This window comes from Rhinolophus ferrumequinum, chromosome 3 (genome assembly GCF_004115265.2).
Source record: "Rhinolophus ferrumequinum isolate MPI-CBG mRhiFer1 chromosome 3, mRhiFer1_v1.p, whole genome shotgun sequence".
Lineage (NCBI taxonomy): Eukaryota > Metazoa > Chordata > Mammalia > Chiroptera > Rhinolophidae > Rhinolophus > Rhinolophus ferrumequinum.
The window spans coordinates 6,994,024-7,282,381 of record NC_046286.1 but is presented as its reverse complement, the minus strand read 5'-3'; the positions used below and the strand labels follow the sequence as shown (position 1 = coordinate 7,282,381).

The following is a 288,358-nucleotide window of genomic DNA, read 5'->3' as shown; positions in this document are numbered from 1 at the left end:
AGGAACCCACGCTGCACTGCACATGGTGTCCCTGGGCAGCAGGCGGGGCTGACAAACCCAGTGCCGAGATCAGAACGCAGTCAAGTCGGTCACAGAAAAAGGCGCAGCGCTGGTGGGGCCGACGGGGGTGAGGCAGTAACGGGATGGACACCTACAGAGAGTAAAGCCAATTTGGGTACAAAACACCAAGGGCAGCTAAAAGAGAATTAAATATCCCACCAGCACTGCAGCTGCTGAGGACTATTTCTAACTGGCACAATAGTGTCACCAAGATGTCACGCCAGCGTTTACACTTCAAATGTAGGTTAATGGACGGGTTAGCACCTTCCTAGGCTCATCCTTTAACTCTATTTTACAGAAGTGCTACTGCAAGAAGCTACCTAAAAACCCCAACAGATCGGCTGCTCTGTTCTTAATGAAATTAAACACACAGAATTAGTCTGCCTCCAAGAGCTGACATATTAACGTGAAGGGAAAATGAAAAGTCCTTTACAAAACCTTTATTTATATGCTTTCAGTAGCTAAATTTTCACTAGTCCTGCGTTTGCTGAGGATCCCCTGATAGAGTTGGCAGAGGGACCTCCCACCCTCACTCCCAGTGTGGCCCTGGTTGCTGCTAGTCAGGGGAACAAGGGGTAACGTCATTCGGTTGCCTTACTTTTTCAGACCTGCCTCACGAAAGACCAAACACCACCCCTTTGAGCCCCATCAGAGAACATGAATGAGATGAATCAAGTGAGACATCTTCTATGCCCTCCGCCTTCAAGGGTCTGTACTCTAGTCCACTTCTCAGTACCCCCAGCCCCCTGCAATGGCTTCCTGCACAAACCACAATAATCCACCACCCCAGAGTCCAAAGGAAAGGGTTCTAGTCCTCGCTCTGCCACTAATAAAAAGGCAGGGAATCTTATACCCACCTGAGAAATGAGGGGATTATAATGATGGGTGGTTTTCTAAGACCCTTTCAATGTTCTTACTCCCACATGAGCTTCTCTTTAACTAAGAGAACAAAGCCTCAGGCTATGACAGATGGGTTTGCCTGTGACTCTCTAAGCCAAGTGATTAAGGAAACCAAAAGCAGTGAAGATCCTCAAGTCCTTCTGAGACTGCCTAATTTAGGCATGGCCAGAGGAGGCGGCGGGGGCTGTCAGGAAACCTACCTGCCACCGTGACATCTAATCACTCCATCCAAAGTGACGAGAACCCGGTGGGGTAAGAGCCGAGGGAGGAGGGGAGAAATCAAGGTGCTGGAGCTCTCCTCAGTCCATTCCATCACCTGCAACATGAGCTGGATTCTGGGGCCACATCCTTTCCTCCTCTACAAGCCCACACCCCGCTCCTAAGAAACAGCATGTGAACTGAGTGGGAAGGTCTGATGTATTAGGTTGATGCAAAAGTAACTGGTTTAAAAGGTTAAAAATTGCAAAAACTGCAATTACATTTGCACCAACCTAATACAATCTAAAATTCCTGTCTTTCCGACAAGTTCAAAATAATCCTAAAATGACCTCAAATAAACCATCAAACCACCTGTTTATGGCAGAACATAATATATCAATGTGGTCATTCTTGTGACAAAGCAAGTCTTTTCAGGTGAGATCAGGGACCACCTCGAGAGGGAAATTCCAGGCTGTTACCGCTGTTAAAATAGGTTTAGCTGTGTACGCTTCAGCCACTGTCCTTTTTTAGCACGACAGGACTACTGGCTGCACTCTTGGGAAAAATAGACTGAAGATAACAGCGAGAGCTTGTTCAACTTGGTACTCATGCTTCTTACCCACATATTCTGAGAGGAAGACGACAAAGAACGGAGTGACCAGGTCATTAATGCCCTGGGCATACCCACTGGCAGGGTGTCGGATGGCCCAAATAAACAGAATTCTTTCGAAGATCTGGGAAAATGAGAAAGAAAAAAGACATGACTGTTAAACCTTGGGGATATGCTCCCTCTCTCCATTTACCTAGCTCACAATTTATCTCAGGGGGGCACCAGAATTTGGGGGGAAATTTTAAAATACTATGGAGAAAGGAAGTACATAAATATAGTTTCTAAGATGCTAATTGTTATTAAGCAGGAGTAGATATTTCTTGACCTTTGTTTATCTTTTCAGTATCTAGTAACTGTGATATAAAATTGGGAAAACAAAGGGATGGCAATACAAACGGCTTAGAAAAAGGTTTGCAATGGATGTCATTAATTCAGGATGTCATTTGTAGACACTGTTTCTCTATTTCCAGGAGGAAAATGTCAGAACATCTAAGTTCTGACACCTTTTCTAAATCTCCTTCTGTCATTACAGGATTTAGAGGAAATGCCTTCTCTACCATCCTCTCCTTTCTGCCTGCTGGGACAGAAGGAGATCTAGACCTAGATTTAGTTCTAACTCAGCTTGACTAGAAACTAGTGACAGACTATAAATGCAGGAAGTCACTTCACATATTGTCGGGATGGTTTTTTCCTGTGGGCCCCGCTCGGAGCTCCATCCCCCTCCTATCCGAGCTGTCTCCCGCCAGCACCATAGTTAGAGGCCTCCCAGTCAAAACAGTGTTGAACGATCACAGCTGCTAGGGGCGAACCTCCCGGCACCCCAGCCAGATTTAAGCAATCCCTAGCGTCGCAAGAGCAATAGCGTGAATCTCCCCAAACCCGGAGGCCTAACCCTATAAAACAAAGCGCCCGACCCCCGGTAAGTGCTCAATCTTGGAATAATTCCGTTGAGCCCGCTGGCGTAATAAAGCTGTGTTCTCCCTGATCTCTGCGAGCCGCTTGAGTCTCTCGGTCCTTGTCAGTTCTTCCACAACATTTGGTTCCCTGAGCGGGAAACCCAATCGCAATGGCCCCGTGCACCACCGGTGTGGGGTGACAGGCGGGCCACGGAGCAACGGGAGGCCCGAGAAGGGTGTAGGCTCGCCCCGCCGATTTTGGCGGACCCCGGACCGGGCTTCCCAGGGCAGCCGTGGCCTGCGCCTCCCCAGCTGGACCCGCTGAGAGGCACTGGGGACAACCAGTCGATCCACCCGTCGGACCAGGTAAGCCTCCAGGCCATTGTCCGGAGCCAGTCCTGTCCCATTGTGACAGAAGGGGAGCCTGATCACCTCCCAGTAGGTTCTTATAACCTACCCAGTCAGGGACACCCATGGTAGGGTGTCAACCCGGTGTGTGAGTGACTGATTGTGTGTCTGATTGTTTGATTCCATTGCTTTGGCTATGGAAGCCTGAATATGCTTCGCCCTGATTCTCGAAGAGCGTCATTTGGCATAACGGTGATTCACTCCACGGAGTGGCCTGGTCTGTGAAATTGTTCTGTGCACTGTAGCCAAAAACGCTCCTAAGTTCCCTCGAGGGACGCCAGCAGGGCAGCGCCTGAGTAAATGCCCCTCCCCACCGTCTGCGACATTGTACACTCTGGGAGGGAAGCAGAGTAAGCCTGCAGTCCTAGACTGCATGTTAAAGAATTTTAGAAAGGGTTTTGGTGGGGATTATAGGGTCCGCATGACCCCAGGAAAAATTAAGAACCCTCTGTGAATTAGAATAGCCCACTTTTAACATCGGCTGGCCATCAGAGGGAACCCTAGACCCGGTCGTCGTCCGACGGGTTTATATTGTAGTGACCGGCAATCCTGGTCACCCGGTCAGTTTCCATACATTAACTCCTGGTTGGAAATTGCCAGGATCCTTCCACTTTGGGGTACGGTTCTGCTCTAGTAAAAGGGACAGTGCAGGATTCTCGTAACCCAGGCTACGAAAGAAACTCCTAACGCCCCTCTGACAAAGCCCCTTCACCAAGAGGACACAAGAAAACTCTACTGAATGTTTGAGGACAGACGTCTGAGTGCCAGAAAAACATTTCGGGGAGCCGCGATCCACTGTGTTTGGGGACAGCGTGAGTCGCAGCGCGAGCGGGAGCGCCGAGAGGCGCCTCCAACATAGAGGAACAATCACAACCCCACATTCCCGGCGAGTGCGAGCGGGAGGGGGAGTGACCCGAGCCCAGGCGCCGCGGGAGCGCCCTGCAGCCAACACGAAAGCCGCCTCCAGCGGAACAGCGGACACAGCGGTGGAGAGAGGCTCCTCTCTCAGCTCCCCCTCCCTGCCCCAGCCCTGGGAAGCAGCGCTTTCAGCCAGATTAGACCCGGGCACCGGGTGGTGCTACGCCCTCTGGCCCTCGCCCCAGGGAGCCTGGCGGAGAGAGGACGCAGCTCGTACAGGGACCCCAGGGGAGAGGAAGAGACAGCCCCTTCCGAGCTTCCCCGCACCAGCCTCTCCGGGGAGGGGGCCAAGAGCCAACGGTGGTCAGCACCCGGCACCTCCGCCCCTTCCCTGGGTCCTGGAACTTCCAGCCTCGTCCACGGCACCAGGAAGAAGACACTTGAGCTCCCCTCCCCGAGATACAAGCGCGGGCTGCGCAAGCTGAGCGCACAGAGCTCCCAGGGCGAGCGCCCCAGGGCAATACTGTCCCTTTCTTTTGCCTTTTCAACACCAAGAACATTTCTACAGTAGAAGCTCAGCGGGCCTGGGGGTGGAAGGAGAAACCCAAAAGCCTTAAAGCAGCGCTCTGGGGTCCCTACTCCTAGCTCGGCGGCCTCTAAGGAAGCCCGGGGGCTCCCCCCTGCCACTGCGCCCCAAGGCACTCCCCAGCTGAGAACCTAAACAAAACCGGGGCTTGACTGCAGCCACTGGCAGGGCCGTCCCCAGCTCGGCTTGGGGACCCGGGAGCATCCCGGCGGCCGCCCCAGCTGCCCCCATGCTCCGCCAGCGCAGCCTGGGCCTTGCCCAGCCCCCAAACTACAGTGAAACCAATTTTACTTGGGTAATGCGAGAGAGAAAAGGAAATAAAAAGGACCATCAAAGGAAGGCTCCGCCCAGCTGGTACCTCTGGATTTCTTCCTCTTTGACTTTGCCACACGTGGTGCAGCGGTAGAATTCTCGCCTACCACCCAAGTGACCCAGGTTCAATTCCCAGTCAGGAAAACGGCCGCTTTTTCACTCCCCCTGAAGGGGAATCTTTGCATACAAATTAACTTTTAATTTTTGTATGAGGCGTTTTCTGCTTACAAAGTCCTCGATAGCTTTGGTGTTCCGGGTGGGGCATAATGGGCGATGTGTGGAATGTCTCCGGGTTCTTGAGATGGGGACTATTTAAAGGCCATAGTATATAATACCAAAGGAAAACTGCTGTCACAAAACTGAGAAACAAGCAAACGACGTACTTAGCGTCTCTGAATACACACCTGAGAAATTTACTGAGAGCTGCTTGGGAAAAGGCTGACTTTGTGAATCTCCTGTCTTTTAATGAGGTTTGGTGCCCCTGTGCTGATTGGCTTCTATCTGACAGTATTGGGACAGGCTTCTTTGTTACTTGTAGCTTCTTTGTTACTTGGTTTGTCTAAACAGCAGCTACAGATTTATTGCTTATTATTTCCTTCTCATTTCTTATAAAAGTGCGATGCACATATGACCTCTCCTCAAGCTCCCAAACAAAGATCGCGTTGACTCTAATGTTACCTTACTAACAGATGGAGAACCCATCTGTAAAAGGGAGTCTCACCTACTTCCATCAGCAGGAAGAAAAAGGAAAGTTGACCTGTAATTTTGCTGAGTTTGAGAAGGAAGAAGAGGAAGTCACTAGAAAAATCGAAGTGCCGATATCAATACTGGATGCCACTAGCCACAGTTCTGCTGTCTTATGAGACAATCCAGGGGTAATCTTGTTCCCCAGAGTCCCACACTGACTGCAGCTACACTGACAGCAATTTCCACCCAAACTCTTCCTAGCTACTTATACAACATATGGCCTTAGGCGAGAGCTACAATTTCAAGGACTCCAGCCATAATCATTTCATAACCCCTCACTGAGGGACAAAATACCTTCTTGTCTTAGTCTGTACCTTCTGCGACTGGGTAAAAGCCTTCCCCACTCAAACTGAAAGGCCAGAGAAGTCACTAAAGTGAAATCATCCCACTGTATGGGCTTCCCCTCACCATTCACAGGACGAGGGACCAGCCTTATCTCAGATGTACTACAGACTCTGGCCTGGGCCCTCAATGTCTCCCGGAAGCTTCACATGGCCTACCAGCCTCAGAGTTCAGGGAAAGTAGAGTGCATGAACCATACCCTCAAAGAAATATTGTCTAAGCTATGCCAAGAAACCTCCCTGGGATGCATGGATATATTCCCCTTAGCCGTCCTCCGCTCCCGGTGTACTCCTCTAAAGGATGTTTTTTCCTCCATTTAAAATTCTCTATGGCCGGCCTCCCTGTTGCTATCATCCAGCCCAGGCAGCCTCAGAATAGCAGGTGACTCCCAGGTCAGCTTATTGCCCTAGGAAAGATCCTTAGGAACCTGCACTCACATCTACTAGAAAGAACTCCTGACTCGTTAGGGACCCCGTCCATCCCCACCTTCCAGGTAACAGGGTCAGGGTCAAAGATTAGAGCCCTGAGCCCCTCTGTCCAATATAGACGGGCCCACACACGGTCATCCTTGTCACCCCCACTGCTCTTAAGGTCTCCGGAAACACACCGTGGATTCACCACTCCCGAGTGAAGCGAGCAGAGTCGGACCAGCCCGTCTGGACTTCTCATCCAGTGCCCGACGAGTCACTGAAGACCAAGCTCAAAAAGACCGCCTACATAACAGTTCCCCCGCCCTTAACCATTTTCACCCTCTGCCTGCTGACCCTTCTAGCCTCTCTTTTGCTCATCTCTGAGACTCCGCCTGATTGGACCCCCACCCAGCGGGGTCTCCTCCCATTCGGATTTCTGTTTTGGGTGTCTCCTCTACTCTACTAGCCTGCCTGTGGCCCTCTGGCTCTTAGGCCTCCTTTGCCTTTTCCCCCTTGGGTCTGTCCTCAAAGTGTCCCTGCTTCTGGGGGTCCGGAACAAGAGCCTCAGACCTCCCAGTTCCCCTGCAATCTCTTCCCCGAGGGTCTGTCTGCTGGACCTACTTAGCCCAAACCGGGTCCTCCGATAGCGGTGGAGTCCAGGACACTGCCCTCCGCGACATTGCGGCGGCCTGGATTGCTGCGATGCTCGGGCTGCACTGCCCCGGCCTCGCTGCCGTGGCCTGGGCCTGACTTCCCTCCACAGAGCCAAACTCCCGGAGGCCCAGCATCCTGCCCGGCGGCTCAGAGCCTCCATCGTCTCCGGCCCGGTCGGCGTCCCCTGGCTCCTGCCTGGAACTTAGCCTGTTACCTGCCCCCTGGCCTCGCCCAGGCTCCCAACACCCGCTGCCGGAGCTTTTCTGCACTTTTGCCCTTCTGCTCTTTCTTCTGTAATGGAAGCTACCCATACAGGTGTGGGAGCACACATCACGGTGGAGGTGGGTACGTCCTCATTTTCATTCTCCTTCTGCCGCCGTTTTTGCTGACGCTGGAGTCCAGTCGCGGGCCTTTCCTTCCCTTCGTACCCACCGGGCGGCTGTCATCCCTTTCCTCATAGGCACTGGCATCTTTACAGGGGTCGCCGCTGGTGCCTCCAGCCTTAGAACTTCCATCGACTTTTACTACAAACTTTCTCAAGAAATCAATGATGACATGGAGCGGGTCGCAGACTCACTCACGTCACTCCAGACCCAACTCTCCAGCCTGGCAGCAGTCGCCCTCATAAACCGGGGAGCCCTGGATCTGCTCACGGCCAAAAAGTGCGGGACCTGTCTCTTCCTCCAGAAAGAATGTTGCTGCTACATGGGCCAGTCTGGGATCCCCGCCACCAGGGTCCGTAAGCTCCAAGGATCGCATATAGAACTGCTGCGAGGAGCTCGCCTCATGGTGGTTTGGTTTTCAGTCCTGGACTTCCTGGCTCCTCCCTTGCTCTCCATTTCCCTCCTTACTGCCATCGGCCCATACATCCTTACTGCCCTTGTCCCCTTCATCGAAGATGCTGTCTCCCGTCTGACCACCGCCCACATCCTCACCCTGCGGGGCTGTTGCTCTCTGTTTAGATGATGGTCTTTCGGGTTCCCCTTCCGATCATCAACAGGGGGGAATATGTTGGGACGGTTTTTCCTGCAGGCAAACCCCCGCTAAGAGCTCCATCCCCTTATTGGAGCTATCTCGCCCCATCCCTTGTTGGAGCTGTCTCGCTCCTTCCCCTTATCGGAGCTGTCTCCTGCAGGCACTCAGGTTAGAGACCTCCGCATCAAAATGAATGTTGAAGAAATGCAGCTGCTAGTGACAGATCTCCCTGGTTCCCCGGCCAGATTTCCCCCCCAACCTGGAGGCCTAAACATATAAAAGTGCCTGACCCCAGTTAGTGCTCAGTTCTTTGGGAACAATCCCACTGAGCCCGCTGGTGTAATAAAGCTGTGTTCTCCCTGATCTCTGCGAGCCGCTTGAGTCTCTCGGTCCTCGTCAGTTCTTCCACAGCAAGACCAACCTTAAAGAAGGCTGATGAATTCTCTACAGGGATATATTAAGGAGACATCCCACTCCACTCATATATCAATACCTTGAATTCTTTTAATATATATTTTGTGTGTTTAAAATGATGTTTTCATCAATTATAATTTCAACAATAGGAAAATAATTACATTAAATCTAGTATATATATGTTTTAGAGAATACTGTACAGTTTTTTAAATTATGTATTGGAAAAAATATTAAAGGCACTGGAAAATATTTTTTATGAAAACCTTAAATTAAATAATGTTATATAAATGATTTTATTTATCAAAACCATAAGTAGCTGTATAACTGATATATATTTGTACATACTTACAGATATAACCAGAAACATATAGGAGATGTTTGACCTTGTTAATTTCTAGGCATTTTTTGTTCAGTCCCTTTTTTATGTTTTCTGAAGTCGATAATTAGCACATATTTTTTTCAATCACAAGAAAAATAATATTGAAAAAATATGTCCTCAGTTGTGTCACAGCAGGACTGGACTAATACCTTTACAGGGCTTTACATTTGAATAACTTTTTAGTTTGTAAACGTTTACATCTGTGTTTTATATTCTAGAATTCAAGAAAGATTAACCACTTTAAAAGTGACATTGTCATTGCTTTAAATAAAACAGCTAAGCCTTAGTCAATGAATTCAAAACAGTAAGAAAAATAAATTTAGTCTATATAGGAAAAACTAGATCTGCATTAAGAGTCACGATTTAAGAGTACACAGTTCAAACACTGGAAAAGTAAAATTCCTTTTCTCATTAAAAAATTTTTATAATTGTTTTATTTTTAACTGCCTGAAATGGTGGAAATCTGTTTTGTCTTGTCTTTATTTGTTTGCTTGTTTTTATATTTATGGAGGGCACAGTTCACAGTGGCCCAGGCAGGGATCGAACTAGCAACCTTGGTGTTATAAGCACCATGCTCTAACCAACTGAGCAACCCACCACACCCATTTTGTCTTTTTTAAAGTAGATTCGGAGAATGTGAAAGCTAGGTAACGCTTAATAATCAACATAGTTAGGAAACTAAAGCATTAATGAGTAAATAGAAAATAAATCAGAAAACCCAGTGCTCACACAAATTTCAGGGGAGTTGGACTTATATCAACATATATTAACTTAGTTCAGAAAGTAATTCTCCTAAGGAAAATAATTGCTTCCTTGTTGCGTCACTCTCGTGTGATTTGGGGTATAATTAGGTGAGGCCATGCATATAAATCGTTTATCCATAAGTACATATGGATATGAGCGCATAAGTTTTCAGTTCAGTATATTATCAGGTTTGGAGCCAGAAGTCTAGAGAATTTAAGCGACTTTCCCCAGGGTGAAATAGTATTTAAGTGCTCGAAAGGGAGTAGCAGCCAGTCCTTTAAATGCAGGTGCAATCCCAGGCGCTTTCTACTTGATCTTTTATATTACTTGTTTTTCCACTAGTTTTATTGCAGCCATACTGAGAACAAGCTTTTGTTGTTGTTGTTGCTTTTCTAACCAAGTTAACTCAGATATAGCTGGGCAAAGAGATTAGAATTATGTGTGATTGAAGGCCTTAGGTAATTTTTGCTCCTGTTTCTCTCTCCCACCCTGTCTCTCTCCCTCTGTGTCATTTCTGAATCACATTTTTTAAATAGGTGTTTTCCAGATTTTACTCTGGAAGCACATCTGTAACTGATCTTCTATTAGCTTTTCCTTTACTATTCTTTTAAATCTGTTTTTATTTACTGATATGTCTAATGTGACCACACTCAATGCGACCATATTTTTTTATACTCGCTGTGTCTATTATTTTATATTTAATATATATGGGGTGGGGGAGAGGGAAGGGAAGACTTTTTTTTCTCTAGGCAGTATATCGCTTTGCTATTTTTTTGGTATTTATTTTAGAACTAATGGAAAAGTTTTATAATTTTTGTAGCAGTTATTTTCCTTTTAATGTGTTTTATAATATCCTTATAATATTATAATACCCTTAATTTTATAATATCATTAATTCCTTTTTTCTGCCTTTAACTCTAATCTATGAACTCTCTTTTTGTTTTCCTTATCTAAGCTCTACTAGTTGATTTGACTATCACCTATTCAACAGTCAATAATTTTTTTCTACTTTCCTATTTTCTTCTATTCCAGCTTTTTGGCATAATATAAGACATTTAAATTTTGTCACAACCTTGTTTTTGTTTTAGATTATAGTTAAATATGTTTACTTCATACTATTATAGAATATGCTGCAAAGTTGATTGTTCTATGTCAATATCTCTGGGTATGCATTAAGTCTGTTCCATTAGCAGTTTCAGGACTTTTATTTTGAGAATTTTCTTGGATTGTAGTTTAAAATACTAGTTCTCTTTCATGTCCTTTTCTTTTTTTTGAGATTTCAAGTTATAAATGTGTATATATATATATATATATACACATACATATATATGTCAGAATTTGTCTTCTATATCTATATATTCTGATCTATATACTTCCTTTCTTATTTTATTTTATTTTCATTTCTTAATGTCTCTTACTATATATTCAGTAAATTTAATTCTCCTTTAGGCATCCTAATTTAATTACTTACTACTTACTACTTACCTAATTTACTACTTACTATAAGTTAATATCATCTTTTACTTCTCATTCTTTACTGAGTTTCTATTTCAAACTATTTTTCTGTCCATTGTTGTACTAATTTTTTGACTTAAGCAGTCCTTTCATTTCTACAAATGAAGTTTAATGTTATTTAATTCTATTGAGTACACTAAGTTACAGTTTTGGTCAACTTTATGCTTGATTTGTCATAAGCATTTTACTCAGAACGTTTTAATTCTGTCTGTGTTTTATTTTTATAGTAACTCTTTTTCAGGCTTTCATGATGTTTTTGTTCATTTTATGATGATTTGAACTTTTCGGAACTGACAATAACAGCTGTGTCTCCACTGGAGGAGGCTTCAGGAATCCAGCTGAGGCTTTCTAGGATTCTCCATTCAGATGGCCCTTTCTTGCTGGTATAGCGAAATGCGGGTGGTTTTGTTTGTTTGCTTTTGTTTGTTGGTTTTAAAGGGGGTGATGTCTGATTCTGTCGTTTTCTCTTGTCTCTGCACGGCCTCTCATGTTTCCCTGCTTGCTTTCTCCTAGTCTCAGTGCTTTCCGGTAGTGAGGCCTTTCTGAAACTCTTAGTGCCAGTCAAGGGCGGTTTCAAACCCGCTGCACTGTGGTACCCAGCAGCCAGGCTGCGCATCTGCCATCTCTCCTTTCTGTTTGGACTTTTCCAGTCACAGTAGAACCAGCTTCTTCAAAGGAATGAATTTTGCTCTTCCGCAGAGGTCCTTGATATACTTGGTTTTTTAACAGTCACTGCCTGACTCTGCACAGGAGTATGAAATCCAGATCGGTTCTGATTTGTTTTGGAGGTTTATCTACTTGCTTACATGTATGTTAACATTTGTATGATTCTTTATGTTCTGGTTCTCTTTCAGACCTGAGCTACTGTGGTTTGAATTCTCTCCACTTTTGTTTACCTATGATTTTGGAAAACGTGTAGACATATTTGGATTTTGTAGGCCTCACTTTTCTATTTTTTCTTGTATTTTCTAATTATTGTAATAGTCATTTATTTTACTTTCAGCCTTTTTATATTATAAGAACATTTGTATTTTTCATGAGCACATTTCCCCTAAACAATACAGGCTGGGACTTAATGTATTTTTCCCCTTATTTTCTAGATAACTATTAAATTTTATACCCTAAGGGGCAAATTTAAAAATATTTGACTAGCGTTTCTTTCTCCTTAGTTGAAGAATGTCTTAAGTTGTCTCGTTAATTAGCTACAAAAACAGAAATCCTAAGCTAAAAGTTTAATCAATGCTATAGTTTTGTAAAAGTTTTAATTACCACTGGAACAATATTATAATATCATTCTGGGTAGTTTGCCATTGTTCGTTAATTCTATTTATTTCAAAAGGCTCATATTTCAGTAAAACATTTTAATAAGAGAGTCCCTCAAATAAGTGGGCCACACCTAAATTTTTGTCTGACATCTTTAGCTTATAGTCACTGATTAATAAGCATAATGCATTAATGCTATATTTTGCAATATGAAATCTACATAGAAAAGACATCAAAATCAGAAGTGCTGAGCTACGCATTCATAGCCTCTACCTTATTCTTAATCAAAATCTGTGGGATGAGGTCTAGGATTTCTCATTACATTTAACATCTGAAGTGGAACTATTACATGTACTCACAGTTAAGGGTCATAATATAACAGTTCATAGGACAAAAATAAGATAAGAAAATAGTGTAAATGCAGTACACAAAGTGATATTCTTTTCTTAGATTCCTTCCCCCAGCAATATCTAATCTAACGTTTTTATCATTCTTATCCAGGACAATGATGTGACCCTGGAGTCCTAAAAACTCTCTCATGACCTTCTCTTCACCTGGGTACCAGGAAGCATAGGCACACCTGACATTCATCAGGTACCTATGTGGTCCTGCCAACATCAGGCACAGCTGTAGTGTTTCTGCTGCTCAGCACGCACACAGGTTACTGTCCTATGATCAGTTCTCTACCAGGAACCACAGCGGGAGACTTGTCATGAATGCCATCTTGGAAAGCAGGACGCCATTCTTAGTCACGATGGTAGCATTAGCAGCTTTGGGATCCACATCGTGATGATACAATAGGCTGTAAGGAAAGTACTAACCATAGCAAAGGGTAAATATCACCACCTAGTTTCCTGGCTCAAGCACATGCTTTCAGTTTCTGCTACAATCATCTGTGTATTGTAGGCTTCTTTAGCAGATAGAACTGGGACTTACATGGCAGGAGGGAAATAATATAGGAAGTATGCTCTAGATAGTTATGAAATTCTGTTAGATCAACAGTCAGGGTACCATCATATCTGAATGAAGCACATGCTGACTACTGAAGCAGTTACCATGATTGGATGTACTTTGTGTAAGCCTCGTGTAAAAGTCGGTTCTAAGATATTGGCAAGATGGCTACCCTTCCTGCCTTGAAAGAAAAAATCAAATTTCTCTAAAATAGTGTGGATGGCGAGGATTGGGTTTTAGGTTGGAAATGTGGAGAGCTGAGTGATAAAGAACTTCAGCTTGAGCTTCTTGTCACGTCAACACAGAAAAGTTTTAATCAGCAGCGAGGTAAATACAGAACCATTTCTTCCACTAAAATTATGTCTCACCAGACACCAAAAAAGCTAATGCCTTGATTTGGGACCTTGTAATCTCCAGAAACGTGAAAAATAAATGTTTGTTGTTTAAGCCACTCCAGTCTAAGATATTTTGTTATATTAGTCCGAACAGACTAAGCCAGTATAGCTGATACAGTGAGATTTTAAATAGTACAGTCCTATAGTTTGCTGAACTTAAAAACTCTGTCCCAAGAGTAATGGAGTAAATTTCCTAATTAGCAAATTAGGGAACAATGAATATTATATGCTCATATCAGCTTTTCTTAAGTTGTGGTTTTGGAGTGGTACTACTTTTACAAATAAGAGTTCAGTTGCTTCTCAAGGCAAGGCCCCTAAATGTGGGGAAACTGGTTGGATGTCTGACTAAAAATGGGAACCAACAGTTTCATACTATTTATTTGGCACCTCTCAAAATGCCCCAAACACCAAAAGAACTGCAAGTATATATGAAGAATACATTGGGGAACTATCTGAGTATATTAAACCAGGCCCTATTTGTGGATAAATTAGCCAATAAGAGAAATCTTGGATCTGTAAAAGGTCTGGGCCACTTGTTTGGGCGAGTTGTGCTTGAACTTCATGTTGATCTATGGAAAAACTGAATTTGGATGCTAAAACGTAATTTGATTATGTAATGGGAATAATCAAAAGAGCTAGAGACATTAGAGGAGACGCCTCATGTGAATCTTACTCAATCATAGCCTAGCAAGTCCCCTGAGCGTCTGCTTAGGATACCTTTTTGAAAATTGTATTGGTGAGGGAAGTAGCAAATATGAGAAAACACGCCTTTAGTACGTGTTATGTGTAGTCTTAGGATGTAGGTGGGAAATTATATCTCTGAACGGAGTTTCCTAATTTCACTGAAAAGAATAAACTTCTCAGATGGCTGAGGCAAGTATTTACCAGAGGCAATGAAGAACAGATAAATGCAATGAAAATAATCTATTCATAGGACGCAGAGGAGTTTTGATGTCCCCTCCCCCAACACAGTTCCTGCTAGATTTATAAAGCAAGAAAGGCCACTATGATAAATAGATAGATAGTCTTTTGTTCAAATGTGAACTAAAAACACTGCGTGGCCTTTGAGGGAAGTGGAGTCTGCATGCTCCCGAGGAAAAGCCCTGCTATCAAGCCTCATGGATACTCATGTTAATAAGTGGATTTGGGGCCTGAGTCTGCCTCCGGCTCCGGACAGCAGGACCCCAAATCCATAGAATGGTTAACCTTCAACTTCTGAGCATGTAGTTGGAATAGATATTTGGAACAAATGTAAAATCCATTCACTGTTTCCATGGCCCTGGGCATAAAATATTTTTTTTTATTTAAATGACCAAGAAGATGTGCTCAGAAATTATCTTCCATATCAAAAGAGTAAGCTAAAGCAGTTGCATATTCTGGGACAATCATGGTGTTAGAGCGACATCAAAGATTTGAAACTATGCCGATAATATCACCACTGAACCTATTATTTCAAAAAAATATGGATGGGTCTTAAAAGTAAAAGTGGATGATTATAAACTTAATAAGTGATTATAAACTTAATAAAGTGCAAGTTCTGTTAGATGGTCTTAGCACCTGGTATAAAGCTATCTATCAAAATCAATAAGCAGCAAACCAAAGAAACACCTTTCTTTCTCCTGGGAAGAACAGTGATGCACATTCCCTATCCTGCCCCGGGGACATATCGATTCTCTATACATGTACCATAATTCCGTCTAAATGGACACTTATGCCCATCTATCCACGAGACCTCACGGAGTTTCACCATGTAGAGAATGTAACACAGTGTAGCTGGGGATGCACAGTGATATATATACTTGATCATAAAATAGAAGTAGAGATAAGGGTATCTTCACACAGGTCCTAAAGAACCACAGCCCGGTGTGCCTCTTCCTACCTCACCACTGTCCTTCCGGCATTTCACTTGTAGGGTCTAATGAAGACCTGACTTATGAGTTGTTGACTGAGGGTGAATAAAAATGATGATACCTACCAGTGGCTCTGCAGAGTATGTTGGCAGCAGCCAGAAAGAACTGCTGGAGCATCTCAGCCCCAGTCAGTGTGGCTTAAAGGGAAGTGGAGAAGACAAACTATTGCAGGGAATTTAGATGCATTTCATGGTCTACTCTGATTGGAACGTCGAGCACATAAAGTATTTTATACACTAAGCTCCACTCCTGTTGGGGATTTTCCTAAATTTATTGATGTGGTCATCTCACCTGAAAAAGTATAGATGAACGCAATACTAAATATGTTTAATTTATATATTGAGTTGACACTATAATGTAGATTAGAGGCAATACTACATTGATAATGAGATTTGGCTTTACAGATTTTTTTATTATTTACAAATTTTTACTTTAATAGAAAAATTTACTTTTTTTCCTTAAAATTTATTGGGGTGACAATGGTCCACAAAACTACACAGGTTTCAAGTGTACAGTTCTATAATACATCGTCTATATATTGCATTATGTGTTCTTTACATACTTTTTATTATTCCAGCAACTATTTTAATCTTGTATTTACTGAAAGCATCAAATTATGTTTAATTTTAGCAATTTTATTTAGAGTATGTGTTAATAGAATACCATTTTAAAAAGTTGCCTTTACCTACATTATTAAAGGAACATAGAAAAATATTGTATATTATTTATATCTCAACTATTTTTTAATATTTGATGTTACTCACATTATAAAGTACAAGAAAAATAAAATTAGTAATGAGAGTTTATAAAGGCATAATTTTACCTGATTAAAATACTGTAGGTTTAAAAGATTAGCAGAGAACGATCATCTTTAAGAAGGTGCTCCAACATAGAAAAAGAATTGCATTATTTTATTATTCAGCTTTAATGTCATTCACTATTGTTCAATATTGGTACCCATGTTTTTTTAGAATTTTATACGCAAAAACATTCAATTCTCAATGTGAAAAAGAGATTTGTTCTTATTAAGCTTTGGTTGCTAAGACAGAATTATTTCTAGTGTATTATTATAAGGCAGCTCAGGGGCACCTGTGACATATAAGCGAGCAACCAGATATACTTATTTTGCTTGCTTCTGGCGTCTGTGTTGTGTTCCCATAGAAGAAAATAAACTGCCTTCAAATCACTTGTTTTTCAGAATTCCTTCAGCCTATTTTTATAAACCACCTGTAAGAGGCCAGATACTTTTAAACTCCTGAAGGAACATCCTTTCACAGGTTGACATAGGGCCCAGAAGGAAGGCAATCTGTTTGTGCCCTAAGTGGACAATTGTTTTATTCCTTTCATATAACTCTACTCTTACACTCATGATGTGCAGTACATTACAGAACTAAATACAAGTTTCAGTCACTGACCGGAATACCAATAGCCTCATATTCAAGTTCGACATTTGGCCAAGACATAACCGCAATTTAAACAAAACACAAAGGAAATCTCTGAGAGAAGGCAGTAGAGCATGGTTTTTAAGTAAGCAGGCATTGGAGATAGAATCCTGCTGCCCATCTGTCCCGACCCCAGCTAGCTTCTCGAGCTCAGACAAGTCCTTATCCTCTCAGCCTTCATCTCCTCTTCTGTAAAGTAGGAAAAATAATAGCCCCGACCTCCAAGGGTTGTTGTGGGGATTACATGAGATAATGTATATTAACAACTACAGCCAGAGGTCAGTAAGTATTAGAAATCTGTTTTTTCTTTTCTTTTTTGTAGAATTGGATACAATGAAAATCACGTTATCTTTTTTTTAATTAGTAAATATACCAGAATGTTACCTGAGGACCCTGATAGAGATGTAAGTAATGGGAGGGTGGGTTTAAGGAGTAAATGGATTCACTGTGAATTGTGATTAGGCTAGAATTCCATCTGTCTTCTATAAAGGGAGTTTGGAAACAACTCTCTTTCATTATGAGATTTGTTACAAAAGCTAACATTTAAAGTTTTTTTACTATTTATTATCATGCTTAGTTAAAATATGCCGAATTATTCATAATAGTTGAAATTGTCAATGCTTTGTTAAAATTTGAATACATAATATTTCTATAGTAATCAGTAGAGTTTTGTTATTTATTAGTCAAACACTGTGAATAACAAAGTTTTGGCTTACTTGGGCAAATGAATCAAACAAGGAAAATTAAATAAAAGACTTAGTACACATTTCATGATCCTTAAGATAGTGCTACAATTACCAAAATAATTTCACTATGTAGATGAGAATGATTTCACAAAGACATAGCTTCATCCTCTGAATAAACTTCTCACTGAGATCTTTATCTTTTTGTAGATCTATGATTATATTTGCATTACACACACACACACACACACACACACATACTCACAGAAAGCGATATTTGTCTTATAGATATCTCTTTGCCAAGGTTGTTAGTTTTTGTGGGTAGCGAGATGGCACCGTAGTTTCAGTAGCGGGGAAGTTGGGGGTAGATGGAGAATTCATGTTCACCACTAGCCATCAATAAACAATATCCTCAAGCAGAAAACCTCAAGGGTACTCTTATCTTCCCAACCACCATCTGTGTGATAGTCCAGCAGAGCACACAAAATCAACTCTTTGCAAGACTTGGAGGAAACTTCAGGCGTGCTGGTATTCTGTAATATCCAACTTTTAAGAAAAGGATCCAAGTAGGCTCTGTCTTGTAGGGATTATGTACAGAAAATGCTTGCAGGGAGGCAGAGCGTTCCTGAGACATAGACTGACTTATTTAGCAAGTGAGAGAATAATTGGAGGATGAGTTGGAGGACTAACTGAGCTTATTGTGAATTGTGATGAGAATAGAATTCCATCTGTCTTTCTCTAAGCTCCCACTGGGATTTGGGAGATTAGCTTTTATTAGTTCCTTGATATAAGAATTAGCTTGGAGTCATAATCTAATTACTTGCTATTTTCTACTTTGCCCATTTCATTGGCTAAGAGCAACATTTTGATATGAGAAATACACTGCATAGTACATTGTTATCTTGTTTTTGTCTGCAATGAGAAAAAATTCCAGTAAGTATAATGTTTCTGAAAGGTGTCATTTAGATATGGTTTGTCATGATGAGAATGTTTTTGTCTATACTGAAAGTGCTACACTACTAGGTAAATTACAAACATTATTTCACTTATCTATTGTAACAATTAGCATCATTATCACTAATTTCTAGATGAAAATAAGACTCAGAAAGATTTAATGAGCATCAAGTTTATGAAACTAGTGCAGCCAGAAATCAAACCAAGGGCAATGAATTCCATACATGTTTACTGTACAATAAAACACTTCCCTACGCCAGTTTCTGTTTCTAGTTTACCTCTTTTACAACATAGCCCACAACTCATAGTCATATAGACCTTTCAAAAATAGCACGTTCTTTATTTCATTACTTATTGTCAGGAATTGCCAGTGAATGTGGTTACCTTCTATACTGAAACATTGATCATTATGTCAGCAAATCCACCTGCTATTGCGTGCCTCGGGCACCCAGCTCTATTTCCTTTGGTTCCCTATTGGAAATGTGCAGCCCAATAGATCAATACAGCTCGCATACACAAGGTCCGTATTGGGCACACGTTTACAATGACACTTGTTCTACTTTTCCTCTACTCTACAAGGTCAAAAGTTTAAATGCTTGAGCTTTCCTAGTGCCCTGGCAGCTAGAGGTAGCCATGTGACATAATTTTGGCCAATAAGATGCAACCGAAAGTTTCTGAGTGAGACTTCTGGAAAGCAATATGAAAGAGACAGACCCAATCGGCATTCCTGTCTTGTGTTTGGCCTCCAAGTCTTACCCTTATTCTCAATCGGAATGCATGTACCAACCTGGATGTAAAACAGATATGTCACAACCGTGATGAACCCAGTTAGATGCTTCAGATACACAGAGTGTGAAAAAGTGATATTACATATGAGCTGCACTAACTTACCTCTCCTAATTCTGGAACACACTTTGCTTTAGACGGAAAAAAAAAGAAAGAAAGAAATATTTAAGAGTTTACACTACTATTACCAAATTTTCTGATATAAATATTTCTTGTCTTATTTTCCCCTTATTTCAAATCCATTTCTATCCCTCTCTTCTATAGTCATCAATCTAGCATGTCCAATATATGTTCTTAATATGCAAATGTTATTATTAAAATACATACTGTTACTTTTTGAATATGTTATTTTAATTTACACAAATGGTACTAAGCTTTAAGAGCTATCTACTATTTTTCTCAATCGTCTTCAGATTTTTGAGATCTGTCATGGTCCTGTGTGTATTTTAGTCCTTTTCCTCTTATTGCTAGCTTTCCTTAGCATTTCTCCACTCCATATCTATATACCCACCATGACAAAGTTGCCATACATACCGTGTTACATGTCTTCTCAGGTCCTTTGAGAATTTTTTCTCCCCTTTGGGAGCATATTACTGAGGAGTAGGATCACGGAATCTTGAAGTACTACATGCTTATTTCCCTAAGTATTGTCAAGGATTCCCAGCCTCGTCAGCAGCAGATTGTTCACATTTCTAAACTTTTTCATTCAGATGTTTTAATTTGCATTTTTTCTGACTACTTAAGAAGTTAGCACAGCCATTGGGCTACAACTTTTATAAACTTCCTGTTCAATTGTTTGTCAATTTTACCATTGAAAGAAATATTTATACATAAAAATATATATATTATGTATATATATTTTACTATCCTGTAATTAGAGCATTTTCTTATTTATACCTGTATTTAATTTTTTTTTTTTTACTTTTAGATCTTTAGAAGATATTTAGAAAAAGCTTTCACTATGGAGATTTTTAGTAAAGATAATTTTAAATAAATTTTTGTGTGTTGTCAAATCTGCCTTTTCATGATCTGATATGTGCTTTGTGCTGTTTAGATCTCATTTAGAAATGAAGCTTTTCCCACGCTTGGTAATAAATGAAAATTTCTTCCCAGTTGTCTTCTATTATCTTTATACTTTTTCTTTTCTTCTACCTTTTGAATATAAAAACATTTTGAGTGCAACACGATCTTGAATAAAGTACAGGTACAGCTATGCTCTTCTCGTAGAGTGGGTTGTTTTCTCAAAACTATCTACTAAAATGACCCATCCTTGCCCCATTTGTGATAAACTATTGTTCATTTTCATATACATATATGAAATACACAGAAAGAAATATATATACATACATATGTTTTTGTGACCTCTATTTTGTTCTTTTTGTGAAATTCCTTGTATTTGTAATAGTTTAGTACAATGGTTTCTTAGAACATATCAGTGTTTGTCAGTGAGAGTGCCTTCATCTTCTTTATTGAAGTTGACTTAGCCATCTCTGCAAGAGAATGCTTTCATATCTATTTTAGAATAAGATGGTCAAATGTTTTCAGAGTACACAGACGGAAATCTTACTTTGATTGCATGAATAATATGTCTTATTTTGGAGGAAACTGATGTTAAATGTATAAATGTAGCCATTCATCCCTGTGTACAATATGCTTTCCCATTTATTTAAATCTATTTTTATTACTTTATTTCAGCCATAATTTATATTATAAAATGTTAGCTCTTTATGTTGTTTCCTAGGTATTTTATATTTTGGTTGTCATTATGAGTAATATTTTTAAAATATAATGCACCTTAATTAATTGCTGCTGCTATAGAGAAGTGATATCAAAGTCAATTAGCTGATATTTTATCCAGCCACCTTAATAAATGTTTTCATCTTTTGATTCTCTTGAGTTCTCTGTTTAGATAATTATATGACATTTAAGAAAGATCTGCTCTTCCAATCCTCATGCTTCTTATTCATTTTCTCATAGCTTTACCTATACTTTCCAATAATGTTAAACATTAGAAGAGATAGTGTCATTGATATTATATTAAATGTATTAATAAAAATGTGTGCAAATCTCTAATTATAATATGTGCTGTTTCTCTCAGTGATATACCTTTCACAAAATGAGACAAGATACCACACCTTCTTAATATTCATAAATTAAATGGTCAATTTTTTCTTTTATCATACTTAACTAGTTAATAAAATTAGTGAACAGCTTTTTGTTTTCTTTAATTAAACTCCTCTTATAAAATAATCATTTTCTATTCATTATAAATTTGATAGATTTCACCTTTAATTCATGGATAATAAATAATATAGCCCCCAAATATTAAAGTAAGAATAAAATATTAAGTGGTACTTATTATTTTTCTTAGAAGTTGATATGTAAAAGAAGAAATAAACCCAAATACATAAAATTTTAATAATCCAAGTAGAAAACTGACCTGATAGCCACATAGGGAACTGTATACACTTAAACAAAAAAAGCATGTTTACACTAAGCACTAATGAAAAATGTTCAAGTGTTTACCATGAAATAACTTGAAAAAGAAGTTTTGTTTTTCCACAAAGAATCAAGAGCATACGGAATGTGCTCTTCACTAATAATGCAATAAAATAGAAATTAATATTTTCTTTTAAATATGGCAAAAAAATACCCAATGTTTGCATACAAAATAAAATACTTATTAATAAAATAACTTACTAATTCTTTGGGTGAAAGAGGAAATTCTAAAGGAAATTAAAAACACTTAGAACTAAATGTCAGTGAAAACAGTAGATGCCAAAATTTGCGGGGTACAGAAAAAAGTACACAGAATTTCATATTTAGACAGACTTATGAGAAAATAATTTAGTGAAATAATGCTAATAAGGTAGCAACTATTTCAAGAAGTTGGGAAAAAAACAACAATAAACAAAACTGAAAAAGACTAAGTCAATAAAAATAAGTAGTATAGAAAACAAAGAATATATAAAAAATTCCTACAGAACAAAAACTTGTAATTTTTTAGAAAAGATCAGTGAGAAGGGCAACTTCTAGTAATGGTGACTAAGAAGGAAGTCAGCAAAAATCTATGAGTGAAAGTGTTAAGTATATAACACAATAGAGGTTTAATATAATAATTTTATAGATTAGTATGCATGTCTACATGCTAGTTTTATGACGAACAAATGGAGAAATTTTTAGAAAAAAAATATGCTAGAGTTGGGAAAGAATTAGGAAACTTGAATAGACAGATGTATGCTAAAGGATCTGAAATGAAGTAAAAGACACCCCTGTTTATTTTCTTTAAACACATTTGCCACATGTGACACATCCATGGTAGGCAGAATAATAGACCTCCCCAAATATGCCCAAACCCTAATCCCTAAAGCCTGCGAATATGTTACATGTGAAACCAATGAAATCAAATGGACCTGTAAAAGGAGGCAGAAAACTCCATCAGAGACATGCAACAATGAAAGAAAAGGCAGAAGAGATACTGAGTCCGAGAAGGATTTGGCCCACCACTGCTGGCTTTGCGCTGGAGGAAGAAGGTCGGGAGCCAAGAAATGCGGGCAGCCACTCGATCTGGCAGCCACCTGGAAACAGGGACCCACAGCCCAAAACTGCAAGAAACTGATACCTGAGAACAATTCCAATGAGGAAGGGAATGGATTCATCCTTAGGGTCTCCACAGAAGAAAGCAGCTCTGCTGAAACCATGAAGTTAGCCTAAGTGTCAGATTTCTGAACTACAGAATTCTAGGATAATAAATCTGTGTTGTCTCATTAAGTTTGTGATAATATTTTACAGCAGCAATAACAAACTAATTCGTGATCTGAACTTATTTCAGCCTTTACTTCCTGCCTCTCCTCAAAAATCCTGTGCTCTAATGACATTAATTTATTTGCAGTTTTGCAGGTACCTCATAGATAATAAGTTTTGAGCATGAACACTTTTAAAAAATATTTTTCTTTATACTTCTTTCCCTAAGGAGACCTGCTTAATTATCAAACAAAACTAAAAGGACACTTCTCTATAAAGACTTCTCTGACTTCCTTCTCTTCAGTTTTATTGCCTCTTTTCTCAATTATTGGGTAAAAATAATAAAACTGAATTTGATAGAATGAAGACTGTATCTTAACTTTAAATTTCTGGCTCAGAATCTCAAAATAGGAAGAAGTAACAAATACTTGTTTTATAAATGAATAGCACATTGGCAAAAAGAATCCTGACTTCATACATCTAGAGGGTCCTTTGACATACAAAACAGAAAATACATTTCAGGGTTCGTAGAGACTAAGAGAAACATAGAAATCAGGCTTTGGAAACATGTCATAACTTTCCAACACTGAAAAAAAAAAAAAAAAAGGAAGAAAGGATAACGCTTGGATGAGCATTTCCCCACCTGGAAATTGTCTTTCTGTTGCTCCACGCTTCAGTCCACGCACTCTGACTAATAGCCTACTGCACCAATAGTGACAAATCCCTAAATTCTGGTGCACATTTTGGGCCAGAGGAAACATCTTTGGAAGTATTTCCAGGATTGCCTGACTGACTACATGTCCTCATCTTTTAAATGTTTTATTTTTGGTGTCTGCACAAATGCTATCTATATCTCTAAAGGAAAACTCTCAAGGGTAAAAACCAGGTCCATATTCAATTTACCTCTCAATACTTTTTATTTTTTTAATAATGTAGAGGAATATTCTGAACCTTGTATACACTCAAATGATCTATTTTTTTCTAATTTAGAAAATGAAATACACATGATTTCACTTCTCACTAGATTTTCCCTTACAACCCAGGTGCGTCAATAGGCCTCTGTGCTCTGCACCTGCGTAAAGGACCAACAGTCATTGTTCCTCCTCAGAGCTCTCCAGATGGCTTTTCAGTTATGAAACCTGCAACCAGAAGTCTGAGCCTAGCTCTTGATTACACTTGATTCTGGGCTGCTGAGATATTAAAATGACTGAGCATTGCACAAGTATACCTCAGTACATATCATGTACTCTATTTTTAACAATTCCATTTGTTGAAAATACTATCTTAGTTAAAATAGAAAAGAGTCACTACTAAGCTGAAAATTATCTTAATTTCTACCTCCGTTTTCCCTGACCATGCATAAAGATTTTTTTAATGGCTGTTTACACTAGTGTGATAAATTACTAAAGAATGAATTGACAAATAAAAAATCTATTTTTAATGCCAAATGTGCAAAAATGAATTGAAAACAAAGTACTATTGATTTCAAATAAAACTGCCCATTTTAAGCAATTTATTACATTAAAGAAGAAAAAAGAAAACATTATATTTTAGAACTTTCCAAAATAAGACTAGATACAAACTCAAAATTCAGTACAACATTGATCAATCGTTGACTTTCCCCAGTGTTTCAAAATCTAGAACCTGAAAAAAGACACTCATTTGCATGAAACACAAATATTGATTTTGAATCTTTACGACAATATTATGAAAAAACAATACTGTAAAAATCATGCAACATTAACTAGCTGCTGTTAATATTCATATTTTGGAAATGGGTAAAATGAGGCTTACAGAGGTTATTTTAAAATAACCTAGCTTATTTCAGAGTCAGAATCCAAATCCTACTAATTTACTACAAAGCCAAATAGGTATAGCTAAGATTCTATGCTCCTCTTTTCTCAAATTGATAAAAAATAAATAAATAAATGTGACTGTCTTTTATTTAGCACATAAAAGTATCAGAGTGTAGTAAATCATTTATATTTAAAATATCCTTCATTCTCACAGCAACTCTATTCATTATTTCCTACAGAAAGCACTGAATACAGTACCTGCTGTAATTAGCACTCACTATTCACTTCTCATACTATGAGTATTATTGTTATTCTTGTTACCACATCTGTTTTACAGATTTAAAAACATTGAACTCAAGAACTGAGTAATTTCTCCTCAAAGTTATATAGATAGTAAATGACTGAGTGAGAATTTGAAAGCAAATCCATCAATGTGATACATCACATAAACAAAATAAAAGACAAAAATCATATGATTATATCAATTGATGCAGAAGGAGCATCATGGACAAGATACAACATCCATTTATGATTAAAACACATAATAAAATAGACATATAAGGAAAATACCTTAACATAATAAAGGCCATATATGGCAAACCCTCAGCTAATCTCATAATTAACGGTGAAAAACTGAAGCCCTTTGCTCTACCTTCAGGAACACGACAGGGCTGTCCCCTATCACCTCTGCTTTTCAACATAGTGTTGGAAGTCCTCACCAGAGCAATCAGGCAAGAGAAAGAAATAAAAGGCATCCAAATTGGGAATGAAGAAGTTAAATTGTCACTCTTTGCAGATGACATGATGCTGTATATAGAAAACCCTAAAGACTGCACCAAAAAGCTATCAGAAACAATCAACGAATATGTTGAAAACTATAAGACATTTTTGAAAGAAATTGAAGAAGACACAAAGAAATGGAAAGACATTCCGTGCTCATAGATTGGAAGAATCAACATAGTTAAAATGGCCATATTACCCAAAACAATATACAGATTTAATGCAATCCCCATCAAAATCCCAATGGCATTTTTTAAAGAAATAGAAAAAAAAATCATCAGATTTGTTTGGAACCACAAAAGTCCATGAAAAGCCAAAGCAATCTTAAGAAAAAAGAACAATGCCGGAGGTATCACACTCCCTGACTTTAGCTTGTAGTACAGGGCTACAATAATCAAAAGAGCATGGTATTGGCAGAAAAACAGACACCTAGACCAATGGAATAGAATTGAGAACCCAGAAATAAAACCACATAAATATGGACAGATAATTTTGGACAAAGAAGCAAAAAAACATACAATGCAGTAAAAACAGCCTCTTCAATAAATGGTGCTGGCAGAATTGGAACGCCACATGCAAAACTGGACTGGTATCTGTCACACTGTACCAAAATTAATTCAAAATGGATCAAAGACTTAAGCATAAGACCTGAAACAATAAACTGCATAGAAGAAAACATAGGTATTAAACTTATGGACCTTGGATTCAAAGAGCATTTTGTGAATTTGACTCCAAAGGCAAGGGAAGTAAAAGCTAAAATAAATGAATGGGACTAAACCAAACTTAAAAGCTTGTGCACAGCAAAAGAAACCATTAACATAACAAAGAAGCAACCAACTGTATGGGAGATTTTTGCAAACAGGGCTAATATCCAAAATATACAAGGAACTCATACAACTCAACAACAAAAAAACAAACAACTCAATTGAAAAATGGGCAGAGGACCTGAAGAGACATTTCTCCAAAGAGAACAAACAAATGGCAAATAGACATAAGAAAAATGCTCAATATCACTAATCATCAGAGAAATGCAAATAAAAACCACAATGAGATATCACCTCACCCCAGTCAGAATGGCTATCATCAACAAGACAAATAGTAACAAGTGTTGGAGAGGCTGTGGAAAAATAGGAACCCTCATACACTGTTGGTGGGAATGCAGACTGGTGCAGCCGCTACGGAAGGCAGGGTGGAGATTCCTTAAAAAATTACGAATAGAATTACCATATGACCCAGCAATCCCTCTCCTGGGTATCTACCCAAAAAATCTGAAAACATTTATCCATAAAGACAAGTGTGCTCCAGTGTTCATTGAAGCTTTATTTACAGTGGCCAAGACATGGAAACAACCAAAGTGTCCTTCGATAGATGAATGGATAAAGACGTTGTGGTATGTATACACAATGGAATACTATTCTGCCATAAGAAAAGATGAAATAGGACAATTTGTGACAACATGGATGGATCTTGAGATTGTAATGCTAAGCTAAATAAGTAAGTCAGACAACCATATGATTTCACTGATATGTGGTATATAAACCAAAACAACAAAAGAACAAGACAAGAAAATGAGAAACAAAAACTCATAGACACAGACAATAGTTTAGTGGTTACCAGAGGGTAAGGGGGCAGGGGGGTGGGAGATGAGGGTAAATGGGATCAAATAAATGGTGATGGAAGGAGAACTGACTCTGGTTGGTGAACACACAATGTGATTTATAGAGGATGCAATACAGAATTGTACACCTGAAATCTATGTAACTTTACTAACAATTGTCACCCCAATAAACTTTAATTAAAAAAAAAAATTTGAAAGCAAATTTGTTTCTTGCTCTATTTAATGGAATCTACCAAACCAAATTTGCCAATTCTCAAGTGTCAAATTCAAAAGAATGGCATCCTAAACCATTCTTGTTTCTTAGATCTTCAATGTCCTGATAGACGTATGCTTATCACCTTAATGATGTGTTTGCCCCTTAATAAAATCTCCTGGACATGATTGAAGATAAACTGTTCCCTTATTTAATTAGGTTGTAAAATTATTAAGTCACTAATCCCAACAGCTCTTTTCCTGAGCATATAATTTACTTTTGAGAATTCATGTCACCAGAAATACAGAAGATTGAAATTATAATATTAATTTCTATTTGTGTGGCTTTTAAAATATGCTGACATTTTCATATACATTTTCAATGAACCCTAATAGCAATCATCTAGACAAACCTGTGAGAAAAGACAAAAACTATTTTACTGCATTTATTAAATAAAACAACTTTAGAGAAGATGAACAATATGCAAAATCACATAGCTAGGAAGTAGCCGGACAGCAACTAGGATCAGGTCTTCTCAGTGTGCTTTCTGTGTTTTGCTTTGTTTTTTTCATCTCACCACTCATCCCTGATAACACTAATCCCACTACACTTCTGTCTCTTAAATTGCAGGTTCCAGATTCCAAAAAATACAGTAAAATCGCTCATAAAGGGATGATGTAGCTCTAGCAGATTTTTAACACTGTCTTCTTCTTCAACTGTGGTCTTTTCATTTTTTTCTTTTAGTAAGGGAAACTTACTAAATATGAGACAAAGAATAAAAATCTTCAAATATCTCTTTGTTGTTAGTTATTTCATGCTCCTTACAAGATAAAAATGTCTTAAAACATTTTAATTTCCATGAGAAAAATGTCTTTAAGAAGTCATACCGGCAACTATGGACACTGCTGGTATAGTTTCCTATTAATGTATAAAATGTACACCTATAATATTAAACATGGAAACCCACTATTTTATTCATTTTGTAGTGGTACTAAAAGTGAAATTGCTAGGGAAAATGACTTCTAATTGTCATTTCTTACTTGTGGTCTGTTAGAGTTCTTGCCTCACCACCATTTAATCTATTAGTGTTACTTTCAGAATTATTGACATTTGTAGCCTTGTATTTAAATAATAGAGTGAAAGTCTTATTTTCAAATGAAGAGCATATGATTTAAACTTAGTGTAATACCATTTGATTTTTATTCGGAAACTAATATTAAACCACATTTATATGTAGTAGAAAAGAAATACTGTGTGAGTCAATTGGCTGTTTTATTAATTTCCATTTTTTTTAATGTCAAAAGTAAAGAAAGCAGTTAATCTAAACCACAAACTTAAGTTCAAGAACCTAATGAGGTATGATGTGATATTATTTAGAAAAAATTTTAGTATATGTATATACAGAGGGTGCCAAACAATATATACACATTTTAAGAAAGGAAAAGCTGTATTAAAGTTATAATACTCAATATATACCAATAACAAAACACGAATACAAGTCACGTTTGACGTCTGCAATTACAAAAGGTGCTCAAAGTGGTTACCATTAGTGTCCAGACACTTCTGATTACGGTGAATTACTGCTTCAGCAACAATGACCTAAGTGACCACTTGCACATAAATTTTTTGGCAGCCCCTGCACACCATATATATATATATATGGTTTTATACTATATATATATATATATATTATATATATAATATATATATATATATATATAATATATATATATTAGTTTCTGCCATAATTATGAAACCTTTATTGTGAAATTTATACTGACTTAATCTCCTTAATTTTGGATATTTATAGAACCAAAATCTTTATCTAACAATAAAAAAAGAGTTTTCTATTTTACTAAGTTTTCTTTTGCCCAGACTCTAAAATTAACTATCCAAGAAGGTATGTGAGCCCTGTAGAATGACTACATGTACTTTACCATTTACAATAATTGTTGCAACACTTGTTTTTCTATTCCATGTTATGGCCTCCCTGGTATGACCACAAAGTTTATTCCTGAATTTCTTACTATCTGTGATTTAAAGTTCAGAGTTCATACATCACTGGATGTTGACTGGGTTATACCATTTATTTTATTTTAATATATATATACATATATATGTGTATATATATATGTGTGTGTGTGTGTGTGTGTGTGTGTGTGTGTATGTGTGTGTGTATATATATATATATATATATATGAAATAGTTGATCCATATAAAAAAGATGCTAGTATAACAAAGCCCCATGTGCGCACATTCAGGTTTATTGAATGTTAACATTTGTTATGTTTGGTCAGAACTGTTTATTTGAGAACAAAAATAGAGACACAGTTAAGTCTGTATTGTGTAAAGCTCCACAATGCAGTTGTTCCCACCAATCTTCATTCCTAATAATTAAGTCTACCCAGAAGATGTTATGTTTTCTTCATATCCATGTATTTTAGAATTATGTTACATTTGCATGAGTTCACCAACAGAATATGACAATTGTTACGTGTTTTTAAAGTTTACATATATTGTATCTGTGATACTATGCTGTAATTTGCTCTTTTTTTAAAGCATTCTTTCAGATTTATCCATTTGGTGCATGTATGTAGCACAAGTTCATTCTTTGTCACTTTGTCTATATATTTAATCATGTAAATAAATATGCGCAGATATACTTATTCCCATATTGCAGTTGCTTCCAGTTTTCCTGGTTACAAACAATTCTGCAACAAACATCAGAATAATCTTCCACATAAATGTATACTTTTTGTGTAAGTGTAGTTGGACATATGTCTATTTTATTTACACTACATAGTTTTAAATGCTCTCAAAGGGAGTTGCACCAATTTTTACTGTTTCCAAGTGTGAATATTTCTTTAGTTACTTTTCACCAATACTTGATGTTGGCGTATATTACACATTCTCCAATCTGTTATATGTTAAATTATATCTTACTTCTGTTTGATGTTCACTTTAGTGATTATTCATGAATTAAACATCTTTTCTTATGTTATTTAGTCACTTTGTGAATTGATTACTAATAATTTTTATCCATTTTCTATTTAATTGTCCTTTCTTATTGATTTGTTGGGATTTTTAAAAACACATTCTGCATATTTATCCATCATTAGTTATGTATCCGGCAAGTATATTTCCAGAGTCCATGATTTTACTTTTTCTTTAACGATAGTGCATTACTTTAAACAGAAATTTTTATTTTTAATCTATTCAAATACATTAAGCTATTTCTTACTGGTTTATCCCCTTACCAGGCTATGTTAGAGATCAATTTCTTCCTTTTATTTTTAAGTGTAAAAGTTATGGTTTGCTTATGTTTTATATATAAATGTTACATACACTTGAAATGGACTTTATTTCATAAGTAAAAGAAAAGATCCAATTCTACATATTTTTTACATAAGAATAAGCAATTCCCCAAGCATTTTTCTTGTTTCTCTATATGGAGTAATTCCATTGATCTCACTCTGAACTACAGATTCATAAGTAGTTTGGGGGTGTCGCTTCCTAGTCAATAATCTCCTAACAAAATCAGTTCTTATTTCTATTGTTATATATGAGATTTGTACATTCTTGTATATAAAAGCAAATAGTATATATGTATATATAGATATATATCTATATATAGATATATATAATTTACTTCCAGAGTATTGCTATTGCTATTAGAGTCCAATATATGCATCAAGTATGGAGATACAGTCATGTAGTCAAGTGCATTAGTAGGCGTGGTAGGGGTGATTATCTGGGATACATCTCTCACCTGTTGAATTCTATTTATGTCAGTTATGCAACTTACTTGATTTTTCAGAGTATACTTGGTGCCATTCTCATCTACCCATCCCCATTTAAACTGGCCCTGATGACCTCTAGATGTCCTTTACGATAATTGTTTTCCCTCTTGCTGAAGAATAGCATATGTTCACAGTGGAATCTTTCTGTTATTGCATCCGGTCAAGTCCAAGAAGTCCAACAGCCTTCCTTCACTTTGTCCCATCTTTGGCCCCTTCGCTTCAAACTGGCAGAGTTTCTGCTTGTATAATCCCATAAACTCTTTATTGAGTGATAGTGCAGCCACATCCTTGGTGTTCTTTTCAGAATATATTTTCTCATTTTTTTTGCGTTATAAATAGACTGAAAACAATTTCCAATAGTTTAGTTCTGGGTCCTTTGAATTTAACAATGTATATTCTTTAATTCATCTCTGCCCTTTCACATTTCATTATAAACTGTCAGAAGGAACCAAGGCACTCTAACATCTTTTTTTTAGGAATCTCCTCAGTTAAATATACAACTTTATTACTTGCAAGTCCTACCTTCTACAAAACACTAGAGCACAGTTCAGGCAAGTTCTTTGCCACTTTATGCAAGTATCATCTTTCCTTCAGTTTCCAACATCATGTTCCTCATTTCTGTTTTACAGCTCACTAAAATTGCCCTTAACATCCATGTTGTCATGCAGCAGCCTAGTCGTCTGTCCCCTGGTGCCTATCCCTAAAGAAAGAAGAGTCTGTGAGACTGATCCTTTCAGGGATTTTGGTTCACCTTTGTGCTTACACCTTATGTCTCTCTGTTTGGCCCCCAAAAGATGGGTGGTCAGCCAATGACGGATAAGATTCCTCACGGAAGGAACAACCCAAGCCAGGTGCAGCTGCGTGGGGACCACCAGGAGAACTCACGGTGTCTATAAAGGTGGGCACAGCCCTCTACCTTCCCCCGGCTAAGGAGAGCCTCTGCCTATGTGGCTATATTCCTTCCCACAACCTGCTTGGGAAGTGAGTCAATGATGTGATAACATCAGTTCTCCTTCCATTCTTATCAATAAGTTTCAGCATAAAGGTTTTGTCCCTGGGGAGGTACAAACCACTATTATTAAGACATCTTGGGACTTTTGATTCCGGCTGTTTGCAGGCAAGGGTGATTGGCTTGAATCAGTTTTCTGACATGATGTATGAGACTCACAGACCATGGAGAAAACAATGCTACTTCCTTGTGTGAACATCAATAAAAGCCACAGGGTGGCCCGATTCGGGGCTCTCAGTCCTTTGAGGCTGGCAGACCCTTGGCCCCCTGTTTCAAAACTTTCTTGATTTCTGTTTCTTTCTTAACCCTTCGCTGCCGCTTCTCGTTCTCTCACTGCCTGTGTTGTGCTGGAAGCGACACATCCATATTTCTAGTATGCACCTTAAAATTTTCCCAGTTTGAAAGCTGCTTCCACTTTTTTATGTATTTATTACACCAGCAGCCTATTCTCAGTAGCAAAATCTGTCTTCGTTAGCTTGGGCTTCCAAAACAAATGCCACAGGCTGGGTGGTTAACAGCAGAAATTTATTTTCTCACAATTCTGGAGAGCGGAAGTTCAAGGTCAAGGTACCAACATGGTACATTTCAGGTGAGAGCTCCCTTCTTGGGTGATAGATGGCTACCTTCTAGGTGTATCCTCACATGGCAGAGACAATGAGCAAGTTCTCTGGTGTCTCCTCTTATAATGACATTAACTCCATCACGAGGCCCCACCCTTGTAATCGCATATAAATCTAGGTATCCTCTCCAGGTCCTGTCTCCAAATACCATCATGTTGGGGTTAGCGCTTCACCATATGAATTTTGGGGGTTCACAGTTCAGTCCATAGCACTGGTACTAGGTATATGGGAAATAATTAGACATTTTTGGGATTGTTATATCCTGTCTCTAACTTACACTGATTTTTGGACACCAAAACACCACTGTGGTCCACCAGTCAGAGATGGAGCAGATGGCAGTCAGGTGATCGATCTAAGTTTTGTCTAAGATTTCTCTTTCTGTGAGTTGAATGCATCTCTGATCCTATCCTGTGATTATCCTAGATCTGAAATGCTTAATAGAAATAGCTGTACACATCAACTGTCAAAATCTTTATGTAAGTTCCTTGATGCCTGTCAGGAGGCTAATCTTATAGTGAAAGCCCAACAGATGCCACAGGAACTTCTTCAATCGACCAAAATAGTAAGACAAAGCAGGCCTGCCTTCCTGAAAGAAAAAAATAGATACCAGTGCCACTACCAAAGACTTGAAAGACACAGGAGGTAATAATTCCTATTACCTTCACATTTAATGTGTCTATTTGAACTGTGCAGAGGAGAGATGTATTTTGGATAATAATAACAAATTATTATAAAGTTAAATAAGTAACGACTTCAATTGCAGTTGCTGACCCAGATATAGTTTCATTGCTTAAACAAATGAACACATCCTCTGGCACATGTAAGCAGCTACTGAACACAAAATCTTTTTTTTTCTTCCCTCTATACTCGTGAATAAGCATCATTAGAAACAATTTGCTTTCAGTTGGTAGGGCCAGCAGTAAACCTTCACTATTAAGCTTCAGGGATATATCAACAGATCAGGCCTATAGCATAATCTACTCACGAGAAATTATATGTCCGTTCCACAGGATGTCAAGTGGGCTTATGAAATTGATGGTATCGTGCTGATTGGACCCTGATAAGCAGGAAGTAGCAACTACAATAGACACATTGGTAAGACACGTGCCTGCCAGCATGTGGGGGGAAAATACAATGGCCTATCACACTCAGTAAAATTTCTAGGTGTTCAGATGTCTTGGGCAGGGTTTGGCAATGTATTTTTTAAATGGGCAAATGGTAAATATTTTAGGCTTTGCCATACAATTCTATCACAGCTACTCAATTCTCCCATGGTAACGTGAAACAGACATAGGAAATATGTAAAGAAAAACAAATGCGGCTGTTTTCCAATAAAACTTTCATTACGAAACAGGCAATGGACTAGGTTTGGCCCACAGGCTATAATTTACTGACAGTTTAGGGCATATGTAATAGCCCTTCCAAAAGAAAAGAACAGTTGCTAAATCTGGTCCTTTCTACAACTAATAATGCCTGTGGCCTCTTTGCATTTTTGAGGCAACATATAACTCATTTAGGCACACTCTCATAATCTATTTTTTGTGTAACCTGAGAAGCATCTAGTTTTGAGGGGACCCAAAACAAGAGAGTATCTGCTTCAATTCTGGACTGCCATGAAAGCTTCTTGGCCACTTGGGCCATCTGACTCAGATTCAGTACCTGGTTTATATGGCAGATACGAATGCCCTGGACCCCTTAGAAAGTGACACTGCAGAAAGCAAACCTTCCAGGCACAGCACAGCACAAATCTTCAAGGTTTGGAACAAAACAATTCCATCCACTGCAGTTAACTATTCTCCCTTGGAAAAGGCTTAATACTAGATCTTAGTCGAGGCTAAAAACTTGGGCAGGTGAAAATAAGTTACAATGCAACCAGAGCTGCCCATCAAAACATCTTACCCAATAAACCATACATTTGGGCACACACAGTAGCACACCCTTAGTAAATGAAGATGGATGATATGATAACGGTATCAAGAACGACCTGAAGAAACAAGTCGCATGACCAAGGGACAGAGATGTGATAAAAAACAGATTCCCGACAAAAATTCATGTATTTGATTCTGATATTGGTGGTAACCATTTTGGTAATTTGTTTTGGTAATTTACCACATTTAGAATTTAATGACCAAATTTGCATGACGTCTTACAACACAAATCTGGTAAGTAGTGGAGTTGGAATTTGAAACAGGTCTGTCTCACTCAGAAGCCTCTATTATTAACGATTGTATCCCAGCTAGCTCTGTGTTGATATCAGCTAAGGTTCAGAGCTGAGATTCTCATGACACTTCAAAATGCACGCTCTGGCTTTTTGCTTCAAATGTTATTTTAAAATTCATATTTAGTTGTAAAAACATATTGAGTATTAGCTGGACTATACTGCTTAATACCAATTATTCTTCGCAATGCCTGCCCCCTAATCCTAAAGTGTAAATTTTGATCCATCACTCAGCCAGCTCATATGTATATACCGTGTTTCCCCGAAAATCAGACCTAGCTGGACAATCAGCTCTAATGCATCTTTTGGAGCAAAAATTAATATAAGACCCTTATTTTAATGTAAGACCAGGTCTTTATAATAATGTAACATAATATAATAAAATAAATATAATATGAAATATAGTAAAACATAATAAAATAAAATAAAATATAATACGAGGGTCTTACATTAATTATTGCTCCAAAAGACGCATTAAAGCTAATTGTCCAGCTAGGTTTTATTTTCGGGGAAACACGGTGTGGTTGTGTGTGTGTCTCTGTGTGTATAAGCCTATATACAACTTGTTTGTTTGCTGGCTTTAAAAAATAATAAAGCATGTATGATAATTTTTCTGAGTCATTAAGTATCCGAGTACGTATTTAGATGTTTTAAAAACTATTTTTTTAATACAAAATTCTCGGGCTCAAATTTCTTTTCCTATCGGTTTATAATGATTCTTGATCACTTATAGGAAGACCTCTAATCTGGTTTTTCTGTTTGTTTAGTGTTTGTTCTTTTGAGAGCTCAGTGACTGTAGAATTTGATCATTATTATTATAATTTTAATTTTTTTATGTATAGGACAGTTCTTTGTATGTCTACATTTCTGTTTATTTTTGCAGTAATATAGTGGCACTCTTTTTATAGCATTTTTCAGTTTTTTTATAACACTGTCAGTATACATTTTCCATTTACAATTTTATTTTTCGTTCTATTGTAACCCTAGTATATTCTTACCTCAGCATATTATCTTGAGCTTTCATTTTTCTTATGACGATCTGCCATTTTTTAAACAAAAATCATTTATTTATTTTTTGGTTTCTATTGTAGATCACTTCCAGAGTTGTGTTTTTCAATTGATACATATCACTGTGTTTTCAGAATGAGATTCTGATCCTACTTCTGCAGCATTTCTTCCTCAAATCACATGCTTGGAAACAATCTACCCAGAATCAGTACTGCAACAGTGGGAAGGCAAATATCCTTGATGTCATTACCTATCTCCTTGCATGATGTTTTAATTCACTTCTTAGATCTACATTTTGATGTATACCATTCCCATTAACCAGTCATTATTTATAAAGTACTGCTTCATTTTACTGAGATGGAATCTTTGCATCTTCACAGTATCTGGATCTCTGTCAGGGACAAATGATAGATTGTGTGTGTGTGTGTGTGTGTGTGTGTGTGTGTGTGTGACAGAAAAAAACCCAGAATTTTATGGCTTCTGATGCATTTTCCGTTTATAGCTTGCTTATACCATTTTGTTTAGATGGAGGGAATGTGGAGACTCAAATGCAAAACAGTATACCTGTGGTAGTTTCCTTATTCCTGTCTTTGCATGATTGCTTTATAGAGTTTGATCTGTTTTATACTCTGGACTTTTGATGTACATGTGTATTTTAAAAAGTTCTATACACCTCTACATCTATTTGCCATCTAATAGTAATCAGTAAAACCTAAGTCTTGACTTTGTCACAAACATTCTATTGGAATAAATGGCAACTACACATTTTCACTCAGATTAAGAATCTTTGGTCATCCTTTACCCTTTTATAAGCTCACACCCCCATTCATTATACCACCAAATACCGATAGTTCCACCTTCAAGATATATCGGGAATCTACCATTTCTTGCCATCTTTAGCACTGCTATTCTGTGTCAAGCTGTCTTTCATATAAATTAATTTAACAACCTCCCAAGTAGTCTCTCTATTGCTGTGGAATTAATTCTCCACCCAGCAGCCTGAGTGTTTTGTTCTGTTTTAATGTAAGCCACTATACATTACTTCTCTGATAAAACTCACAAGTAATTTTGAGTCTCACTCAGTGTATTATAATACACACATCTGTCTGATAACAGTCTACTTGTACCAACATTTAACCCCTCTGAGAGAAGTATGGAAAAGTCACGTCTAGTTAGTTCCTCTTACTTTCCCCAAAGTTAAAGACTGTGCTGAGAAACACATGGTATCACAATTCTCATTTCAATCATAAAACATGACTTCTAAATCGCATATTTGCATATGCATAATAAACTTGTAAAGGGTATTTTATATAAATACTCATATATAACATAAGGAAAAGAATAGTCCAGTGTGTGTACCCATATTCTGCTCTTTCTACTATTCATGCTTCCTTCTTTTATCATTGCTTTTCTGTTTGAAGAGTTTCCTTTAGCCAGTTTTTCTAAGGGTAGTTCTGCTAGTCACCGATTCTGTCAACTTTCCTTTGTATGAGAATGTTTTTTATCTTTCTCTACTAAAAGATAATTGCACCAGATGTAGAATTCATGGTTGACAATTCTTTTATTTCAGCTCGTAAACAAATAATGCATCACTTCTTTGTGGCCTCCATGGTTTCAAATGAGAAACTGGATTTCATTTGAATTGTTTTTTCATGCATATAATGTATAATTTCTCCCCAACAGTTTTCAAGATTTTATGTTTGTCATTAGTTTTCAATAATTTAGTTAAGATGTGTCCTGGTGTAATTTTCTTTGGCTTTATCTTGTTTGTTGTATACATGATAAAGATGTTTTCTGCTAGGAAACTACCAATTTATAATATGGTAGTATTAAAATTGGTTTGATAGGAATAAGATAATAAAAATGGTAATGAAGAGATCAAAAAGGATGTCTGAGGTAGTTTATTATAAAAATTTAATAAATTCCACATGAATAAAGTAATGTACTATAAAGCAAGAGGTACTTGAAAATTGCTGACATAACAAAATTTGAAAAAGAAAGGCTAAAGAATAGAAATAGATGGCATGGGCAGATTGTCCATTGTGTACTAAAGAATTTGGCTGGCCTTTGTTTCCAGTTCCAGAGAGGGAGCCTCTAAATCTTTGTCATTTCCCAAATGTTAGAAGTGTTTGTTATTCATGGTGTTCTCTAATTGTTTCTGTTAATAAGGTGACTCAGGGTGGACCCCTGATGATTTATGTTAATGAGTTGACTCAAGGCAGGTTGGCCATGCCTGAGGGACCAACCTTGTGATCAGAAGGTTGGGATTTTGAGCATCTTGGTATCAGCCCCACTTAAGGGAGTGAAGGGGGATATAGATTGAGTTGATCACATGGCCCATGATTTAATCAGTCACGTCTACATAACAAAATCCCAGTAAAAATACCTAGATATCAAAGCTCAGATAACTTTACTAATGAACAAGATTCTAGGGCTATTGCTACATATTTAAATGAGAGGAGAGTGACAGGTTATTGAGAAGATGAAAGCTTCATGTTGGAACTTTGATTTTTGCATCTCTTCTTTCAGCTGGCTCTGATTCGTGTCATTTTTCTCTAATACACCTCTTTGTAAGTATAGTGCTCGCAGAGAATTCTGTCAGTCAGTCTAGCGAATTATTGAACATGAAGTTATAACAGGAACTTTCAAATGTGTAAGCAGCTGGTCAGAAGTGTGGGTCCTTGAGAATCCCCAAGATTTCATCTGCTGTCTGATGTGAGGAAAGTCTCGTGGAGGAATATGTTCTTAACTTGTAAAGTTTGACCTAACTCCAGGTAGTGACCTATGTCATGGAGTTTCTAAAATGCTTTGGTTGATGCTATTTTTAGTAACTGCTGTTGGGATAAATTCCTGAAGTTAGATTTTTTTTTCTTTTAATATTCTCATCTGCATGTCAAAAACATTTCCTAGTAATTAATATTTTGTGTTTATTTTGCATTACAGCATGGTACTTTGTACTTCTTTTTTTTTTTTTTTAAGACTTTTTATTGGGGAAGGGGAACAGGACTTTATTGGGGAACAGGGTGTACTTCCAGGACTTTTTTCCAAGTCAAGTTGTTGTCCTTTCAATCTTAGCTGTGGAGGGTGCTGTTCAGCTTCAAGTTGTCCTTTCAGTCTTAGTTGTGGAGGGCGCAGCTCAGCTCCAGGTCCAGTTGCCATTGCTAGTTGTAGGGGGCACAGCCCACCATCCCTTGCAGGAGTCGAACCGGCAACCTTATGGTTGAGAGGATGAGCTCCAACCAACTGAGCCATCCGGGAGGCAGCTCAGCTCAAGGTGCCATGTTCAATCTTAATTGCAGGGGGCGGAGCCCACCATCTCTTGTGGGACTTGAGGAACTGAACCAGCAACCTTGTGGTTGAGAGCCCACTGGCCCATGTGGGAATTGAACCGGCAGCTTTCGGAGTCAGGAGCATGGAGCTCTCACTGCCTGAGCCACCGGGCCGGCCCCTGTACTTCCTATTTTAAGGGAAATTATATGCTTTAAAAATGCTGATTGTGATTGCACAATCAATTAATAAATTGTTACAATCATTACAATATATTTTATATTTTATATAACTTATATTTATATATTTATGTACTTATATTTATATATAAAGTATATTTATATACTTTATATTCCTTTTTTCAATTAAGTTAAGGTTTTCAATGGTTTCAATGAACAATAGATAAAGCAGTCTTCATTTGATTTTCAAGATCTGTTTCTGTGAAATAAATTGCATTGTAAGATACACAAGCTTTTGATTTATTTTTATGTGGTATGTTCTGTATTGTATTGCCTTCTGCCTTTTTCTTTCTTAATCAATATTGTCTTTTTTGGAATAGGGCATTTCAATTCTACTGTTGTCACAAGACAACTACTGTTGTCGCAAGAACTTAGAAATAAGAGAACTTTCTAAAATGTCATCCTTTCTGCACATTGATTGCAATTGTGGGGGGGATTTTGAGCATGCACTGAATGATTCCAAGTAGAATTTGAAGATGTGTTATGATCTGCTTATACCAAAAGCCTTTTACGTTAAGAGAACGATCAGAGGAAGCCTCACTTGTCAGAGAAGCTAGCTGAGGTTTGTATTACAGCCTCATTCCTAACGGATTCCTGCTTGAGAAGTATAACAACTAGGTAGATGATCAAGTAAAACAAAAACAAAAGAAATACAGGAAAGACTGTCGGCCTAGAACTATCTAAGGCAAAGTATACTAAGCATTTCTTGTGAAAATCTCTAAGTCTAAGAGAACGTTTCACTCTCTTGCACTTGGCCAGTGGTGGAGGGAAGCAGCATTGGAACCACTCCCACTTTAACACATTTCTTGGGGTGTCTGGGGGACAACAGCCACCGCAGCAGCAGAGACACCAAGGTACTCAGAGCATCACCTTTCAAAGTAGGCACTTCCTACGCAGCATCAATAGTGTCTGAGTGGAGATGTGCACACAGACAAACATACTCCGGATGGCCCCACATCTGCCAGGGTGGACTGTGCCACGACTGCTGAAGAATGGTGACACCAGTAGGGAGCTAACAGAATAGCACCTCGCAGAAAATAATTGTACTTGTACAAGACAAATGGGACACCTCCTGGGGCCTCCAAAAAGTCCTTGAGCAAGAAGGATAAAGAAACATCTCAGGGGAAAGATAAAGGATACAAAGGACCTCCATGAAAAGGTGTGGGTAAATGCCCATGGGTTTCAGGTTAATTTTGCTAATGTAATCCACAGACTTGAGATCTTGGGAAATTCAGGTTATATGTAGGTAACATTTTTTTCAAGTATATTTTTGCTACAAGATAATAAACTTGTAACTGCAAAAGAATGGATGGTTTATTAAAATGATTTATTATATATAAGAAGTTCAATAATTTCCTGAGTTACTACAATTGCTGACTCCTAAAAGCTAAAATAAAATTTAAAAAGCATAACTTGAACTATTTTAAAAGTTATATTATGGAGATGAAACAAAATTTAGCCATTACTTTAAAATCTTAGTATTGCCCAAGAAAAAAAATTAATAATGTATCTGGAGTAAATTCAACAGATTTCTATAATGTACAAAAAGCACTATTTTATGAAAATATCTTTGCATTCAAAGAGAATATATTTTCTTTGCTTTTTCATGAATTACAGATGTTTTTGATATACAATACTGAAAAATATTGTAAAAGAACTTTCCTTTGATATATGCAGTCCTCAGGTTGTGAATGAGTTGTGTACCGAGAGTTCTTGTTTACTCATTTTGTTCAGTTTATCTGAGCACAGAAATGCATGCTCCCACAGAATTTATAATCACTATTATAAAAAGGACTTATGTTCTCAGTGCAAAACCACTTTTGCCTAATATTCACAATCTCTGAGAGAAGTCAATATCTAATTTGTGGTAATAGAACAGTGGCAAGATTAAGGGGAAGAAAATGGTAATAAAGACCACCATATTACTTTCCTTCACGAACTCCGTGGGTCACTATATTTATTACCCCTTACGCTCCATCATATTCCTTTATTCACTGGCTTTGACATTGTTATTCCAGCCTCACACACACCCCACCTCACCCCTCAAAACCAGGTCTACTTGAGCCCTGTTTCAGGTCCCAGAGAAAGGTACTATGGAAACCTACTTTCCTACTTCATTGTAAGAACATAAGAAAAGAACAAAAGAAATTCCTCAGATTTGCTTTCAGAGCTAGAATGAAGGGTAGAGGCTACAGTATGAATAGCTGCCATTCCAAGGTGAACCTTAGCAGGTGATTTATTTAGTCAATGATAGTGGAAAGAGATAGACACACATAATTATTTCCACCACTTGTACACGACATGTGGTTAGACTCCATTGCCAATGTCCCATTCCCATGATAAAACGGATTGGTACTTCAGTGCCCAAACTGAGAATCTGTCATGTCTGACACAGTGAGTTCACAAGGGTCAGCTTTGATCCCACAGTCATTCTCTGCCCTGTGGTCAGGTGCTCAAGCTCTCCTGGAACTTAGAAGCATGTCAAAAACTGCTGGTTTCTGCTACATAAATCACAAACTTTCTCCAGAATTGGAGGAGTCTTCACTGCTATACCTCTATTATTGTTTCTAGAAACTCCATACAACAAACATCCTGATTTACCTCTGGTACTTTTGGGTCTGTCACATAATGTAAGTGAGCTGAGAACTGCTTGTACCAGAGCCTGGACCTGCTGCAGAGCCCCGTCTTGCTCCGGGTCCACGGGAAATTGCCAGTCTTGAATTATCTAAAAAATAGGTTGAAGCTATATTCCAAAAAAAGCTATATTCTACTGCAAAGTCCAAAAAAGCCTACAGAATGCTGTTCCTTTTATTAGTCATAGGATAGGTAAAATGTAACAATTTGTCCTTCCAGTGAAGGAATGTCCTGGGGTCTCCAGATAATTGGAGCCCCTAAAGATTCAACAATGTGACAGGTCTGCGAACACAGCAAGATTTATTTTCTATTCTTCCTTGCACATGAATCTTACCAGGGAAGTGAAAGTACTTGCTAATCCCTACTTTTCAGGTCCCTTTGATGTGATTCATCAGTAGAGTTAATTAATCTGATCTAAGGAATATCAAGGTGATCAAATTTCCTTTAGATCTATTTTAAAAATTTAAAGTAAAGTTATTACAGCTCTGAGGCAAGACACTAAACGTGTGCTAGTGCAGATCTTCTTTCTTAATGGAGATTGAAAATAGCATGTTGTGAGATCATTAGCTATATACCCATTTCCAGAGCTGATTACATCTTTTCTAATAAAGATATCACACCCACCCCGGCAGCCAGCTTTGGAACTGCCACTTCCCTATGTTTAGGCAGTCCACTGTCTTCTGTCAATATCTAGTTGGGTTTTTGCAGTGGTTTTATTGGTGAATTAAATAAAATGTGGTGAGGACGAGTAACACTGCATCCTTTAAGAAATGCATCTCTGACATTCCACATGGGACATGACATTGATTCTGATTTACTATCTTCTCTCGGTAAAGGAGGGGATGTTTCAGAGACTTCCATCTGGCTTTTCTCACCATAATAAGTTTCACTTCCTGGACCAGAAAGCCATTGTGATAGTTCTGCCAGCTATGAATTATATTCATCTCAATTGTACACTTACAGACTAGAGAAATACCCAAAAGTTCGGTCTGCAGAATCGTAAGATACCCAGGAGATGGACTTGTAACAGCATGCCATTTACCTGGCCTTTTCACATCTCCCCACTAAGAGGAGAGCACCACGAGGGTGTTTTGTGTCAGCCGAACCCTGTAGTTTTCAAAAGAGCTTGGTTTCCTTTTTCCTCAAGTGTAGTAACTTTGAGAAAAATTTCAGGTCCCTATGGGGAAGACTTGGGCTGATATTTACTTGTGATGACACTGAAGGGCTCTTCCTCAAGTGAACTTTGCCTCCCTTTCAAGCAATGAGTTCCAGGATTAGGAACCAGTTAGATCTGGAAATTATCTGAGAGAGTATGAGTTTCCATTAGAGCAAACTGCCTCAGTATTTTGCAAACTGACTTTTGATATTTTTGTTTTATAAATTAACATTGCCACGGGATGCCAATTTACTATGTCCTAAGAACACCATGGATACACGCAAGTTAGTAAACCCATCTTGCTTGTATTTAGAGCCACCACTTACTCTCAGCTCTTCCAGAATAGTATCCTCCCACTGACACTATTGAGCCCAGTTCTAGGGCAGCAACTCTTATCGTCAGTTCTGATCTCAGAGGATTCTTGTATAAGTGGCCCACAGGTACCTTGAAAGTCATTAAACAAAATAGTTTTCAAAACAACAACTCCTTCCTCAACACACACAAACGTTTAGAAGAAAGTCTGGAGGAGGAGCAGAAAGAGCAGGACAAGAGTTAGGAAGGCAAAAGGGAGGTAGGGGAGAAAGAAAGAGGGAGAGCAAGAGAGACATCATTTAAATACCCACGTAAAAAGATCAAATATAAGCTACAGACAATTGGGAAAATAAATCGAGTAGAGCTCGGATCTCAGAGAAACAATATGACTAGGCAGACACTGACATAAAGACTCATTGTGAACAGTATGTAAAAATTTGCATTTAGCACAAAATTAAATGAGGATTTTAAAACTGAAAAACTATTATTTACAGTCTATATGTTCTTAAAATGTAGATATATGACTATTTAAAAATGGGATGAAATGACGAATGCATGTGCACTAATACATTCTTTTTTGAATTAATCATTGTAGTAGTATTGGTATAGTTAAACGAGAATAGTGAATAATTATGTGAAATTCTAATTCTGTAAACTTCTCTGTCCTTGCAAGCTAGAACCATCATGTAAATAAAGATATATATATGTATCTGGGGCAGAATACATAAGACAAATCTAGAACGTCTTGTCAGATCACATAACAAGGAAAACTATCAAAGACTGGTACTGTATCAAAAGGTATCTAAAGTCAATGTGGAGAAGCGATGCTGAAGGTTTAGGAACAAATAACATATATTAATATCTTTCTTGCACATATCTTTAGCTTGAGCTTAAGCAATCAAGTACAGTGAAAAAATAAGGTAGGATGGCCAACCTACAGTGCCTGTCACAGTTAGTCAGCAAAGATATAAAGCACAAACCTGAATGAAGAGGAACTATTTACAAAAGTATTTTTCTTACTTTATAATAGAATTTAAACAACTAGATTTCTAATAAATCTCCGTCTCTTCTTGTATGACCAAGAGTGATACAAATACATATGTGTGTGTGTGTATACATATATATGTATATATATACATACACAAATATATATATGTGTGTGTGTGTGTGTGTGTGTGTGTGTGTGTATATATATATATATATAAAATCATCATTATTGTAGAAACACCAAACCATCAGCAAGGACCCCAGCTGCAATTATTAAGAGGTATCACTTATGCTCAGAATACACCTCATATATTTAGGAACGACACCGAGCTAAAATCCAAATCAAAACAGAACAACCTGAGAAAATAACTCACTAATATCCAGTAACATGTCACAGACTATAATTTGGTCAATACCTGTCATACTCTAGACACTGTAATAAACATTTAAAATATATTACCTCTAATCCAGCAATCCTATAAATTGTATCTCTTTTATGTGGCGGGCCAGCCGCCACAAATCGAACAGTACCTGAATGGAGGAGTGGGAATGAAAAAAGACACTCACACATGTAATGATGATGCGGCCGGTCTTCAGTGATCCTGAAGCACAGAGTTTACTTTCCTTTACCAATTTATACCACCTGTGTACGTGCAGCTTAACAATCACGAGTGTGCATTACCTCATTGAGAGTAAAATTTTCAACTTTTACATATAAACTACAGACTCACTGAAACTTCCCCAAAGTCATTATCTCAATGACAAAGCCCACCAATTACCCTGATAATCATCAGTGATCTGTGTCCGGGAACTGACCTTTCCCACCTCATTCCTCAGCAGCTTGCAAGCACCCTCCAGTTGCAGGCAGAGACAATGCCTCAGGAACTAAAACTGAGCCAGTCTGCAAGGCTTCAGAATAACAAGAAATCATGGCTCCCCACATCTCCCCCTTTTTTATTTTATAGGAGCAAAACCCATCCGGCTAGGATGGCGAGGTGACAGCGCCTGACTTAGGTGTCTCGGGACGCCGACTTCAACTTGCCCGTCCTTGGAACTTATATTTTATAATACAAGCCCTGTCTTAGGTGTTGAAGCGGTGCCTAAGTACAACCCGTCTTTGACTATCTTGTCCCTCTGAATGCTCGGGGAGGAAGGCTCAGGGCTTTGTCTTAAGTTTAAGCTGATGGATGTCAGCTCGCAAGTCTAACATCCTGCTGATGAAACATTTGATGAGAATGGGGAGAAGGCACAGAACCAAACAGACACAGATGCCCAATGTAAGAAAAATCATAACAGAATGGGTAATATGAGACATAGATGGCATAGCATTCCTAAGAACATCAATAAACTCAGAAGCAGCCTGGGCTGCATCAAATTTCAAGGGTTCAGCTTCTCTCATATTTTGAATTTCATCATGAAGCCGAAACATATCTAAAGACACATTAGCATCATGCCAAATTCCTTGAAGATGTAAACGAACCCGATTCCAATCATATTGACTATTATTATACCTTTTAGAAGTAACACATATCCAATGATATTCTGAATGATATTCTAAATAAGATTTAACTTTTATACTCTGAATCACATCTCCCATATACTGAACCGTATCATAGAGGGCATTCACCTTTTGTTCTAATTTCTCATTAATAGCTTCTTGGGTCCCTAAAGCCAAAGTAACATTTTTTGAAAGAGTATTAACATATTGAGCATTTTGAATAGTCTGAGAAAGGGCCACAGCTGCTGTAGCAGCAGTTGCAATAATAGTAACCAAAGCCATAATTCCTGCAATTAGAAGTCCAATGAACCGTTTCTGTCTACTCAAAGCATACTTAATTTCTTTGAAAATCTGCAAACTTCTTTCAGCATACCAAGGTCCAGAGATATTAACAGGAAGCATAACAAAAGATGGCTGTTTAAGTATCATAACATTTGTTCCTAACGGTACCCAAGAAATACAATTTGCTAAAGAACAATTACTACAGGATACACTAAATTGATTTCCTACAAAATGTACAAAAATATTTCCAATCAAAAATGCATATGGGGAAGGAACACAAGCAGATACATTAACAGATTTAAAAGACCAGTCTCTAGTCCCATCTTGTAAATCAGTCACCTGACTGCAGAGAGTGCCTGATTTACAAAACTTTCCAAATGTTGTTTTATGTGTCCATCAGAAGGCAATCCTAGGGCGTGAGTATCATTGACATAGACTGGAATCTCAGGACCTTCCCATACAGCAGGGTGGAGGATTGGTGGATCAGGAACATAGGCCCAATACGTCTGGTCTTCTTCTGCATTGCTGAGGGTCATCAATGTCATGAGCAGGTAGAGGGTCCACATGTCGCACCAATCATTCTGGCAACCACCGAGGGCCTTCTGCATCCTGTGGAAAAACACAAACATGTCCTCAGCCCCATATGAGGACTGGATCTGGACCTTGCCAAGAGCCTGTAAGTGGGTCTTTCCATTTGACCAAAGCCTGAGGGGCAGCAGACGGATGCCAAAAGCGCTCCGCAGCACTTGGATTACCATGGGCATCCAAGGTCAAAAAATTTTGAATAAAGAGAGAATGAGACAGGTAATTATGGGGCGTCAGGGGGTATAACTCCCCCTTTTTTATTTTTTGCAAATTGACTTTTAATGTGCCATGAGTACGTTCAACAATCCCTTGTCCTTGGGGATTGTAAGGAATGCCAGTAACATGATTGATCGAGAACTGCTGGCAAAATAAAGAGAATTTTTTGCTGGTATAACCTGAGCCATTATCTGTTTTAAGTTTTTTAGGTGTTCCAATCATAGCAAAAGCAGCAAGACAATGTCTAATAACATGAGATGTGGCTTCTCTCGTCTACAACAGCTTTTGAAAATCATTAAGAGATTTAAGATGATCTTTTCTAAGCTCTATTTTTTGCGGAGTGAAATACTGAGCAAACAACTGAAATCCCAAGTAAGAATAAGACTCACTTCTCCGTACTTTTTCGGGTGTAATAATAAGACCCGAGGTTAGAAGATTCTTTTGCATATTTGCAAAGCAAGCTAACAATACTCCTTCTTTCTTACAAGCCAATAAAGTGTCATTCATATAATGAATGATGTAAACAGAAGGAAACTGTTTTCTGGTGTTACCAATTGTTTCACTAACAAACTTCTGACACAAGGTGGGGCTATTTGCCATGCCTTGGGGAAGGACTCGCCACTGATATCTTTTCATAGGCTCCTGGAAATTTGAACTAAGAACGCTAAAAGCAAATCTCTTACAATCTTGGGGATGGAGTAATATATTGTAAAAACAATCTTTCAGATCTAGCACTATTTTATAAGTATCCTTTGGAATAGCAAAAGGGTGAGGTAACCCTGGCTGGAGAGTACCCATAATTTCCATGGTCTCATTGACTTTTCTCAAATTTTGTAATAATCTCCATTTTCCAGATTTTTTCTTAATTACAAAAATGGGTGAATTCCAAGGTGAAGTAGATTCAACTATATGGCCTTTTTTAAGCTGCTCCTGTACTAGCGCTTGGGTGGCTAATATTTTTTCTTGAGTAAGGGGCCATTGATCTATCCACACAGGCGTATCAGATTTCCAAGTTATTGCCTCTGCAGTTTTTTGGTGGAGTACAGGTAAATCTATGACCCCTGAGGAAAATATCCCAGACCTGTTTTTTGTAAATTAGGATTAGGTGATATGGGCTCCCGACGTCCCTGGCCCTCACTGCCTAAGCCCTGTCCTGGGAGGAGCCCTTGATCAAACATTTGCTGAGTTACTTGAAGGCTTGGGCTAAAAAGATAAACTCCCATATTGCTCATAATATCCCGTCCCCAAAGATTAACGGGGAGGCCGGGAATAATATATGGCTGGAAAGTCCCCTGATGTCCTTCTTCATCTTGCCATGACAAAAGGTTACTGCTTTGTAGAGGGGAATGAGATTGGCCTATGCCCTGTAAATCCGTATTAGAAAAATGTGTCGGCCACCTGGAAGGCCAATGTTCAGCAGCTATACAAGATACATCAGCTCCTGTATCCAGAATCCCTTGAAAAATTTTCCCATTTATTTTAAGCTGTAAAACTGGCCTATCTCTTTTTATTTCCTGAACCCAATAAGCATCAGAAGAACCAAATCCTTGGTCTCCACGTTCCTGATTTTGTCTATTTTTTCCTATTTTTATACGAGGCAAAATGATTAGCTGAGCAATGCGAGTCCCAGCAGGTATGGCTGAAATGTTTAAAGGTGAATGGGTCATAATTTTAATTTCTCCAGTAAAGTCCTCATCAGTAACTCCCGGGGAAACATGAATCCCCTTCATAGTAGTGCTATTTCTTCCTAATAATAAACCTACAGTTTTTGGTGGTAATGGCCCAAAGATCCCTGTGGGCAACGCTTGCATTCCCATCTCGGGAGTTAATACGATGTCAGTGGTGGAACACAAGTCCAATCCTGCGCTGCCTGAGGTGGCCCTGAATAAATCTGTGATGTATTTCCTCTCAGAGACTCGTTCCCTTTTTGTCCCTGTACCTGCTCCGGAATTTGCAGTGCCCCACAACATTGTTGATTCGGGGCCTGGGGCTGGCCCCTCACCCAGTTTCCCTGGATGGGTTTTCCATCTTCATCTGTCTTAGACTTGCATTCATTAGCCCAATGCTTTCCTCTCCTACATTTAGGGCATATATCTGGAGGCTTTTTTGTGGGAGCTGCTGAATTCTCGGGCTCGGCTTTGCGAGGGCATTGAGCCGCTCGGTGTCCCAATTTTCCACAAGTAAAACAAGCCCCAGAACGACTCCCTGCATGGAGTGTTGTCTGTTGATACATTACTTCTTTTATAGATTTTCCTTGTAAAGCTGCAGCTAGGGCTATACCTTGAGAAAAAGACGGTCCCACATCTGAGCACAAACGGATAAAATCAGATAAAGTTCCTTTCTTTCTAAACGGTCTAATAACCGCTTGACAAGCAGAATTAGCATTTTCATAGGCAAGCTGCGTTATGAAAGATTGAGTAGCAACTGACGGTCCGAAAGTCCGCCCTGCAGCTGTGCTGAGGCGAGACACAAATTCCTGGAAAGGCTCATCTGCGCCTTGTCTTATTTGTGAAACATGTTCTTCCTTACGGGAAGTATCAGGCAGCATTCGCCAAGCATCTTTAGCTGCTGCGGCAGTTTGGCCATAAGCGCCTGGCGCAAATCCCATTTGATTTCTTAGGTCAGCATACATGCCTTCTCCTGCTAGCATATCAAAAGTAATAGGGATCTGTCTTAAGGCATTTTCATTGGCCTTCTTTTTGCAATTCTCATAAAATTCTGATTTCCATAAGAGATAATCGCCTCCGGAAAGGCAAGTATGAGCAATATGCTTCCAGTCCTCTGGAGGAGTAGCCTCACTGGATAAAGCATCTAAAATTGCCATGGTGAAAGGGGCAATAGGACCGTACTGTGCGCAAGCTTCTTTTAATTCATTTACTTGTTTCCACTGAAAAGGTCTCCATTCTCTAATCCTGTTTCCTACCTGATCAGTTCTTTCAATAAGAGGATATACTCCAAATTGTTCTGTAGACTCCCCCTGCTTATGAGCCTCCTCACAAGCCATTTGAAGAGGGGAGCGCACAACAGAGTCTGAACCTGGCTTAACATAACCTGGCGGAGGCTTAGTAAACATGTCCCAAATTGGTGGCTGCGGTGGTGGCAGCGGAGGGTCCCACATACGAGGTCCCTCTGGAGGTGGCACAGTGGGGTTAATTACAGGGGATTTTCCACCCCCTGGATTCCCTGGATCTCTATGAGGAATCTGGGGAGGCCTGGGACAATTCTCCCCTTCCCTAGTAGCCTTGAGTTCTACTAATTGTCCTTGAAGCATTTTTATTTGTTCCGCAAGCGTAAATATAGGATCTAAAAACCGTCTGCTTTCTTGAGCTGCTGCTATCATGGGAGAATATCTCTCCTTGTCATATTTAGCTGCAGCCTCTTCTAAATCTTTCTGATCTTGAGGGTCTAAATCTTTCCATTGATCATCTGGAGGTCCCTGGCTAACAGGTTCTTTATTATGCATAGGAGCTTCCTCAGCGTAATCAGCCCCCTCCCTTTTTCCCAGCTCTTTATTATGCTTAGCAAGTCCCTCTGCATATCTGACTCCCTCCCCCTCCTCTTTCTCCTCCGGAGAGGCGGCAGATGGAAGAATTTTCTCATTTCCAGCCTGTTTTACTTTCTCTAGCCCACAGCTCTCACGCTTAAGATTTAAGCAGTCTCTGATCAAAGTCCATAACCCGAATGTTTCTACACGGACCCGCTGAGGTCCTTGGACAGTATAATAGTCCTGTAATCGTTCTCCAACCTTTTTCCCAGTTTCCAAGCTGACGGTACCTTTATTTGGAAACCTCGGGCAAACTTCCTTTACAAATACTAAAAATTTACCTAATTGTTCTCTGCTCACCCTGCTGCCACGGGCGGCAAGTAGTTTCTTAAGTCCTCTAACATACAGGTCCTTGCTGCTAGTGTGACCCATTTCCCTTTTCCCTGACTCGGCCCTTCTTTCAAACAAAGAAAAGCAAGCAGATGCCCGTCTGGCCGTGCCCCTCGTGGGACCAAATCTGTCTTAACAAAGGCGTTTCGGTATAATTCCCTGAACTGGTGGACAGAAGTCCAATCGCCGTTATGCCGTATGACAGAACCGGAACCTCAGATCAGGACCCAAACAAGCTCCGTAACATGAAGTCGTGGAGCTACCATTCACTCACACATTCATTCGACCGAGGGGACAGTGCCTTACTCACCGCGCATCCATGAAATAAGCTCCTCAATATGAGCCGGGCCCTTACCACGTGGTGTTCCTCACTATTACCCCCCGAATTCAAGTCCTTGTTTGGGTGCCAAGTGTGGCGGGCCAGCCGCCACAAATCGAACAGTACCTGAATGGGGGAGTGGGAATGAAAAAAGACACTCACACATGTAATGATGATGCAGCCGGTCTTCAGTGATCCTGAAGCACAGAGTTTACTTTCCTTTACCAATTTATACCACCTGTGTACGTGCAGCTTAACAATCACGAGTGTGCATTACCTCATTGAGAGTAAAATTTTCAACTTTTACATATAAACTACAGACTCACTGAAACTTCCCCAAAGTCATTATCTCAATGACAAAGCCCACCAATTACCCTGATAATCATCAGTGATCTGTGTCCGGGAACTGGCCGTTCCCACCTCATTCCTCAGCAGCTTGCAAGCACCCTCCAGTTGCAGGCAGAGACAATGCCTCAGGAACTAAAACTGAGCCAGTCTGCAAGGCTTCAGAATAACAAGAAATCATGGCTCCCCACACTTTTACTCTCCATATGAGGGAGGAAATCAAGAGTCAAAGAGTTTAAATGACTTACCCAAAGCCACATTTTCAAGAGTAGAAAAGTCAGATTTCAATTCATTGGACAGGCTTTGGAGTTCATCTTTTTTTCTCACTATAAAATACAAAATATTTTCTGCTATAATATATGCCAAAATAGCTTTCATTTGAATAGAACCTTTTTACTAAGTACTAATTAAGATAATCCAACTTATTTCCTGTTATTTTACTAACGTAAATTGCTGACCTCTTCCTTCTATTAAAATAACAATATTTTGTCAATGTTTTGTAATAAATGGATTTTAGTATGCTTAATATTTCCGTACAGCTATTAATTCAATTTTGAACCAGTTACGAATCTAAATTACAAGCTACATAGAATCATATCTCTGATTTTAGAATAAATGCTTCTAAAAGTGGATTTGGTTAGTTCATGTAACGGCCAGGATAACTAGAAAATTATGTTTGAAGACTAACAGATGGGAAAAACACCAAATTTTCACTGTGATTACTCATCAGGACATAATTACCACAACTGATATGATGCTAAATACTGCAACTGGCTTGGCCAATTCTACATTTCTGGATACCAGTGCTGCCACTGATAACCTAGGAAACTACTTCCTGGAGAGAATCCCTAGGTCACACACACCTGCACACTAGATTCCCACTTTAATTCTGGGGTGAATGCATTTCGTTGGCACAGTTTGGGTGATGTGCTTGTTTCTGCTGCAAGGGATGGTAAGAAAGTGACTTTCTATCATTTTCAACTCTCTGCTGGCACACTGTGTTCTGGCACAACTCACACAGGGGAGAATGCCCAAAATGTCAGAGAAGGCTTATATGTTGTGCCACCAAAAGAATGACGAAGAACCACCACAGCCACGTTTCCTCCATTTTAAGTAATAATTGAACTTCCTAATATTTCTACAGTTTTTTCTTTAATCAGTTTATTTTATTCAACTATAACTAAATGGCTTTTAAATTTATTTGTTTGTTCCTTTCATGTCTTTGTAGGGGATATATTTTTAACTAGGTAAAGAAAATATACCTTCCTTTATTTTAATTAGTAAAATATTCTCTCCCCTTTCATTTGCTTTAATGCTGTAGGACCAGAGATTTGCTTAACTGCAAATCTCACAGACCCACTAGGGCTAAGAGAGAACAGTGCTGTTTCCCCTCAAAAATCTCACGAGCTTAATTCTGTGTGTGCTGAAGGGTAACCTTGTCTATTCATATCTCACAGAGCAATTTCAAGTAGAAGGAAGCATTGTGCTAATTAGATTTTTTTGTATTTACAAGGAATGGTAAGTGACGAGAGTAGTTGCTTTAGATATCTGCTCACTTACTCAACTTAATTAAAAAAATAAAACTACTTCATATCTATGAAGCACTTTTGATATAAAGAGATCAAACTGTTTTAAGGCTCTCATCTCATGAACTTATATAACACTCTTTAAATTAGGCAGGTAGTAATTATGACTTTATTAATTTTACTGTTGAAGACTATGAAATGTAGAATAGGTAAGTATAAAAGTGTGCCTTATCCCAATAAATATGACTTCAAGGGTAGGGGAAGAAAGAGGTAAGGTATCACTGGCACTAATTTTTGTCTAATCAAAATAATTTTGAAGAATGACGTTCCTCACATTAACTAATAATCAAATCTCCAAATATATATTGAACTCATACAAGCTAATTCTAATGGAGTAATGACAGTACATAGCTGATACACAACAATTCTTGGTTGGGTGTATAATTTAATAAACAGATAAATATTAAGGTGAAAACTATTTCCTAGCATTAATGAAGATTGAAATCATGAGAAATGTAATTGCTAAGATTTCAAATCACCTTCTTCTTCCCAAATATAACAGGAAAACTAGGTGTGTTTGCCCATTCTCTCTGACATTTCAACTTAACAACAATTGAAGCTGAAGTACCAAACTGAACTGCGTGAATCGAGTAGGAAGTTAATCAATGTTTGAAACACCAACAAACACAGCAGCAACAAACTTTAATATAAAAAAAAAAAAAGAAAGAAAATCACAGCGACCTAAGCTATTGTTTTTGTTGTTCTTGTTGTTAGGCAAATAAATGGAGAAATGACAACTTTTCATGGGTTTAAAGGATATGTTTTATCTCCAGGTTTCAATCTATTGCCATACAGACAGTGAGTTGCCACCAAATGATTTAGATAGTTCTTGGAGATGATCTGTGTTATTTCCTTCATCTATGTTACATAAAAAAGGGATCAAATATAGTGATGGAAAGAGAACTGACTCTGGGTGGTGAACACACAATGTGATATATGGGTGACGTGTTACAGAACTATATAGCTGAAACCTATGTAACTTTACTAATAATTTTCACCCCAATAAACTTTAATTACAAAAAATCATTTACTTTTTATTTCTCTGTACTACAGCAAGAATTTCTTCTTTTACATGGGCACTACATAAAAATAAAGGGATCAATCCGAGAAGAGGAGAAAACCCTAGTAAACATCTATGCACCCAACATAGAAGCACTAAATACATAAAACAGCTATTGACTGACTTAAAGACAGAGATAAACAGTAATATTATCATAGTAGGGAACTTCAACACACCTCTGACAACAAGGGACATGGCTTCCAGACAGAAAATCAATATGGAAATAGAGGTCTTAAATGATACGTTGGACCATTTGGATTTAATCAATATTTTCAGAGCATTTCACCCCAAAGCTGCAGAATACATATTCTTCTCAAGTGCACATGGAACATTTTCCGAGATAAACCACATGTTAGGCCACAAAACAAGTCTTGATAAATTTAAGAAAATTGAAATCATACTAATTGTCTTTTCTGACCACAGTGCTATGAAATTAGAAATCGACTACAGGAAGAAAAACTGGAAGATACACAAATACGTGGAGGCTGAATAACATGTTACTAAGTAATGACTGGGTCAACAATGAGATTGAGGAAGAAATCAAAAGATATCTCGAGACAAATGAAAACATGATGACCCAAAATCTATGTGATGCAGTAAAAGCAGTCCTAAGAGGGAAATTCATAGCAATGCAGGCCTACCTAAAGAAACAAGAAAAATCACAAATTAACAGTTTCTCCTTTCACTTAAGGGATCTGGAAAAATAACAGCAAAATAAGGCTAAAGGAAGTACAAAGAAGGAGATAATAAAGATCAGAGCAGAAATAAATGAAATAGAGACCAAAAAAACAATACAAAAGATCAATGAAACCAAGAGCTGGTTTTTAGAGAAGATAAACAAAATCTACAAAGCTTTAGCCAGACTCATCAGGAAAAAAAAAGAGAGACGACCCAAATTAATAAAATCAGAAATGAAAGAGGAGAAGTGACAACAGACACCGCAGAAATACAAAAAATTTTAAGAAATTACTATGAGCAACTATATGCCAACAAATTTGACAATCTGGAAGAAATGGACAATTTTCTAGAGGTGTACAACCTTCCAAGGCTAACTCAAGAGAAACAATAAACCTGAAGAGACTGATTACCACCAGGGAAATTGAATCAGTAATCAACAATCTCCCAACAAACAAAAGCCCTGGACCAGATGGCTTTACAGGTGAATTTTACAAAACGTTCAAAGAAGAATTATCACCTATTCTCCTCAAGTTCTTCCAAAAAATCCAGAAGGAGGGAAGACTCCCAAACACTTTTTACGAAGCCACTATCACCCTGATCCCCAAATCAGACAAAGACACCACAAAAAAAGAAAACTGCAGGCCGATATCTTTAATGAACATAGATGCAAAAGTTCTCAACAAAACATTAGCGAAAGAATTCAGCAATACATTAAAAAGATCATATACCATGATCAAGTGGGATTCATCCCTGGTATGCAAGGGTGGTTCAACATCCACAAATCAATTAATGTGCTACACCACATCAACAAAATGAAAAATAAAAATCACATGATCATATCAATGTTGCAGAAAAAGCATTTGATAAAATCCAGCAGCCATTTATAATAAAAATCCTTAAGAAAGAAGGAATAGAGGGATCATATCTCAACATATTAAAGGCCATATATGATAAACCCACAGCTAACATCATACTCAATGGGGAAAAGCTAAAACTATTCCCCTTAAGATCAGGAAGAAGGCAAGGTTGCCCACTTTCTCCTCTTCTAGTCAACATAGTGCTGGAAGTTCTAGCCACAGCAATCAGACAAGAAAAAGAAATAAAAGGCATCCAAATCAGTAAGGAGGAAGTAAAATTGCCATTATAAGCAGATGACATGATACTATATATAGAGAACCCTAAAGACTCCACCAAGAAAATATTAGAGCTGATAGATGAATTTAGTAAAGTAGCAGGATACAAAATTAATATTCAGAAATCAGTTGCATTTGTATATACCAATAATAAAACATCAGAAGGAGAAATTTAAAAAAACAATCCCATTTACAATTGCTTCAAAGACTATAAAATACCTGGGAATAAATTTAACCAAAGAAGTAAAAGATCTGTACTCAGAAAATTATAAGACACTGAAAAAAGAAATGAAAGAAGATACAAATAGATGGAACCACATACCATGCTCATGGATAGGAAGAATTAATATACTTAAAATGTCCATACTGCCTAAGGCAATATACGTATTCAATGCACTTCCTATCAAACTACCAATGACGCTTTTCACAGAAATAGAACACATAATCCTAAAATTTATATGGGACCATAAAAGACCCCGGATAGCCTCAGCAATCTTGAGAAATAAGAACAAAGTGGGAGGTATAACAATACCTGACATCAAATTATACTACAAGGATACAGTAATCAAAACAGAATGGTACTGGCATAAAAACAGACACATAGATCAATGGAAAAAAATAGAGAGTCTAGAAATAAATCCACACCTATATGGCCATTTAATCTACAACAATGGAAGCAACAATGTATGGTGGGGTAAAGACAGTCTATTCAATAAATGGTGCTGGGAAACCTGGACAGACACATGCAAAAAAATGAGGCTGGACCACCTCCTTACACCATATACAAAAATAAATTCAAAATGGCTTAAAGACTTAAATGTAAGATCTGAAACCATAAAAGTCCTAGAAGAAAATATAGGAAGAAACTTCACAGACATTACCCGGAGTAAGATTTTTACTGATATATCCCCTCGTGTGAGGGAAGTAAGAGAAAAAATAAACATGTGGGATTACATCAAACTAAAAAGTTTTTTCACATCAAAGGAAACCATCAATAAAACAAAAAGGGATCCGGCTGAATGGGAAACGATATTTGCCAATGATATATCTGATAAGGGGTTGATTTATAAAAAATTTTATGAAAAAAATTTATAAAAAAACTCACTCAACTTAACTCCAGAAAAACAAACAACCCAATTATAAAATGGGCAGAGGACCTGAAGAGACATTTTTCTAAAAACGACATACAGATGGCAAACAGACATTTGAAGAAATGCTCAACCTCACTAACCATCAGAGAAATGTAAATAAAAACCACAATGAGATACCCCCTCACCCCAGTTAAAATGGTTATCATCAATAAATCAACAAACAACAAGGGCTGGCGTGGGATGTGGAGAAAAGGGAACGCTTGTGCACTGTTGGTGGGATTGCAGATTGGTGCAGCCACTATGGAAAACAGTATGGAGGTATCTCAAAAATCTGAAAATGGAACTACCTTATGATCCAGCAATTTCACTCCTAGGTATCTATCCGGAGAAATCCAAAACTCTAATTAAAAAATCTTTATGCACTCCTATGTTTATTGCACCATTATACACAATAGCCAAGACATGCAAACAACATCTGCCCATCGGTAGATGACTGGATTAAGAAACTGGTACATTTATACAATGGAGTATTATGCAGCCAAAAAGAAGAAAGAAATCGTACCATTTGCAACAACATGGATGGACCTAGAGAACATTATGTTAAGTGAAATAAGTCAGACAGAGAAAGACAAATACCATATGATCTCACTTATATGTGGAATCTAAAGAAAAGAATAAGTGAATGAACTAATCAGAAACAGTTTTGGAGACATAGAGGAAAAACTGAGGGTTGCTAGATGGGCTGGGGGGTGGGGGTAAGGGAGAAGGTAAGGGGATTAGAAAACAGTCAGTAACCACAAGATGGCCACGGGGTTTTGAATATTAATTTGGGGAATGTAATCAATAATGTTATAAAGATTTTGTAGGGTATCCGATGGACACTTTTCCCATTTGGGAGAACACCTCAGGGATGATGTAGATGCCTGATCACTGCACTGTACACCTGAAGCTGAAGCTGAATAATATTGAATGCCAACTATAATTTTATATGTGTATATATATATATATATGCGTATATATATATGTATATATATACTTACAAGAAAAGGAGTACAGCATTAGGAATAGAGACAGTTGAAATGTAATGGCTCTGTGCGATGTCAGAGGGATAGTGGATGGGGGAGGGGAGTTCACACAGTCTGAGGGATATAAATGATAAACGTCTAAGTATTACTTTGTCTTGTGCACCTGAAACTAATAAATAAATAAATAAATTAATTAATTAAAAAACGGACAGAGTACAGAAGAGACATTTTTCTAAAGAGGACATAGAGATAGCAAACAGACATATGAAAAAATGCTGCAACCTCACTAATCATTAGAGAAATGCAAATAAAAACCACAATGAGATACCACCTCACCCCAGTCAAAATGGCTATCATCAATAAATCAACAAACAACAAGTGCTGGCGAGGATGTGGAGAAAAGGGAACCCTCGTGCACTATTGGTGGGATTGCAGATTGGTGCAGCCACTATGGAAGACAGTATGGAGGTATCTCAAAAAAACTGAAAACGGAACTACCTTGTGACTCAGCAATTCCATTCCTAGGTATCTATCTGGAGATATCCAGAACTCTAATTCGAAAAAATTTATGCAGCCCTGTGTTTATTGCAGCACTATACACAATAGCCAAGACATGGAAGCAACCGAAAAGCCCATCGGTAGACAACTTAATCCAGACAACTGGATTAAGAAACTGTGGTACATTTATACAATCGAGTATTACACAGCCATAAAGAAGAATGAAATCATACTATTTGCAACAATATGGATGGACCTAGAGAACATTATTCTAAGTGAAATAAGTCAGACAGAGAAAGACAAATACCATATGATCTCACGTATATGTGGAATCTAAAGAAAAGAATAAATGAACAAACTAATCAGAAACAGTCTCAGAGACATAAAGGAAAAACTAAGGGTTGCAAGATGCGGGGGCGTGGGATGAGGGAGAAGGTGAGGGGATTAGAAAGCAGAACCAGTAACCACAAGATTGCCACAGGGATTCAAAAGTCAGTTTGGGGAATATAATCAATAATGTTGTAAACATTGTATAGGGTATCCGATGGACATTTGTCTGATTAGGGGGACCACTTCAGGGATGGTGTAAATGCCTGACCACTGCACTGTACACCTGGAGCTGAAGCTGAACAATAATGAATGTGAGACACGTAGACCAATGGAATAGAATTGAGAACTCAGAAATAAAACCACATAAATATGGACACATAATTTTTGACAAGGAAGCAAAAAACATACAATGGAGAAAAGATTCAATAAATGGTGCTGGGAGAATTGGAAAGCCACATGCAAAAGAATGAAACTGGACTGCTATCTGTCACCATGTACCAAAATTCATTCAAAATGGATCAAAGACTTAAGCATAAGACCTGAAACAATAAACTGCATAGAAGAAAACATAGGTACTAAACTTATGGACCTTGAGTTCAAAGAGCGTTTAATGAATTTGACTCCAAAGGCAAAGGAAGTAAAAGCTAAAATAAATGAATGGGACTATTTCAAACTTAAAATAGTCTGCACAGCAAAAGAAACCATCGACAAAATAAAGAGGCAACCAACTGAATGGGAGAAGATTTTTGCAAACAGTGCCTCCGACAAGGGGCTAATATCCAAAATATACAAACAACTCATGCAACTCAACAACAAAAAAACAAACAACCCAATTGAAAAATGGGCAGAGGACCTGAAGAGACATTTCTCCAAAGAGGACATACAAATGGCAAATAGACATATGAAAAAATGCTCAACATCACTAATCATCAGAGAAATGCAAATAAAAACCACAATGAGATATCACCTCACCCCAGTCAGAATGGCTATCGTCAACAAGACAAATAGTTAACAAATGTTGGAGAGGCTGTGGAGAAAAAGGAACCCTCGTACACTGTTGGTGGGAATGCAGACTGGTGCAGCCACTATGGAAGGCAGTGTGGAGGTTCCTCAAAAAATTAAGAATAGAATTACCATATGACTCAGCAATCCCTCTCCTGGGTATCTACCAAAAAAATCTGAAAACATTTGTACATAAAGACACGTGTGCTCCAATGTTCATTGCAGCTTTATTTACGGTGGCCAAGACATGGAAATAACCAAAATGTCCTTCGATAGGTGAATGGATAAAGAAGTTGTGGTATATATACACAATGGAATACTATTTGGCGGTAAGAAAAGATGAAATAGGACCATTTGTGACAACATGGATGGATCTTGAGATTATAATGTTAAGCGAAATAAGTCAAACAGAAAAAGCAGAGAACCATATGATTTCACTGATATGTGGTATATAAACCAAAAGCAACAAAAGAACAAGACAAACAAATGAGAAAGAAAAACTCATAGACACAGACAATAGTTTAGTGGTTACCAGAGGGTAAGTGGAGAAGTGGGTGTTAGATGAGGGTAAAGGGAATCAAATATATGGTGATGGAAGGAGAACTGACTTTGGGTGGTGAACATAGAATGGGATTTATAGATGATGTAATACATAATTGTACACCTGAAATCTATGTAACTTTACTAACAATTGTCACCCCAATAAACTTTAATTTAAAAAAATAATGAATGTGAACTATAATTATATATATTATACATTAGCAGTATGGAATATATATATACATATATATATATGTATCTATATATAAATTTACAAGAAGTGGAGTACAGCATTAGGAATAGGGATAGTGGAAATGTAACAGCTGTATGCGATGTCGGAGGGGTACTAGAGTGGGGGAGGGGGTTATCACTTTCTGAGGAATATAAATGATAAATGTCTAACTATTACATTGTTTTGTACACCTGAAACTAATTAGAAAAAAAGAATTTCCCCTTATATTGCATTTTCCCTTATACATAAAACAATTTCCTAAATTTTATAAAAATTCCAACTCATAGGTAAAGGAATATGTGTACTGTAGCAACTTGTTTACATTTGAGTTGTGATGTGTAATTTTAAATGACTGAATAGCTTGTTTTACTCTTGTAGTGCTTTAATATAACGAGATGCATTTCTGTTCTTGAAAACAAATGCAATTTATTGATTGTCATTATTAGGATAAAAAACTCTTCTCATAGAGCATTTTTGACTGATATGTACATGGATATGACATAGAACAAATGATTACAGACTAATTCAGGTACAAACTAAAAGAAAAATAATTCTAGTACTATTCAACCTTTTCATAGAGGCATTTCATAGGGGCATGTTGCATTTCATCTAACACTAGTGCCTTTTCCATGCCATGGCTCAGATGCCATCAAACAGGAAGATAACCAACGGGAATCCAGAAAGAGGGGGAAGAAATGGAAGGGAAATCGTAAAATGGATAATTAACCCTTGAAATAATTCCAAATTGACAGCAGTGAATCAATGATAATAGCTTGCTATGGTCAAAATTCTAAAACACTTCACAAATGTAATAAATAATTTAGGTCCTTTTTGCATAATACTTCAGGAATAACTACTCAAGCACATGGCAGATGGTGTTTGATGTAAGTAAACTATTCATATCTATTCCACTGCGACTTAATAATTGCACACACATTAATAATGTAATTAGGAAAGAATCAATTCAACTTCTACACTTGAAAGACCAATTCTGCCACCAGACACAGCATGTATTTCTGATTTTCTTACTTTAAGGAAAGATTTTTTTTTTACTTATGTAAATTATAATATCGGTCTTCTGCCCACTAGAAAGTCAAGGGAAAATGTGGAAAGGAATTTAATTTACTTTGATCAAAATTGCACAGAGGTTGAAAATGAAAATGTGTCCTGGTGTTCATATGTTTTAAATACTAACAGTATAAAGTCATGCACTGTAACCATTGTATATTCTATTATATATTTTTGGATGCATAATGCAGTGGTTTATAAAGAATTTTCAAGTTGGGAAACTATTTTTATTTATTCCTTTACATCAACTAATTTGAGGAAGTTACGGTACAATAACTTCTGACCTCCTTATATTTATCTTACATGTGACTCAGCTATATGGAATACATTAGCAGTATGGAATAAAAGTGGGTTTAAAATTGAAAATAATGGAATGGAATTTAATGTAGTAACTCTACAGTATAGATTGTAGAAAATTTATAGACATGAGGTTGAGAAATGGTTTCAGAACACTGATAATTCTGCTCTTCTCCCTCAAGTCTCTCATTTGAGATTGTTAGAGATATATTCGACAGGGAGTTGTCAAAATTAATCATACAACTCAAATGCCAAATAATAAAAACAACATTTTATATATAATTAAAATGTAACTCAAATTGCAGAGTAATTTTTATCACTTCCTCCAGACCTCTAACCTCCTGCCCCACTCCATCTAAACAAAACAAAACAAAACAAAAATATTGGCAAATATTCATAAACTGTAAGACCTAAGGGAACACTCAAATGTGAAGGAAAATCCAGAAGCAAGCATCGAAGCGTTCTTGGGTTGTTAGAGGAGGTAATATATGCTCACAGATTGCCCTCTCAGGTGGGATTCACGAACATGCAAGAGAACATGTGACACCAGGATGAGAAGGGTATAATAACTTATTTTATGTTATTTTATATTATTTCATTGTATTTTTTCACATTACCTAGTTTCTCTTACTTGTACATATTCAATCTAGTCTTGGACAGCTCAGAACAAAGGGCACGATAGTCCGTCATAGATAAAATACCAGATATGAGCCTACTCGAAAAAAAAGAGAAAGAAAAGAAAGTAGAAGTAAATATTCTATTTTTCCTACTATTGATAAATAGATCAAAGAATAGTATTCTAAGGAGGCGAGATGCTAGGTTCATGATTCTATTGGGAGGTGCAAAACTCTAATAGGCATGGAGAAAACCTAAAAAAGGGAGACCTCTTCTAACTTCCTACTTGGGAATCTAGGTGGAAACTGCTGCCCAAGGTCCACACATCCCAACAAGGGGGTCAGCAGCCACCTAGAAAAGTGGTGCGGATTAGGTAAGGCCTTCATGGTTGCGGTGGTGTGGATGCACAAGGGCAACCGAGATTTCATGTGTTTTGACCTCAGCAGCATTTGGATCACAGTGGGAATAAGAGACAGCATCACACAGTTAACTAGGTGCAGAGAATACAGCACAACGGAATAGACACTAATCGCATAAGCCTTGTCCCCCAGCTGCCCTATGGAATAAGAATGAAAGGAGAAATTCTGTAAGACTGTGCATTTACGCTAAGAAGGTCTGAAGTGGAAAAGTGGAAGAGGAATTTGCTTGTTAAGCTTAACCTCTGTTCTATTCAGTCCTTATTCTTCTACCCTTCTCTCTGCTCCCCAGAATAAGTAACTCTGCTGTAAAGCAGTGTATCATAGTGAATAAATAGTGGCCTTGGGATTTCCAACTAAACATGGAAGATTGACCACCTGTATTACTTTTTTAACCACCCAAGACCTCCATAAAAATGACAACATAGAATTTAAAAGATATAAAACTACAAGTTTAAATAAAATGGGAAAGGTGACTTCAGTGGATAAGAGATGGTAAGTACATTTGTACAAGTTAGAAAGAGGGTGGTAAAAAGATAGGCAGAGCAGAAAATAGATCAACGATTGTTTTTAAGAAAATACTAAATAAGACTCATGAATTGCAAATACCAGGCATTGCAGGAGTTTGGACAGAAGTATCCACCCCTACACAAGAGACTAGTAGTTTATTTCTCTACAGAAATTCAGCAATGTATGTTTCTTTTCAGGTACATCAGACATAGCAAATGGAAGGAATGAGTTATGGAATTGAAAACAAGAGATTAATTAAGTTTTGCACACATAAAAATGGAACCCCAGGCAATTCACAGAATGTTTCTAGCCAGGTATTGGCATCCAGGGAAATGGGAAATTATTCTTCAGCAAAACCGAGAGGCTTCAAGCAGCTCTCTGAATATTGGCATTAAGGGGCTTTTGAAAAATAGCTCTATAACTAAGCAGCTTTTGTCAAAATGTATCCATTCACCAGCCCCAGCAATGCAGCTTCTACTGAGCTTTTTAACTCTTAAATGGATATGTAAGGATCACAAAACATTTGTGGAATGCCTGTCGTACTATAGACACTAATAATAATAATAATAATAATAATAATAATAATAATAATCTGTAAGGATGAATGGCAGACTGCAATGTACGAAGCAAAAGGTAAACAAAAAAAATTATAACAATTAAATTTTCTGGGAAATATTTGGCACTTATATAGGAATAGAAAGCTACGAAAGAGACCAATCTGAGATCAGGAAATAACTACTTGAAATGAAAAATATGAAAGCTTAAATAAAGCAGCACTAAAATGATGAGAATATACAATCACGAAATCTTCCTAAGTGTACAACCAAAAGATAAAAAAGGAAAAAATAACACAGAAAATAAAATAAAAACAGAGAGCATGAATATAAGAATTCCATTAATGGAATAGCAGAAGTTTTAGAAAGTGTAGGTAGATGGAATCAAAAGGAGGACACTATCAAGGAAGTAGCCAAGAAGGTACCTCCACTAAGTTTCCTCAAGAAAAGATACCACATAACCTCACTTACACATGGAATCCAAAGAACAAAATAAGTGAACAAACAAAACTGAAACATACTTATAGATGCAGAGAAAAAACTGATGGTTGCTAAAGGGGAGGGGGTTTGGGGAGCTGGGTCAAAAAGGAAAAGGAATTAAGAAGCTACAAATTGTAGCTACAAATTGGTAGCTACAAAACAGTTGTGGGATGTAAAGGAAAGCATACAGAATATAGTTAATAATGTTGCAACAACTATGTATATTTCCAGATGGGTACTAGTTGAATTGAGGCGATCACTACAAAAATCTTATAAATGTGTAACCACTATGCTATACACCTGAAACTAATATAAAATAATACTGAATGCCAACTCTAAGTACCTAAATAAATAAATGAAAGAGAAGCTGTTCCTGGTATTCCAAGTAGGGATACTTTCAATACAGAAAATTAGAGCTGGACACAATGCTTGACAGCACTTGAAGCACAAAGGTACAGGAAACTGGATAAAAGAAGATGAGAAAGCCAGGAGCTCTCTTAGCATCCACTATGAGTCTCAGAATTCTCATGGGCATCAATCACTTTTGTTATCCACTGTCTGAAGTAATGAGGCTGGAGATTTTCAGAAACTATCTGGCGTCTAAAAGCCTCTTTGATTCTGATTAATTAATTTCCTCTGGCCCAAAGCATTTAATACTTAATAGAGTCATTAAGAGTTTCAAGAATGAAAGAATTAGACTAGTTTTAGATTGTATCCTAAGAAACCATTTTATCAAAAAGAATGGTCCTCGCCTTATCTAATAAATATATATTTAGCTCTGGAAAAGCAATATTAATGTTGAACATCCTGGATGGTATTTTCACCCTATTTAAAACCTGGTTTTGGGATATATCAGCTATTTCAAAGAGACCAGAGATATTGCACTGATCAAGACATATATATATCTCGGCCGGCCTGGTGGCTCAGGTGGTTAGAGCTCCATGCTCCTGACTCCGAAGGCTGCCAGTTCAATTCCCACATGGGCCACTGGGCTCTCAACCACAAGGTTGCCAGTTCAATTCCTTGAGTCCCGCAAGGGATGGTGGGCTGCACCTCCTGCCACTAGCAACAGCAACTGGACCCGGAGCTGAGCTGCGCCCTCCTGAAGCTGAACGGCACCCTCCACAACTAAGACTGAAAGGACAACAACTTGACTTGGAAAAAAGTCCTGGAAGTACACACTGTTCCCCAATAAAGTCCTGTTCCCCTTCCCCAATAAAATCTTAAAAAAAAAAGACACATATATATAAATATCTATACTACTGTCATTTATTAATCTGCTTACAATTGAAATATACTAAATCTTTTGAGTTCAAGTATATCTGGTGTTCTGAAAAATGTCATGAGGTGTTTTCACACAACATGAGATTTACATGTTAGCTAAAATATTCATGTATACAGACATTTCTCTAGCATACAAGGTATCATATAATTCAAATAAATGGAAGCATTCTCAAATCCAACGCTTTGAAATGTGAACTCTAATACACTTGCTATTAGAGAGTTTCATAATATTGTTCTAATAACTCCCTGTCAACTATGCACGTTGAAAACAGTTCAGTGTAATGGAAATGTCTAAGTGTTGAAATGATTGCTTGCTTTAACAGCAGTTGGCGGTCTTTTTTGGGGTTAAAAGCCTGCCAACTTTAGTTTCTCTTAAAATAAATGTTTAAAGCAGGTCACAGATGTCTGATTTCCTGTTGATAAAATTATAATTTACACTGGAATATTGTTCATAGAAGCCACTTAAACTAATTTCTTGAATATAATAATCTTTATAAAACTCATGATTTAAAGCCACTGTTCATCGAAAGCCATGATGGTGATGTCATCTTTTTTGTGCAAGGGAAGAACTTTGCAAAGAGTTCAAGACTGTCCTCTCCTTGGAGGATGTCACAAGGACAACAATGTCTCTATGACTTCATGTACCTTTTGAAGTACATAAATATAAATATGTTTCCTGATCATAAAACAAATGAAAGCCTTATTTTGGTCTTTTATCAATAAAATAAATAAGATAATAAAATATAAAATAAAATTTAATATAGTTAATTGCTGCATGTATGCAGATTTCTTTAATTTTCTTGATTGTGAGAAAAATTTGGGGCACTTTTTAAAACTGCATCTTCCCAAAACCCTCCATCCTTTCGAGTCTGGGAAATGGTCTAGAAATTTGTATTTTCAATAAATTCCCTAGGTGCTCCTAATAGTCAAGTGTTTAGGAAGGAAATGCTTCACTAAGGGACAACTAAACTTCAACATCTTAGTTAAAATATGCCAAAAACTAAGCTGAAGCCCTGGTATATTGAGGTAAATTAAGTCATTATACATAAAATCCTTGGAGCATAGTATAAAGATGAGCATTACAAGTCATGGACCTTAGGCAGAAATCCTGGGATGAGGGAGAGGTACTTACATTGTTTACATTTCCACTCTCTTTTTTTTTTTCTGAAAGTAAAAAGTGATTTTTTTTTAAGTATAGTTGACATATGATATTATATCAGTTTCAGTTGTAGAACATAGTGATGCAACTTTACGATGCAATCACCATGGTAATTCTAGTAACAATATGTCACTGTACAAGGTTACTACAATATTATTGACTATGTTCCCTGTGCTGTACATTACATCCTCATGACTTATTTTATAACTGGAAGTTTGTACCAATTTCCACTCTGTTCTGAAAGTAGTTGTCAACTTAACTGCTTGATAGAATTAACTGAGAGCTTCTAATATCCTGACACCTAGCCCGTGATACAGACCAATGAAATCAGAAATTCTGGAGGTGGTACCCAGGCATCAGACATTTTGAAAGCCCCCCCACATGATTTTCATGTGTCGCCAATGTTGGTAACTCCTGTGTTAAAGACAGTTGGTTAGAGCTGCCTTTAGTGTAAATAAAGTTCAGCTTCAACACCTGATCATGCAGATCGAGGAAAGCTAGTCAACTTCATGTTCATTTCTGGATCAGGGCACAAACGTGTAAATGCTACAGTCAGAAGTAAATGAATTTCAGTAAACAAATTTCTCCCATATTGATCTTGTATCTAGGAATCTTTCTAAACTCTATTATTTATCCAATTTTTTTCTGTATATAATGTAGGGGGGTTTTGTACATACACATGTTATCTTTGAATAACGAGAGTAGCATTTCTTACTTTGAAATAATTATTGTTCTCATTTACTTATTTATCATTTATTTATTTGTCTATGATATGGGCATAGTCATGAACTTCCAGCTCAATATTGTCTGGATCAATTGATATAATCATATGATTTTTGCCCTTTGTTTATGTGGTGTATCACATTGATGGATTTGCGGATGTTGAACCATCCTTGTGCCCCTGGGGTAAACCCCATGTGGTCATGATGAATAATCTTTTTAATGTATTGCTCCATTTGATTTTCTAGAATTTTGTTTAGGATTTTTGCACCTGTATTCATCAGAGATATTGGTCTGTAGTTTTCTTTTTTTGTGTTTTCCTTACCAGGTTTTGGTATCAGGGTAATATTGGCCTCATAAAATGAGTTAGGGAATACTGTCTCTTCTTCAAGTTTTTGGAAGAGTTTGAGCAAGACGCTTTTAGATCCTCTTTGACGGTTTGGTAGAATTCACTAGTGAAGCCATCTGGTCCTGGACTTTTCTTTTGGGGAGGTTTTGGATGACTGATTCAATTTCGTTACTGGTGATCGATCTATTTAGATTTTCCAGTTCTTCATGGTTCAGCCTAGGAAGGCTATATGTTTCTAAGAACTTGTCCATTTCTTCTAGGTTATTGAATTTGGTGGCATATAGTCCTTCATAGAATACTTGGATGATCCTTTGTATTTCTGTGGAGTTTCCTCAAAAAATTACAAATAGAATTACCATATGACCCAGCAATCCCTCTCCTGGGTATCTACCCAAAAAAATCTGAAAACATTTATCCATAAAGACAAGTGTGCTCCAATGTTCATTGCCGCTTTATTTACGGTGGCCAAGAAATGGAAACAACCAAAATGTCCTGCGATAAATGAATGAATAAAGAAGTTGTGGTATATATACACAATGGAATACTATTCGGTGGTAAGAAAAGATGAAATAGGACCATTTGTGACAAGATGGATGGATCTTGAGACTATAATGCTAAGCGAAATAAGTCAGACTGAAAAAGCAGAGAACCATATGATTTCACTGATATGTGATATATAACCAAAAACAACAGAAGAATAAGACAAACAAATGAGAAATAAAACTCATAGACACAGACAATAGTTTAGTGGTTACCAGAGGGTAAGGGGGGTGGGGGTGGGAGATGAGGGTAAAGGGGATCAAATATATGGTGATGGAAGGAGAACTGACTCTGGGTGGTGAATACACAATGGGATTTATAGATGATGTAATACAGAATTGTATACCTGAAATCTATGTAACTTTCTAACAATTGTCACCCCAATAAACTTTAATTAAAAACAAAAACAAAACAAAAAACAAACAAACAAACAAAAATATTGTCTGGAAACAATGATTGAGTGTACCCACTTAGTTCCTGATTTTAAAGGGACCACTTGTGATGTTTCTTATTAACATTAGCGCTTGCTGCAGGATTTTGATAGATTCACTTTAATAAAGAAATATCCTTCTATTCCTAATTTGCCAGGAACTTGCAATAATCTACTGAGATGCCTATAGTCACATGCCATTGCTATCCACTGCATCGTTTGCCGTATCCTTAGTTCATGTTCTTGTATTTAGCTTCGTTATCTCCACATTGCTTGAATTTGTTCTTTTATTATTTTCCTAACTAATTCAGTTGGAATATTACTTCATTAAAATTTGGTTTTTCTATATGTTTATTATAAACTTATGGTTATTAAATTTCCTTAATATAGAAATAGCCCACATGTTTTATATTAATATTTTCCTTCTCATTTAGTTACAATTATTCAAACCATGAACTATTCAAAAATTGGCTTAGAAATTTAAAGACATGTAATCTTAGGTTTTCTTTCTTTTTTTAACTTTTAATTTTGATTAAGGAAAATTTCAGATATATAGTAAGAAGAAAAACAGTGAATCCCTATATACCTATTACTGAGTTTAAACTAACGATTTATGCCCAATAATATTTTATTCTTCATATGCCCAACTATTTCCTCCCCACAACCCATGGGTTATTTTAAAGCAAAAGCATGCATCCTATCTTCTAATATGTAAAAGCTTCAGCAAATATCTTTAAAAGATAAAGATATATTTCTTTAAACATAAAAATAATACATTATCACAACTAAAAAGTTAGCAATAATCACCAAACATTATTAAATATTCCATCACTATTCAAGTTTCCCTGATTTTATAATATTTTTACAGTTGATTTGTTCAATTCAGGATAAAAACAAAGTTCACCCTTTCTGTCACTGATACGTTCATTAGATGTATTTATTCTATAGGTCTACCTGTCTCTAAAGAAAAATAAAATACACTATTTGTTAAAGAAACTGGGTACTTTGTTTTGTATAATTTCCCATATTGTAGATTTTGCAAATTGCACTTCTGAGTTGCCTGTTTTCTATATTTTATATTTCCTGTACACTTTTAAATAGGTCAAATTCAGGTTCAATTAAAAAAAAGACTTCATATTTATAGTTGGTACCATATATACATCATAGAGTATCACATGAAATGTGATTCTTGCTAACTCTCACTCAGTAATGTTAGCATTAGTCAGTGATCTGGGTCTTGCCAGCCCTTTATTTTCAAAACAAAATTTCCAACAGTCTTTCACGTAAAGGTATTGGCAGCCATTAAAGATCATTGTCTCAATTTACTATTCCTTTAGGGGTTACAAACTGGTGATAATCTTAATTTGATTAGTCCTTCTGTATTTATTTTCTGAAATTCTTCTCTAGACAACAATATTTCTCGTCAACAATTAGGTTGTTATAATTTGTAGATCCAGTAAGAAAGCTGAATAAATGATTGATGCTTTCCCTTTGTTTAGCAGTTGTCAGAATATTCCATTGGTTTGCAAGCAAATCCAAATGTGTATAGAGTTTCACACAATTTTTTCATTTGTTATTTTCAAGAACACATACAATTTTAATATATTTTTTACCTTTCATTCTATAGTAGTTTATTCTTTTTGATGTTTAAATTAGCCCATATTTTGCTAGTGACAGCCCCTTCGCTACCGCTCATGTGTCCTTCTAATACAACCCCATAGTCTTTGCTTTTTGCCTTTATTCAACAAAATAGTCCAAGCTCATCTTGCATGTTTCCTATCCCAGATGTAAAATGATATCTTTCTGCTGTCAGCTTCCCTTTAGTGGAAAATGGCATTTACAGTATATAATCTGAGCACTGAGGGGTGCTCATTGTTATTGGATAGTTACTTTTTCTAGGCCTATTTAGAGAAAATACTTGTAAGCTTACAAGTATTAACAACTCAAATTTAAGATTACAGTGCTTTTACTAAGTTCTTTCATTATGTTTCTCTTACATCTACATTTGTGGGTCCCAATAACTTTAACAGAAATACTCTCTTATTTTACCCACATACAATTTATATTTATATTTCAAATACTTTGTATCATATTATTCTTAAAAACTACATTTTTATATATTTTGTATATAAATATTATACATAATGTGTAAAGTTTCAAAACAGTGATTCTAATATTGTTACTATTATTTAGAACAGCTTAATGTACATATGCATTTTTAACATTAAGATATATTCTACTGTGCATATTCAATATACTGCTGTATTTTAAATGCATTTGAAATAATTCACTTCTATAAAATTAAACCATAATACATAATTCCAACATTTGGGTCAATTCTGACTGGTTCTGTTGTTTTTTCTTTTGACAATGGGTAATTTTTTCATGTGTTTTGATGTATGTCATAATTTTTTCCTCTCCAAGCTGTATCAAATCTCTGTTTTATATCAGTGCAAACTTTTTTGGTAAAAGACGGCTTTCTGCCCTTCCCACACCTCCTGCTGGCCTTTTCCCCCCCGTAGCTTATGTTCTAAACATGTGGTCAGATGTTAGTCATAGGGCTACCTTCAGCTGCAATTGTCTGAGAAGTGTAGTGTTTATTCTAAACAGCTGAAAAATAGGATTTTATTATTAAGAAAGAAGGGGGAAATGAGTATTGCAGTGGTCTGGTACCTCTCCCTAAAAAAAAGAAAGAAAGAAAGAAAAAAACTTCGTTGGGCACCTATGAACATAATACAAAATAACTGTACTTCATTTTAATTTTTATAAAATCTTTCAAGTAGTTGTTACTTAATTATTCAACAACCCTGTGGAGCAAAAAGACAGTCCTCTACGGCCAGTTTTGTTTGGAACACACTTTACAAACCTCAGGCTGAAACATTCTATGAGCTGCCTAAGATAATACTATTTTTAAAGACAGAATAACATAATCTTTTGCTAGATACATGTAAGGAGATACATATAAGGAGAACTAAATTGGGTTTCATAAAAGCTGAGATTTTTCTGATTTTTCCTTGTAATAGTTCTATGACCTTATGCCTCCCCGAGCCTCAATACTTGCAGCTAGAAATAAGCATTATCGTTCTTGAAACTTTGAATTGCAAATAAGAAAACACAAGTGCTGTGACAAGTAGGGAATGGTGAAGAATAATATGCAATAAGATGGTAAGATACATCCGTCTGTGATAAGTTATTAAAATAAGTAATATATGCGAAATACTATACACCCATTGCCTAAAGTGTTGTTGATAATTGATAAATATTTGTTTAAAAAAATCAAAAGTGTGAATATTTGTAATAGGTATCGTATTTAGTTTTTATTGCACTTTCCTGTTTGCATTTTCATGTACATGAACGAGTTAGCCTCGGGTATCCACTTGCCCCAGGGTTTGGTTAGATACTATCAAATTTAACAGGAGGCCATTAGACTGAGGTGGCTCTAAAGCCTTGTTAATATAAATGGAAACCTCAGCTACAGTCAATTCCTATAAATGCCTCAAGATCTAGTAATGAAAACTTGAGACCAACCAATCACAAAGAGCCAACTAGGCTACCCAATAAGGCTTAAGCTTTTGCCAAATAATTTCCTTGCTTGGTTTCCATCTGCTTTACAAAAGCCTTTCCCTTATCTCCTGCTGCTAGAGGGCTCCTTTGGTTTTTGGTTTGATACTGCCCAATTGAAATCAGTGTTTGTCCAAATAACCCATTCAAAATTTCAATATACCTTAGTTTCTCTTTAACAGTGTGGAAATTTAGTTTGTTAAGATAAACTGGAAAGAAAATAAAATGAAACTTAAAGTTTAGCTTCTAAATTAAAAATAGTAAGTTGAAAAAAAAATGACAGGATTTCTCAGGAAGAATTCTGTAAATTTCTTTATTTCCCATTTTACATATTGATAGCGAGCCTAGCCCACTAATCCACAGAGTTTCTCCCATAGAATGGTTAAGATATTACTTCCTCTGAGGACTGTCAGCCAATGAAGCTTATTATGCTAAGACGGAACGGATCTTGTTTAAAGAACGTAAAAAACTTGAAATTGTCACCTTCCAGCTGAGAGAGTGTGTGGGAAATATGTCCAGATATATGTCCAGATCTTCTCAGAGCCAGTTCCCAAATGACAAACTATTCTAGTTAAATCTAGACTAGTGGTTCTCAAAGTGTGGCCGCTCTGCCAATATTTTATTATTCACAGCTTAGAAGAAAATAGGCAGAATAGTCTACGTTTCTAATGAAGTGGGACACAGATAACTGAAATCTCCTGGAGGAGTATGTCAAAGGTGGTTATTTCTATAGGGAAAAGTGGCCTATAGCTGAGGGCTACAAGATGGGACGTCTGTACCAGGACTGGGTACAATAATCAGGTGTTAGGGATTAAGCAAAGCAGGCAGAAATCACACGGGTCTTGTAATGCATTGAATAGCGTCCTCCAAAAATCCATGTCCATTCAGAACCTCAAAATGCGGCCTTATTTGGAAATCGGGTGTATGTAGATATAAGTAGTCAAGATTGAGTCACAGTGTTAGGATGGGCCCTAACTTCAATGGCCAGTATCTTTATAAGACAGCCAAGTGAAGAGACATTAAGAGAATTAGGTTATGTATAGGTAAAAAGTACTCTCAAAAGACTGACAGGCTTAGATTTTCAAGATAGAGAGGAATAACATCTCATCAGAAGCAGTCATGTTCTACTAAATTAAAAACAGAAACTAAATATCAAATATTACGTATAAACAGTGTTAACATATAAGAACACAGAATCATTGAATGATCAGTGAGAGTAACAGGAAAAACATCCTATGTTGTTTGGAGCTATTTTACCATTCCTATTACAAAATAATATCCAGTTATTTTTGAAGTATTATATAAAATATGGCTGAATAATTACTTGCATTGGCTTCCCTTTCTAAAAACCAGCACATTAAATTATGAAACCTGAAACATATGGACATGTACCATATGGACTTAATTTCTTTTCAAGTTTTACAGCCTTCTTCATACTTAAATGAGTATTTTTTCTGAAAAACATCTTATGGCTTTACTTAATAAAAAATCCTCATACTGTTTTCCCTTTCCTCATTCCACCCTCTGTTCCCAAGCAATAATTCTACAAGACCCAAATCAAATAAAACACTCTGTTATTCCTGACGACGTTCACTACCTGTGATTTCTTTCTTCTGAATTCTTGCATCTTTTGGTTATGTGTCTTTATCACCAGTATATAAAAGCTGATATAATAGTGACAGTTCTAATTATATATATATATATATTTTTTTTAAATATATATTTTAAAAATAAATATTTAAAAAATACACATATTTGTTTTTAAAAACAAACTGTCTAGGCAGGAACGTGGTTTATATGTCTTTGTTTCCCCTTCTCTTCACCTCATAATACCTAGAACAATGCATTTACTTGTGTGAATGAGCTCCTCCTGATTGTTTAAAATTGCCAGAACTTGCTCAGGGAGGTTTACTCAATTTCACATACCACAGCCGTTAAGAACCTGAATAGATAAACCTGTCAAACTAAAACTAAACATAAACACAAGTAGACATTGATTATTGAGGCTGACAGACAATAGGAAAGAGGAAACATGTTAGGGAAGTCCAAATATGTTGGAATTTTTTCTTTTAATTTTTACCTATTTCCAAACAGAATTATCCTCAGATTTGTAGCAAGAGTCAGTATAAGAATAACTAAAAATTAGTGTAACTAGATGCTGAAATTTAAGAAACTTTGCCAAAGATAATCATGTCTTATGTTTTTCTATCAAATTAAATGCTACCTGTACTTCTGGCCTTCGTTTCTGATTAAATACTGTAAGCTGTAGGTCTGCCGCGCCCTCCCTGAGTATACTAACTTTCAGCTGCTATTCTTAGATTTTCAGCTGATTAGTAACTGCCCTACAAAGACCCTTTACTAACCCTTCAGACATCTGTGAGAGAGGCCTCTGAATTTTCTTTATCATCCTTACTCCTGAGTAAGGCTATTTCAGTGTAGCCATTTGCAAATATAAGTAAGAATTTTTCATACTTTGAAAAACAATCACCAGCCAAGGAATGAATTATCTGTGATACCCCGCCCTTATAGAGCGTGTTTTCATGAGAGGGGGACATGATGCATATATATGTGGTCATGCAGGGTCTCTGCTCCCGCTCCCCGCACAAGAACGCAGGTGATGGCGAGGCCAGAAAGGAACCCCAACAGAGCCATGGATAGGGGAGTCATACCACTATAGTCTCGCTGGCGGCTGGGTTGGAGACACAGGAAGCAGGAGCCACATGATCCGCAACCCGCCATCAGTTTTTCTGCCAACCAATCTCGCCTGCTAACTGCAATTCACATCTGTCTGCAATCCATGCTTGCTAGTTTAGCCACGGAAGTTATATCAGTGGCTAATGGCTAACCGGTAACAGCTAATGGCCACCTAGGCATAGCTGATGGCCATGTAATAATCGAGCCAGCACCTTTCCACGTGAGGCCGAGAGCCTGGAAACTGCTCCCTGGGACTCTGTCCCCAGATTATGTTTATCATAAATAAAACATGATTCAGGATGTAGTGCAGGGGATCCCGCCGACTACGCCAAGTGTCGTGCGGGGCGGCCTGCGGGGTCTCTGCTCCCGCTCCCCACATAAGAACGCAGGACATGGTGAGGCCAAAAAGGAACACCCACGGAGCCATAGGTAGAGGAGTCACACCACTATACTCTCACTGGCGGCTGGGTTGGAGACACAGGAACCAGGAGCAGCACAATTCTCAACCCTCACTGCGCCGCTTGCAGACTCAGCCACCATCTTCTTGCTAGCTCCCCCTTTTTCTGCTAGCCTAGCCACGGCAGTTATATTCATGGCTAATGGCTCACTGGTTACAGCTGACGGCTGACTAGCCACAGCTGCTGGCCATTTGATCACAGTCGATGGCCATTTACTACCTGAGCCAGCACCTTTCTATGTGAGGCCGAGAGCCTGGAAACTGCTTTTGGGGGCTCTGTCCCCACACAGGACAAACTGTTTTAAAACTTGAACTGTGTTTTCCCAAGATGAATTAGACTTTGTGTACTTTATTATCTTTCTAGTTTTACGTCCCTTTCATGTGGCTGATATAGGCTACTGGTGGCTTCATTTCACAACCTCAATAAAAGATATTATAATGCCAAGAAAAATCAGTTTAAAAGACCACCTTATTTTTATCAAACAGTTTTTGAGCACATCTTGTAATATTTCATTCTACTGGCTCCAAAAACTGTGGAAGAAGCTTATTGTGTTTCTCAAGGAAAAAAAGAGAAAATCTATCTAAACAATACATTTTGTTTTTTTAACGAGAAAAGCCAGAAGGATGTATATCAAACCCAGAAGAAAAAAAATTTTTTTTTTTAACGGGCAATGTTAATCTGAAAAACTTTTTCCACGTTCTACAGCCCTTAATGAAGTAACCGACTAGGAATTCTCTGCATACATACAATCAAATAAACCTGTGGTCACAGGAGAATTCCCTGTGATAGAAATGGCTTTGGAAAAATTGCAAGGGCTGTCTATCTTTCCTCTTCCCCATTCTGTCCAAAACTCTATGGCATTACGCCATATCTGCATCAAAAGGTAAAAGGAAATACTGTTATATATAAACATTACATGTTTCTAAAGTACGCTCTGTGAGCTATTATGCAAGGTAATGATAAGGGATAGTATTAGCTAAATATCGTGTATAACTTAGAAGCCAAGACAGTGACCAGACAATACTTCATCTGTCTAACCAGGAGCCCAGAGCACATAAAAGATAAATGGGAATAACCCAAAAACACTGAGGAAAATGAGCCTCCTACATTGGGGGAGGACCCAACAGTTAGAATGAATAAACTAGGTAACTTTTTATCAAATCATATATCAGGTTTATTCCAATTTGAGAAAAATACCTTCAGCAAACAAAGAGAATACCAATTTCTACCTAAAATCCTGCAGGGGGAACCACTCTTTGACCAACAGCTCATGAAAGTTTTACTCTCAGACTTCCTCTATCAAGAGCAAAGAGCTCCTGTCCTCAGGGCCAAAAATGTGAATCAAGATAATATGTCCCTCTCTCCCCCCATATCCATTTTATTTTACATAGAGGTTATGTATGGTAGGGAGGAGTAGTTTAAACATTCCTTTAAGAACACTGCCTTCCTTTCCTCTTATTTTCTATACAGAGTAATCTTTGGGATAAAACCATTAGTCACACAGGAAATCAGAACTACACTAATTGAGGTTGTTGAAATGGAAGCCAAGCACGGAAATCATGAATAAAATGAAAACTATTCTGTTTTCACACTCAGGCTCACAGAGAATGTACGTTGCTTCACAGAGCATACTGACTCCATAATTTCCTTAAAGAGCGCTATCAAATCTTTGCATATTTAAAGTCCCATTTCCTGGCCTTTCACAGCACACCAAGTAACTGTTGAATTAATCACTACAGACTTTTTTGTTAAAGAAACATCACTGCAGCCAACAGCTAGCTTTTACAAAAGCCATATCCTCTATTTCAATTAAACATGAAACATTTAAACATGATACGTGGTCATAAAGCAAGTTTATCCCAGCCTACTGCAAAGGACAAACAATGTAAGAAAAAAAGAAAAGGAAACATTCCACTCACTTTCGCAGTAAATCTAGATGAAGGGACTCGAAACATCTTGGGACTTAATGATGACAATTGAGAAGACTCATCATCTCTAATATTCCTCTGGTTATCAAGTAAAACAACAAAGCCATAAATGGCCTGATATGGTAAGAATAAACTGTTTCTAGCTCCTCTGGTTTGCCGGCTGGTGTCTTTGATGGTAGAGAACCATCTCACTAGCATATGCTTTATTCAGTCTTATTTCTAAATAAAAGAACTTTAACACATTGAAAAGTGTTACATTGATTTATCAAGTGGCCCTTAGGAGGAGGAGGCTTGAATGCCTGGGCAGCTTATGGAAGCAACCAGAGCAACGCAAGCTTATATAAAATCGAAACCTAAGGACAACCAATCACAACAGGCAGCTAGGCTTTAAGGCTGTAGCCAATCAATAATTTCCTTGCTTTGCATCCACCTGTCTCCAGAAACGTCTCTCCCAGAGACCCTATTGGTGAAACATTCTTAGCCACTTCCCTGGTTGGCGTTGCCAAGTTGCAATTGAGTATTGAGTTTTGCTCAAATAAACTCTTAAAATTAATATGCCTCAATTTATCTTTTAACGAAAGTAAACAAGGGTTGTAAAGAAAAATATACTGATTTCTGGTTTTAGTCATGTGTGTGTGTTTTAAGAATTTTACCATGAACATCGATTACTGAATAATACTGGAGTACATCAGTGCTTCCATGGGACTGTGATATCCGCAAACCTTGCTTGCCTTGGCACTTTCCTAACTCATACAACTTACCCTAATGGTCCGCTGGGGTTTGGGCTGCTTCTCCTGTGTGCCTCTTGTGATGTGCAACTTGATGCTTCTGCTCTTTCTTTCTTTGTAGCTGGGTTCTTGAGAGCCAAATACCTTGTCGCTGGGTAGGTTTGTTTCTAGGTATTGCTTCTCAAAACTTCATTCTAATTTGTATCTTCAGTTTGTAAAACCGCTACCCAAATTTCTGATTATAGTCTAAGGAAGCAGGTAGAAACAAAGTAAACAGATGTTGCATAATTGTTAATTATACAAAATATATCCATCTGCCATCTATGTTTGTGGGGACAGAGTCCCAGAGAGCAGTTTCTAGGCTCTCGGCCTCACGTGGATGGGTCCTGGCTCGGGTAGTGAATGACCATCCACTGTGATTGGATGGCCATCAGCTGTGGTGGTTGGCCATTGGCTGTAGCTGGTTGGCCAATTGGCTGCTGATGTAACTGCTGTGACTGTGTTGGCAGGTTGGCTGGTTGGCAGGCAGAAAAGTGAATGGCTGACTGCGGATGGTGTGGATCCTGCTTCCTGTGTGTCCTGCGGCCACCAGCGATAATATAGTGGTCTGACTCCCCTATCTACGGCTCCGTGGGTGTTCCTTTTTGGCCTCACCATATCCTGCATTCTTGTGTGGGGAGTGGGACCAGAGACTCCGCATGACACCCCGCACGACAGCACCCCATTCGGGACCCCATCCTGCTCGGGAGCTCTGACCCTTTGCTTTTTAATAAACTATCCTCTTTTACAACTCCCTGCCTCTCGTTGGTCCATGCTTCCATTCTTCGGTTTCATGAGACACGATCCAGGCACTCACTCAAAAAATCTACTATATCACTGGTTTTTAATCTGTTTTCCAAGTACAAGAAAATTTTTTCTTAAGTTACCCTATGACCTACAGCAATTTGGTAAATTATACCTTTGTGAACAAAATTAAAGCATTGATCTTTTCCTTCCTACCTGATGCCTCCAGATTTCAGGTCCTCTTAACTAACCCACGTGTGACCCAATTTAAAGGCGTTGACTCTTGGACTCATGTTTTCTAATTTAAAGAAAGCTCTGGCACCAAACTGGACAGCTCAACCAACAGAACATTTGAAATTTAAAATGAGTGGGAAATGAAGCAGATCACACCTGTTGTGGAAGCTAACCCAAGATTGCGGGCCAAGCCTGTATAATTCCCCTACCTTTCTTCTCACTTTAATTCCTTCCTATCTCACAAAACTATGAGAGGTCAGCCACTCGCTGTAATAGTTGTTGTTTGCTTTTCCCCCTTAGTTTCTATCTGGGCAGATAACATTGGGCAGCATCTTTAAACCTACTTCACACGTCCAAATGCACCCTAATTATACACATAGACAAGGACGTCTCATGCCTGGCGTTGTCAGCCCCCATGAAGGCACCAGATTTGGAAGAATACTTTTTCCTTGGGCAGGTATTAAAATGGAAACATACATGATTATCAACATATCAAAAGCCTTGGAGGAAATCGCTGTATTTACCACTAAAACAAAGCCGACCAGGGAAAATCTTTAAATTCCCTTGTGTGAGTTATATTAGGCAGTAGAATTGCTCTTGATCAGCTCCTAGCTGAGCATGGGGGTTTTGCTCTGTTGTTAATTCCTCTTGTACTGGATAAAACACTTCAGGAAAATAGACAGAACTAAATAAAACCCAGGCACAAACCAAATGACTAAATACAGTGCCCACTGACACCTCAGGTTTTTTAATCTTCAACTAACTGCCCTCAGGCTTTGCCTCTTGGTTCAAATCTATTCTTCAAATGGAACTTAACATTTTATTTGCTATTATAAAATATTTGCTGTTCTAAAACCTTTTCACTTGTCTTGATGTTATAAGGACACCACTCTGATAACAGTTGCTCAACAATTTTGAAATGCTCACTAAGGCCTGTGAGACTTTATATAAACAACCTCAAGAAACTACAGACAATGTCTGCCCTTAAAGGAACATGACGGCAAACCCTTCCTCTGTGCTGATGCTCTTGTTGCTCCAATGTAGCTGAAGTTTCTAAGAACAAAGAAAATGACTTTCCCTCCATCGTGGGACATGACATACCAGGAATGACTTTTCCTGGCAATGAGACACCGACAGTGGCAGGACACCCCGATAATGAGCCGTCCTAACAATGGAGGGCCAAGGACACTTTACTGACCGATCAGTGCTGCTTTCCAGTGATTCATCAGCGATACTTTGAAGGAAAGATGTTGATCAAAATGAGGGAAATGTCAAAAAAATATTAAACAGAGCCACTTTAAACTGGAGTGGAGCTGCCATCCCAGAGGAACTGCTTTGAGACATTAAAACCGGGCAAATAACCTTTACACTGGGCCTAAAGCAACATTATGTCTCAAAGAACTGTTTGCAAAGGTAACAGGAAAGCAGTGATTCTGACTGCTGAACTGAAAAGTTTGATTACTTAGAATTAGCATCACTACGTTGTTATTTGCACCAATAGAAATGCCTTCCTTCTATTGATGGAATTGCTCCCCTTCCCTTTCTCATAAACACCCATCGCTTTTGCTTCCTAACTGGAATATTCTGTGTGTTTCTGTCTGAATCAATGCTTCCCAAATAGCTATTTTTAAAAAAAAAAAAACTCTCAAATGCTTGTTGCTTCTCACTTTGAAAGCCTTTTTATTTTTAGATTAACACGCCCATAGAAAGAGGTGGACGAATCATAAGTGTACAGTGGATTTTCCCAAAGTGAACTTTGGGATAAGCAACACCTACACCAAGGAACATTTCCAGGTCCCAGGAAACCCTCTTGAGACGTATTGAGTCATTAACCAACCTCTCCCCAAGTAGCTCTTAGCTTGATTTATAACAGCGGAGATGAGTTTGTCAGGTGTTGGTAGAATGGAATATTACAGGGGAAACCCCTCGGTATCTGCCTCTCACTCAACATTACGTCCCCGGGTCTCTCCCCTAAGGCCACGTGTGGTTGTAGATTCTTCATTCCCATGGCTACAGGGGTCCATTATATGAACAGGACCACACTTCTGTCCTCTGACATTCATGGACATTTGTGTTATGCCCAGATTTCACAAATCATGCTGCTATGAACGATTTTTTTTCATAAATTCTGGCATACACATGCAGCATGTCTATTAGGTATATAAGTGGGAATGGAAATGTTGGGTCATTGGGCGAGTGAATATTTGGCTTTAGAATGTATGGCCAAAGAAATTTTCAAAGTACTTGAATCAATTTACTCTCCCAAGGAATATATGAGATATAATTAAATTTTTGCCAACAATTGATATTGTCTGACTTTTTCATTTTAGCCATGCTGGGAGGTGTGCAATGATATTCTATTATAGCTAATTTGAATTTCCCCTCTGACTAAAACATTGATCAATCTTTGTAAATTTATTAGGCATGTAAATATCTTCAATAGGACACTGGACTGGACTAATTGTTAATAACTGAATGGACTCCTGTAATGTGCCAGCATCTTTTAACTGTTATGGTCCTTTTGTTAGAAATGGATCTGTGGTCAAAGACCTGTGATATAATAAAAAAAATTTGATCTCTGTCCCCAGTTCCTGATACAGAGCTCCTAAAACCTTTTAAACCTCCTGAGTGAGAAGAGTGACTTTGGGATGATATGACCTTTGGCTGAGGGGTCCTAGAGAGCTTCGGGATGGGGGATCATCACCAAAAAGACCAGCCATGATTAGAAGGTTGCAACTTTCAGCCTCACTCCCTGACCTCTGGGGAGAGGAGCTGGAGGTTGAGTTTAATCACCAATGGCCAGTAACTTAATCAATGATGCCTACGTCATGAGACTTACATTAAAAAATAACACCTAAATTGACAGAATTCAGAGAGCTGCCGAATTGCTCATCACATCCATATGCTGGGAGGGTGACGCACTCCAACTCAGTGACACAGTCTCCTGCGCTGGGGACCCTTCCAGACCTCGCCCTGCGGACCTCTTCATCTGGTGCTCACTTGTATCCTTTATAACCAACTGTAACAGTAAGCTTAGCATGTTCCTGAGTCCTATGAGTTGTTCTAGCAAATTATTGAACTTGAAATGGGGGACCCCAACTTAGTACCCACGTCAGACAGAAGTGCAGGCAACATGAGGGGGACCTGAAACTTGTGACTTGTGTCTGAAGTGAGGGCAGCCTGTGGGACGGAGCCCGTAACCCGTGGGGTCTGATGTAACTCCAGGTAGGTGGTGTCAGAGTTCAGTTGAAGTGAAGGACACACAGGTGGTGTCTGAGAATCAGAAAATTGGTTCAGTGGAGAAAAAAAATCCCTCACCATCCCACAAAGAAAGAGTAAGAGGGAGCAAGTCAACCTCCCCCTTGGATGTCAATTATTAGTCCCTGTTCTCCCAGCCAAACCTGAGTGCCTCCAAAGAACCAGAGAAAGTTCTACTCTCAGATCTTTGCTCCAAGAACTGAAATTAGTCATTCTTTTTACATCCCTCACCTTGAACACCTGAACTCTCTTCCTACATTAGGAAAATTCCACACGTAGAGTCTTGGTGGGAGGCAGAGGCCACTTCCCTCCATAAGAGGGAAACCCACTGTCCCCAACACTCTTGCAGCTGGACACGGCATGAGGTTCCACCATCAGGTGACCACATGCCAGACTCTGACTCAGGACGTGATGACACAGAGGCTGGAACCGAGCAGAATACATTTGGCAGTAACAACACAGCTGCCTGGAGCAGCAGTGACAACAGTCATGGCCACAGGGTCCGGTGTCCACATGGATGTCAGTGGTGTGAGCAGTGACACGTGTGCCAGCAGCAGGGGCAGTGGTTCCCACGTGGGACCCGACCTGGGGTGGCTGTGGGTCAGGTCCTGGTGCATGGGCTCAAGTGTGTTCTGTGGCCTCCCCAAAATAGTATTTTGCCAGAATGTTTTACACACACACACACACACACACACACACACACACACAGGCGCATGCGAATTCGCACAAACCTCTGCAACAAGTTCGTGAACTTGTTGCAACGATGTTGCTAAACTTTTTTGCTATCAGAGGGATTATTCGGTTATGATTTTGTACCAATTGGACAAAAAGGTAACCAAGTTTACTATTTGGAAGTGCTGAAAAGGCTGCATGAAAAAATTAGATGAAAACGACGTGAACTTTTCACCAACAATTCCTGGCTCTTGCATCACGACAATGCCCCAGCTCACAGGCACTGTCTGTGAGGGAGTTTTTAGCCAACAAACAAATAACTGTATGGAAACACCCTCCCTCCTCACCTGATCTGGCCCCCAATGACGTCTTTCTTTACCCGAAGATCAAGGAAAGATTGAAAGGAAGACATTTGATGACATTCAGAACATCAAGGGTAATACGATGACAGCTCTGATGGTCATTCCAGAAAAAGAGTTCTAAAATTACTTTGAAGGGTGGACTAGGTGCTGACATCGGTATATAGCTTCCGAAGGGGAGTACTTCGAAGGTGACCGTAGTGACATTCAGCAGTGAGTAGCACATTTTCTAGGATGAGTTCCCAAACTTAATTGTCTGACTTTGTGTGCGTGTGTGCGTGTGTGTATGTTTAAGTTAGAAAAAATTTGGATTCCATTGTTTGCTCCCAGAAATCAATCTGGGGAACAGTTTTAGGAGCGAGTGTTCAGAGATTTTATTACACTGACCTGTGACCCACTCCTAAATCTCCCACCTGACTCTACCCCGTGGTAGAGAGAACACGTAACTCCCAACATCACGTCTCATAATAGATGATATACGTCCTCCACTTTCTGAGGAAAAACACTTTAAAAGGTTATTTAAGACCATTCCCCACCCTGAGCCCCATCACTGACCTCAGAGGTTCCAAGGTGGCTGAGCCCCAGGATTACATGTGGGCTTGTTACAGACACTCAGGCCTCCCCCAGACCCACCGTCTCAGAGAACAGGACACAAGCCCAGGAGTCGCTTCTGTAACAAGCCCTGCAGGTGAGGCTGACGCACAGCCTGTGGGAATCCTGGTGACGGTCTTGCTACTAAAAGTGTGATCTGAAGGCCAGCAGGACCACCAACCTCCTTATAAATCCAGAGTCTCTGCTCTGCTCCAGACTTTGAGTCTTAACAAGATGTCCAGGGGATCCCTGTGCCCAGGGAAGTTTGGGACTCGCTGGTCTACGCGCCTCATCGACATGGGGCCAGAACTGTGCCGTCTGCAGGGTGTGTGGTCTGATCAGATCACAGCACTGGGGGGTCCAGGGTTCAGTCCTGTTGCCTTCTCTTCTATGGCCACCACTCCCTTGGTGACCTCATCTGTGCTTAAGGCTTCAAATATCATTTATATGTGTCACCTCCCAAGTCTATTTCTCCAGCCCCGACATTTCCCCTAATCTCTAGACTCATCTGGCCAACTGCCAGTCTGATGATCTCAGTTGTATTTCTAACAGACATCTCAGCTCCAGCATCTTTAAAATGAATGTCTGTGAGGCCCCCCGTCCCTCAGATGCTGCTTCCAGACTCTCCCCCATCTCTGCCAATGGCAAGTCCATCTTTCTACTGGTTTCCTCTGAGATTTTGGGGGTCCCTGAGTCTCACACCCCAGACTCACCCATTAGGAAATGCTGTAATGTCCACCTTCAGGACGTACCCAGAACCCCACTCCCACTATTCCCACCGCTCACCCCCAGTGGCAGCAGGTCCATCCCGGAACCCTGCAGATTCCTCCGGCTTCCCGACGGCCTCCCTCCCCCAAGTCTGTCCTCAGCACCGTAGCCCCAGCCGTCCTCTAAAAGGAGGTCACACCATGTCCCCTTCTGCTCCTGTCCTGTACCTCCCACCTCACTCCGAGCACAGCTCACTGCCCTTTACCATCCTCCCGGCCATGTGGTCTGGCCGCACCTGTCTCTTCTCCATCACTCTCTGCTGCAGCCACACCGGCCTCCCTGCTCTTCCCAGAAACCAGACACACTCCTGCCCCAGGGCACTCCCACTACAGGTTCCCTGCCTGGAAAGAACGTGCCCAGACGTCCTCGTGGGTAATTCCTCGTGTCCTTCACATCTTCCCTGAAGGTCAGCTTCCCAGTGAGGCCCCCTGAGCACCCCAATCAAGACAGCCGTCTTCCCTGGCCCCACACCCCACACCCTGGTTCCCTTCCCACTGCATTTTCCCGGAACACTTCTCTCCTTCTAACATACACACCCTCCTCATTTACTGTGCTTATAGGATATAGTCTGTCTCTTCCCACTGGAACAGACGCTCCCCAAGTTCAGCCATTTTACTGACTTTACTTCCGTGATGTTTCCCAGAGGCAGAAACTGTCACACATCTGGCACACGGCCCATGTCAGTGAGTGATCAGTCACAGCGCCTCCCTGTTCTAGAGACAGTGTCTTTATTAATGTAGCCTCGGGTCAAATGCTGTTTTGTGGCAGCTACAGCACCAAGTTCCCTCACACTGGCATCAGGGCCACCTCCACTTTCCTCACAGGTGCTGCTCTCCCCTCACCCCTTCTTTCTCCTACTCCTGCCCTCCTGCTTACCACAGCTCAGTTATATTTCCCTCTTCAGGAAACAGTGAGCCCCCACTTATGGGTCCTATTCTCCAACCAAATATACAGTGGACTCTGCTTCATCAACCCCTGAGTTTGAACTGGAGCCAGCACTAGAGCTTAGGGCAGGGAAAGTGGGCGGCGAGCAGATCAGAATTCCAGCAGGAACTTATCTAAGATGGGAATTCACGGGATCCCTCCTGTGCTCATTCCAGAATCTGGTTCCTCTGACACTTTGGGAAAAGATGGAAAGAACCATCAAGCCCTATAAAAAGGCAAGAGCTGGATGAGTCTGAAAATTCTTCTCAATCCAGACTCCTGTGTGCAGGGTCCCCCTGGCTTTGTGGGGACAATGACAGGCAAAACACCTCCTGCTACTAACAGACGGGACACCCAGAGAATGAGACCAGGACTTGTAACGAGAACAAACACAGTCATATTCCTCTGTACAAACAACAAATGAACACCCAGAAGATGGGGGCTGAGGGCTGGGCCAGGCCTGAGCCTTGGTGACCCGGCCACACGAAACCGTCACTGACAAGACCAGACCTGGGTGATGTTCGAGTCCCTGTGATCACAGGTGCTGCTGGGACAAGGTTCTACTGACAGGACAAGGACAAAGGAGCAGAGAGGTGACCCCGCCAAGGAGTGACCACATCAGAGCCCACGATGCACTGAGCCCCGACTGGGCTCAGGCCGCGTCCACGCTCGGTCCTCACAGCCTCTCCTGTCTCCACCTGCGACAGACTCAGCACAGCAAACACATGGATTCTGGAAGGTTCTCAGTGCTTCCATTTATTTCCCTTCAAACTTAGGATTTTGTCCTTTAATTAACCCATCAACCGTTCATAGCAAGATATGAGAAAACAAATTCATATCCAGATTCTTATTTCAATAGGAAGTAAGAAGTTGCTGCTCAGTGTAACATAATCAAAGGCGGGGATGGAAACAGCCTCTGCGGGAACAGGACAGTGGGTCAGGGAAGAGACTCGGTCAGTGTGGGGAGGGGGTGTGGAGGGCAGGGGGCGGGCAGTCTCCCAGCTCCTCACATGATGGGAGAGGAACGCAGACACACTCAGAGGCCCTTTGCAGAAGGAGAGCTCAGAGGCTCCTGTGTCACAAAGTGGGGGCAGGAACAAATCTCGCATGACTCAGTCCCCACAAGGCAGCTGTCTCACGCTGTAGAAGAAAATAATCATGAACAAATTCAGGTTAGTGGCTGTAAGTGGTGACATGCTCGACAGTCCACCGCTGCTCAAACTGTCCCTAAGAATCCCCAGTACCCAGTCCTGTCCCCTCTACCCACCCCCCCACACACTTTAGGCCATCCAGGTCTCACCTTTAGAAGCCATGAGAGACACATCAGAGCCCTGGGCACTGTCACCGCCTGGGGGAGAACAAAACAGGATGTGGTCAGAGCTCAGATCAGATGTGGCTAAAGGAGGAATTAGCGGGGTGGATGAGCTCCCCCAAGGGCTTCCATCTATTCCAAGCACCTCAGGGATCACTCCCCTTCCATACTTACCTGCAGCCTGAGCGTAGTTCCCTCCTTTTCCACCTGCAGGAAGAAAACATCAAGTGAGAAGCTAGGAAGGAGGCAGGGCCATGAGGTCCTAAAGGAACCCCTGGTCCTGGACCCCAGAGAAGTTTCCAGAACTGTGATTACAGACCCGCGGCAGGATCAGGAAACCTGAGGAAAGTACATGTGTGGGGACTGGACCAACCGCCCTCCTGGACGTCTGTCCTCAGCAGGGACCTTCCGCTCTGACCTGTGACTATGGAGAATCAGGTCCCCGTCACCAGAATCATCAAGGTGATAAATCTGTCCCTCACTTTCACACGTGCATTAGTAAAGTGTTAGCAACTAGGGCCCTAGACTGGGAAAGTACACGTGTGGATGGTCCTTCCCACTAACGAGGCAGGACACACGTCTACCTGGGGCTTGAAACCCTCCAGTGGGACAAGACAATTCAGTCCCCGTCCCGTTTCTACCTGAGCGCTACCTCCTCCTCCACAGCACAGCTCCAGTGACCGCAGCTCCAAGGAGGACCAGCCCAGCAATGATGCCCACCACCATGCCAGCGGGGATGGCGGCCTGAGGAGGCGGCTCTGGAAGGGAAGGGCAGGTGAGGGCCCCGACCCCCAGGCCTCAGCCCCGACCTGAAGTCCTCCAGACGCCCCTGCTTCCCCTGAGAAGAGGCTCTGTGCCCACGGCCCCCTCCGTACCCCATCTCAGGGTCAGGGGCTCGGGCAGCTCCTCGTGCTGCACATGGCACGTGTATCTCTGCTCCTCTCCAGAAGGCACCCCCACAGCTGCCCACTTCTGGAAGGTCCCGTCCCCTGCAGGCCTGGTCTCCACGAGCTCCGTGTCCTGGGTCAGGTCCTCCCCATCGCGCTGCCAGGTCAGGGTGATCTCCGCAGGGTAGAAGCCCAGGGCCCAGCACCTCAGGGTGACATCACGGTCAGAGGTGTGGTGGTGGGTCACGTTTGTCTTTGGGGGAGCTGAGGAGAAGGGTCAGAAAATTCAGGACCTTTGCATCTCTCAGGGGACCCTCCAGCAGTGGTCACGTGACCATTCTGAGAAAGGTCAGGACAACTGGGGTGGGGGAAGGGAGCACAAAACCAGACACCACACTGGACACAGGATCCGGGATAATCTCCAGTCTTTAGAAAGTTCTAGAGTCAGGGTGAGATGGCCCAGGGTCAGAGACAGGTCTCTGATGGAGAGAAAAGGGATACCTGGTCCTGAGCTGGGTGGAGGCCACGTGACTCAGAAAAGCTGGGGTCAGAGCTCAGTCACACTGTGTGCGGGGCAGCGAACAGGGCCTGAGAGAGAGAGTCCCCCGGTTCCCAGAGCAGCTGCCAGAGTCATAGGGAACCGCTGAGCAGTTATTTCTGAGATGGTCCCCCCTCCGTCCCCGGAGACACTGCACCCCTAACTGTCCCTGAGTGAAGGGGCCTCTGGGTCACTCCTGGTACCGGATCTGAAACCCCAGGCGGATCCACGTCCCGGGGTCGGGGAGGGGGGTCCGGGGGTTGATCCCATTCCCTCCTCTCCTCGTAGGAGCCCCGCGGCCCCTCTCACCTGCGCGCTGCAGCGTCTCCTTCCCCTTCTCCAGGTATTTGCCGAGCGACTCCACGCACAGGCCCTGAAAGTAGCCCCTCATCTGCTCCGCCACATCGGTCGCCTCCCACTTGCGCCGGGTGATCTGAGCCGCCGTGTCCGCCGCGGTCCAGGAGCGCAGGTCCTCGTTCAGGGCGATGTAGTCGGCGCCGTCGTAGGCGACCTGCTCGTACCCGCGGAGGAGGCGCCCGTCCGGCCCCACGTCGCAGCCGGACATCCACTGGATGGTGTGAGACCCTGACCCCGGCCCGCCGTCAGCTCCGACCCTTAACCCCCGCCCCCCCCCCCCCCCCCCCGGTCGCCCCTTGGTGAGGGCGCCTGAACTGAAAAGGAAACCGGGTCCAAGTCCCCGCGGGCTCTTCCCGGGTGGACGGGCCGGACGGGTCCCGCAGCCTCGGGGTGAAGCTCGGACCCGGAGACTCGGGGAGACCCCGGCCCGTCCGTGGGGTCGTGACCGGGACCCGGGCCGCGTCGCTCACCGGCCTCGCTCTGGTTGTAGTAGCCGCGCAGGGTGTTCAGGTTCACTCGGTCAGTCTGTGCGTTGTCCTTGCAGACCTGCGTGTTCCGGTCCCAGTACCCCGGCATCGCCTGCTCCACCCACGGCCCCTCCATCCACGTCGCCCGCGGCTCCATCCGCGGACTCGCCGCGTCGCTGTCGAACCGCACGAACTGCGTGCCGTCCACGTAGCCGACGGCGATGAACCGGGGCTCCCGGCGGCCGGGCCGGGACCAGGAGGTGTCGAAATACCTCAGGGAGTGGGAGCCTGGGGACGGGGAGGGGCTGAGGCCCAGGCGACCCTCCTCCCGGCGCGGGTCCCGGGTCCGAGGGCGATGGGCCGGGAGGGGCGGGGGGCCCGGGAGACGGAAACCGGGGGACGGAGAGAGGAGGGGGCCGGAGACCCGAGTGGGCGACCAGAGTGAGCGGGGTCAGGGCGGGGCCGGGGGTCTGGGGTCTGGGCGGTGGGGACACATCCTCCCCGGGTCCTGCGCCCCCACCGTGCGGTCCCCTCGCTTTCCTGCCGTGGATACCGTTGCCTCCCGACCCCGCACTCACCCGCCCGGGTCCCCGTCAGGCCCAGGGCCCCCGAGAGCAGCAGGAGGAGGGTCCCGGAGCCCATGACGGGCATCGTCGGGGACAATCTGCGTGCGGGCGGTCCGTGGATACTTTCTAACCAGAAAGGCGGTGACACTGACTGGCTTCTCTAGAAACCGGACACGCAGTGGGAGAGAGAACTGGGGCCGCGTCACGAGTTTCCAGACAGGAGGACCCGACACAGGTTGAGAGAAGGAGAAGTGAAACCGCGGGGAGGTGAGGACTCCCCAACACTGAGCTTCCCCACTCCAGAATCCACCCTCAGGGGACCTGGGACTGGGCCTTGTCTCCTCCTCCTGCTCTGAGCTCTGTGTCACACTGTCACCCTGAGTCCTGACCTGGGGGCTGTCTGAGGAACCAGGGCTCAGCCCCTTTTCCTCCTCTTCCCGGAATCCCTGTCCCTGAAATGGACGCCCTGCCTCCCACCCTTTACCTCTCCCCCAGGACTCTTCTGGAAGAAGACACCCCCAGGGAACTTGGTGCCACACAGTGAGCTCGCCCTGGGAATAGAGGAAGGACAGGGCTTTTCTCTTTAATCCCTGAGAAGTTGGGCCTGAAAACACCAGCTAGAGATTCTCATAGAGACCAGTCTCCTTGTTGTTTATTAACTACAGTGGGTGACAATCTTGGAAACCCCTAATCATCAGGAAGCTAATCTGTAAAATCGATTTGTACCCCTTGGTGCAGAAATGTGTGTAAACAGCACTGCAGCCAGACTCTCAAAGCTCCTAAGTCTTCCTTTCCCAGAAGTTACACCTGTGACTGGGGATGTTTCTAATGTAAAATGATCTTCCTTCCACAGCCCTGAGTTAGTATGTTGAGTCCCCACATCCTCAACACAAAGAAGCTCCTGGAAGCAGGTTGTTACTGTATATTTCAATGAGGAGCACGTACAACCTCAAAGCTGCAAGTATTCAAAGCGGTTAAAATGCCTTTCACCAGTTCTCCTGTGTTGCCTATTTTTATGAATAATTCACATCTCAGTTATTTTTAGCGGTATGCATATTTTATTGGGACACATTATTATTTTTAAACTGATTAGCATAAGGAGGTGATTAGTTTTTAGGCAGCTCCACAGAACATCCCTCTAGATCCTAGATAATTGACTAAAGATCTATAAAACAACTATTTCAACCCTAGAGTTCCACTGCTTTAGGATTCTTCACCTCTGCCTCTTTCCCTCCCCCTGCTTCTCCAGCCCTTCTCTGTCTCTCTCACCCCTCAGGCCCTCTTCCCCCCTTAGTCCCCACCACCCTCTCACTCCTGATTGTGGCACTAGTGCCACCCCCTCTCCTGCCAGCCAAGGACTAGTCTCCCTACAGGGACCAGAAATCCTACTAACGTCAGTGAGGCTGGGTCATTTCTTCACTAAAAATACTCCAATGGCTCCGAATCACTCTGGGAAGCTACTAGAATGTAAGGCACATGAGCACAGGGGCTTTGGGCTGTTTAGGTCAAGGTTGTATCCCAAGCATATGAAGCCATTCCTGATAGATAGTGGGCATTAAATTATTTGTTGAATGAATGAATGTATTAAAATTTATATCACGTAAAATCATAACTTGAAAAATACAAAAAAGGGAAATATTTTATTACAAAGTAGTGGGCATATCAGTTCATAAATTCATTCCAGTGGAAAAAATGCTGTGTGCTTATTTGTTGCACACTTGAGCCTGTGTATTAGTTTTCTATTGCTGCGTAACAAATTACCACAACTTAGTGGCTCAAAACAACACCCACTTATTTGCTCACAGTTCCTTAGAAATCCAGGCCCGGTGTGGATGGGATCTCTGCTCAGGATGTCACAAAGCTGTGAGCTCATCCTGAGCTCAGGATCTCCCTCCCAGCTTACAGAGAGCTGTTAGCAGAATTCAGTTTTTTCCAGTTGTAGGTCTAAGGTCCCTGTTTCCTTGACAGGTGTCAGCGAGGGGTGTGCCGCCCCAGCCCCTAGTGTCCACCAGCAGTCTTTGCCATGTGGCCCTCCATTTTCAAAGCTGCCAGTAGAGAAACTGCCTCACACTGAATCCCTCTCTCTTGGAATGTTTCCTCAGGAGAAACCCCAGTCAGTACTCACCTGATTAAGACATTCCCCTTGGATAATCCTAGTGTCTTAAGGTCAGCTGATTTGAGACCTTAGTGACATCTGTAGAATCCCTTCCCAGCAGCTATATTAATGTTTGATTGCATAACTGGGAGAAGGTGAAAACCAGGGTTATTAGGGATCATCACAGAATCAGCCTAGGATGGCTTACTCTTCCCTTTGTGTTTAATTTGGGTCACAGTTGGAAATGAAGTTCGAGTAAATAAATTGTTGTGAGTGGTAATAAAATGCAAACCAAATGACATGTCTAATATAATTAATTTACAGCAAATAAAGTGCAATAATTCATTCACTCTTTGGACACTATTATTAGTCATGTACGACAGTGTAACAAATTACCCAAAAGTGAGCCGCTCAAAACAACAATGTGTACTTTCTCCTAGTCCTTTCTCCAGGGTCAGGAATGCAGGAGAGGTTTCCCTGAGCGCTTCTGGCTCAGGGCCTCTCTCCACCTTACAGTCAAGTTGTCAGCCAGGGCTGCATCATCTGAAGGCTTGACTGGGGCTGGAGGACTCGCATGAAACACGGCTCACTTATGGGGCTGTTGGAAGGGGCCTCATTTCCTTCCTGGATGGTCCCAGGAGGCCTCAGTTCCTAGCCATGGGGACTTTTCCATGAGGTGGCTAATGACTAGGTAGCTGCTTCCCTAAGAGCAAGTGATAGGAGAGAGAGAGAGAGAGAGAGAGAGAGAGAGAGAGAGAGAGAGAGACCGACACTGAAGCTGCAGTTTTATGTCCTAGACTCAGAATCACACACCATTACATCAGCCTGTTGAGAAGTGAGTCATCATGTCCAGCCCACACTCGAGAGAAGGAAATACTCCACCTATGGAAGAGAGGAGTGTCAAAGAATTTACATACATATAAAATTTACAATTAAAATCCTGAATATTGTTTCAGGATTTTATAAAGCATAATCCTTCTTTTATCTGATCATTTTCTTTAATGCCTTAAATTTCACTCTTACAATGTAATGATTAAAAGTTTGAGACAGAGAAAGTAGATACAACAGTATTTGTACAGTTTTATTGCAGATGCCTTTAATAACAATGTTTCCTACAATAAGTTGCAACAAAGTTGAGAACATACAGTAGCTGATCACATAGTTCAAAGCCTGAGCACCATAACATTAATGCCTTTACAATAACTATCTTTGCTTTTTCGTAGAATTTTCAAATTTGTTTCATTAAGAATGTAAGAAATATTGGTTACAATACCAATTTTCTTACTGAACAATATCTTCAAAAATATTTGCCTAATGAAATTGCTTTTCAAAATGTTAGAAAAATGTGAATCTCATGCCTCAGTCTATACACCTTGGTGTCCTGACAACAGTTGTGTTGTGATACAGTGGGCAGCGATGGTTAACGCCAATCTAGGAACAAAGTGTTCCAAAACTGGCTGTCCGGTTGGCATCCTAGAATAAATGTCACATCTTTCACTGTGTTTTTGAATGAGATTTAATAGAAGAGATTTGGACACCAATGTGTTTCTAAAATGCACTGTTTATATGTCATGCTGGACGCTGAAGTTTTTTTGTTTTGTCTTTAATTTTTATGGGGGAATATTGGGGAACAGAGTGTTTCTCCAGGGCCCATCAGCTCCAAGTCGTTGTCCTTCAGTCTAGTTGTGGAGGACGCAGCTCAGCTCCAAGTCCAGTCACTGTTTTCTATCTTAGTTGCAGGGGGCGCAGCCCACCATCCCATGGTGGAGAGCTCGCGCTCTAACCAACTGAGCCATCCGGCCACCCCTGAAGTTTTCTCAAAGCAGCTCTGTTGTATCTTCCATTCACACTCTCTATTCTATCCATAGTTTCCCCTTTATAGCATTTTCCAGTTTAACTTACACTGATCAACATGAATTTCCATTCTGTAAAAGTAGTTAATTCAGTTGTATGTGAAGTTAAATATAACACACCAAATCCTTCGAGATAGAATCACCTTGCAGGTCACACTGGACATTGTGTCCCAGAAAATCTATAAAGATGCCAGTGATCACATGACCATTTCTAGCCAAAGCTGTTTCCTGTGACACCCCGGCCATCTCTCTGACGTGGCTCATAACAATTGGCTGTGGCTTTGGCCCAAGGTGGGTAGTTCTAAGGATCATTGCAATAAAGTTTGGCATTTCTTTTTCTATTTCCTTATTAAAAAAATTAACCAGGAATGGTTCACAAGTCAGTTTGAGAAATGTCAGTTTAGGAATTATGATGAAGTAATTATCTGGGCACACACCACTCATGTCAGAAATGGAACCTATGAAGAAGCCACTGTGGCCGCGTCCCCCATCCTGTCCTTCAGATGTAACCTCTATCTTGAGTCTTGTGTTTACTATTCCCTTGAGATTCTCTGATGGTTTTACCATAAGTGTATATATCCCCAAACCAAATATTATTTTCTTTGGCCCATTTTTGAACTTCTTGTCCAGTGATCTCGTACTGCATGGACTCTTCTGAGACTCAGCATTACGTAGGGGAGTTACCCCCATGTGTGAGGGTGTCCTTCATTTGTTTTTACTGCTGAAGTCTTACATTTCATGATGGCACCACACTTTCTCTGTTTTCCTGTTGATGCATAAGTGGTTGTCCCAGTTGCTGTAAACATGAGTGTGCTTGTCTCCTGGGCACAAAGCAAGGAATTCCCCGGAGAGGACGGTCAGGAGGGAAGGCTGGGCTACAGGGGTGTGAGCTTTAAGCACAGTAGGTAAGATGTCGTTCATTTGATTTCTGAAATGCTTCTGCCAATTTAAACTTTTACCAGGAGCATGGAAGGCTTCGTGTTGCTGATGTGTCTGTTCTGAAAATAAACCACATTCAGTTTAAGTAGAGGAATTAAGAGTTGGAAATCAGTTCCTTGGTTGCAGAATCACCCAGGCATTTTCTTTTCTGACTTACTAATTACTTCCTTTACTTTTATGCCACATATTTTTCATTATACTCACCAGAGACACAGTTCAAGACACTGGTTATAAGGATCTTCAGTGAACACAGTGAGAACTTGAACAAAGAGTTAGGAAGCGTTAAAAAAGTCATGGCGACCATGACAAAGAACCAGTCACAAATGGAGAATACAATAACTGAAATGAAGAATGTGCCCACAGACTAGATGAAACAGAGGATCCAATCAGTGATTTGGAAGAGAAGGTAGCTGAAAATGCCCATCGGAACAGCGAAAGGAACAAAGAATAAAAAACAATCAGGATAGTGTAAGAGACTGTGGGAAAACATCAAGCCCACCAACATTTTCATCAGAGGGGACGAGAAGGAGAAGAGAGGAAACAAGGGATTGAGAACCTATTTGAAGAAATAATGACCAAAAACTTTCCTAAGCTGGCAAAGGAAGTAGACATACAAGCCCAGGAAGTGCAGAGTCCAAACAAGATGAACCCAAACAGGCCCACACCAAACACATTATAATTAAAATGGCAAAGGTTAAAGACAGAGAGAATCTTAAAGCAGCAAGAGAAAGGCACCTACTGGTAGTAACTTATACAGGAGCTCCCATAACAGTTTCTGTTGATTTCTCAACAGAAACTTTGCAGGCCAAAAGGGATTGGCACGAAACATTCAAATTGGTGAAAGGCAAGGACCTACAACCAAGACCAGTCTACCCAGCAAAGCCATTATTTAAAATTGAAGGACAGATAAAAAGCTTCCCAGACAAGAGAAAGCTAAAAAAGTTCACCAACACCAAACCAGTATTACAAAGAATGTTAGAGGGACTTTTTTAACATGCACACGCACACAAATCACAAATATGAATAATTAAATGACAATAACTACATATCTATCAATAATTACTTACAACGGAAATGGATTAATGCTCCAATCAAAAACATACGGTGGCTGAATGGGTAAAAAAGCAAAATCCTTACATATGCTGCCTACAAGAGACTCAATTCAGACTGAAAGACACACAGAAACTGAAAGTAAAGGGATGGAAAAAGTTATTTCATGTAAGAAAAAATAAAAAAGCTGGGGTAGCAATAGTTATACCAGACAAAACAGACTTTAAAACGAGACAAAGAAGAACCCAGCAATGCCACTTGTGATCATTTATCTCAAGAAACTCAAAATGCTACTTCAAGGGGACGTGTGCATCTCTATGTTCCTTGAAGCGTGTTTACAATGGGCAGATGGGGAGGCAGCCTGGGTGTCCATCAATGGATGAGTGGATTGTGAGTAGGTCAGACATAAGTACAAAGGAATATGGCTTGGCCATGGATGGGAACTGGTTCTTGCCATCTTGGTGGCATGAATGGACCTGGAGAATGTTGTGCTGAGTGGAGTATGTCAGACAGAGAAAGACAGATGCAATGTGATTTCACTTATATGTGGAATCTAAAAAACAAACAAAACATAAACACATTCACAGATACAAAGAACATTTTGATGATTGCGAGAGGGGAGGGTTGGTGAGGGGGCAGGTGAAAAATGCAAAGGGCTGCTGGGAGCGGCTGACCGAAGACCGGGACCAGCTGCCTCGGCCGGAGGGAGCCTAAGGCTCGTAATACCAGCATGGGCTGGGGAGCTGTGTCCTACACAACTAGGCTGAGAAACAACGGCGTGAACTGGAGTGTGTGTGTGTGGGGAGTCGGAAGAAGGGGGGAGAAAAAGAAAAATGGAGAGGGATTAAGAAGTGCAAATTGGTTGTTACAAAGTAGTCATGGGGATACAAAGTATAGCATAAGGAATATAGTTAATGTAATAATTATGTGTGGTGTCAAATGGGTACTAGATTTATCGGGGTGGTAAATGGGAGGGGGATTGAGGAATAGGGTGAAATATGTGAAGGGATTAAGAAGCACAAATTGGTAGTTAAAAAATAATCATGGGGATGTAAAGCAAAACACAGGGAATATAGTCAATAATATGGTAGTAACTATGTATAGTGCCACGTGGGTACTAGACTCGTCAGGGGGATCACTTCTTAAATTATAAATGTCTAACCACCATGCGTAAAATGTAAAATAATTTCACCATGCATGAAATTAATATAAAATAATTTTGAATATTGTCATGCAGTGTGTCATGCGGGGTCTCTGGTCCCGCTCCCCACATAAGAATGCAGGATATGGTGAGGCCAAAAAGGAACACCCACGGAGCCACTGACAGGGAGTCATACCACTATAGTCTGGCTGGCGGCTGGGTTGGAGACACAGGAAGTAGGAGCCACAGTATCCGCAACCTGCTGTCCACTTCTCTCTGCCAACCAACCTCACTTACTAACTGCAATCCGCTCTTGCTAGCTCAGCCACCATCTTCTTGCTAGTCCCCATCTTCTAGCGTAGCCACGGCAGTTATGTTAGTGGCCAATGGCTCACTGGTTACAGCCGACGGCCAACTAGCCACAGCTGATGACCATCCAATCAGAGTTGATGGCCATTTACTACCCGAGCCAGCACCTTCCACATGAGGCCAAGAGCCTGGAAACTGCACTCCTGGCTCTGTCCCCACACTCCACCCCTACAGGGTCTCGTCTCACAATGTACGTGACAATCGTCTTCCACGAGGGGCCCTGTGTGAGGAGCCTGGAGGTGAATGCAATATCCTGGACAGAGCCAGCCTCTCTGGGCACAGCCAGGGTTTCTCAGGGTACTGCACTCTCTCTGAGCACAGCCCGACTTCCTGGACACAGCCAGGGCCTTTTAGGGCACTGCCACTCTCTCTGGGCACAGCCCGTCTTCCTGGGCACAGCCAGGGTTTCTCAGGGCACCACCAGCCTATCTCGGCATAGCCAGGGTTCTCACATATTCTTGACGGCGGCCGGTGGAGACACAAAAGCAAACATCTGCCAGTTCCACTACATGGTGGTATGTTCCCAAGCAAACAGTCAAGTGGTCCATCAAATCAGGCATGGAAGGCAATTCCCCAGTCCCCACAGTCATTCGCCAGGGCTGTGCGTTAGCCTCACAATGTGTGCCCTCTCCACAGGGCGAGGGCTCCAAGTCCTCCCCAACCTGGGGGGGGAAGGGCCTCAGCAAGCACTTCACAGCCCACAGGGCCACCACAACCTTTGCTTTCTCCGGCCTATGCTGGTTGGAGAACCGTCCACGTCTTCTCACCCCTCCACGGGGGTCCAGCTCTCCAGCAGCTGCTCCTCCTGGTCTTCCTGAGACTGAGTGTTGATACGCACAAACTGCTCGCTGTGCCATGTGTCATGCAGGGTGTCATGCAGTGTCTCAGCTCCAGCTCCCCACATAAGAATGCAGGACATGGTGAGGCCAAAAAGGAACACTCACGGAGCCATAGATAGGGGAGTCATACCACTATATTCTCGCTGGCGGCTGGGTTGGAGACACAGGAAGCAGGAGTCACAGTATCCGCAACCTGCCGTCCACTTCTCTCTGCCAACCAACCTCACTTGCTAGCTGCAATCCGCTCTCGCTAGCTCAGCCACCATCTTCCTGCTAGCCCCCATTTGCTGCTAGCGTAGCCACGGCAGTTATATTAGTGGCCAGGGGCTCACTGGTTACAGCTGACGGCCAACTCACCACAGCTGATGGCCATCCAATCACAGTTGATGGCCATTTACTACCCAAGCCAGCACCTTTCCACGTGAGGCCGAGAGCCTGGAAACTGCACTCCTGGCTCTGTCCCCACAAATATCAACTGTGATTGAAAATATTAAAAAGGGGGGAAGGTAAAGAAAAACAAGAGTTTCAAATTTCCAGGTATAGAACAAATAAGTCCTGGGGATGTAATGTACAGCATAGGGAATATAGGCAATAATACTGAGATAGCGTGGTACGGTGTCAGGTGTTTGCTGGACTTGTCATGTGGTCACTTCGTCAGGTATATAAATGCTGAACAACTATCGTGTGCACCTGAGACTGATATAATGTTGTATGTCAGCTATATTTTTCAATAAAAATCATAAAAGATAAGTAAATTAAAAAAAATAAACCCAAATGATTTCAGGTGTCAGCCACATGTACAGAAACCTTCACAGCAACACCTAGATCAGTGTTTGATCAAATAACTGGGTGCTGCAGCCCAGACAAGTTTGACACAAGACTAGTCAGCAAAGATAAGGTATGAAAATGAAGTCACTGTTCAGAGAGTAAGACATTCAAAAGGAGAAGACAATAAAAATTTTAATTACTCCATAAGCTCTAAGGGAACAGTTTCACTGCTCTGTGTTTGGCAACATGTGGGGGTAAAAGAAATAGAAAGCAAAGTTTATATCCTTAAAATTTTCATAAGGGACAATATCACTTCTTAGGTGGCCCTGTGTCCACCCCGTTATGTCCATCAGGAGGAGCATGAAGTCTGGTGGTTTCACATTAGAGATGTTAACATTGATTCGGGGGTTCAGGGGTGACCACCTACTGTCCAACCACTAGAAAGTCCCCCATCAATTTTTAATCTAATTGTCAGAGTATCCATTGATGGTCATTGCCTATAGTCATTATTTTATTAGGGCTACAAAGGACAATGTTTCTATCATTCCTTCTGAATTAATTAGTTTGAATTCTGTTAGCAAGAAAAGCGTTTTCCCATCAATAATTTGGATCCCTGAAATAAATTTCTGACAAAGAAACAGGATAATGATTTGAATTTATTTATTTATGAAAACAAGTTTGTGCCAAACATGTTCCAACATGTGCCAACATGATCCAAGATTTATTTTTCTAAATCAAGTATAAAACACACATATCATTAGTGCACATTTTAATGAATTCTCACAAAATTAAGATACCGCTGTTACAGCTACACAGGTGAAGAAATAGAACAGAAGACCAGACCCTCTCACACACCCACAGTCATTGACTCTGTGGACCTGAGAAATTAAACGGAAGTGTCAAGAATGCATCTAATTTCCTGTGTGTCATGATTTTTAAGTGGTTCGAGTACTATAAAAATGTCGTTGCTGGTGTGGGGACAGAGCCCCAAAAAGCAGTTTCCAGGCTCTCGGCCTCACATAGAAAGGTGCTGGCTCAGGTAGTAAATGGCCATCGACTGTGATCAAATGGCCATCAGCTGTGGCTAGTTGGCCGTCAGCTGTAACCAGTGAGCAATTGGCCACTAATATAACTGCTGTGGCTACGCTAGCAAAAAAAGGGGGAGCTAGCAAGAAGATAGTGGCTGAGTCTGCAAGCGGGACAGTAAGGGTTGAGAATTGTGTTGTTCCTGGTTCCTGTGTCTCCAACCCAGCCGCGAGTAAGAGTATAGTAGTATGACTCCCCTACCTATGGCTCCGTGGGTGTTCCTTTTGACCTCACCATGTCCTGCATTCTTATGTGGGGAGTGGGACCAGAGACCCCGCCTGACACCCCGCACGACACTTGGCGTAGTCCGCAGGATCCCCTGCACTACAGCTGGGTATTACTCATCTGGTATTTTCAGGCAAGTATTTGATGGCAGCAGCGGAGAGAAGGACCCCACTGCAAAACTTATGGGGGGAGGGGAGGGCCCTCGGCAACCCCAGGAAAGTCAAAGCCCTGACAGACAGAGAGTGAGCACAGCTGGTCTCCCCCAGGGCGGGGGTCAGAGGAAAGACCTCTTCTGAGGTTCCTACAGAGCAGAGACCAGTGGAGGCGGTTCTGTGTCATGAAGACCATGTTCCAGACTGTGTGAGAGGAGATGGGCTGTTTCACGGATGCAGAGAAACCGCTGACCACGGAGCCCTGCCTGACACTGCGCCTGCCAATCAGGGTCGTGACGCAAAGGTAAATATTAACTCAGAACGATACGTGAACTCTGGCTGTGCGCTCCTCAGTGTGGGGGAGCCTGGGTACACGTGTGTCATGATGCTCTAGGTCAAATTCATTGAAAAAACCAACATACCACCGAATTTTCTCCACTTTACACAGGTTCCGGTATTACTCTTACTGTTACTTAGCAAATGTTAGTGACCGCTGGTAAACTCAGCCTCTTGGCACTGGCCACAGGACCCCAGGTTCCATGAGCCCAAACTACATGAGTATCAGGTTCTGGGGCAAAGGAACGGCACACACTTAACCTTGTAGGACCCGCCCAAAGCCCATCCGCAGGGCCAGGCAGCCTGTCACCCAGATGTGTATGTGAACAGGCTCTCGGAGTCCAGGGGCCCCAATGCCAATGTCAGATGCCCGGAGGCTCCCCATCTAGGGTCAAACATCTTGAATGTGGTGGCTGCCTCAATTTCTCCTCTGTTAGAATTTCTCACATATTCTTGGGGTCAGATGAGAGTGAATGAATGAGCGAGTTAGCAAGCAGGGACATGCCACTCGTGCCAGGTGCCAGGGAGAGCAGGCCAGGTCTTACAGTCCCGGAGATGACAAGTCGCAACTTGACCTTGGAGAATTTACCTCGTACATGACAGGAAGTTCAGCACCGGACATCCCACCACATGCACACACCGCCCTCCAAAGTATCAGCTCAAAGGAGCTCAGCTCAGCTCTGACTGGGCCGCCTCCTGCTGGGAGGAGCCTGGAGTCTTCCTCAACTGCCTGTCAGGCAGGAGGCTGCTGCATCTGTGCAGCGGGGCCAGGAGGCATCTTGATGAAAGGGTTAGAGTCTCAGGTAGGGTGAGTGCTACAAAATTCAGCATCAGCTCCACTCCCCAATTCCCTCCACACCAAGAGCATTAAAATGGAAAATGGAGTGTCCTTACTACATGACTCAATTTCTATAAAGTGTAGAGATAGGGAAAACTAACTGAGATGTTACAAATCAATAGGTACCCCTGCTAGGGAAAGGGGGGGAGGGGACTAGACGGGAACACAGGGGGCTCTGCAGTGTTCCATGTCTTGATATGGGTGCTGGTTATTTAGGGGAAATTTACCAGCTAGCTGTGCACGTATATGTACTTTAAAAAATATACGAGGGGCAGCCGGATGGCTCGGTTGGTTAGAGCGTGAGCTCTCAACAACGAGGTTGCTGGTTCAATTCCCACATGGGATGGTGGGCTGCGCCCCCCGCAACTAAGATTGAAAATGGCAACTGGACTTGGAGCTGAGCTGAGCCCTCCACAATTAGAATTAAAGGACAACAACTTGGAGCTGATGGGCCCTGGAGAAACACACTGTTCCCCAATGTTCCCCAATTTAAAAAAACAAAAAATACAAATGCACGAGTAAGTTGTACTTCAATGTAAAGTTTACATTTCAAAAGCAATGTCCTTTTAAGACAACAATGAAAACCCACCATTACTACGGAAGTTTGGCCAGTTTCACCTTTGCCTTCCAACGTCTTTTTTCTGAAAATCGGAGTGTTAACTATCAAAAACTGAAAACTAACTGCATGGCTGGCCCGCCGCCTCCTTCAGGACGCTGCTCAAACTCCTCTCCTCAGCGTGACCCTGATTCACTGCCCCGTTTAAAACCTGCTCCTGTTCCCACTCTTGCCAACGGGGCACATCTCTGATCTTTCCTGCTTCACTTTTCTCCACAGCACTTATCACCCTCGTACAAATACCTGTTTTCTATCTATTATCTGTTTCTGCTCATCAGAATTTAACCTGTAGGAAAGGGATTTCTTCTTACACATAATTTACACACAGTGGACTACACGTAAAAGCCATCTGGCTTTGACACATGTGTATCTGTGTAAAAACACCCCAGTGGAGAAAGAGAACACTTCCGTCTCCCCAGAAAGCGTCCCCAGGCCTCTTCCCAGTCGTCTCCATCAGAGCCAATCACTGTTCTGACTTCTATTGACACAGATTATTTCTGAACTCAATTTAAATGGGATCACCCAACATAGACTTTTTGATATCTGGCTCCTTTTGTTCAACAGAACGGTTTTTAAAGTGGTTTCTCCCATGTTGTTGCCCAATCAGTACTTTGTCCTTTCTTATGGCTGATACTATTCCATTGTGTGAACATCCATTTTCCTGTTAACAGATATTTGGGTTGTTTACAATTGTTGTCTATAGGAATACAGTTGCTATGGAAATCCTGATACAGTCTTTGGAGGACTATTACCTTTCATTTTCCTTGAATAAGTAACTAGAAGGAAAAGGCAGAGATTTTTGTCACTTTGTTTATGGTGCCGCCCTCAGTGCCTAGAGCAGTGCCCAGCTCAGCGTCGGGCTCAGTAAATACTCGCTGATGAGCGGGTGGCACTCCATCTCCTTCCCTTCGGAGAGAGAACTTTGGCCAACTCAGCGCAGTGTCAGAACTCTGTACTTCACTGCCCTCCAGTGGCCAACCCCAGGAAAGCCGAATTCCTAGATATCTTGCCAAGTTATCATCTAAACGTGTGGAATGTGTATTTTGGACACCAAAAATGACGGCGCTGGGAATATAAAGATGTTTAAAATAGTCTCTGGCCTCAGAGAATCACACAGTCTGGTGGCAGAGGGCGGAAGGAAACACAAGGGCCACAGAAGAAATGCACAGGGTCATGGTAAGAGTACGACTGGGGTGGTGGGCAGGGAGGAAGCCCCGGCTTAGGGGAGCCTTAAAGGACACACAAGGATCAGCCTGGGGATAAAGAGATGGAGCAGACGAGGCTGTCGATGAAAAACGTCCATTCTGGGTCCCTGAGTGCAGGGGTGAGGCAGGGCGGAGATCACACAACAAGCCAGAGAACCTGGACATGTGAACCTGTAGGTGATGAGATGCTACTGACGGGTGTAAGCAGAGAAGCACGGGCAAGTCTGCGTTTAAACGGTGTGAAGACAGGTTAGAAGGGGACAGAACCAGAGATGGGAACACACACCTGCCATTTCAGAACCCAGGCCTGACCTAGGACAGTCGTAGGACGAATGCAGAGGGAAGCAAATTCGCGGAACGTTTAGGACATGAAATCATCAGAGCTTTGTACCTGATTGGTATGGAAGCGTGAGACAGAGGACTCATCAATAATTCTTGGCATTTCCGACTTACGTGGCAGGAAATGCTGCTGAGAGAAAAGGGTGGCTGTGCGTGGGGAGGAGTCAGTCAAACACGAGTCTCAGGAGCCTGAGGGTGGCAAGGATGCCAGCTGTCCACACATAACTGTGCCCCTTCGTCCCTGCTGGTAGGACCCTGAGGGACTGACCACTTAGGATACAGCCTATGTTTTCCGGCCTCACTTGCAGAGAGTTATGACTGTAAGACTGAGTTCAAACAGAGATTCAAACCCAAGCATCATGCACTTCAGAAGTGTCCTTAAATGGAAGGAGTGTGCCTTTCTCCCTTTCCTCCTTCATACTGGCTGGAATACAGACGTGATGGCAGAGCACACAGCTATTATGGACCATGAGAGGGAAACCACACACTGAGAATGGCCGAGGAACAGGAGGAAGGAGTCTGGGCCCTGATATACTGGAGCAGCACACAGCCCTGCACTCATTACCTCTGGACCTTTCATGTGAGAGAAATAAGCTTTTCTTCTTGCTTAAGATACTTAAGGTATTTGGGGTTCCCTGTCACATACAGCCAATCCTGACTGTCTATGAAAAGTGGAAATGTCACACAGGGAACTGGATACATGGGTCAGAGGATTGGGAAAGCCTTCCCTTACCTCTGAGTTCCAGCGCCAATGTGCTTCTAAATAGAAGCTGAAACGAAAACCCTACTGTACTGCTTCATGTAGACGAGAAGAGGGACAGTTGTTTGACACTGTTTCATCTGTACTGAAATCACCAGGCACCACTCTTCTTTTGAAATAGGACATGTCACGACCCTCACTCTTCTACATGATTTCGTCCCATGTGTCACGTAAATAGATCAATAGTATCGTCTAAGCCCAAAAGGTTTTGGAGATCAGAGACTAGAGGTATTCTGCAGTCCCAGGGATTGCAGCCCAGAGACTGTATCTCCCCAGGGGTGACCCTCTAGCGCTGTCACCCCTGGACCCAAACAGCTGGCTTACCCATAGCGGACCCACCTGTATGAGCAGCTGGCTGCAGCAGAGGCCGTGTGGGGGCTGGACTAGCCATAGAAACTTCTCTGCCAACTCAGAGGGCACTCACTGCATCTCCCTGTTTTCAACTATTTTACAAAAAACATAACACAAAGCATAAAGCAAGCTCAGGTAGGAATTTATACAAATGACAGGGAACAGAGGAACAAGGACGTGGGAGAGAGGCCAGTGGCCCAGTGACATGAGGATCCCACAGCTTTATGAGGGCAGGTCTTCCATGTTGTAGCTCAGTGAGATGGGGCGGAGGGGGAGTCTGCCTGCTGAGACTGCCCAGGATGCCGAGGGCAACGCCTGGCCTGTTCCATGGGCAAGGATACCTGGGGCCTCCTGTACGAGGGAGCATCCCATCAGAAAGTTCACAGCAAAACGCCTTTTCCAGCAGCTGCCCTATTAGGACGCGACGCCATGAGAGAAGCAGGAGAAAGAAGCGTTGTTACTCAGACAAGAGACTTATTCTTGAAACTCACACACAATGTTGCATCTATGTTCAAGAAAGGCCTTGGGGTTGGGGAGAAGTCTGTATGTCTTGTTTCTTTGAAACTTAATTTATGACCATCAATGGACGAGCAGATAAAGTGTAGTTTATCCATTCAGTGAAATATTTGAACTTAAAACGGAATGAAGTACTGACACTTGCTACAACGTGGATGAAACTTAAAAATATGCTAAGCGAATTGTATTTAAATAATGGCTCCCAAACTTTTTGGTCATCTGACTTCGGGTAAGTTATTTAACCTCTCGAATCCTCAGTTTGTTTATCTACAAAATGGGGATAATGATAGTACCTACTTCACAAGATTATTGTGAAGATTAAATAAAATAATGACTAAGAAGGCTTTCGCCCACACATGGTAAGCATTTTTTGTGAATAAATAAATGGTAGCTATTCTGTTGTTAACCCTCCATAAAGCCTGATAACCATCGCAGAGGCTGAGAGGTGTTCTCCATGTAATAACTGTACACGGACTTTCTGAGGTGAGACATCGGGAGGCGGGTAAACCAGCCGCACTGAGACTTGTAATTGTCCATTCCTGATGTTTCAGCCACACCCTGTGTGCTCTGGAAGACTCTGCATCTTTACAAGGTGGCCCGTTATTCATCAAACAGAGTATCCAACTCGGATGCAAAGAATCAGAGAGCTGAAGGGGTAAATTAACAGATAAATCATTAACACTGTTCTAAATGCCAAGGCCATTGGGATTTATCTGTCTTTACCTTAAAAAGTAGAGTAAAAACCATGTGCTCTGTGTGGAGGATGATACCAAACGCTGAACTTTATGTGCTAGAATACTAAATCTCAAACTTCTAAAGACTCAGTCAAGGCTTATCTTTAGATTCGCCTGTTGGAAGTGTTGCGTAATGATTATGTTTAGAAGAGATAGTCTGATAATAAAAGTGAGCTAAACATAAAAAGATTATGTTAAGTGGAAGTACCCAGACACAAAGACCATATATAATATGATTCCATTATTATGAAATATCCAGAAAAGGCAAATCCAAAGAGACATAAAGTAGATTAGCAATTGCCTAGGGGCAGAGGGGATGGGGGTCTTGGGACTGATGGCTAAAGGGTACAGGGGTTCTTTTGGGGTGATAAAAATATTCTGAAATTGTGGAGATGCTTACACAACTCTATATACTAAAACCTATTGAATCGTACATTTTATATGGATGAATTGTACAGTATATTAATTACATCTCAATAACGCTGCTATTAAAAAAAAACCCAAAAAACTTAATTTATAAATTTATTGCAACTCCAATAAAAATGCTAAAGGGTTCCCTACCTGTTGAATTTGGCAAGTTGACTCTAAGTCCATCTGGAAGAAGAGCCAAGACAAGTTTTTAGAAAGGGCGATGGAAGTGACTGGTCCAGGACTAATAATAAAACATACTATAAAGCTCAAAAATCCAAGCATGTGGTACTTGCATAGAAATGGAGATAAACAGAACAGAAATAACTAGAACCACAGAAGTAAAGGAATTTATATTATGAAGAGGGATGTTACATCAGTGAAGAAAGGATGTACTATTATTTGTAAATGGTGTTGAAAGAAAAACTATCCAGTTAGAACAGTAACTGTAAATCTCAACCCTTACCACACAGGAAAATAAACTACTAATGAAATTTAAAAAGTTAAATGTAAAACCAAACCCAGAAGAGTATTAGAAGAAAACATGGGAGAGTCTTTTTTATAATATTGGGGTGGGGAAGGAAAGGCTTCCTAAGCAAGATACCAGATCCAAACGCCATAAAGGAGGAGATTATTTCCTTCGTGTCCCCCTCACACATTGCAGTGACTTAGTTACTTGTTTCTGAGCCACCACCACCCCCACTAGGTGGGAGGAGCCACAAGGGCAGGGCCAAAGTCCGTCATCTTAGTCACTTTATTCCCTGCCACGCAGTAGGAGTGCATTAAATACCTGTCAAATGGACAGATTTGACTACATAAAAATCAGGAAGTTCTATACAAGGAACACAATAAATAAAGTTAAAGAGATAAATGATGATTTGGGAGAAAAAAATATTAGGTTGAACCATATAAAATTCCTGTGGGGGAGGTGAAAAATGGTTGAATATTAGCAATTTCCTATGGTTGAAGATATTTTTAATATACACCAGATAAAGAATGAATATATCTAACCTGCAAAAAGCTCTTATAAAACAACAAGACCAAAAATCCAATAGAAAAAATGGGTTTGATAAGCAGATCAGAAAAGAAACAAATGCCAATACATAAAATAACCTCACTGATGAGCAAGTGGAAATAAAAATTGAAACAAAAACAGTAGTTTATTTGCTAGATTGGTAAACTGTTTGACTAAGAGGCCCAGTTTTGCTAAGGATGTGAAGAGAAGTACACTCAAACATCAGAGGCTGGAGTGTAAACTGGTGCAAACTCTTCTGGAGTGTAATTTAGTAGCGCCTATTTGGCATGCCGGTAGGACTAGCAATTTCACTTCTAGGGACTCTCTTTCAGAGAAATATGTATTTTAACCCAAATGCACAAGAAAATATGTACGAGGATATTCATTGCAATGCTATTTATAACAGCTAAAAATTATACATGATTTAAATGTCCTTCTATAGAAGAATTTTTAAATAAACTATAGTAGAGCCTTGTCATGGAAATAAATGTAACTGCTGAAAAGGATGAGGCAGATCGATATGTCCAGACTTAGAAAGCTGGCCACAGTATTTGTCAATGAAAAAAAGCAAGATATAGAAAGTATGGATAGTTTGATCCCATTTTTCTGAACATAACAAAGAAAAATAATCTATGTAGGTGTATCCACACACAGGAAAAGGTCTGGAAGCACACACACCGAAAGGTCGATAGTGGTAGTTACCTCTGGTGGTGGGAGGTAACCAGTTACCTCTGGTGGTGGGAGGGGAAGGTGGGGTAATAACACTTCTAAATTGTTTTGATTTGTTTAATGACCATGTCCTTCTGCAAGTTTTCTTTCTTTTAAGGCAAGGAGCAATAAGAATTACACTGCCTGCTTTGGAGCAGAAAATGGAGTAGAGAGAGCCATTAGAGGTCCAAGGACATGGGTCTAAGATTAGATACCACCAAGTCATATAAAGATCACAGGTATTAAGGTCAAAAGACCTGGGTTTGACTTTGGAAAGCTCGATAAATCTCTGAGCCTTAGATTTCTCACCTGGAAAATGGGTTGATACATCTACCTTAAAAAGATATTGGGGTCTACTAAATGAATCCAGGTATGTCAGAGTACTTTGCAAATGGTAAAGGGCTTTAAACATCAGAGTGACAGTATAGCTTGGTATGGCAAAGCCCTAGGGTGAAAACTGGAAAAACAAGGGCTAACACTGTAAAGTTCTAAGGACGAGAGAGAAGGATGGGAACTGATACGACGTATCAACCAGTTAAGAGTGTGTGGACTTGATTTTGGACCCTGATTCTAGCTGTTAAACACATTTATGAGAATCAGGAAAATTTGAATACTGTTGCATATGAGATTCTATTAAGGTGCTATTATTACTTTTTAGATGTAATAATTGCATTATGGCTGTGGGTTTCTTTAATCATTGTTTTCTAGAGATACCTATGGAAATATTTATGGATGAAATTACATGATGCTTGATATTGAGATTTGCGACCAAGTAATTCACAAAGCTGAGGGGAATGGAAAATGGATAGAGATACAGATGAAACAAGACTGACTGTTGAGTTGGATGGTAAGTATATGGGGATTTACAGTATTAGATTTTCCTTTTACGTATGTTTGAAACTTAACATTATTAAAATTTTTTTAAAAAATGAGTGCCCCCATCTTCCTAGGTCTGGGAGAAGGTAATCAGAAGTCCGTGGCAGAGGTGAAACTGAGTGCAGCCGTGCTGCGAAAGGCTTCTGTGCGTGGGAAGGGCAGAGGAACCCGCGCTGCACTGCACATGGTGTCACTGGGCAGCAGGCGGGGCTGACAAACCCAGTGCCGAGATCAGAACGCAGTCACGTCGATCACAGGAAAAGGCACAGCGCTGGTGGGGCCCACGGGGGTGAGGCAGTAACGGGATGGACACCTACAGAGAGTAAAGCCAATTTGGGTACAAAACACCAAGGGCAGCTAAAAGAGAATTAAATATCCCACCAGCACTGCAGCTGCTGAGGACTATTTCTAACTGGCACAGCAGTGTCACCAAGATGTCACGCCAGCGTTTACACTTCAAATGTAGATTAATGGACGGTTAGCACCTTCCTAGGCTCATCCTTTAACACTATTTTACAGAAGTGCTACTGCAAGAAGCTACCTCAAAACCCCAACAGATCAGCTGTTCTGTTCTTAATGAAATGAAAACACACAGAATTAGGCGGCCTCCAAGAGCTGACCTATTAACGTGAAGGGAAAATGAAAAGTCCTTTACAAGACCTTTATTTATATGCTTTCAGTAGCTAAATTTTCACTAGTCCCGCGTTTGCTGAGGATCCCCTGATAGAGTTGGCAGAGGGACCTCCCACCCTCACTCCCAGTGCGGCCCTGGTTGCTGCTATGTCAGGGGAACAAGGGGTAACGTCATTCGGTTGCCTTACTTTTTCAGACCTGCCTCATGAAAGACCAAACACCACCCCTTTGAGCCCCATCAGAGAACATGAATGAGATGAATCAAGTGAGACATCTTCTATGCCCTCCGCCTTCAAGCGTCTGTACTCTAGTCCACTTCTCAGCACCCCCCTACCCCCTGCAATGGCTTCCTGCACAAACCACAATAATCCACGACCCCAGAGTCCAAAGGAAAGGGTTCTAGTCCTCCCTCTGCCACTAGTAAAAAGGCAGGGAATCTTATAACCCACCTGAGAAATGAGGGGATTATAATGATGGGTGGTTTTCTAAGACCCTTTCAATGTTCTTACTCCCACATGAGCGTCTCTTTAACTAAGAGAACAAAGCCTCAGGCCATGACAGATGGGTTTGCCTGTGACTCTCTAAGCCAAGTGATTAAGGAAACCAAAAGCAGTGAAGATCCTCAAGTCCTTCTGAGACTGCCTAATTTAGGCACAGCCAGAGGAGGCTGCGGGGGCTGTAAGGAAACCTAACTGACACTGTGACATCTAATCACTCCATCCAAAGTGACGAGAACCCGGTGGGGTAAGAGCCAAGGGAGGAGGGGAGAAATCAAGGTGCTGGAGCTCTCCTCAGTCCATTCCATCACCTGCAACGTGAGCTGGATTCTGGGGCCACATCCTTTCCTCCTCTACAAGCCCACACCCCGCTCCTAAGAAACAGCATGTGAACTGAAGTGGGAAGGTCTGATGTATTAGGTTGATGCAAAAGTAACTGGTTTAAAAGGTTAAAAATTGCAAAAACTGCAATTACATTTGCACCAACCTAATACAATCTAAAATTCCTGTCTTTCCGACAAGTTCAAAATAATCCTAAAATGACCTCAAATAAACCATCAAACCACCTGTTTATGGCAGAACATAAATATATCAATGTGGTCATTCTTGTGACAAAGCAAGTCTTTTCAGGTGAGATCAGGGACCACCTCGAGAGGGAAATTCCAGGCTGTTACCGCTGTTAAAATAGGTTTAGCTGTGTACGCTTCAGCCACTGTCCTTTTTTAGCACGACAGGACTACTGGCTGCACTCTTGGGAAAAATAGACTGAAGATAACAGCGAGAGCTTGTTCAACTTGGTACTCATGCTTCTTACCCACATATTCTGAGAGGAAGACGACAAAGAACGGAGTGACCAGGTCATTAATGCCCTGGACATACCCACTGGCAGGGTGTCGGATGGCCCAAATAAACAGAATTCTTTCGAAGATCTGGGAAAATGAGAAAGAAAAAAGACATGACTATTAAACGATGGGGATATGCTCCCTCTCTCCATTTACCTAGCTCACAATTTATCTCAGGGGGGCACCAGAATTTGGGGGGAAATTTTAAAATACTATGGAGAAAGGAAGTACATAAATATAGTTTCTAAGATGCTAATTGTTATTAAGCAGGAGTAGATATTTCTTGACCTTTGTTTATCTTTTCAGTATCTAGTAACTGTGATATAAAATTGGGAAAACAAAGGGATGGCAATACAAACGGCTTAGAAAAAGGTTTGCAATGGATGTCATTAATTCAGGATGTCATTTGTAGACACTGTTTCTCTATTTCCAGGAGGAAAATGTCAGAACATCTAAGTTCTGACACCTTTTCTAAATCTCCTTCTGTCATTACAGGATTTAGAGGAAATGCCTTCTCTACCATCCTCTCCTTTCTCCCTGCTGGGACAGAAGGAGATCTAGACCTAGATTTAGTTCTAACTCAGCTTGACTAGAAACTAGTGACAGACTATAAATGCAGGAAGTCACTTCACATATTGTCGGGATGGTTTTTTCCTGTGGGCCCCGCTCGGAGCTCCATCCCCCTCCTATCGGAGGTGTCTCCCGCCAGCACCATAGTTAGAGGCCTCCCAGTCAAAACAGTGTTGAACGATCACAGCTGCTAGGGGCGAACCTCCCGGCACCCCAGCCAGATTTAAGCAATCCCTAGCGTCGCAAGAGCAATAGCGTGAATCCCCCCAAACCCGGAGGCCTAACCCTATAAAACAAAGCGCCCGACCCCCGGTAAGTGCTCAATCTTGGAATAATTCCGTTGAGCCCGCTGGCGTAATAAAGCTGTGTTCTCCCTGATCTCTGCGAGCCGCTTGAGTCTCTCGGTCCTTGTCAGTTCTTCCACAACATTTGGTTCCCTGAGCGGGAAACCCAATCGCAATGGCCCCGTGCACCACCGGTGTGGGGTGACAGGCGGGCCACGGAGCAACGGGAGGCCCGAGAAGGGTGTAGGCTCGCCCCGCCGATTTTGGCGGACCCCGGACCGGGCTTCCCAGGGCAGCCGTGGCCTGCGCCTCCCCAGCTGGACCCGCTGAGAGGCACCGGGGACAACCAGTCGATCCACCCGTCGGACCAGGTAAGCCTCCAGGCCATTGTCCGGAGCCAGTCCTGTCCCATTGTGACAGAAGGGGAGCCTGATCACCTCCCAGTAGGTTCTTATAACCTACCCAGTCAGGGACACCCATGGTAGGGTGTCAACCCGGTGTGTGAGTGACTGATTGTGTGTCTGATTGTTTGATTCCATTGCTTTGGCTATGGAAGCCTGAATATGCTTCGCCCTGATTCTCGAAGAGCGTCATTTGGCATAACGGTGATTCACTCCACGGAGTGGCCTGGTCTGTGAAATTGTTCTGTGCACTGTAGCCAAAAACGCTCCTAAGTTCCCTCGAGGGACGCCAGCAGGGCAGCGCCTGAGTAAATGCCCCTCCCCACCGTCTGCGACATTGTAAACTCTGGGAGGGAAGCAGAGTAAGCCTGCAGTCCTAGACTGCATGTTAAAGAATTTTAGAAAGGGTTTTGGTGGGGATTATAGGGTCCGCATGACCCCAGGAAAAATTAAGAACCCTCTGTGAATTAGAATAGCCCACTTTTAACATCGGCTGGCCATCAGAGGGAACCCTAGACCCGGTCGTCGTCTGACGGGTTTATATTGTAGTGACCGGCAATCCTGGTCACCGGGTCAGTTTCCATACATTAACTCCTGGTTGGAAATTGCCAGGATCCTTCCACTTTGGGGTACGGTTCTGCTCTAGTAAAAGGGACAGTGCAGGATTCTCGTAACCCAGGCTACGAAAGAAACTCCTAACGCCCCTCTGACAAAGCCCCTTCACCAAGAGGACACAAGAAAACTCTACTGAATGTTTGAGGACAGACGTCTGAGTGCCAGAAAAACATTTCGGGGAGCCGCGATCCACTGTGTTTGGGGACAGCGTGAGTCGCAGCGCGAGCGGGAGCGCCCAGAGGCGCCTCCAACATAGAGGAACAATCACAACCCCCCATTCCCGGCGAGTGCGAGCGGGAGGGGGAGTGACCCGAGCCCAGGCGCCGCGGGAGCGCCCTGCAGCCAACACGAAAGCCGCCTCCATCGGAACAGCGGACACAGCGGCGGAGAGAGGCTCCTCTCTCAGCTCCCCCTCCCTGCCCCAGCCCTGGGAAGCAGCGCTTTCAGCCAGATTAGACCCGGGTACCCAGTGGTGCTACGCCCTCTGGCCCTCGTCCCAGGGAGCCTGGCGGAGAGAGGACGCAGCTGGTACAGGGACCCCCAGGGGAGAGGAAGAGACAGCCCCTTCCGAGCTTCCCCGCACCAGCCTCTCCGGGGAGGGGGCCAAGAGCCAACGGTGGTCAGCACCCGGCACCTCCGCCCCTTCCCTGGGTCCTGGAACTTCCAGCCTCGTCCACGGCACCAGGAAGAAGACACTTGAGCTCCCTTCCCCGAGATACAAGCGCGGGCTGCGCAAGCTGAGCGCACAGAGCTCCCAGGGCGAGCGCCCCAGGGCAATACTGTCCCTTCCTTTTGCCTTTTCAACACCAAGAACATTTCTACAGTAGAAGCTCAGCGGGCCTGGGGGTGGAAGGAGAAACCCAAAAGCCTTAAAGCAGCGCTCTGGGGTCCCTACTCCTAGCTCGGCGGCCTCTAAGGAAGCCCGGGGGCTCCCCCCTGCCACTGCGCCCCAAGGCACTCCCGCGCTGCGAACCTAAACAAAACCGGGGCTTGACTGCAGCCACTGGCAGGGCCGTCCCCAGCTCGGCTTGGGGACCCGGGAGCATCCCGGCGGCCACCCCAGCTGCCCCCATGCTCCGCCAGCGCAGCCTGGGCCTTGCCCAGCCCCCAAACTACAGTGAAACCAATTTTACTTGGGTAATGCGAGAGAAAAAAGGAAATAAAAAGGACCATCAAAGGAAGGCTCCGCCCAGCTGGTACCTCTGGATTTCTTCCTCTTTGACTTTGCCACACGTGGTGCAGCGGTAGAATTCTCGCCTACCACCCAAGTGACCCAGGTTCAATTCCCAGTCAGGAAAACGGCCGCTTTTTCACTCCCCCTGAAGGGGAATCTTTGCATACAAATTAACTTTTAATTTTTGTATGAGGCGTTTTCTGCTTACAAACTCCTCGATAGCTTTGGTGTTCCGGGTGCGGCATAATGGGTGATGTGTGGAATGTCTCTGGCTTCTTGAGATGGGGACTATTTAAAGGCCATAGTATATAATACCAAAGGAAAACTGCTGTCACAAAACTGAGAAACAAGCAAACGACGTACTTAGCGTCTCTGAATACACACCTGAGAAATTTACTGAGAGCTGCTTGGGAAAAGGCTGACTTTGTGAATCTCCTGTCTTTTAATGAGGTTTGGTGCCCCTGTGCTGATTGGCTTCTATCTGACAGTATTGGGACATGCTTCTTTGTTACTTGTAGCTTCTTTGTTACTTGGTTTGTCTAAACAGCAGCTACAGATTTATTGCTTATTATTTCCTTCTCATTTCTTATAAAAGTGCGATGCACATATGACCTCTCCTCAAGCTCCCAAACAAAGATCGCGTTGACTCTAATGTTACCTTACTAACAGATGGAGAACCCATCTGTAAAAGGGAGTCTCACCTACTTCCATCAGCAGGAAGAAAAAGGAAAGTTGACCTGTAATTTTGCTGAGTTTGAGAAGGAAGAAGAGGAAGACACTAGAAAAATCGAAGTGCCGATATCAATACTGGATGCCACTAGCCACAGTTCTGCTGTCTTATGAGACAATCCAGGGGTAATCTTGTTCCCCAGAGTCCCACACTGACTGCAGCTACACTGACAGCAATTTCCACCCAAACTCTTCCTAGCTACTTATACAACATATGGCCTTAGGCGAGAGCTACAATTTCAAGGACTCCAGCCATAATCATTTCATAACCCCTCACTGAGGGACAAAATACCTTCTTGTCTTAGTCTGTACCTTCTGCGACTGGGTAAAAGCCTTCCCCACTCAAACTGAAAGGCCAGAGAAGTCACCAAAGTTCCCCTCCGTGAAATCATCCCACGGTATGGGCTTCCCCTCACCATTCACAGGACAACGGACCAGCCTTATCTCAGATGTACTAAGGACTCTGGCCTCGGCCCTCAATGTCTCCCGGAAGCTTCACTTGGCCTACGGGCCTCAGAGTTCAGGGAAAGTAGAGTGCATGAACCGTACCCTCAAAGAAACACTGTCTAAGCTATGCCAAGAAACCTCCCTGGGATGCATGGATATATTCCCCTTAGCCGTCCTCCGCTCCCGGTGTACTCCTCAAAAGGATGGTTTTTCCTCCATTTAAAATTCTCTATGGCTGGCCTCCCCTGTTGCTATCATCCAGCCCAGGCAGCCTCAGAATAGCAGGTGACTCCCAGGTCAGCTTATCGCCCTAGGAAAGATCCTTAGGAACCTGCACTCACATCTACTAGAAAGAACTCCTGACTCGTTAGGGACCCCGTCCATCCCCACCTTCCAGGTAACAGGGTCAGGGTCAAAGATTAGAGCCCTGAGCCCCTCCGTCCAATATAGACGGGCCCACACACGGTAATCCTTGTCACCCCCACTGCTCTTAAGGTCTCCGGAAACACACCGTGGATTCACCACTCCTGAGTCAAGCGAGCAGAGTCGGACCAGCCCGTCTGGACTTCTCATCCAGTGCCCCACGAGTCACTGAAGACCAAGCTCAAAAAGACCGCCTACATAACAGTTCCCCCGCTTAACCGTTTTCACCCTCTGCCTGCTGACCCTTCTAGCCTCTCTTTTGCTCATCTCTGAGACTCCGCCTGATTGGACCCCCACCCAGCGGGGTCTCCTCCCGTTCGGATTTCTGTTATGGGTTTCTCCTCTACTCTACTCGCCTGCCTGTGGCCCTCTGGCTCTTAGGCCTCCTTTGCCTTTTCCCCTTTGGGTCTCTCCTCAAAGTGTCCCTGCTTCCGGGGATCCGGAACAAGAGCCTCAGACCTCCCAGTTCCCCTGCAATCTCTTCCCCGAGGGTCTGTCTGCTGGACCTACTTAGCCCAAACCGGGGTCCTCCCATAGCGGTGGAGTCCAGGGCACTGCCCTCCGCGACATTGCGGCGGCCTGGATTGCTGCGATGCTCGGGCTGCACTGCCCCGGCCTCGCTGCGGTGGCCTGGGCCTGACTTCCCTCCGCAGAGCCAAACTCCCGGATGCCCAGCATCCTGCCCGGCGGCTCAGAGCCTCCGTCGTCTCCGGCCCGGTCGGCGTCCCCTGGCTCCTGCCTGGAACTTAGCCTGTTACCTGCCCCCTGGCCTCGCCCAGGCTCCCAACACCCGCTGCCAGAGCTTTTCTGCACTTTTGCCCTTCTGCTCTTTCTTCTGTAAGGAAGCTACCCATACAGGTGTGGGAGTGCACATCACGGTGGAGGTGGCTACGTCCTCATTTTCATTCTCTTTCTGCCGCCGTTTTTGCTGACGCTGGATTCCAGTCGCGGGCCTTTCCTTCCCTTCGCACCCACCGGGCGGCTTTCATCCCTTTCCTCATAGGCACTGGCATCTTTACAGGGGTCGCCGCTGGTGCCTCCAGCCTTAGAACTTCCATCGACTTTTACTACAAACTTTCTCAAGAAATCAATGATGACATGGAGCGGGTCGCAGACTCACTCACGTCACTCCAGACCCAACTCTCCAGCCTGGCAGCAGTCGCCCTCATAAACCGGGGAGCCCTGGATCTGCTCACGGCCAAAAAGTGCGGGACCTGTCTCTTCCTCCAGAAAGAATGTTGCTGCTACATGGGCCAGTCTGGGATCCCCGCCACCAGGGTCCGTAAGCTCCAAGGATCGCATATAGAACTGCTGCGAGGAGCTCGCCTCATGGCGGTTTGGTTTTCAGTCCTGGACTTCCTGGCTCCTCCCTTGCTCTCCATTTCCCTCCTTACTGCCATCGGCCCATACATCCTTACTGCCCTTGTCCCCTTCATGGAAGATGCTGTCTCCCGTCTGACCACCGCCCACATCCTCACCCTGCGGGGCTGTCGCTCTTTCGGGTTCCCCTTCCGATCATCAACAGGGGGGAATATGTTGGGACGGTTTTTCCTGCAGGCAAACCCCCGCTAAGAGCTCCATCCCCTTATCGGAGCTGTCTCGCTCCTTCCCCTTATCGGAGCTGTCTCCTGCAGGCACTAAGGTTAGAGACCTCCCCATCACAACGAATGTTGAAGAAACGCAGTTGGCTAGTGACAGATCTCCTTGGTACCCGGCCATATTTCCCCCCCAACCTGGAGGCCTAAACATATAAAACAAAGTGCCCGACCCCAGTTAGTGCTCAGTTCTTTGGGAACAATCCCACTGAGCCCGCTGGCGTAATAAAGCTGTGTTCTCCCTGATCTCTGCCAGCCGCTTGAGTCTCTCGGTCCTAGTCAGTTCTTCCACAACAAGACCAACCTTAAAGAAGGCTTATGAATTCACTACAGGAATATATTAAGGAGACATCCCACTCCACTCATATATCAACACCTTGAATTCTTTTAACATATATTTTGTGTGTTTAAAATGATGTTATCATCAATTATAATTTCAACCATAGGAAAATAATTACATTAAATCTAGTATATATATGTTTTAGAGAATACTGTACAATTTTTAAAATTATATATTGGAAAAAATATTAAAGGCACTGGAAAATATTTTTTTATGAAAACCTTAAATGAAATAATGTTATATAAATGATTTTATTTATCAAAACCATATGTAGCTGTATAACTGATATATATTTGTACATACTTACAGATATAACCAGAAACATATAGGAGATGTTTGACCTTGGTAATTTCTAGGCATTTTTTGTTCAGTCCCTTTTTTATGTTTTCTGAAGTCGATAATTAGCACATATTATTTTCAATCATAAGAAAAATAATATTGAAAAAATATGTCCTCAGTTGTGTCACAGCAGGACTGGACTAATACCTTTACAGGGCTTTACATTTGAATAACTTTTTAGTTTGTAAACGTTTACATCTGTGTTTTATATTCTAGAATTCAAGAAAGATTAACCACTTTAAAAGTGACATTGCCATTGCTTTAAATAAAACAGCTAAGCCTTAGTCAACGAATTCAAAACAGTAAGAAAAATAAATTGAGTCTATATAGGAAAAACTAGATCTGCATTAAGAGTCACGATTTAAGAGTACACAGTTCAAACACTGGAAAAGTAAAATTCCTTCTCTCATTAAAAAATTTTCATAATTGTTTTATTTTTAACTGCCTGAAATGGTGGAAATCTGTTTTGTCTTGTCTTTATTTGTTTGCTTGTTTTCATATTTATGGAGGGCACAGTTCACAGTGGCCCAGGCAGGGATCGAACTAGCAACCTTGGTGTTATAAGCACCATGCTCTAACCAACTGAGCAACCCACCACACCCATTTTGTCTTTTTTAAAGTAGATTCGGAGAATGTGAAAGCTAGGTAACGCTTAATAATACACATAGTTAGGAAACTAAAGCATTAATGAGTAAATAGAAAATAAATCAGAAAACCCAGTGCTCACACAAATTTCAGGGGAGTTGGACTTATATCAACATATATTAACTTAGTTCAGAAAGTAATTCTCCTAAGGAAAATAATTGCTTCCTTGTTGCGTCACTCTCATGTGATTTGGGGTATAATTAGGTGAGGCCATGCATATAAATCGTTTATCCATAAGTACATATGGATATGAGCACATAAGTTTTCAGTTCAGTATATTATCAGGTTTGGAGCCAGAAGTCTAGAGAATTTAAGCGACTTTCCCCAGGGTGAAATAGTATTTAAGTGCTCGAAAGGGAGTAGCAGCCAGTCCTTTAAATGCAGGTGCAATCCCAGGCGCTTTCTACTTGATCTTTTATATCACTTGTTTTTCCACTAGTTTTATTGCAGCCATGCTGAGAACAAGCTTTTGTTGTTGTTGTTGTTGTTGTTGCTTTTCTAACCAAGTTAACTCAGATAAAGCTGGGCAAAGAGATTAGAATTATGTATGATTGAAGGCCTTAGGTAATTTTTGCTCCTCTTTCTCTCTCCCACCCTCTCTCTCTCCCTCTGTGTCATTTCTGAATCACATTTTTTAAATAGGTGTTTTCCAGATTTTACTCTGGAAACACATCTATAACTGATCTTCTATTAGCTTTTCCTTTACTATTCTTTTAAATCTGTTTTTATTTACTGATATGTCTAATGTGACCACACTCAATGCGACCATATTTTTTTATACTCGCTGTGTCTATTATTTTATATTTAATATATGTGGGGTGGGGGAGAGGGAAGGGAAGACTTTTTTTTCTCTAGGCAGTATATCGCTTTGCTATTTTTTTGGTATTTATTTTAGAACTAATGGAAAGTTTTATAATTTTTGTAGCAGTTATTTTCCTTTTAATGTGTTTTATAATATCCTTATAGTATTATAATACCCTTAATTTTATAATATCCTTAATTCCTTTTTTCCGCCTTTAACTCTAATCTATGAACTCTCTTTTTGTTTTCCTTATCTAAGCTCTACTAGTTGATTTGACTATCACCTATTCAACAGTCAATAATTTTTTTCTACTTTCCTATTTTCTTCTATTCCCACTTTTTGGCATAATATAAGACATTTAAATTTTGTCACAACCTTGTTTTTGTCTTAGATTATAGTCAAATATGTTTACTTCATACTATTATACAATATGCTGCAAAGTTGATTGTTCTATGCCAATATCTCTGGGTATGCATTAAGTCTGTTCCATTAGCAGTTTCAGGACTTTTATTTTGAGAATTTTCTTGGATTGTAGTTTAAAATACTAGTTCTCTTTCATGTCCTTTTTTTCTTTTTTGAGATTTCAAGTTATAAATGTATATGTATGTACACACATACATATATATGTCAGAATTTGTGTTCTATATCTATATATTCTGATCTATATACTTCCTTTCTTATTTTATTTTATTTTCATTTCTTAATGTCTCTTACTATATATTCAGTAAATTTAATTCTCCTTTAGGCATCCTAATTTAATTACTTACTACTTACTACTTACCTAATTTACTACTTACTATAAGTTAATATCATCTTTTACTTCTCCTTCTTTACTGAGTTTCTATTTCAAACTATTTTTCTGTCCATTGTTGTACTAATTTTTTGACTTAAGCAGTTCTTTCATTTCTACAAATGTAGTTTAATGTTATTTAATTCTATTGAGTACACTAAGTTACAGTTTTGGTCAACTTTATGCTTGATTTGTCATAAGTATTTTACTCAGAATGTTTTAATTCTGTGTTTTATTTCTATAGTAACTCTTTTTCAGGCTTTCATGATGTTTTTGTTCATTTTATGATGATTTGAACTTTTCAGAACTGACAATAACAGCTATGTCTCCACTGGAGGAGGCTTCAGGAATCCAGCTGAGGCTTTCTAGGATTCTCCATTCAGATGGCCCTTTCTTGCTGGTATAGCGAAATGCGGGTGGTTTTGTTTGTTTGCTTTTGTTTGTTGGTTTTAAAGGGGGTGATGTCTGATTCTGTCGTTTTCTCTTGTCTCTGCACGGCCTCTCATGTTTCCCTGCTTGCTTTCTCCTAGTCTCAGTGCTTTCCGGTAGTGAGGTCTTTCTGAAACTCTTAGTGCCGGTCAAGGGCGGTTTCAAACCCGCTGCACTGTGGTACCCAGCAGCCAGCGTGCGCATCTGCCATCTCTCCTTTCTGTTTGGACTTTTCCAGTCACAGTAGAACCAGCTTCTTCAAAGGAATGAATTTTGCTCTTCCGCAGAGGTCCTTGATATACTTGGTTTTTTAACAGTCACTGCCTGACTCTGCACAGGAGTATGAAATCCAGATCGGTTCTGATTTGTTTTGGAGGTTTATCTACTTGCTTACATGTATGTTAACATTTGTAAGATTCTTTATGTTCTGGTTCTCTTTCAGACCTGAGCTACTGTGGTTTGAATTCTCTCCACTTTTGTTTACCTATGATTTTGGAAAACGTGTAGACATATTTGGATTTTGTAGGCCCCACTTTTCTGTTTTTTCTTGTATTTTCTAATTATTGTAATAGTCATTTATTTTACTTTCAGCCTTTTTATATTATAAGAACATTTGTATTTTTCATGAGCACATTTCCCCTAAACAATACAGGCTGGGACTTAATGTATTTTTCCCCTTATTTTCTAGATAACTATTAAATTTTATACCCTAAGGGGCAAATTTAAAAATATTTGACTAGCGTTTCTTTCTCCTTAGTTGAAGAATGTCTTAAGTTGTCTCGTTAATTAGCTACAAAAACAGAAATCCTAAGCTAAAAGTTTAATCAATGCTATAGTTTTGTAAAAGTTTTAATTACCACTGGAACAATATTATAATATCATTATGGGTAGTTTGCCTTTGTTCGTTAATTCTATTTATTTCAAAAGGCTCATATTTCAGTAAAACATTTTAATAAGAGAGTCCCTCAAATAAGTGGGCCACACCTAAATTTTTGTCTGACATCTTTAGCTTATAGTCACTGATTAATAAGCATAATGCATTAATGCTATATTTCGCAATATGAAATCTACATAGAAAAGACATCAAAATCAGAAGTGCTGAGCTACGCATTCATAGCCTGTACCTTATTCTTAATCAAAATCTGTGGGATGAGGTCTAGGATTTTTCATTACATTTAACATCTAAAGTGGAACTATTACATGTACTCACAGTTAAGGGTCATAATATAACAGTTCATAGGACAGAAATAAGGTAAGAAAATAGTGTAAATGCAGTACACAAAGTGATATTCTTTTCTTAGATTCCTTCCCCCAGCAATATCTAATCTAACGTTTTTATCATTCTTATCCAGGACAATGATGTGACCCTGGAGTCCTAAAAACTCTCTCATGACCTTCTCTTCACCTGGGTACCAGGAAGCATAGGCACACCTGACATTCATCAGGTACCTATGTGGTCCTGCCAACATCAGGCACAGCTGTAGTGTTTCTGCTGCTCAGCACGCACACAGGTTACTGTCCTATGATCAGTTCTCTACCAGGAACCACAGCGGGAGACTTGTCATGAATGCCATCTTGGAAAGCAGGACGCCATTCTTAGTCACGATGGTAGCATTAGCAGCTTTGGGATCCACATCGTGATGATACAATAGGCTGTAAGGAAAGTACTAACCATAGCAAAGGGTAAGTATCACCACCTAGTTTCCTGGCTCAAGCACATGCTTTCAGTTTCTGCTACAATCATCTGTGTATTGTAGGCTTCTTTAGCAGATATAAGTGGGACTTACATGGCAGGAGAGAAATAATATAGGAAGTATGCTCTAGATAGTTATAAAATTCTGTTAGATCAACAGTAAGGGTACCATCATATCTGAATGAAGCACATGCTGGCTACTGAAGCAGTTACCATGATTGGATGTACTTTGTGTAAGTCTCGTGTAAAAGTTGGTTCTAAGATATTGGCAAGATGGCTACCCTTCCTGCCTTGAAAGAAAAAATCAAATTTCTCTAAAATAGTGTGGATGGCGAGGAATGGGTTTTAGGTTGGAAATGTGGAGAGCTGAGTGATAAAGAACTTCAGCTTGAGCTTCTTGTCACATCAACACAGAAAAGTTTTAATCAGCAGCGAGGTAAATACAGAACCATTTCTTCCACTAAAATTATGTCTCATCAGACACCAAAAAAGCTAATGCCTTGATTTGGGACCTTGTGATCTCCAGAAATGTGAAAAATAAATGTTTGTTGTTTAAGCCACTCCAGTCTAAGATATTTTGTTATATTAGCCCGAACAGACTAAGCCAGTATAGCTGATACAGTGAGATTTTAAATAGTACAGTCCTATAGTTTGCTGAACTTAAAAACTCTGTCCCAAGAGTAATGGAGTAAATGTCCTAATTAGCAAATTAGGGAACAATGAATATTATATGCTCATATCAGCTTTTAATAAGTTGCGGTTTTGGAGTGGTACTACTTTTACAAATAAGAGTTCAGTTGGTTCTCAAGGCAAGGCCCGTAAATGTGGGGAAACTGGTTGGATGTCTGACTAAAAATGGGAACCAACAGTTTCATACTATTTATTTGGCACCTCTCAAAATGCCCCAAACACCAAAAGAACTGCAAGTATATATGAAGAATACATTGGGGAACTATCTGAGTATATTAAACCAGGCCCTATTTGTGGATAAATTAGCCAATAAGAGAAATCTTGGATCTGTAAAAGGTCTGGTCCACTAGTTTGGTCGAGTTGTGCTTGAACTTCACGTTGATCTATGGAAAAACTGAATTTGGATGCTAACACGTAATTTGATTATGTAATGGGAATAATCAAAAGAGCTAGAGACATTAGAGGAGACGCCTCATGTGAATCTTACTCAATCATAGCCTAGCAAGTCCCCTGAGCGTCTGCTTCGGATACCTTTTTGAAAATTGTGTTGGTGAGGGAAGTAGCAAATATGAGAAAACACGCCTTTAGTACGTGTTATGTGTAGCCTGAGGACGTAGGTGGGAAATTATATCTCTGAATGGAGTTTCCTAATTTCACTGAAAAGAATGAATTTCTCAGATGGCTGAGGCAAGTATTTACCAGAGGCAATGAAGAACAGATAAATGCAATGAAAATAATCTATTCATAGGACGCAGAGGAGTTTTGATGTCCCCTCCCCCAACACAGTTCCTGCTAGATTCATAAAGCAAGAAAGGCCACTATGATAAATAGATAGATAGTCTTTTGTTCAAATGTGAGCTAAAAACACTGCGTGGCCTTTGAGGGAAGTGGAGTCTGCATGCTCCCGAGGAAAAACCCTGCTATCAAGCCTCATGGATACTCATGTTAATAAGTGGATTTTGGGCCTGAGTCTGCCTCCGGCTCCGGACAGCAGGACCCCAAATCCATAGAATGGTTAACCTTCAACTTCTGAGCATGTAGTTGGAATAGATATTTGGAGCAAATGTAAAATCCATTCACTGTTTCCATGGCCCTGGGCATAAAATATTTTTTTTTTATTTAAATGACCAAGAAGATGTGCTCAGAAATTATCTTCCATATCAAAAGAGTAAGCTAAAGCAGTTGTATATTCTGGGACAGTCATGGTGTTAGAGCGACATCAAAGATTTGAAACTATGCCGATAATATCACCACTTAACCTACTATTTGAACACTGAAAAAGATGGATGGGTCTTAAAAATAAAAGTGGATGATTATAAACTTAATAAAGTGGGTTTCAAATTGCAAGGTCTGTCAGATGGTCTTAGCACCTGGTATAAAGCTATCTATCCGAAATCAATAAGCAGCAAACCAAAGAAACACCTTTCTTTCTCCTGGAAAGAACAGTGACGCACATCCCCTATCCTGCCTCAGGGACATATCGATTCTCTATACGTGTACCATAATTCAGTCTAAATGGACACCTATTCCCATCTATCCACGAGACTTCACGGAATTTCACCATGTAGAGAATGTAACACAGTGTAGCTGGGGATGCACAGTGATATATATACTTGATCATAAAATAGAAGTGTAGAGATAAGGGTATCTTCACACAGGTCCTAAAGAACCACAGCCCGGTGTGCCTCTTCCTACCTCACCACTATCCTTCCCTCATTTCACTTCTAGGATCTAATGAAGACCTTACTTATGTGTTGTTGACTGAGGGTGAATAAAAATGATGATACCTACCAGTGGCTCTGCAGAGTATGTTGGCAGCAGCCAGAAAGAACTGCTGGAGCATCTCAGCCCCAGTCAGTGTGGCTTAAAGGGAAGTGGAGAAGACAAACTATTGCAGGGAATTTAGATGCATTTCATGGTCTACTCTGATTGGAACGTCGAGCACATAAAGTATTTTATACACTAAGCTCCACTCCTGTTGGGGATTTTCCTAAATTTATTGATGTGGTCATCTCACCTGAAAAAGTATAGATGAACACAACACTAAATATGTTTAATTTATATATTGAGTTGATACTATAATGTAGATTAGAGGCAATACTACATTGATAATGAGATTTGGCTTTACAGATTTTTTTATTATTTACAAATTTTTACTTTAATAGGAAAATTTACTTTTTTTCCTTAAAATTTATTGGGGTGACAATGGTCCACAAAACTACACAGGTTTCAAGTGTACAGTTCTATAATACATCGTCTATATATTGCATTATGTGTTCTTTACATACTTTTTATTATTCCAGCAACTATTTTAATGTTGTATTTACTGAAAGCATCAAATTATGTTTAATTTTAGCAATTTTATTTAGAGTATGTGTTAATAGAATACCATTTTAAAAAGTTGCCTTTACCTACATTATTAAAGGAACATAGAAAAATATTGTATATTATTTATATCTCAACTATTTTTTAATATTTGATGTTACTCACATTATAAAGTACAAGAAAAATAAAATTAGTAATGAGAGTTTATAAAGGCATAATTTTACCTGATTAAAATACTGTAGGTTTAAAAGATTAGCAGAGAACGATCATCTTTAAGAAGGTGCTCCAACATAGAAAAAGAATTGCATTATTTTATTATTCAGCTTTAATGTCATTCACTATTGTTCAATATTGGTACCCATGTTTTTTAGAATTTTATACGCAAAAACATTCAATTCTCAATGTGAAAAAGAGATTTGTTCTTATTAAGCTTTGGTTGCTAAGACAGAATTATTTCTAGTGTATTATTATAAGGCAGCTCAGGGGCACCTGTGACATATAAGCGAGCAACCAGATATACTTATTTTGCTTGCTTCTGGCGTCTGTGATGTGTTCCCATAGAAGAAAATAAACTGCCTTCAAATCACTTTGTTTTTAGAATTCATTCAGCCTATTTTTATAAACCACCTGTAAGAGGCCAGATACTTTTAAACTCATGAAGGAACATCCTTTCACAGGTTGACATAGGGCCCATAAGGAAGGCAATCTGTTTGTGCCCTAAGTGAACAATTGTTTATTCCTTTCATATAACTCTACTCTTACACTCATGATGTGCAGTACATTACAGAACTAAATACAAGTTTCAGTCACTGACCGGAATACCAATAGCCTCATATTCAAGTTCGACATTTGGCCAAGACATAACTGCAATTTAAACAAAGCACACAAAGGAAATCTCTGAGAGAAGGCAGTAGAGCATGGTTTTTAAGTAAGCAAGGCATTGGAGATAGAGTCCTGCTGCCCATCTGTCCCGACTACCAGCTAGCTTCTCGAGCTCAGACAAGTCCTTATCCTCTCAGCCTTCATCTCCTCTTCTGTAAAGTAGGAAAAATAATAGCCCCAACCTCCACGGGTTGGTGTGGGGATTACATGAGATAATGTATATTAACAACTACAGCCAGAGGTCAATAAGTATTAGAAATCTGTTTTTTGTTTTCTTTTTTGTAGAATTGGATACAATGAAAATCATATTATCTTTTTTTTAATTAGTAAATATACCAGAATGTTACCTGAGGGTCCTGATAGAGATGTAAGTAATGGGAGGATGGGTTTAAGGAGTAAATGGATTCACTGTGAATTGTGATTAGGCTAGAATTCCATCTGTCTTCTATAAAGGGAGTTTGGAAACAACTCTCTTTCATTATGAGATTTGTTACAAAAGCTAACATTTAAAGTTTTTTTACTATTTATTATCATGCTTAGTTAAAATATGCCGAATTATTCATAATAGTTGAAATTGTCAATGCTTTGTTAAAATTTGAATACATAATATTTCTATAGTAATCAGTAGAGTTTTGTTATTTATTAGTCAAACACTGTGAATAACAAAGTTTTGGCTTACTTGGGCAAATGAATCAAACAAGGAAAATTAAATAAAAGACTTAGTACACATTTCATGATCCTTAAGATAGTGCTACAATTACCAAAATAATTTCACTATGTAGATGAGAATGATTTCACAAAGACATAGCTTCATCCTCTGAATAAACTTCTCACTGAGATCTTTATCTTTTGTAGATCTATGATTATATTTGCATTACACACACACCACACACACACACACACACACACACTCACAGAAAGCGATATTTGTCTTATAGATATCTCTTTGCCAAGGTTGTTAGTTTTTGTGGGTAGCGAGATGGCACCGTAGTTTCAGTAGCGGGGAAGTTGGGGGTAGATGGAGAATTCATGTTCACCACTAGCCATCAATAAACAATATCCTCAAGCAGAAAACCTCAAGGGTACTCTTATCTTCCCAACCACCATCTGTGTGATAGTCCAGCAGAGCACACAAAATCAACTCTTTGCAAGACTTGGAGGAAACTTCAGGCGTGCTGGTATTCTGTAATATCCAACTTTTAAGAAAAGGATCCAAGTAGGCTCTGTCTTGTAGGGATTATGTACAGAAAATGCTTGCAGGGAGGCAGAGCGTTCCTGAGACATAGACTGACTTATTTAGCAAGTGAGAGAATAATTGGAGGATGAGTTGGAGGACTAACTGAGCTTATTGTGAATTGTGATGAGAATAGAATTCCATCTGTCTTTCTCTAAGCTCCCACTGGGATTTGGGAGATTAGCTTTTATTAGTTCCTTGATATAAGAATTAGCTTGGAGTCATAATCTAATTACTTGCTATTTTCTACTTTGCCCATTTCATTGGCTAAGAGCAACATTTTGATATGAGAAATACACTGCATAGTACATTGTTATCTTGTTTTTGTCTGCAATGAGAAAAAATTCCAGTAAGTATAATGTTTCTGAAAGGTGTCATTTAGATATGGTTTGTCATGATGAGAATGTTTTTGTCTATACTGAAAGTGCTACACTACTAGGTAAATTACAAACATTATTTCACTTATCTATTGTAACAATTAGCATCATTATCACTAATTTCTAGATGAAAATAAGACTCAGAAAGATTTAATGAGCATCAAGTTTATGAAACTAGTGCAGCCAGAAATCAAACCAAGGGCAATGAATTCCATACATGTTTACTGTACAATAAAACACTTCCCTACGCCAGTTTCTGTTTCTAGTTTACCTCTTTTACAACATAGCCCACAACTCATAGTCATATAGACCTTTCAAAAATAGCACGTTCTTTATTTCATTACTTATTGTCAGGAATTGCCAGTGAATGTGGTTACCTTCTATACCGAAACATTGATCATTATGTCAGCAAATCCACCTGCTATTGCGTGCCTCGGGCACCCAGCTCTATTTCCTTTGGTTCCCTACTGGAAATGTGCAGCCCAATAGATCAATAGAGCCCGCATACACAAGGTCCGTATTGGGCACACGTTTACAATGACACTTGTTCTACTTTTCCTCTACTCTACAAGGTCAAAAGTTTAAATGCTTGAGCTTTCCTAGTGCCCTGGCAGCTAGAGGTAGCCATGTGACATAATTTTGGCCAATAAGATGCAACCGAAAGGTTCTGAGTGAGACTTCTGGAAAGCAATATGAAAGAGACAGACCCAATCGGCATTCCTGTCTTGTGTTTGGCCTCCAAGTCTTACCCTTATTCTCAATCGGAATGCATGTACCAACCTGGATGTAAAACAGATATGTCACAACCGTGATGAACCCAGTTAGATGCTTCAGATACACAGAGTGTGATGGAGTGATATTACATATGAGCTGCACTAACTTACCTCTCCTAATTCTGGACACACTTTGCTTTAGACGGAAAAAAAAAGAAAGAAAGAAATATTTAAGAGTTTACACTACTATTACCAAATTTTCTGATATAAATATTTCTTGTCTTATTTTCCCCTTCTTTCAAATCCATTTCTATCCCTCTCTTCCATAGTCATCAATCCAGCATGTCCAATATATGTTCTTAATATGCAAATGTTATTATTAAAATACATACTGTTACTTTTTCAATATGTTATTTTAATTTACACAAATAGTACTAAGCTTTAAGAGCTATTTACTATTTTTCTCAATCGTCTTCAGATTTTTGAGATCTGTCATGGTCCTGTGTGTATTTTAGTCCCTTTCCTCTTACTGTTTCTAGCTTGCCTTAGCATTTCCCCACTCCATATCTATCTACCTACCATGACAAAGTTGCCATATATACCGTGTTACATGTCTTCTCAGGTCCATTGAGAATTTTTTCTCCCCTTTGGGAGCATATTACTGAGGAGTAGGATCATTGAATCTTGAAGTACACACATGCTTATTTCCTTTTGTATTGTCAAGGATTCCCAGTCTCATCAGCAGCAGATTGTTCACATTTCTAAACTTTTTCATTCAGATGTTTTAATTTGCATTTTTTTCTGACTATTTAAGAAGTTAGCACAGCCATTGGGCTACAACTTTTATAAACTTCCTGTTCAATTCTTTGTCAATTTTACCATTGAAAGAACTATATATACATAAAAAATATATATATATGTATTATATATATATATATTTTACTGTCCTGTAATTAGAGCATTTTCTTATTTATATCTCTATTTAAATTTTTTTTTTTTTACTTTTAGATCTTTAGAAGATATTTAGAAAAAGCTTTCACTAGTTATTTATCTATCTGTAACTTTTATTATGGAGATTTTTAGTAAAGATAATTTTAAATAAATTTTTGTGTGTTGTCAAATCTGCCTTTTCATGATCTGATGTGTGCTTTGTGCTGTTTAGATCTCATTTAGAAATGAAGCTTTTCCCACGCTTGGTAATAAATGAAAAATTATTCCCAGTTGTCTTCTATTCTCTTTATACTTTTTCTTTTCTTCTATCTTTTGAATATGAAAACATTTTGAGTGCAACACGATCTTGAATAAAGTACAGGTACAGCTATGCTCTTCTTGTAGAGTGGGTTGTTTTCTCAAAACTATCTACTAAAATGCCCCATCGTTGCCCCATTTGTGATAAACTATTCTTCATTTTCATATACATATATGAAATACACAGAAAGAAATATATATACATACATATGTTTTTGTGACCTCTATTTTGTTCTCTTTGTGAAATTCCTTGTGTTTGTAATAGTTTAGTAAAATGGTTTCTTAGAACATATCAGTGTTTGTCAGTGAGAGTGCCTTCATCTTCTTTATTGAAGTTGACTTAGCCATCTCTGCAAGAGAATGCTTTCATATCTATTTTAGAATAAGATGGTCAAATGTTTCAGAGTACACAGACGGAAATCTTACTTTGATTGTATGAATAATATGTCTTATTTTGGAGGAAACTGATGTTAAATGTGTAAATGTAGCTATTCATCCCTGTGTATAATATACTTTCCCATTTATTTAAATCTATTTTTATTACTTTATTTCAGCCATAATTTATATTATAAAATGTCAGCTCTTTATGTTGTTTCCTAGGTATTTTATATTTTGGTTGTTATTATGAGTAATATTTTTTAAATATAATGCACCTTAATTAATTGCTGCTGCTATAGAGAAGTGATATCAAAGTCAATTAGCTGATATTTTATCCAGCCACCTTAATAAATGTTTTCATCTTTTGATTCTCTTGAGTTCTCTGTTTAGATAATTATATGACATTTAAGAAAGATCTCTTCTTCCAATCCTCATGCTTCTTATTCATTTTCTCATAGCTTTACCTATACTTTCCAATAATGATAAACATTAGAAGAGATAGTGTCATTGATATTATATTAAATGTATTAATAAAAATGTGTGCAAATCTCTAATTATAATATGTGCTGTTTCTCTCAGTGATTACCTTTCACAAAATGAGACAAGATACCACACGTTCTTAATATTCATAAATTAAATGGTCAATTTTTTCTTTTATCATACTTAACTAGTTAATAAAATTAGTGAACAGCTTTTCGTTTTCTTTAATTAAACTCCTCTTATAACATAATCATTTTCTATTCATTATAAATTTGATAGATTTCACCTTTAATTCATGGATAATAAATAATATAGCCCCCAAATATTAAAGTAATAATAAAATATTAAATGGTACTTATTATTTTTCTTAGAAGTTGATATGTAAAAGAAGAAATAAACCCAAATACATAAAATTTTAATAATCCAAGTAGAAAACTGACCTGATAGCCATATAGGGAACTGTATACACTTAAACAAAAAAAGCATGTTTACACTAAGCACTAATGAAAAATGTTCAAGTGTTTACCATGAAATAACTTGAAAAAGAAGTTTTGTTTTCCACAAAGAATCAAGAGCATACGGAATGTGCTCTTCACTAATAATGCAATAAAATAGAAATTAATATTTTCTTTTAAATATGGCAAAAAAATACCCAATGTTTGCATACAAAATAAAATACTTATTAATAAAATAACTTACTAATTCTTTGGGTGAAAGAGGAAACTCTAAGAGAAATTAAAAACACTTAGAACTAAATGTCAGTGAAAACAGTAGATGCCAAAATTTGCGGGGTACAGAAAAAAGTACACAGAATTTCATATTTAGACAGACTTATGAGAAAATAATTTAGTGAAATAATGCTAATAAGGTAGCAACTATTTCAAGAAGTTGGGAAAAAACAACAATAGACAAAACTGAAAAAGACTAAGTCAATAAAAATAAGTAGTATAGAAAACAAAGAATATATAAAAAATTCCTACAGAACAAAAACTTGTAATTTTTTAGAAAAGATCAGTGAGAAGGGCAACTTCTAGTAATGGTGACTAAGAAGGAAGTCAGCAAAAATCTATGAGTGAAAGTGTTAAATATATAACACAATAGAGGTTTAATATAATAATTTTATAGATTAGTATACATGTCTACATGCTAGTTTTATGACGAACAAATGGAGAAATTTTTAGAAAAAAAATATGCTAGATTTGGGAAAGAATTAGGAAACTTGAATAGACAGATGTATGCTAAAGGTTGTGAAATGAAGTAAAAGACACCCCTGTTTATTTTCTTTAAACACATTTGCCACATGTGACACATCCATGGTAGGCAGAATAATAGACCTCCCCAAATATGCCCAAACCCTAATCCCTAAAGCCTGCGAATATGTTACATGTAAAACCAATGAAATCAAATGGACCTGTAAAAGGAGGCAGAAAACTCCATCAGAGACATGCAACAATGAAAGAAAAGGCAGAAGAGATACTGAGTACGAGAAGGATTTGGCCCACCACTGCTGGCTTTGCGCTGGAGGAAGAAGGTCGGGAGCCAAGAAATGCGGGCAGCTACTCGATCTGGCAGCCACCTTGGAAACAGGGATCCACAGCCGAAAACTGCAAGAAACTGATACCTGAGAACAATTCCAATGAGTAAGGGAATGGATTCATCCTTAGGGTCTCCACAGAAGAAAGCAGCTCTGCTGAAACCATGAAGTTAGCCTAAGTGTCAGATTTCTGAACTACAGAATTCTAGGATAATAAATCTGTGTTGTCTCATTAAGTTTGTGATAATATTTTACAGCAGCAATAACAAACTAATTCGCTATCTGGACTTATTTCAGCCTTTACTTCCTGCCTCTCCTCAAAAATCCTGTGCTCCAATGACATTAATTTATTTGCAGTTTTGCAGGTACCTCATAGATAATAAGTTTTGAGCTTGGACACTTTTAAAAAATATTTTTCTTTATACTTCTTTCCCTAAGGAGACCTGCTTAATTATCAAACAAAACTAAAAGGACACTTCTCTATAAAGACTTCTCTGACTTCCTTCTCTTCAGTTTTATTGCCTCTTTTCTCAATTATTGGGTAAAAATAATACAACTGAGTTTGATAGAATGAAGACTGTATCTTAACTTTAAATTTCTGGCTCAGAATCTCTCAAATAGGAAGAAGTAACAAATACTTGTTTTATAAATGAATGGCACATTGGCAAAAAAATCCTGACTTCATAAATCTAGAGGGTCAATCCACATACAAAACAGAAAATACATTTCAGGGTTCGTAGAGACTAAGAGAAACATAGAAATGAAACATGTCATAACTTTCCAACACTGAAAAAAAAAAGAAAAAGAAAGAAAGGATAACGCTTGGATGAGCATTTCCCCACCTGGAAATTGTCTTTCTGTTGCTCCACGCTTCAGTCCACGCACTCTGACTAATAGCCTACTGCACCAATAGTGACAAATCCCTAAATTCTGGTGCACATTTTGGGCCAGAGGAAACATCTTTGAAATTATTTCCAGGATTGCCTGACTGCCTACATGTCCTCATCTTTTAAATGTTTTATTTTTGGTGTCTGCACAAATGCTATCTATATCTCTAAAGGACAACTCTCAAGGGTAAAAACCAGGTCCATATTCAATTTACCTCTCAATACTTTTTATTTTTTTAATAATGTAGAGGAATATTCTGAACCTTGTATACACTCAAATGATCTATTTTTTTCTAATTTAGAAAATGAAATACACATGATTTCACTTCTCACTAGATTTTCCCTTACAACCCAGGTGCGTCAATAGGCCTCTGTGCTCTGCACCTGCGTAATGGACCAACAGTCATTGTTCCTCCTCAGAGCTCTCCAGATGGCTTTTCAATTATGAAACCTGCAACCAGAAGTCTGAGCCTAGCTCTTGATTACTCTTGATTCTGGGCTGCTGAGATATTAAAATGACTGAGCATTGGACAAGTATACCTCAGTACATATCATGTACTCTATTTTTAACAATTCCATTTGTTGAAAATACTATCTTAGTTAAAATAGAAAAGAGTCACTACTAAGCTGAAAATTATCTTAATTTCTACCTCCATTTTCCCTGACCATGCATAAAGATTTTTTTAATGGCTGTTTACATTAGTTTGATAAATTACTAAAGAATGAATTGACAAATAAAAAATCTATTTTTAATGCCAAATGTGCAAAAATGAATTGAAAACAAAGTACTATTGATTTCAAATAAAACTGCCCATTTTCAGCAATTTATTACATTAAAGAAGAAAAAAGAAAACATTATATTTTAGAACTTTCCAAGATAAGACTAGATACAAACTCAAAATTCAGTACAACATTGATCAATCGTTGACTTTCCCGTGTTTCAAAATCTAGAAGCTGAAAAAAGACACTCATTTACATAAAATTCAAATATTGATTTTGAATCTTTACGACAATATTATGAGAAAACAATATTGTAAAAATCAATATTATGAAAAAACAATATTGTAAAAATCATGCAACATTAACTAGCTGCTATTAATATTCATATTTTGGAAATGGGTAAAATGAGGCTTACAGAGGTTATTTTAAAATAACCTAGCTTATTTCAGAGTCAGAATCCAAATCCTAATAATTTACTCCAAAGCCAAATAGGTATAGCTAAGACTCTATGCTCCTCTTTTCTCAAATTGATAAAAAAACAAATAAATGTGACTGTCTTTTATTTAGCACATAAAAGTATCAGAGTATAGTAAATCATTTATATTTAAAATATCCTTCATTCTCACAGCAACTCTATTCATTATTCCCTACAGAAATCACTGAATACAGTACCTGCTGTAATTAGTACTCACTATTCACTTCTCATACTATGAGTATTATTGTTATTCTTGTTACCACATCTGTTTTACAGATTTAAAAACATTGAATTCAAGAACTGAGTAATTTTTCCTCAAAGTTATATAGATAGTAAATGACTGAGTAAGAATTTGAAAGCAAATCCATCAATGTGATACATCACATAAACAAAATAAAAGACAAAAATCATATGATTATATCAATTGACGCAGAAAGAGCATCATGGACAAGATACAACATCCATTTATGATTAAAACACATAATAAAATAGGTATAGAAGGAAAATATCTTAACATAATAAAGGCCATATATGACAAACCCTCAGCTAATCTCATAATTAATGGAGAAAAACTGAAGCCCTTTGCTCTACCTTCAGGAACACAACAGGGCTGTCCCCTATCACCTCTGCTTTTCAACATAGTGTTGGAAGTCCTCACCAGAGCAATCAGGCAAGAGAAAGAAATAAAAGGCATCCAAATTGGGAATGAAGAAGTTAAATTGTCACTCTTTGCAAATGACATGATGTTATATATAGAAAACCCTAAAGACTCCACCAAAAAGCTATTAGAAACAATCAACGAATACAGTAAAGTCGCTGGCTACAAAATCAATGTATAAAAGTCCATTGCATTCCTATATACTAATAATGAAATCTCAGAAAAAGAAATACAAAAAACAATTCCTTTTGCAATTGCAGCAAAAAGAATAAAATACCTAGGAATAAACTTAACCAAGGATGTGAAAGACCTATATGCTGAAAACTATAAGACATTTTTGAAAGAAATTGAAGAAGACACAAAGAAATGGAAAGACATTCCATGCTGATAGATTGGAAGAATCAACATAGTTAAAATGGCCATATTACCCAAAGCAATATACAGATTTAATCCAATCCCCATCAAAATCCCAATGGCATTTTTTAAAGAAATAAAACAAAAAATCATCAGATTTGTTTGGAACCACAAAAGTCCCTGAAAAGGCAAAGCAATCTTAAGAAAAAAGAACAATGCTGGAGGTATCACACTCCCTGACTTTAGCTTGTACTACAGGGCTACAATAATCAAAACAGCATGGTATTGGCAGAAAAACAGACTCCTAGACCAATGGAATAGAATTGAGAACCCAGAAATAAAACCACATAAATATGGACAGATAATTTTGGACAAAGAAGCAAAAAAACATACAATGGAGTAAAAACAGCCTCTTCAATAAATGGTGCTGGCAGAATTGGAAAGCCACATGCAAAACTGGACTGCTATCTGTCACACTGTACCAAAATTAATTCAAAATGGATCAAAGACTTAAGCATAAGACCTGAACAATAAACTGCATAGAAGAAAACATAGGTACTAAACTTATGGACCTTGGGTTCAAAGAGCATTTTGTGAATTTGACTCCAAAGGCAAGGGAAGTAAAAGCTAAAATAAATGAATGGGACTACACCAAACTTAAAAGCTTGTGCACAGCCAAAGAAACCATTAACATAACAAAGAAGCAACCAACTGTATGGGAGATTTTTGCAAACAGGGCTAATATCCAAAATATACAAGGAACTCATACAACTCAACAACAAAAAAACAAACCACTCAATTGAAAAATGGGCAGAGGACCTGAAGAGACATTTCTCCAAAGAGAATAAACAAATGGCAAATAGACATAAGAAAAATGCTCAATATCACAAATCATCAAAGAAATGCAAATAAAAACCACAATGAGATATCACCTCACCCCAGTCAGAATGGCTACCACCAACAAGACAAATAGTAACAAGTGTTGGAGAGGCTGTGGGGAAAAAGGAACCCTCATACACTGTTGGTGGGAATGCAGACTGGTGCAGCCGCTATGGAAGGCAGTGTGGAGTTTCCTCAAAAAATTACGGATAGAATTATCATGTGACCCAGGAATCCCTCTCCTGGGTATCTACCCAAAAAATCTGAAAACATTTATCCATAAAGACAAGTGTGCTCCAGTGTTCATTGCAGCTTTATTTACAGTGGCCAAGTCATGGAAACAACCAAAATGTCCTTCGATAGATGAATGGATAAAGAAATTGTGGTATGTATACACAATGGAATACTATTCTGCCATAAGAAAAGATGAAATAGGACAATTTGTGACAACATGGATGGATCTTGAGATTGTAATGCTAAGCTAAATAAGTAAGTCAGACAGAAAAAGTAGACAACCATATGATTTCACTGATATGTGGTATATAAACCAAAAACAACAAAAGAACAAGACAAGCAAATGAGAAACAAAATCTCATAGACACAGACAATAGTTTAGTGGTTACCAGAGGGTAAGGGGAGTGGGGTGGTAGATGAGGGTAAATGGGATCAAATAAATGGTGATGGAAGGAGAACTGACTCTGGTTGGTGAACACACAATGTGATTTATAGAGGATGTAATACAGAATTGTACACCTGAAATCTATGTAACTTTACTAACAATTGTCACCCCAATAAACTTAATTAAAAAAAAATTGAAAGCAAATTTGTTTCTTGGTCTATTTAATGGAAGCTACCAAACCAAATTTGCCAATTCTCAAGTGTCAAATTCAAAAGAATGGCATCCTAAACCATTCTTGTTTCTTAGATCTTCAATGTCCTGATAGATGTATGCTTATCACCTTAATGATGTGTTTGTCCCTTAATAAAATCTCCTGGACATGATTGAAGATAAACTGTTCCCTTATTTAATTAGGTTGTAAAATTATTAAGTCACTAATCCCAACAGCTTTTTTCCTGAGCATATAATTTACTTTTGTGAATTCATGTCACCAGAAATACAGAAGATTGAAATTATAATATTAATTTCTATTTGTGGCTTTTAAAATATGCTGACATTTTCATATACATTTTCATTGAACCCTAATAGCAATCATCTAGAAAAACCTGTGAGACAAGACAAAAAATATCTTACTGCATTTATTAAATAAAATAACTTTAGAGAAGATGAACAATATGCAAAATCACATAGCTAGGAAGTAGCCGGACAGCAACTAGGATCAGGTCTTCTCAGTGTGATTTCTGTGTTTTGCTTTGTTTTTTTCATCTCACCACTCATCCCTGATAACACTAATCCCACTACACATCTGTCCCTTAAGTTGCAGGTTCCAGATTCCAAAAAATACAGTAAAATCGCTCATAAAGGGATGATGTAGCTCTAGCAGATTTTTAACACTGTCCTCTTCTTCAACTGTGGTCTTTTCATTTTTTTCTTTTAGTAAGGGAACCTTATTAAATATGGGATAAAGATTAAAATCTTCAAAGATCTCTTTGTTGTTAGTTATTTCATGCTCCTTACAAGATAAAAATGTCTTAAAACGTTTAAATTTCCATGAGAAAAATGTCTTTAAGAAGTAATACTGGCAACTATGGACACTGCTGGTATAGTTTCCTATTAATGTATAAAATGTACACCTATAATATTAAATATGGAAGCCCACTATTTTATTCATTTTGTAGTTGTATTAAAAGTGAAATTGCTAGGGAAAATGACTTCTAATTGTCATTTCTTACTTGTGGTCTGTTAGAGTTCTTGCCTCACCATCATTTAATCTATTAGTGTTACTTTCAGAATTATTGACATTTGTAGCCTTGTATTTAAATAATAGATTGAAAGTCTTATTTTCAAATGAAGAGCATATAATTTAAACTTAGTGCAATACCATTTGATTTTTATACGGAAACTAATATTAAACCACATTTCTATGTAGTAGAAAAGAAATACTGTGTGAGTCAATTGGCTGTTTTATTAATTTCCATTTTTTTTAATGTCAAAAGTAAAGAAAGCAGTTAATCTAAACCACAAACTTAAGTTCAAGAACCTAATGAGGTACGATGTGATATTATTTAGAAAAAAATTTTAGTGTATGTATATACAGAGGGTGCCAAACAATATATACACATTTTAAGAAAGGAAAAAGCTGTATTAAACTTATAATATTCAATATATACCAATAACAAAACACGAATACAAGTCACGTTTGACTTCTGCAACTACAAGAGGTGCTCAAAGTGGTTACCATCAGCATCCAGACACTTCTGATTACGGTGAATTACTGCTTGAGCAACACTGACCAAAGTGTCAACTTGCATATAAATTTTTTGGCAGCCCCTGCACACCATATATATATAATATATATATTATATATATTATATATATACACATATATATTAGTTTCTGCCATAATTATGAAACCTTTATTGTGAAATTTATACTGACTTAATCTCCTTAATTTTGGATATTTATAGAACCAAAATCTTTATCTAACAATAAAAAAAGAGTTTCCTATTTTACTAAGAAGTTTTCTTTTGCCAAGACTCTAAAATTAACTATCCAAGAAGGTATGTGAGCCCTGTAGAATGACTACATGTACTTTACCATTTGCAATAATTGTTGCAACACTTGTTTTTCTATTCCATGTTATGGCCTCCCTGGTATGACCACAAAGTTTATTCCTGAATTTCTTACTATCTGTGATTTAAAGTTCAGAGTTCAAACATCACTGGATGTTGATTGGGTTATACCATTTATTTTATTTTAATATATATATACACACATATATATGTGTGTGTGTGTGTGTGTGTGTGTGTGTATATATATATATATATATGGGAAATAGTTGATCCATATAAAAAAGATGCTAGTATAACAAAGCCCCATGTGCATACATTCAGGTTTATTGAATGTTAACATTTGTTATGTTTGGTCAGAACTGTTTATTTGAGAACAAAAATACAGACACAGTTGAAGTCTGTATTGTGTAAAGCTCCACAATGCAGTTGTTCCCACCAATCTTCATTCCCAATAACTAAGTCTACCCAGAAGATGTTATGTTTTTTTCATATCCATGTATTTTAGAATTATGTTACATTTGCATGAGTTCACCAACAGAATATGACAATTGTTAAGTGTTTTTAAAGTTTCCATATATTGTATCTGTGATACTATGCTGTAATTTGCTCTTTTTTTTAAGCATTCTTTCAGATTTATCCATTTGGTGCATGTATGTAGCACAAGTTCATTCTTTGTCACTTTGTCTATATATTTAATCATGCAAATAAATATGTCCAGATATACTTATTCCCATATTGCAGTTGCTTCCAATTTTCCTGGTTACAAACAATTCTGCAACAAACATCAGAATAATCTTCCACGTAAATGTATACTTTTTGTGTAAGTGTAGTTGGACATATGTCTATTTTATTTACACTACATAGTTTTAAATGCTCTCAAAGGGAGTTGCACCAATTTTTACTGTTTCCAAGTGTGAATATTTCTTTAGTTACTTTTCACCAATACTTGATGTTGGCGTATATTACACATTCTCCAATCTGTTATATGTTAAATTATATCTTACTTCTGTTTAATGTTCACTTTAGTGATTATTCATGAATTAAACATCTTTTCTTATGTTATTTAGTCACTTTGTGAATTGATTATTAATAATTTTTATCCATTTTCTATTTAATTGTCCTTTCTTATTGATTTGTTGGGATTTTTAAAAACACATTCTGCATATTTATCCATTATTAGTTATGTATCCGGCAAGTATATTTCCAGAGTCCATGATTTTACTTTTTCTTTAATGATAGTGCATTACTTTAAACAGAAATTTTTATTTTTAATCTATTCAAATACATTAAGCTATTTCTTACTGGTTTATCCCCTTACCAGGCTATGTTAGAGATCAATTTCTTCCTTTTATTTTTAAGTGTAAAAGTTATGGTTTGCTTATGTTTTATATATAAATGCTACATACACTTGAAATGGACTTTATTTCATAAGTAAAAAAAAAGATCCAATTCTACATATTTTTTACATAAGAATAAGCAATTCTCCAAGCATTTTTCTTGTTTCTCTTGATCTCACTCTGAACTACAGATTCATAAGTAGTTTGGGGGTGTCGCTTCCTAGTCAATAATCTAACAAAATCAGTTCTTATTTCTATTGTTATATATGAGATTTGTACATTTTTGTATATAAAAGCAAATAGTATATATAGATATAGATATAGATATAGATATAGATATAATTTACTTCAGATTATTGCTATTGCTATTAGAGTCCAATGTATGCATCAAGTATGGAGATACAGTCATGTAGTCAAGTGCATTAGTAGGCGTGGTAGGGGTGATTATCTGGGATACATCTCTCACCTGTTGAATTCTATTTATGTCAGTTATGCAACTTACTTGACTTTTCAGAGTATACTTGGTGCCATTCTCATATACCCATCCCCATTTAAACTGGCCCTGATGACCTCTAGATGTCCTTTACGATAATTGTTTTCCCTCTTGCTGAAGAATAGCATATGTTCACAGTGGAATCTTTCTGTTATTGCATCCGGTCAAGTCCAAGAAGTCCAACAGCCTTCCTTCACTTTGTCCCATCTTTGGCCCCTTCGCTTCAAACTGGCAGAGTTTCTGCTTGTATAATCCCATAAACTCTTTATTGAGTGATAGTGCAGCCACATCCTTGGTGTTCTTTTCAGAATATATTTTCTCATTTTTTTGCATTATAAATAGACTGAAAACAATTTCCAATAGTTTAGTTCTGGGTCCTTTTAATTTAACAATGTATTCTTTAATTCATCTCTGTCCTTTCACATTTCATTATAAACTGTCAGAAGGAACCAAGGCACTCTAACATCTTTTTTTTAGGAATCTCCTCAGTTAAATATACAACTTTATTACTTGCAAGTCCTACCTTCTACAAAACACTAGAGCACAGTTCAGGCAAGTTCTTTGCCACTTTATGCAAGTATCATCTTTCCTTCAGTTTCCAACATCATGTTCCTCATTTCTGTTTTAGAGCTCACTAAAATTGCCCTTAACATCCATGTTGTCATGCAGCAGCCTAGTCGTCTGTCCCCTGGTGCCTGTCCCTAAAGAAAGAAGAGTCTGTGAGACTGATCCTTTCAGGGATTTTGGTTCACCTTTGTGCTTAACACCTCATGTCTCTGTTTGGCCCCCAAAAGATGGTTGGTCAGCCAATGACGGATAAGATTCCTCACGGAAGGAACAACCCAAGCCAGGTGCAGCTGCGTGGGGACCACCAGGAGAACTCACGGGGTCTATAGAGGTGGGCACAGCCCTCCACCTTCCCCCGGCTAAGGAGAGCCTCTGCCTCTGTGGCTGTATTCCTTCCCACAACCTGCTTGGGAAGTGAGTCAATGATGTGATAACATCAGTTCTCCTTCCATTCTTATCAATAAGTTTCAGCATAAAGGATTTGTCCCTGGGGAGGCACATACCATGATTGTTAAGACATCATGGGACTTTCGATTCCAGCTGTTTGAAGGCAAAGGTGATTGGTTTGAATCAGTTTTCTGACAAGATGTATGAGACTCACAGACCGTGAAAGAAACAATACTACGTCCTTGTGTGTACATCAATAAATGCCACAAGGCGGCCCGATTCGGGGCTCTCAGTCCTTTGAGGCTGGGAGACCCTTTGTCCCCTGTTTCAAAACTTTCTTGATTTCTGTTTCTTTCTTAACCCTTCGCTGCCCCTTCTCATTCTCTCACTGCCTGTGTTGTGCTGGAAGCGACACATCCATATTTCTAGTATGCACCTTAAAATTTTCCCAGTTTGAAAGCTGCTTCCACTTTTTTATGTATTTATTACACCAGCAGCCTATTCTCAGTAGCAAAATCAGTCTTCGTTAGCTTGGGCTTCCAAAACAAATGCCACAGGCTGGGTGGTTAACAGCAGAAATTTATTTTCTCACAATTCTGGAGAGCGGAAGTTCAAGGTCAAGGTACCAACATGGTACATTTCAGGTGAGAGCTCCCTTCTTGGGTGACAGATGGCTACCTTCCAGGTGTATCCTCAAACGGCAGAGAGAACGAGCAAGTTCTCTGGTGTCTCCTCTTGTAATGGCATTAACTCCATCACGAGGCCCCACCCTTGTAATCGCATATAAATCTAGGTATCCTCTCCAGGTCCTGTCTCCAAATACCATCACGTTGGGGTTAGCGCTTCACCATATGAATTTTGGGGGTTCACAGTTCAGTCCATAGCACTGGTACTAGGTATATGGGAAATAATTAGACATTTTTGAGATTGTTATATCCTGTCTCTAACTTACACTGATTTTTGGACACCAAAACACCACTGTGGTCCACCAGTCAGAGCTGGAGCAGATGGCAGTCAGGTGATCGATCTAAGTTTTGTCTAAGGTTTCTCTTTCTGAGAGTTGAATGCTTGTCTGGTCCTATCCTGTGATTATCCTAGATCTGAAATGCTTAATAAAAACAGCTGTACACATCAACTGTCAAAATCTTTATATAACTTCCTTGATGCCTGTCAGGAGGCTAATCTTATAGTGAAAACCCAACAGATGCCAACAGATTCCTCAATCGACCCAACAGGTCGATTGAGGAACTTCCTCAATCGACCAAAATAGTAAGACAAAGCAGGCCTGCCTTCCTGAAAAAAAAAAAAAAATAGATACCAGTGCCACTACCAAAGACTTGAAAGACACAGGAGGTAATAATTCCTATTACCTTCACATTTAATGTGTCTATTTGAACTGTGCAGAGGAGAGATGTATTTTGGATAATAATAACAAATTATTATAAAGTTAAATAAGTAATGACTTCAATTGCAGTTGCTGACCCAGGTATAGTTTCATTGCTTAAACAAATAAACGCATCCTCTGGCACATGTAAGCAGCTACTGAACACAAAATCTTTTTTTTTTCCCTCTATACTCGTGAATAAGCATCATTAGAAACAATTTGTTTTCAGTTGGTAGGGCCAGCAGTAAACCTTCACTATTAAGCTTCAGGGATATATCAACAGATCAGGCCTATAGCATAATCTACTCATGAGAAATTATATGTCCGTTCCACAGGATGTCAAGTGGGCTTATTAAATTGATGGTATCGTGCTGATTGGACCCTGATGAGCAGAAAGTAGCAACTACAATAGACACATTGGGTAAGACACATGCCTGCCAGCATGTGGGGGGAAATACAATGGCCTATCACACTCAGTAAAATTTCTAGGTGTTCAGATATCTTGGGCAGGGTTTGGCAATGTATTTTTTAAATGGGCAAATGGTAAATATTTTAGGCTTTGCCATACAATTCTATCACAGCTACTCAATTCTCCCATGGTAACGTGAAACAGACATAGGAAATATGTAAAGAAAAACAAATGCGGCTGTTTTCCAATAAAACTTTCATTACAAAACAGGCAATGGATTAGGTTTGGCCCACAGGCTATAATTTACTGACGGTTTAGGGCATATGTAATAGCCCTTCCAAAAGAAAAGAACAGTTGCTAAATCTGGTCCTTTCTACAACTAATAATGCCTGTGGCCTCTTTGCATTTTTGAGGCAACATATAACTCATTTAGGCACACTCTCATAATCTATTTTTTGTGTAACCTGAGAAGCATCTAGTTTTGAGGGGACCCAAAACAAGAGAGTATCTGCTTCAATTCTGGACTGCCATGAAAGCTTCTTGGCCACTTGGGCCATCTGACTCAGATTCAGTACCTGGTTTATATGGCAGATACGAATGCCCTGGACCCCTTAGAAAGTGACACTGCAGAAAGCAAACCTTCCAGGCACAGCACAGCACAAATCTTCAAGGTTTGGAACAAAACAATTCCATCCACTGCAGTTAACTATTCTCCCTTGGAGAAGGCTTAATACTAGATCTTAGTCGAGGCTAAAAACTTGGGCAGGTGAAAATAAGTTACAATGCAACCAGAGCTGCCCATCAAAACATCTTACCCAATAAACCATACATTTGGGCACACACAGTAGCACACCCTTAGTAAATGAAGATGGATGATATGATAACGGTATCAAGAACGACCTGAAGAAACAAGTCGCATGACCAAGGGACAGAGATGTGATAAAAAACAGATTCCCGACAAAAAATCATGTATTTGATTCTGATATTGGTGGTAACCATTTTGGTAATTTGTTTTGGTAATTTACCACATTTAGAATTTAATGACCAAATTTGCATGACATCTTACAACACAAATCTGGTAAGTAGTGGAGTTGGAATTTGAAACAGGTCTGTCTCACTCAGAAGCCTCTATTATTAACGATTGTATCCCAACTAGCTCTGTGTTGATATCAGCTAAGGTTCAGAGCTGAGATTCTCATGACACTTTCAAAATGCACGCTCTGGATTTTTGCTTCAAATGTTATTTTAAAATTCATATTTAGTTGTAAAAACATATTGAGTATTAGCTGGACTATACTGCTTAATACCAATTATTCTTTGCAATGCCTGCCCCCTAATCCTAAAGTGTAAATTTTGATCCATCACTCAGCCAGCTCATATGTATATACCGTGTTTCCCTGAAAATCAGACCTAGCTGGACAATCAGCTCTAATGCATCTTTTGGAGCAAAAATTAATATAAGACCCTTATTTTAATGTAAGACCAGGTCTTTATAATAATGTAACATAATATAATAAAATAAATATAATATGAAATATAGTAAAACATAATAAAATAAAATAAAATATAATACGAGGGTCTTACCTTAATTATTGCTCCAAAAGAGGCATTAAAGCTAATTGTCCAGCTAGGTTTTATTTTCGGGGAAACACGGTGTGGTTGTGTGTGTGTCTCTGTGTGTATAAGCTTATATACAACTTGTTTGTTTGCTGGCTTTAAAAAATAATAAAGCATGTATGATAATTTTTCTGAGTCATTAAGTATCCGAGTACGTATTTAGATGTTTTAAAAACTATTTTTTTAATACAAAATTCTCGGGCTCAAATTTCTTTTCCTTATCGGTTTATAATGATTCTTGATCACTTATAGGAAGACCTCTAATCTGGTTTTTCTGTTTGTTTAGTGTTTGTTCTTTTGAGAGCTCAGTGACTGTAGAATTTGATCATTATTATTATAATTTTAATTTTTTTATGTATAGGACAGTTCTTTGTATGTCTACATTTCTGTTTATTTTTGCAGTAATATAGTGGCACTCTTTTTATAGCATTTTTTCAGTTTTTTTATAACACTGTCAGTATACATTTTCCATTTACAATTTTATTTTTCGTACAATTCATTCTATTGTAACCCTAGTATATTCTTACCTCAGCGTATTATCTTGAGCTTTCATTTTTCTTATGACGATCTGCCATTTTTTAAACAAAAATCATTTATTTATTTTTTGGTTTCTATTGTGGATCACTTCCAGAGTTGTGTTTTTCAATTGATACATATCACTGTGTTTTCAGAATGAGATTCTGATCCTACTTCTGCAGCATTTCTTCCTCAAATCACATGCTTGGAAACAATCTACCCAGAATCAGTACTGCAACAGTGGGAAGGCAAATATCCTTGATCTCATTACCTATCTCCTTGCATGATGTTTTAATTCACTTCTTAGATCTACATTTTGATGTATACAATTCCCATTAACCAGTCATTATTTATCAAGTACTGCTTCATTTTACTGAGATGGAATCTTTGCATCTTCACAGTATCTGGATCTCTGTCAGGGACAAATGATAGTGTGTGTGTGTGTGTGTGTGTGTGTGTGTGTGTGTGTGACAGAAAAAAACCCAGAATTTTATGGCTTCTGATGCATTTTCCGTTTATAGCTTGCTTATACCATTTTGTTTAGATGGAGGGAATGTGGAGACTCAAATGCAAAACAGTATACCTGTGGTAGTTTCCTTATTCCTGTCTTTGCATGATTGCTTTGTAGAATTTGATCTGTTTTATACTCTGGACTCTTGATGTACACGTGTATTTTAAAAAGTTCTATACACCTCTACATCTATTTGCCATCTAATAGTAATCAGTAAAACCTAAGTCTTGACTTTGTCACAAACATTCTATTGGAATAAATGGCAACTACACATTTTCACTCAGATTAAGAATCTTTGGTCATCCTTTACCCTTTTATAAGCTCACACCCCCATTCATTATACCACCAAATACCGATAGTTCCACCTTCAAGATATATCGGGAATCTACTATTTCTTGCCATCTTTAGCACTGCTATTCTGTGTCAAGCTGTCTTTCATATAAATTAATTTAACAACCTCCCAAGTAGTCTCTCTATTGCTGTGGAATTAATTCTCCACCCAGCAGCCTGAGTGTTTTGTTCTGTTTTAATGTAAGCCACTATACATTACTTCTCTGATAAAACTCACAAGTAATTTTGAGTCTCACTCAGTGTATTATAATACACACATCTGTCTGATAACAGTCTACTGGTACTAACATTTAACCCCTCTGAGAGAAGTATGGAAAAGTCACGTCTAGTTAGTTCCTCTTACTTTCCCCAAAGTTAAAGACTGTGCTGAGAAACACATGGTATCACAATTCTCATTTCAATCATAAAACGTGACTTCTAAATTGCATATTTGCATATGCATAATAAACTTGTAAAGGGTATTTTATATAAATACTCATATATAACATAAGGAAAAGAATAGTCCAGTGTGTGTACCCATATTCTGCTCTTTCTACTATTCATGCTTCCTTCTTTTATCATTGCTTTTCTGTTTGAAGAGTTTCCTTTAGCCAGTTTTTCTAAGGGTAGTTCTGCTAGTCACCAATACTCTCAACTTTCCTTTGAATGAGAATGTTTTTTATCTTTCTCTACTAAAAGATAATTGCACCAGATGTAGAATTCATGGTTGACAATTCTTTTATTTCAGCTCATAAACAAATAATGCATCACTTCTTTGTGGCCTCCATGGTTTCAAATGAGAAACTGGATTTCATTTGAATTGTTTTTTCATGCATATAATGTATAATTTCTCCCCAACAGTTTTCACGATTTTATGTTTGTCATTAGTTTTCAATAATTTAGTTAAGATGTGTCCTGGTGTAATTTTCTTTGGCTTTATCTTGTTTGTTGTATGTATGATAAAGATGTTTTCTGCTAGGAAACTACCAATTTATAATATGGTAGTATTAAAATTGGTTTGATACGAATAAAATAATAAAAATGGTAATGAAGAGATCAAAAAGGATGTCTGAGGTAGTTTATTATAAAAATTTAATAAATTCCACCTGAATAAAGTAAGGTACTATAAAGCAAGAGGTACTTGAAAATTGCTGACATAACAAAATTTGAAAAAGAAAGGCTAAAGAATAGAAATAGATGGCATGGGCAGATTGTCCATTGTATACCAAAGAATTTGGCTGGCCTTTGTTTCCAGTTCCAGAGAGGGAGCCTCTAAATCTTTGTCATTTCCCAAATGTTAGAAGTGTTTGTTATTCATGGTGTTCTCTAATTGTTTATGTTAATAAGGTGACTCAGGGTGGACTCCTGATGATTTATGTTAATGAGTTGACTCAAGGCAGGTTGGCCATGCCTGAGGGACCAACCTTGTGATCAGAAGGTTGGGATTTAGAGCATCTTGGTATCAGCCCCACTTAAGGGAGTGAAGGGGGATATAGATTGAGTTGATCATATGGCCCATGATTTAATCAGTCACGTCTACATAATAAAATCCCAGTAAAAATATCTAGATACCAAAGCTCAGATAACTTTACTAATGAACAAGATTCTAGGTCTATTGCTACATATTTAAACAAGAGGAGAGTGACAGGTTATTGAGGAGATGAAAGCTTCATGTTGGAACCTTTGATTTTTGCATCTCTTCTTTCAGCTGGTTCTGATTCGTGTCATTTTTCTCTAATACAACTCTTTGTAAGTATAGTGCTCGCAGAGAATTCTGTCAGTCAGTCTAGCGAATTATTGAACATAAAGTTATAAGAGGAACTTTCAAATGTGCAAGCAGCTGGTCAGAAGTGTGGGTCCTTGAGAATCCCCAAGATTTCATCTGCTGTCTGATGTGAGGAAAGTCTCATGGAGGAATATGTTCTTAACTTGTAAAGTTTGACCTAACTCCAGGTAGTGACCTATGTCATGGAGTTTCTAAAATGCTTTGGTTGATGCTATTTTAGTAACTGCTGTTGGGATAAATTCCTGAAGTTAGATTTTTTTTCTTTTAATATTCTCACCTGCATGTCAAAAACATTTCTTAGTAATTAATATTCTGGGTTTATTTTGCATTACAGCATGGTACTTTGTACTTCCTTTTTTTTTTTTAAGATTTTTTATTGGGGAAGGGGAACAGGACTTTATTGGGGAACAGGGTGTACTTCCAGGACTTTTTTCCAAGTCAAGTGGTTGTCCTTTCAATCTTAGTTGTGGAGGGTGCCATTCAGCTTCAAGTTGTCCTTTCAGTCTTAGTTGTGGAGGGCACAGCTCAGCTCCAGGTCCAGTTGCCATTGCTAGTTGCAGGGGGCACAGCCCACCATCCCTTGCGGGAGTCAAACAGGCAATCTTGTGGTTGAGAGGATGAGCTCCAACCAACTGAGCCATCTGGGAGGCAGCTCAGCTCAAGGTGCCATGTTCAATCTTAGTTGCAGGGAGCGGAGCCCACCATCCCTTGTGGGACTTGAGGAATTGAATCAGCAACCTTGTGGTCAAGAGTCCACTGGCCCATGTGGGAATCGAACTGGCAGCTTTTGGTGTCAGGAGCATGGAGCTCTCACTGCCTGAGCCACCGGGCCGGCCCCTGTACTTCCTATTTTAAGGGCATTTATATGCTTTAAAAATGCTGATTGTTCTCTAGATCCAGTCATCTACCGATGGGCATTTTGGTTGTTTCCATGTCTTAGCTATTGTGTATAGTGCTGCAATAAACATAGGAGTGCATAGAGATTTTTGAATTGAAGTTCTGGATTTCTCCGGATAGATACCTAGGAGTGGAATTACTGGATCATAAGGTAGTTCCATTTTCAGAATTTTGAGATACCTCCATACTGTTTTCCATAGCGGCTGCACCAGTCTGCAATCCCACCAACAGTGCTAGAGAACATCATGTTAAGTGAAATAAGTCAGACAGAGAAAGATAAGTTCCATATGATCTCACTTATTTGCGGATTCTAAAGAAAAGAATAAGTGAATGAACTAATCAGAAACTGTTTGGGAGACAATGAGGAAAAACTGAGGGTTGCTAGATGGGCGGGGGGAGTGGGGGTGGGGGGGAGGGTGAGGGGATTGGAGGGCAGTCGGTGACCACAGGATGGCCACGGGGTTTGAAAATTATTCTGGGGAACGTAATTTGGTGGTTACCAGAGCGTAAGGGGGTTGGGGGGTGGGGGATGAGGGTGAGGGGGATCAAATGTACGGTGATGGAAGGGGAGCTGACTCTGGGTGGTGAACACACAGTGTGATTTATGGATGATGTGATTCAGAATTGCACAACTGAAATCTATGTAATTCTACTAACAATTGTCACCCCAATAAAAAAAAAAAAAATAAAAAAAAAAAAAAAAAAAAAAAAAATGCTGATTGTGATTGCACAATCAATTAATAAATTGTTACAATCATTACAATATATTTTATACTTTATATAACTTATATTTATATATTTATATACTTATATTTATATATAAAGTATATTTATATACTTTAGATTCCTTTTTTCAATTAAGTTAAGGTTTTCAATGGTTTCAATGAACAATAGATAAAGCAGTCTTCATTTGATTTTCAAGATGTTTCTGTGAAATAAATTGCATTGTAAGATACACAAGCTTTTGATTTATTTTTATGTGGTATGTTCTGTATTGTATTGCCTTCTGCCTTTTTCTTTCTTAATCAATATTGTATTTTTTGGAATAGGGCATTTCAATTCTACTGTTGTCACAAGACAACTACTGTTGTCGCAAGAACTTAGAAATAAGAGAACTTTCTAAAATGTCATCCTTTCTGCACATTGATTGCAATTGTGGGGGGGATTTTGAGCATGCACTGAATGATTCCAAGTAGAATTTGAAGATGTGTTATGATCTGCTTATACCAAAAGCCTTCTACGTTAAGAGAATGATCAGAGGAAGCCTCACTTGTCAGAGAAGCTAGCTGAGGTTTGTATTATAGCCTCATTCCTAACGGATTCCTGCTTGAGAAGTATGACAACTAGGTAGATGATCAAGTAAAACAAAAACAAAAGAAATACAGGAAAGACTGTCTGCCTGAAACTATCTAAGGCAAAGTATACTAAGCATTTCTTGTGAAAATCTCTAAGTCTAAGAGAACGTTTCACTCTCCTGCACTTGGCCAGTGGTGGAGGGAAGCAGCATTGGAACCACTCCCACCTTAACATATTTCTTGGGGTGCATGGGGGACAACAGCCACCGCAGCAGCAGAGACAACAAGGTACTCAGAGCATCACCTGTCAAAGTAGGCACTTCCTGAGCAGCATCAATAGTGTCTGAGTGGAGATGTGCACACAGACAAACATACTCCGGATGGCCCCACATCTGCCAGGGTGGACTGTGCCACGACTGCTGAAGAATGGTGAGACCAGTAGGGAGCTAACAGAATAGCACCTCGCAGAAAATAATTGTACTTGTACAAGACAAATGGGACACCTCCTGGGGCCTCCAAAAAGTCCTTGAGCAAGAAGGATAAAGAAACATTTCAGGGGAAAGATAAAGGATACAAAGGACCTCCATGAAAAGGTGTGGGTAAATGCCCATGGGTTTCAGGTTAATTTTGCTAATGTAATCCACAGACTCGAGATCTTGGGAAATTCAGGTTATATGTAGGTAACATTTTTTTCAAGTATATTTTTGCTACAAGATAACAAACTTGTAACTGCAAAAGAATGGATGGTTTATTAAAATGATTTATTATATATAAGAAGTTCAATAATTTCCTGAGTTACTACAATTGCTGACTCTTAAAAGCTAAAATAAAATTTAAAAAGCATAACTTGAACTATTTTAAAAGTTATATTATGGAGATGAAACAAAATTTAGCCATTACTTTAAAATCTTAGTATTGCCCAAGAAAAAAATTAATAATGTATCTGGAGTAAATTCAACAGATTTCTATAATGTACAAAAAGCACTATTTTATGAAAATATCTTTGCATTCAAAAAGAATATATTTTCTTTGCTTTTTCATGAATTACAGATGTTTTTGATACACAATACTGAAAAATATTGTCAAAGAACTTTCCTTTGATATATGCAGTCCTCAGGTTGTGAATGAGTTGTGTACCGAGAGTTCTTGTTTACTCATTTTGTTCAGTTTATCTGAGCACAGAAATGCATGCTCCCATAGAATTTATAATCACTATTATAAAAAGGACTTATGTTCTCAGTGCAAAGCCACTTTTGCCTAATATTCACAATCTCTGAGAGAAGTCAATATCCAATTTGTGGTAATAGAATAGTGGCAAGATTAAGGGGAAGAAAATGGTAATAAAGACCACCATATTACTTTCCTTCACGAACTCCGTGGGTCACTATATTTATTACCCCTTACACTCCATCATATTCCTTTATTCACTGGCTTTGACATTGTTATTCCAGCCTCACACACACCCCACCTCACCCCTCAAAACCAGGTCTACTTGAGCCCCGTTTCAGGTCCCAGAGAAAGGTACTATGAAAACCTACTTTCCTACTTCATTGTAAGAACATAAGAAAAGAACAAAAGAAATTCCTCAGATTTGCTTTCAGAGCTAGAATGAAGGGTAGAGGCTACAGTATGAATAGCTCCCATTCCAAGGTGAACCTTAGCAGGTGATTTATTTAATCAATGAAAGTGGAAAGACATAGACACACATAATTATTTCCACCACTTGTACACTACATATGGTTAGACTCCATTGCAAATGTCCCATTCCCATGATAAAACGGATTGCTACTTCAGTGCCCAAACTGAGAATCTGTCATGTCTGACACAGTGAGTTCACAAGGGTCAGCTTTGATCCCACAGTCATTCACTGCCCTGTGGTCAGGTGCTCAAGCTCTCCTGGAACTTAGAAGCATGTCAAAAACTGCTGGTTTCTGCTACATAAATCACAAACTTTCTCCAGAATTGGAGGAGTCTTCACTGCTATACCTCTATTATTGTTTCTAGAAACTCCATACAACAAACATCCTGATTTACCTCTGGTACTTTTGGGTCTGTCACATAATGTAAGTGAGCTGAGAATTGCTTGTACCAGAGCCTGGACCTGCTGCAGAGCCCCGTCTTGCTCCGGGTCCATGGGAAATTGCCAGTCTTGAATTATCTAAAAAATAGGTTGAAGCTATATTCCAAAAAGAGCTATATTCTACTCCAAAATCCAAAAAAGCCTACAGAATGCTGTTCCTTTTATTAGTCGTAGGATAGGTAAAATGTAACAATTTGTCCTTCCAGTGAAGGAATGTCCTGGGTCTCCAGATAATTGGTGCCCCTAAAGATTCAACAATGTGACAGGTCTGCGAACACAGCAAATTTATTTTCTATTCTTCCTTGCACATGAATCTTACCAGGGAAGTGAAAGTACTTGCTAATCCCTACTTTTCAGGTCCCTTTGACGTGATTCATCAATAGAGTTAACTAATCTGATCTAAAGAATATCAAGGTGATCAAATTTCCTTTAGATCTATTTAAAAAATTTAAAGTAAAGTTATTACAGCTCTGAAGCAAGACACTAAACGTGTGCTAGTGCAGATCTTCTTTCTTAATGGAGATTGAAAATAGCATGTTGTGAGATCATTAGCTATATACCCATTTCCAGAGCTGATTACATCTTTTCTAATAAAGATATCACACCCACCCCGGCAGTCAGCTTTGGAACTGCCACTTCCCTATGTTTAGGCAGTCCACTGTCTTCTGTCAATGTCTATTTGGTTTTTTGCAGTGGTTTTATTGGTGAATTAAATAAAATGTGGTGAGGACTAGTAACACTGCATCCTTTAAGAAATGCGTCTCTGACATTCCACATGGGACATGACATTGATTCTGATTTACTATCTTCTCTAGGTAAAGGGGGGGATGTTTCAGAGACTTCCATCTGGCTTTTCTCACCATAATAAGTTTCATTTCCTGGACCAGAAAGCCATTGTGATAGTTCTGCCAGCTATGAATTATATTCATCTCAGTTGTACACTTATAGACTACAGAAATACCCAAAAGTTCGGTCTGCAGAATCGTAAGATACCCAGGAGATGGACTTGTAACAGCATGCCATTTACCTGGCCTTTTCACATCTCCCCACTAAGAGGAGAGCACCACGATGGTGTTTTGTGTCAGCTGAACCCTGTAGTTTTCAAAAGAGCTTGGTTTCCTTTTTCCTCAAGTGTAGTAACTTTGAGAAAAATTTCAGGTCCCTATGGGGAAGACTTGGGCTGATATTTACTTGTGATGACATTGAAGGGCTCTTTCTCAAGTGAACTTTGCCTCCCTTTCAAGCAATGAGTTCCAGGATTAAGAACCAGTTAGATCTGGAAATTATCTGAGAGAGTATGAGTTTCCATTAGAGCAAACTGCCTCAGTATTTTGCAAACTGACTTTTGATATTTTTGTGTTATAAATTAACATTGCCACGGGATGCCAATTTACTATGTCCTAAGAAGACCATGGATACACGCAAGTTAGTAAACCCATCTTGCTTGTATTTAGAGCCACCACTTACTCTCAACTCTTCCAGAATAGTATCCTCCCACTGACACTATTGAGCCCAGTTCTAGAGCAGCAACTCTTATCATCGGTTCTGATCTCAGAGGATTCTTGTATAAGTGGCCCACAGTTACCTTGAAAGTCATTAAACAAAATAGTTTTCAAAACAACAACTCCTTCCTCAACACACACAAACGTTTAGAAGAAAGTCTGGAGGAGGAGCAGAAAGAGCAGGACAAGAGTTAGGAAGGCAAAAGGGAGGTAGGGGAGAAAGAAAGAGGGAGAGCAAGAGAGACATCATTTAAATACCCACGTAAAAAGATCAAATATAAGCTACAGACAATTGGGAAAATAAATCGAGTAGAGCTCGGATCTCAGAGAAACAATATGACTAGGCAGACACCAACATAAAGACTCATTGTGAATAGTATGTAAAAACTTGCATTTAGCACAAAATTAAATGAGGATTTTAAAACTGAAAAACTATTATTTACAGTCTATATGTTCTTAAAATGTAGATATATGACTATTTAAAAATGGGATGAAATGATGAATGCATGTGCACAAATACATACATTCTTTTTTGAATTAATTATTGTAGTTGTATTGGTATAGTTAAACGAGAATAGTGAATAATCATGTGAAATTCTAATTCTGTAAACTTCTCTGTCCTTGGAAGCTAGAAGCATCATGTAAATAAAGATATATATATGCATCTGGAGCAGAATATATAAGACAAATCTAGAACATCTTGTCAGATCACATAACAAGGAAAACTATCAAAGACTGCTACTGTATCAAAAGGTATCTAAAGTCAATGTGGAGAAGCCATGCTGAAGGTTTAGGAAAAAATAACATATATTAATATCTTTCTTGCACATATCTTTAGCTTGAGCTTAAGCAATCAAGTAAAGTGAAAAAATAAGGTAGGATGGCCAACCTACAGTGCCTGTCACAGTTAGTCAGCAAAGATATAAAGCACAAACCTGAATGAAGAGGAACTATTTACAAAAGTATTTTTCTTACTTTATAATAGAATTTAAACAACCAGATTTCTAATAAATCTCCATCTCTTCTTGTATGACCAAGAGTGATACAAATATATATATGTGTGTGTGTGTATATATATACACACACACATATATATATGTGTATATATATGTATACACACACACACATATTTTTATATATATATAAAAATATATATATATATATATAAATATATATATATATATAATCATCATTATTGTAGAAACACCAAACCATCAGCAAGGACCCCACCTGCAATTATTAAGAGGTATCACTTATGTTGAGAATACACCTCACATATTTAGGAACGACACCGAGCTAAAATCCAAATCAAAACAGAACAACCTGAGAAAATAACTCACTAATATCCAGTAACATGTCACAGACTGTAATTTGGTCAATACCTGTCATACTCTAGACACTGTAATAAACATTTAAAAATATATTACCTCTAATCCAGCAATCCTATAAATTGTATCTCTTTTACTGTCCATATGAGGGAGGAAATCAAGGGTCAAAGAGTTTAAATGACTTACCCAAAGCCGTATTTTCAAGAGTAGAAAAGTCAGATTTCAATTCATTGGACAGACTCTGGAGTTCATCTTTTTTTCTCACTATAAAACACAAAATATTTTCTGCTATAATATACGCCAAAATAGCTTTCATTTGAATAGAACCTTTTTGCTAAGTACTAATTAAGATAATCCAACTTATTTCCTGTTATTTTACTAACATAAATTGCTGACTTCTTCCTTCTATTAAAATAACAATATTTTGCCAATGTTTTGTAATAAATGGATTTTAATATGCTTAATATTCCCGTACAGCTATTAATTCAATTTTGAACCAGTTATGAATCTAAATTGCAAGCTACATAGAACCATATCTCTGATTTTAGAATAAATGCTTCTAAAAGTGGATTTGCTTAGTTCACGTAATGGCCAGGATAACTAGAAAATTATGTTTGAAGACAAACAGATGGGAAAAACACCAAATTTTCACTGTGATTACTCATCAGGACATAATCGCCACAACTGATATGATGCTAAATACTGCAACTGACTTGGCCAATTCTACATTTCTGGACACCAGTGCTGCCACTGATAACCTAGGAAACTACTTCCTGGAGAGAATCCCTAGGTCACACACACCTGCACACTAGATTCCCACTTTAATTCTGGGGTGAATGCATTTCGTTGGCACAGTTTGGGTGATGTGCTTGTGTCTGCTGCAAGGGATGGTAAGAAAGTGACTTTCTATCATTTTCAACTCTCTAGTATCTGGCACACTGTGTTCTGGCATAACTCACACAGGGGAGAATGCCCAAAATGTCAGAGAAGGCTTAGATGTTGTGCCACCAAAAGAATGAACCACCACAGCCACATTTCCTCCATTTTAAGTAATAATTGAACTTCCTAATATTTCTACAGTTTTTTCTTTAATCAGTTTATTTTGTTCAACTATAACTAAATGGCTTTTAAAATTATTTGTTAGTTCCTTTCATGTATTTGTAGGGAGATATATTTTTAACTAGGTAAAGAAAACATACCTTCCTTTATTTTAATTAGTAAAATATTCTCTCCCCTTTCATTTGCTTTAATGCTGTAGGACCAGAGATTTGCTTAACTGCAAATCTCACAGACCCACTAGGGCTAAGAGAGAACAGTGCTGTTTCCCCTCAAAAATCTCACGAGCTTAATTCTGTGTGTGCTGAAGGGTAACCTTGTCTATTCATATCTCACAGAGCCATTTCAAGTAGAAGGAAGCATTGTGCTAATTAGATTCTTTTGTATTTACAAGGAATGGTAAGTGATGAGAGTAGTTGCTTTAGATATCTGCTCACTTACTCAACTTAATTAAAAAAATAAAACTACTTCATATCTACGAAGCACTTTTGATATAAAGAGATCAAACTGTTTTAAGGCTCTCATCTCATTAACTTATATAACACTCTTTAACTTAGGTAGGTAGTAATTATGACTTTATTAATTTTACTGTTGAAGAATATGAAATGTAGAATAGGTAAGTATAAAAGTGTGCCTTATCCCAATAAATATGACTTCAAGGGTAGGGGAAGAAAGAGAGGCAAGGTATCACTGGCACTAATTTTTATCTAATCAAAATAATTTTGAAGAATGACGTTCCTCACATTAACTAATAATCAAATCTCAAAATATATATTGAACTCATACAAGCTAATTTCTAATGGAGTAATGACAGCACATAGCTGATACACAACAATTCTTGGTTGGGTGTATAATTTAATAAACAGATAAATATTAAGATGAAAACTATTTCCTAGCATTAATGAAGATTGAAATCATGAGAAATGTAATTGCTAAGATTTCAAATCACCTTCTTCTTCCCAAATATAACAGCTAAAACTAGGTGTGTTTGTCCATTCTCTCTGTTATTCCAACTGAACAACAATTGAAGCTGAAGTACCAAACTGAACTGCGTGAATCGAGTAGGAAGTTAATCAATGTTTGAAACACCAACAAACACAGCAGCAATAAACTTTAATATTAAAAAAAAAAAGAAAATCACAGTGACCTAAGCTATTGTTTTTGTTGATCTTGTTGTTCTTGTTGTTAGGCAAATAAATGGAGAAATGACAACTTTTCATGGGTTAAAAGGATATGTTTTATCTCCAGGTTTCAATCTATTGCCATATAGACAGTGAGTTGCCACCAAATGATTTAGATAGTTCTTGGAGATGATCTGTGTTATTTCCTTCATCTATGTTACATAAAAAAGGGATCAAATATAGTGATGGAAAGAGAACTGACTCTGGGTGGTGAATACACAATGTGATATATAGGGGACGTGTTACAGAACTATATAGCTGAAACCTATGTAACTTTACTAACAATTGTCACCCCAATAAACTTTAATTACAAAACATCATTTACTTTTTATTTCTCTGTGCTATAGCAAGAATTTCTTCTTTTAGATGGGCACTACATAATAATAAAGGGATCAATCCAACAAAAGCAGATAACCCTAGTAAACATCTATGCACCCAACATAGGAGCACCTAAATATATAAAACAGCTATTGACTGACTTAAAGACAGAGATAAACAGTAATATTATCATAGTAGGGAACTTCAACATACCTCTGACAACAAGGGACATGGCTTCCAGACAGAAAATCAATATGGAAATAAAGGTCTTAAATGATACGTTGGACCATTTGGATTTAATCGATATTTTCAGAACATTTCACCCAAAAGTTGCAGAATACACATTCTTCTCAAGTGCACATGGAACATTTTCCAAGATAGACCACATGTTAGGCCACAAAACAAGTCTTGATAAATTTAAGAAAATTGAAATCAAACTAATTGTCTTCTCTGACCACAGTGCTATGAAATTAGAAATTGACTACAGGAAGAAAAACTGGAAGACACACAAATACGTGGAGGCTGAATAACATGTTACTAAATAATGAATGGGTCAACAATGAGATCAAGGAAGAAATCAAAAGATATCTCGAGACAAATGAAAACATGACGACCCAAAATCTATGGGATGCAGTAAAAGCAGTCCTAAGAGGGAAATTCATAGCAATGCAGGCCTACCTAAAGAAACAAGAAAAATCACAAATTAACAGTTTCTCCTTTCACTTAAGGGATCTGGAAAAATAACAGCAAAATAAGGCTAAAGGAAGTACAAAGAAGGAGATAATAAAGATCAGAGCAGAAATAAATGAAATAGAGACCAAAAAAACAATACAAAAGGTCAACGAATCCAAGAGGTGGTTTTTAGAGAAGATAAACAAAATTGACAAACCTTTAGCCAGACTCATCAGAAAAAAAAAAAGAGAGAGGAACCAAATTAATAAAATCAGAAATGAAAGAGGAGAAGTGACAACAGACACCACAGAAATACAAAAAGTTTTAAGAAGTTACTATGAGCAACTATATGCCAACAAATTTGACAATCTGGAAGAAATGTACAATTTTCTAGAGGCGTACAACCTTCCAAGGTGAACTCAAGAAGAAACAGAAAACCTGAATAGACTGATTACCACAAGGGAAATTGAATCAGTAATCAACAATCTCCCAACAAACAAAAGCCCTGGACCAGATGGCTTTACAGGTGAATTTTACAAAACGTTCAAAAAAGAATTATCACCTATTCTCCTCAAGCTCTTCCAAAAAATCCAGAAGGAGGGAAGACTCCCAAACACTTTTTATGAAGCCACTATCAGCCTGATCCCAAAATCAGACAAAGACACCACAAAAAAGAAAAATACAGGCCGATATCTCTAATGAACATAGATGCAAAAATCCTCAACAAAATATTAGCGAACAGAATTCAGCAATACATTAAAAAGATCATACACCATGATCAAGTGGGATTCATCCCTGGTATGCAAGGGTGGTTCAACATCTGCAAACCAATGAATGTGATACACCACATTAACAAAATGAAAAATAAAAATCACATGATCATATCAATAGATGCAGAAAAAGCATTTGATAAAATCCAACAGCCACTTATGATAAAAACCTTTAAGAAAGTGGCAATAGAGGGATCATATCTCAACATAATAAAGGCCATATATGACAAACCCACAGCTAACATCATACTCAATGGGGAAAAGCTAAAACCATTCCCCCTAAGATCAGGAACAAGGCAAGGTTGCCCACTATCTCCGCTTCTATTCAACATAGTGCTGGAAGTTCTAGCCACAGCAATCAGACAAGAAAAAGAAATAAAAGGCATCCAAATTGGTAAGGAGGAAGTAAAATTATCATTATATGCAGATGATATGATACTATATATAGAGAACCCTAAAGACTCCGCCAAGAAGCTATTAGAGCTGATAGATGAATTTAGTAAAGTAGCAGGATACAAAACTAATATTCAGAAATCAGTTGCATTTGTATATACCAATAATAAAACATCAGAAGGAGAAATTTTAAAAAAATCCCATTTAAAATTGCTTCAAAGACTATAAAATACCTGGGAATAAATTTAACCAAAGAAGTAAAAGATCTGTACTCAGAAAATTATAAGACACTGAAGAAAGGAATGAAAGAAGATACAAATAGATGGAAACACATATCATGTTCATGGATAGGAAGAATTGATATACTTAAAATGTCCATACTGCCTAAGGCAATATACGTATTCAACGCACTTCCTATCAAACTACCAACGACGTTTTTCACAGAAATAGAACACATAATCCTAAAATTTATATGGGACCATAAAAGACCCCGTATAGCCTCAGCAACCTTGAGAAATAAGAACAAAGTGGGAGGTATAACAATACCTGACTTCATATTATACTACAAGGCTACAGTAATCAAAACAGCATGGTACTGGCATAAAAACAGACACATAGATCAATGGAACAGAATAGAGAGTCCAGAAATAAATCCACGCCTATATGGCCATTTAATCTACAATGGAAGCAAGAATGTACGATGGGGTAAAGACAGTCTATTCAATAAATGGTGCTGGGAAACCTGGACAGACACATGCAAAAAAATGAAGCTGGACCACCTCCTTACACCATATACAAAAATAAATTCAAAATGGCTTAAAGACTTAAATGTAAGATCTGAAACCATAAAATACCTGGAAGAAAATATAGGAAGAAACTTCCCAGACATTACCCGGAGTAAGATTTTTACTGATATATCCCCTCGCGCGAGGGAACTAAGAGAAAAAATAAAAATGTGGGATTATATCAAACTAAAAAGTTTTTTCACAGCAAAGGAAACCATCAATAAAACAAAAAGGGATCCTACTGAATGGGAAAAGATATTTGCCAATGATATATCTGACAAGGGATTAATATCACAAATCTATGAAAAACTCACTCAACTCAACTCCAAAAAAACAAACGACTCAATTAAAAAATGGGCAGAGGACTTGAAGAGACATTTTTCTAAAAACGACATACAGATGGCAGACATATGAGAAATGCTCAACCTCACTAACCATCAGAGAAATGCAAATAAAAACCACAATGAGATACCACCTCACCCCAGTCAAAATGGCTATCATCAATAAATCAACAAACAACAAGTGCTGGCGCAGATGTGGAGAAAAGGGAATGCTTGTGCACTGTTGGTGGGATTGCAGATTGGTGCAGCCACTATGGAAAACAGTATGGAGGTATCTCAAAAATCTGAAAATGGAACTACCCTATGATCCAGTAATTCCACTCCTAGGTATCTATCCGCAGAAATCCAAAACTCCAATTCAAAAATCTTTATGCACTCCTATGTTTATTGCAGCACTATACACAATAGCTAAGACATGGAAACAACCGAAATGCCCATCGATAGATGACTGGATTAAGAAACTGTAGTACATTTATACACTGGAGTATTACACAGCCATAAAGAAGAAAGAAATCTTACCATTTGCAACAACGTGGATGGACCTAGAGAACATTATGTTAAGTGAAATAAGTCAGACAGAGAAAGATAAGTACCATATGATCTCACTTATATGCGGAATCTAAAGAAAAGAATAAGTGAATGAATGAATCAGAAACAGTTTTGGAGACAAAGAGGAAAAACTGAGGGTTGCTAGATGGGCGGGGGGGGGGGGGGGGGGAAAGGGGAAGGTGAGAGGATTAGAAAACAATCAGTAACCACAAAATGGCCACGGGGTTTGAAAATTAATCTGGGGAACGTAATTTGGTGGTCACCAGAGGATAAGGGGGTTGGGGGGTGGGAGATGAGGGTAAGGGGGATCAAATATGTGGTGATGGAAGGAGAACTGACTCTGGATGGTGAACACATAATGTAATTTATAGATGATGTGATACAGAATTGCACACCTGAAATCTATGTAATTTTACTAACAATTGTCATCCCAATAAATTAAAAAAATAATTAAAAAAACATAAAAATAATACATTATCACAACTAAAAATTTAGCAATAATCAACAAACATTATTAAATATTCCATCACTGTTCAAATTTCCCTGATTTTATAATATTTTTACAGTTGATTTGTTCAATTCAGGATAAAAACAAAGTTCACCCTTTCTGTCACTGATACGTTCATTAGATGTATTTATTCTATAGGTCTACCTGTCTGTAAAGAAAAATAAAATACACTATTTGTTGAAGAAACTGGGCATTTTGTTTTGTATAATTTCCCATATTGTAGATTTTGCAAATTGCACTTCTGAGTTGCCTGTTTTCTATATTTTATATTTCCTGTACACTTTTAAATAGGTCAAATTCAGGTTCAATTAAAAAAAAAAGACTTCATATTTATAGTTGGTCCCATATATACATCATAGAGTATCACATGAAATGTGATTCTTGCTAACTCTCACTCAGTAATGTTAGCATTAGTCAGTGATCTGGGTCTTGCCAGCCCCTTATTTTCAAAACAAAATTTCCAACAGTCTTTCACATAAAGATATTGGCAGCCATTAAAGATCATTGTCTCAATTTACTATTCCTTTAGGGGTTACAAACTGGTGATAATCTTAATTTGATTAGTCCTTCTGTATTTATTTTCTGAAAATCTTCTCTAGAAAACAATATTTCTCGTCAACAATTAGGTTGTTATAATTTGTAGATCCAGTAAGAAAGCTGAATAAATGATTGATGCTTTCTTTCCCTTTGGTTAGCAGTTGTCAGAATATTCAATTGGTTTGCAAGCAAATCCAAATGTGTATAGAGTTTCACACAATTTTTTCATTTGTTATTTTCAAGAACACATAAGATTTTAATATATTTTTTACCTTTCATTCTATAGTAGTTTATTCTTTTTGATGTTTAAATTAGCCCATATTTTGCTAGTGACAGCCCCTTCGCTACCACTCATGTGTCCTTCTAATACAACCCCATAGTCTTTGCTCTTTGCCTTTATTCAACAAAATAGTCCAAGCTCATCTTGCATGTTTCCTATCCCAGATGTAAAATGATATATTTCTGCTGTCAGCTTCCCTTTAGTGGAAAATGGCATTTACAGTATACAATCTGAGCACTGAGGGGTGCTCATTGTTATTGGATAGTTACTTTTTCTAGGCCTATTTAGAGAAAATACTTGTAAGCTTACAAGTATTAACAACTCAAATTTAAGATTACAGTGCTTTTACTAAGTTCTTTCATTATGTTTCTCTTACATCTACATTTGTGGGTCCCAATAACTTTAACAGAAATACTCTCTTATTTTACCCACATACAATTTATATTTATATTTCAAATATTTTGTATCATATTATTCTTAAAAACTACATTTTTATATATTTTGTATATAAATATTATACATAATATGTAAAGTTTCAAAACAGTGATTCTAATATTGCTACTATTATTTAGAACAGCTTAATGTACATATGCATTTTTAACATTAAGATGTATTCTACTGTGCATATTGAATATACTGCTGTATTTTAAATGCATTTGAAATAATTCACTTCTATAAAATTAAACCACAATACATAGTTCCAATATTCGGGTGAATTCTGACTGGTTCTGTTGTTTTTTCTTTTGACAATGGGTAATTTTTTCATGTGTTTTGGTGTATGTCATAATTTTTTCCTCTCCAAGCTGTATCAAATCTCTGCTTTATATCAGTGCAAACTTTTTTGGTAAAAGACGGCTTTCTGCGCTTCCCACACCTCCTGCTGGCCTTTTTCCCCCCGTAGCTTATGATCTAAACATGTGGTCAGATGTTAGTCATAGGGCTACCTTCAGCTGCAATTGTGTCCGAGAAGTGTAGTGTTTATTCTAAGCAGCTGAAAAACAGGATTTTATTATTAAGAAAGAAGGGGGAAATGAGTATTGCAGTGGTCAGGTACCTCTCCCTAAAAAAAAAAAAAAAAAAAGAAGAAAGAAAAAAACTTCGTTGGGCACCTATGAACATAATACAAAATAACTGTACTTCATTTTAATTTTTATATAATCTTTCAAGTAGTTGTTACTTAATTATTCAACAACCCTGTGGAGCAAAAAGACAGTCCTCTCCGGCCAGTTTTGTTTGGGACACACTTTACAAACCTCAGGCTGAAACATTCTATGAGCTGCCTAAGATAAAACTATTTTTAAAGACAGAATTACATAATCTTTCGCTAGATACATGTAAGGAGATACATATAAGGAGAACTAAATTGGGTTTCATAATAGCTGAGATTTTTCTGATTTTTCCTTGTAATAGTTCTATGACCTTCGGCCTCCCCGAGCCTCAATACTTGCACCTAGAAATAAGCATTATCGTTCTTGAAACTTTGAATTGCAAATAACAAAACACAAGTGCTGTGACAAGTAGGGAATGGTGAAGAATAATATGCAATAAGATGGTAAGATGCATCCGTCTGTGATAAGTTATTAAAATAAGTAATATATGTGAAATACTGTACACCCATTGCCTAGAGTGTTGTTGATAATTGATAAATATTTGTTTAAAAAATCAAAAGTGTGAATACTTGTAATAGGTATGGTATTTTGTTTTTATTAATGCACTTTTCTGTTTGCATTTTCATCTACATGAACTACTTTGCCTCGGGTATCCACTTGCCCCAGGGTTTTGGGTAGATACTATTAAATTAAACAGGAGGCAATTAGACTGAGGTGGCTCTAATGCCTTGTTAGTCTATATAAATGGAAACCTCAGCTAGAGTCAATTCCTATAAATGCCTCAAGATTTAGTAATAAAAACTTGAGACCAACCAATCACAAAGAGCCAACTAGTCTACCCAATAAGGCTTAAGCTATCGCCAAATAATTTCCTTGCTTGGTTTCCATCTGCTTTACAAAAGCCTTTCCCTTATCTCCTACTGGTGGAGGGCTCCTAACCATTTTTGGTTTGATACTGCCCAATTTAAATCAGTGTTTGTCCAAATAACCCATTCAAAATTTCAATATACCTTAGTTTCTCTTTTAACAGTGTGGAAATTTAGTTTGTTAAGATACACTGGAAAGAAAATAAAAGGAAACTTAAAATTTAGCTTCTAAATTAAAAATAGTAAGTTGAAAAAAAAATGACAGGATTTCTCAGGAAGAATTCTGTAAATTTCTTTATTTCCCATTTTACATATTGAGATTGAGCGTAGCCCACTAATCCACAGAGTTTCTCCCATAGAATAGTTAGGATATTACTTCCTCTGAGGACTGTCAGCCAATGAAGCTTATTATGCTAAGACGGAAAGGCCCTTGTTTAGAGAACGTAAGAAACTTGAAACTCTCACCTTCCAGCTGAGAGGGAATGTGGGGAAATATGTCCAGATATATGTCCAGATCTTCTCAGACCAAGGTCCCAGATGACAAACTATGCTAATTAAATCTAGAGTAGTGGTTCTCAAAGTATGGCCGCTCTGCCAATATTTTATTATTCACAGCTTGGAAGAAAATAGACAGAATATTCTACGTTTGTAATGAAGTGGAACACAAATAACTGAAGTCTCTTGGAGGAGTGTCAAAGGTGGTTACTTCTATAGGGAAAAGTGGCCTATAGCTGAGGGCTACAAGATGGGACGCCTGTACCGGGACTGGGTACCACAATCAGGTTTTAGGGATTAAGCAAAGCAGGCAGAAATCACACGGGTCTTGTAATGCATTGAATAGCATCCTCCAAAAATCCATGTCCATTCAGAACCTCAAAATGTGGCCTTATTTGGAAATCGGGTGTATGTAGATATAAATACTTAAGATAGAGTAATAGAGTTAGGATGGGCCCTAACTTCAATGGCTGGTATCTTTATAAGACAGCCAAGTGAAGAGACATTAAGAGAATTAGGTTATGTACAGGTAAAAAGTACTCTCAAAAGACTGACAGACCTAGATTTTCAAGATAGAGAGGAATGACATCTCATCAGAAGCAGTCATGTTCTACAAAATTAAAAACAGAAACTAAATATCAAATATTATGTATAAACAGTGTTAACATATAAGAACATAGAATCATTGAATGACCAGAGAGAGTAAAAGGAACAACATCCTACGTGTTTTGGAGCCATTTTACCATTCCTAGTACAAAATAAAATCCAGTTATTTTTGAAGTATTATATAAAATATGGCTGAATAATTTTATCTGCAATGGCTTTCCTTTCTAAAGACCAGCACATTAAATTATGAAACCTGAAAGATACAGACATGTACCTCATGGACTTAATTTCTTTTCAAGCTTTACAGCCTTCTTCATACCTTAAATGAATATTTTTTCTGAAAAACGTTTATTGCTTTACTTAATAAAAATCCTTATACTGTTTTCCCTTTCCTCATTCCACCCTCTGTTCCCAAGCAATAATTCTACAAGACCCAAATCAAATTAAACACTCTGTTGTTCCTGATGACGTTCACTACATGTGATTTCTTTCTTCTGAATTCCTACATCTTTCGGTTATGTGCCTTTACCACCAGTATATAGAGCTTATTAATAATGATAGTTTTCATTATATATATATCTTTGTTTTTAAAAACAAACTGTCGATTTTTGGGGTTTTTTTTTTTGTTTTTTTTTTTGTGTGTGTGAAGAGACGAAGGTTGAGTGATTGCGACCGCGTTGCCGACCTCGAGGAGCAGTCGGCTTCTTCACGCACAACTGGGGAGTAGGAGATTCAGAATCGAATCTCTTATCCTTTCCCCTTCAGTGATATTTTTTTGACCTTCTGCTACATATTTTTGGCTTTGTGAGGAACCTTATCATCAAAGACAATGGCCAGGAATGTTACCCACAAGACAGATCCTCGCTCCATGAACTCCCGTGTATTCATTGGAAATCTCAATACTCTTGTGGTGAAGAAATCTGATGTGGAGGCAATCTTCTCAAAATATGGCAAAATTGTGGGTTGCTCTGTTCATAAGGGCTTTGCCTTTGTTCAGTATGTTAATGAGAGAAATGCCCGGGCTGCTGTGGCAGGAGAGGATGGCAGAATGATTGCTGGCCAGGTTTTAGATATTAATCTGGCTGCAGAGCCAAAAGTGAACCGAGGAAGAGCAGGTGTGAAACGATCTGCAGCGGAGATGTACGACTCCTCTTGTGCCTTGGACTATAACTTTCAACGGGATTCTTCTGACAGGATGTACAGTTCCCCAGCACGTGTTCCTCCTCCTCCTCCTATTGCTCGGGCTGCAGGGCCCTCCAAACGCCAGCGTGTCTCAGGAAACACCTCACAGAGGTGTAAAAGTGGCTTCAATTCTCAGAGTGGACAGCGAGGATCTTCTTCCAAGTCTGGAAAGTTGAAAGGAGATGACCTTCAGACCATTAAGAAGGAATTGACCCAGATAAAACAAAAAGTGGATTCTCTACTGGAAAGCCTGGAAAAAATTGAAAAGGAACAGAGCAAACAAGGAGTAGAGATGGACAATGACAAGTCAGAAGAGGAGCAGAGCAGCAGCTCCCCGAAGAAAGATGAGCCTAATGTGAAGATGGAGGCTGAGGGGGGTGCAGATGACTCTGCTGAGGAGGGGGACCTACTGCATGATGATGACAATGAAGATCGGGGGGATGAGCAGCTGGCGTTGATCAACGATGATGAAAAAGAGGCTGAGGAAGGAGAGGATGGCAGAGACAGCGCCGATGGCAAAGCTGACTCTTACGCACATAGTGGGGTTTAGAAATCTTGGCCCATTATTTCTTTACCTAGGCGCTTGTCCAAGATCAAAGTTTTCACCAGATCCTCTCCCCTAGTATCTTCAGCACGTGCTCACTGTGACCCCATCCTTGCCCTTCCCACGTTCATTCATTCAGACTGCCCTGCGCCTCCTCCCATTCTCACTTCCTTTGACGCTCCCAGCAGTTATGTTAAGTCTTACCCTGTAATTTTTGCTTTTGATTTTGATACCTCTTTATGACTTAACAATAAAAAGGATGTATGGTTTTTATCAACTGTCTCCAAAATAATCTGTTGTTATGCAGGGAGCACAGTTCTTTCCATTCATACATGAGTTCAGTAGTTAGTTGCTTCCCTACCTGCAGTCTCATTAGTTGAGTCGCACCTGAGAGCAGCTGTGAGTTAGAGGTATGTGTGTTCCACCCCACATGAGCGTGCTGTGTGGGGCTGCTCAACGCAAATGTAACAATGTATTTTTGTGAACGAGAGTTGGCATGTCAAATGCATCCTCTAGGAAAATAATTAGTGTAATAGTCTTAAGACTTGTTTTCTAAAGTTGATACTGTGGGTTATTTTTGTGAACAGCCAGATGTTTGGGACCTTTTTTCTCAAAATAAACACGTCCTTATTAAACCAGGAATTTGAAGGGAAAAAAAACTGTTTTTTTAATTAAAAAAAATACTGTCTAGGCAGGAACCTGGTTTATATGTCTTTGTTCCCCTTCTCTTCACCTCATAATACCTAGATCAATTCATTTACTTGTGTGAATGGGCTCCTGATTGTGTAAAACTGCCAGAACTTGCTCAGGGAGGTTTACTCAATTTCACATACCATAGCCGTTAAGAACCTGAGTAGATAAACCTGTCAAACCAAAACTAAACATAAACGCAGAGTAGACTTTGATTATTGAGGCTGACAAATAGACAATAGGAAAGAGGAAACATGTTGGCAAAGTCCAAATACGTTGGAATTTTTTTTTAATTTTTATCTATTTCCAAACAGAATTATCCTCAGATTTGTAGCAAGAGTGAATATAAGAATAATTAAGAATTAGTGTAACTAGATGCTGAAATTTAAGAAACTTTGCCAAAGATAATCATGTCTTATGTTTTTCCATCACATTAAATGCTGTACTTCTGGCCTTCGTTTCTGATTAAATACTGCAAGCTCTAGGTCTGCCGTGCCCTCCCTGAGTATACTAACTTTCAGCTGCTATTCTTACGTTTTCAGCGGATCAGTAACTGCCCTACAAAGACCCTTTACTAACCCTTCCGACACCTGTGAGAGAGGCCTCTGAAGTTTCTTTTTCATCCTTACTCCTGAGTAAGGCTATTTCAGTGTAGCGACTTGCGAATATGAGTAAGAATTTTTCATAATACTTTCAGAACCAATCACCAGCCAAGGAATGAATTATCTGTGATACCCCGCCCTTATAGAGTGTGTTTTCATGAGAGGGGGACATGATGCATATGTATGTGGTCACGCAGGGTCTCTGCTCCTGCTCCCCGCACAAGAACGCAGGTGATGGCGAGGCCAAAAAGGAACCCCAACAGAGCCATGGGTAGGGGACTCATACCACTATAGTCTCGCTGGCGGCTGGGTTGGAGACACAGGAAGCAGGAGCCACACGATCCACACCGCCATCAGCTTTTCTGCCAACCAATCTCTCCTGCTAACTGCAATCCGCGTCTGTCTGTAATCCATGCTTGCTAGTTTAGCCATGGCAGTTATGTTAGTGGCTAATGGCTAACCAGTAACAGTGACGGCCAACTAGTCACAGCTGATGGCCATCTACTACCCGAGTGTTGTGCGAGAGACCCTGCTCGCTGTACCATTTGTCGTGCGAGGAGGCCTGCGGGGCCTCTGGTCCTGCTCCCCACATAAGAACACAGGATATGGTGAAGCCAAAAAAGAAGACCACGGAGCCATAGGTAGGGGAGTCAGACCACTATAGTCTCGCAGGCGGCTGGAGTCACACGACCTGCAACATGCTGTCCACTTCTCTGCCTGCCAACCGACCGACCCCCACAACCAGCACAGCCATGGCAGTTATATCAGTGGCTAATTGGCTAACTGGTTACAGCTGACGGCCAACTAGCCACAGCTGATGGCCATCTACTACCCGAGCCAGCACCCCTCCATGTGAGGCCGAGAGCCTGGAAACTGCTCCCTGGGACTCTGTCCCCACACACCACCCATACAGGGTCTCGCCTCACAATCTACGCGACAAGCGTCTTCTGCGAGGGTTCCTGTGCTATATTAGCCTACTGGCACCTACGACAGAAAGAAACAGTAGTGTTAGGAATCAACAATGGCAAATCCTTTCCATCTGGGAAGACACGTGCTAGTTTTTTGTCCTGGGAAAGGAGGGTCACTGCCAGTGGCACCTTTCCCGGTTTGTGGTACCAGACCTTTATGGCAGTGCTTGGGGTCCCTTGCGTAGTTTCAACATGTAGCAGAACAGGTGACCCTATAATAGGCCATAGTGAGAGCACATAGGTTCCCCCGCAAAATCATCCCGGTGTCAGGACCTCCTTATACTACAGTCACTTGCGGTGGCCACTCAGCCACCACCCCTGGCATCACTTGCAAATCATGAGTCAAACTGGCCCCCCATGGGGCTATTAGGCCCAACCACCGACAGTGGAGGCTTTTGACCTGCTAGGACCAAGTCCATTGCTGTCATTCCCCTGCTTCAAGCATGTGGGTGCTGAGAGCAAAATGTTTCCATTTCTGCCATAGCCTGGCTTTAACAGAGTCTCACTGGTGGTAACTTGTAATTGAATGGGAGGGGCCGTTCAAAGCAGCAGAGCTTCTACTGGTGTAGGCCCTCCCTTCCGTGGTCTTTCATTCAGGATTCTCAAGACGTCCCACAGACGCGAGGCCCAGTCACGCATCATGGGAAGGTGTTTTGACACCCGGAGGCCTTGCTTCGAAAGGCCATTGTAGTAATCAATCATGCCAGCTGCTTGTGGGTTACATGGGGTATGAAACAACCACTGTACATCCAAACTGGCAGCCCAGCGCTGCACTTCTTGCCCCATAAAATGGGTACCCCTGTCACTTTCAATGACTTGGAGGTGCCCATAGAGGGCGCACAGCCATGTAAGAGTGACCACTGTATACCGCTGATCCGCAGCCAGACCCGGCCAAGCAAACATCAACCCCGTAGCAGTGTCCACTGCTGTGAAGGCATACATCGCATTGCGGGCCTTAGGCAGGGGTCCAATGTAATCCACTTGCCAGCGAGTGAGGGGCACCCTCCCTCGCGTAATCTGCTGTGTTTCCCAGGGGAGCCTCCGCCTTTGGGGCCTGTCCTGGGCACAGACGGCACAATCATAGCAGGCATCTGCTATCTCCTGCCATTTCAAAGGCAGACCCCAGCGTCTGCTCACCTGCCACATGGTTCGGCTTCCAGCGTGCTGCAATTTCCTATGCAGCCAATGGGCCACATCTGTGGCAGGAGCACGTTCTAAGCATCAGACCCATGCTAGGGCATCTGCTTCATCATTACCTGGGGACACTACAGGGGAGTGACCTATGACATGCTTTAGGGTCACCTCCTTTCTCTGCCCTAGGTCCCAGAGGCCCTGCCACATGGCTTGACCCCACAGTGGATGGTGTCTTACCAACCAGTTTTGGTGTTTCCATGTAGGGAGCCACAACATTAGGCCCCGGAACACCTCCCAGCTGTCAGTACAAGTAACTAGTGGCCCGGGCTCGTGGCTGATTACCATCCACACAGCCCGTAGCTCAGCCCGCTGGCTACTCTGGCCCATCCTAGTATCAAACCAAATGGTGTCTGTTTGGGGCTGCACACCAATAACCGTCCAAATGGCTGCAGCTCCTCAGCTAGAACCATTGGTAAACCAGGCATCCTCAAGTACTTGAGACTGTCCTTCTTTGTAGGGCAAGGGCTCCAAGTCCTCCCCTCTAGGCAGAGCGCTTGGCTCAGCCTGGGCTACAAGCTCCACAGGCCCCAGAACCTGTTGTAACTCTGTGCTCAACGGGCTTGAACTAAGGGTGCTACGTTGCTCCAAGTAGGCAACCCACTTGGCGAGGGTGGTGGTCTGTACCACTCCTGTTTTGGGTCCCTAGGTCCATGTACGGACCAACCCCTGAACAGGATATGTTGTTCGAACCAACACCCATGCCATTCCTGTGATGGCTTCTGTGGCCACTAGGGCTGCATACACAGCAGTCAGCAGTTTCTCTATTAGAGAGTAGCGGACCTCTGCTCCTTTCCACAATTGGGACCAAAATCCCACTGGCAACCAGAGATGCTCCTGCCGTTGCCAGAGGCCCCAACAGTACCCCTCTTGGGTTACGTGAACATCAAGTTCAAATGGGCGGCCAGGGTCCACTACTTACAGAGCCTGTGCCTGCTTCACTGCCCGTTTTGTGACAACGAAGCTTTGCTCTATAGCCTCTGTCCAATCCCATGAGGCCCCCTTTTTTATCATGTTGTACAAGGGCCTTGCCATTTGTGCTAAATGGGGTACAAACACCCGCCAATATCCTAGCAGACCCAAATACGTCTGCAGTTCGGCGACCTTGATCGGCCGGGGAAAGGCTTATATTTTGTCAATAATTGCCTCAGGTAAGACCTTTGTCTTACCGGACCACACAGCACCTAAAAACTTGATGGATAAGCCAGGGCATTAGACCTTTTCCTCGTTCACCGCCCAGCCACGTGACTTCAGGTGGCAGAGAAGAGTGGGAGCTGCTTGCTCTAAAGCTGAAAGAGAATCAGATGCTAATAAAATATCAACATGAAATGTTGATGAAACAAGGCCACAGAGGACGGGTGATCCCACTGTGCCAAATCCTGGGCCACGAGCCCATGGCAGATAGTGGGGCTGTGCGAGTATCCTTGTCTGAAGGACAAGTCCACTGCCCACTGCCGCCTGTCCCAAGTAAAAGCAAACTGCTCTTGACACTCGGGTGCAATGTCAATGGAGAAAAAAGCATTGGCCAAGTCCACTACATAGTGATACATTCCCAGGCGGACAGTCAGACAATCCATCAAATCGTGAATTGAAGGTACTGCTGCATGCAAACGTGGCGTCACCTTATTTAACTCCCTATAGTCCACAGTCATTTGCCAGGTCCCATCTGCTTCTTGACAGGCCATACTGGGGAGTTAAAGGGACTGTGTGTTGGCGTCAAAATATGTGCCTTCTCCAATTGCAATATTGTACAACCAATCTTCTCCTGTCCTCCTGGCAGATGGTACTGTCACACTGTAACCACACGCCGGGGCTGTGGCAACACTTGAGGAGGGTGGTGAGCATGCCCACGAGTCACCGCTTTTACCACCTGGATCCGGAGACAGAACTCTCCCACCGACGTCTATAAGCTGAGGCCATGTGGGACGTCCACCCACAGAATATACTCCAGAACGGGGGAGACATAAACCTTGTAGGTACAAGGTGGAAGCCTTCCTATACCCAGTGGTAAGGAAACAGCTTTCACAGTCACAGTCTTTGCCCCGTAGCCATCAATGCAGATTGCTGGTCCGGGGAACAGTTCTGGGTTCCCATAAACAAGACTGCAGTCTGTGCCAGTGTCCACTAGGGCCAAAATCCTCTGCACATTAGAAGGCGACGAATGTATGGACAGTTCCACGGGGGCCCTCTGGTCCCTGCTGGTCCCCTCTGACAGGGCACCTTGGCCCCACCCCTAATCAAGCTGAAAGGAGTCTGCCTCAAGCGGCCTCATGAAGCCCTGGAGGGACATGGGTCCCTCTTTCCCAGACTTCTCCTTTAGGCTTCTCCGGAATTGCTGTTTCGGATGCAACTGTTTCCAAAGTTCCAACAAGAGTGCATTGGGTTGTCGGTCTATTTTTTCCCGATCGACCTCTGCTGCCCCGAGATCATGCCACATCTGTGCGCGTGTTACTCTCTGAGGCCCGCGACCTCGCACCTTGACTTTTGATTTGGGCTTCCAGGTCTCGACTGCTCGGACCTCCTGTCTTAACTTCCTTTGCCTCCAGCTTTCGACATCCCCTAGGGTGGCCATGGCAATTGTAACTTCATGGAGCCGCCGCCCCACATAGGCGTAAGAATGGCAACCAAGGATCCAAAAGCACTCACAAGTACAGTATCCAAAACCAGATCTCTCATGCTGGCTGTAAAAAGCTCGTCATCTGGCCTCCGCATATTAGGGTTGAAAATAGCCTATCTCATACCCATTTCACGGATGATTTGAGTAAGTTCCGTATATGACTGCCATTGACTCACAGTGTCTGGCAGCTCACCAGCCTGTCCCCATACTGTGCGTACCGCAGCAGTGAGCCACTCCATTAGAGAATGGTTGCCCTTGTCTTGGGCCAACCTATGGCAGTTCTGTAACCTTTGTCACAGGAACGGATGCACCGTCACGAAGGCTAGCTTTTCCATCTCACCTGGGGAGCGGAGAATGTTGTCTGCCCCCTCATCCCATAAACGTACTAGCCAAGCCGAGACTGGTTCTCCAGGGCTCTGTCTGTACTGCCTCCCCAGCTCCTGCAACTCAGTGGGACTGTAAGGGGTGTAGGCTGTGAACTCAGTCACAGCTGGGTTGCCTGCAGCAATGCCTCCAGGGCCCAAAGGTTGTTCATGGTTTACCCTTTGCTTCAAGATTGGCTGGGGTTGGGGTTTGGGAGCTACATTGTCTCCACTCGCTTCCTCAGCCTCTGCCTCTGAGTCTCCACTGTGGGGCACCTCTTCTAACAGGTGGACCTGAGCTTCCAGCGCCTCTAACCAGGACACCTGGTCCAGCACCTGAGCCATTTTACTATGCGCATTTTCCGTGTTGAGACTCAAGGCCGTGAGGAACATCCAGCCCACGCGGCCGGCTGTAGCCTTCGCCTCCTCTGGCAACCGCTCAGCCAGAGCCTGCAGGGCCCTCTCCACACTGGCTGGAGAGCCATCCATGTCCTCCCACCCCTCCACGGGGATCCAACTCCTGAGAACGGTGGCCACTGGGCACCACACACTGTGTGGGGGCCACCTGTCTTCCTGCCCAGAGTCAGACTCCATTCCTACTGGCCAGAATCCTGCTCGCCGTGCCAGGTGTCTGAGTGGGTGGAGACCTCGGTGTATAATGTCCACAATCCTCGGAGCCTACAGCAGAAGCAGATGAACAAAAGGAGGACAACGCCTTCCATGGCCAAGAGGGTGGTGTGCCATCTGGAGGTTTGAGTCTCCCAGGCGGACTGCGCCTCCCGCTCCTGGCGCCGGCAGGCCTCCCGAAGCTGAGCTCTCACAGGCACAAACCACTCCACCATCCTTCGGTAAGTTTTGGCCGGCACCATACCCTGCTCGCTGCACCATTTGTCATGCGGGGCGGCCTGTGGGGTCTCTGGTCCCGCTCCCCAGATAAGAATGCAGGATATGGCTAGGCCAAAAAGGAACACCCATGGAGCCATAGGTAGGGGAGTCAGACCACTATAGTCTCACTGGTGGCCCTTTACTCTCACTGGAGGCTGGAGTCACACGACCTGCAACATGCTGTCCACTTCTCTGCCTGCCAACCGACTGACCCCCACAACCAGCACAGCCACGGCAGTTATATCAGTGGCTAATTGGCTAACTGGTTACAGCTGACGGCCAACTAGCCACAGCTGACGGCCATCTACTACCCAAGCCAGCACCCCTCCATGTGAGGCCGAGAGCCTGGAAACTGCTCCCTGGGACTCTGTTTATCATAAATTACCCAGACTATGTTTATCATAAATAAAACATGATTCAGGGCCAAATGTTTTAAAATTTGAACTGTGTTTTCCCAAGATGAATTAGACTTTGTGTACTTTAGTATCTTTCTAGTTTTACGTCCCTTTCATGTGGCTGATATAGGTTACTCGTGGCTTCATTTCATAACTTCAATATAAGATATTATAATGCCAAGAAAAATCAGTTTAAAAGACCACCTTATTTTTATCAAACAGTTTTTGAGCACATCTTGTAATATTTCATTCTACTGACTCCAAAAACTGTGGAAGACGCTGATTGTGTTTCTTAAGGGAAAAAAAAACAAAATCTATCTAAACAATACATTTTGGTTTTTTAATGAGAAAAGCCAGAAGGATGTATATCAAACCCAGAATAAAAAAAAATTTTTTTTTTTAAACAGGTAATGTTAATCTGAAAAACTTTTTCCAGGTTCTACAGCCCTTAATGAAGTAACCGACTAGGAATTCTCTGCATACATACAATCAAATAAACCTGTGGTCTCAGGAGAATTCCCTGTGATAGAAATGGCTTTGGAAAAATTGCAAGGCTGTCTACCTTTCCTCTTCCCCATTCTGTCCGAAACTCTATGGCATTACGCCATATCTGCATCAAAAGGTAAAAGGAAATACTGTTATATATAAACATTACATATGTTTCTAAAGTACGCTCTGTGAGCTATTACGTAAGGTAATGATAAAGGATAGTATTAGCTAAATATCGTGTATAACTTAGAAGCCAAGACAGTGACCAGACAATACTTCATCTATCTAATCAGGAGCCCAGAGCACATAAAAGATAAATGGGAATAACCCCAAAACACTGAGGAAAGTGAGACTCCTACATTGGGGGAGGACCCAACAGCTAGAATGAATAAACTAGGTAACTTTTTATCAAATCATATATCAGGTTTATTCCAATTTGAGAAAAATACCTTCAGCAAACAAAGAGAATACCAATTTCTACCTAAAATCCTGCAGGGGGAACCACTCTCTGACCAACTGCTCATGAAAGTTTGACTCTCAGACTTCCTCTATCAAGAGCAAAGAGCTCCTGTCCTTAGGGCCAAAAATGTGAATCAAGATAATATGTCCTTCTCTCCCCCCATATCCATTTTATTTTACAACATAGAGGTTATGTACGGTAGGGAGGAGTAGTTTAAACATTCCTTTAAGAACACTGCCTTCGTTTCCTCTTATTTTCTATACAGAGTAATCTTTGGGGTAAAACCATTAGTCACACAGGAAATCAGAAATACACTAATTGAGGTTGCTGAAATGGAAGCCAGGCATGGCAATCATAAATAAAATGAAAACTATTCTGTTTTCACACTCAGGCTCACAGAGAATGTATGTTGCTTCACAGAGCATACTGACTCCATAATTTCCTTAAAGAGCGCTATCAAATCTTTGCAGATTTAAAGTACCATTTCCTGGCCTTTCACAGCACACCAGGTAACTGTTGAATTAATCACCACAGACTTTTTTGTTAAAGAAACATCACTGCAGCCAACAGCTAGCTTTTACAAAAGCCATATCCTCTATTTCAATTAAACATGAAACGTTTAAACATGATACGTGGTCATAAAGCAAGTTTATCCCAGCCTACTGCAAAGGACAAACAATGTAAGAAAAGAAGAAAAGGAAACATTCCACTCCCGTTTGCAGTAAATCTAGATGAAGGGACTCGAAACATCTTGGGACTTAATGATGACAATTGAGAAGACTCATCATCTCTAATTTTCCTCTGGTTATCAAGTAAAACAACAAAACCATAAATGGCCTGATATGGTAAGAATAAACTGTTTCTAGCTCCTCTGGTTTGCCGGCTGGTGTCTTTGATGGTAGAGAACCATCTCACTAGCATATGCTTTATTCAGTCTTATTTCTAAATAAAAGAACTTTAACACATTGAAAAGTGTTCCATTGATTTATCAAGTGGCCGTTAGGAGGAGGAGGCTTGAATGACTGGGCAGCTTATGGAAGCAACCAGAGCAACGCCAGCTTATATAAAATCGAAACCTAAGGACAACCAATCACAACAGACAGCTCGGATCTAATGCTGTAGCCAATCAATAATGTCCTTGCTTTGCATCCACCTGTCTCCAGAAACGTCTCTCCCAGAGACCCTATTGGTGAAACATTCTTAGCCACTTCCCTGGTTGGTGTTGCCCAGTTGCAATTGAGTATTGAGTTTTGCTCAAATAAACTCTTAAAATTAATATGCCTCAATTTATCTTTTAACAAAAGTAAACAAGGGTTGTAAAGAAAAATATACTGATTTCTGGTTTTAGTCATGTGTGCGTGTTTTAAGAATTTTACCATGAACATCGATTACTGAATAACATTGTAATACATCAGTGCTTCCATGGGACTGTGATATCGGCAAAGCTTGCTTGCCTTGGCACTTTCCTAACTCATACAACTTACCCTAATGGTCCGCTGGGGCTTCAGCTGCTTCTCCTTAGTGCCTCTTGTGATGTGCAAGTTGATGCTTCTGCTCTTCCTTTCTTTGTAGCTGGGTTCTTGAGGGCCAAATACCTTGTCGCTAGGTAGGTTTGTTTCTAGGTATTGCTTCTCAAAACTACATTCTAATTTGTATCTTCGGTTTGTAAAATCGCTACCCAAATTTCTGATTATAATCTAAGGAAGCAGGTAGAAACAAAGTAAACAGATGTTGCATAATTGTTAATTATACAAAATATATCCATCTGCCATCTATGTTTGAGGGGACAGAGTCCCAGAGAGCAGTTTCTAGGCTCTCGGCCTCACGTGGATGGGTCCTGGCTCGGGTAGTGAATGACCATCCACTGTGATTGGATGGCCATCAGCTATGGTGGTTGGCCATTGGCTGTACCTGGTTGGCCAATTGGCTGCTGATGTAACTGCCATGACCGTGTTGGTGGTTGGCTGGTTGGCAGGCAGAAAAGTGAATGGCTGACTGCGGATTGTGTGGATCCTGCTTCCTGTGTTTCCTGCGGCCACCAGCGATAATATAGTGGTATGACTCCCCTATCTACGGCTCCATGGGTGTTCCTTTTTGGCCTCACCATATCCTGCATTCTTGTGTGGGGAGTGGGACCAGAGACTCCGCATGACACCCCACATGACAGCACCCCATTCGGAACCACATCCTGCTCGGGAGCTCTGATCCTTTGCTTTTTTATAAACTATCCTCTTTTACAACTCCTTGCCTCTCGTTGGTCCGTGCTTCCATTATTCAGTTTCATGAGACACGATCCAGGCACTCACTCAAAAAATCTACTATATCACTGGTTTTTAATCTGTTTTCCAAGTACAAGAAAATTTTTTCTTAAGTTACCTATGACCTACAGCAATTTGGTAAATTATACCTTTGTAAACAAAATTAAAGCATTTATCTTTTTCTTCCTACCTGATGCTTCCAGATTTCAGGCCCTCTTAACTAATCCACGTTTGACCCAATTTAAAGGTGTTGACTCTTGGACTCATGTTTCCTAATTTAAAGAAAGCTCTTGCACCAAACTGAACAGCTCAACCAACAGAACATTTGAAATTTAAAATGAGTGGGAAATGAAGCAGATCACATCTGTTGTGGAAGCTAACCCAAGATTGCGGGCCAAGCCTGTATAGTTCCCCTACCTTTCTTCTCACTTTAGTTCCTTCTGATCTCACAAAACTATGAGAGGTCAGCCACTCACTGTAATAGCTGTTGTTTGCTTTTTCCCCTTAGTTTCTATCTGGGCAGATAACATTGGGCATCATCTTTAAACCTACTTCACACGTCCAAATGCACCCTAATTACACACATAGACAAGGACGTCTCATGCCTGGCGATGTCAGCCCCCGTGAAGGCACCAGATTTGAAAGAATACTTTTTCCTTGGGCAGGTATTAAAATGGAAACATACATGATTATCAACATATCAAAAACCTTGGAGAAAATCGCTGTATCTACCACTAAAACAAAGCCGACCAGGAAAAATCTTTAAATTCCCTTGTGTGAGTTGTATTAGGCAGTAGAATTGCTCTTGTCCAGCTCCTAGCTGAGCATGTGGGCTTTGCTCTGTTGTTAATACCTCTTGTACTTGGATGAAACGCCTCTGGAAAATAGACAGAACTAAATAAAATCCAGGCACAACCAAATGACTAAATACAGTGCCCACTGACACCTCAGGTTTTTTAACCTTCAACTAACTGCCCTCAGGCTTTGCCTCTTGGTTCAAATCTATTCTTCAAATTGAACTTAACATTTTATTTGCTATTATAAAATATTTGCTGTTCTAAACTCTTTTCACTTGTCTTGATGTTATAAGGACACCACTCTGATAACAGTTGTTCAACATTTTTGAAATGCTCACTAAGGCCTGTGAGACTTTATATTAAAAACCTCAAGAAACTACAGACGATGTCTGCCCTTAAAGGAACAAGACAGCAAAGCCTTCCTCTGTGCTGGCGCTCTTGCTGCTCCAATGTAGCTAAAGTTCCTAAGAACAAAGAAAATGACTTTCCCTCCATCGTGGGACATGACATACCAGGAATGACTTTTCCTCGCAATGAGAGACTGACAGTGCCACGACACCCTGAAAATGAGCCGTCCTAACAATGGAGGGCCAAGGACACTTTACTGACCGATCAGTGCTGCTTTCCAGTGATTCATCAGTGACACTTTGAAGGAAAGATGTTGATCAAAATGAGGGAAATGTCAAAAAAAAATATTAAACAGAGCCACTTTACACTGGAGTGGAGCTGCCATCCCAGAGGAACTGCTTTGAGACATTAAAACCGGGCAAATAAACTTTACACTGGGCCTAAAGCAACATTATGTCCCAAAGAACTGCTTGCAAAGATAACAGGAAAGCAGTGATTCTGACTGCTGAACCGAAAAGTTTGATTACTTAGAATTAGCCTCACTGTGTGGTTATTCGCACCAATAGAAATGCCTTCCTTCTATTGATGGAATTGTTCCCCTTCCCTTTCTCATAAACACCCATCGCTTTTGCTTCCTAACTGGAATATTCTGTGCGTTTCTGTCTGAATCAATGCTTCCCAAATAGCTATTCTTTTTTCCCCCCTCTAAATTTCAAATGCTTCTTGCTTCTCACTTTGAAAGCCTTTTTATTTTTAGGTTAACACACCCATAGAAAGAGGTGGACGAATCATAAGTGTACAGTGGATTTTCCCAAAGTGAATGTTGGGATAAACAACACCCACACCAAGGAACATTTCCAGCTCCAGGAAACCCACTTGAGACATGTTCAGTCATTAACCAGCCTCTCCCCAAGTAGCTCTTAGCTTGATTTTTAACAGCAGAGCTGAGTTTGTCAGGTGTTGGTAGAATGGAATATTACAGGGGAAACCCCTCGGTATCTGCCTCTCACTCAACATTACGTCCCCAGGTCTCACCCCTAAGACGGTGTGTTTTTGTAGATTCTTCATTCCCACGGCTACAGGGGGTCCGTTATATGAACAGGACCACACATCTGTCCTCTGATGTTCATGGACTTTTGTGTTATGCCCAGATTTCACAAATCGTGCTGCTATGAACGATTTTTTCATAAATTCTGGCACACACATGCAGCATGTCTATTAGGTATATAAGTAGGAGAGGAAATGTTGGGTCATAGGGCGAGTGAACGTTTGGCTTCAGAATGGACGGCCAAAGAATTTTTCAAAGTACTTGAATCAATTTACTCTCCCAAGGAATATATGAGATATAATTAAATTTTTGCCAACAATTGATATTGTCTGACTTTTTCATTTTAGCCATGCTGAGAGGTGTGCAATGATATCCTATTATAGCTAATTTGAATTTCCTCTCTGACTAAAACATTGAGCAATTTTTGTAAATTTATTAGGCATGTAAATATCTTCAATAGGACACTGGACTGGACTAATTGTTAATAACTGAATGGACTCCTGTAATGTGCCAGCATTTTTTAACTGTTATGGTCCTTTTGTTAGAAATGGATCTGTGGTCAAAAACCTGTGATACAATAAAAAAAATGTGATCTCAGTTCCCAGTTCCTGATACAGAGCTCCTAAAACCTTTTAAACCTCCTGAGTGAGAAGAGTGACTTTGGGATGATACGACCTTTGGCTGAGGGGTCCTAGAGAGCTTCGTGATGGGGGATCATCACCAAAAAGACCAGCCATGATTAGAAGTTTCCAACTTTCAGCCTCACTCCCTGACCTCTGGGGAGAGGAGCTGGAGGTTGAGTTCAGTCACCAATGGCCAATAACTTAACCAATCAGGCCTATGTCATGAGACTTACATTAAAAAATAACACCTAAATCGACAGAATTCAGAGAGCTGCCGAATTGCTCATCACATCCATAGGCTGGGAGGGTGACACACTCCACCTCAGTGACACAGGCTCCTGAGCTGGGGACCCTTCCAGACCTCGCCCTACGGACCTCTTCATCTGGTGCTCACTTGTATCCTTTATAACCAACTGTAACAGTAAGCTTAGCATGTTCCTGAGTCCTATGAGTTGTTCTAGCAAATTATTGAACTTGAAATGGGGGACCCCCAACTTAGTAGCCACGTCAGACAGAAGTGCAGGTAACATGAGGGGGACCTGAAACTTGTGACTTGTGTCTGAAGTGAGGGCAGCCTGTGGGACGGAGCCCGTAACCCGTGGGGTCTGATGTAACTCCAGGTAGGTGGTGTCAGAGTTCAGCTGAAGTGTAGGACACACAGGTTGTATCTGAGAATCAGAGAATTGGTTCAGTGGAGAAAAAAAATCCCTCACCATCTCACAAAGAAAGAGTAAGAGGGAGCAAGTCAACCTCCCCCTTGGATGTCAATTATTAGTCCCTGTTCTCCCAGCCAAACCTGAGTGCCTCCAAAGAACCAGAGAAAGTTCTAGTCTCAGATCTTTGCTCCAAGAACTGAAATTAGTCATTCTTTTTATATCCCTCACCTTGAACACCTGAACTCTCTTCCTACATTAGGAAAATTCCACATGTAGAGTCTTGGTGGGAGGCAGAGGCCACTTCACTCCATCATAGGTAAACCACTGTCCCCAACATTTTTGCAGCTGGACACGGCATGAGGTTCCACCATCAGGTGACCACATGCCAGACTCTGACTCAGGATGTGGTAACACAGGCTGGAACCGAGCAGAACACATCTGGCAGTAACAACACAACTGCCTGGAGCAGCAGTGACAGCAGTCAGGGCCACAGGGTCCGGGGTCCACATGGATGTCAGTGGTGTGAGAAGTGACACGTGTGCCAGCAGCAGAGGCAGTGATTCCCACATGGGACCTGACCTGGGGGGACTGTGGGTCAGGTCCTGGTGCGTGGGCTCAAGTGTGTTCTGTGGCCTCCCCAAAATAGTATTTTGCCAGAATGTTTTACACACACACACACACACACACACACACAGGCGCAGGCAAATTCGCACAACCTCTGCAACAAGTTAGTGAACTTGTTGCAACGATGTTGCTAAACTTTTTTGCTATCAGAGGGATTATTCCTTATGATTTTGTACCAACTGGACAAAAAGTTAACCAAGTTTACTATTTAGAAGTGCTGAAAAGGCTGAGTGAAAAAATTAGATGAAAACGACGCGAACTTTTCACCAACAATTCATGGCTCTGGCATCACGACAATGCACCAGCTCACACAGCACTGACTGTGAGGGAGTTTTTAGCCAGTAAATAAATAACTGTATGGAAACACCCTCCCTCCTCACCTGACCTGGCCCCCAATGACGTCTTTCTTTACCCGAAGATCAAGGAAAGATTGAAAGGAAGACATTTGATGACATTCAGAACATCAAGGGTAATACGACGACAGCTCTGATGGCCATTCCAGAAAAAGAGTTCTAAAATTACTTTGAAGGGTGGACTAGGTGCTGACATCGGTGTATAGCTGCCGAAGGGGAGTACTTCGAAGGTAACCGTAGTGATATTCAGCAGTGAGTAGCACATTTTCTAGGATGAGTTCCCAAACTTAATTGTCTGACTTCATGTGCGTGTGTGCATGTGTGTGTGTATGTTTAAGTTAGAAAAAATTTGGATTCCATTGTTTGCTCCCAGAAATCAATCTGGGGAACAGTTTTAGGAGCGAGTGTTCAGAGATTTTATTACACTGACCTGTGACCCACTCCTAAATCTCCCACCTGACTCTCCCCCGTGGTAGAGAGAACACGTAACTCCCAACATCACGTCTCATAATAGAGGATATATGTCCTCCACTTTCTGAGGCAAAACACCTTAAAAGGTTATTTAAGACCATTGTCCACCCTGAGCCCCATCACTGACCTCAGAGGTTCCAAGGTGGCTGAGCCCCAGGACAGCTTGTGGGGTTGTTACAGAACTCAGGCCTCCCCCAGACCCACCGTCTCAGAGAACAGGACACAAGCCCAGGAGTCGCTTCTGTAACAACTGCAGGTGAGGCTGAGGCACAGCCCTGTGGGAATCCTGGTGATGGTCTTGCTACTAAAAGTGTGATCTGAAGACCAGCAGGACCACCAACCTCCGTATAAATCCAGAGTCTCTGCTCTGCTCCAGACTTTGAGTCTTAACAAGATGTCCAGGGGATCCCTGTGCCCAGGGAAGTTTGGGACTCGCTGGTCTACGCGCCTCATCGACATGGGGCCAGAACTGTGCCGTCTGCCGGGTGTGTGGTCTGATCAGATCACAGCACTGGGGGGTCCAGGGTTCAGCCCTGTTCCTTTCTCTTCTATGGCCATCACTCCCTTGGTGACCTCATCAGTGCTTAAGGCTTCAAATATCATTTATATGTGTCACCTCCCAAGTCTATTTTTCAGCCCAGACATTTCCCCTAATCTCTAGACTCATCTGTCCAACTGCCAGTCCGATGATCTCAGTTGTATTTCTAACAGACATCTCAGCTCCAGCATCTTTAAAATGAATGTCTGTGAGGCCCCCCACCCCTCAGATATGCTCCTTCCAGAGCCTTCCCCATCTCTGCTAATAGCACCTCCATCTTTCTACTTATATCCTCTGATTGTTGGGTGTCCTTGACTCTCACGCCCCAGACTCACCCATTAGGAAATGCTGTAATGTCCACCTTCAGCACGTACCCAGAACCCCACTACCACTATTCCCACCGCTCACCCCCAGTGGCAGCATGTCCAGCCTGGAACCCTGCAGATTCCTCCGGCTTCCCGACGGCCTCCCTCCCCCAAGTCTGTCCTCAGCACCGCAGCCCCAGCCGTCCTCTGAAAGGAGGTCACACCATGTCCCCTTCTGCTCCTAACTGTCCTGTACCTCCCACCTCACTCCGAGCACAGGTCACTGCCCTCTACCATCCTCCCGGCCACGTGGTCGAGCCGCACCTCTCTCTTCTCCATCACTCTCTGCTGCAGCCACCCTGGCCTCCCTGCTCTTCCCAGAAAGCAGACACACTCCTGCCCCAGGGCACTCCCACTGCAGGTCCCCTGCCTGGAAAGAACATGCCCAGACGTCCTCGTGGGTAATTCCTTGTGTCCTTCACATCTTCCCTCAAGGTAAGCTTCCCAGTGAGGCCCCCTGAGCACCCCAATCAAAACAGCCGTCTTCCCTGGCCCCACACCCCACACCCTGGTTCCCTTCCCCACTGCATTTTCCCGGAACACTTCTCTCCTTCTAACATACACACCCTCCTCGTTTACTGTGCTTATAGGAAGGACATAGACTGTCTCTTCCCACTGGAACAGATGCTCCCCAAGTTCAGCCTTTTCTCTGACTCTACTTCAGTGATGTTTCCCAGATGCAGACACTGTCACACATCTGGCACACGGCTAACGTCACTGAATGATCAGTGACAGTGCCTCCCTGTTCTAGAGACAGTGTCTTTATTAATGTAGCCTCGGGTCAAATGCTGTTGTGTGGCAGCTACAGCACCAAGTCCCCTCACACTGGCATCAGGGCCACCTCCACTTTTCTCACAGTTGCTGCTCTCCCCCCCCCCCTTCTTTCTCCCACTCCTGCCCTCCTACACACCACACCTCAGTTATATTTTTCTCTTCAGGAAACAGTGAGCCCCAACTTATGGATCCTATTCTCCAACCAAATATACAGTGGACTCTGCTTCATCAACCCGAGTTTGGACTGGAGCCAGCACTAGAGCTCAGGGCAGGGAGAGAGGGCGACGAGCAGAGCAGAATTCCAGCAAGAACTTATCTAAGATGGGAATTCACAGGATCCCTCCTGTGCTCATTCCAGAATCTGGTTCCTCTGACACTTTGGGAAAAGAAGGAAAGAACCATCAAGCCCTAGAAAAAGGCGAGAGCTGGATGAGTCTGAAAATTCTTCTCTCAAACCAGACTCCTATGTGCAGGGTCCTCCTGGCCTTGTGGGGACAATGACAGGCAAAACACCTCCTGCTACTAACAGACAGGGGACACCCAGAGGAGAATGACACCAGGACTCGTAATGAGAACAAACACAGTCATATTCCTGTATAGAAACAACAGTGAACACCCAGAAGATGGGGGCTGAGGGCCGGGCCAGGCCTGAGCCTTGGTGACCCGGCCACACGAAGCCGTCACTGACAAGACCAGACCTGGGTGATGTTCGAGTTCCCTGTGATCACAGGTCCTGGTGGGACAAGGTTCTACTGACGGGACAAGGACAAAGGGGCAGAGAGGTGACCCCGCCGAGGAGTGACCACGTCAGAGCCCACGATGCACTGAGCCCCGACTGGGCTCAGGCTGCGTCCACGCTCGGTCCTCACAACCTCTCCTGTCTCCACCTGCGACAGACTCAGCACAGCAAACACATGGATTCTGGAAGGTTCTCAGTGCTTCCATTTATTTCCCTTCAAACTTAGGATTTTGTCCTTTAATTAACCCATCAACCGTTCATAGCAAGAAATGAAAAAACAAATTCATAGCCAGATTCTTATTTCAACAGGAAGTAACAAATTGCTGCTCAGTGTAAAATGAAATAAAGGCGGGGATGGAAACAGCCTCTGCGGGAACAGGACAGTGGGTCAGGGAAGAGACTCGGTCAGTGTGGGGAGGGGGCGTGGAGGGCAGGGGGCGGGCAGTCTCCCAGGTCCTCACATGATGCGAGAGGAACGCAGACACACTCAGATGCCCTTTGCAGAAGGAGAGCTCAGAGGGTCCTGTGTCACAAAGTGGGGGCAGGAACAAATCTCGCATCATCAGTCCCCACAAGGCAGCTGTCTCACGCTGTAGAAGAAAATAATCATGAACAAATTCAGGTTAGTGGCTGTAAGTGGTGACATTCTCAACAGTCCACCGCTGCTCAAAGTGTCCCAAAGAATCCCCAGTACCCAGTCCTGTCCCCTCTGCCCCACCCCTTCCACTTCAGGCCCTCCAGGTCTCACCTCTAGAAGCTGTGAGGGACACATCAGAGTCCTGGGCACTGTCACCGCCTGGGGGAGAACAAAACAGGATGTGGTCAGAGCCCACAGCAGATGTGGCTAAAGGAGGAATTATGGGGGTGGGTGAGCTCCCCCAAGGGCTTCCATCTATTCCAAGGGTCTCAGGGATCACCCCCCTTCCATACTCACCTGCAGCCTGAGCATAGCTCCCTCCTTTTTCACCTGCAGGAAGAAAACATCATGTGAGAAGCCAGGAAGGAGGCAGGGCCATGAGGTCCTAAAGGAACCCCCTGGTCCTGGACCCCAGAGAAGTTTCTAGAACTGTCACTGCAGACCCATGGCATAATCAGGAAACTTGAGGAAAGTACATGTGTGGGGACTGGACCAACCACCCTCCTGGAGGTCTGACCTCAGCAGGGACCCTCTGCTCTGACCTGTGACTATGGAGAATCAGGTCCCCATCACCAGTTCATCAAGGTGATAAATCTGTCCCTCATTTTCACACGTGCATTAATAAAGTGTTAGCAACTAGGGCCCCAGGCTGGGAAAGCACACGTGTGTGGATGGTCCTTCCCACTAACGAGGCAGGACACACGTCTACCTGGGGACGAAACCCCCCAGTGGGACAAGGCACCTCAGTCCCCGCCCCTTCCCTACCTGAGCCCTACCTCCTCCTCCACAGCACAGCTCCAGTGACCGCAGCTCCAAGGAGGACCAGCCCAGCAATGATGCCCACCACCAGGCCAGCGGGGATGACGGCCTGAGGAGGCGGCTCTGGAAGGGAAGGGAAGGTGAGGGCCCTGACCCCCAGGCCTCGGCCCCGACCTGAAGTCCTGCAGACGCCCCTGCTTCCCCTGAGAAGAGGCTCTGTGCCCACGGCCCCTCCGTACCCCATCTCAGGGTCAGGGGCTCGGGCAGCCCCTCGTGCTGCACATGGCACGTGTATCTCTGCTCCTCTCCAGAAGGCGCCCCCACAGCTGCCCACTTCTGGAAGGTCCCGTCCCCCGCAGGCCTGGTCTCCAAGAGCTCCGTGTCCTGGGTCAGGTCCTCCCCATCGCGCTGCCAGGTCAGGGTGATCTCCGCAGGGTAGAAGCCCAGCGCCCAGCACCTCAGGGTGACGTCACGGTCAGAGGTGCGGTGGTGGGTCACGTTTGTCTTTGGAGGGTCTGAGGAAAAGGGTCAAAATATTCAGGACCTTTGCAGCCCCCAGGGGACCCTCCAGCAGTGGTCACGTGACCATCCCGAGAAGGTCAGGACAATTGGGGGGGGGGGAAGGGAGCACAAAACCAGACACCACACTGGACACAGGATCCGGGATAATCTCTCGTCTTTAGAAAGTTCTAGAATCAGGCTGAGACGGCCCAGGGTAGAGACAGGTCTCCGATGGAGAGAAAAGGGCTTCCTGGCCCTGAGCTGGGTGGAGGCCACGTGACTCAGAAAAGCTGGGGTCAGAGCTCAGTCACACTTTGTGCGGGGCGCGAACAGGGCCTGAGAGAGAAAGTCACCCGGTTCCCAGAGCAGCTGCCAGAGTCACAGGGAACCGCCGATCAGTTATTTCTGAGATGGTCCCCCCAACCCCCGGAGACACTGCACCCCTAACTGTCCCTGAGAGAAGGGGCCCCTGGGTCACTCCTGGTACCGGATCTGAAACCCCAGGCGGACTCCGTCTCCAGGGGTCGGGGAGGGGGGTCCGGGGGTTGATTCCATAGGAGCCCCGCGGCCCCTTTCACCTGCGCGCAGCAGCGTCTCCTTCCCCGTCTCCAGGTATTTGCGGAGCGATTCCCTGCACCTGCCGTCAAAGTAGCCCCTCCATTGCTCCGCCGCACCGGCCGCCTCCCACTTCCGCCGGGTGATCTGAGCCGCCGTGTCCGCCGCGGTCCAGGAGCGCAGGTCCTCGTTCAGGGCGATGTAGTCGGTGCCGTCGTAGGCGTCCTGCTTGTACCCGCGGAGGAGGCGCCCGTCCGGCCCCACGTCGCAGCCGTACATCCACTGGATGGTGTGAGACCCTGACCCCGGCCCGCCGTCAGCTCCGACCCTTAAGCCCGACCCTTAACCCCGCCCCGCCCGCCCCGCGGTGACGGCGCCTGAACTGAAAACTAAACCCGGTCCAAGTCCCCGCGGGCTCTTCCCGGGTGGACGGCCGGGCGGGTCCCGCAGCCTCGGGGTGAAGCTCGGACCCGGAGACTCGGGAGACCCCGGCCCGTCCGTGGGGTCGTGACCGGGACCCGGGCCGCGTCGCTCACCGGCCTCGCTCTGGTTGTAGTAGCCGCGCAGACTGTTCAGGTTCACTCGGTCAGCCTGTGCCTCGGCCTTGCAGGCCTGCGTCTCCCCGTCCCAGTACCCCGGCATCGCCTGTTCCACCCACGGCCCCTCCATCCACGCCGCCCGCGGCTCCATCCGCGGACGCGCCGCGTCGCTGTCGAACCGCACGAACTGCGTGTCGTCCACGTAGCCGACGGCGATGAACCGGGGCTCCCCGCGGCCGGGCCGGGACCAGGAGGTTTGGAAATACCTCAGGGAGTGGGAGCCTGGGGACGGGGAGGGGCTGAGGCCCAGGCGACCCTCCTCCCGGCGCGGGTCCCGGGTCCGAGGGCGATGGGCCGGGAGGGGCGGGGGGCCCGGGAGACGGAAACGGGGGGGACGGAGAGGGAGGGGGCGGGGACCCGAGTGGGCGACAGGAGTGGGCGGGACACGGGGCGGGGGTCAGGACGGGGCGGGGGTCAGGACGGGGCGGGGGTCAGGACGGGGCGGGGTCAGGACGGGGCGGGGTCAGGACGGGGCGGGGTCAGGACGGGGCGGGGTCAGGACGGGGCGGGGTCAGGACGGGGCGGGGTCAGGACGGGGCGGGGCCGGGGGTCTGGGGTCTGGGCCGCGCTGTGGGGACACATCCTCCCCGGGTCATGCGCCCCCACCGGCCGGTCCCCTCGTTTCCCCCCCGCGGAGACCATTCCCTCCCGACCCCTCACTCACCCGCCCGGGTCCCCGTCAGGCCCAGGGCCCCCGAGAGCAGCAGGAGGAGGGTCCCGGGGCCCATGACGCGCCTCCCCGGGGTCTGGGGACAATCTGCTTGCGGGCGGGTCCGTGGACACTTTATAACCGGAAAGGCGGTGACACTGATTGGCTTCTCTAGAACCGGACACGCAATGGGAGTGAGAACTGGGGCTGCGTCACGAGTTTCCAGACAGGAGGACCCGACACAGGTTGTGAGAAGGAGAAGTGAAACCGCGGGGAGGTGGGGACTCCCCGACACTGAGCTTCCCCACCCCAGACTCCGCCCTCAGTGGACCTGGGACTGGGCCTTGTCTCCTCCTCCTGCTCTGAGCGCTCTGTGTCACACTGTCACCCTGAGTCCTGGCTCAGGGACTGTCTGAGGAACCAGGGCTCAGCCCCTTTTCCTCCTCTTCCCCGAATCCCTCTCCCTGAAATGGACGCCCTGCCTCCCACCCTTTACCTCTCCCCCGGACTATTCTGGAAGAAGACACCCCCAGGGAACTTGATGCCACAGAGTGAGCTGGCCCTGGGAATAGAGGAAGGACAGGGCTTTTCTCTTTAATCCCGGAGAAGTTGGGCCTGAAAACACCAGCTAGAGATTCTCATAGACACCAGTCTCCTTGTTGTTTATTAACTACAGTGGGTAACAATCTTGGAAACCCCTGATCATCAGGAAGCTAATCTGTAAAATCGATTTGTACCCCTTAATGCAGAAATGTGTGTAAACAGCACTGCAGTCACACACTCAAAGCTCTGAAGTCTTCCTTTCCCAGAAGTTACACCTGTGACTGGGGATGTTTCTCGTGTAAAATGATCTTCATTCCACAGCCCTGAGTTTGTATGTTGAGTCCTGGCATCCTCAATACAAAGAAGCTCCTGGAAGCAGTTTGTTACCGTGTATTTCAACGAGGAGCACGTACAACGTCAAAGCTGCAAGTGTTCAAAGCTGTTAAAATGCCCTTCACCAGTGCTCCTGTGTTGCCTATTTTTATGAATAATTCACATCTCAGCGGTGTGCATATTTTATTGGGACCCATTATTATTTTTAAACTGATTAGCATAAGAAGGTGATTAGTTTGTAGGCAGCTCCACAGAACACCCTGCTAGGTCCCAGATAATTTACTAAAGATCTAAAAACAACTATTTCAACCTGAGAGTTCCACTGCTTTAGAACTCTTCACCTCTGCCTCTTTCCCTCCCCCTGCTTCTCCAGCCCTTCTCTGTCTCTCTCACCCCTCAGGCCCTCTTCCCCCCTTAGACCCCACCACCCTCTCACTCCTGATTGTGGCACTAGTGCCACCCCCTCACCTGCCAGCCAAGGACTAGCCTCCCTACAGGGACCAGCGATCCTACTAACATCAGTGAGGCTGGGTCATTTCTTCACTAAAAACACTCCAGTGGCTCAGAATCACTCTGGGAAGTTTCTAGAATGTAAGGGCACATGAGCACAGGGGCCTTGAGCTGTCTAGGTCAAGGTTGTATCCCAAGCATATGAAGCCATTCCTGATAGATAGTGGGCATTAAATTATTTGTTGAATGAATGATTGTATTAAAATTTATATCACGTAAAATCATAACTTGAAAAATACAAAAAAGGGAAATATTTTATTACAAAGTAGTGGGCATATCAGTTCATAAATTCATTCCAGTGGAAAAAATGCTGTGTGCTTATTTGTTGCATACTTGAGCCTGTGTATTTTCTATTGCTGTGTAACAAATTACCACAACTTAGTGGCTCAAAACAACACCCACTTGTTTGCTCACAGTTCCTTAGAAATCCAGGCCCGGTATGGATGGGATCTCTGCTCAGGGTGTCACAAAGCTGTGAGCTCATCCTGAGCTCAGGATCTCCCTCCCAGCTTACAGACAGATGTTAGCAGAGTTCAGTTTTTTCCAGTTGTAGGTCTAAGGTCCCTGTTTCCTTGACAAGTGTCAGCGAGGGGGGTGCTGCCCCAGCCCCTGTGTCCACCAGCAGTCTTTGCCATGTGGCCTTCCATTTTCAAAGCTGCCAGTAGAGAAACTGCTGCACACTGAATCCCTCACTTGGAATGTTTGCTCAGCAGAAACCCCAGTCAGTACTCACCTGATCAGGACATTCCCCATGGATAGTCCTAGTGTCTTAAGGTCAGCTGATTTGAGACCTTAGTGACATCTGTAGAATCCCTTCCCAGCAGCTATATTAATGTTTTATTGCATAACTGGGAGAAGGTGAATAACCAGGGTTATTAGGGACCATCACAGAATCAGCCTAGGATGGCTTGTTCTTCCTTTTGTGTTTAATTTGGGTCACAGTTGGAAATGAACTTCGAGTAAATAGATTGTTTTGAGTGGGAATAAAATGCAAACCAAATGACATGTCTAATATAATTAATTTACAGCAAATAAAGTGCAGTAATTCATTCACTCTTTGGACACTGTATTATTAGTCATGTACGACAGCGTAACAAATTACCCAAAAGTGAGCCGCTCAAAACAACAATGTGTACTTTCTCCTAGTCCTTTCTCCAGGGTCAGGAATGCAGGAGAGGTTTCCCTGAGCGCTTCTGGCTCAGGGCCTCTCTCAAGGTTGCAGTCAAGTTGTCAGCCAGGGCTACACCATCTGAAGGCTTGACTGGAGCTGGAGGACTCGCATGAAACACGGCTCACTCACGGGGCTGTTGGAAGGGGCCTAATTTCCTTCCTGGGTGGTCCCAGGAGGCCTCAGTTCCTAGCCGTGGGGACTTTTCCATAAGGTGGCTAATGACTAGGTAGCTGCTTCCCTAAGAGCAAGTGATAGAAGAGAGAGAGAGACCAAGACTGAAGCTGCAGTTTTATGTCCTAGATTCAGAATCACACACCATTACATCAGCCTGATGAGAAGTGAGTCATCCTGTCCAGCCCACATTGAAGAGAGAAGGAACTACTCCACCTCTGGAAGAGAGGAGTGTCAAAGAATTTACATACATATAAAATTTACAATTAAAATCCTGAATATAGTCTCAGGATTTTATAAAGCATAATCCTTCTTTATCTGATCATTTTCTTTAATGCCTTAAATTTCACTCTTAACAAATGTAACGATTAAAAGTTTGAGACAGAAAGGAGATACAACAGTATTTGTACAGTTTTATTGTAGAAGCCTTTAATAACAATGTTTCCTACAATAAGTTGCAACAAAGTTGAGAACATGTGTAGTAGCTGATCACACAGTTTAAAGCCTGAGCGCCATAACATTCGTGCCTTTACAATAACTATCTTTGCTTTTTCGTAGAATATTCAAATTTGTTTCATTAAGAATGTAAGAAATATTGGCTACAATGCCAATTTTCTTACTGAACAATATCTTCAAAAATATTTGCCTAATGAAATTGCTTTTCAAAATGTTAGAAAAATGTGAATCTCATGCCTCAGTCTATACACCTTGGTGTCCTGACAACAGTTGTGTTGTGATACAGTGGGCAGCGATGGTTAACGCCAATCTAGGAACAAAGTGTTCCAAAACTGGCTGTCCAGTTGGCATCCTAGAATAAATGTCACATCTTTCACTGTGTTTTTGAATGAGATTTAATAGAAGTGATTAGGACACCAATGTGTTTCTAAAATGCACTGTTGATATGTGATGCTGAACGCTGAAGTTTTTTTGTTTTGTTTTTAATTTTTCATGGGGAATATTGGGGAACAGAGTGTTTCTCCAGGGCCCATCAGCTCCAAGTCGTCCTTCAGTCTAGTTGTGGAGGACGCAGCTCAGCTCCAAGTCCAGTCACTGTTTTCTATCTTAGTTGCAGGGGGCGCAGCCCACCATCCCATGGTGGAGAGCTCGCGCTCTAACCAACTGAGCCATCTGGCCACCCCTGAAGTTTTCTCAAAGCAGCTCTGTTGTATCTTCCATTCACACTCTCTATTCTATCCATGGTTTCCCCTTTATAGCATTTTGCAGTTTAACTTACATTGATCAACATGAATTTCCATTCTGTAAAAGTAGTTAATTCAGTTGTATGTGAAGGTAAATATAACACACCAAATCCTTCACAGATAGAATCACCTTGCAAGTCACACTGAACATTGTATCCCAGAAAAATCTATAGAGATGCCAGTGATCACATGACCATTTCTAGCCAAAGCTGTTTCCTGTGACACCCCGGCCGTCTGTCTGACGTGGCTCATAACAATTGGCTGTGGCTTTGGTCCAAGGTGGGTAGTTCTTTCTAAGGATCATTGCAATAAACTTTGGTATTTCTTTTTCTATTTCCTTATTAAAAAAATTAACCAGGAATGGTTCACAAATCAGTTTGAGAAATGTCAGTTTAGTAATTATGATAAAGTAATTATCTGGGCATACACCACTGGTGTCAGAAACGGAACCTATGAAGAAGCCACTGTGGCTGCGTCCCCCATCCTGTCCTTCAGATGTAACCTCTATCTTGAGTCTTGTGTTTACTATTCCCTTGAGATTCTCTGATGGTTTTACCATAAGTGTATATATCCCCAAACCAAATATTATTTACTTTTGCCCATTTTTGAACTTCCTGTCCAGTGAACTCCTACTGCATGGACCCTTCTGAGACTCAGCATTACCCCCCATGTGTGAGGCTGTCCTTCATTTGTTTTTACTGCTGAAGTCTTACATTTCATGATGGCACCACACTTTCTCTGTTTTCCTGCTGATGCATAAGTGGTTGTCCCAGTTGCTGTAAACATGAGTGTACTTGTCTCCTGGGCACAAAGCAAGGAATTCCCCGGAGAGGACAGTCAGGAGGGAAGGCTGGGCTACAGGGGTGTGAGCTTTAAGCACAGTAGGTAAGATGTCGTTCATTTGATTTGTGAAATGCTTGTGCCAATTTAAACTTTTACCAGGAGTGTGGAAGGCTTCATGTTGCTGATGTGTCTGTTCTGAAAATAAACCACACTCAGCTTAAGTAGAGGAATTAAGAGTTGGAAATCCGTTCCTTGCTTGCAGAATCACCCAGGCATTTTCTTTTCTGACTTATTAATTACTTTCTTTACTTTTATTCCACATATTTTTCATTATACTCACCGGAGACACAATTCAAAACACTGGTTATAATGATCTTCAATGAACACAGTGAGAACTTGATCAAAGAGATAGCAAGCATTAAAAAAGTCATGGCGACCATGACAAAGAACCAGTCACAAATGGAGGATACAATAACTGAAGAACGTGCCCGCAGACTAGATGAAGCAGAGGATCACATCAGTGATTTGGAAGACAAGGTAGCTGAAAACGCCCATCAGAACAGCAAAAGGAACAAAGAATAAAAAACAATCAGGATAGTGTAAGAGACTCTGGGAAAACATCAAGCCCACCAACATTTTCATCAGAGGGGACGAGAAGGAAAAGAGAGGAAACAAGGGATTGAGAACCTATTTGAAGAAATAATGACCAAAAAATTTCCTAAGCTGGCAAAGGAAGTAGACACACAATCCCAGAAAGTACAGAGTCCAAACAAGATGAACCCAAACAGGCCCACACCAAACACATTATAGTTAAAATGGCAAAGGTTAAAGACAGAGAGAATCTTAAAGCAGCAAGAGAAAGGCACCTACTGGTAGTAACTTATAAGGGAGCTCCCATAACAGTTTGTGTTGATTTCTCAACAGAAACTTTGCAGGCCAAAAGGGATTGGCACGAAACATTCAAATTGGTGAAAGGCAAGGACCTACAACCAAGACTATTCTACCCAGCAAAGCCATTATTTAAAATTGAAGGACAGATAAAAAGCTTCCCAGACAAGAGAAAGCTAAAAAAGTTCACCAACACCAAACCAGTATTACAAAGAATGTTAGAGGGACTTTTTTAACATGCACACACACACAAATCACAAATATGAATAATTAAATGACAATAACTACATATCTATCAATAATTATAACGGAAATGGATTAATGCTCCAATCAAAAACATACGGTGGCTGAATGGGTAAAAAAGCAAAATCTTTACATATGCTGCCTACAAGAGACTCAATTCAGACTGAAAGACACACAGAAACTGAAAGTAAAGGGATGGAAAAAGTTATTTCATGTAAGAAAAAATAAAAAACTGGGGTAGCAATAGTTATACCAGACAAAACAGACTTTAAAACGAGACAAAGAAGAACCCTGCTAGCAATGCCACTTGTGGTCATTTATCTCAAGAAACTCAAAATGCTACTTCAAGGGGACGTGTGCATCCCTATGTTCCTTGAAGCGTGTTTACAATGGGCAGATGGGGAGGCAGCCTGGGTGTCCATCAATGGATGAGTGGATTGTGAGTAGGTCAGACATAAGTACAAAGGAATATGGCTTGGCCATGGAAGGGAACGGGTTCTTGCCATCTTGGTGTCATGAGTGGACCTGGAGAATGTTGTGCTGAGTGGAGTATGTCAGACAGAGAAAGACAGATGCAATGTGATTTCACTTATATGTGGAATCTAAAAAACAAACAAAACATAAACACATTCATAGATACAAAGAACATTTTGATGATTGCGAGAGGGGAGGGTTGGTGAGGGGGCAGGTGAAAAATGCAAAGGGCTGCTGGGAGCGGCTGACCGAAGACCGGGGACCGGCTGCCTCGGCCGGAGGGAGCGTAAGGCTCGTAATACCAGCATGGGCTGGGGAGCTGTGTCCTGCACAACTAGGCTGAGAAACAACGGCGTGAACTGGAGTGTGTGTGTGGGAAGGCGGAAGAAGGGGGGAGAAAAAGAAAAATGGAGAAGGATTAAGAAGTGCAAATTGGTTGTTACAAAGTAGTCATGGGGATACAAAGTATAGCATAAGGAATATAGTTAATGTAATAATTATGTGTGGTGTCAAACGGGTACTAGATTTATCGGGGTGGTAGATGGGAGGGGGATTGAGGAATAGGGTGAAATATGTGAAGGGATTAAGAAGCACAAATTGGTAGTTAAAAAATAATCATGGGGATGTAAAGCAAAACACAGGGAATATAGTCAATAATATGGTAGTAACTATGTATAGTGCCACGTGGGTACTAGACTCGTCAGGGGGATCACTTCTTAAATTATAAATGTCTAACCACCATGCTTAAAATGTAAAATAATTTCACCATGCATGAAATTAATATAAAATAATTTTGAATATTGTCATGCAGGGTGTCATGCGGGGTCTCTGGTCCCGCTCCCCACATAAGAACGCAGGATATGGTGAGGCCAAAAAGGAACACCCACGAAGCCACTGACAGGGAGTCATACCACTATAGTCTGGCTGGCGGCTGGGTTGGAGACACAGGAAGCAGGAGCCACAGTATCCGCAACCTGCCGTCCACTTCTCTCTGCCAACCAACCTCACTTACTAACTGCAATCCGCTCTTGCTAGCTCAGCCACCATCTTCTTGCTAGTCCCCATCTTCTAGCGTAGCCACGGCAGTTATGTTAGTGGCCAATGGCTCACTGGTTACAGCCAACGGCCAACTAGCCACAGCTGATGACCATCCAATCAGAGTTGATGGCCATTTACTACCCGAGCCAGCACCTTCAGGGTCTCGTCTCACAATGTACGTGACAATCGTCTTCCACGAGGGGCCCTGTGTGAGGAGCCTGGAGGTGAATGCAATATCCTGGACAGAGCCAGCCTCTCTGGGCACAGCCAGGGTTTCTCAGGGTACTGCACTCTCTCTGAGCACAGCCCGACTTCCTGGACACAGCCAGGGTCTTTCAGGGCACTGCCACTCTCTCTGGGCACAGCCAGTCTTCCTGGGCACAGCCAGGGTTTCTCAGGGCACCACCAGTCTTTCTGGGCATGGCCAGGGTTCTCACATATTCTTGATGGCGGCCGGTGGAGACACAAAAGCAAACATCCGCCAGTTCCACTACATGGTGGTATGTTCCCAAGCAAACAGTCAAGTGGTCCATCAAATCAGGCATGGAAGGCAATTCCCCAGTCCCCACAGTCATTCGCCAGGGCTGTGCGTTAGCCTCACAATGTGTGCCCTCTCCACAGGGGGAGGGCTCCAAGTCCTCCCCAACCTGGGGGGAAGAGCCTCAGCAAGCACTTCACAGCCCACAGGGGCACCACAACATTTGCTTTCTCCAGCCTATGCTGGTTGGAGAACCGTCCATGTCTTCCCACCCCTCCACGGGGGTCCAGCTCTCCAGCAGCTGCTCCTCCTGGTCTTCCTGAGACTGAGTGTTGATACGCACAAACTGCTCGCTGTGCCATGTGTCATGCAGGGTGTCATGCAGGGTCTCAGCTCCAGCTCCCCACATAAGAATGCAGGACATGGTGAGGCCAAAAAGGAACACCCACGGAGCCATAGGGGAGTCATACCACTATATTCTCGCTGGCGGCTGGGTTGGAGACACAGGAAGCAGGAGCCATAGTATCCGCAACCTGCCGTCCACTTCTCTCTGCCAACCAACCTCACTTGCTAGCTGCAATCTGCTCTTGCTAGCTCAGCCCCCATCTTCTTGCTAGCCCCCATTTGCTGCTAGCGTAGCCACGGCAGTTATATTAGTGGCCAGGGGCTCACTGGTTACAGCTGACGGCCAACTCGCCACAGCTGATGGCCATCAATCACAGTTGATGGCCATTTACTACCCGAGCCAGCACCTTTCCACGTGAGGCCGAGAGCCTGGAAACTGCAATCCTGTCTCTGTCTCCACAAATATCAACTGTGATTGAAAATATTAAAAAGGGGGGAAGGTAAAGAAGAACAAGAGTTTCAAATTTCCAGGTATAGAACAAATAAGTCCTGGGGATGTAATGTACAGCATAGGGAATATAGGCAATAATATTGAGATAGCATGGTACGGTGTCAGGTGTTTGCTGGACTTGTCATGTGGTCACTTCGTCAGGTATATAAATGCTGAACAACTATTGTGTGCACCTGAGACTGATATAATGTTGTATGTCAGCTATATTTTTCAATAAAAATCATAAAAGATAAGTAAATTAAAAAAAATAAACCCAAATGATTTCAGGTGTCAGCCACATGTACAGGAACCTTCACAGCAACACCTAGATCAGTGTTTGATCAAATAACTGGGTGTTGCAGCCCAGACAAGTTGACACAAGACTAGTCAGCAAAGATAAGGTATGAATATGAAGTCACTGTTCAGAGAGTAAGACATTCAAAAAAAGAAGACAATAAAAATTTTAATTACTCCATAAGCTCTAAGGGAACAGTTTCACTGCTCTGTGTTTGGCAATATTTGGGGGTAAAAGAAATAGAAAGCAAAGTTTACATCCTTAAAATTTTCATAAGGGACAATATCACTTCTTAGGTGGCCCTGTGTCCACCCCGTTATGTCCATCAGGAGGAGCATGAAGTCTGGTGGTTTCACATTAGAGATGTTAACATTGATTCGGGGGTTCGGGGGTGACCACCTACTGTCCAACCACTAGAAAGTCCCCCATCAATTTTTAATCTAATTGTCAGAGTATTCATTGATGGTCATTGCCTATAGTCATTATTTCATTAGGGCTACAAAGGACAATGTTTCTATCATTCCTTCTGAATTAATTAGTTTGAATTCTGTTAGGAAGAAAAGCGTTTTCCCATCAATAATTTGGATCCCTGAAATAAATTTCTGACAAAGAAATAGGATAATGATTTGAATTTATTTATTTATGAAAACAAGTTTGTGCCAAACATGATCCAAGATTTATTTTTCTAAATCAAGTATAAAACACACATATCATTAGTGAATATTTTAATGAATTCTCACAAAATTAAGATACACCTGTTACAGCTACACAGGTGAAGAAATAGAACAGAAGGCCAGACCCTCTCACACACCCACAGTCATTGACTCTGTGGACCTGAGAAATTAAACGGAAGTGTCAGGAATGCATCTAATTACCTGTGTGTCATGATTTTTAAGTGGTTCGAGTGCTATAAAAATGTTGTTGCTGGGTATTATTCATCTGGTATTTTCAGGCAAGTATTTGATGGTAGCAGCAGAGAGAAGGACCCCACTGCAAACCTTATGGAGGCGGGGAGAGGGCCCTCGGCAACCCCAGGAAAGTCAAAGCCCTGACAGACAGAGAGTGAGCACAGCTGGTCTCCCCCAGGGCGGGGGTCAGAGGAAAGACCTCTTCTGAGGTTCCTACAGAGCAGAGACCAGTGGAGGCGGTTCTGTGTCATGAAGACCATGTTCCAGACTGTGTGAGAGGAGATGTGCTGATGTCACAGATGCAGAGAAACCGCTGATCACGGAGCCCTGCCTGACACTGCGCCTGCCAATCAGGGTCGTGACGCAAAGGTAAATATTAACTCAGAACGATACATGAACTCTGGCTGTGCGCTCCTCAGTGTGGGGGAGCTGGGGTACACGTGTGTCATGATGCTCTAGGTCAAATTCATTAAAAAAACCAACATACCACCGAATTTTCTCCATTTTACACAGGTTCCGGTATTACTTTTACTGTTACTTAGCAAATGTTAGTGACCGCTGGTTCACTCAGCCTCTTGGCACTGGCCACAGGACCCCCCAGGTTCCATGAGCCCAAACTACATGAGTATCAGGTTCTGGGGGCAAAGGAACGGCACACACTTAACCTTGTAGGACCCGCCCAGAGCCCATCCGCAGGGCCAGGCAGCCTGTCACCCAGATGTGTATGTGAACAGGCTCTCGGAGTCCAGGGGCCCCAATGCCAATGTCAGATGCCCGGAGGCTCCCCATCTAGGGTCAAACATCTTGAACGTGGTGGCTGCCTCAATTTCTCCTCTGTTAGAATTTCTCACTTATTCTTGGGGTCAGATGAGAGTGAATGAATGAGCGAGTGAGCAAGCAGGGACATGCCACTCGTGCCAGGTGCCAGGGAGAGCAGGCCAGGTCTTACAGTCCCGGAGATGACAAGACGCAACTTGACCTTGGAGAATTTACCTCGTACATGACAGGAAGTTCAGCACCAGACATCCCACCACATGCACACACCACCCTCCAAAGTATCAGCTCAAAGAAGCTCAGCTCAGCTCTGACCGGGCCAACTCCTGCTGGGAGGAGCCTCCAGTCTTCCTCAACTGCCTGTCACCCAGGAGGCTGCTGCATCTGTGCAGCGGGGCCAGGAGGCATCTTGATGAAAGGGTTAGAGTCCCAGGTAGGGTGAGTGCTCCAAAATTCAGCATCAGCTCCACTCCCCAATTCCCTCCAAACCAAGAACATTAAAATGGAAAATGGAGTGTCCTTACTACCTGATTCAATTTCTGTGAAGTTTAGAGATACGAAAACTAACTGAGATGTTTGTTAGAAGTCAATAGTTACCCTTGCTAGGGGAAAGGGGGAGGGGACTAGACGGGAACACAGGGGGCTCTGCAATGTTCCTTATCTTGATATGGGTGCTGGTTATTTAGGGGAAATTTATCCAGCTGTGCACGTATATGTACTTTAAAAAATATACTAGGGGCGGCCGGATGGCTCAGTCGGTTAGAGCAAGAGCTCTCTCAACAAGGTTGCCGGTTCAATTCCCACATGGGATGGTGGGCTGCGCCCCCTAAAACTAAAGAGTGAAATGGCAACTGGACTTGGAGCTGAGCTGCGCCCTCCACAACTAGATTGAAGGAAAACGACTTGGAGCTGATGGGCCCTGGAGAAACACACTGTTCCCCAATGTTCCCCAATTTAAAAAAATAAAAAATACAAATGCACGAGTAAGTTGTACTTCAATGTAAAGTTTACATTTCAAAAGCAATGTCCTCTGAAGACAACAATGAAAACCCACCATTACTATGGAAGTTTGGCCAGTTTCACCTTTGCCCTCCAACGACTTTTTTCTGAAAATCGGAGTGTTAACTATCAAAAACTGAAAACTAACTGCACGGCTGGCCCGCCGCCTCCTTCAGGACGCTGCTCAAACTCCTCTCCTCAGCGTGACCCTGATTCACTGCCCCGTTTAAAACCTGTTCCTGTTCCTGTTCCCACTCTTGCCAACGGGGCACATCTCTGATCTTTCCTGCTTCACTTTTCTCCACAGCACTTAGCACCCTCGTACAAATACCTGTTTTCTATCTATTATCTGTTTCTGCTCATCAGAATTTAACCTGTAGGAAAGGGATTTCTTCTTACACATAATTTACACACAGTGGACTACACGTAAAAGCCATCTGGCTTTGACACACGTGTATCTGTGTAAAAACACCCCAGTGGAGAAAGAGAACACTTCCGTCTCCCCAGAAAGCGTCCCCAGGCCTCTTCCCAGTCGTCTCCGTCAGAGCCAACCACTGACTTCTATTGACACAGATTATTTCTGAACTCAATTTAAATGGGATCATCCAATGTAGACTTGTTTGACATTTGCCTTCTTTTGTTCAATAGAATGGTTTTTAAAGTGGTTTCTCCCATGTTGTTGCCAAATCAGTACTTTGTCCTTTCTTATGGCTGATACTATTCCATTGTGTGAACATCCGTTTTCCTGTTAACAGATATTTGGGTTGTTTACAATTGTTGTCTGTAGGAATACAGTTGCTGTGGAAATCCTGATACATCTTTGGAGGACTATTACCTTTCGTTTTCCTTGAATAAGTAACTAGAAGGAAAAGGCAGAGATTTTTGTCACTTTGTTTATGGTGCCGCCCTCAGTGCCTAGAGCAGAGCCCAGCTCAGCGTCGGGCTCAGTAAATACTCGCTGATGAGCTGGTGGCACTCCATCTCCTTCCCTTCTGAGAGAGAACTTTGGCCAACTCAGCGCAGTGTCAGAACTCTGTACTTCACTGCCCTCCAGTGGCCAAGCCCAGCAAAGCCGAATTCCTAGATATCTTGCCAAGTTATCATCTAGACGCGTGGAATGTGTATTTTGGACACCAAAAATGAAGGCGCTGGGAATATAAAGATGTGTAAAATAGTCTCTGGCCTCAGAGAATCACAGAGTCTGGTGGCAGAGGGCGGAAGGAAACACAAGGGCCACAGAAGAAATGCATATGGTCATGGTAAGAGTACGACTGGGGTGGGGGGCAGGGAGGAAGCCCTGGCTTAGGGGAGCCTTAAAGGACGCACAAGGATCAGCCTGGGGATAAAGAGATGGAGCAGACGAGGCTGTCGATGAAAAACGTCCATTCTGGGTCACTGAGTGCAGGGGTGAGGCAGGGCGGAGACCACACAACAAGCCAGAGAACCTGGACATTTGAACCTGTAGGTGATGAGATGCTACTGACGGGTGTAAGCAGAGAAGCACGGGCAAGTCTGTGTTTAAATGGTGTGAAGATAGGTTAGAAGGGGACAGAACCAGAGATGGGAACACACACCTGCCATTTCAGAACCCAGGCCTGACCTAGGACAGTCGTAGGACGAATGCAGAGGGAAGCAAATTTGCGGAACGTTTAGGATATGAAATCATCAGAACTTTGTACCTGATTGGGGATGGAAGCGTGAGACAAAGGACTCATGAGTAATTCTCGGCATTTCCGACTTACGTGGCAGGAAATGCTGCTGAGAGAAAAGGGTGGCTGTGCGTGGGGAGGAGTCAGTCAAACACGAGTCTCAGGAGCCTGAGGGTGGCAAGGATGCCAGCTGTCCACACATAACTGTGCCCCTTCGTCCCTGCTGGTAGGACCCTAAGGGACTGACCACTTAGGATACAGACTATGTTTTCCAGCCTCACTTGCAGATAGTTATGACTGTAAGACTGAGTTCAGACAGAGATTCAAACCCAAGCATCATGCACTTCAGAAGTGTCCTTAAACGGAAGGAGTGTGCCTTTCTCCCTTTCCTCCTTCATACTGGCTGGAATACAGACGTGATGGCAGAGCACACAGCTATTGTGGACCATGAGAGGGAAACCACACACTGAGGATGGCCGAGGAACAGGAGGAAGGAGTCTGGGCCCTGCTATCCCGGAGCAGCACACAGCCCTGCACTCATTATCTCTGGACCTTTCATGAGAGAGAAATAAGCTTTTCTTCTTGCTTAAGATACTTAAGGTATTTGGGGTTCCCTGTCACATACAGCCAATCCTGACTGTCTATGAAAAGCGGAAATGTCACACAGGGAACTGGATACATGGGTCAGAGGAAGGGGAAAGCCTTCCCTTACCTCTGAGTTCCAGCGCCAATGTGCTTCTAAATAGAAGCTGAAACGAAAACCCTACTGTACTGCTTCATGTAGACGAGAAGAGGGACAGTTGTTTGATACTCAGTGTTTCATTTGTACTGAAATCACCAGGCACCACTCTTCTTTTGAAATAGGACATGTCACGAGCCTCACTCTTCTCCATGATTTCCTCCCCCCATGTGTCACTTAAATAGATCAATAGTATCGTCTAAGCCCAAAAGGTTTTGGGAGATCAGAGACTAGAGGTATTCTGCAGTCCCAGGGATCACAGCCCAGAGACTGTATCTCCCCAGGGGTGACCCTCTAACACTGTCACCCCTGGACCCAGACAGCTGGCTTACCGTAGCGGACCCACCTGTATGAGCAGCTGGCTGCAGCAGAAGCCGCGTGGGGGCTGCACTAGCCATAGAAAACTTCTCTGTCAACTCAGAGGGCACTCACTGCATCTCCCTGTTTTCAACTATTTTATAAAAAACATAACACAAAGCATAAGGCAAACTCAGGTAGGAATTTATACAAATGACAGGGAACAGAGGAACAAGGACGTGGGAGAGAGGCCAGTGGCCCAGTGACATGAGGATCCCACAGCTTTACGAAGGCAGGTCTTCCACGTTATAGCTCAGTGAGATGGGGCGGAGGGGGAGTCTGCCCGCTGAGACTGCCCAGGATGCCGAGGGCAACGCCTGGCAGGTTCCATGGGCAAGGATACCTGGGGCCTCCTGCACGAGGGAGCGTCCTATCAGAAAGGTCATAGCAAAACGCCTTTTCCAGCAGCTGCCCTGTTAGGACGCGACGCCATGAGAGAAGCAGGAGAAAGAAGTGTTGTTACTCACATAAGAGACTTGTTCTTGAAGGTCACACACAATGTTGCATCTATGTTCAAGAAAGGCCTTGGGGTTGGGGAGAAGTCTGTATGATTTGTTTCTTTGAAACTTAATTTATGACAATCAACGTATGAGCAGAAAAAGTGTGGTGTATCCATTCAGTGAAATATTGACCTTAAAACGGAATGAAGTACTGACACTTGCTACAATGTGGATGAAACTTAAAAATATGCTAAGCGAATTGTATTTAAATAATGGCTCCCAAACTTGTTGGTCATCTGACCTCGGGTAAGTTATTTAACCTCTCGAATCCTCAGTTTGTTTATTTACAAAATGGGGATAATGATAGTACCTACTTCACAGGATTATTGTGAGGATTAAATAAAATAATGACTAAGAAGGCTTTCGCCCACACATGGTAAGCATTCCTGTGTGAATAAATACATGGTAGCTATTATTATTCTGTTGTGAACCCTCCATAAAGCCTGATAACCACAGCAGAGGCTCAGGTGTTCTCCATGTACTAACTGTACACAGACATTCTGAGGTGAGACATCGGGAGGCGGCTAAACCAGCCGCACTGAGACTTGTGATTGTCCATTCCTGATGTTTCGGCCACACCCTGTGTGCTCTGGAAGACTCTGCATCTTTATGAGGTGGCCCGTTATTCATCAGAGTATCCAACTTGGATGCAAGAAATCAGAGAGCTGAAGGGGTAAATTAACAGGTAAATCATTAACATTGTTCTAAATGCCAAGGCCATTTGGGATTTATCTGTCTTTACCTTAAAAAGTAGAGTAAAAACCATGTGCTCTGTGTGGAGGATGATACCAAAAGCTGAACTTTATGTGCTAGAATACTGAATCTCAAACTTCTAAAGACTCAGTCAAGGCTTACCCTTAGATTCGCCTGTTGGAAGTGTTGCGTAATGATTATGTTTAGAAGAGATAGTCTGATAATAAAAGTGAGCTAAACATAAAAAGATTATGTTAAGTGAAAGAAGCCAGACACAAAAGACCACATATAATATGATTCCATTTTTATGAAATATCCAGAAAAGGCAAATCCAAAGAGACATAAAGTAGATTAGCAATTGCCTGGTGGCAGAGGGGATGGGGGTCCTGGGGCTGATGGCTAAAGGGTACAGGGGTTCTTTTGGGGTAATAAAAATATTCTAAAATTGTGGAGATGCTTACACAACTCTATATACTAAAAACTATTGAATCGTACATTTTATATGGGTGAATTGCACAGTATACTAATTACATCTCAATAAAGCTGCTATTAAAAAAAAACCCAAAAAACTTAATTTATAAATTTACTGCAACTCCAATAAAAATGCTAAAGGGTTCCTACCTCTTGAATTTGGCAAGTTGACTCTAAGTCCATCTGGAAGAAGAGCCAAGACAAGTTTTTAGAAAGGGTGATGGAAGTGACTGGTCCAGGACTAATAATAAAACATACTATAAAGCTCAAAAATCCAAGCCATGTAATACTTGCATAGAAATGGAGATAAATAGAACAGAAATAACTAGAACCATGGAAGTAAAGGAATTTATATTATGAAGAGGGATTTCACATCAGTGAAGAAAGGATGTACTATTTGTAAATGGTGTTGAAAGAAAAACTATCCAGTTAAAACAGTAACTGTAAATCTCAACCCCTAACACACAGGAAAATAAATTACTAATGAAATTTAAAAAGTTAAATGTAAAACCAAACCCAGAAGAGTATTAGAAGAAAACATGGGAGAGTCTTTTTTATAATATTGGGGTGGGGAAGGAAAGGCTTCCTAAGCAAGATACCAGATCCAAACGCCATAAAGGAGGAGATTATTTCCTTCGTGTCCCCCTCACACATTGCAGTGACTTAATTACTTGTTTCTGAGCCACCACCACCCCCACTAGGTGGGAGGAGCCACAAGGGCAGGGCCAAAGTCCGTCATCTTAGTCACTTTATTCCCTGCCACGCAGTAGGAGTGCATTAAATACCTGTCAAATGGACAGATTTGACTACATAAAAATCAGGAAGTTCTATACAAGGAACACAATAAACAAAGTTAAAGAGATAAATGATGATTTGGGAGAAAAAAGTATTAGGTCGAACCATATAAAATTCCTGTGAGGGAGGTAAAAAATGGTTGAATTAGCAATTTCATATGGTTGAAGATATTTTTAATATACACCAGATAAAGAATGAATATATCTAACCTGCAAAAAGCTCTTATAAACAACAAGACCAAAAATCCAATAGAAAAAATGGGTTTGAATAAGCAGATCAGAAAAGAAACAAATGCTAATACATAAAATAACCTCATTGATGAGCAAGTGGAAATAAAAATTGAAACAAAAACAGTAGTTTATTTGCTAGATTGGTAAACTGTTTAACTAAGAGGCCCAGTTTTGCTAAGGATGTGAAGAGAAGCACACTCAAACATCAGAGGCTGGAGTGTAAACTGGTGCAAACTCTTCTGGAGTGTAATTTAGTAGCACCTATTTGGCATGCCGGTAGGACTAGCAATTTCACTTCTAGGGACTCTCTTTCAGAGAAATATGTATTTTAACCCAAATGCACAAGAAAATATGTACGAGGATATTCATTACAATGCTATTTATAACAGCTAAAAATTATAGATGATTTAAATGTCCTTCTATAGAAGAATTTTTAAATAAACTATAGTAGAGCTTTGTTATGGAAATAAATATAACTGCTGAAAAGGATGAGGCAGATCGATATGTCCAGACTTAGAAAGCTGGCCACAGTATTTGTCAATGAAAAAAAGCAAGATATAGAAAGTATGGATAGTTTGATCCCATTTTTCTGAACATAACAAAGAAAAATAATCTATGTAGGTGCATCCACACACAGGAAAAGGTCTGGAAGCATACACACCGAAAGGTCGATAGTGGTAGTTACCTCTGGTGGTGGGAGGTAACCAGTTACCTCTGGTGGTGGGAGGTGGAGGTAGGGTAATAACACTTCTAAATTGTTTTGATTTGTTTAATGACCATGTCATTCTGCAAGTTTTCTTTTTTTTAAGGCAAGGAGCAATAAGAATTATACTGCCTGCTTTGGAGCAGAAAATGGAGTAGAGAGAGCCATTAGAGGTCCAAGGACATGGGTCTAAGATTAGATACCACCAAGTCATATAAAGATCACAGGTATTAAGGTCAAAAGACCTGGGTTTGAGATTGGAAAGCTCATTAAATCTCTGAGCCTTAGATTTCTCACCTGGAAAATGGGTTGATACATCTACCTTAAAAAGATATCGGGGTCTACTAAATGAATCCAGGTATGTCAGAGTACTTTGCAAATGGTAAAGGGCTTTAAACATCAGAGTGACAGTACAGCTTGGTACGGCAAAGCCTTAGGGTGAAAACTGGAAAAACAAGGGCTAACACTGCAAAGTTCTAAGGACAAGAGAGAAGGATGGGAACTGATGACACGTATCAACCAGTCAGAGTGTGTGGACTTGATTTTAGACCCTGATTCTAGCTGTTAAACACATTTATGAGAATCAGGAAAATTTGAATACTATTGTATATGAGATTCCATTAAGGTGCTATTATTACTTTTTAGATGTAATAATTGCATTATGGCTGTGGGTTTCTTTAATCATTGTTTTCTAGAGATACCTATGGAAATATTTATGGATGAAATTACATGATGCTTGATATTGAGATTTGCGACCAAGTAATTCACAAAGCTGAGGGGAATGGAAAATGGAGAGAGATACAGATGAAACGACTGGCTGTTGAGTTGGATGGTAAGTATATGGGGATTTACAGTATTGTATTTTCCTTTTACGTATGTTTGAAACTTAACATTATTAAAACTTTTTAAAAAATGCGTGCCCCCCATCTTCCTAGGTCTGGGAGAAGGTAATCAGAAGTCCGTGGCAGAGGTGAAACTGAGTGCAGCCGTGCCACGAAAGGCTTCTGTGCGTAGGAAGGGCAGAGGAACCCACGCTGCACTGCACATGGTGTCACTGGGCAGCAGGCGGGGCTGACAAACCCAGTGCCGGGATCAGAACGCAGTCACGTCGGTCACAGAAAAAGGCGCAGCGCTGGTGGGGCCGACGGGGGTGAGGCAGTAACCGGATGGACACCTACAGAGAGTAAAGCCAATTTGGGTACAAAACACCAAGGGCAGCTAAAAGAGAATTAAATATCCCACCAGCAATGCAGCTGCTGAGGACTATTTCTAACTGGCACAATAGTGTCACCAAGATGTCACGCCAGCGTTACATCAAATGTAGGTTAATGGACGGTTAGCACCTTCCTAGGCTCATCCTTTGACACTATTTTATAGAAGTGCTACTGCAAGAAGCTACCTCAAAACCCCAACAGATCAGCTGCTCTGTTCTTAATGAAATGAAACACACAGAATTAGGCTGCCTCCAAGAGCTGACCTATTAACGTGAAAGGAAAATGAAAAGTCCTTTACAAAAGCTTTATTTATATGCTTTTAGTAGCTAAATTTTCACTAGTCCCGCGTTTGCTGAGGATCCCCTGATACAGTTAGCAGAGGGACCTCCCACCCTCACTCCCAGTGCGGCCCTGGTTGCTGCTACATCAGGGGAACAAAGGATAACGTCTTTCGGTTGCCTTACTTTTTGAGACCTGCCTCATGAAAGACCAAACACCACCCCTTTGAGCCCCATCAGAGAACATGAATGAGATGAATCAAGTGAGACATTTTCTATGCCCTCCGCCTTCAAGGGTCTGTACTCTAGTCCACTTCTCAGTACCCCCCAACCTCCTGCAATGGCTTCCTGCACAAACCACAATAATCCACCACCCCAGAGTCCAAAGAAAAGGGTTCGAGTCCTCGCTCTGCCACTAATAAAAAGGCAGGGAATCTTATAACCCACCTGAGAAATGAGGGGATTATAATGATGGGTGGTTTTCTAAGACCCTTTCAATGTTGTTACTCCCATATGAGCGTCTCTTTAACTAAGAGAACAAAGCCTCAGGCCATGACAGATGGGTTTGCCTGTGACTCTCTAAGCCAAGTGATTAAGGAAACCAAAAGCAGTGAAGATCCTCAAGTCCTTCTAAGACTGCCTAATTTAGGCAGGGCCAGAGGAGGCGGCGGGGGCCGTAAGGAAACCTAACTGACACTGTGACATCTAATCACTCCATCCAAAGTGACGAGAACCCGGTGGGGTAAGAGCCGAGGGAGGAGGGGAGAAATCAAGGTGCGGGAGGTCTCCTCAGTCCATTCCATCACCTGCAACGTGAGCTGGATTCTGGGGCCACATCCTTTCCTCCTCTACAAGCCCACACCCCGCTCCTAAGAAAGAGCATGTGAACTGAAGTGGGAAGGCCTGATGTATTAGGTTGATGCAAAAGTAACTGTGGTTTAAAAGGTTAAAAAAATTGCAAAAACTGCAATTACTTTTGCACCAACCTAATACAATCTAAAATTCCTGTCTTTCCAACAAGTTCAAAATAATCCTAAAATGACCTGACATAAACCATCAAACCACCTGTTTATGGCAGAACATAATATATCAATGTGGTCATTCTTGTGACAAAGCAAGTCTTTTCAGGTGACATCAGTGACCACCTCGAGAGATCAATTCCAGGCTGTTTCCGCTGTTAAAATAGGTTTAGCTGTGTACGTGTCAGCCACTGTCCTTTTTCACCACCACACGTCTACTGGCTGCACTCCTGGGAAAAACAGACTGAAGATAAGAGCGAGAGCTTGCTCAACTTGGTACTCATGCTTCTTACCCACATATTCTGAGAGGAAGACGACAAAGAACGGAGTGACCAGGTCATTAATGCCCTGGACATACCCACTGGCAGGGTGTCGGATGCCCAAATAAACAGAATTCTTTCGAAGATCTGGGAAAATGAGAAAGAAAGAAGACATGACTGTTAAACCTTGGGGATATGCTCCCTCTCTCCATTTACCTAGCTCACAATTTATCTCAGGTTTGGCTACAGAATTTTGGGGAAAATTTTAAAATACTATGGATACAGGAAGTGTGTAAATATAGTTTCTAAGATCTTAATTATTATTAAGCAGGGGTAGATATTTCTTGCCCTTTATTTTTCAGTATCTAGTAACTGTGATATAAAGTTGGGAAAAGGATGGCGACACAAACCGCTTAGAAAAAGGTTTGCAATGGATTAGCGTTTGCACTTTATCAGAATCCCCAGGGGGGATTTTATCAAAATCCCAGGTGATTTGCCTGCACATTATGTTTGAGAAGCGTGGCCACTGACCAGTGGAAAACTCTCTATTTGAAAAGGGCTCAAATCAGAACGACTGATTAGACAGAGGGGAACGGCCTGGGTATAAATGTGTTTCCAGACCCCCACACCTCCTCCGCGTACCCCCAGGAAGAAATGCGGCTCCTCAGCAGCACAGCACAGCCTGAGGACTTGGAAAACCCACCTGTACCCCGACACACTCCCAGGGCCCCTGGAGATCAGGACGAGGGAGGAAAAGGCAGCAGGGATGACTGTACCTGTCGGTACGTGTCCTGGTGATGCTCCTCGTTCCGAGAGTCGTAATACTGCTCGATGAAGCCGAAATACTCCTCCCGCTTCCGCTGCAGCGTCGGCGTCCTCCTCTCGGCGTTGGCGGGGAGATAGCCCTGCGGACAGGACTGCCGGTCAGACGAGGACACACACTGGCTGCAGGATCCTGTTTTCATTTCAGCCTGAGCAGTGACTGGGACACTATCACAGGAACGGAAGGAAAGCTGCCAGCAGGACAAGGGTCAGTCCCGCTCTGGGTTGGGCCACACAGTGTCTGCCGGCTCCTCGCAACAAGCTCCACCTGTGGGCAGTGACCCCGCTTCCCGGCCTCTTTACTCTCGCCGCCCGCACCGCCCTCGGGCTGGTACCCCTGGTGGCGCCAGAGCTGCCGGAGTTGCCGCAGTCGAGCAGTGAATGCAGGTCGGTCGGAGGGAACTGGGCCCACGTCAGGGCCTCTGAGGGCTGTGTGTGCGCGAAGCAGTACTGAAGAGAATCGCGGGGAAGGGCCATGTCTGCGGCACATCTCAGTGACGGGCCGTGTAAGTTGGGGCCGCTTCCCCATTCTTTACACGGTCATATTCAGAACGACCAGCTTAGGAAGCCGGATGGAATCTGTGACACAGCAGCTGCGACGCCCAGACACAGAACTTCCGACAGCAGCCCCACCCCCACCCACCCCCAGCCAAAGCTCCAGGCAACTTTCATTCTTGTCCGTGGTCTAGACCCCACTCTCACTGCTGACATCTCCTGTTCCGTTCTCATCAAATCGACTCTTAATAGCATTCAGACTTATTAGAAGTGGCAGAAGCAATGATTATGTGGTTGCCAGACGGACGGTGGGAGCCGTCAGGAGAGACCCCTCCTCTCGCAGGCGGCTATGCGCCATTCCACGGCGGTGCCTAGAGGGCAGGGACTCAGTTTCTTCATTCTCCTACCCTCCCAGCACCTGGCACCGTGCCTAGCAAACAGCAGGCCCTCGATAAATCCTTACTAGGTGAGTGATGAGTGTCACAGGCTTAGGAAATCCAAGCCCTATCGCAGTGGCCGGCCTGGCGCTCTGCACTTTAGTGAAATGGGACTAGAGCAGCTCCCGAGGGAGGCCCATTTATCACCTCCTCGCAGCTGCAAGGTGGGTTTCAACCACTTGGGTTATTCCTACCGAGAAAGCAGGGAAACACTGGGACCGTGGGAGCTTCCCAAACGAGGGTGGGATCCCCCGGCCTCCCTAGATTCTTTCTCCTCGGGGGTGAGAAAGTGAGAGTGTGACGATAGGAACAAATTTGTGCCCTCCTACACGTGTAGGAATAAACTCTCAAGAACGTGTGTGTTTACGCACAGAAACAGGACGGTCCCCCAGTTCTGTCACACCCAGTAGGACCACAGAGTCTCTAGAGTGAGACTGACGGGCCCAGAATGCCCTCATCAGCTAAGAAGGGCGGTGTGAGCTCACGCTGTCCTACACAGAGGGTGGACTCACCGACAGGAGCCTCCAGGAGACAGGCCGGACCTCCCTGGGAACCCCGGGCCAGCTGCACTTCCTCAGTTCATCTGCAAACAGATAATAGCGTCATTGGATTTAGCTCTTCCTACAAATGCCCTAAAACAAACCTCAGCCAGCCCTTCCTCATGCCTCCCGACATTCAAGTCAGACGATGGCCACCGTCACCATGACCACAATCACCGCCACCAGCTACTGACAAGCACCGGGAAAAAGCCCCAAACGACTGAGCAGCAAGGTGCCAAGGACACGACTCGGCCACAGGGACCCAGTCAGCTCTGAGAGCAGAGTTGGAGGGGAAGAGAAAGGCCAGTGGGTGTGGATTTCCATACCAATCGCCTGAGGTGGGGAGACCAACACCAGAGTAGCTGCACTATGGTCTACAGGCCCCCGAGTCCAGTCCCACCTCATTGGGTCCCTAATCTAGTAACACACGTCTGACTGAATACCTGCATGTCACTGCAGTGGCACCAGATCAGGAGATGCTGGAAAAGTAAAAGAAGGAAGAATAAAGAGCAGTAGCTTCCAGGTCTCTGAGAATCCCAGGCACCAAGAGGTCCTGTCTCGCCCAGGCTCCCGGGACTCACCTAAGTCGGGGCTGTGGCTGGAGAGAAGCTGACGGAATTTTTCTAGGCGGGTTTTCTCCCGGACAGTCATCGGCGGTGCCCCAGAGGCGTTCTGGTCTGAGATCCGGGCCACCAGGGGGATGACAGGTCGGAGAGGGAGTGACTGCTGTTTATGGAGTGCGTTCCTCAGGCAGGTATCACCTGAGATCATTTGAAAGAGAAAGAGCAGCGACTGTGTGAAGAGCACGGAATCTGAGAAACCTCACAGCGGCCTGTTCAGGACGGGGCTCCCCCATCCCAGCCTCAGCTGACAGGCTGTGCGCTGCCTGAAGGCGCCCAGCTGAGGGGCAGCCGGGGAGGGACAATCGGCTCTGCTCCACTGTCTGCCAGAGGCCAGGCTGCATTTTTACCACACATACCACACACCTCGTGTGTTGGCGGAGACTCCGATGCCACTGCAACTTTGAGAACTGTTCTGGCGACTCCCGAGGGCAAGCAGATGTTTTCTTTCCACCCCAAGCTGGATGTTTTCTTGGTACCTAACAGTGAGTCTGGGGGCCACGCAGTGTAAGGCGCTGTTTGCCTTCCCTTCCCACGTCACGGAGCACATAAGAAACGATGACACTAGAAAGCGTGCTGCAGTGAAAGGAGGTGGCTGCTCTCCTGAAGCCCCAGGCCCCCCAGCTGCCCCTGGCCCAGCTCCAACCTGTCCCTGGCCCACCTGTGTGCCCTGCTCACCGGCTGAGAAGTCCTGGCCTAAAGCAATCCCGCTCTGGGTGGCTGCAGCTCCTCTGTGCGCCTACATTTCCCACCACATGAACCAGCTTTTAACTCTGCTGGGATGGGGCTGAAATAGCAGGAACACGACTCAAGCTGAACTCAATGTCTGCTTCTAGACGTTTCTAAACTAGATGGCAGGTAGGAGAATGAGCAGTATAGGACTAGCGTTGACTGAGTGCTTACTGTGTATAAGGCCTCATGCTGGTCACGTTTCCATAGCTCTCATCTGAGCTTACAACACACAGTAGGACGTCATCACTACTGTACAGAGGTGGAAACTGCAGCTCAGAGACGTTAAGTAATTCGCAAGGGAGAGCCGAGAGGCCACCTTAGATCTTTCTGACTCCAAAACTCTTATTTATTTTACTACCCCAAACAAAACTCAGTTTCAACTCTGTCCTTTCATGACTGTTTCATACCCTTTATATACCTGGACCTTGGAAAGCAGTAATCACAAGAATGAAACAGTGACTACGAAACAAGCAGCACCACGAGAAGGTTTACAGAAACAACTGCCACAGGGTACTTGGCTGGATGCCCAGTGTGACCCAAAGCCTGGAAAACGCAGACCACACACTGCAGAGCTGAGACCGGCCAACGTGACCTCTGATACCAGCGACTCCCAGACACATGCTCAAGGACGCGACCCCAGAGGGAAGGCTCGGGCCTCCCGACTGCACAGGGCAGCTCCTCAGGGACCGTGGACAGGCCTCCTCACGCCAGCACCCTCCGGAGACCCAGAATCACCACGTGGACACTGTCCACAACCTGCAGCTGTGGTTGATCAACACCACACCCCTGCGTGGGCACGGCACTGAGAAAGGTTCAAGCTGGGGCTCGAGTCGGCGATGGAAAGTGACCGGGGAATGATTTTAGAGGCTTACAGCGTAATTCCATGACCTCGTGCTTCGTGTGAAAGTGGAAAAGACGTTCTCTTAGAACCTGCGCCAGGACCTGCCCCAGGGCTCTGACACGCTTCTCTTTCCTGTTTCCCCTTTACCAGTCCTGTTGTAACTTTCACTAGAATGACGGCACTTCCCATCCAGCTCAGAAGAACTGGCTCCCATAAAACCCCTAGGGCAGCATTAAATACAGCCATGCATATTAAAAGAGCACCCTGAGGGTCCCCAAACATCTGATAAAGCCACCATCACTCCAACCAGTTACTGAAGCCCGTGTCCTGAAGACACACAGAAGGAGCATCTCCTCCAGCTCCACCCAACCTGGTGGGACCCAGGGCCGTCAGGCCCATGTCGCCCCATTCCTCAGGAACAGAAGGACACCCTTATGCTCGTGGCTGTTCCCCACAATGAGGAGGCCAACCTACAGCGCCCAACGTTTGTGAAATTCAGCTGCTAACAACTTTCAATACATTAGTTAATATTCTTTAACCTGACCAGGCCTAAAGCAATGGGAAGCAATCAAACCACAAAAGTTCTGGACCGCCGTGTAGGGACAGGAAGAAGAGACTGGCAGGCAGCACCTCGGTGTCGGGCACGGAAGCCCCAGGTCACAGGGCCAGGCAGCCACTGAGGTGGGAGGAGCAAGGGCCACTCATGCCCAGGGAGGCGCCCTGAGGTCGGACCTGAGGCTCCGCTCGCTTACTTATCATCCAATGGAAAACCCGAGTGACGCCCTAAAGACAAATGACTTTGATTGACAATGCACTCCGCTGGGAAGGCTGCGGCTCTGAAGGGCAGCGGGACAGACTTACTGGCATTTCTGGACAGCTGGGCGTCACTGCTGGACTTGATGACTGTGGGACAGAGCCCCAGAAAGCAGTTTCCAGGCTCTCGGCCTCACGTGGAATGGTGCTCGCTCGGGTAGTAGATAGCAGTCAACTGTGGCTAGTTGGCTGTCAGCTGTTACCAGTCAGCCATTGGCCACAAATATAACTGCCGTGGCTACACTAGCAGCACATGGGGGCTAGCAAGATGGTGGCTGAGCTGGCAAGAGCGGATTGCAGTTAGCAGGGCGGAGTGCGGGTTGTGGATTGCAGAGAAGTGGACGGCAGGATGCAGATTGTGTGGCTCCTGCTTCCTGTGTCTCCAATCCAGCCACCAGCGAGAATATGGTAGTATGACTCCCCTATCTATGGCTCCGTGGGTGTTCCTTTTTGGCCTCACCATGTCCTGCTTTCGTATGTGGGGAGCAGGACCAGAGGCCCCACTGACACCCTGCATGACAATGACCTGGGAGCTGGCAGGGGTGTCGGAGGCTGCTGACTGGGCCCGTTCGGGTTTCCCCCGCAGCTTGCTGTGGTTTTCCAGGACTTGGGCTGCGGTGGCCAAAGCAACTTTTGAGTTCAGAGTTTGGAAAGGAGGGGAGGAAAAGTCCTCTTCCTCATCATCGCCAACGTCCCAAGCGTCACTGGTATTCCGGGCAAACTCATGGAAACTGGAGGCCTTCTTATTCTTCAGGGGAACTGCGCTGACTTTTGACCGTTCTTTAATGAAGCTTTAAGAAAGGAGACACCATTACCAAGGAATGGTCTGACCCCTCGTACCACCTTTACTTGCTTAATGTACTATTAACAGTATTAGCAGCTATCTCGTATACCGTCCTTACCTTCTCCAGATAAATCACACCCACATCCACTCCTCATCTAGATGCATCTAGACCAGCCTAGGCTGCAGAGACAGATGTGGCGAAGACAGCAGTGTTCCCCAAATGTTCCCAGTGCTCCTCTACCCTCCCAGGCCCGTGAACTTAGGCAAGGCCATGTGACTCGCTCTGGCCAATGGGCTGAGGGAGAAGTGAGGCAGCCACTTCCAAGCCCAAGTGTAAAAGAACAGGGGTGTGTTCTCTAGAACCTCTCCTCTACTGTGGGAAAGGAAGAGGATCCAGAGGGTGGCGCCTCCTCAGCCTGGAACACAGAGGCTGCCCTCCACGCCCACCCGACTTCACTCTGGAGGGGTAGGTACCCTGTTTCCCCAAAAATAAGACCTAGCTGGACAATCAACTCTAATGTGTCTTCTGGAGCAAAAATTAATATGAGACCTGGTATTATCTTGTATTATATTATACTATTATATTATATTATATTATATTATATTATATTATATTATATTATATTATATATTATAAAGACCCAGTCTTACATTATAGTAAAGTAAGACCAGGTCTTATATTAATTTTTGCTCCAAAAGACGCATTAGAGCTGATTGTCCAACTAGGTCTTATTTTCGGGGAAACATGGAAACATGAGCGAGAAACAAACCTTTGTCGTGTCAACCCACTGAGATTTCAGAGTTAAGCTGGTAAGGCAACATAACCTGAACTATTCCTCAGAGTAGGGCATAAACTACTGGTAGAACATGAGGTCATTTCAGGTAGTCCAAATGTAGCACTAAACATTGAGTTCCAAAATGAACAAGTTGTCCTTTTCTATTCTGTTCAAGTCCTTCTGCTGACCTTGAGGAGATGGTTTCAGTTCAGTGCTACTTCGTCTTTAAGACGGTTTTTTTTAACAAAGTGAGGGCAGCCTCAGGACCGACATATTTGAAAGCAACAGGACTTGGCTTAGAACTTAATTATAAAGATTGTTTTGGTTTTCACTATGTTTATTTTTAAGGTTACTTTCTATTTTTGGCAAATGGTATTGGTTTTCCATTTATAAGTGATCACATTTATTTTTGTAAATAAATCTAATTGAGTAAATGAGTTTATTTTTTCAAATTCATTTAATAAATAATAGTACAGAATATGGCAAAAGAAAAAAATGGTGCAGATTTGGGGAACCCTAGATTAACTCATTGAGGAAAGAGAGCCTAGTCCTGAGTCATACAGACCATTCCTACTTTCCTGAACTTTGCCTCTTTCTGTCTCCCTCCTACGGTCTGGGGGCCCTTATTCTGGATCCAGGGGACTACGTGGCTGGGACATTTCTAACTCAGTCTCACCGAGCATCCCTCAGACCCCAAACAGGGAAGCAGAGGATGTGCCTTGTGTACGTTTACACCTGGGGACTGCAATGCAATGGGCAAAAACATCATTAAAATGCCTCATTGTTCCCCCAACAAGGCAGGGCAACTCCAGAGTGAAAACAAGGCTCTGCCAGAGAGCTGCAGCTCCCCCATTTCCAAGAGATGTTTCTTCCTTTGGGTGGAGGTAGGTAGTCTAATGACCTATCCTGTCTCCCTAGATGAGTCCAGTATTTATTCTGAAAGATAACATTAACATCGATAAATACACACTGGTAACTCACAGCTCATCCGAATGTCCCTGTTATTAACATCAAAAAAGGAGTCAGCTGTCACCCAGGGGTTATCCTGAAACACTAGCATCACACAGAGCAAAGGAAAACATAGCACACTAACACAAGAGAGAACACAAGATTACAAGATGCAACGGCTCAAATATGATAGAAACAAGATACCATTTTCCACCCAATAAATTAGCAAAGACTTAAAGACGTATTCTCTGTAGCTGACCAGGGTGTAGTGAGACCAGCTATCTAATACTGCAGGTGAGAGAGTATGTTGTACTACCTTCTGGAAAACTATCTGGCAACATACACACTATAAGCCTTAAAATGATTCATAGTCTCTGACCATAAGAACACAATCAGAAAGTCAAACAAAAATGATCTAAAAGTTTATAGTGGTATTATTTGGTTAAAAACTGCAAATAACACAGACATCTAGAAACTGGAAATGATGAAATAAATCATGGTTCAGCCCCCAGATGGAATGTTGTATTGCCAGTGAAAATCACATCTTGAAGGCTATTTAATAACACTAGAAAACGATCCCGATAAAGTAAAACTTGGAACCAAATGACACATTTTTAATGATCTCTGTATTTATAAAAAAGTATAAGCATAGAAGTATATGCATAAACCGGGAAGAAAATGCATCAAAATGTTAACAGTGCTTATCTCTGGGCTGTAGAATTATAGGTGACATTTCATTCCATTTTTATACTTCTCGGAATTATTCATGATTTTTACAATGAGCTTATTACTTTTATTATTCAGTGGAAAATGTTGTTTTGTTGGCTTTCGTCAATTCCCAAAGTGAGAGTACTTATAAAGCTACTGAATGAATAATCGGAAACCAACGAATCAAAGAAAATAAAACTGAGGCAACGCAGTACAAATATCTGCGTGTCAAAAGTCCCCCATGAGCCAGAAGGCAAATTACTCCTCTGCAGACCTGCTGAGGCCGCAGGTTCTGGACTCATCACTGTGGCTGCTTCTCCCCTGTAAAGGGGACCCGGGCTCCCCCACCTGCACACACACCGCGGAGGGGCCGCTGCCGAGAATAAACAGGCAGATGTGTAAGAACGATCAGTCACGGATGAAACACTGCACAGGAGTACGTGGTGATTATTACTGTTTTCCTCTTTGGGGGCCACGCGTACCTCAAGATTGCACATAATGAATCCTACAGAGTGACAGAGAGTGCTTTGGATCGCAAGGTTAACTACTGGTTTTTTCTGGTTGATGTTTCCTAAATATCCTCTTGATGTTTTGAGGATTCTTTAAATAAACCATCAAATCAAGAAGCTGAATTCTAACTCAGGTCGAAGAACTGACTGGGTGCTGACAGTGTAACACTGGGTGAAGCTCACGCACGGCCTGGACTGAACTAAAACATACACCGAGGGACAGCTGTGCTGAGGGTCAGGTTCTAACAGACACTGAGCTTCCCGTACAAGCGAAGGAGGTAAGTCAGCTGCGTGCTGGGTCCATGAGCGTTGGCTGTATTTTTCTTTATACCTTTTTTTAATGCATTTAAAGAATATCATTACATTTTTAAAGCAGATGGAGATTCAGTATAAGGGAACTAGATTAAGAAGTACTCAGATGAAGGCTTCTGCAAATAGAAATTGGAAGGACACATTCCAACACAATGAAGAGAAAAGAAGGGAGGAAAGGCTCCCATTCTCTGTGACAGAAAGACAAAGAGTCAAAGCAGAGCATTGTGAGGCTGCTAGAAATTATTTTAGGGACACCTACTCCCACAAAACCCCAAACTCAACCAACCAGGTAGAAAAATCAGCTGTGTCCTGAGGACAAGGCCTCAAGGAAGGAGCTGGTCTCACCGACACGGGTGGGAGTCTGAGGACAGAAGAAGGTCGCTGAGAACCACTCACAAGAATGGAAGAGGAGAGCGAGAGCGACAGGTACCGGGGTCACCAATGAGAGAAAGCAGCAAATCTACAGACCAGTGGCAGTGATGGGAAGATTGAAGGCTTTGAAGATTATCCATGTTTATTAATTTTGTTCTCTCCAAAAGAGATTAATATAAATTCATACGTACATAAATGTCAACATCTACAGGCTATTTACTAGGTGCCAGGCTCTGTGCTAATACTTACACATACCCACTTTCTCACTAATGCTCATTCATAATTCTATGAGGTACTATTAGTATTATTCCCACGTACAGATGAGGAAACTGAGGCTGACTGAGGTAACGGGCAGGCAGCGAAGTCTGGGCTCCAATCCCCCAGGCCTACCTGACTGCAGAGCTTGGGCACGAGCTCTAACGCCTCTACCTAGAAAACCTGTTACCGAGAAGAGGGGAGGGTGAGGCCTAGTAGGATATGCAGCCTGGAGGAGGAGTCGCCACACACACTGAGCAGGTCACAGCACAGCTAGAATCTCCCGTGTGCGCGGATGGCCCTGCCTCTCTCGTCTTGTGGCAATAACCTCCTGGGCCTTGTAGGAACAACTTCCTGTCTACACAGAAGGGGCTGTTTATGTTCGCAGCCAGAATGAGAAGAAGCCTCATCTAGGGACGTGGCCTTTGGAGGAGAAATGTGTCTTCCCTTTTGACCCCAGGAGTCACGGTAAAAAAAAAAAACCCAATCTAGGTAATTCTAGCTTGGGGTGCCTGTGGTTTATAGGCCGCCTCATTTTAACATGGTCCCAACTAAGTTCTACCTACCCTAAGGGGGGCTTGAAGTATAACCAGGGTTATTCAAACAGAACGGTGTCAAAGTTACAACCAAACTGGCCTGTGACAGACACCTTTCCATCCTTCCTTACAACTGGGTGCTAAATGAGAGCTTCAAAATCACTTTCTCATTTAATCCTCACAACAACTCTATGAGATGAGACTGATTATTTCCATTTCATGGATGAGGAAACTAAAGCTCAGAGAGGTTATTTGTCCAAGATCATGGAACTAGTAAGTGGTCAAGAAAAAAAGGATTCGAGAAGCGCAGGTGAAACTAAAACCTTACAAAACCATAATAAATGCTACATGTGAGAAAAACTTAGTTGTTTGGTGAATAATAACCTCTTAAATGTTAACACAAACACCTACGGATATTTTGAAAAAGAGTGGCTTCAGGTGATACTGGTTAGAAAACCACAATCAATCATTCTGTAAGCTGATGAATACTACACTGTTTTACTGATATGGCTATTCACTTAATAGAAATATGACACAAATTTTAGAAAACTAATGTTTGACACTGGAAAGGGATGTGAAACAAGTGGGGAATTTAGCAACATTCATATAAATCCAATCATCTCAGTAACTAGTGGGGCTTCATATGAAACTGGCTTTGTAATCTGGAACTAGGATAGCACCTCGGTACAGCATACATACAGGTATAGGAACTAGGACAGCATTTCTCTAGGTATTCAAAACACTTCAATGCACATATCTTTACTTCCCTATTGACTGTGAAGGAAGAAAGGGTGGACATTATTAAACAGGCCCCAAGAGGAAGAGAACGTAGGTGTCCTGCACCTTTCAAATCATTCTGTTTTTACCACAAACTACAGCTGTCATAGAAATAAGTCTCTAAGATTAAGCGCAGCCAAAGACAGAGGCCAAAGTTCTCAGAAAATCTGAGAAGGTGACCATTTCCTCACTGAAGTTCATTGCGGCTCAGTGACGGCCCCGTCAGAGGAAGTTGTGATAAAGTGATAACGGGGGGTATCGATATATCCACATCTTGGATTAAGGATGGCCTCTGTTGTGTTTGAAGATAATTTACTAGAATTTTACTAGAGAAATAGCCTCCAGGGAGCTTTTCACTCTGTTGTATGGCTGGGTTTCCTTGAACACAGCAAACAGAAAGAGGACCTGAAGGAAACCAGCCCTAGAGTTATACTCTGTTTGCCCCACTTCTCAGAGTGTAAGTAAGGAGAAGGAGGGGGACCTATCTATGTTCAAAAGCAGTGGGCCCCAGAAACCAGATCTCCTGCTAGAAGGTCATCAATCATCCAATTTCAGGACAATCCTTAATCAATAAAGATCTTTTCAGCAGGACAGAGAATTCAACACCAAACCCTACACACACCTATTTCCAATGTGTTAGGTCTCTGAATGTTAGAGACCTTCACTTCATGTTAGGTCTCTGAATGTCAGGTCTCAGAGACCTTGACTTACAGACAGAGCCATGTCTGCAAGAAAACAACAGAATGTCTGTTGTCTTGCACCTGCAGACAGAGCCAAACTTGCGACAACAGAAAACACCACAAAACAGCTACTGGCTTGCAGGCAGTCAGCGTTTTCTGTTCAAACAAGGTCACGCTGTCAGCACAGCCCCTATAAAACCCTCCTCACCCCCTCCCTCGGGGCTGCAAGTCTCCTTTAGACACGCAGCCCGGGCCGTAGCCATCTTTTGCTCAGCCCGACAGACTTCCTCTTAATAAAATAGACTTTCTTTTAATAAACTTTCTTAACTTGCCTGACCGTGTGTGTTCCTTTACCGGCCAACCTATCACAATGTAGGGGAAAAATATTGGAAGTGAGTTAATTTCTCACTTAGTAACAGACTGTTAAGAGGTAAGAAGATTGCTTATCTTTTGATCCAAAAGAGAGCAGAGGAGAAGCTAGAAAAGATCACAGTGGAAACTGTCATTTCAACAAAGTAGGGGAGGATTTGGGGGTGATGGAAGAAGTACCTGCATGAAAAGAAAACATCTTGACTTACTTTTTGGTGAGCCGAGGGTCCAGAGACGGGTGCTGTGCTCCTTACACAGGCTGGATGCTAAAAGCAGAACAAAGGAAGCTGTCAGGACTCTAAATATGTTGGATGAGTACCATCTACACCACAGATTTGGAGGGATTGAGAAACAGGTCCCCTCCAAGAACAACTAAATCCAATCCATCCCCAAAAGATAGCAAACGGCTATTTTTAAAAAAGTCTTTGAGCGTGTTCATCTTCCCTGGTGAGGTTTCAGTGCCTTACATACCTTACGTCAGGAGGTTGTATCTGTAAGGAAGGCAGCATGGAAAGGTAACAGCCTTTAGAGCTAGAGAGAGCAGAGTTCGAATGCCGGTTCTGGCATCCACTACCTCTATAAACTTGCACTAAATACTTGACCACTTTGAACCTGTTTTCTTATCTGTCAAATGGAAATATCACCTACCCCAAAGGATCGCTTGGGCTAAAAGGCAATGAAGCAACACTACACATCAACCGAGGAACTCTCACACATGGCTGGCGGGGTATAAAGTGATACAACCCACTTCAAAAACCAGTTTGGGGCGGCTGGATGGCTCAGTTGGTTAGAGCGCAACTGTGAAAAACAGGGTTACTGGTTCGATTTCCACATGGACCAGAGAGCTGCGTCCTCCGCAACTAGATTGAAGACAACAAGCTGCTGCTGAGCTCCTGGAGGGCCGGCCAGATGGCTCAGTTGGTTAGAGCATGAGCTCTCAACAACAAAGTTGCCGGTTCAATACGCGCATTGGATGGTGGACGGTGTCCCTCGCAACTGAAGACTGAAAACGGCGACTGGACTAGGAGCTGAGCTGTGCCCTCCACAACTAGATTGAAGGCCAACGACTTGGAGCTGATGGGCCCTGGAGAAACACACTGTTCCCCAATATTCCCCAATAAAAAATTAAAAAACAACAACAGTTTGGCCATATCTAGGAAGAACGAAATGTGTATACCCTAAGACACAGTATTTTCACTCCCAAGTCTATATCTTAAGAAAAATACACACATATGTGTAACAGGAGACATATATAAAACGATTCATAGCATGATGGTATCTTTTAGCCCCAAACTAGAAATAACCGAAGAGTCCATCGACAGAGAAACTATAATATGTTCATATAACAGACTATCACACAGCAACGTAAATTGTGAAGTAAGGCTGCGAGTAACAATGTGAATGAATGCTACAAATGTCACTTTGAGCAAAAAACAAAGGATAAAAGAGTAAATACTGTATGATTCTATTTATATACACTTAAAACACTGGAAAGATGATTTGTATTGTTTAGGACGCATCCATAGTGGCAACATCATAAAGAAAGCAGAGTGATTAACATAAAGAACGTGGTTGTCTTGGGGGAAGGAGGGAGGGTGATAGAGAACAGACACAAGGTGGCTTGTGGGTGCTCATTTCTGGGGTGTTCACTTTGTGATTATTCATCAAGCTCTCATACCACACAATTGTTTCATGTCCTTTTCTGGAATAGTTCACACACACACAAAAGTGACCCAAGAATAACTACATATCAAGCCAAATTGTTGTTCAAGTACAAAGGTGACAGAAAAACAGGTTTCGACATATAAGAGCTCAGGGAATACGGTTTCCTTAACTCCTTACTGAAGAAACTACTAGAGGAAAAACTGCAATTGACAATGAGATAAAGGTAGAAATTATAGCAAAAGGACTGGTGGAGAATGTTTAATTAATTTAACCTTAAGACTACATCTTAAATTTGAGGCTTTATGGTTGCAGAAGAAAACGTGAAAATAATGTAACTGGCAAATGTTAAAATGGGAGGGAGGAAAAAGTGGACGAATGAGTCTGTACGCTGATTTCATCTTTTACTGGCAAGGCTGAAAAGATACTTAAGGCTGATAGATCAAGTAATAGAGGCATAAGTATGTTTTAAGATATAAAATAAAACTAAGAAAAATAAAATAATCAACTAAAAGCAGGGGGTGAGCGGACAGGAAATATAACTACTAATTTCATCATTGCTCATGGTAGGGAGTCAATAGATTATTTTCTTGAGAAATATGATATAAAGTTATATTATAAAACACAATCACTAGAATCAGAGGATAAGCCTGCCAAATTATCAGAATATACACCTCCCAAAGCAAGGTCAGTCATTAACTGAAAGATTTTTTAAAAAAGAAAATATTAAAAATAGAACTAAGACCAAATGTATCAATCATTCCAATAAACATAAATGGGCTGAACTTACCTATTAAAAGATAAAGAATTATTATCAACAGGGGACTGGTTAAATAAACTACAGTACATCTGTTAAAAAGAATGAGGCAGTCCTATATCCATTAAAAAAACCAAAACTAAACATTTATTGAAAAAAGATGTAGAACTTTATGTGTAATATGTCACCATTTCTGTAAAAAACTTTAAAATAAAACATATCCACATATTCACACATAATTAGGTCTATGTATAAAGTACCCCTGAAAGGATACACAAGACACCAATAGCAGTGGTTTGGAAGAGGAACTGGATGACTCAAGGACCCGGTGGCAAAGAGACTCAGTTTTCACAGCAAACCTTTTCGTACCTTTCTCAATTAGTATCATGCACATGTATCACCTTTGCAAGAAATGAATTAGGCAATCTTAAGCAGGGTGGGAGGACTCAATGGGACAATGTGTAAAAGCCCCTTTCACACAATTCCTGGTGCGGGATAACACCAGCAGCAGTGAGGTAGATTTGCCAACGCTACAACGCTCCCCAGCACACGCTCAGTGCCCAGCACACGATCAGTACCCAGCACACGCTCAGTGCCCAGCACGCGCTCAGTGCCCAGCACACGCTCAGTGCCCAGCACGCGCTCGGTGCCCAGCACGCGCTCGGTGCCCAGCACACGCTCAGTGCCCGAGAAACGTTGGTTTCTTTTTCCCCTCATTTTTGTCATTTATTCCTTGCCCAACATTTAGAAAATAGAACAACTTTACCAAGTATCTCATTTGACATAACAGATGTGACCCTAAGCTGCTTTTAAATAAAAATGTAGCCAATTCAATCATTTTCACACTGATTTCTACTATTGATAAGATTCCAGAGGGAATGTTCCTGTGTACAGATCTTTAGTTATGGATACGATCCCTGCCTTTCTAGATGGAAAATCTCTACTCCCTAAGTTTGTCTGGAAGGTTATTAAGTAATCTGTAAACAAACCCATTACATATACAACTACAGAAATACAAACAATGCTACTTGAATGTGTTTACAGAGTTTCTTAGGCAAAGGAGAGAGAAAATAAGAAGGATCAAAGAATAATGGATACGTTTGGCTTACAGAGGAAAGGCTTAGACATAAATTAAAACACAAACAAAAACACCAAAAGGGCCACTGATGTATATTTTAATGTTTGTAAATACTCTAAGACGAGTACACTTGAACTCTCCAAGTTCACAAGTCTCTTTGTAGTAAAATATAATGATCAGAGGATAAATTGCAGGAAGTTCGCAACAGGCCAGTTAGGTAAGGTGACGGGGTAGAAAAATAAGAGGGGATCCTTAGATTCTCTCCTTAGAAGAAAGATTAGCACTTGCCAATAATCCATGCAGACAAAAAGCTATCCTAATTGTGAAGCTTAAGCGCCAAAGGCCATCAATTACTATCCAGGAAAGAGAATTTAAAATCATGGTAAACTGTTTCTTTTAAAAATGTCAGCCCAACGTGCTGACTCAGCCAGAAAGGCCAAAGGACGGATTTTATCAGCAAAGGTATCAGAGCCCAAACAGAATTTGTTAACATTGTTAACATATTCTTGAACCAAACTATGCTGTTTCTGTACCTGAAACATTTTGTATAATTAATTGTATAATTTTGTATAATTTTGAGTTTATTGAATCTCAGAAAGGACAGGCAAGAAGTTAGAAAAGGATGAGAAACCGAGATGATCACAGAGACTAAACAACGATAAACTAAAAGCCTGGCGACTGAAGTGCTCAATTTCCTGGCACTTATAACTGACCCATCAGCCTGTAACATCTCTACCCCCCAAACCCAAACTCAACGCTCCAGCAGGCTGGTTTCCACTCCACCTTCCAAACACACCTCACTGACTAAATCAGGCTCTTCTCACTGCCCCCTTTGCAAAATATATCCATCCTGAAATATTCCCTTCAAATTCCACACCCCCCACTCTCTCACCATGAGACTTTCTCTGACCCCACACCCAGCGCCCACTACCTCATGCCCTCTCTGATTCCCTAAAATACACAAATCAGGGCTTATGTTGCTTTTAAAAAATAGACTATTAAAAAATTAAACTATATTTAGATCATAATATAAGGCTCTTTATGTTCATCACCTGCACAAGAAATAAGACATTACGGAGTGGAACCCCCTTCCTCCCTTGTTAAGCCATGTTATTGAATCTGGCATCTTTCACTCTCATTTTTGTTTTTAAGTTTTTATTTCCTAGGTATATATCCCTGAACAATTTATACAGTATTGTTTTGTATGTTTTTAAAACTTTATATAAATGGCATCACACTGTATATATGACTTATTCTGACTCTAAATTATAAATGCTACTTTAAATATTACTTAATTTCATGGATGGATGACTGATGTCTCCAACACAAATTTTAAAAATATTAGCTGCAAAAAAGTATAGAAACCATTTAATTCACATTTTCTAACACAAAAAAATGTACAGAGAAAAATATAACACACATCTATGAATCCATGACTCTGATCTAACAAATGGTAACATTTGCCACATTTCTTTTCTTAAGAAAATAAAGCATTAGAGAGACGACAGAAGTCCCAGTGCATCCTGGGATCCTGTTTCCCTTTCCCCCCAAGAGACAACCACTATCCTGAACTGGGTATGAAACCCTCCCATCTGTTTTCATACTTTTACTTGTACGCATGTGTCCATAAACAACACACAGTGCTTTCTTATGTTTTAAAACTTTACATAAAAGATTGCACACTGGACATACCGTTCTGTATCTTGCTTTTCTCACTCAACAATATGTTTTCACCCAGCTCCACTTTTACATTTTTCTGAAGGTCAATAATACACAGCATCCTCACCAGAAAGCCACCTGCCAAGTCGATTTCCAGCTTCTAAAGAGCAGGGCTGGGGCACGTCTTTTTCTGTAGTCCCCTCACCACCTGGCAGAGCACGACATACACCAACAGGCACCTAAACAACACTTACTGAGTGAAGATTGGAACTGCACAAAACTCAGGCCTCTGTTTTAAGCGGACTCTTGTTCAGAGAGACCTAAAAACCAGAGGCAAACACACTGCATCGCAGAGAAATCACACCGCAGACACAGAGAAAATGCCACAGGATGGGCTGCAACCGAGACAGACAGGAGCAAAAACCCCGGGCAACCTCCGTCATTCTCTTTAATAAAACTGACACCACAGAACGCACTGGCACAGCTGGGTCATGTAGTTGGAACAGTGCAAACACCTTGGTAGGGAAAACCCACAGGTGTTTGCTTGGTGCTGACAGAGGAGCTATAGCCAATAAGGGCACAGAGCGATCCGACTGAAAACCAAACGTGCTGACAACTGATTCAGGGTCACACACTCACGGGATGGAAGTCTTCCAGAAGTGGGGTGTGCGGGGTTCCGGTGATCATTTAATATCTTCTAGTCACTTACATTATCAGTCACACATTTCCAAGTAAGAACAGGTAGTAATGTACCCGCCCAGATAGGCTGGGACCATGACACCGAGTCTACTATCAGGTTCATTAATGTTATGAAAATGACCAAAGTGACAGAAGCCTCCTACGTGATTCAAGTGATTAGACACTTTTCTCAACTTCATTGAACGCTAAACAGAGTTCCTCAAATTTAACAGACTTCTGCGTAAAAAGAGGGAGAAGTCCCTCCCAGAAAGACTGGAAATGAGAACGTGGGTGCGAGCCGGGCCTTGGCTCACAGGTGTCGCTCCTATTTCACGTCTCATCCACATCTTTTCACCGAAGTGTCCACACCCTTGGAGTGGATGAGGTGCTTTGGCAGAGGGCGTCTTAACCTCAGCACAGACGGAGGGAAGGGGAAGCAGCAGTGGAGAGAGCCCGGATGGACCAGGAGTCAGGAAATCTGCAGTGTGATTTGTGGCCAGTCACCTCCCCTGTGCCCTCAGCTTCCCCCGAGCAGGGGTCTTAGTGCCGAGTCTAACGTCCTACACTTTCATGACGCTCAGATGGTCAGCAGGCCAGCAGGTCACCGCTTTCCAAAGCACAAGACAGAAAAGCCCACCTGCTGCCATCCCACTCCCACCCCCACCCCGTCATCTGCTTTTACCTATGAATCCTGCCTGGTGTGAGTGACAGAGCAGGAGAAATATCCAGTGACACGAGCTGGAGTTGGTAAGTTTAAACGTAACACTCAGCTTCAGAACTGGTAAGAGCCTTAATCCAAACCTCTCACCTCACAGATAAGGAGATAGAGCGCGGAGTATTTACGTACTTTGCCCTAAAATCGGGCTTGTTCTCTGAGGCCATCACACCACAATCTCCCCTGAGCACCTCAGCCAGAAACCTGGGAGTCACACCTCCTCGGCGCCTCCTCTCCCTCACTCCCCAAATCCAATGACAGTCAAGTCCTGCAGGTCCTCTCAGACGTGACCTCTACGGACCACTGCCATCGCCTTAATCCAAGCCATCGTGTCCTCTCCCCCACTGACTGCAGTCGCCCCTAACTAGACTCACTCTGATTCCCAGCAGGGGTGCGGGAAGGGGTGAGTCAGGGGTGGGGTGGGGGGAGCTGGAGTGTTTGGAAACGTGTAAGTGGGGGCGGGGTGTGTGTCCCCGTAACTGGTGGGCCTTCCCGACATTCAGTGGGCAAGGGCCAGGGATATTTACGTCCTACAGTCCAGTACAACCCAGGATTAACTCACCCAAAACACCCACTGTGTGTCCCACCCCTAACTGTTGAAAACACTGGTCCAAGCCATTTTCCTCAGGGCGACCAGGATGATAGTTTTATAACCTCAAATCCAATCGTGTCACAGCCCCCATCCACCTTCTGATGGCATTTCACTGCTCTTGAGATGAAGATAAAAGTCCATAAGTTGGCCTATCTTTCCAACCATGAAGGGCCTGAAAGACTCAAGAGAGTTTGGATTTTATTCTAACTACAAATAGGAGGTCTGTAAGAGGGGCAAGAAGAGAAGCAGGAAAACCAATTAGGAGGCTACAGCAGTTGTCCAGACAAGAGAGGACAGTTTGATCCACAGTAGAGTAGAAATGATGACAGCCTGGTGGTTCAGGCGGTTGGAGCGCTGTGCTCCTAACACTGAGGTCGCCAGTCGAGTCCCACATGGGCCCATGAGCTGCGCCCTCTACAGCTGAGATTGTGAACAACAGCTCTCCCTGGAGCTGGGCTGCCCTGAGCAACCCGAGGTCAGCTTGGGCTACTGTGTGCTGCCAGGAGCGGCCTGTGGCCAGCGTGAGTGGCTGGCAAGAGGCGAGGGCTGCCGTGAGCTGCTGTGAACAGCCTACTGGTGACCGACTGCCTCAGCCTGGGGGGGAGCGTAAGGCTCATAATACCAGCATGGGCCAGGGGGCTGTGTCCTACACAACTAGACTGAGAAACACTAGAAATAATGGCTTGAACCAGAGTGGGAGATGGGGAGGAGGCAGAAAAAGGGGGCGGGAGGAGAAAGAAGAAATGGTGAGACCAGCTCAGATTTGGGATTTATTTGACGAGCCAACAGGACTTGCTGATGAATCGGATGTGGCAGGAAGGGAAAGAGAAGAATCAAAGCTTAGGATTTGGGGTCTGGGGAACTTGGTGAATGGTGGGACCATTAAGTGAGACAGGAAGGACAGTTTTGCAGGAGTGGGCAGATGTGGAATCCAAGAGTTCTGTTTTGACATGTTGAGTGTGAGATGCATTAATTGTTCATGATCCAAGTGGCAAAAGCCCCCAGCACCGGAACAGGTTTCTTTCAGTCTAATTCGGGGCTTTTCTTAGTGGTTCTCAACGTGCAGCCCCGAGATTAGCAGCTGCAGTATCACTTGGGAACTTCTTAGAGCTCAACTTCTCAGGTCCCCCTTAGACCTACTGAATCAGAAACCCTGGAGGTGGGGCCTGGTAATCTGTGTTTTAATGAGCCCTCCAGGGTACTCACTGAAGTTTGAGACTGTTCAAAATCATACTCCTCACTGCTAAAGAACACCTGAATTACAACTATCGTTTTCCTAACAGCTATATGATTGAATACTTCTTCTGTACTTACTATGCTTACTCATTTAACCCACATTAACAGCTTCGTGGGGTAATCACTCTGTCCCCATTTTACAGATGAGGAGACTGAGGCACAGCGAGGTTAAGTAACTTGCCCAAGGTCACACAGCTATGAACTGGCAGAGTTGGGATTTGAACCCAGGTAGTCAGGTTCCAAAGCCTTCAACTTTTTTTAAAATATTATTTGAGATATAATTGACAAACATTGTGAAAGTTTAAGGTCTAAAATGTGTTGGCTTGATACATTTATCTATCGCAATTTATTACCACCAAAGTGTTAGCTAACAACTCCCTCACGTCACATAATTATAATTTCTTTTTTCTGGTGAGAACAATTAAGACCTAGTCTCACAGCAACTTTGAAGTTTATAATGTAGTGCTGTTGGCTATAATCACTACGCTGTGCGTAAGATCTCCAGGACTGACTTATCTATTAGCGGCAAGTTTCCAAAGCCTGATTCTTAACCACGTGGTACATGTTGCCTGCAATCTTCCTGGGCATCCACACAAGGACCATGTGATGTATTAAGTACATAGGGTTCTTATGTACACATATGACTGAGAGAACTTAAAAAAGATGTTTAATTCCACCAAGTTACCATATGACCCAGCCATTCCACTCCTACAGATACTCAAAAAAATGGAAAACATACATCCACACAAAAACCTTCACATGAATTTCATAGCAGTATTCATAATAGCCGAAAGTGGAAACAACGCAAATGTCCATCATCTAACGAACGGGTAAACAAAATGAGGTACAGCCATATAATATTATTTAGCCATAATAAGGAATAAAATACTGATACAAATGAGCCTTGAAAACATCATGTTTAATAAAAGAATCTAGAAAAGGCCTCATATCACAGTACTCCATTTATAAGAAATGTCCAGAAGGTAAATCTATAGAAACAGGAAGATTAGTGGTTGCAAGGGGCCGAGGAGGGAGGGGAGGGATGGAGGTGACTACTAATGGATGTGAGGTTTCTTTTTGGGGTGACAAAAATGTACTGAAATTAGTGGAGATGGTTGTACAAAACCATCATACTCTAGATGAATACACTAAATACCACTGAATAGTGGAGGAATTTTTATGGTATGTGAATTATATCTCAATAAAGCTGTTGTTTTTAAAAAAAACTGTTTAATTCATTTGAACTTGGGCTATTTTACTAAATAAAATTCCTATTTGTTTGTCATTAAGGTTGATCACGATCAAAGAAACTGAAAGTAACCTGACAGAGCTTTGAATTTTTACCTTTCAGTTTGCAAAGAAAAGTAAACTAGTGTCACTTTTAGGTTGCAATGGGCCTAAATACAGTTGTCTCTGTCATTTCCCCACTAGGAGAACTGTTTCTTCACTAAAATGGAAAGAGTACAAATGCAAAACTTCTATTCTTGAGAAAATGCCCTAACGTTTTCCTTAGATCAAAGCACTTACGATCTAAAAGTAGTGTCCCCATAACCAGGGGATCCTGAAGGCTTCCCTGCTAAAAGCACGTAACTAAACAATATTTCCCCTCAACAAGCAAAGTATAAAAACTACTGTCAATCATGGCAACATTTTGATGTCTCAAGATAAACAATGAACATAAATACCCGGCACCAGAGTAAGGATCTGAGTAAAGGTTTACTTGCTCTAAGAATAACAGTAGTACTAATTACTAGTACATACTGAGCAACCATAATGTACTAAATAAACACTGTCCTTGGTTCTTTACAAATAGGATGTTAAATTAAGTCCTCACAGTAACCCTGAGGAAAGTATTTTTATCCTCATTTCATAGATCAGGAAATTGAGGCCTCGAGAAATTGAGCAAACCATTTGTCCTTAATCACACAGGTAAAAGGGTCCAAATAATAACCCAAGTCTTTCTGAACTCAAATGGTCTCTCCTCTATCCCTCTATATTCCTCTTCAAAATGAAAAAGGAAGCCAGAAACTTGAGAAAACTGAAAAGACTCTTCTTCCTATCTTGCAAAAATAGTGCCTTGAAAAAAGGTGACTGTTTCTACAATCCAAAATAGGAAACACAGAAAACAAGATTGTTAATAACAACTAGCACTCAGCAGGCACAAAAGACCGTGCCATGTCCCACATCTCATCTACTGCTTCCTGATTTAACAGTTCTCTCATTGATTCTGATTATAACCTTAGGATGTCAACATTTAATGATCTCACTATGGAAAACCCCAGAGAACAACAGTTAGTGAGACTGGAGAGCTCACTAGACCAGGAAGGAAAAGGAATCAGTTGGCAGGAAGTGGTGATTATCTAAAAACATAGAAGTCATTAGCACTGACATTAACACTGTAATTCCACAGCACTTTCATCTGAAGCTATGCATCTGAACAATGCATTCCCTTGCTTTATTTTAATACTGTGTCACTAGAAGCTGATTCCCACCACACTTCATATGTCTAATAGGATCCTAAATAAAATCAGTCTGCTATACAGCCACCATTGACCCTCATTTCTCTCTTGCTATTAAAAAAAAGGTCACAAGTTCAAAAGATTATCCCAGAAGGAAAAGACCTGAATCAATGAGGAAAGGTAGCACGTGGGGGAACCCACATGAATTTCATCACCAGGTAGACTGTGGCTGTCAGAAATCTTAAACGACTGAAACATACACCCCTCCTTATACTTCTCAGGACTCTGCCCTGAGAATTTGTTACAGTTTCAAACAAATTGAAACTGTAAACCAACAGCAGATTGATGGATGTACAATTGCTAAGGATCTCAACATACACCAAAAAGGAAAAAAAAAATTAGTTTAGAAGGTCTGCTCTCCATCCAATCAACTGAAGAATGAAAAAATTTAGTGCATTTGCACAAAAAGAACAATACAACGCAGGAGGGTAAGGGGCCACTTGAGGTTGAATAAATCCTTAGAAAAGGCTAAAGAAATAACCTCAATTCTTGGGTCACCCTGTAATAATTCCTAATGGGAAAAGGCCAACTGAAGATGAAGTAAGGTCAGGCCTGAGACTTTTCCTCATTTCTCCTGTTTTCCTGCAGAAGGTTCCAAGCTCCCAGCAAAACCTTGTTGGAATCCAGGAAAAAGGTTCCTACATGCCGAGCTGGAGGAGCAGGGGAAGGGGCCGTCCTTGTCCAAACAACCACCTGTGTGTGGGGGAGACACCCCCCCACCACCACCAAGAGAGAGTTCTGTTTAAAGTGAGAAGCAGTTCAGGGCTGGCCCTCCTAACCCAGGACGGACACAGGCTACTCATCCCACTCCAGGGTCTCTTACGCCCGGACTCCGGCCACCGCCCGGCTGAGGGCAGCCCCTCCAGAGCCCTCCACCCCAGATCCGGGGCTGCTCCCACAACCAGCCGTCCCCAAACCCTGCTGCCTGCGCCTCAGCCTGACAGCTGCTCTGCCGCCACCAGGCAGCCCCAGCTCCCCCAGCCCACGTTGCCCAAACCAGCCCGCCGGGGTCGGCGGAGCTCCAGGCCCGCGAGATTTAGGGCTTCGGATCCGGAAGGGTTTGGTCCAATCCCCTCTTCCTCCTCTCAGCTCCTGGGCTCACCTCCCCGGCAGCTTGGCGCTCCTCTTCCAAAACTGCTTGCTGTTCTCGGCAGCCATTGCTCTGGCCCGGGGAAGGCCTTGTAGGCGGGCCAGGGGGTACTCGGCGAGATGCCCCCAGGACCCCACAATCGGAGGGCCAACCCATGCCGCTTGCCCCGCTGCCGGTCACCAGCTCCTAGCTGTTGGGACCGCCATCTTGGATATGGGCACCTCCCCACCCAGCGCCGCTGCCATTGGTGGACTGCCAGGACGTGGTCGGACGAACCAATCAGGAGCCGGAATCCTGCAAGCCGCTGAAGCCGAACGGGAACGTCAGGGGCTGGGCGCACAGGTGGACCGGGAAGGCGGAGCTCGGACCCGCAGGGAGGCGGGACTGAAGGTTCCTTAACCTCGAGAGGGGAAGAAGCAGGTGAAGGACCTATGAGAAGAGGAAAGGGTACAGTTCTCTTTTGGGGGAATGAGGTTCTTGAGTCTAATATTTTGGGGAAGAGAGAGCATATGTATTTATTTATATACATAAGTCTTGACCTTAAAATAAGGTCCCATGTGTTGTTTGCAGCCCGTTTTAAAATCTCCCACCCAGCTCAGTGACACTGGTTATTACCCTCCGTTTCCCTTTCCGTTTTGACCCCAATTTTTTTTTCTTCTTCTTTTTTTTAATCTGTGAAGGAAGATCAATCCGGGGCCGATACCCTATGGTTGCTGTTTAACACGTGAGTAACGGTTGGTTCATAAGAATCTTCCTCTCCTCTGTTCATTGAACACTATTGAAGGACTTGTGCTGTGGGTGAAGTTCAAATGATCTAATCCCTGTTTCACCCAATAACTGTCACTTTCTGACCAGAACCCAGATGCTGACAAAGTATTCATCCAATTCAGACCAGCAAGTAACGTTTCTTGCGAGGACATAATATATCTCCATGACGTGAATCACAAAGATTAAGGATATAACCCCAAACAGACTTAATTTCTCCTATTAATCTATTATCAGTTTTTCACCCTTGACTTTATTTTCAATCTAGTTTTAAATCCAGAATGAGATTTAATATTAGCATTTTGAATCCTTTGAATGTCTTCTCAGTGTTTTTTGCTCTTTTTCAGTTTCTGTGGCTGTACACCAGTGATGAGGGGCGTGGGCAGAAAGCACACACCTGTCAGAATAGTTTCCATCCCAACAAAGGACTGTTGAGGTGGCTTGTTTACTGCTACCACATGTCTTTCCACATATTGGAGAATACATAAAGGATTCCCTGTCTAAAGGACATTTTTATATGCCTTCCAGTGGCCTCTTTCTACATAGATATTACCCCCATTTTGAAGCTTCTTTTGCCCCCTAATTTCACAATCATGGGATTGTATAAAAAGAGCTGTTTTTACTTTCTCTGGACCTTTCGTGCTTTTATAGATTTTCATCTTGTTTCACATAGTGAGCATTTAATCCATCAAACAAAAAGCCTCTCTTATCCATTTATTCTTATCTTTTAAACATTTTAGCTGCCTTTCTTTGGCTGTTTTTCTTTTTTTTTTTTCCTTAGGATACAGTGACCAGCACTGCACACTGAGCTCCAAGAGGGGTTTTCTGAGGTTTTGTTGAAGCTGTTTTGTCTTTGTTTCTGGACAGCCAGAACTTTTGCGGGCATTTTGGAATCTACAAAAGCTGATGTCTTGAAGAAATGATCTACAGTGACTTTTAGATCCCTTTCTTCAGTGCATACTGACAATTGAGAGTTCATTATCTTAAAAGTATCATCTGAATTATCTCTCCCTATAGGAGCTGTCTTACGCTTGTCCATGTGTTGTCACTCAGCAGCCTACCTGTCTGTCCCCTGGTGCCTACCCATAAAGAAAGAAGAGTCTATGAGACTAATCCTTTCAGGGACATTGCTTCACCTTTGTGCCATCTCCTTGTTTGGCCCCAAAGGATGGCTGGCTAGCCAATGACGGGTAAGATTCCTCAAGAGAGGAACGACCTAAGACAGGCACAGTCACGTGGGGACCACCAGGAGAACTCACGGGGTCTATAGAGGTGGGCACAGGCCCCCACCTTCCCCCGTCTAAGGAGAGCTTCTGCCTCTGTGGCTGTATTCCTTCCCACAACCTGCTTGGGAAGTGATTCAGTGATGTGATGACATCAGTTCTCCATCTATTCTTAACAATGAGTTTCAGCAGAAAGGTTTTGTCCCTGGGGAGGTACAAACCACTACTATTAAGACATCCTGGGACTTTCGATTCCGGCTGTTTGCAGGCAAGGGTGATTGGCTTGAACTAGTTTTCTGACATGATGTGTGAGACTCACAGACCATGGAGAAAACAATGCTGCTTCCTTGTGTGAACATCAATAAAAGCCACAAGGCAGCCCGATTCGGGGCTCTCGGTCCTTTGAGGCTGTGAGACCCTTCGCCCCTGGTTCATAACTTTCTTGATTTCTGCTTCTTTCTTAACCCTTCGCTGCCCCTTCTCGTTCTCTCACTACCCGTATTGCGCAGGACGTGACATCCATGTGGCAAGTCACCTGTCACTTTCCAGCCTATTCACAGAGCTTCAGAAATGTTCCAGAAGAGCTCCCTATTAACTTACTATTTCACATGTGGAAAGCAGAGTATAGTTTGTATACTTAGAAATGTCTCAAAGTGTTCCTTTTTTCTTCATTGTTTATTAAATGTTAAATAACACTGATTCCAGGGGATACTGTTAACATCATTCTACCCAAAGGAGCCCTGTTATCCCTATTCTTGCTTTTCTACATCTAAGCCAGTTTCCCATCCAAGACTTTAAAAATTCACTCCAGTTGTCTGGTGATAACTTATTAAATAGTCTTTATCAGGGAAGTTGAGATGGTTGGGACCTTTCTCACCACCACCACCACCATGACCACCCAAATCTAAACCAACCAACATCCTTACAGCAGCCTCCTATTAAGCCTCCCGCTTCTACTCCTGTCCTCTTACAGTGTATTCCCTCCACAGCAGCCAGAGAGAGCCTTTTAAAATGTCAGTCAGACATCACTCCTCTGCTCAATACCTTGAAATGGCTCCATCACACTTGACATAACACCTAAGCTCCTTAAAGACCTTGCATGATTTGGTCCCACTCTCTTCCTTGCTTAATCTGCTCAAACCACACTTATTGGCGTTTTTGATGTTCCTTGAACAATCCAAGCATGTTCCTATCTCAAAGCCTTTGCATTAGCAATTTCCTCTGTTTGTATTTTACTTTTCCCAAGTATCTAGGTGACTTGCTCCTTCATTTCATTCAGGTACATCCCAAATGCCTACAATTTAGGGAGGCCTTCCCTGACCATCATCTTATTTAAGATTTATTTAGCTGGCTCCACCACTCTAGTTTTCTTTAAAGTACTATCACTGCCTACTATGTTACTTACTTATTTTGTTGTCCATCTCCATCTCCCAGAATGTAAACTTCACTAAGGCAGGGATTTGTCTGTTTTGTTCTCTGCTATAACCCCAGCACCGAAGAGTGCTTGGCACGTGGTAGGTGCTTGACTGAGAGATTGAAGAGTCTAAGCTATTTGTTGTCTTTTGATTCTATGTTGTTCATACACATTTATGTTGGAAAAGATGATAGAAAACATTTTCTAAACCTCATTAGGATGCTTCCACTTTACCAAAGATTCCAAATGTTTGCATATACTCTTGGATGAAGAACAGTCTTCCTTTCTTGGGAAAGGTTGTCCTCTTTGAACTCTTTTACACCTTCAAAGTAATGAACTGCTACCTAGAATTACAAGGGAAGGAAACTGCCCACCTGTCCAAGAGACCAGCTGGATCAACCCTGTCCATCAAAGGGGTGATAACTGTGGCAGCCAGATTAATTACCCTCACACCAGATTTTGCCCCATTAGAGGTAAATATCATAGCTCTGAGGTTCCCAAGGGATCCTTAGGGCACTTTTGATAGAGGCTATAGTGGCAGACACTCGCTGGTCCACTAGACCAGTGCTTCTCATGCTTTAATGTACATGTGAACCACCTGGAGATCATGTGAAAAGCCTAGATGCTGATTCAGTAGGTCTGAGGTGGGGCCTACGGTGATTCATTTCTCACCAGCTCCCAGGTGACACTGAAGCTGCTAATCTGAGGGCCTCACCTTGTAGATCTTCTGTTACCAGGACAGTGTGGCCTGCGATCCTTGAATTTATCTCAAGGGATTGAGTATCTTGAAACTTTAAGTAGAGGACTCTCAATGTGGTCTGCCTGCAAGTTTTTACTTTTCATTCCTTAACTTGATAGTCATTCAAAGGAGAGTAAAACAACGTAGATCAGGGTCAAGTAGACTTAAGGGAATGAGCTATGCATGGGTTGAATGTGGACTCAAAAGAGGTGGGTGTATGCCAAGAAGGTTCTATGGAAGAGATAAGCCCTGAGACATGAGAGAGAGAGAGACAGACAGACAGACAGACAGACAGACAGACAGACAGAGGAGAAAAGGAGAAGAGAAGAGAAGAGAAGAGAAGAGAAGAGAAGAGAAGAGAAAACTGGAAGAGCAGTAAAGAGGAAATTCCAGAGCAGTATTTCCATGGGGAACATAGAAATTGAGAGAAAAAAGCCTTTGGACTTCGTTACCAACAGATCACGGGCAGACTTTAACCTCAGCCAGGGAGTGGAGTGGACCCTGTCATGAGAGGAAGGGTTAAGAAGTTAGAGCAAGAAGCAGCCCTCACAATGTACTGTCAAATGTTGGACCACCATAGGGGTGGTAAGGCCAAGCTGGGATGTAAGAGCAAGAGAGCTTTTTTGGTACCTAAGCAACCACTAGAAAGAGCCAAATGAGATAGATCGCTTGTGTGATAGAAGGCAAGGGGATAAGCATAAAGACTGAAGAAGCAAATGGTTATTGGAGTTGAGAGAGGAAGGAGAGAGTTGGGGGGAGAGAAGATTGTGAATTTCTTTCCTAAGAATGGATTTTAAGAAAATAAGTCACGGGGGGCGAAGCTCTGCGTGCAAAGATGTTCCCTGCCTTGTAAGTAATAAAAATAAGGGAGAATGAAAAGAACATAAAGGTGTAAACATGAGGAGGGAGTTACACAAATTGTGCTGTATGGTTGTAAACCTAAACCACGCCATGCCATTAAAATGTGCAAACTTGAATGCTACATAGCACAACAAAAAAGCTTATGAACTGATGTACAAGGGTGGGGGAGCAGAATGTGCAATGTCTTTGCCTGATTTCAATAAAAATATATGGATTTTTTCAAAGACTACAAGAAAATCGGGAAAAACTAAGCAAATTTTTCAGGTGGTAGAATTATACATCGTTTTATTTCTGGAATTTTTCTTTAATGCTACCATTTTTTAAATTGTTATGAAATATATGTCACATAATAAACCAGGGGCTGGCAAACTTTTTCTGTAAAGGGACAGATCGTAAATATTTTTGACGTGGCAAGCCATACAATGTCTGTTACACTGCTCAACTCTACTGTTGTCGCATGAAAGCAACTATAGACAATATGAAAATAAACTAGTGTGGCTGTGTTCCAACAAAACTGTATTGGCAGACATGAAAATCTGATTTTATATAATTTTCACATGTCATGACATATTGTTATTATTTCATTTTTTTTTCAACAATTGAGAAATGTAAAACCCATTCTTAGCTTCCAGGCCATCCAAAAACAGATTTGGCTCGTGGGTGGTAGTTTGACAGCCCCTAAAGAATAAAGAATAAATAACATATAAGAACAAGGTTAAGAAACAAGACAACCTTACGACACAGTCCCCTTTCGCCCCTCCTTTTTTTTCTTCCTCCCTCTCTCCAGTGAAAGCCATAATCCTCAGTTATATGTTCAGCATTTTTATGCATGTTGTAGACTTTTACTACATATGTGCATATCCATGAACAACATGTTTTGAAACTTCATAAATAGCATCACACTGTACATATGTTTCAGCAACTGGCTTGTTTTTCATCCAGCAGTCTGTTGCTACACAGAGCTCTAGTTTATCCATCTTAACTATGATGTAGTGTTCCACCATGTGAGTATTCCTTAAAAATTGTCATGTTTAGTTATTTTTGTTTCAAACAATGCCCAGTTAACATTTTTTACACATTACCATGCGCAAAATTTTCTCTAATGCAGCCTTTTTCAAAATACAGTTTGTCAACTATTGAAGAATTGAAATAGATTTCATGGTAGGTACCTTTAAAGAAATAGACTAGAGAGGAATAGAAGAGATCAGAGCATGTTACGTGTATCGTGGGTAGGCATTGTTCTGCAAAATTTTTTAAAAGATTTTTATTAAAAATATAGTTACATACAATATTATATTAGCTTCAGGTGTATACAATAGTTATTCAACATTTAGATACCTAAAGAAGTGATCACCATGATAAGTCCAGCAACCGTCTGACACCGTACCAGGCTATCACTATATTCCCTATGCTGTACATTACATCCCATGACTTATTTGTTTTATACCTGGAAATTTGGGCCACTTATTGCCCTTCACCTTTCCCCCCTCTTTAAATTTTCAGTTACACCTGACATTCAATATTATTTTATATTAATTTCAGGTGTACAGCATATGGTTAGACATTTACATAATTTAATAAGTGATCCCCTTGACGAGTCTAGTACCCACCTGGCACTATGCATAGTTATTACCATAGTATTAACTGTATTCCTCATGCTTTACTTTATGGCCTCATGATTATTTTGTAACTGCCAATTTGTGCTTCTTATCCCCTTCACCTTTTTCCCCCTGTCCCCAACCCCCTCCCATCTATCACCCTGGTAAATCTAGGACCCATCTTACACCATACATAATTACTACAATATTAAACTATAATCTTTATGCTATACCGCACATCCCCATGACTACTTTGTAACAACCATTTGTGCTTCTTAATCTTTTCCTTCTTTTCTCCCCTCACCCCAACCCTCCCCCTGCCCAATCTGGCAACCATCAAAATGTTCATGGTATCTATGAGTATGTTTCCGTTTTGTTTGTTTATTTTGTTCTTTAGATTCCACATATAACTGAAATCACATTGGTTCTGTCTTTCACTGTCTGACATACTCCACTCAGCACAACACACTCCAGGTTCATTCATGCTACCACAGATGGCAAGAACCCATTCCCTTCCATGGCTGAGCAATATGCACTGTATATACGTCCCACCTCCTCTTTATCCATTCTTCTATGGACGAACACCCAGGTTGCCTCCACATCTTGGCCACTCCTCACAGTAGAATTTTGGGTTTCTTCAGATAGATACCCAGAAGTGGGATTACTGGGTCCTTCTTTGTCTCCTCTTGTAGCCTTTGTTTTAAATTCTGTTTTTTTCTGGTATAAGTATTGCTACCGCAGCTTATTTGTTTTTTTCATTTCCATGAAATATCTTTTTCCATCCCTTTCCGTCTATATGTGTCTTTCAATCTGAAGTTAGTCTCTTGTGGCAGCATATGGAAGGGTCTTGTATTCTTGCCTATTCAGCCCTCCTATGTTTTTTGAGTGGAGCATTTAATCCATTTACATTGAAAGTAATTGTTGATAGATATGTACTGTTGCCATTTTATTATTCATAATTTTGATCCCTTCTTTTTTTATCTTAAAGAAGTCCCTGTAACATTCCTTGTAATACTGATTTGGTGCTGATGAACAATTTAACTTTTTCTTGTCTGGGAAGCACTTTATCTGCCCTTTGATTCTAAATGATAGCTTTGTTGGGTAGAGTAATCTCGGTTGTATGTCCTTGCTTTTCATCACATTGAATATTTTGTGCCAATCCCTTCTAGCCTGCAAAGTTTCTGTTGATAAATCAGCTGACAATCTTATGGGGGCTCCCTTGTAGGTAACTAACTGCTTTTCACTTGCTGCTTTTAGGATTCTATGTCTTTAACCTTTGCCATTTTAATTATAATGTGTCTTGCTGTGGGCCTGCTTCAGTACATCTTGTTTGGGACTCTTTGCACCTTCATGGGGTTGTATGTCTATGTCCTTTGCTAAGTTAGGGAAGTTTTCAGTCATTATTTCTTCAAATAGGTTCTCAGTCCCTTGCTTTTTCTCTTCTCCTTCTGGTATCCCTATGATGCGAATGTTGTTATACTTGATGTTGTCCCAGAGAACTCTTAAACTATCCTCTTTTTTATTATTATTAGTCTTTTTATCCTTTTTGCTGTCCCTACTGGGTACATTCTGCTACCTTGTCTTCCAAATCACTGATTTGATACTCTGCTTCATCTAGTCTGCTGGAGATTTATCCTAATGCATTCTTCATTTCAGTTATTGTATTCTTCACTTCTGACTGTTTTTTTCCTATGGTTTCTATGTCCTTTTATATGCTTGCTATCTTTTTGTTGAAGTTTTCACTAAGTTCCTTGAGCATCTTTATAACCATTTTTTGAACTCTGTCTTTGGTAGGTTGCTTGTCTCCATTTTGCTTAGTTCTTTTTCCGGAGTTTTCTCCTGTTCTTTTATTTGGGATGTGTTTCTTTGTTTCCTCATTTTGGCTGCCTGTCTATGTTTGTTTCAATGTATTAAGTAGGGCTGCTATGTCCTCCAGTCTTGGCCACGTGGCCGTATGTAGTAGGTGTCCAGTGGGGCCCAGTGGCCCAGTCTCCCTGGTCACCTGCTCCAGGAGTGCTCCCTGTGTGGGTTGTGTGTGCCTTCCTGTTATAGTTGAGCCTTGATTACTGTTGGCACATCAGTGGGTGGGATTGACCCTCAGGCTGACTGACTGTGGGGTTTGGCTACATTCACAGCTTATGGGCTGCTGTGCAGGGGGCTTACCCCACGGAACAGGATTTTCCCCAGTGAGATCTGTTACCTGTTGAGACTGCCTTTTGTGTGTGCCACTGTGAGGCTAATTGGGTGGTGCTCTGCTATGGTCTGAAGCCAAACTTCAAGTATGTTGGTTCTGGGGCCTTTTTGGAGAGGCTCTGGTGCAGGCCCAGGTCAGCCACTGCCTGTAATTGACTGGGGAGTACCTGGTAGGAGCTACAAACCCATCTGCAGTTGGTTGCTGCCTGTGCTGTACCTGGAGGTGCATGGGAGAGGCCACGTTGCAAAACAAGAACAGCTGCCACCAGTACCAGGCCTGAGGTAGCTCCACAAAAAGCCAGGACACACCAAGGCCTGCTGCCGTCTGCTGGCTCCCATAAGGTTCAGCCACTGGTACAGCCTCCTGTGGTACACAAGCTGGGTGAGGCAGGGTCTCACTGAGTCAGCAGCAGAGCAGCAGAGCTCACCAAGCTAATCAGTTTCAGATTTGCCCTGTGGGGGCAGGATCAACAGAGGAAATGGTGCCTGCCTGCTGGCTGCATGGGAAGAGGGCCCCACACAGGGAAAATAGGGACTGTCCCTCCAGTCCTCACCCCAAGTTACACAACTCAGTCTCTCCCCATATGTCTGTGACGTCCTCAGAGTCACCATCCCTCTGCTGGAGCCCAGGGTGATTGACTGTATGGGCCCTTTAAAAGGATGTCTGGCTTTCCCAAAGCCTTCCATCCCACTGGGAGTGTTGGAATCCCTACTCTTTTTCACGGCCAGAAGTTGAGGGGGCTCCTCTACCAGCACTAGTACTCTGGGCTGGGGAGCCTGGTGTGGGGGGCTGGGGTCACTCTTTCATTGTGGGGAACTTCTGTGGTCAAGATATCTCTCCTGATTTTCAACCACCACACGTGGGTGTGGGACCAGCCTGTTTCACATCTTCATCCCTCCTGTCAGTCTCTACGTGGCTTCTTTGTATCCTTAGTTATAAAACTTTTGTTCAGCCAGACTTCAGATGGTTCTCCAGGTTGATTGTTCTATAATTTAGTTGTAATTTTGATGTGTCCATGGAATGAGATAAGCACAGCGTTTATGTACTCTGCCATCTTGGATGTCCTTGTCTGCAATATTTTTGTTTCAACTTTATACACAGTTATACATCCATGTGTATGTGTGTTTGTGTGTAGATGTGTGTACTTGGTTGTAATGTAAAGTGTATTTCTTAATAACAAGTTTTTGTTGGAAAGTTTGAAAACCACAGCTTTCAGGCACCTAAGAATACCTAGGAAAGGCATTGCTAGGTGTTCTCCAAAATGGTTTTCCCCACTTATATTCAGCAAGGAGTAAGAGGTTTCTTTGCTGCACATTCTCACCTATTGTAGGTTTTCCTCATAGGATGTTAAAAATATTATGATAGACATATAAAATGTATAAAACTAATATGTACAGTTTGATGAATAATAAATAGCATTTGCACTCACATTCCCTCTCCCCACACTGTTCAATAGGACGTCACTCGTACCTTAGAAGCCTCTGGAGTGTTCCTTCCCCTGGGCATTCTCCCGTCTCCTCCCCTCAGGTGTAATCACTGTGCAGAGCTTTGTATTAATCATCCTCTTGTTTTTCTTTGTACTTTTCCACCTGTTTGTAACCATAAATTATGTATTGTTTATATTAATGGTAGTGTATCGTATCTATTGTTCTGTTGCTTGCTTCTTTTAGACAACAGTATGGTGTTGAGATCTACCCATGTTGATAAGTGTAGCTGTAGTTCATTCATTTTCACTGCTGTGTAATATTCCACTTTATAAATAGCACAGGTTTTCTGTATTACTATTGTGGGCATTTGGTTATTTTATGCTTCATGCTACTGTGAACTCTGCTGCTATAAACATTTCTATCTATGTCTCCTGGATAAGTGGACAAGTGGAAAGTTTTCTCTAGGATATTGACGTAGGAGTGGAATTGCTGGTCTAGATTGGATGCATATATTCAACTTTGCAAAATAGTACCTGATTGTTTTTCAAAGTGCTTTTACTACTTTACTCTTCTACCCACATGGGATGAGAGTTCCATTTTCATTTCCTATAATTTGGTTTCAACAGTAAACAAAAGTTGGGTGAAGGGCAGGGATGGTTCAAAGCCAGATCCCATATGAAGAATAAAATTAGGTTGAAATGAGGCATAAAAGTAAAATTTTAAATATCTGTTTAGTCACATATAAGTCTTTCTTTTTTCCTTCCTTCCTTGTATAAATTTGTACATGATGTCAATGTACAACATTTAAGTGGATATGTAGTAGTTTCAATGGTGAACCCCCCAAAAAAGGTATGTCCACATCTAAATCCACGAAACCTGTGAATGTTACCTCATTCACAGAAAAGAGTCTTTGCAGATACAATTAAGTTAAGAATTTTGAGATGAGATCATCATGTTTACTCATGTAGGCCATAAATCCAATGGCAAGTGTTATAAGAAAGAAGGCACAGACAGAAGAGGAGGAGGCCTTTTGAACACAAAGGCAGAGATTGGAGTGGTGAAGCTACAAGTCAAGGAATGCATGAAGCCACCCAGAACCCAGAAGAGGCAAGGAAAGATTCTCCCCAAAAGCCTTCAGAGGGAGAGTGGCCCTGCCAACACTTTGATTTTGGTCTTCCCGCCTCCGGAACTGTGAAAGAACAAATTTCTGTTCTTTTATGCCACCAAATTTGCAGTAATTTGTTGCAGCAGTCCCAGGAAACTAATACAGGATATAAAGAGAAAGTTGGTCTTCTTGACCCACGGACACCCATTTTCCTTCCCAGCAGCCACCACTGTTGCCGTTCCTTGTGTGTCATCCTTCCAGAGATATTCTTCCAGAGCCCCTCAATAATTGGCAGGGACAGTCAAGATCATTTTACAGATGAGGAGCCTGAAGCTCAGAGAGGACGAATCTTGCCCAAGGACCCCCAAGCTAGTCAATGACAAAGATGAACAGGAACCCGAGATTCCTGTCTCTTGGTTTTGTTCTCCTTTGATGTAAAAGAAGTGTCTAGGAACAGGTTTTGACATTAGGGTAGGGAGAGAGAAGAGGAGGGCACCAGGTGAATGAAAGAAGGAGAGTACCATGGAGATGATAAAGGGGCGTAAAAACTACGATGACGTCACCTCAGAAGGGCCGCACGCAGTTCAATGCAGCTCCACCATGTTATTGACAGACTATAGAAAGAAAGTCCATCCAACTGGCTTTTGTGGAGTCGCTATTACATTTCAGGTGGTAAACTGTATTAAGAGCTGTCAACATGAAGCCCTAATAATATCTAGTAACAGAGTGAGGCTAGTAAGTAAAGCAGTATGGTAAGTGATTAGGGGGAAAAAAAAAAAAAGAAAACAGAGGTATGTACTATGTTAGGGGTGTCCAAACTGCGGCCTGCGGCCAACTGCGGCCCGCAATCCATTTTTAATTGGCCCTCAGCAGATTCCAAAAATATATTTAGTTTACTTAAATAAACCAGGTGAGGCAATACGTACTTTACCTCGAGTGAGTGGCCCGGCTGTTTGTGTATTTTACTGCATATGGCCCTTGGTGAAAAACGTTGAAAAAAGTTTGGACAACCCTGTGCTATGTCCTAAGAAAGCCTGTGTTGAGGCCTGGTCCTTTCTATTTAGGAAACTGGGAAATGTCTTGAATTTAATTCAGTAAGAGTTTACCAGGCACACAAGGAGGGGAAAGCATCGTAGGCAGAAGGGTGAACCATTTATGGAACGGTGGGAACCTACAAGATAAGCTGTATCGCAAAGCCACGTGGGAGACACTGTCAGTGCCTTGCCCGGATCCCGCGGCATCTCCGTGTGCTCTCTGTACCCGGGGAACAGCCCTCAGACAGGGAGTGTCAGGAGTTGGTGTGTAAATCCCCCAGCTCTTTCACCCCTCAGGTGGGATCATTCTGAGGCGTGTGTTTTCCAGTTTCTTTCCAGGATTAAGCTCCTGTTGTCCACTGTGGTAATTGACTTAATAGCTCACCCTTCCTTCCCTGTATCATTTTCCACCTCTTCCTCACTGATGTTTCCATCACCTCCCAAATAAACTACTTGCACTCAAATCCTTGTCTCAGGATCAGCCTCTGGAAGAATCCAAACTCAAATAAACCATGAGCAGGTCTCCATGTGCAAGGAATGAGGTGCAGTGACGGGAGATCCTGGAGCAGGGGCCTGTCATGGTGGGCTTTTAATGCCCTATAAGGATCGTGTCACATTTCTCTCCAGGCAATGGGACAGTCATTGAAAGTTTAGTAGGAGCGTGACATGACCAGATCTGCACTGTGCAAAGCCCGCTGTGGTCACATAGCCAATCATTAAACGGTTTCACCCACACTTAGAATGAAATCCTAACTGCTAACTGTGGCCTAAAAGGCATTGCATTACGTGGCACATGCCGCCTCTTCATCCTCTGAAAGCTGTGTGTTTGAGTTGGCAATTGTTAGGTTATTGTTGACCCACATGGCTCAGCAGGGTCAGAAGCCCGATGAAGAGCTGTGGTAGCCTGGATTATTCTTCTCGCTTCTTCACTCCCTCTTGCCACATGACCTTGCAGTGCGTGAAAGTGGGTGGAGTATATTTCCCTGCTAGACTTCTTCTGGCCAGTGGAATGTGAGCTGAAGTGCAGTGCCTTACAAGGCATCACACATTTCCACTCATTCTCTTGCACTCCTACCATTCAGCACGAGAAGAACATACCGCAGGAGCTGCTGGGCCAGAGGACAGGAGACACGTGGAGACGAAACCCCAAATTGAAGCCTGGAACCAAACCCAGCCATCCTGCAGCCTGAAGCCTGAGTGAGAAAAATAGATGCTTGTGGTTATAAACCCCTGGCCTGTGCATCAGTGTGGCAAGAACTCACTGCTGCAGCAGTGAAATGGAAGAGAAGTCGGAAAGTGAACGAGGAGTATTTAAGACCTTAGCTGTAGAGAATGAGAAGCTAGTGTCATCTTCCTCTTCCTCCTCCACGTTGTTTTCAGTTTTTTAGCTGCCTAGGATATAAGCCCCTTTCCCATGTAAGGATAACTGTCCACTCTGTGAAACTTTGTGGGAAGCGGAGCCCACCTCCCAGGATTCTAGTTAAAAATGCGGGCTCCTCACTTCCCACTCTTCTTTGTGGACTAAATCATCTGCTAATAAAATCTGCCCCACCCAGACTATGCATCAGGTGGAGCTTGTGATGCAAAGAAACAGAAAAGAATCCATTCTTTTGGTGGCAGTGCCATTTGTGGCAGCGACACCCAGTTGGGGGAACAGGCACAGCAGCAGCAGCACCCAGGGTCTTGTGCTAGAAGGGCTCTCAGTGTAGCTGTGGCATCAAATGCTCATCGGTGGCAGGAGCAGGGCCTTCATTGGTCCAGCTCTGTGGTGTGATGGTGGCTGCTACCCTGTAAGCAAACCCTCTGAATACGCTGTGGTACAGTGACTGCATTAATGGCCTCAACTCACTTTTCCCTGCATCTGTGTTGTCTTGTCACCTTCCCATTCTGACTCTGGACTCACCCTGTGACTTGGTTTGGTCAACGGATATTAGCAAACGTTACATAAGCAGAGGCTTGAAAAGCACTTGTGTGATTGGGCTCACTCTGTATCTTAGTCCATTTAGCCTGCTCTAATAAAATACCACAGACTGGGTGGCTTATAAACAATAGAAGTTATTTCTCACAGTTCTAGAGGCTTGAAGTCCAACCTCCAGATGCCAGCACGGTCAGGTTCCGGGAAAAGCTCTCTTCTGCGTTGCAGACTTCTCATTGTGTCCTCACATGGTGGGAGGAGCCACGGACCTCTCTGGGACCTCTTTTGTAAGGGCACTCGTTTCATTCATTCCACCCTCATGACCGAGTCACTTCCCAAAGGCCCCACCTTCTAATATCACCTTGGGCATTAGGTTTCCAACATATGAATTTTGGAATTTTTGAAGCATGACAAGCATTCAATCCATAGCACTCTCCCTGTTGACCTCTGCCATTGCCATTAGAACATGTCTTGGCCGGCTCTTTGGATGATGAGACATGTGGCACTAAGCCAAGTCTCCCTGAATTACCCCAGCTGAGGCCGTCCTAGTCAGCCAACAGCCAGTTGAGCTCCAGACGTATGAATGAGCTCAGCCAAAATCAACAGAGCTCTCTAGCCAACCAACAGTTGACCTCAGATACTTGAGCAATTCCAGCTGAGGTCAGCCCAGCCCCAGATAAGCTGAACCCCACAAACTTGTTAACCAAATACTGTTCATGTTATATGCCACTGAAGATTTGTGGTTCTTTGTGTGGCACTATTACGGCAGTAGATAACTGATGGTTCTCTAGCCCTTTCTACAAGCCGATGAGCTGCCGTTTCTGCTAAATCAGCCAAGAATTGATATCTGTTGCTGCTCTGACTAACAGAGAAAGACTGAATGTAAATTAGAGAGAAACACAGCATCAAGGGAGAGGTCGTTTGAGGTTGGAGAGACAACATGCATATAGGCAGACTACTGGAGGGAGTTGTATTTATTAATACTAGGAGATAAGTGTGGCTGCAACATCACAGTGCTTCAAACATGATGGAAGTTTACAGTTGTTCTCATGTAAAAGTCTCAGCTGGCGTGGCCGCTCTGCTGTGTGACATGTTCAGGGGCCTTGGCTCCTTGTCTCTAAGCTCTGTCGTATCTGCGCCCAGTGGGTCCAACATGGCTCCCATCACATCCACATCCACATCCACATCTCGGCCACTGGGATGAGGGAGAGGGAGGATAGGACTTGCTCCTTAACATTTGGTGGTTATATTTATTTCTTCCCGTTTCAACCCATTCTTAGAAATTGGCCACATGGCCACACTCAGCTGCAAGAGAGGCTGGGAAAGGCAAACGTTCTGGCCAACCATGTGTATACCTCAAATTCTGCTTCTGTGGAAGAAAGGGCAAGAGATAGTAGTGGTTCCTACCACGTGAATGGAGAGGAAAGGATAGTTAATGGAACAAGATCTCCATGGTAGACTTGAGTGGCCATTTCCTTCCTTCTTCCTTGTTAAGAGAACTCATCTTTTTATAGAGGTGAGGCAACTGTTCCCAGTCTGGGCATAAATCATGGTTTATCTAAGTCAGTTCGGCAATGCTACTCAGCTTTGGCAGGACCTTTGCTTCCCCAGCCTCCCCTGCAGCTCTGCGTAGCCACGTGACCCAGTTCTGACCAATAAGCCATGAGGGGCAGGCTGCCGGGGGCTTCTGGGAAGTGGTTTCCTTCCTATGAAAGACAAACACAGAGGAGGACTTACTGGCACACTCCTGTTTGGAATACTGGTGTGAGGTGCTATAGCCGTCAGCCTACGACCGCTAGAGAAAGGGAATTACAGGTGCCAACCTAGAGCCCTGACGCCTTTTTGAGGATTCAAATGACCGTAAGAGATGAGTGGGGGTGAGCCAGTGGAGAAGGGGAGAAAAAATATTTGAGCAAGTGAGAACATTGTATACAGGTGATGAATGCTCAGAGACACCCTGGAAATTTGGATCGGAGTCAGATCATGAGGCCTTTGTATGCAGCGGAGTGATTTCCTGTCAGAATCACCTCATTCAGAGTTGGGGCTGGTCCCCCTGCTTGTGGGCTGATTCACCACCAAAGCATGACAGGCATTTTCTCTTTGTGTGTGTATGTATATATATGTATATATATATACATACAAGTATCCATTTCCATTTTTAAAAACTAATTAAATTGGCCTGATACTTCTACCGTATTTCCGCGACAATAAGACCTAACTGGAAAATAAGCCTAGCATTATATCCTGCGTTCTTGTGTGGGGAGTGGGACCAGAGACCCCACCGGACGCCCCGCACGACAAAGCCCTAGCATGATTTTTCAGGATGCTCATAATATAAGCCCTACCCCAAAAATAAGCCCCAGTTAAGACCGTCAGCCAGACGGATGCATTTAGTACATCCGTTGCAACACACAATGGACGTATTGAATTATAAAATAATAATATTAATATATAATGTAAATAAATAATATTATTGATATTAATACTTAAAGTAAATGATAATATAAGTTATAATTATTTATAAATACCCAAGCGGGCGCCTTTGGAAGAGAGGTAAACGCCTATGTAAACAGATGAACTCGAGACTTATTGCCGAATGCAAGAATAACTTGCGTACTTGATAATGAATGGCCGTGGTTGTGTCCAATATGAATCTTCATAATTATATATGCCATGTGTTGTAACAGACGTACTTAATGCACTCGTGTGAAATAAAAGAAACGTTTTCTGAATATTAGGGGCCTGCAATTTTTCGTCACTTTTGTGTAAACCATCATTATAAACTGTCATCATTTTTGTTGCCACTCCTATCTCGTAAAGCTTCAATTAACATTTGATTTAATGGTAGATTTAAAGGGAATAATATTTTGACCCCCAGACAAAATGAGTGCAAAAAGAAAGAGCTATTCCCTTGAGTACAAGAAAGGCATCGTGGAGGACAAGATCTTACGGGGCAAGAATCTTACGGCTTTCTGCAAAGAGAAGTTGGATTTCCGAATGGTCCGAAAATGGCGAGCAGAGTATGATAACCTCAGTCAACAGGTGGATGAGGGAAATGCTAAGAAACGCAAGTGTGGATCAGGTCGGCAACCATTGTTTCCTGAGCTGGAAGACATCATCTGTGAATGGACTGCTGACAGGAGAGCAAAGGCTTGGGTTGTGCGCAGGGCTGATATTCAAGCATTTGCCCTTGCAATGGCACCACAGTTAGAAATATCCCAGAAGAATTCAAAGCATCACAACACTGGCTGGATGGCTTCCTTCAGTGACATGAACTGTCTCTAAGATCGACCACACTGTTCAAGCTGGAAGATACTGAAGTTATTAAATGTGCACTTGCATTCAAGTCCTTTGTTGATGTCATCGACTTTTCTAAATACCAGCTCTCCAACATGATTGCTCTGGATGAAACTGCAGTGTTTATGGGCCAAGGATCTCAAACGACAATTAATCAGAGGGGTGCCTTGTCAATCTACATTCCCTCCACTGGTTAGGAAAGGGCACGTGTTACCTGTATTTTGGCAATTCATCTGGATGGAAAGAAAGCCCCACCTCTAATCATCACTAAGGGCAAGAAAGATAAGGTTGAATGTGTTTCAGGCATTTATGTTCTTGTAACCGAAAAAGCCTATAATATAACACAAGCAGTTATAAGGAAGTGGGTCGATTTAATGGTGCCACTTGTTTTGCGAGGTGGCCAAAGAGGTCTGCTAGTCTGGGATTCAGCCAGCACTCACTGCACTAAAGACATGAAGAACTTCCTTGCAGAGAGAGGAATAGATCAAATAATGATTCCCGCAGGAATGACTGCCTATCTCCAGACTCTTGATATTGCAATAAACAAAACATTCAAGGACCATCTGTGCATGGAAATCAATGACTACATTGAAAATAGAATGGAGATAAATCAGCGTGGAAACTTTGTGAAGCCTAGCCTTCAAGAGGTCGTGACTTGGGTGAAGAATTCATGGGATAAAATCACTGACAGCTGTGTTGCCAATGCACTACGAGCAGGCTGCATGGACAAGAGGTGCTCGTTGAAGGAGAGCTCTGTTGCTGGACATGAGATTGGGGACAATGGTTCTAAAGGAAATGGAGTCACAAGAAATTGAAGGTAGAATTCGGGGTTTGGAGAGTTATGACGATGTTCCAGAGATGACATGACTGTATTTGAATAAATGTAGACTTTTGTACATGAATAAATGTAGATTGCAGTACATGAAAAATTAAAACATCCCCTGAAAATAAGCCCTAATGCATCTTTTGGAGCAAAAATTAATATAAGACCTAGTCTTATTTTCGGGGAAATACAGTAGGCTAGAAGTAAATCCAATCTCTGTTGTCACCGGGCTCCTCTGGCTCTCAGAGATGCCTCAGAATCCAGACGTAGAGCTTGGTGCCAGAAACAGGGGCAGCCTCTCACCTGTGGCCGTCATGGGGGTGCTGACAGATGCCTCGTGCGTGCCCACCAGCTCCTGCTTCTAGCCCCACGTGAGTTATACTCGTAGGTATTTTTACTGAGGTTGGGGAGTGTTGAAGAAAACATTGTTCATGACACTTGTTAAAGACTGTAAGGACGACTTTACTCAAGAGGGACTACTGCAATAGAGGTTTTGTCGTGGGGGAGAGAGATTGGGCCCAACTCCGAGTACAGCAAGGGCAAGTGGAGATTATAGCTAAGTAGCAGGGTGGGGGTGAGTGGATGGAAAAGTACCAAGAGGAGACGTAAGGCTGGGAGGATGTTTGCTGCAGGCCGGCCAGTAACAAGTGTGGGGATTGTCACTCAATTCACTCAGCAGGATTCTTGCTAAAACTGGACTAAAGGCCAAGGACAGAGCCCAAGGTTGGGGCTCACTCAAGAAGAGGACTCGGAGGAGCCTGACTCAAGTTTGGTTTGGGGGGAGTTCCTGGTACTGGGGGTCCAGTCCCTCCCCCGTTCAATACCCAGACATCCCTTCTGAGGTCCTGGCCCTCCCTGCAGCTCTGCCCGTGAGGATGCAGAGTCTCAATTCTCCCCACCAATGAGACAGGAGCCTCTGTTTTTTCTTTATTATATAAGGAACTTACACAAATTGGGAAAAATCACTAACATCCTAATACATAAATGTATTAGGCAAAGGACATGAATAACTTGTAAAAGGGACAATGAAACTGGTCAACAAATACATTTTTAATGTTCAGTTTTAGGAGTAATCAATAAGGTTCAAAAATTAAAGTATGATTTTTTTTACTTACTACGTAAGTTAAATGAAAAGAATATATCAAAATAGAAAATAATTTTAAAATAATAGTACCAAATGTTGGCAAATATGTGCTAAACCAGGTGGCTAGCCTTCCAGTTGACCCTCAATGATCCCGCCTCCTGGTGTTTCCATCCTTGTGGAGCCCACTCCCCATACTCTCACCTGGGATGATGTGTCTGACCAATCGCATGCACCTGAAATAATGGATGTCACTCCTGAGATTAGGTTATAAAAGGTGCTGCAGCTTCCATTTCGGTCTCTCTCACTCTTGAATCACTTGCTCTGGGAGAAGCCAGCAGCCATGTTACCAGGACACTCAAACAGCCTCTAGAAAGGTCCACGAGGTGAGGAACTGAGGTATCTGGCCAACAGCCAGCAAGACACGAGACTTCCTGCCAATAAGCACATGGGTGAGCTCGGATGAGGATCTGAGAGGCTCTTCCACCGCCCCTCCCCCGACTCCAACCCCCACAGAGCATTCAGGTGACCACAGCCCCAGCCAACGCTGGATGCCACTGCATGAGACACCCTGATCCAGAGCCACCCAGCTAAGCCACTCCCAGGAACTATGACAAAAAATATGTGTTATAATAAGCTCCTGAGGTTCGAGGTAATTTGTTACAAAGCAAGAAATAATACAGTGTTGGAGGGGGGAAATAGTCAAATATACTTGAAGGGTGAAGAAAACAGTTTTCTATCCTACCTCTTCGTAGCCACCCAGACGTGCCCGTCAGAGGCCAGTGCCCAAACGCCAGACCGCCACTGCCAGACTTTCTGTTATGAGAAGAAAATTAAATCTTTATTTGTTTAAAGGCTACCATTGTTTGCGTTTCTGTTCTTTGCAGCCTAATGTACTCTTAACTGACACAGGGCCTTAGGCTGTAAAGCCTTATAATGTGCTCACTGTCATTGTTATTTTCTTCCCCGACCTAATGCAAGCGATCCAGCTGAGAGGAGCTGGCAGCAACGTGTTCTGCTGGGATCACAAGTCAAATTGTGAAAGGAACTGTAAACATAAAGTTCTTACTGTAATTGACTTAATCTAAGAGTAACTCATCATGATAAGATTAACGGCACCATTTCAGGAACTGAGAGAAAAAGCCTATCAATTAAATTATGCTTGATGCCTTCTCATCACTTTGAACTTCTGTTTTCTACTTATCACAATAATTTTTAAACTTAGTTAGACATAGATTTTTCAATCATGTATCAATAGTTATAAGAACGTTCAACTTAAGGAGTAACCAATAAACTGCAAAAAGACTTTTTCGTGTTGACATCCTTAGCATATTTGCTTTTGTCTTCCTGTCTGTTGCCTCATAGTAACAAAATAGCTGCCGAGGCTCTAGGCATCACAGCACATGCAAGTTAAGAAGGAAGATGTAGGGATGGTGCCAGCCACATCATCCTCTTTTATCAGGAAAAGCGAGTCTTCCCAGAGCCCCTAGCAGTTTTCTGCTTATGTGTCATTTGCTGCAACTGTGTCCCATGGACACCCTTGATGCAAGCTAATATCTGGAAAAGCAAATATTTTGCCTGTATCTCAGTTCATTGCCATCCTGAACAAAAGCAGACTTCTGTTAGCAAAGAAGGAGGAAATGGGTTCTGGGAAGGAAGCTAATGGTGTCTGCTGCAACACAGCTTAATAAATAGTAGTTTTATATGCATAATAAATAGTAGTTGCCCCTGGGCGTACAGTAAAACTAACCTTAGCAAAAATACTTAGATAGTACAGTGCTACTGTGTTCCAGGCACTGTTCTGAACGTTTTAAATATACTAACTCATTTCATCCTCACAGCCACTTTATGAGGTAAATGCTGTTATTATCCTTGTTTTATTTTACTTTTAATTGTGCCTCTTCTGCTCACAACTAGATTTATTGTAGTTCTTGGTGCATGATATATTCCTCATTGCTCCATGCATGGCTCTCTGTTGTTTACTTTTCAAATATTAGTTGTTTTTAATATTGTAATAGTCCCTCCAACCCTCCACCCAAAATAAAATGAGGTTCTTGTCAATAATTCGCCTCTGACTGGATGGTCCACCCAATCCATGTCACTTCCTCTCCTCACCCAAAGTAATCCTCCAGAATCCTAAAGTCAGCATTTCTTTACTTTCCTTATACAAGTTTATACTTTTATTGCATCTATATATGGTCCCAAAAATGTGTGTGTGTGTATGTGTGTTTAATATGTATCTATGGTTGTTTTTAACTGTCTTATCATCTTGTGGTACTTTTTTCTCATTTACTGTTACATTGCTAAGATTCATTCATATTGTTGTGTGTTGCTGCAGTCATTTTGACAACCATTTAAAATCCAGTGTGTGAATATGTGACAGTTTACTCATCCTCAAACCATTCTTTATTGAAGTACCTATTACATACTTATTGATTTTTTCTTTTCTGGTTATTAACTAGTCTATCTCTGTCACATCCATGTTTGTTAATAGTTTCCTGTGATTCCAGCAGTTTTTCTACATCTTTGTAATGGCTGCATGAGATCCCACCTCTTTTGCAAGACTTGCAATCATGCTTTGCAAATGATTTGCCTTGGGTTGTCAGTTATTTACACTGGGCTACTTGAGAAAGGCTGACTAATAAAGACTTTGATTTGATGGGCTTCTTAGGGCACAGAGAGCCCATACTCTCAGCCAAGAGGAATATTGGGGGGAGGTGGGGGATGTCAGTTCATTGTTGAATATTTCATTGTTATGATCTGTAAACAATACTATAAACAGGGCCCCTTGACAATGGAGATGGAGCTGCCATGAATGTCTTATACCTCACATTTTTGGAATTGTTAGAAAAGAGCAAAATAACCTTTGCACTGGGCCTAAGCAACCCTGTGCCTTGCAAAAAACTGTTTGCAAAATAACAAGAAGCAGTTATTATGACCACTGGACTGAAAATTTAAGACATTGTTTAGAATTATCATGACTATGTTATATTATCTGCACCAATAGAAATGCCTTCCTTCTATTGATGTAATTGTTCCCCTTTCCTTTCTCATAAACACCCATGGCCTTTGTCTCCTAATCAGAACACCATTCGGGCTTCTGCCTGAATCAGTGCTTCCCAAATAGCTATTGTTAATGATCTTAATAAATGCTTGTTGCTTCTCCCTTTGAAAGGACTTTTTTTTTTTTTTTTTTTTTTTTAGCTTAGAAGATCACTTTTGTTTCCCTGGGCAACTTGGCAAATGTGGGAACTTGGGACATGACCACTGAGATAACCAGAATGCCCTGCACCTCGGTAAAATCTTTAGCACTCCTCCCACAAAAGGTAGAATCTAATTGCCTCCCCTTGAATATGGGCCGGCCTTGGTGACTAAAGAATACAGTGCAGTAGAAGCAGCGTGGTGGGGGGACTTCGGAGGCTAAGTTAAGGAAGGGTGACACAGCTTCCAGTGGCTCACTCTTTTGGGGACACTTGCTCTGTGAAAGCCAGTCAGCAGGCTGTGAAGAAGCAGCTCTGAGCCCCCACAGAGACCACACTGCAGAGGAACTGAGGCCCCCAACTGAGCCAGCAGCAACTGCCAGGCTAGTGAGTAAAGGAGTCTTCCAGGAGAGGGCCTTCAAATTCATGAGCGGTGACAAGTCATCCTGCACGTGCCATGTCCAAATTCCTCCTCACACATAGTGAGTATTAAGCTAACCCTGTGTTGTGTCCTAAGTTCTCACCCACAGAATCCATGTGCATAATAAATGGTTGTCTTATGCTTCTAGGTTTTGCAGTAGTCATTTGTTATGCAAACTGGTAAAATTAGTAAAAAAATAGTAACTGGTACACCCAATTTATTTTTTATTTTTATTTCTGCTATTACATGCATACATATTTAAGATATTTCCTTTTGATAATTTGACTCCTTTATTATTAGAAAACATACAATCTTATCTCTGGTAATATTTCTCCTCCTAAAATATACTGATTTTTTATTTTAATACAGCCAGTCCAGCTTTCTATGGATTAGTGTTTCCATAGACTATTTTATCCTGTCTTTTTTTTTTTTTTTTTTTTTTTTTTTTAGATTTTATTGGGGAAGGGGAACAGGACTTTATTGGGGAACAGTGTGTACTTCCAGGCCTTTTTTTTTTTTTTTCCCAAGTCAAGTTGTTGTCCTTTCAATCTTAATTGTGGAGGGTGCCGTTCAGCTTCAAGTTGTTGTCCTTTCAGTCTTAGTTGTGGAGGGCACAGCTCAGCTCCAGGTCCAGTTGCCATTGCGAGTTGCAGGGGGCGCAGCCCACCATCCCTTGCGGGAGTCGAAGTGGCAACCTTGTGGTTGAGAGGATGCGCTCCAACCAACTGAGCCATCTGGGAGGCGGCTCAGCTCAAGGTGCCGTGTTCAATCTTAGTTGCAGGTGGCGGAGCCCACCATCCCTTGCGGGACTCCAGGAATTGAACCGGCAACATTGTGGTTGAGAGCCCACTGGCCCATGTGGGAATCGAACCGGCAGCCTTCAGAGTTAGGAGCATGGAGCTCTAACCGCCTGAGCCACCGAGCTGGCCCTATCCTGTCTTTGTCCTTTATTCTGTTTGTAGCTCCATATTTAAAGTGGGTTTGGTAGTTTTTTTAAATTCTATTTGACATCTTTGTCTTTAAGTGGTGTGTTCAGATCATTTATACTTTATGTAATTATTGCTATAGTTGAATTTAAATCTACCATTTTGCTATCTTACTATGTGTTTTCTATTTGTCTTATCTGGGTTTTTTTGTTGTTTTTTTAAATTTTGTATTTCATCCATCCATTCACCCCCTCCCCTTTGGCAAATATCAGCTTGTTCTCTATGTCTATGGGTCTGCTTCTGTTTTGTATTGTTTATTCATTTGTTTTGCTTGCTTTTTTAGATTCCCCATATAAGTGAAATCATATGATATTTGTCTTTCTCTGTCTGACTTATTTCACTTAGCGTAACACCCTCTAGGTCTATCCATGTTGTCACAAATGGCAAGAATTCATTCTTTTTTTTTTTTCTTTTTTGCTGAGTAATTGTACACCCAATTTAAAGATGGGGTAGTGGAGGATAAATACATAGTAAATGGGGAAACCAAGTTTTGAACTCTGGTCCATTTGACTTGAAAATGTGCCATTCTTAACCTTGACACCTCCCTTATAATTATCTATAGTCTATTTCTTCCCTTCCACTTTCAGGACCCCCTTCAGAACATGACTAATTAATTCCCTCCCCTAACCCAGGGATTAAACCTGGGAGTGCAGTGCTTCCAAAAAAATACACATGCCAATGCCCTAAATACAGCCCACTCAGAAAGGACTAGATCTGCAGATTGTCAAATGAGACCTTTCCAAGTAAGGTAAAACCTTAGTTCAAGCCTGAAAATACAAAGAGTATTTTAAAATAAACATTAAACACTCTTATTAAGTTCAAAAGGGTGATGTTAATGTGAAGTGGAAGGATAAAAATCAACTCTTTCTTTTACAGTATTTTGTTGTATTAATAATTTCTTAGTTTTCTAGTGTAGTTTATTTAAAAATCAAGAGACATCTTTAATTTAAAATAATTTGGAATGTTGTAAATATTCAAAGATAGAATCGGAATCATTTCTAGTTATGTAGTATTTGAACTAATATATCATTTTCAGGAAATTTCACAAATAAACCAAGAAGGTTGTGCTAACACCAACTACTTTTCATGATAACATTTTTAGCTCTTGGTTTAGAGTAGAGCAAAGTTATCCAGCTGTCTTTCCCTGATGCCAGCTTTAACCCTTTCTGGAGTTAAGGAGATACTGTATTAAAGAAAACACCAGTGATTACCAGAGGGGAAGAGGGTGGGGGAAGGATGAAGAAGGTAAAGGAGGTCAAGTATATGGTAACAGAAGGAGACTAGACTTTGGGTTGGGAGCTCACAGTTCAATATATACTTGACGTATTATAGAATTGTACACCTGCAATGTATATGTTATTAACCAATGTTACTCCAATAAATTTAATTTAAAAAAAAAAGAAAGCTACACCAGCATTAAGGCAGCCAATAAGATTTACTTAATGATCTGGATTTATTATGAGTTCATGAAATAAGTATATTTTCATATATTTATTTTTGTTAATATTGTGTGTATGTATAGTTATATTCTTAAGGCTTATAAAAAACAGTAGTCGTTTGCTCCCTGTCCCCACCCCAGTCATACTTCCCACAGGCAACCACCTTCAATGCTTCTATTTCTCCTCCTATTTACCTTTTATCTCTAAATTATATACTTATACTGATATTTCTTGATTAATCATTTTTAGACATTATTTATTGACCTCCCATCATGATAATGAGGACTTTTCATCCTTTACACACATATCCACTGCCTTTTTACCCAAATTCCCAACATGGCTGTATCATCATTCATGGCTGTATGAAGACTGCAACTTTACAAGAAGTGTTAGTTGCAATAGCCCAGAGGAGACATGATGGTGATTAGATTGTGGTGGTGGCTGTGGAGATGGGAAAAATAATGACTGATTCAAGAGACATGTGGGAGGAAAACTAGATGAAACTGAGTATTTTTGGATGTAAAGGATGAAAGAGAGGGAGGTACATGGGGAAATGGTGGAGATAGACACTGATATCATTTACTGAAATAAGAAACACTGAAGTAGCAGCAGGTTGGGGTGGGGATGGGAGAATTGTAAGCTCAGTTTGTGACATGCTGAGTTTGAGCAGCCTAAAAAGTTCCCAGATGGAGGCAGAATATGTGAATATGCAGGTTTAAATCTCTACATAGACTGGACTGCATTGGGAGTCGTCATTGTGATGGCAACAAAACCATGGCAAGGAGTGACAATATCTGAGGAGAAAGGAGAAAGTGAGAAGAGTGTCTTGGTTTGTGTACAGAGGAAGTCTAACATTTAAGAATAAGCAGAAGGAAGCCAGACAGGGATTTCGAGAAGGAGTTGCCAGAGCAATGGAAGGAAAATAAGGTGAGTTTGCTGTCAGAAGCCAAAAGAAGATCCTTGAAGAGATACAGAGGGATCCAATGAAGTAATAAATGGAAAGTTCCAGAGAAGGCAGAAGCAAGGGGCTCAGGAACACTGACAATGGTAGAGAGAGAAAGCTATGTCCTTGTAACAGAGGAAGAGGGTTTGTATGTGGAAATGGGATTTGTGCATCTCAAAGCAGAAGGTTTAAAATAGTTGTTCCAAATAATAGGAGAGAAAGTAACCAGAGATGTGTAGTAGGATTTCCTAACAGTGCTGAAGGCCCAGTTGGAACTGGTGACTGTGAATACTGGCACAAAAATATCTCGTAGGACCCTTGGTATATATTGTCCTTGGAGGTTCGGAAAAAGTATTACATATAGAAAATCCATTATGGGTAGGAGCCTTTTGGTGGAGAGTTTTGCTATGTCAACATGTTGTTTGTGATCCGTAATTCTATTTGCATCAATTTGGGAAAATTCTACTTTTTGGAACAAGACATCTTTTTGTACCTGGTAACCAAATATATTAGCCCAGAGTCAAGAATAAAAATTTTTTATACTTCCTCAAAAGACTTACACAAGCAAAAAGAAATACCTTGTAGGGTAACTTTTCCTTCGGCTTTATTCTGTTCCCCAGTTTCAGGCACAAAGAAGACAAGTAGCAAGGTTGGGATTTTTCTCTGGGTCCACAGCTTCAGCAGGTCTGGTCTAGGGACTGAGATTCTTTTCTATTTTATTTTATTTTATTTTATTTTATTTATTTATTTATTTATTTTAGCTATACCATCAGGTAGGCCTAGGAAGCAGGGTTTTGAAGTGGACATGGTAAGAAAATCCAGGAACACAGCAGTTCCACCTCCTGAAAACATTTCTCTCTAAGTTGGAAAAAAGATGTTTTAAAGATAGAACACCCAGAGAGAGTGAGCTTTTTGTTGATTTCTTAAAAATTAAATGGAGTTTACTGACGATGATTTAGCTAGGTTCTTGAATGATTTGGTTTAATCCCACAGCCTCAGGTAAAAAAACAACTTTGTATTGTTATATTGTTTTCGTCTAAAAGAAGACTGATTGTTAAAATACCTTTTCCAAAATAATTAGTTTTTGTAAGAAAGCATCCCAGTTGTAGATGGGCAATGTACCCGGATCCAAAGAAGAATTGGAGGACAATTCATGGCTGTGGTTGGTAGAACGTTGGCCCCTGTATTAGTTTGCTGAGACTGACGTGACAGAGCACAACTGACTGGGTGGCTTCAACTCCAGATATTTGTTTTCTCCCAGTTCTGAAGGCTGGAAGTGCTGGGTTAAGGGGTTGGCGGGGTCGGTCCCCCTGAGCCCTCTCTTAGTTGTAGATGACCATCTTCTCCCTGTCTTCTCACGGTCTTCCCTCTTCCACGGGTGTCTATGTCCCAGTCTCCTCTGCTTATAAGGAGACCGGTCATATTGGGTTAGGGCCACAGTAATGACCTAATTTAATTTAATTATCTCTTTAAAGGTCCTATCTCCAAATGTAGTCAGAAGGTACTGGGGGTTAGAGCTGCAACATAAATTTGGGGGGACACAAAGGGTCCCTTTGACCCTTGCCCCTTGAATCACATCTATGAATATGGCAAAGGGACTCTGTAATTAAGGTAGGATATGGTGGGGACAGAGCCCCAAAAAGCAGTTTCCAGGCTCTCGGCCTCAGGAGGAAAGGTGCTGGCTCAGGTAGTAAATGGCCATCGACTGTGATCAAATGGCCATCAGCTGTGGCTAGTTGGCCGTCAGCTGTAACCAGTGAGCCATTGGGCACTAATATAAACTGCCGTGGCTAGGCTAGCAAAAAATGGGGGGCTAGCAAGAAGATGGTGGCTGAGCCTGCAAGCGGCGCAGTGAGGGTTGAGAATTGTGTGGCTCCTGTGTCCTGTGTCTCCAACCCAGCTGCCAGTGAGAGTATAGTGGTGTGACTCCCCTACCTATGGCTCCGTAGGTGTTCCTTTTTGGCCTTACCATGTCCTGCGTTCTTAAGTGGGGAGTGGGACCAGAGACCCCGCCTGACGCCCCGCATGACAGATATAATTAGGGTAAGAGATCTAAAGATAAAGAGATTATCCTGGATTACCCATGTGTACCCAATCTAATCCCATGAGCTGGTAAAAGAAGAGAACTTTCTCCAGCTAGAGGCAGAAGAAGTCAAAGAGATTCTAAGCATGAGAAGGTTTGGTGAACCGTGCCGGCTCTGAGAGCCCACAGGCAAGGACAGAGGGGGCCTCCAGGAGGACAGGGTGGCCCGCAGCTGACATCCAGCAAGGAAATGGGAACCTCAGTCCTACAGCTGTGAGGAACCAAATTCAGGCAACAACCTTAAAGAACTTGGAAGCAGACTCTTCCCCAGAGCCTCCCACCAAGAACCCACCCAGCCAATGACACCTTGATTTCTGCCGTGTGAAACCTGAAGCAGAGAAACCATTTGAGTCTTGAGGCAGCCAAGACTTCTGACCTTCAGAATTGTGAGATAGTAAGTTTGTGTTGTCTTAAGCTACTAAATATGTGGTGACTTATTACAGTTAGCAATAGAAAACAAATGAACAACAAACTGAAGAGTCAGCAACTTAAGGAAAAGTATTAGAGATAAAATCTACAGGTGACTTTAACTTAGAATGAGCCAAATAATAAAATAAATCCAATAAACTTACTAGTAAAATTGAAGATTACTTGGGAAATGAACCAGGATTTCTTCAAAGTCCTGTTGAAGAATCAGAAAATTAGTAGAACGACCTCCTGAGTTGGAGCTAAATTCTGAATGGTTGTCAGTAACTGTGAACGATTCCTCTCCTGACAAGTAAAAATCAACATCTGGGAGTCTAAATACATAAATAATACAAATACACTTCTCCTCTCTCACCTTCCATAAGAAAATGAATTATGCAATTACAGCTGCACTCAAAGGAATGTTGTGAAACTCTCACACAATGTCTGGCACAAAATAAGATTTTAGTAAATGTTTATTATTATTATCATTATTTTTACCTCATTTCATTTGGTTGGCATATTCCTGAGAAGTAAATCTTTTAATTTGCAAAAGTAAAGGATAATTTTCTATTGACTAAGCATATAATTTAAGCGAGAGATTTTTCGGACTGAGTCTGAGTTGTTTTAAGATTTGCGCCTGGGAAGCCACGAGCCCAAAGAACACGCCAGCTGGCTGAGTGCGGGACGTAGGTTTATTGAGACTTACTGACCAGGGAGGGTCTCCAGTGGCGGCCGGCCGAAGGGGCAGTGATCGGCCCCAAGATGAAGAAGCGAAATTATACAGGTCCCACAAAACAAAGAGAGTTCCGTAGGAGAAACGATCTGGCGGGCCCTGCAGGCCTGCTCTTCATGCACACTGCGCCCCAAGAAGCCGGGAGACCTTGCCCGCTGGCCAGCATACAGAACTGCCTGTCTGCTAAGCAGCGTTCCCATGGAGCCAGGAGACCTCGACTGCTTTGCCTGCTAGTCTGCCTGTGGGCCAGGTTCTTAAAGAGAGAATCCTATAAAGGAGAAAGCCAATACTAAGATTTAAAAAGTCACAAATAAAAATATACAAAAATAGTAATAATAATATTTTATTATTATTAATGAAATATTGTGATTAATATTTTCATGTTACATAAAATGTCACATCTGCTCTATCAAATGAGATAAGAGACTTCTGAAGCAAGACTCTCAAACTCCAAGACCTTCCGGGGCGAGGGAAGTAAAATAAATGTATGAGGTGAAGGGGTATAAAGATAACAGGGAGTGATGAAAAATTAACAACAGGACAGTATCCACCTTGCCTGAAAGCATTTTAATTAAACTTCCTTTAAAAGACTGCTGTTCAAACTAAATCTGTTGCAGGGCCATCGTGCAATTTTTTTGCTCCCTGCATTTCCTAGTCCTTTCTACTTTCCCAGGTTACAGACCATCACCTTCTCTTAGAGCGGTCAAGAGTACACACTTAGAAGTTTTACTGTGTAGGAGGGAAGACGATGGAGAGGGAGGGAAGGGAAGAAAGGAGAAAACCTAGGAGAGAGGAAGAAAAAGGAGAGAAGAGCATAATGGCACTCGGAGTTACTGAGAACAGATGACTAAGAGGAGAGGCAATGGGGGAAGAATTGTCTGTATTTGTCAAGGGCCTGCTCTAATCTTGGCCCTATTCTAGTCAAGACCATCTATTAGGAACTGTGGGATGGATGGAGTCTCTGGGCTCACGGAGCTCGCAGATCTCTGAGGAAGATAAGGTACAAGTGGACTGAGAGTTGAGGTTGGTCTTGGAGGCAGACAGGTATAGGTTAAAATCCGGATATTGCCACCGACCAGATGCACAGCCTTAGGCAAAATTAATTAACTTCTCTAAGGTCCCCATTGGTAGCCATTGGGATGATTCTTATAAATACAGAATATTTACATAGCAATTTAAAACAATAGAAAAGATGTCACGATACATGATTTATTATCAAGTTAATTGCAAAGACAATAGTGACCCTGAGATTAAAGGGAGACATCTCTTTCAGGGAGATAAACATATAGACGGGGAGAACCTGCTGGTTTCTTCAAAAGGGCAAAGTCAAGGGAGGTGCTACATCCCCGTGATTGCTAGTCCTCACTGCGTTTAGCACCAAAAAGTGAAGTTTAGATATATTACGGTTTTTGTAACCATACTGGCTAAGTTATTGTAACAAAGAAACCCCCCAAACAGTGGCTTATTTATGATAGGGTTTATTTCTCTCTCAAGTAACAGTGATCCATGACTAATAGGGTGTTCACCATATTCGACAAGGGCTCCAAGCCTGGGTCAAAGATTAGTTCTGATCATGGCCAAGAATCAGGCAGGAGGAAAAGGAGAAGGTGAGACACTCCTCATCCTTTTATGAATAAGACTGGAAAGTGGCACATGTCACTTTCACTCACATCCCATTGGTCACATAGACACACAAATTGGTAATCACAAAATAGTCACAGGGATATGAAATACAGTATGGGGAATATAATCAATAATGTAAAGATCATGTAGGGAGGGTGTCAGATGGGTACTGGACTTATCAAGGGGATCGCTTCATGGACTGTATAGATGCCTGACCACTGCGCTGTACACCTGATGCTGAAGTAGAATAATATTGAATGTCAACTATAATTAAATATATATATATATATATATATATATATATATATATATATATGTATGTATGGTCACAGGATGTAAAGCACAGCATAGGGAATGTAGTCAATGGTATTGTGACAGCTATATATGATGTCAGAGGGTAGTAGATTGGGGGATTATCACTTTTTGAGGAGTATAAATGTCTAATTATTACATTGTTTTGTAAACCTAAAATTACCAAAAAAAAAAAAAAAAAAAGGTGTGTCCTCATCCACTTTATTCACCGGATCCAGCACCATGTGACTTCTCGCTCTTCCCCAAAGTCAAAATGACCATGAAAGGAAAACGTTTTGAATCGATTCAGGACATGGAGGCAGCCATAACAGCACAACTAAAGTCACTCAGAAAAGAGGACTTCCAGAACTGCTTCAGAAAGTGGCAAGAACGATGGGATAAGTGTGTTTGGCACGAGGGGAAGTATTTTGAGGGAGATTAGTGGCAATGTGTCTTCTACTGTAATAAATATTTTTAATTAAAAAGAAAAGCTTCAAGAGATTCTGGGAAATGTAGTCATTAGTCCAGCGTCCATGTGTCTAGCTACAACAAAAAGTAAGAAGAGGGAAATGGATGTTGGGAGACAATGAACAATCTTTGCCATAGAGAGACCAATGGGAACCCAAAATTTTAATGAGCATTTTAAGGAATAGAAAGAGGAAGTCTGCCATCTGTTTCAAGTGGGTGAGAGTCAGTAAACACAGCAGGGTCAATTACACCACGACGACATTTGTTGTGAGACTAGTATTTATTTATCTTATAACTGAAAGTTTGGTTTGTTTTTTTCCATCCTTTTTTCTCCTTAGGGAACTCAGGTATCCTGAATTGGATTACTCATAATCCCATGTCATAAAAAAACAGACATCATAATATAATGCATGGCCCACTTTTATTAACTAATTTATTTGTTGGTTTAATTATTTTTTTAAAAAAACGAACATTAATGTACATCATACACCCCACATCTGTGAATAAATGTATGAAACGGTGCTAAATGAATTTTTTTATGTAGAAAAAACACTGCAAGAAATCCAACCAAAATGAATAGTGATTTTTTTATTACTAATCACTAGAGATTAAATGATGAGCAAGAAAATCTATTTGCATAATGGAAAATATATTTAATAGTAGTTAGCCAATTTGTAGCATGCCACATAGGTAAACCAGGTCAATAACACCCTTTGTATTTAAACAGATAATCTTTTCAGATACATAGCAGCAGATACTGGCATGGCAGCCAGGCTTCTTGCTGTACCTTCACTCCAGAGTGTTTTAGTTCTCATTTTTGGGATGATAGTCATACGACCATCAAAGTTCCCATGGAACTTTGCTTTCTGGCTATAAGACAATCTATTTATCATTTATATTTCATCCTTATTACTAAATCTTTCAGCCTTATTACCTTAGTTTTGTTGGTAAATTCCTAATTATTCAGGCTTATTAACTTAGATTTGATTCTCCAAGCGTTTTTTTCCAGTTTATTGAGAAGTAATTGACATAGATCACTGTGTAAGTTTAAGGTGTACAGCATGATGGTTTGATTCACATATATTGTGAAATGATTACTACAATAGTTTCAGCTAACATCCATCTTCTTACCGTGTTTCCCCGAAAATAAGACCTAACCGGAAAATAAGCCGTGGCATGATTTTTCAGGACGACGTCCTCTGAACGACATAAGCCCTAATGTGTCTTTTGGAGTAAAAATTAATATAAGACCCGATCTTATTTTCAGGGAACCACAGTATATAGATACAATAAAAAGAAAAGAAAGAAAAAAGAAATGAAGCAAAAATGTTTCTCCTTGTAATGAGAACTCTTAGGCTTTATTCTCTTAACAACTTTCCTATATATCATACAGCATTGTTAGCTATAGTCACTATGTTGTACATTACATCCCTAGTACTTAGTTACCTTATAACTGGAAATTTGTACCTTTTGACCACCTTCATCCAATTCCCTCTCCCCTCACCCTTCACCTCTGATAACCACAAGTCTGATCTCTTTTTCTATGAATTTGGTTAGTTTCTCTTTTCTTTCTTTTGTCTTTTTCTTTCTTTTTTCTTTTCTCTTTTTAAGATTCCACATATAAGTGAGATCTCACAGTATTTGTCTTTGTCTTTGTCTGTCTGTCTTATTTCACTTAGCATAATGCCTTCAAAGTCATAATGCCTGTTGGTATGTCTTCTTTGGAGAAATATCTATTCAAGTCCTTTGCCCATTTTTTAAATTGGTTATTTGTTTTTTGGTATTGAGTTGTATGATTTCTTTACATATTTTAAATATTAACACCTTATCAGATTTATGTTCTGTGAATATATATTTCCATTCCATACCTTGTCTTTTCACATTGTTAATGGTTATTATTTGCTGTGCAGAAGCTTTTTAGTTTGACGTAGTCCCACTTGTTGATTTTTCATTTTGTTGCTAGTGCTTTAGGTGTCATATCCAAAAAATCATTTCCAAGACCTATGTCAAGGAGCTTTATTCCTATGTGTTTTTTCTAGCAGTTCCATGATTTGAGGTCTCACATTTAAGTCTTTAATGCATTTTGAGTTGATCTTTGTGAGTGGTGTAAGGGGTTCAGTTTTATTCTTTTGCATTTGAATATCCAATTATCCAGCACCATTTATTGAAGTGATTGTCTTTTCTATTCTTGGGTCCCTTGTCAAATATTAGTTGACCATATATGTTGGGTTTATTTCTGGGCTCTTGATTCTTTTCCGTTGGTGTATTTGTCTGTTTTTATGTCAATATTGTTTTGATAAATATAACCGTTATAATATAGCCTGAAATAAGGATGTGTAATGCCTCTGCTTTGTTCTTCTTTCTCAGAATTTCTTTGGCTATGTGGATTTTTTTGTGGTTCCATATAAATTTTTAGGGGTAATTTTTTTCTGCTACTATAAAAAAAATGCCATTGGAATATTGATAGTGATTGCATAATGGAAAATATATTTAATAGTAGTTATCCAATTTGTAACATGCCAAGTAGTTAAACCAGGTCAGTAGATGGCTTTTGGTAGTATTAACATTTTAACAATATTAATTCTTCCAATCTATGAACACCCATGTTTCCATGGCCCACTTTTATTTACCAATTTATTTGTTGTTGTTTTTTATACTATACCGAGCACATCTAACTGCCCTTATTCAACCCAAGGAACAGAAGATTAACTATAATTCACATTTGTCTATATGCCCCTTCCCTATCCCAAACCCTGCACTTCAAAGGTAACCACTATCCCATTTTATGTTTATTATTTCCTTACTTTTTAAATAAAATTTAATCCACATATACATGTAGGGCAAACAATATATTAAATTTTAGTTGTTTTGAATTTTACAAAAATGTTAATATACAACATGCTTTCAATTTTGAGAAATAATTTAGCTGGGTGTAGAATGAGTCCTAGATTGGTAGTTATTTTCCTTTAGCATGTTTATAATTCCACTGGATTTGGGTTTTCTTTAGAAGCCTAACTTGCTCTTGTGAATAAAAAGATCCTCAGCTGCATTTTGAGAATCTGTTTTAGTATTTGATGTTCAACAGAATGCATACCATATGTCTAGGTGTAGATTTTCTATTATTCATCCTACTAGCAGTCAGTTAGGATTCTTGAATCTGCGTAGACATTTTTCTTCAGTTGTGCAAATCCTTAGCTATTATCTCTTCAAATATGCTACCCAATTCTCTTTCCTCCCTCCTTCCTTCTCTCTCACTCTCTCTGAATCACATCTTATTATATTATTTATGTCTCTTAATTTCTAATCCACATTTTTAATCTTTTTGTTTCTCTGTGCTACATTCTGGATAATTTCTTTTGTTTTATCCTCTGGTTAAGTAATTATCACCTCATCTGTGTCCAATCTGTTACCCAATGCCTATTGTATTTTTAATTTCAGATATTGAGTTTTCTATTTCTAGAAATTCTATTTGGTTCTCTTTGAAACATAGTAGGTTATTTTCTATGGTTTCCTGTTCCTACATAGTTTTCAATATTATCTTTTATATTTATTTAAATGTAGTAATCAAAGGAAACTAGGACACATGCTACAATATAGATGAACCTGAGGATGTTATGCTAGGTGAAATAAACCAGTCGCAAAAAGACAAATACTGTATTATTCCACTTTACTACTCTGAATATATCATACCCAGATTTATCATATATCATATCTAGAGTAGTAAAATTCATAAAATCAGAAAGTAGAATGGTGGTTGCCAGAGGCGGGAGGGAAGGGAAAATACGGAATTGTTGTTTAATGGGTATAGAATTTCAGTTTTCAAGAAGAAAAAGTTCTGGAGATTGGCTGCACAACAATGTGAATATAATTAACACTGTTGAACTGTACACTTAAAAATGGTTAAGATGGGAAATTTTATGCTATGTGTATTTTACCACAATTAAAAATAAAATTAAAAAGTAATGCAAAAAGGTAGCAATCATAATTGTTTCATAATCTGGTATTCTTGCAGTTCTGTTTCTATTATCTGTTATTTCTGTTGGTTACCACTCACAGTGCCTTGTTCCTTGTTTGCTTTGTTATTTTTTACTGTGTACTAGTCCCTGTCTCTGAAAAATTACTAAAGGAGATTCTTTGAGGACCAAGACAAAGATGCATTCTTCCAGAGAGGATGTGAGTTTGCTTTTGCAGGCACTTAGAGACACTTCCAGTTTAGGGCTACTTTGAACTAGATTTATGACTTAGAAGTTGTTTTGAATGATTCACGTAATTTAGGCTACAAATCTGCAAAAAGGCTAGTATGATTTTAATGTCTCTAGGAGAGTTTCCCTCCCCCCCATAAATTCAGTGTACTACTAAGTTAACTTTCCTTGGAACCTCTTGAGGGAGAGCTGTGGGGGCAGGTTTACTTTTGATTCACCTTTAATCACATTTCTTTGGGGGTGGGGGACATGACTAATATAGGAAAGGCCTTTGAACAGATTCCCCATCTTGGCAGACCCTGAACTTTGATTTCATTTGTTCTTACTCTACAGAGCTCTCTCATAAATGAAATTCAAGTTTGGACAGATTGGCAAATATCCTCAGAGCAAAATTGATTTCCATGGTTGCTTACCTGTCCCAGTTCTTAAATGTCTATAGACTTTGGCTTTCTACCTCTTGCCTCCTACCTTGTCAGCAATTCTGTGCTCTTAAGAATATTTTAAAACAATTTCATTCAGCATTTTTAGTTGTTTTTAGCAGCAAGTTGGCCCCCAAAACCTAACCAATCAGAAATCCCTCTACTTTTTAAAATTTTCATTTTCATTGTTTTCTATTCTATTTATTTTCTCCCCTCTATTTTTTGTTGTTCTTATTGTTCTTGTTTTTTCCTGACATTTTGAGTTGAACACTTAACTTGTTATTACTTTTTCTTTTGTATTACAAAGCTATTCTATCCTAAGGCTCTCAATTTTCCTTAAAGTACACCTTTCGTTGTATTCCTTAAGTTTGATTTGTAGTGAGAAGAGATTACTCAAAGTCCCCCGTTTTCATCAACTCCTCACCCCAGCGGGGCTATTGTGCTGCCCAGATCTTTCTCCTAAGGACACCTGCACTCAAGGTTGGACAAGCGCTGCTAATTTTCTCCATGAGGGGGCATCAATGGTTGCCCAAGGCAAAGCTAGGAAAGATCATTTAAACTGCTTTTTTCTGCTCGGAGTTTTCCAATCCTGGCTACATGTGAAAATCACTAGGAAGTTTTGAAAAATTCTGATATTTGGGACCCACCTAGAAAATGTTCTAATTGGTCTGAGATCGGGCCTGGGCCTCCTACTTTCAGTGATTTAATATGAAGACAGGTTGAGAACCACTCCTGTAATTGATCTGCTCGCCGCCACCAGACTGCATCTTCCCTCTTCCCCACTCCCAATCAATTGTAAACAGTTTTCTGTTTTCCTACAGTTATTTCCTGGTTTCATATTTCTCTCTGTCCTTTCTCCTTTAGGACTGGAGGCAGACACCCTGGTAATTTAATTTACCACATGGATAGGAAGCAGAATTCCCCCTTATATTGTTTGTCTCCACAGGAATTCTCAGCATGAGACAGAAACGCTGGTGTGGGATGACGGCCAAAACAGGCACCGTGTTAGCAGGGGTTTTTACCATCGTAGCCACTGACATGTACCTCATCTTCGAACAGAAGCCACTGAGGAGCAGCCATTGCACTGAGGTTGACCAATGGAACGAGAGTGTAATTCTCCTGATACGTCAGTTCCTCATCTGTGGGAGTTTGAATATCGTCCTCTTCCTATCTTGCATCACCATCATCATCAGCTGCTTGCTCATGTACTCAGTGTACGCCCAGATGTGCAGGGGCCTGGTGGTCTACATCATCTGGATCTGTTTCTATGAAACTGTAAACATTGTACTACAAATCCTTACCAACAGTGACACCAGCATTGGAGAGGTCAGAGTCATGCGCTGGTTTGGTTTGGTGTCCCGTATATTCATGCACTGTTTCTGGATGTTCTTTGTCACCACTTATGCCCACATAATCTACAAAAGTAAAGCCCAGGGCAATATAATTTTCTACAACAGACGTATTTCTGCAGGCAGTACAGAGTTCCCACGGCGGAAATCAAAGATAATCAACTTTACCCGCCACTATAATGAATAGTGCTGGCCCTTTTCTCTCCCGTGAGTGGTAGATCTCCCAGGTTCTCATGGTAGTTCTGTTTCCATCTCTTTCACTTTTGCTGGTCTGTTCAAGTACAGACCCTACTGCCACCCTTTGGCCAATGTGGAGAGAAATCCTGCTCACTGAGGATGGTTACTTAAAGGGCATTTTATTTATCAAGCACTCCTGGAGTTCTCCTTCCTTTTCTGGTCAGTGCCACCTTCCTGGTCAAAATAAAGAGGGCAAGGGAGTGAAATGAAGCGAATTGCAGTCAGGCAATCCTTTCACCTTGGCATGTCTTTATCAGCCTTCAACCCAGAGCTCTCTAATGTAACCCTGGGACAGGCGAATCTGTATGTGTACCTCAGATTGCATAAAGGATTCTGTCGGTGACTTTGTGCTATAGTTCTTTTCCCTGTGTCCTCCATGCTATATTCCAGTTAAGTAAAAGAATAAAAATAGAGAAAAATCATTCTTCCTTTTCTGTTTTGAATCCTCCCTTTCCAAATTTGTGAAATAGTGCAAAAGACACTTAGTTGGTTCATCAAAAGGGATTTGCTAAACTTTCTGTGTCTGGCACTGTGTCTGGACACTGGAAGAGGATGCAAGAAAAGTATAAGATTTGAGGCCTGACCTTGAGGATTTTGCAGTTATGAATCACTTAGCCAACCATATGAGACAGTACAAGATTACACATTATCACAGATCAAGAAAGTTCACTTTGGGGCCGGCCCGGTGGCTCAGGCGGTTGGAGCTCCGTGCTCCTAACGCCAAAGACTGCCAGTTCGATTTCCACATGGGCCAGTGGGATCTCAACCACAAAGTTGCTGGTTCGACTCCAACAAAGGATGGTGGGCGGCGCTCCCTGCAACTAACAGAAACTGAACCTGGAGCTGAACTGCGCCCTCCACAAGAACAATTGAAAGGACAACATCTTGACTTGGAAAACATCCTGGAAGTACACAGTGTTCCCCAATGAAGTTCTGTTCCCCTTCCCCAGTAAAATCTTAAAAACAAACAAACAAACAGAGAGACAAAAAAAAGAACTTCACTTTGTGTTCAGGTTTAGAAATTATCAGAGCAGCTTAAGCCAAGAGAGAAGACAATTGAGCAAACTTCTACTTCAAACATTCGATATTATTTTAAGTGTTTATTTAATAGCTTTCTTGAGGCATAATTGACATATGATAACATATAATGTTTAAAGTATATCATTTGACATAAGTATATCCCAGTGAAACCATCACTACGATGGAGTTCATGAGCATGTGTGTTACCTGCAAACGTTTCCTCCTAATCCCCGCCTCCCGCCCCCTCCTGCACTCCCCACCCCACATCACGAGGTACTGATTTGCTGTCACTATATATTAGTTTGCGTTTTCTAGAATGTTACATCAGTGAATTCCTACAGTATGGACTCTTTTTGTCTGGCTTCTTTCACTCAGCCTGATGCCTCTAAGGTTCTTCCATGTCGTTACGCATGTTAATAGTGTGCTCTTCCTTCCTGAGGAGGACGCCGTGGCATGAGGGTACCACAGTCTGTGCATCCATTTGCCCATCGAAGGGCATGCAGTGGTTGCAGTTTGGGGCCATTAGGAATAAAAACACTGTAAGCATCTGTGTACAAGACTGTGTATGGACTTATGGACTTTGTATGTATGGACTTCATTTATCTCCAGTAAATACCATTTTAACTTTTAAAGAAACTGGCAATATTTTTTCTAGAGCAGCTTACAATTTTATTCCCAGTGACAGTATATGAGAATTCCAGTTTTTTCACATCCTTTCCAGTACTTAGTACAGACGACAGATAAGTTTTTCATTTTAGCCATTTTGATAGGTGTATAGTGGTATTTCTTTGTGGTTTTAACCTGGGTTTCTCTAATGACAAATGATGCTGAGCTCATGTGCTCATTTAGCACCTTATACCTTTTTTGGGTAACATGTCTGTTCAAATCTTTTGCCCATTTTTAAAAATTAGGTTGTTTGTTTTTTTATTGTTGAGTTTGGTGAATTATTTATACTTTCTTTTTCTTATTTTTTTTAAAGATTTTTTTGGGGAAGGGGAACAGGACTTTATTAGGGCACAGTGTATTTCCAAGACTTTAGTGGCGAACAGTTTGTTTTCCCAGGGCCCATCAGCTCCAAGTCAAGTTGTTATCCTTTCAATCTGAGTTTTGGAGGATGCAGCTCAGCTCCAACTCCAGTAGCCATTTTCAATCTAGTTGCAGGAGTCCAACCAGCAACCTTGTTGTTGAGAGCATATGCTCTAACCAACTGAGCCTTCTAGCCACCCGGGAACTCAGCGGCAGCTCATTGTCTTCACTCTGAAGTTTGCAAAGGGTACAGCTCACTGGCCCATGTGGGAATCTAACCGGCAATCCTGTTGCTCAGAGCTCCTGCTCTAACCAACTGAGCCATCCAGCCTCCCTATATTTTCTAAATACAAATCCTTTATCAGATATATGACTTGTAAATATTTTTTCCAGTTTGTGCCTTGTCTTTTCATTCACTTAACAGTATCTTTTGAAAAGCAGAGATTTATAATTTCAGTGAAGTCCAGTTTATCAATTTGTTCTTTTTTAATTGGAATAATTTATTATCTGGCACAAGCACAAAGTATGGAAAATTAGTGTACTTGAATCATTTCAGAGAGAAGACAAAGTTTCACACTAGCAGATTTCCGTTTATAGCATCTTTGAACAGAAATATTCAGAGTAAAGGCAAATGACAGGCCAGGCTTCTGACCACCTGTGGTGAGTGATTCCTCTGACTTAGGGTGTGCAGCTCACAGAACAGTGCCGTCATTGGGGGTTTTTACCTCTACATTGTGAGAGTGCAACAAAGGACACGTACAGAGAATGAAAATGGTGTTCACGGAATTCACAGTGGGTGGTAGAAGATGGAAGAGAAATGCTGAGACAAAAGGAGAAAGATCACAGGCCGACGAGGAGCTCAAATGGACAGTCCACAGGCTCTGACAGCGCAGCACATGGTCTCCTCCTCCAATCTCACGGTGCAGCTCCCGTCAGCAGAGCTGTCCCAGAAGCAAGAACTTGCCGAGTGTGATCCTGCTCCCTTCTTCTGCATAATTGTCCAGGTCACAATGTACGAGCATTTAACTGGCTTTCCTAGCTTGGTGAGTTGGCTTCATGTTCGTTCTATTACATCTGTGGTTCACTGATTCACTTTGCTGTGGTGATCGGTGTTGCCACCAACTGCACTTTCTACAGCCTCTTTTACTGTGTTGCTCACGTCACCAACAAGGAAAGCAGTCTCTTCTGCAGACTGCGGTCTTCAGTCTTTCCTCCAGCGTCACCTCCGCCTCCGCCTCCCTAAGTAGAGCGCGCTCAGTTTGTTCTTTTATGAATCACACTTTTGGTTATCATATTTAGCCCAACCCAAGGTCGTGAAGGTTTTCTCCTATGTTTTCTTCTAGAGGTCATAGTTTTAAACTTAGATCTATAATCCCTTTTGAGTTAATTTTTTTTAAGTATGGTTAGAAATATAAATCAAAGTTTACTTTTTTTTGTTCCTGGTTGTCTAATTGTTCCAATTCTAATTCTGAAAAGATTTCCTTTCTTTACTGAATTGACTTTATATATACATACACACGCCTCTTTCTGGACACTATTTTATTACATTGACCTATTTGTCTGTCTTTATGCCAGTGCCACCCTGTCTTGATTATGGTAGCTTTACAGTAAGTCTTTAAATCATATTCCTCCATCTATGTTTAAAATTGTCTTGGAGATTTTCAAAATTGTTTTGGCTCTTCTAGGTCCTTTGCATTTCCATATGAACTTTAGAAACAACTTAAAATTTCTATTTTAAAAACTTCTGCTGGGATTTTGATTGGGATTGCATTGAATCTATAGATCAATTAGGGGAGAATTGGCATCTCAACAACATTGAGTCTTCTAACCCATGACAATAGTATTTCTGTCCATTCTCTTAAGTCTTTTTTGCTATCTCTAAGCAGTGCTTTGCAGTTTTCAATATACCAGTCTTTCACATCTTTTGCAGATTTATCTCTAAGTATTTTATATTTTTGATGCTATTGTAAATGTTATTATTTCTTAAGCTTTTTTTACTGGGGAAGGGGAACAGGACTTTATTGGGGAACAGTGTGTACTTCCAGGATTTTTTCCAAGTCCAGTTGTTGTCCTTTCAATCGTAGTTGTGGAGGGTGCAGTTTAGCTCCAGGTCCAGTTGCCATTGTTAGTTGCAAGGAGTGCAGCCCACCATCCCTTGTGGAGTCGAGGAGTCCAACCAGCAACCTTGTGGTTGAGAGCCCACTGGCCCATATGGGAATCAAACCGGCCACCTTTGGCGTTAGGAGCAAGGAGCTCCAACCGCCTGAGCCATCGGGCAAGCCCTATTTCTTCAGTTTTAATTCTAATTGTTTGTTTTTAGGATATAGAAATACATTTTTTTAAATATTGTACCCTGTTACACTGCTATACTCATGTATTAGGTCAAGTATTGTTTTTGTAGATTCCATCAGATTTTCTGCACAGTCAGTTATGTTGTCTGCAAATAAGTACAGTTTTACTTCTTCCTGTTCTTGCCTTATTTCACTGGCTAGCATCTCCAGGACAACGTTGAGTAGAAGTAGTGAAATGGGACATTATTGTCTGTTGCCACGCAGCAGCCTACCTGTTAGGTCAGCTGCAGGCATAGTCAAAGCGGCCAGGAGCCAAATCATACCCCTCTGCCAAGTCAGACCCCTCCGCGCATGACAGAAACTGGGGCCCCTGTCATTTCCCAGAAAAGGCAGCAGACCGTTGGTGCAATAAACAACTCCAGACACAGCCGCTCGCGCCCGATCTGTGCTGGGGGGCCTGCTCAACTGCCACCTCACTCAGCCAACCCCCACCCCAAAAATCGCATATATGCCTCCCTCGCTCTGCCCTGGGTGCGATTTCACAGGCCGTGGTCTGCAGACCGGTGAACCTCGCCTGGGAGCACAGAATAAAGCACTCACCTTTCTCAATCCGCCTGACTCTCTTAGCTTCATTATCTCGCCTTACACTACCCATCTGTCTCCTCGTACCTGCCCCTAAAGAAAGGAGAGTCTGTGAAATGGATCCTTTCAGGGACTTTGCTTCACCTTTGTGCTTACACCTTATGTCTCCCTGTTTGGCCCCAAAATATGGCTGGTCAACCAATGACGGGTAAGATTCCCCACGGAGGGAACAACCCAAGCAAGGCGGAGCCATGTGGGGACCAACAGGAGAACCCACGGGGTTGATAGAGGTGGGCACAGCCCCCCCAACCCTGTGCTTTCCCCCGGCTAAGGAGAGCCTCTGTCTCTGGCTGCATTCCTTCCCACAACCTGCAAGGGAAGAGATTCAATGATGTGCTCTCCATCTATTCATAAGCATAAAAGTTTTGTCCCTTGGGGAAGTACACACATCCTGAGATTTTATGGTTCAGCTGCCTGCAGGCAAGGGTGATTGGCTTGAATCAGTTTCCTATTATAATGTATGGGATTCACAGATCTTGAGATTGATAAGCTTTATCTCCTTTACTTCCTCACCTAACTAATAAAACTATGGGTTGGTCTGATTCGGGGCTCAGTCCTTAAGGCTGGAGTCCCTTGGCCCCGCTTGCACTCTATTCTTGGCTACTGTATTTCTTAACCCTGCACTGCCCTTCTCGTTCTCCACAACTCTTGTTGTGCAGGACACGACAATTGTCTTGTTCCTTATTTTAGAGGGAAACCACTTAGTCTTTCTTCAGTGAGTATGGTGTTAGCTATAGGTTTTTTCATAGCTGTCCTATATCAGGTTGAGGAAGTTCTGTTTGATTCCTAGTTTGCTGAATTTCTTTACATCTGTAATAAATGTTGCATATTGTCAAATGTGGGTTTTTTTACATGTGTTGAGATGATCATACAGTCTTTATTTTTTTTAATTATTAATATGGTAAATTACTTCCATAGATTTTTCAATGTTAAACCAGCCATGATGTTCTTGGGATAAACTATTTGGTCATGATGTGTAATTCTATAGTAGGATTAGATTTGTTAAATTTTGTTTAGAATTTTTGTATCTATGTTCATAGGAGATATTTGTCTGTAGTTTTCTTATAATGTTTTCATCAGGTTTTGGTATCACAGTAATGCTTTCTTCATAGAAAGGAGTATTTCTTCCTTAATGTTTGGTAGGATTCAGCACTGAAATTATCTAGACCTGTGATTTCTTTGTGGACAGTTTTTAACTACAAATTCAATTTTTAATAAACAGATAAGGGACTATTGAGGTTACCTATTTCTTTTTGAGTAAGCTTTAGTAGTTTGTGTCTTTCAAGAAATTTTTTTATCTAAGTGGTCAAGTTTATTGCTATAAAGCTGTTCATAATATTCTCTTGTTATCCTTCTAATATATGTAGAATGTATAGTGAAGTCATTGCTCTCATTTCTGATATCCATTTGTGTTCTCTCTCTCTCTCTCTCTCTCTCTCTCTCTCTTAAATTAGCCTGACTGGAGGTTTATAAGTTTTTAATGAAACCAGTTTTGGGTTTCATTGATTTTTATCTATTCTTTTTCTATCTTATGTCTCCATCTCCATTGATTTCTGCTCTGATCTTTATTTTCTTCTACTTACTTTGAGTTAAATTTGCTTTTCTTTCTATACTTTCCTAAGGTAGAAGCTAAAGTCATTGATTTAAGATCTTTCTTATTTCTAAGATAGGCGCTTAGTGCTATAAAATTTCCCCTAAGTGCTACTTTAATGGCATCACACAAATTTTGATGTGTTGTGTTTCATTTTTAGTAAAATATACTTTCTGGTTTCCTCTTGATTTCTTCTTTGATTTATGTGTTATTTATAAAGTGCTACTTTGTTCCAAAATCGGAGATTTTCCAGAAATCTTTCTGATATTGATTTCTAATTTAATTTTAGTATGATCAGAAAATTTTAGTATGTTGCATGATCTGAATCATTTTAAATTTATTGAAAATAGTTTTATGGTCCAGAATACATTCTTTATTGATGACTGTTCCATATCCATCTGGAAAGAATATTTATTCTGCTATTGTTGGCTGCAGTGTTCTATAAATGTCAGTTAGATTAAGTTAGTTGATAGTATTTTTTAAATGTAACATCTTTTCTAATTTTCTGTCTATTTATTCTATTAATTACTGAAAAAGAAGTATTGAGATCTCTGACTATAATTGTGAATTTCTCTAGTTCTCTTTGTAATTCTATCCATTTTTGCTTCATGTATTTTGAAACTCTATAGTAGGTGTATAAATGTTTAGGATTGTTACATCCTTCTGATGACCCCTTTTCACTGTGAAATGACCTCTGTATCACGGAGATTATTCTTTACTCTGAAATTTTCTGTCTGATATCAAGGTAGCTACACCAGAATTCTTTTGATTTGTGTTGACATATCATTTCCCACCTTTTTATTTTTAACTAACATATCTATATTTAAAGTATGTTTAGTATAGGCAGTACATAGTTGGGTCTTGCTTTTTTTATCCAATCTAACCTTTTAATTGGGGTATTTAGGTCATTTACATTTAATGGTCATTTTATTATTTGTTTTCTATTTGTCCCATCTGTTCTTTGGGGTTTTTTTCCTCTCTTTTGGATTAATTTTATATTTCTCATGGTTTCATTTTATCTCCTTTGCTACCTTATTATTTATAATTCTTTATTGAGTTATTTTGGTGATAGTTTTAGAGTTTATAGTATATACATCTTAAACTTATCACAGTCTACTTTCAGATGATATTATGCCACTTCATATGTAGTACAAGAACCTTACTTCCAACTTTCCTCTCCTATTTGTGATATTGTTATCTATCATATGTTTTGCTTTTATGTTATAAATCTCAATCTACGTTGTTATTTTTTGCTTAAATTATCTCTTACAGAGTCTTAAATGACAAGAAAAATATTTATCCATGTTTTTACCATTTCCACGCTGTTCATTCCTTTGTACAGATCCAGATTTCTATGTGATACCATTTTTCTTCTGCCTGAGCACTTCCTTTAACATTTCTTGTAATACAGATCTACCAATGATGAATTCTTTCAGCTTTTGTATGTGTGAAAAGATTATTTCACTTCCTTTTTTATTGTTCAATTAATTTTTTATTAAATAAGTTTCACATTGCTAATTTTCCTGATGTAAAACTAAAATAAATATCAGGAACAGAATATTTAGTATTCTTTTTCTTTCTCCGCGAGTCATCTTTTTTCCCCCCAATCTTTATACTTTATTTTTTAGATCAGTTTTAGGTTCACATAAAAATTGAGTGGAAAGTACAAGGAATACATAAACCTCCTGCCCCTACATATCCACGGCCTCCCCCACCATCACTAAACATTTATAACAATCCTAAACACCTACTATAGATTTTCAAAATACATGAAGCAAAAATGGATAGAATTACAAAGAGAAATAGAGAGATCCACAATTATAATCAGAGGTTTCACACCAGAGTTCTACATTTGTTACAAATGATGAATGTACATTGATACATCATTATCACACAAAGCCCGTAATTTACATTAGAATTCACTCCTGGTGGTGTACATTCTGTGGGTTTGGACAAATATATAATGACATGTGTCCACCATTACAGAATAGTTTCACTGCCCTAATATTTCTCTGTGCTCTGCCTATGTATGCCTCCCTTTCACCTAACTCCTGGCAACCACTGATCTTTTTACTGTATCCATAATTTTATTTTTTCCAGAATGCCATATAGTTGGTATTGTAGAATATATTTTTCTCTTGTATTATTATTTTATATTAATATCAGGTGTACAGCATAGTAGTTAGACATTTATATAATTTAAGGGGTGGCTGGATGGCTCAGTTGGTTAGAGCACAAGCTCTGAACGACAGGGTTGCCAGTACGATTCCCACATGGGCCAGTAAGCTGCACCCTCCACAACTAGAATTGAAGGACAACTACTTGGAGTTGATGGGCCCTGGAGAAACACACTGTACCACAATATTCCCCAATAAAAGAAAGTTTAAAAAAAAAGAAGTGATGCCCCTGACTGGTCTAATACTCACCTGGCACTATACATAGTTATTACCATATTATTAACTATATTCCTTATGCTTTACTTTACATCCCCATGATTATTTTGTAACTACCAGTTTGTAGTTACAAATCCCTTCACCTTTTCAGCCCTACTCCCCAACCCCCTCCCATCTATCACCCCAATAAATCTAGTATGAATCTGACTCATTAATATTATTACAGTATTACAGTATTACTGACTATATTCCTTATGCTATACACTACATCTTCATGTCTACTTTATAACAATCAATTTGTACTCCTTAAATCTCTTCCCCTTTTTCACCCACCCCAACCCACCTCCCATCTGACAACCATCAAAATGTTTTCTATATCTATGAGTATCCGTTTTGTTTGTTTACTTTGTTCTTTAGATTCCACATATAAGTGAAATCATTTTTCATCTGTCTTTCTCTGTTTGACATACTCCAATCAGCACACCCTCTAGGTCCATCCATGGTGCCACAGATAGAAAAAATCCATTTCCTTACATGAGTGAGCAATATTCTTTTGTATGTATGTACCACCTCCTCTATATCTATTCATCCATTGACAGACACCCAGGGTTCCTCTACATCTTGGCCATTGTAAACAATGCTGCAATGAATATATGGATGCACATGTCCCCTCAAAGTAGCAGTTTGGGTTTCTTTAGATAAATATCCAGAAGTGGGATTACTGGGAGCTTCTTTGTCTCTTGTTATACTCTTTGTTTTAAAGTCTATCTTGTCTGGTATAAGGATTGCTACCCCACCTTATTTCGTTGGTTTCTTTCTATTTTCATAAAATATATTTTTTCTATCCCTTTACTTTCAGTCCGTGTGTGTCCTTTGATCTGAAGTGAGACTCTTGTAGGCAACATATGTAAGGGTTTGTTTTCTTATCTATTCAGCCCTCCTATGTCTTTTGAGTGGAGCATTTAATCCATTTACATTGAAAGTAATTGTTGATGGATATGTAGTTATTGCCATTTTATTATTCATATATATATATATGGTTATATATATGGTCTTAAAGTAGTCCCTCTAACATTCTTTGTAATACTGGTTTTGTGCTGATGAACTCCTTTAGCTTTTTCTTGTCTGGGAAGCTCTTTGTCCTTTTTTGTCTTATACCAATCCCTTCTGGCCTGCAAATTTTCTGTTCAGAAATCAGCTGACAATCTTATGGGAGCTCCTTTCTGAGTAAACTAGTTGCCTTTCTCTTGCTGCTTTTAGGCTTCCCTCATTTTAATTATAATGTGTCTTGGAGTGGGCCTGTTTGATTTCATCTTTTTTGGGACTCTCTGCACTTCCTGGGCTTTTATGTCTATTTCCTTCACCAGGTTAGGAAAGTTTCAGTCATTATTTCTTCAGATAGGTTCCCAGTTCCTTGCTTTCTTTCTTCTCCTTCTGGTACCCCCATGATGCAAATGTTGTTACACTTGATGTTGCCCCAAAGGTCTCTTAAACTATCCTCATTTTGCAACATTCTTTTTTCTTTTTGCTATGCCAGTTGGGTGTTTTTTTTGCTACTTTGTCTGCCAAATCACTAATTCGATCCTCTGCTTCATGTAGTCAGCTGATGATTCCTTCTAGTACATTCTTTATTTCGGTTATTGTATTCTTCACTTCTGACTGGTTCTTTTTTATGGTGTGTATGTCCTTTTTTGTGTTTGCTATCTGTTTGTTGAAGTTCTCACTAAGATTCTTGAGCATCCTTATAACCACTGTTTTGAATTCTGCCTCTGGTAGGTTGCTTGCCTCCATTTTGCTAAGTTCTTTTCCTGGAGTTTTCTCCTGTTTTTTCATTGGGGATCTATTTCTTTGTATCCTCATTTTGGTTGCTCCTCTGTGTTTGTTTCTATGTATTATTTAGGGCTGCTATGTCTCCCAGTCTTGACCGTGTGGACTTATGTAGTAGGTGTCCAATGGGGCCTATTGGCACAGTCTCCCTGGCCAATGGCACCGGCTGCTCCAGTAGTGTCCAGGAGTGTGGGTTGTGTGTGCCCTCCTGTTATAATTGAGCCTTGGTTGCTGTTGGCATGACAGTGGGTGGGATTGACCCTCAGGCTGACTAGCTTTGGGGTTTGGCCACATACAGCTTATGGGCTGCTGTGTGGTGGGATTGCCACAGAGCGGGATTTGCCCCACTGTGCTCTGGTGCCTGCTGAGACCACCCTTTGGGTGTGCCACTTGTGGAGATAATTAGGTGGTACTCTGCTATGGTCCAAAGCCAACCTCCACGTATGTTGGTTCCTGGGCCTCTAGCAAGGGGCTCTGGTACAGCCCAGGTCTGCCACTCCCTGTGACTGGCAGAGGACTACCTAGTAGGAGTTACAACGTAATCCACAGTTGGTCACTGCCTGTGCTGTACCTGGAGGTACATGGGGGGCCATGTGAAACCGAGGATGGCTGCCGCCAATACTGGCCCTGGGATAGTTCCACAAAAATCCAGGACACCGCAGGGCCTGCTGCCACCTACTGGTTCCTGGAAAATTCAGGGACTGATAGAGCCTCTTGTGGTCCATGAGTTGGGTGAGGTGGGGTCTCAGGAAATCACCAGGGTGAAGCGAGCAGAGCTTCCCAAACCAATTCACAGTCAGATTTGGCCATGGGTGTGGGGGAGTCCTCAACACAGGAAAGATGGTACCTGCCTGTCAGCTCCATGGAAGGAGGACTCCACACAGGGAAAATGGCCACTGTCCCTCCAGTCCTCACCCAACAGCCACACAACTTAGTCTTTCCCCGTATGCCCCCAACGCTCCCCAGTCACTTATCCCTCCATAGAAGCCCAGGGTGAGTGCCTACAAGTGAATGTATCTGTGCACGGGCCCTTTAAGAGGACCTCTGAGTTTCCCACAGCCCTCAGTCCAACCCGGATGGTCAGAATCCCTACTGTTTTTCACAGCCAGATGTTTTGGGTGCTCTTCTTCTAGGCACCAGGAACACAGGCTGCAGAGTCTGGCGTGAGGCTGGGTCCCTCACTCCTCCGGGGGAGGGGGGGATCCTCTGTGGCTGAGATATCACTGCTGATTCTCAACCGCCACATGCAGGTGTGGGGCCAGTTCATTTCACGTATCCATCCCTCCTACCAGTCTTGACGTGGCTTCTTTATATCCTCAGTTATAAAACTTCTATTCAGGTAGACTTCAGATGGTTCTCCAGGTTGATTGTTCTATAATTTAGTTGTAATTTTAATGTGTTCACAGGAGGAACACATTAAATATAGCATTTATCTGTTCAGTCATCCTAGATCCTTCCCTGGTAATCCTCACTTCCTTTTTAAAAAATGTAATATTTTTAATTTTTTAATTGTGGTAAATATACTGTCATGCGGGAGACCCTGCTCACTGCGCCATGTGTCATGTAGGGTGTCATGCAGGATCTCCGCTCCCGCTCCCCACATAAGAACGCAGGACATGGTGAGGCCAAAAAGGAACACCCACGGAGCCATAGATAGGGGAGCCATACGACTATATTCTCGCTGGTGGCTGGGTTGGAGACACAGGAAGCAGGAGCCACACTGTCCGCAACCGCTGTCCTAACTGCAATCTGCACTTGCCAGCCACCATCTTCTTGCTAACCCCCATTTTCTGCTAGCGTAGCCACAGCAGTATATTAGTGGCCAATGGCTCACTGGTTACAGCTGATGGCCATCCGATCACAGTTGATGGCCATTTACTACCTGAGCCAGCACCTTTCCACGTGAGGCCGAGAGCCTGGAAACTGCTATCCTGGCTCTGTCCTCACAATACATAACAAAATTTACCCTAGTAACCATTTTTAAGTGCAGAGTTCAGTAGTGTCTTATATACATTGACGTTGCTATGCAACAGCTCTCCAGAACTCTTTTCATCTGGCAAAACTGAAACTGAAATTCTATACCCATTAAACACCAGCTCCCCATCTTCTTCTCTCCACAGCCCCTGGCAACCATCATTCTACTTTCTATCTCTGAATTGACTGCTCTACGTACCTCATAGAAATGGAATCAAACAGCATTTGTCTTTTTTGACTGATTTCTCTCACTTAGCGTAATGTTCTCAAGTTTCATCCATGTTGTAGCATGGTTGAAAATTTCCTTTCTTTTTAAGGCTGTGTAATGTTGCTGTGGTATGTATATACCATATTTTACCCATTCATCTGTTGATGGACACTTGGATTCCTTCCACATTTTGGCTGTGAACATTGTTATGGGGACAGAGCCAGGAGTACAGTTTCCAGGCTCTCGCCCTCACGTGGAAAGGTGCTGGCTCAGGTAGTAAATGGCCATCAACTGTGATTGGATGGCCATCAGCTGTGGCTAGTTGGCCATCATCTATAACCAGTGAGCCATTGGCCACTTAAATAACTACCGTGGCTACGCTAGCAGAAAATGGGGGTTACAAGAAGATAGTGGCTGAGCTAGCGAGAGCGGATTGCAATTGGCACGGCGGATTGCAGCTAGCAAGTGAGGTTGGTTGGTAGAGAGAAGTGGATGGCAGGTTGCGGATAGTGTGGCTCCTGCTTCCTGTATCTCCAACCCAGCCGCCAGCAAGAATATAGTGGTATGACTCCCCTATCTATGGCTCCGTGAGTGTTCCTTTTGGCCTCACCATGTCCTGCATTCTTATGTGGGGAGCGGGACTAGAGACCTCGCATGACACCCCGCGTGACAAATGGCGCAGCAAGCAGGGTACGGTGCCTGCCAAAGCTCCCCAAAGGGCAGTGGAGCAGTTTGTGCGTATGAACACTCAGTCTCAGGAAGACCAGGAGGAGCAACTGCTGGAGAGCTGGACCCCCGTGGAGGGGTGGGAAGAAGTGGACGGTTCTCCAACCAGCATAGGCCGGAGAAAGCGAAGGTCGTTGCGGCCCTGTGGGCTGGGAAGTGCTCGGCAGCCCGGATGCAGGACTTGTAGTCCCAGAAGAAAACGCTTGCTGAGTCCTCCGTGGGAGATGTGGGTGAGGTCAAGGTCGTCCCTCACCCCCAGGACAGCCCTGGCAAATGACTATGGACTATGGGGAATTGCCTTCCATCCCTAATTTAATGGACCGCTTGACTGTTTGGGAACATACCACCATGTAGTGGAACTGGCAGCTGTTTGCCTTTGTGTCTTGACCGGCCATCATCAAGAATATGTAAGCACCTTGACTGAGCCGCTGTTGTTCCAGCACGGTACCCTGAGAGGCCCAGAGAGAGTGGCAGTGCCCTGAGAGGCCCTGGCTGTGTGCAGGGAGATTGGTAGTACCCTAAGAAGCCCAGGAAGTCTGGCTGTGCCCAGGAGTACTGGTGGTGCCCTGAGAAACCCTGGCTGTGCCCGGGAACACTAGTGGTGCCCTAAGAAGCACAGGAAGTCTAGCTGTGCCCAGAAGAACTGGTGGTGCCATGAGAAACCTTGGTTGTGCCCAGAGAGCTTGATTGTGTGCAGGATATTGCATTCACCTCCAGGCTCCTCGCACAGGGCCCCTCGCAGAAGACGCTTGTCGCATAGATTGTGAGGTGAGACCCTGTAGGGGTGGAGTGTGGGGACAGAGCCAGGAGTGCAGTTTCCAGGCTCTCACCCTCACATGGAAAGGTGCTGGCTCAGATAGTAAATGGCCATCAACTGTGATTGGATGGCCATCAGCTGTGGCTAGTTGGCCGTCAGCTGTAACCAGTGAGCCATTGGCCACTAATATAACTGCTGTGGCTATGCTAGCAGCAAATGGGGGCTAGCAGGAAGATGGTGGCTGAGCTAGCAAGAGCGGATTGCAGTTAGCACGGCAGATTGCAGCTAGCAAGTGAGGTTGGTTGGCAGAGAGAAGTGGACGGCAGGTTGTGGACAGTGTGGCTCCTGCTTCCTGTGTCTCCAACCCAGCTGCCAGTGAGACTGTAGTGGTATGACTCCCCTATCTGTGGCTCTGTGGGTGTTCCTTTTTGGCCTCACCATGTCCTGCATTCTTATATGGGGAGCGGGACCAGAGACCCCCGCCTGTCACCCTGCATGACAATTGTACAAATATCTCTTGGACACCCTGCTTTCAATTCTTTTGGGTATGTACCCAGAAGTGGAGTTGCTGGATCATATGATAATTCTATTTTAATTCAAGTGTTTTTTAATTC

At 41.4% G+C, this 288,358-nt stretch overlaps 5 protein-coding genes and 1 pseudogene across 14 annotated transcripts; 2 read left to right on the top strand and 4 right to left on the bottom strand.

Moving 5' to 3' along the window:
* Window positions 1–87,173: 87,173 nt before the first annotated feature.
* Window positions 87,174–90,814, bottom strand: LOC117020387 (patr class I histocompatibility antigen, A-126 alpha chain-like; annotated as a pseudogene). The gene is made up of 8 exons (XR_004422686.1): window positions 90,587–90,814; window positions 90,012–90,296; window positions 89,494–89,769; window positions 88,635–88,910; window positions 88,401–88,517; window positions 87,934–87,966; window positions 87,748–87,795; window positions 87,174–87,587 (listed from the first exon to the last, which is right to left on the bottom strand). The product of XR_004422686.1 is annotated as a patr class I histocompatibility antigen, A-126 alpha chain-like (transcript).
* A 6,083-nt stretch (window positions 90,815–96,897) lies between these two features.
* LOC117020384 (TBC1 domain family member 22B-like) lies at window positions 96,898–235,232 on the bottom strand. 8 transcript variants are annotated; one of them, XM_033102837.1, is made up of 7 exons: window positions 235,024–235,232; window positions 223,206–223,291; window positions 213,575–213,754; window positions 212,967–213,037; window positions 211,477–211,605; window positions 111,738–111,852; window positions 96,898–97,064 (listed from the first exon to the last, which is right to left on the bottom strand). In XM_033102837.1, exons 2-7 carry the CDS (start codon window positions 223,222–223,224, stop codon window positions 97,048–97,050), a joined length of 531 nt encoding a protein of 176 aa, XP_032958728.1. In that variant the 5' UTR covers window positions 223,225–223,291; window positions 235,024–235,232; the 3' UTR covers window positions 96,898–97,047. The 8 variants fall into 8 exon arrangements, 7 of the variants coding, with proteins under 7 accessions (XP_032958728.1, XP_032958726.1, XP_032958724.1 ...); XM_033102835.1 differs by lacking the exon at window positions 96,898–97,064 and adding an exon at window positions 109,462–110,106; XM_033102833.1 differs by lacking the exon at window positions 96,898–97,064 and adding an exon at window positions 110,877–111,297.
* LOC117020385 (heterogeneous nuclear ribonucleoprotein C-like) lies at window positions 167,292–168,203 on the top strand. The gene has a single exon (XM_033102839.1). It carries the CDS (start codon window positions 167,301–167,303, stop codon window positions 168,201–168,203), a length of 903 nt encoding a protein of 300 aa, XP_032958730.1. The 5' UTR covers window positions 167,292–167,300.
* On the bottom strand, window positions 186,627–190,322 carry LOC117020383 (patr class I histocompatibility antigen, A-126 alpha chain-like). Of its 2 annotated transcripts, none has more exons than XM_033102831.1 (8): window positions 190,166–190,322; window positions 189,439–189,723; window positions 188,926–189,201; window positions 188,086–188,361; window positions 187,853–187,969; window positions 187,385–187,417; window positions 187,199–187,246; window positions 186,627–187,040 (listed from the first exon to the last, which is right to left on the bottom strand). In XM_033102831.1, exons 1-5 carry the CDS (start codon window positions 190,227–190,229, stop codon window positions 187,860–187,862), a joined length of 1,011 nt encoding a protein of 336 aa, XP_032958722.1. In that variant the 5' UTR covers window positions 190,230–190,322; the 3' UTR covers window positions 186,627–187,040; window positions 187,199–187,246; window positions 187,385–187,417; window positions 187,853–187,859. The 2 variants fall into 2 exon arrangements, with proteins under 2 accessions (XP_032958722.1, XP_032958720.1); XM_033102829.1 differs by having other exon boundaries at window positions 187,864–187,969.
* A 103-nt stretch (window positions 235,233–235,335) lies between the features above and the next one.
* On the top strand, window positions 235,336–273,574 carry LOC117020724 (transmembrane protein 217). Its single transcript, XM_033103338.1, has 3 exons — window positions 235,336–235,431; window positions 235,692–235,735; window positions 272,650–273,574. The coding sequence occupies exon 3, from the start codon at window positions 272,661–272,663 to the stop codon at window positions 273,237–273,239; it is 579 nt and encodes a 192-aa protein (XP_032959229.1). The 5' UTR covers window positions 235,336–235,431; window positions 235,692–235,735; window positions 272,650–272,660; the 3' UTR covers window positions 273,240–273,574.
* A 2,620-nt stretch (window positions 273,575–276,194) lies between these two features.
* On the bottom strand, window positions 276,195–278,259 carry LOC117018833 (dynein light chain Tctex-type 1-like). Its single transcript, XM_033100073.1, is given in 2 exon segments — window positions 276,195–276,527; window positions 278,227–278,259. Coding segments are annotated over 2 exon segments (366 nt in total).
* Window positions 278,260–288,358: the final 10,099 nt, after the last annotated feature.

What these genes read in the sequence shown, in the direction of transcription:
- LOC117020385 (XM_033102839.1), top strand. Translation starts at nt 167,301, where the DNA reads ATGGCCAGGAATGTTACCCACAAGACAGATCCTCGCTCCATGAACTCC.
- LOC117020383 (XM_033102831.1), bottom strand. Translation starts at nt 190,229, where the DNA reads ATGGGCCCCGGGACCCTCCTCCTGCTGCTCTCGGGGGCCCTGGGCCTG. An exon ending in CCTGACGGGGACCCGGGCGG is followed by an intron (nt 189,724 to 190,165) that starts GTGAGTGAGGGG and finishes CCCCGTCCCCAG; the next exon opens with GCTCCCACTCCCTGAGGTAT. An exon ending in GCCCCTGACCCTGAGATGGG is followed by an intron (nt 187,970 to 188,085) that starts GTACGGAGGGGC and finishes CTTCCCTTCCAG; the next exon opens with AGCCGCCTCCTCAGGCCGTC.
- LOC117020384 (XM_033102832.1), bottom strand. An exon ending in CAGCCACAGCCCCGACTTAG is followed by an intron (nt 213,038 to 213,574) that starts GTGAGTCCCGGG and finishes ATCTGTTTGCAG; the next exon opens with ATGAACTGAGGAAGTGCAGC. An exon ending in CTTCCTCTCAGAATATGTGG is followed by an intron (nt 209,104 to 210,733) that starts GTAAGAAGCATG and finishes TACTCTCTGTAG; the next exon opens with GTGTCCATCCGGTTACTGCC.
- LOC117020724 (XM_033103338.1), top strand. Translation starts at nt 272,661, where the DNA reads ATGAGACAGAAACGCTGGTGTGGGATGACGGCCAAAACAGGCACCGTG.